At 40.2% G+C, this 213678-nt stretch overlaps 1 protein-coding gene across 11 annotated transcripts; it reads left to right on the forward strand.

Moving 5' to 3' along the window:
* Positions 1-43100: 43100 nt before the first annotated feature.
* Positions 43101-207606, forward strand: DOCK10 (dedicator of cytokinesis 10). 11 transcript variants are annotated; one of them, XM_074877692.1, is made up of 57 exons: positions 43101-43240; positions 104353-104472; positions 112438-112527; positions 121149-121231; positions 125956-126028; positions 126338-126469; positions 126731-126865; positions 132277-132460; positions 134112-134197; positions 136313-136396; positions 137313-137468; positions 138987-139208; positions 139956-140078; positions 140476-140558; positions 148541-148663; positions 149944-150023; positions 153471-153658; positions 154283-154348; positions 155220-155312; positions 157201-157324; positions 157476-157597; positions 158253-158339; positions 158865-158957; positions 161005-161123; positions 164017-164086; positions 167296-167409; positions 168382-168453; positions 169058-169204; positions 171126-171209; positions 173949-174045; positions 175467-175511; positions 175975-176150; positions 176279-176395; positions 177233-177344; positions 178075-178196; positions 178281-178395; positions 178560-178626; positions 179368-179415; positions 180086-180187; positions 181951-182075; positions 182751-182863; positions 183592-183729; positions 185198-185380; positions 185932-186042; positions 187366-187581; positions 188280-188337; positions 188666-188764; positions 190507-190613; positions 191091-191213; positions 192146-192259; positions 198719-198865; positions 199368-199578; positions 201849-202039; positions 202716-202816; positions 203149-203287; positions 205213-205288; positions 206876-207606. In XM_074877692.1, the coding sequence occupies exons 1-57, from the start codon at positions 43124-43126 to the stop codon at positions 206941-206943; spliced, it is 6591 nt and encodes a 2196-aa protein (XP_074733793.1). In that variant the 5' UTR covers positions 43101-43123; the 3' UTR covers positions 206944-207606. The 11 variants fall into 11 exon arrangements, with proteins under 11 accessions (XP_074733793.1, XP_074733797.1, XP_074733788.1 ...); XM_074877687.1 differs by lacking the exon at positions 43101-43240 and adding an exon at positions 71299-71481; XM_074877688.1 differs by lacking the exon at positions 43101-43240 and adding an exon at positions 71299-71481 and having other exon boundaries at positions 178090-178196.
* The last annotated feature ends 6072 nt before the right edge of the window (positions 207607-213678 follow it).

Consider the following 213678-nt stretch of genomic DNA (forward strand, 5'->3'; position numbering starts at 1 on the left):
GAATAGTTCAGTAGTTGTTACAAAACAACCATTTATATTCTTACTTTAAGAGATATCACAGTTTTGGTTTTAAATTTTGTTTTCATGGATTTATCATTTGGCTGTAAAATGTTCCAGACTGAAGCTTGGCATAAGGACTCAGCTAGGGGTTGCATTTATTCAATTAACCTGGCTTTTTTTTTTTAAATTTCAGAACTGTCATATAATTTAAATAAAAAAAAAATTAAAGAAGCTTTTTTTTGTCACTAATATGGATCAATGCCACTGGGTATTTAAAATGTCAGATGCATTTGCATTACTAACAGGTTTACTTCATGGTGCATTATTATATTTTCAGGACACATTACATGCATTTCTGTCACAAAACATGGGACCAAAATATTCTGAGCCCACTTTGTGGTGTAAAGGTAACTGCTTGGTGTTTGTGATGTTGTGAAGCTAACAGTAATGGGAAAATTATTTTAGCTGCTCAAGAGTCTTCAGATGGCAGGCACATGAAGGAAGCTTGCACACTAACTTCATAGCTTTAATACTGTGTCTGGGATCAGTGTTTGTGTTGCTGACATTGCCTTTCAGTAGATACTTGCTGCCACAAACCAGTGTCAGCCACTCAGTGTAGCCACTCGACTGCTGAGAAGTGGCTTAAAACCTGTCAGTGTGCAAAAGCAGATTAAAATTGTTCTTCATTTACCTTTTTTCTTCTTTCTTTCCATCTTCTCCAGGTTTCATTTCATGCTTTGTAACAGGAACAGAAACTTGGAAACAATATCTGGAGTGCAGAAAATTGTTTGCAAGTCCAAAGCACTGGATCATAGACTTGCAAGTTTAAAACCAAAAAAAAAAACCCACTCACCAAAAAGAAAACCTTATTCCTAATGAAATAATTCTTTCTTAGCACATACTTTATTCTAAGCATAATGTCAACAATGTATGCTTGTCATGGAAGGCCGCAGTGAGGACCTCCAGCTCAGGGACTGACAGGATCTGTCGCAACAGTGTCTGCACGGGCTTTTGTGGCCTATGTGATGAGCAGCTCTTCAGCTGCCTACCAACTGAACACAGCACAGGGACAGCAGCCTGTCTCCTTCTCTTTTTTGTCCTTGGGTTAGTGCACTATTAGAGCAAAGGAGATGTTGTTTTTGTCTGTATCTGTAGAGCTAATTACAAATCTAAACTATATATGTTAATGCTTCACATATTTAAGTAGTTGTTTATGAATATGGATTAGCCCAGCCAGTGAATATTAACAATAACAAGTATCTTGTGTTCTTCAGCATCATTTATCAACAGATATTCTAAAATTCACTGTGGTTTTAACCTTATGATTTATACAAACTCTGTGATATGCACAGAAGTCACTCTGTAACAAATTGCAGACAAAAAAAGCAGCAAATTAAGTGTGGCAGTTAATGTATTCAAGCATATAGTAACAAGGTCATCTGAAAGTAATAGACTTTAGGGAGAAGACTTGCCCACATTAGAATTTAGCATCTTTGGACTACCATATTTTTGTAGCATGTTAACAGCAATAATAACACTCTGGAGGTTTAATGGCTACAAACCATCCAATAGTGTTAGCTACCAATCCTATGGAAGCACAGCTTTCCAGCTACAGTAACGTACACATGGTACTCGGGTATGAGCTTAGTCTTGGCCCTCTGCTAGATTTTGGTCAGCTTCATATGACTGGTTGTTTTTTGAGGGCACGCCCTGTCTCCTGACCTGCGTGACCAAATTTAACCTACTCAATGCAATTGATCTACAGGAGGTCTGCAACAGAGCATAGTGCATCCCTCAAAAAAGAGTCACTCATTGCTTTTCCAGTATAACTTTCACTTGTACTTCTCTTAGAGGCCTGCCACTTCTCACAACTCATAAGGCCCACTTATGAGTTCTGAGAAGATCACAGCTGGAGGTAGTATGGCTGCAGGCGTTATGCGTTTTCATGAACTCTGAGTACTGCTTCAGGATGAGAGACAGTGATTACAAATCTTGACATATTGAGGAAAAAATGAGGAAGTCACATGGACTGCAGTTTAAAAATACAAAATAATACGAAACAATAATAGCAGTGAGTGTAAAATATTTTTTGGCCACCAACACTTTGAGCCTTTGAAACTGTTTTCTTAAATATAGTAATCGTGTTTCTGTGAGAAGCGTCACAATTATTCTGTATTTTTGCCAAGCTGATTGATCTGAGAACTATCAAAAATGTCTTCTCAGATTGATTTGTACGTTCCAGAACAGGAGACACATAAAGGTCAGGAGATAGACTGTGTTAGCTGTAATAATGATGAACTCTAACCTTAATATTTTTCATTAATACCTCTCAAGTACAAATGCATGTTTAAATGGAAATAAAGGGTATGTCAGGATAAAGAGACAAGTAAAGAGGTATAAAGCACAACAACAACAGAGCAATTAAATGGAGCTAAAGAATGCATTACATTGTTCCAGGGTAGTGCTTGATTTGTATGGTTATCGGGTTGGGTAAGAGTGACCATGTTGGCTGTGCTCATGTTGATCTCAAAAAAACAAACAGAAGAAAACATGGGGCAAAGATATGTAAAGGGGCTGGATACAAGTCAGGTTGCATTTGCATTATCATTCATCATATTTGCATAGATCTAATAAGCCATTCCAAGAGATTCTGGACAAAAGTAAATAAATCCATTTGATGCTGGACTGCATAGACATGCTGGCTCTGATCTCAGGACTTAGCTCTGGATTTTCTAAAGTACATTCTATTTCTTTAGTGTAGGCATTCCTTAAAATGATTTCTTGGCTCACTCTTCCATCAGCTGTGAGCAGCAAGGAGTTGGGGGGAAGGAGACTTAGCCATGTTGTGTCACATGGAGGATGTAGTGGTTACTGTGGTATTATATGAAACATGGAAGTTTGGGAGGGTGAGGGTTACAACTAGGGAAGACAAAGTAGATAATTTTGCTTTTCATTCAGAAGAAAAAAGATTTCTTAAGGCATGTTGATATTTTAAGGTTCAGATGGGAAGTGTGGTTACTGAACATTATGTATAATGTAATCTGTAGTGTCAGGACTAGGAGACTCTATAAAGTGGTATATTACAAGTTTCTGTGTAAGAACAAATGAGGTCATAAATTAGAGGCAACTGGCAGAATTCAACTAATTAGAATTTGTGATGGTACAAGAGATGCTTTGTGCCACTAAGAGGCATCAGACTACCTTGTGTTAAATACAGACTGTGTATTTAATTGTGGTCCAGCATTTTGACCCAGTAGTTTCTCCTTGGTGCAGGGTTACAAGTCTGCTGTTACAGATTTCTCTATATTCCTGTAACTTCAGCTGATGTTCTTTAACTATCTCATGTTCTGTTCAGTATGTTGATGGCTCAGTAATACCATCACAGGGAGAGGTGGGCTTGCAAACATTTGCTCTCCAGTTCTGAGCACAACCTGTGATAAAAACAGACAGACAGTCCATGCTTCTGTTTCTGGTAAATGTTTGTGTGGAGCTGCATAAAGTGGGAGGTTCATTTCCTAAGAGAGATTCAAAGCCTCTTACCCTCTCTGTTTCTTGTTAGGAAATAGTGAAGGTAAAACTCATTCCTCCAGAGCAATGCTTTAAAAGATCCTGCTATATAGGAAATGGAAGTTTATGCCAAATTCTGAATGTTTCCAAATGCCTGGGTACTCCTTCCTCAGTCTGTTCCCTGATGCCAGCTCCATGATTCAGTGATGTTTCCAAGCAATTCTTGCTCGTTTTTTACATTCCTTCCATTCAGGTCATTTATGTTTGGGCTCCCTGGTTTTACAGGGAGATGTAGCCTTCTTTTCTGCACTGTGGGGATGGTTGACTGGTAGGCAAGGAAGATAGCAATGGGACTAGTGATTTTTTTGTTTTAGAAGTCCTTTTAATACTGTCACTACTGTCTCTACTTTGCTGTTGCTCTGATTATGACATAAAAAAAACAGTGCTGAAAACTTAAATACTGGAAAACACTTGGAATGTTTTAAAGGAAAATCAAGGCCTTTTTCCTGACATGAGAAATTTAGAAACTGTCTTCCAGTTATGGACATTAGCGAGCTGATGATAATTTTGTAAGTAGAGACAAGTCAATATATCTGGAAAAGTAATCAGCTACAATAGTGTATGTGTCCTTTCCAGAAAAACAGATGTATGCAGCCAAGGACTATAAGGTACCTTTGTGGAAAATAATTTTCTAAAGGCTTGGGTTTCTTCTCCCTTGTTACATCCCTATAGCTCTCTATTGAAATTTTAGATAGAGCATTTGCTCTTGCAAGTGATTTTTTCCTTGTATGTGTCCAAAGGCAGAAGAAAATCGTATCAGCAGTAGTCAAAATATTTGAATTATAGATGGAAGGTTACTTGTTACCTGTGACTCCATAATGCCACTAGGATCTTGTGCTCTGTATCTTGAGTAAAAGCCAAGTTAAATATTCACTGTCATGTTTGCAGGTCCAAGTAATTTCTAGTGCTTCTTTCAATTGAGTTCGTTCCTGATCCATTTGTGTGAGGTATATTGGTGTGAATACTGGCTGGTCTTCTGGGAGCACTCTGCCTATACAGTCAGAACATGCATCCACTACTAGTTCCCCGGTTGGTTAGTAACTGAATTGAGTCAGAACTGGCAGAAACACCAGCTTTGGTTTATTTTTGTCAAATTTTGTTGTGTCTCCTCCAGATCCACTTTTAAAAGTGTTAATTAATGATTTCAATAATTGAGCCAACCTGGGTAAAAGACTTTCCCCCAGACTAATTGTCCTGTGAATGAATCTTGGAATTTTTTGGTAAGCCAAGTGTTTTATCTGAGACTGCTCTCATTAGCATAATCAAAGTATTGTCTGTCTGCTGAAAGTCACAAAAACCTCAGACAGTGCAGTCTGAAGCCTTAGACTATTTCTGAAAACTTTCCAGTGTCAAGCTTACTGGATTTATGCACTGAACTGGTAGGGGCACAAATTTTGATCCAGAAGTCACGCTTCAGATCTGCCTCTAATCCAGCAAAGTTGGAGAATAAGCAGAGGAAATTCAGGACTGTCTTTAAAAGCCTGTGTGTATTATTTTGGAAAGGTTTTGGTACTAAAACTATGCTGAGTGGAAGGTGACTGAATCAATTCCTTCTAAATGACTGAAGAAAAGATAGTGGATTTTTCAGTTATTTTAAATATTAATTATTTTTTGATCATTGGAAGGAAAGACCTTATTTTACCATTGCTGAAAACACTGATACCTGAAAAGAAGGGGAAGGATGAGAAAAGGAAAACTGAGATATGAGTGAATTGGTGTCTGACTAGATAAAAACCCATCATAAATCTCAAAATTTACATGGTATTTATCTTGCCTCAGTTAAAGTTATTTTTCATGATTAAAGAATTTAGTATCACCATTACTGTCTTCCTAGAAATAAAGCACTGCAGTCTTTTGCTTTGGTGGTGGAAGCTAATTCTCCTGCAGTCAGTGAATATAAAGAAACGGAAATCGTGAAATGTGGTTTTCAAGTGAACTGGATGCTTTCCAGGTTTCTTTAATACAGCTGAAGTGAGGACTGTGTAGGACACCACTGAGTCTCTCAACAAGAGAATTCTAATGGAGCCTGAGATTGTGAGCTTTCCGTTCAGGCAGAACAGAGGAACTTTTCAAAGGTTGTCAAGGATGAAACTTAATTGGGTGCTGCAAGAGACCAGGAAATAATCATTCAAACTGCCTGACATCTAACTCCTAGAAATATAAAGGCATTAAAGGCCAGATGTCATGCATATAATCATAAAGCACTGAGAAAACTTCTATGAAGTCTAGACCAAGAAGAAAATCTAGATATCGTAACATTTTCTGCCTTTGTGGTTCTAGAGATCTTGGATGTGAATGACACTGCAGTAAGAGCCAGAAAAGTGAAACCAAAAAACTCAAATCCCCAGATGTCATAAGACAGCCAAAGGCCATGTTGGGCATATGGAAACCAACGAGTACCTACTATGAGCTTTCAGAAAGCTAGCATTTACACCATGGCTGTCATTATCAGGTAAACAAGCAAATAACATTGGTAATGCAAGAGGATTTAATGTCCAGAAATAACAGAACACTGCTACAACTTTTGCAAAAGCAGACAAGGTTTATCTCTTGTCATTATAAACATACGCATTTTCTTACAAAGAAAAAAGAACTGAATGAAAAAAGCAAGAATACAGACCAATTTCCCAACACCAAATGGAATTTTCTCATCTGTGAAAAATGCAACCACCAAATTCTTTTTCCTCACTTACTGCTCCAGCTGGTTTCCTCCCACACGTCATCAAATCCTTTTATAGATTTCATTAGCCCAGTGTCTCCTTCTTTAACAATGTCAGTCTCCTTTTCTGTGCTAAATAAATACAAATGAATATTAATACAGTCTTCTTTTGTTTGACTCTTCTAACTTAGAGCTACAGCAGATGCAAATTTTGTTCACTGTGCTTGTATTCCATTGGAAGGCAAAGGACAATAGTTTTGTCATAGACTTTAATAACAGTAATTTAGAAACACAGATTAGGTAAGGTAGGTTTCTTGGTGTACATGTGGAACAACTGTACGTCTGCAAACAGAAGATGATCCTAAACAAAATCTCTTTCCAAAATATGTACAAAATTGTGATTATTTTATACACCAGAAGTTAAATCTGCAAGGAATCCTGTTGATAGATAACTGGATGGCATCCTAGTTCTTTTCCCATACAGGAAACAAAAAGAAAATCCTTAGATAACACCATGTAATGCTATCCCTTAAGGCTTTGTTTTGTCATAGCAATATGCAAAATATTCAATGCATCGCAGACATAATTTTGCCTTAGTTAAGGCAGAAACAAATCCATCAAACAAGAGTCAGTCACTCCCAGCAAGAAAAGCAATTTGGATTCTGTGTTGTTTAGTAATTTTTGATTCATTTTATTTACAAATGAAAGGACCTCCTTGTTCATCTGTGTAGCATTTTGGTATCCTATGGTTTCAAATGTGAAGACAGCTTATATTATGTGTCCTTTTGTAAAAACAAAAGTGGAGTAAAGTTGCTGTGCTCTGAGATACTACTTTATCCAGCCTTCCCAGTGGATCTCAAGAACCTGAGTTAGTTGGTCACTTAAAGTGCTGAGGAGAAGAGAAGGACACAGAAGAAAAGGAGCATGTTGTAACTGAGTCATGGAGAACAGGATTTGTTAAACTTTGTGGTTCATTCTTTTCAATATTTTGATCAAAGGAGGAAAACATTGCTGGACTGAATTGGATTGCATTCCACTTCTCACCCCAGCCCCATCCTAGAGGACATGCTGGAGTGTTTTCCTTCCATCTGGTTTGTGCCATGTCAGTTTGCAGTCCTCTGCTTCTGCCCTGTCCTTTTCAATTCTGCTAGAGAATCATCTTCTCTGTCTAGCATAACTAGATATTTCATCCTCATACTTCAAACTTAATATGGCTGTTTGCAATCTGATTTATTGTTAAAGCACCAATTCATTCTTTAGTGTTGGTCCACCCCAAAGAAATGTATCTGTAGAAAATTAACTTGATTGTGGGAAAGTTCTGCCCACAGATGTAGAAAGATTATGTTAGGATCAGTTCTCAATTATTAACAATGATTTAAATTTGGAATGGTTATACTGAAGACTTTTCCATTTAGGGTGGTTTTAAATACCAGGTGGCATTTGTCATAAATTTATGCCACAAGTTGGTAGTACACTTTATTTGGTTTAAATGAATTTCACTTTGGTTAGGCTTAAATTAATTAGGGACAGAATTAAGCTGTAGATACACATTAACCTAGTAAACAGCTCCAGCATTTCAAGATATTATTTCTACTTATATAGTGCTGAATATTCAATCCAGCAGATCAGAATATGTGAGCACTTACTAATCCACTTCTGCATGAAGTGCAGAGCTCCAGATCTGCACAGATCTACTACAGGGTGGGGTTTTTTGTCTCATTACATACTTACTGAAGTTAGACTGAATGACAATTTATTCTGTCTTCACTAAGAATATGAAGATAGCTGAAAGAAGAATTTGATTCAATTCTTTTATTTGCTCTTGAATCCAGCCTGAAGTTCACACTGCTGGCTCAAAGTAAGAGATTTTTTTTAAAAAAAAAACCACATTTATAGGCTCCAAAGAGTGCGTATTGAGTGGTGTATTTGGCAGGTTTGAGATCAGTCTTGTTCAGGAAAGCTGTATTATTTTACACTATTAGATTATTTTAAAAGCATCCTGCCAAGAGTGTATGTAGTAAGAAGATCATTCAGATTAAAAACATTTGCAGATGTAATTTGAAACTTCTATACAAAAGTAATTTCTTTTGTTACCATTTCTGTAGTTGGCATTTTCCTTCTCTTCTCCATATATGTGCATGTTTGCAGAAAACTGAAAATCTACAACCAGACCATGTGTTCCCAATTGGGCTGGTGTCAGAGCAGAAACCTTGCTTCAGATCAGCACCCTGTTGTGGTGTGCTAGGGTCAGATCAGCAGCCTGGGGGATGTCTGATGGTGCCCCAGCAAGCTCATTTACCCTTGGTCCTGGACCTGAACTGTTGAGGTTGTTGCTGCCTAATTTCTCTTGCCTGGCTGTCTCCAGATACAGCATGTGGGTGCCATGATGTCTGTGACTGCTAACTTTTAGATGTCGTGTCCTGTAACTTCTAGTGAATTCAGAGCTGATTTTAAGAATATCTATGTGTAAAGGATAGTAGCAGACCATCTGCTATAGCTGCTTCACCAAGAAAACCATGATCAAACAAGCTATAAATATTTTTCTTTTAAAAGCTGAAAATAATTCTTTCCACCAAGTAAGAAACTGATACAATTCTTCATCCTTTCTAACAAGATACATTAGCAATGGGATCACAGTGAAAATGAGGAACCAGGCCTTACTACAGGACATGCTTTGTTAAAAAAACCTACCTTGAATGCAGGATACAGCAAACTGCACTTTAATATATAAGCCCTTCCTCTCCATTTAGAGGGAGGTAGGCCTAGCTTAGATATGGACCACATATAAATTTTATTTTGCATTGATTTAGGATAACTAATGATTCCAGCACTCTGTCTCTAGTATTCTTCAATGCTTTTTGTTTCTGCCTGTTCATTTGAAAGTGGCAAGTTTCACCATGAGAGGGTTAACCAAGATTTATCACTGTATTCCAGGGATGGATGGACTTTTCTCTCACATCATTTAAGATATAGTAAATCATTCATTTTGTGCAGAGAGTTGATACTTGTTTCCTTTAGATTTGGTTAAAGGCCCAAATACAGGCAGAAATCTTAAGAACCCTAATGTAAATACTAATTAAGAATCTTGCTTATTCAGGTATCAGGGTTTTGCCAGAGCTCTGGAATCCTGGTGTTAGAATTCTCCTTCTGAATATTTGAGAATGTTTACACCTAATTTACGGAAGTATACAACACTTCTAAACTTGTGAGTCTCAGATTAGCGACAGTAGATATTAGTGAGATACATAAATTACTGATACTGGGAGATTTCCACCTGCTCAAATTATCTGAGTGTTCAAATACAGAATGAATAATCAACTTAGTCACCAGGTTTTGAAAACTTAACTTGTGTTGTACATAATTTGTCATAATACTATTTTTTAATCTTTGTACTCATAGAGGTTGTTAATTTACCACCAAATTAAAAAAAAAAAAATGAATTTAGCATAAAATAGTAATCTTTCTCCCTGAAATATCTCTGAGTGCACTGCTGTGTTGCATTCTAACTCTAAAATGAATTTGTTAAAAAGGGAAGAGAGCACTGGGTAGACACATTTCATTACATGTCCAATTATATTCATAGCTGAAGCTGTAGATTCCTCCCTGACCTTTAATAGAGAAGTTGCTCTCCCAACAATTATAATTACTTGTTAAACTAACCCAATAGTGCAGTACTAGCCTATAAAGAGCTGTTTAAACTTGAGATTCAGGTAGCTCTTTCTAATTCTAGGCACCTCTTTTGTTAAGGCTAATTGAATCATAGAGGTTATTCCACTGTCCTTTAAGAGATAGCATTCTTGCTTTACCATTCACACAAGATCCTGCTAAACAGTAAAGCAGCAACAGCTCTAGCTCAGCTGTTTTACTAATTTGTAACAAATGCCACTAAATCTAAGGGCTGAAATTATGTGATAAATAACAGAAAACCCTTAAAATATGAGGCTTAGAATTGTTTAGGAATGCTCCCTATTCTCTCTGTGAAAGTTTTTCAGACTATACTGTCATCCAGTTGCCTGGATGTGGATTACCCCAATGGGAGTGGGTTCAGATAATAAGGACAAAGGAAGAAGTTCAATGACAACATTGTTACAATGGATAAAAAAAGAGAGGAAAATGTAATGCCAGGGAGGAATGCAAACTAATATTAAGCTTGGAAATTTCAGAACAAAGTACTTCCTACATTTTAGTTAAACAACAGTAAAGAAGGCTGTGCAGAACTGTCCTAAGAGATGAGCTTTCAGTTTGCTGATTAAACTGGGGAAAAAATATGAATTAAATTAAAAAAACAAAACAAAACAAAATAAAACAAAAACCCCTGAAGAACACCTAGTTGAATGAATTTGTTTTGGAAAGTTTATTTCCATTTTATGTATCAAGTTGTTTCCTTTTGAAATAAAAACTCTGCCCATTTAATTTCCTAAATTTACTTAGTCCTCATTCCCCACATTTTTTTTCAAAATAACTCAACAAATTTAAATTTCCAATCACTTTGTCTGACCTGAATCTATTTCATCAAATTCATCATTTTCTTAAAGAACTTCCTCAACTCAAAATGCAAGATGAAGCATTAATTTTTCTGTTGTGAGCTGAATGAAAACCTACAGCCATACTTGTACTGATCTGATAGGTAAGAGTAAGTTCAAAAAGGGCTAGTTCAAAAAAGACTTAAGAGGCTACACCAAGTTAAGTGAGGGGTAAACTTGGGTAAGCTATTCAACAGTTCAAAGTTATTCAGCTGGAAATCTCTATAAAGCCCTTGCTTCTGTGTATGAACACCTTGCTTACCTGTAAAATAAGGGGAAAACAGAAATACGTTCAGAAGCTGGTGTTCCCTCAGGGAATGGTGAAATGAGCATCCTGCTTGAGGGAGGATGTGGTTTGCAGGTGGCAAAGAGGAACTGGAGATCTGCCAGTGTGAATACCAGTATGGCATTCAAGTTAACTCCATCAACCTCCCAGCCAACTCAAAGTAACACATGCTGCATGCTAATAAACATCATATGGCTTTTCAGTCTGTGGTGGGAAGGGCCAAAGCTGCAATTTTTCAGATAAAGTACTGCTCTGATATCAGAAGGATGGTTTAATTAATGAGATTCATTGTAAAGGCAGAGTATGGACAGAGGAAAAAATTTCAGAATCACACCAATGTCAGAAGTTAGTGGGGTGAGGGGGGAAGGTGGGTAATAAGCTCTTGTCAAGATGAGATTCAGGCTAATGGAAAGCTCAAAAGAAGGACCCTGGAATGTCTAGATACATCTTCTGCAATGTCTTCAGACAGTTGGCAACAGCATAGTAGTGAAACGCAGGAAGTTAAAATACCTTGTCAGTAAGACACTGTCCATATGAAGGTTTCATGGTTTGGGTTATTTTACATCATTTCTTATTTCAACAAAGAGCAGCCACCAGGCCTCGTGACATTCCTAAAATAAGATTATAAATTATGTAATTTTACTGTGCAATCATGTCTGTCAGCTTCACTTGATGATGTCAATAGAGGAGCCATAGAATGAGATGCGTGTCTGGAGGGGTTTAGTTCTGTTTGTCAGTAAGCCTTCTCCTTTTTTGGATTTTAATGGTCTGATTAGAATGTGTTGTGTAGTATAAATATTAGCTAGATACTTGGAAAGGTCTTAAATGTTTGCTAGGAGTGTTAACAGTTGGACCCAGTTACAGAATAAAAGGTACAAAACAAGTATTCAAGGTGTAATCATCACAAGTCTCAGAATCAAAGAATCACCTAGGTTGGAAAGGACCTTGAAGATCATCTAGTCCAACCGTTAAGTTACCAGTCTCTCTAATTATCAGGTTTTTAGACTCCATAACTGCAATTACGTATAATCCAGGTGAATCAGGCAGTGTATAGGAGATTAAAGTAGAATCTTATTGTTGGAGGGAATATGTCAATGTGGATTGTAAATGACAGATATAAAAAACAAGGGGACAACAGTAGGAACCTATCAGTCCTTCTGCAGGACCTCATCTGGTAGCTATTAATCAGAGAAGGAAACCTTGGGCTGTATTCTTAGGCAGCCTAAATTGAATTGTCTACACTAGTGTGAGCAAAAGGGATTTATACCAGCTGAGATCTTGTCCCACAAATTTGAAAATTAACATTTACTTTTATAGTATGTCAGAAAGCCTTCATTTTTTATTTTTTTTTGTCTGAAAGAAAGTGCTACTGGTTGTGTCTGCAGACAATTAAGCTTGTCTGAGGTCATCAGCTGCTCTTACTACTTTTTAAAAGAAAAGACCTTACCATTGACTGTACCTTTAGAGGTACACATTTAGCATGCAGTGTGATTATATAGCATCCAGCCATGGTCTGTAGCTGTGGAGATAATTGTGGAAAACTTCAGCAGAATTCAAGAAAAAGGAGCATATATGTTTTAGTTTTGTGAATCTTCCAGGTTGGAAACTGTAACATGTACTGCACGGGAAAAGCACTCAATTCAGGCCATAGGACATGAGAGAGTAATAGAAACTATGGGGTTATGTGATCATAAAGCAAGCTATGCTCAATACACAGCCAGATCACAGCTGCATCACTTCAGATTAGAATATCTTTGGGCAAATTGCTCAGGAATTACCCCCTACACATGATTGAATAAAACATACTTTCATCAAATAGCAATTATTGTACCCAACTTTCTAGGCCTTTGTCTTCAATAATTATCCTGGAGGAAGGAGATTGTGCAGAAGCTAAAGCTTTACACTGTTCCAATTTGGAAGGGTTTAGTATTAAATTCTTACAAACCTCATTTTCCACAGACTCTTCTAATGGCAATAAAAGGAATCTAGCGGTCCCTGCAGAATTGGACTGTTTCAGCACACATGCCCTATGTTTTTCTAGTAACTTTAATACACTGAGGCATGCCAGTCCAGGTAGAAAACTCAGCTTTCTGAAATAAGCCTATTTATGTCAATGTGTCAAAGAAATTAAATTATTTTAGGTTGCAATTATTTTTGGTGAAGACCTATTAACAGTGAGAAACTTCAAATTGTCAGAGTCATGTAGTGTGTTTATTTGAATCTGAGGTTCTACTGTCATGGAAATTTTTTATTTAAAAAACAAAAATATGAATGCTGTAAACTATTTTAATTCCACTGTTTGGTTGAGGATATAAACACAGCTGTATGGAAATTCAGTGTGGTGGTTCCCACAGCAACTGTAGTTCCACCATAGAACACACAACAGTATTATTATATTTTCTTCTAAAACTGAAAATCTACCATTGTCTGTAAAAAATGTGAGCGATTTTACACGCATAGGGAGAGCAATATATTTTTGAAGGAACACCACTATTGAATTTTGAGCTTCAATAGTCTTTCATTTCTCATCTATAATTTCCCATTAAGATAGGGTTTTGTACCACTGTATTTCTATAGAATGTGACAATTCCTTTTACAAGCACTTATTTTTGTAGTATTTCAGATGTGAAGATCAAAGTGATTAATGGATTCCATTTCACTGCAGAAGTACTGAAGAGAATGCTTCCTTAGATGAATTCTGTAATCAGGTTTAATTAAAACAATTTTTTGTACTTCACAAAATGAGATTCAGATATTTATTTGAATGTAACTATAGTCATTTAATTAAATCATTAGCAATCACAGAGATGACATTATTAGTTCAAGCTCACTTAGCATGTGTTTTAGCTTGACGCAAAGCCATGGGCTAAATTCAAGATAGGCACCTATTTTTTTTCCATTACATTAGCATAAAATCTTGTGAATGTAGCATATTATTATTGTAGTCTGAATTATAGCAAGCTCTAGCGAATTTTACCCAAGACAGGAATCCAGTGTGCTGGGCCTAAGAGCTCCTTGAAATAGAGAGCTCCTGACAGGTGCAGTTTGTGGTTTAAATAGACAATACAAATAAAGAATATTAAGGAGAATATTAAGCAGATGCTGCTCCCAGACCTGCTGCTGGTCACAACAGACCTTCGGATGATCAGGTATGATAAGTAGCCATGGTATGCCCCACCAACTCCACAGCAGTTGTGAACTTGTCCTCTTAATTATAAATTAACAGTTTTATAGCCATTCATTTTTTCTCTGCCTATATTTTGTTTAACTCAAATGTTTGTCATTGCTACTAATCTGAGAAGCTTGAGAGTGAGCATCTGTTAGTGTAAAATTTTGCTTTGTCATCTTCCTTTTATTCTATGTCCTTATGCCACTGAAATACTCACTTGATTCTACTGACATTTCCCTTGTTTTTGGTGCAATGGGACATAAAAATCTGGAGGTGAATTGGATGCAAGTGGTGCTTCTAATGAAGAGTAGAAACCTTATTTCCATTAGATGAGCATAAGAGAAAAGGAGAGAAATATCCCTTAGTGAGAGATGCTCTAGAGATACAGCTTAAAATTGTCTCCAGCAGGGCTTTCCAGGACTGTATCATACCAGGAGTGTTGCCTCACGGTGTCTCAGTGCAGAGCCCCAACCCCAACAAAGGCCATGTGTTCCTGCTGTGCAGTCAAAATCTACGTGTTTAAAAATGAACCAATGCTTATTAGGGTATAGAAGAGTTCCAAGAGGAGATGCAATTTTTGTGTTGCCGCAGTCCAACCCTAATTAGTGTTATAAAATGTGCTTTGAGGTGGGTGAGCAGGCAAAGACATTTGAGAGACGGGGATGGGAGCCAGAAGCCAAATTGCAAAGTATTAGTGTGTTAGTGTGGGAATGATAATAAGAGGGTTCTCCTAAAAGCTGGAAGGACCATAGGGAGAAGTGGTATACTTGGCTGTGGAGGTCTTGGGCATGAGTGTAATATGCTGGCAGTTTATTCTAGTTCTCTCATTTGCAATTTATGAATAGATGAAAAGAGCAACTAAAACCAAAATAAAAGTGCAATTGCCTTTTTCAGTCTTCATTAGCATTCTCCTCTTGAACAGATGGGGCTTCACTGGATATTATGTTTTGTTCTGTTCTGGGCAATATTATGTTATTTTAATTATTTAATAGACAAATTTATAGACAGAGTATCTGAATTGTCATGAACAAAAACCTTAGAGCTAGGAGAAAAACATCTTTCTCATGTCAACTTAAAATTCACCTGAAATTTACCTTGTTTCTGATTTTTCTTATCATCCTGAAACCAAGGCCATGTTTAGAAAAATATTCACTGTGGTTTACAGACTACATCTGCTCTGACACCATCATCCCTCTTAAGTTTCATTACCAGTTTAAAATTCAGCTCATGTTTTCTAAAGTGTCATAGAACATGTCTGCAAACTCTGCACCAGGTTTACCGTCTTCAGGTGCATGTGCTGCTGCTCTTTATATTTTGCTGATCTGTAGACAAGAGGAAAACTCAAAGATTGAGATAGATCAGCAGTAAATTTTAACTCATTTTTTTCCCCTCTTTTTTGTTTGGCCTGATTGCAGTTATTTGCATCCACATGGCATGATGTTGCTGGATAAAAAGTTATTTGTGTTGTCATAACAGGTGTAAGTTTTAAATAAATACTCATTCTCAAAAAAAGAGAAAAATTCTGGAAAGCCAAAACTACATTTGTCAAGTTTGGCAAATATTTTCTTTAAAAAAGAAAAGGAGGTGGCAATTCTACAATGTTAGACTTCATGTTTCATTCTGGAGCTGAGAAAACATTTGATTTTAACATTTGAGATGTCATTTGAATATGTGATTTAAGTAGTATCAGGTTAATGAGGCTCTAAATTTATAAGGAAAATATCTAATTTTGAGTCAAATTAACTGTTTTAACTGTCTTCCTTTTATTGAGAGCATCTAAAATGTTTAACATGGAATCAGATTTCATTCTGAGTTTTTTTTTCTTTCAGCTGTCAAACCAAAAAATCTTCCTCTCTCAGAGAGCAGGTAGATGTGATAACTGCAGACGCTTTGCTGTTGGGAAGGCAGAGTGAGAAAGAGGCAGAAGGAAAAATACATTTCCCTTCCTCATTTTTCATGTTACAATTCGACCTTTGTGCTTGCTGCAGCCCCATTTTGCGGAGCAAATGTTCATCATCATGAGATCTGCTCTGTCAGTTACACCAAACATTGGCTTTCTTGAAAATATCCTGACAAGGATCCATAATTCAAAATACATAATAAAAAGAAAACAAACTAGCATGATGCAAGAGGTTTCCAAAGATACTTGACTGAAACTTGCCAAAATAAATGAAGATGATGTGCAAAAGGCAGTATTTGGGACAAGGTGATCATTAGTCACAGTTTTTCTAATAGACATTTTCTGGAAGACATGAATCTTAGAATTTGGTTAGTCTCTAGAGGGGGAAGAATAGGAAGGTAGTTTGGAAAGAATTAAAATTAATTCTGTCTTGGGGCACAGGGTCACTGATATGTGGAAATATGTGCAGTGTAGCTCTTGGTGTGCTCAGCGAGCTACTCTTTCTACTGCTGATGCCATTTTCCAGTTTTTGTTCCTTCTGCTGCTTCTGCATTAACTTTCCCCTAGTTTTCCTTCAGCATCCTTTACCCATATGACTCATTTTGTCTTCTTACACAGTTGGTCACCTTTCTGAAACGAACCCAGCATAGTCCCTTGCTCCACTGCTCTCAAAGGTAAAGTATTTGCTTTTTTTTAAAATTTCTGAGAATGGGAGAGGGAGAGAAGGAAAAAATATAAGACGTCAAACGGGTAGTTAAGAACAAAAGTTGGAAAGTAGCAGGCAGATCTTTAAGTCAGGAAAAGACTTGGCTGAAACAAAATACATGATCTTGCCAGTGTTTACTAAAAATGAGCCCGAGAACAGATACACGGAGCCAAACCAAAGTTCCACCTAGCCCAGACTGCAGCTCAGGAGCTTCCTGAGGCAAAAGTGGTTTCTCTGTCTTTAGTTAACCCTCAGTGGATTTTTCTGCTCTGAACTTGTCCTAGCTTTCTTTAGAACCACACAGACAATTAGCGTCCATAGCATCCATTCCCTTTTGAACCAAATCAGAATCCTAATGCTTTTCTTTTGCTCCTCTCCCATGCTCTGCTCTTGATCTTTGCACCAAGGGCCTGTCTCCCAGCCAGTCGAGAACCTGCAGCTCTTGCTAAATTCAGTGGGAACCTGAGGAGCAGACAGAAAGCTCAACAACTCAAATTATAATGAAGGAGTAACTTGAGAAGTTAATAATTTCCTCTCTGCCATTGTGCATAGTTCTAGGATATTTCCAGAAAACTGAAAACAAAGCAGCCCTTTCAAAAGCTTTTTGTAAAGAAACTTCGGGAATACTCATATCCTCTCTCTGCAGTGACTGAAATGAGAAGTGTCTCAAGTACTTGACATGGGAACTACCCCTGGATGATTGTCATATTTAACTCAGTGTAATCTGAATAATATCAACAAACTGTCAGAAGAGGTTACCATAAACAAAGCAGACAAGTTCTTCCAGCATCTTAGTCTGGAGACCTTAGTGTCCAACACACACTTCTTATTTCATGCAGTCTATTGTGAGGATGAAAAAGTGAAGCTAAAAATAACCCACTGGGCATAGAAATCTCTCACAACTGCATTTTTGAGGACCAGATTAGGTAAGTTCTGTTTTACCTAGGAGCACCTATAAAGATGGTCCCAAGAAGAGGAACCTATGATCGTAACATGTACTTGGGGTTGGTTTATTTCCTGCAGAGTTTTGAAGTTCTTTTAATTTTGCTGCTGATTCACCCATTTTCTTTATTCTGTTCTACTTCACCTCTTTACCATTAGCACTCTGGATTGCAGGACCAACACCTGTGATAAAAGTAGTGCATATGGCGCTCTAAATAAGAAAGTAATGCTTATGGATGTGATACATTTCACTGCTGCATTTTTCAGTATGGTTTTTTCCTTTCCCTTTCCTGCTCCTGCAAGTTTCATATTTTCAGATCCCTTTCTTTATCAATCAGCTTGCCTACACATATCCCTACAGCACACAGTATAACAGCTCTCTAGCTTACCTCCCTACTGTTTTGAATGAGGTATTCAAATGGAGTTAAACTCAGAGTGAATTTGGCGCAATATGTTTAAAGTGTGATGTATTTTATCAATTATTTGAGCAAGATTTGTATGTCAGCTTCCAGGATATAGCTAATATGCATGTAACCTAGAACAAGATCTGTGGCTTTCAGCTGCTGCATGTCTAATTGTCTAGACTTAAAATTTTGGATTGCAGATATTGCCTTATCTGGAACGTACAACAATCAGTAAGAGCAAATATGACACCTTCTCTCTTATACAGTACCAAAATGTTTAGTAATTTTCCTGCTGTTTTCTGGAGAAATACGTTTCTCCATAAAACTATTATTTTTGACAGATGTCTTTTACTGTGCATAGAACAGTATCTGACCTGTTAAATGTTACGTATTTTTTATTTTGCATCTCTCTGAAAGTAGTCATTGTAGTGAGGACGTCATTGAGAGAAACTCTGTACCAGAATATGAGTAAAAGCTATCTATGCCTAAAAGACTGTAGTGTCTTTTTTAGGTTTGTTTTGCTTAGAGGCATTTGTGATTTATTTCAGTGTTCCACAGTCCAAAGAGTGTAATGTAATATTTAAATCCTTGTTCTACTTCTCTTCGAGCTTGGTTTAAAGTATGTATTTATATGGCTGCCTTAGGCTCACAAGTGGAAAAAAAACCAACAGGGAATCCAAGATATCCTTTGGCCATCCAAGGACTAGTCTGTGGAATCTCTGAACTGTCTGATTCTTGAGGGAGAACACCTTACCCCGGGGGAGCTCAGCACACAGTGGTTTAGATCACACTGATCCTGCATGGGTCAGGAAGCGGATTAGGTGCCAGACAAAGGCACCTGTCTACTGTTTTTGAACCTGGAGACAGTGTCTTACAGTGCATTCTAGTTCAGTGTTCTGTGATTGCACACAAAGGTGGATATAGATGCAGGGAGTGAAGCTTAACTCGTTGCCAGAATTTTTCTTCTTTCTGTACATGCAAAGCAATTCCACTCACAGAGAATATAGGCAAAGAGAGGAGAGCCCTTGGTTTGGCTGGGGAAACTTGAATTCCAGCTGTAATAACTTGCCCAATATGTAAGGCAAATCATTTCTATATCCCAGGCTGTACTTTCCCAGTTTTGAAAGTAACTACAGTGATATTACTGTGTGCTGTAAAGCACTTGGCACATTTCAAGAGTAGGTATCCTAAACTAGGTGTTGCTATTACTGGGAGCAAGCTGCCAGCGTAAATGGAATGAACGGCTATCATTCCAAATGATTACTGGAACTAAGAGTAAAATGTGGTTCATTGGTTTTCACTCCCTTTTTTCTATCTGGTATTTTAATGGCAAATGTGTGATTTATGTTTCTGGAGCCTCCCTTCTGACCTGCACTGTTCTGTATCCAACTCTTCTGTTTCATTCTCCACTCTGCTAGTGTGCAGTCTTTCTTCTTGAGCTACAGCTGTGTGTCTCTCCTGAGAGGCATGTGCCCCGCATAGGTCCCCAAACTTTAGTGGCCATCTTCCTTGTAAGATTAGTTTAATGTAGTTATTAAACACCAATGAGCTCAAGTTTCTCAAGGGTCTGTGTGGGTACCGATGAGTTTTTGAAGAATTACCATTGCCTCTATTGGCCACAAATATGTTCTCAGTATGAAGCTACGGGAGAGTTGTTTTAGTTCTGGATGGAAGGTCTTTTCTCCTGGAAATCTGGTATTGGCTGCCAATAAATAAGACAGAAATTAGGAATTCCCAGACTGTTCCTACCAAATTACAGATCTGGCCTCTTCAGCTATATTCTTGGCATTCTTCCTTACCGTAAAAAGTGTGTGAACATCTTGTCATACTCACTAAACCAGGACTTTGAGAAACATACTGGAATATTCAACAAGGGAAAGCATGTAACTTGAAAATATGCACATCTTGAATAAATCATTTATTTTTTAAATTTATTTTTTGGATAAAGCTCTCTTTCTTCTCTTGTAGTCATTATATGAATATTGTTATTTTTTTCCCCTTTGTAATGAAAGGAAGTGGGTTTTTAGCTTTACATTGTATTCAATTTACCTGTAGATTGGGGACAATTTTAGTCTTAGTTTGAAATGCGGTACAGGGAACATTCACAATGATATCATAAGTATAGCTTTATTAAAGATCTATATAAAATAAAAGGGAGGCTAGCTGACCCTTCTCCGTCTATTTTAAATCCAGAAAAACAACACAGATGCTGCTATGGCAATGAGAACTGAGGATTCTACCAAGGCTGAGTTTATACTGCCCCTCTTGTTTCTTTACCTTGCTTGTGGCTGTTGGATTTCAAGAATGTAAAGATTTCAGCTGAGGGCCTCACGGCCAGTCTAGCCCTTTGGTTAAAAAAAAAAACCAAACCCAAACAAAAACCAAAAAGAAATTGTCATAATTTTGCATGGGAGTGAAACTGACTCCTTTAACATGTTTTTCTGGAAAGATTTTTCCTGCCTTGGTTTCCTTTTCACCACTCTCTCCTTCTTCATAGCCCTCTTTGGCTCAGTGAATATTTAATTATCTACCAAAAATGAAACAGTTCCAGCAGGAGAGACAGACTCTGTAAAGTCTACTGTTAATATTATAGCTTCCTTTTAGAAAAATACATTGAACTTACAATTCTGGTATCTAAATGTGCTTGACCATGACTCACAAAGGTCTGATATTTCCCTCTTGAATGCCTGTTACCCATTTTCTGTCCCCTGCTAGCTTTCACCAGCTAAAATGCTTTTGCAGAGGAGAGTAGTTTTAGTCCTTTTTCTATATGGAAATGGACCATTTAACCTGCCCTTGAACTTAATGACATTATGGTGCTTAATGCCATGTCACAGATACAAGTAAGAGTCTGCACGGTAAGGGAAATTGTGTGAATTCATGTTCAGGACACTGACCCAAACAGAAGGGGATCTGAACATTCCTTTCCCACGTTCCTCTCCACCAGGCTATTATTTAAGGGCAAAATCCTCATTTTGGAGAGCTTGCATTTTCCAGAGGAAAGAAGTTCCATCAGAAACAGAAATTCCATATCAGTTCTCTTAGCAGTTAACATAGAAGGCCTACTAAAATTATTTTCTGGATTTAAAAGAGAGTGGTTAGATATTTCCCTCAGGATATGTTTGCTTGGTAAGTTACCTACGTGGGTGGAAGCTTTTCCTTACTGGTGCTTTCCAGCCAACCACTGATCCAAGCCTCTTTGGACATGAGTATTCACCTTTTTGCTATAGAAACTGATGAAACTTTCAGAGAAGTATGTTATTTTTTGGATTTTGTATTCTCTACTCTGTTTGTCCAGGCTCTTTTCCAACTCTTTTGGAATAATTCCAAGTGGAGGACAATTAATACAACTCCTACCATCTAAATGTAGCTGCCTTATTTAAGGGGTTTGATCCTTATGTTCCCCATGTTGCTTCAGCATTTAATAGGCACAAAGTGTCTTGGTAGGCTCCTGGCTAGCATTGTCCTCTGCAAAATGCATTACTAACTAGCAAACAGAAGTGTATTATCTTAGGACTTTTACTCAAGAATCCAGCCTGAGCAACTGAGCTTAGTCTGTGCAAATATCATACAATTACGTCCCTCCTGTTGTTCTACAAGACAGTCCACATTCAGCCCCAGAACGTACAGGAAAAAGTGCACCAGCCCCCTGACCATTTTGGTGGCCCTCCACAGAACTCATTTCACTCTACCAGTGTATTTAATCTGCTGTGACGGCACCATAAACAACCAGGCAGCTGCAGATAACAAGTCTAGCTAACTGTGGTATGTCTACCCTCTGTGCTACAATATACATGTGCCCTAACACTGTCATATAGTCATTAGTAACAGATGTCTATATCTGGCAGCTGCTTCCTCGAGTGGTTGGAAGAAGGGCAGCCATGAGCTCTGCCTTCAGTCCTTTAGTGTGCTCTGGTCCCATGCTCTATCAGGAATAGGCAGTATTGGTAGTGAACATGTATAATTCACCTTCTCCTTAGAGGAGCTTTTATCTTTCTGTGTTTGTCTTACTTTCAGGTAGGTGTCAGTGCTGTAACACAGCTGTGTAAACTCTTGAACAGCACAGTGCAGGGCTGCTCTGGATACCATTTGTATATTGGGATGGGGATGTGCCAAGTTTCCTATAAAATGTTGTTGGCCAGAGGCTCCATATTTTGATAGTAGAGAAGCATGAGCCATGAAGTCTTGATCTTTTCCCTTGTGACTGGAATTTCTTCTGCCCACTGGCTTTATTGCTAGCACAGCAGCACAGAAATGGTGACTTTAGAGGAGAATATGATGCAGGCAGAGAAGAAATTGTGAAAAGGAAGATGCTTTTATCAGTACCAGCATGGTTATGTTGATTTTTTTCAAGTAGCCTGGTGGTTGGCTTCAACTACAAAGACCAGTAAAACTTTTATCACCTGAAATACCTTTGTATGAAGAAGTATCTGTCTTTGACCAGTTGCACAGGATCACTTCTTGCAATGGCATTGCTTTCAGTTTGCAAGATATCTGTGCTGCCCATTGAAGCATGATACTTTGGAAAGGGAGTAACATGATACCTTTAGAGAAAGGGTAACATTCTCCTCGGCACTGATTATTCCTGTTGTGGAATACAAATGAAGGTTTACAGCTGGTCATTCAGTAAAGCTTATTAGAGTGAGCTTCATTAGCTCTTTTGTATGATTTTGCTAAAGGCTAAGCAGTATTCTTTATGTCTTTGTTACTTTTTGCGCATGCTTGTATGCAATCTAAATATAGGAACCTATAGAGATGCATTTGGTTACAGAAGACACAGCTGTGGAGTTATTATTTACAATCAAATTAGAGAAAAAGAACAATTGAAGGGAACAGAGACCACACTATAACTGCTGGGAGCTTTTATTGAAATACTGTTTTTTTCTTATAGCCAAATGTATCATCAAGAGAGAAACAGTTCTGTATGGTGGCTTTGTTATTGGAGTACTAGATTATGTTGTTTATTCATTGCCAAAATTTACTTTTTATCTATGTTGTTCATCATTTTATACAACGACTGTCTCAAATTAATCTATTGCTTTTATTTTTCTTATTTTCTTTTTCTCATAAATTGCTGGATTCCACTGTGTTACTCTAAGGAGAAAAGAATCCAAACTCAGCATCCCCCTTCCTTAATCAAAACCAAACTGCAGAGCTGGTACCACAGAAATGAAAGGAAACATCACTTTCCCAAATCAGTGATGTCATTCCATCATGTCACTGGCTGGCGAAGAGGCTCAAAGACTAACATTGGCATCCTAAGAAAAAGCAAGCTCTGGGTTATGGTTATTTTAAGCCCACCTTCTTATTGTTCATGTCTGTTCAGCAAAATTCTCCTAGATACCTCTATATCGCCATGTTGACTTCATGCACATTTTGTCACAACCGTATCCTGTGGTGCTTCTGTTATTTAACACCCTCATTTCAGGTTGTATTTAACACTCTGCTGCAACCTACTGATGCTCTGAGGAACTACATATTAGGCAATCCTTCATACTAACCTTCGCTCCTCAACCCCACCCAAGCATAAGGTTTAAAATAATTTAAACACTCCATTTTCAGCTCCTGTGGCATCATTGTTTGGAGAGGAATGCTCTTCTGTTTTGGCATTTCTATATTTGAAGATTCCTATAATGCAAACTTAAAATGAGTTACAGGTTCTGAAAATGGCTGTCAAGTTTGATGAGCACAGCAGGGTGAACAGATTGTAAAGTCACTAACATGACGAATTGTTTCCTTCACTGTTACATTCTTTCCAGAGCTTCAGTAAGTTGTCTGAATTTATGCAGAATGATTAATAAAATCAGCTTTGGTAATGATTAGTAAGCACTCACTGTTCAGGAGCAACTTGCTCTATTAAGCTACTGCGAATGATAATATGCATAGAAGGTAGCAGACTTTTCTCTAATAAGATGCCTTAATACCATGGTGCTGGGATTTTTACTTGTTTTAGCATGGCAATTGCTATGTGTGCCTGTTAGCAGTTTGTCTTCAAAAAGCTGTGCAAAGATAAACTGGAATTCTCAAAGACACATAACTTCTAAGTCTTGTTAGAAATGGGGAACCCAATGCTGAGCTGGCCTGAGAGACAAGAAGATAACTGTTATAGCTGTACAGCTGAGATGATGGGTGCTTAAGAATATGACTGGTAAATGTTAGGATAAGACTAACAAGCAGGATGTCTAGCAAAGATCTACCACAGACACCTGTACAAAGATGATAGGTAGATGGGGAAATACCCAAATTCAGCTTTCAAAATTATACTATATAAGCTGATACGTCCAGGTGATGATGGGAGCTTGAGTGTATGATTATAAGGAAAATGTGTAGAAGGATGACTGAGTAAGTGGAAAGGGGAACTATGGACTTCGCACGCTGGATCTGGCCCCCTAGATAATTGTACTCTATGGTGTGCTTTTGAATGACTAGACTGGCAGTCCTGTGCATCTTTCTTTACATACTGTCTGCACATGGCACCTGACTGGAGTCCATCCCTGAATGAAGGCTCTCCCTAGGAGGGAGAGAAGCAGTTGATGAGAGGGCAGACTCTGGAAGGTTGTTGTTAATTGGTCATGGGCTGTGGGTTATGGCCACACTTGGAAAGTCCTTGGGACCATGCTCACACGGCCCGGTGGGAGAGGCAGGGCCTGGCGGGAAGTAGTGACTCTTGGTCAGTGTTTCTGCAAGTCTTGTTAGATGCCAGTCTGCAAGTCACCAAGTTGGTCTTGATCCTCATTGCTAGTGGAGGGTAATCACATGTTCCCAGGATCAGCCTAGAACTTCAGTTACTGTTTAAAATGAGATCAGTGTTAGTCAATGGATCTGGGGAGGCTCACAGTCTCACAGAAGATGTCCTACTGTACTTCTTCGGGATTTTTAGCATTTAAACAGTTCCCAAAATGACAGACTACAAAATTGATTCCAGAGGGTGCCATACTTTCTAGCTGAGTGTACTTGAGGAGGAACTGAAGAAAAAAACTGGTGTAAAAAAACTGGAAATGTAAGCATTGCTCTCGCATTGGTGTTCTGACTTCACCAGCCTACTGAACCACCTCCAAGTTCAAGCCTCAGACCTCAAGAGGGAGCTCATAAGTGCTCTGCTGGCTTGCTTATTATGTCCTTTACATCTGAACTAAAAAAAGTCCTCATTTTAGGGGACACAGATCACTAATCTGGACTATAGGTCTTTGTCCTGTGTCTAATTTTTACATGTTAAATCCACCACAGTGCTATTAAGTAATGCCTGCCTTTGTGTGAAAACCTTTGGAATATCAGAGCCATGTCTGGAGCTGATTTATCTTCCTACACACTCAGCATTAGTCAGAGAATGAGAACATGCTTTTGTATTTCTTAGACATCAGAAAAGAAACAGGGAAGAAGCATTTTGAAGTTTAGCCTGAAAGAATTCAGCAGTCTGCTTCCATACCAGAGAGGGCACTTTCCTCCACTGCTCCTTACCTGCACTACTTTTCCCTGATCATCGGGTCTGTCAGAGATGAGCATGTTCAGCATTTCATACAGGCCCAGCTCATCATCTCAAGACCTAGTGCTCACACCCTGTGACTTACCAGTCACCTCACACCAATCAGACCTCACTGCCAGTGTGGCAGTGAGAGCCCCATGTGACAGGTTTACTATTAATTGGCTCAGCCCAGAGACTGACCCCAGTCAAGATACATCATATAACCTTATTCCTTTTCTGAAGACTGCCTTCAAGTAACTGAAGCCAGCAGCCTGTACCTGTCTGAGAGGTTATATTAAGAAGTTGTCTGTCTGGCATTGTGTTAAGTGTGGAAGGCAGTAAGTTGCAAGGTAACATAAAGGAAGTGGTTCATGGACCATGTGCTCCAAGCAAGACCTCATGTGACTGTAGTTGCAGAATCGCTGTGGGTCTGGAAGGCAGCCAGGGGGTGGCAGGACATGTTTGAAATGTACTGTTCTTCTCACAGTACTTCCATGCCCTGCCACCTGCTTCTGTGTCTGAGCCTGAGATGTTCTGTTAGTTTTGGAACCAGTAACCAAACCAGAGTAAACCAGTTATTTCCCTGTTAGGACCTCTAAGTGTCTGTTCTGCACACAATGGTCTAGAGGATGAAAAGCTCCCAAAGGGGAATGATCTGGGAGAAGTTCATTAGGCTTGGGTAAGGACAGGTAGGAGACAGAGGTCTGAAATACTGTATTAGTTCTGGGGAGTGGGGACGTCTCCATGATATTCTCTAAAGGGAAGATGAGGCTTTTATTTAACATTGGCAGTGGAAGATAGATTATCTGAATACTTGGAGGAAATTGTGTGAGGAGATGAGTTAAGGGCTATTAATCAACAAGGACTGCTATATTGAAACAAATGCAATCCAATATACTTCAGACTGTCCTGGGCATCAGAACACTTACACAGATTGGGATCACAAGAAAATAATTTATGCTGGAGAAGTTTCAACCCAGGAGGAAATTATAAGCATATGTTTTGGGGCAGCTGTAACCTAGAGCATTGTGGAATATGATTCTTACTAATTAATATTGCAAAAGCAAGGATACCAGCATCTGCAGTGCTACCTTTAGTATATTAGCAAATTACTCTTAGTAACAGGAGTACTCCTAGATAACGGAGGACTTTGAGCCTTATGCTGGCAAATTAATTATTGGATCAGAGAGAGTGTCCTGCTGATTAGACAAAATGGCTGAATAGAAATAGGATAGACAATGTATTATATAGACAGAAAAATGTATTAGAAGAATGTAAAACATATGGAAAGCATTTTTAAGACTGGGAAGGGGGAAAATCACTGGATCAAATTTGTGGAATCTGAAGTAAGAAATATACTCTGTAAAGCATGGAAGTTTTGAAGCTAAAGAGATACCTTAAAATTTATGTTTTATGCTTTTTTTCTTCCTTTCTTCACTTCCTTATAAAATAGCTGTTCTTATGCAAACCCGCAGATCACAACCAGACACAGAGTAGTGCCAGCCCACAGTTGCAGCGGTGCCGAGTATCATTCCCTTCCTACTTCTGAAGGCAGTGGGACTTTTCTTTCCCACACTGTGGCAGCCCTGCACCCAGCCCACCTTTCCCAGTCAATGTGATCTGCGCATTTTGTAGCAAAACTACATATTGCTTCAACTTCTGAGTCAAAGAGCTGAGATAGGGATAGAATTTAAGTTTGGAAATAGGTAGAAATTAAAGTCTGTGAAGGAAAAGAATACCTGCAAATGGTGCATAGGAAGCAAAAGTGTCCTATAAATGCAAAATGTATGGGTAGACTGTTTGGTAATGGCTTACACCTTCCTTAACAATATGCAGCAAATGTGCCACAGAAGACGATGTATGCCTTTTTCTAGGTCACTGACTCTAGATAAACATTCTAACGTTTGCCATTCTGAAAAAAGCGGATGTGATACTACAGACCGTTGTTTCTTTTCCATCTTTTCTCTTGAAAACTGTGTGCCAAGTAGTTTAAAATCTCTGTTTGGGGGCTACTAAGAGTTAACGGGAGGTGGCACCACTTTGCCTGTTAAAATCCAAGCCGGTGGGCTCTTTCCTGGAGGGGCACTAACCATCATGTGTTTGAACACAGAGGGGAATTTAAAGCTAATTCCCAAAAAGGGATTTGCCACCCAGCATGCAACCAGGTGGAGCTCAGGTGATTTAGGTGCAAACTTGTGATCCTGGAAACCCTGCCAAACTGCTGCCTAAACATCTGAGCAACACAGACAGCCCTGCTCAATTTGATAATGCCCTGAGTGTCTGATAGTATGTTTCTTAGAGCACACATAGTGCATATTGATAGGAGCAGGCTCAGTTGTTTGTTTCATGACACATTTCTTAATCAAAACTGTCCTTTTTAAACGACTTTGCCTTTTGGTGTTTTGCATTTGAACTGATTGTGTAGAAAATAGTAGATTGGAATAGTTTTTCCCCTTCTTGAGAGATTACAAACCCATGTTTCCTGTTCCTTTGGCTATAACATAAGCATCAGGAACTCTTCTGTCTCTCGGTCAAGCCCTACCACTGTACAAAAATAATTCAGATCTCCATGGAAATACAGAAAGAGAACACACAAGAAAAAGGGTGAACATATCCTTGTATTTTGCCATTCTGCAAGAATGCTGAAGTATTCTATGTCAAGTAGTACAGCTATGCTTTGAACTGGATTTTTGATCTGATCCAAAGTCATTCACTAGAATTTGCAATAAAAATCCATGCCAAGGCTGGAACCCCAAACCAAATTTCCTGCCTTCAAGTCTTCCCTTCATATCTGAAAGTACTGTATTCTGATATTGACCATTTTGGAAAGTAATTTTCTGCTTATTTCTTCATATAAATTCATGTTAAGAGGAGATGCCCCACTGAAGAACAAGATGCACTTGTTTTTCACTTTGTTAATATTATTTTCTGATTTAGATGCTGATGTTTCTGTTGCATGTGTATGCATGTGGCATTTGTGCTTATGTGTATGTAGCTTCAGAACTTTAGAGAAAGTTTGAAAACATCAGATGAAAAGCTGAGAAGGCAATTTGTTGTATCCATAGGGTGGACAACCAATTTAAATACTATAATAAACAATATGGAGGGTTAAATATAGACTAAAAGTGGTTAATTAAAATTGTAAGTAAGCAAAGACTGGGAGGAAGTGGGTTACCGTGATTAATATGTGGTATCTAGTATAAAACTAGACATGAAACATGTCACGTTCTCACTAGCAAAATGATATCAACAGAGCTAATTTACCCAATGATACGCAGAGTTTTATGTGAAATAAAGAGTCAGAGAACATTCCAAATTATAACCAGTCTGACTTTTTCCCTCTGATATTAAATGACAGTGTGAAATTTTAAAGTGCATGATATTTCTATTTGAAAAGCTTTCACTGGAAAGAGTTCTTAAACTTTTATTTCTTTCCAGCATATTGTATATTACTTTCCTCTCCAATGTTTGTGTTGCCTGCAGGACAACTCTTCAATGTTACTGTCCTATATATACGTGAAGACAATGTGTGTGGGTGTGGGGTATGTTTTTTAGATTCTGACTTAAAATCCTTGATCTTCCAAAGCTCATGTACAGGAATAGCTAACTGTTACAGTCCTGGAACATACTAGCTAAATGTTACAGTCCTGTAACACGTGTAGAAACACTGATCTCTACCGTGCCTCTACAAACTGGCTGTAGTTCTCTGGCAGGGTAACTGTGCAAGGTATATAAATCATATGGTGAAAAATCTTTGGGAAACAGACCACATTGTCTTGGTGGTGCAGTACAGGATCTCACCCCTGCATTTAAGCATGGAAGAGTTCTGAATTTGATATCTTTCCATCATAATTCTGAATTCTCAACTGTTAATAGAAGTTGGCTCACTCTGGGCCTTTCTTTTGTTGTCCTATTGCCCCCATCTCTCAACAGAACCCTCTTTTTATTATAGAAATTCTCAACCAGCATATTAAATCCCACTGTTTTCCAGACACAAAAATATAGTGTCTCTGGGAACTTGACACCTGTTAACTTGAAGTATTGTTGCAATCAATGCTTTAGCTCTTGAGTAGCTGAGCTGTACTAGACTCCTTTCAGCCCTTCTGTTCTATTCCTACTCTTGGGCAAATCCAGTGCTAGCTACAAACTGTCTGGAAAAAAAGAGTATGCAATGGTCTCGATAGGAGACATGCTCAATTTTCACTGTAAAATAGACTTTGACCTTAACAAGAACATAACAAACTTGCATTGTTTGTTCCTTGATGCTATTCCTTAAACCAGTTCTACAGGAATTGTTTTGTCTGTTGCTGTATCTCCTTCATTAGCTACTTTTGATACGTGCATCGCTGCTTAGATGTTTCTGCTCATTTTACTACTTTGAACCTGTGCCTAACTCTCTTTCCCCCTCCAGGCCTCTGCTTCAACTTTACCCTGCATTGTGTTGAGAAGAATATGGATCTGACTGGCTTTTATTGTTACTTGAAATTCCTCACTCTGTTGCAAAATGCTGATTTATTGAAGTGTCTACCAAAAGCTGCTGTGTGCCCCCACCAAACGAGACAGAGAAGGCACAACATAAAAATCTCACTGACCAGCTGTGGGATTTAGCACCATTTAAAGTTGAAGTACCTGGCTGCTACTTCCCTGCAAAATGAAAATTCAGAAGACTTTGACTCTTCTAGTCTCCTGCGGCTCTCTAAACTTACACCAGTGCCCTCAGTCATCATTTTGGCTGCTTGAGATGGCCCAGTGTATCTCATTCTAGGCAATATTAAGTACCAATGCACAAAAGTGATGCTTAAACCCTTTCAGGATTCACAGTCTTCATCCTTCTGACTTACGCACCTCTAGAGCACAGTCTGATACTTTCCAAGTCTGCCTGACAGATTGGAGCAGGGTTGTTGTGGAGGACATCCCTCAACAGTGAAAGGAAATAACATGCATGCCTTATCCAGCAGCTCAGTGGTTAGGGCACCCATCTGAAATGCTGGAATTGTCAGATCAGCTTACTGTTTAGGTGAGTTCATCTGAATCCCTTTCTCCTAGAATAACGCCCTTAATCTCTGGCTATGGGGTTGAGGTACCCAGCCTACAGACTGGAGTGTCTGCAGCACAACAAAGCATCGCAGACAGTCTGTGGCACCTTTCCACTTTTCCTGAGAATTCTTCAGTTCCTTAGTGACTGTGTGTCTGTCAGTTAAAAGCAGAGGAGCACTGGAGCTGTGCTTGGGGATGGGCAGTAAGGTTGGTCACAGGACATGGGAAAGGTGGGAGCATACGACCTCAAGTTTCTGTATTTCGCTGCTGCAATGGAAAGGTGGAAAACTATTGCCTTTTTGATGTGTGCAGCAATCAAATAAGGATTGAGACAGAGAGGGTATGAAAAACTAGAGGTACTGGCAATTGTCCAGAAGAGGCAAGGCATATAAATCTGTGGGGTTTTTTGCATATTGTTTCTTCTCTCTGCGCTGCATAGCCCAGATTGCCTAAGAAATAGATTTGTCAAAACATTTGCATTCAGACAGTGAAATTTTCTTCTTTGACAGACCAACTGGCCTTCCAAAGCAGGGTTGTGCTATATCTGATAGAAGTCATACTCATAACACGTTCCCCCATGACATTCTCAGAAACAGACTAAGGCAGCATGGTCTAGATGAATTCGTCATTAGCTGAGTACACAACTGATTGAAAACTGTCAAAAGGTTAAGTATCAGTTGGTTTGCTAAAACAGGAGGAAATTTCAAGAGAGAGCTGTCCTCAGCCTAACTGTAATATTTTCACTAGTGACAGAAGTGTAGAACAAAGATTATCTATTAACATTTGTAGATGGTGCTGTGAAGAGAAGGGTTGCAAGTGCTTTGATGCAGAAGATAACAATATTCAGAAATCTAAGAAATGATTTGAAATTCACCATTTCACATTCAGGCCAGGTCCAAAGCATTGCATTTTGGACAAATCAGATACACAAATATGAAATGGGACAGTAACTAACCAAGCAGCAGAAAGATGCAGAAGTGTCTGGCACCTAGATAGGAACACCAAGATGGTGATGTTACTGTAAAGGCAAATCTCTTACTGATGAAAAAAACTAGAGAGTTTAGTCCAGGAAGAAAAGAAGGCAGAGGGTATGTGGAGGGAAGGGACATAATACCAAGCCTTGGAGCTATCCTTGACCCTGCCTCCAAAAAGGAAGGTAAAGTAGATGAACTCTTGTGACCCCTATGACCATACACATCTTTTCTACATAAAGACTTCCCTAACCTGAGGCAAGTTGAGGAAAAGAGAGAGAATGTAAAATGGAATAAATAATGACAAGTGAATTGGGTTTTTAGTATTAATGGATTATTAATATTCTTTCTGGTTTAATCATCTAATTGTAACTTAGCACTATAGGTGGGAAACCATTTACAGGGGCAGAGCTTATCTCCTACCTCTGACTAATCAGCTGGCAAAAACTCAAGTGTCACCACCCCAAGCGAAATCTGGGTAGGGATAGAGCTTTAAAGAGGGACTTTACAGTGTGAGCCTACAGAGAAGGGAGAGACTGGTAATATCCACACTTTTGTTTATGGCATGTGTTATGGCTGATTTGCATGCATCATTCCACTTCTGTGTAAGTGTAGTGTGATGAGAAAATGGGCCTAGAAGTTTTAAGCTGTTGGGGTCCACGTAAAAACATTTAAGGACAAAGTCAGGGACTCCCTGCATGTTAAACTGGAAATTCAGAGAACTGTAATTATTGATGTGCCATTACTGACAAATAATTACATTCTAGTCATAAAAGTAATCTTGATGTTAGCCCCTGATGTTTTTGCTGTTATTTCTCAAAGGAGCTATTAAGTGTCACAGATCCATGTCATCTTATGTCTGAGTAAGGAGAAAATGTCTTCTTCCAAAGAAAAGTTGAAGAAATGGCCTTAAGGAAGACCAAGCAGCTCAAAAAACAAAGCAGCAGTCTAATTGCGATGTGCCCAGAGGCAAAGCCAAAGCCACCTGGGCAGCTTACCATGTAGGCAGATGCTGATTCTAGAGGTATTTCTTTAGAGTTTGATATCTGGCTACTCAGCCCACTGATCTAGGTGAAGTACATACACAGTATACACCTCTGTGCATGTGCAGTATCAAATCCCAGGTAGTATGCTAATACAGCCTGTAATGTTTGTTTTTTCTGATATTTTTAGTGCTCTTTGTTACATGTTTAAAGTTGCATCTTTATTCAGCTTCCCAAATGTAGTTGTCTTTTAAGAACAATTGTTTATGGAAATGGTACCTTCCCAGCACCTAGGTCTGCTTTTTACACTTCTGTGAACTCCACCTGCTGTTTACAGTCCCAAAGCATCTTCAGTTTCCTACTCCCATCAGCTGTCCAGATGTGGGTAGGAGGGAAGCATCTCATTTCTAATCCCTTGTCTCTGATCCACCCATGAGTCATTCCCAGTTGATTGTTGCCTTATAAACTGCTGAGAGACAGTGGGGCTGTAGTGTAACCTCATTTGGACCTGAATGCTACAGTGATTTGGCCTGCTGGGAATATCTGTCACAGTTGATAACAAATGTTGCAGTAAGTAAATGTGAAAAAACAGGTAGCTTATTATCATGGGTGCTGAAGGCAAAAGCTGGACCAAAAACATCCTACATGACTGTTTTCACTGTAGGAGGTAAAAGTGAAGGCCATCTTTTAAACTTCCTTTGTTTTCTGCACTTGGGGAAATGAGGGGCTCTGTGTTTCGCTGCACAGCTAGTAAAGTCAAAGATAGCATATAGATAAAAGGAGGTGGTAATTATTGTCAAAATCTTTTCTTAAATGGTATAGCCACATCTTCCCCCCGCCACATTAATTTAACTTGAATGAGAATACATGTACATTTCAGGAGAGAGTTTGTCCCTCATATAAAAATGTATTTCAGTGGTAAGTTGGAATCTTTTTGCTTATGCAGGCGAGAATGCCAAAGCCCAATGAGATTAGTAGATTTAGTGCCATTAACTTTAATGAGATTTGATCAGTCTCAATGTGATGTATCGTTACTATCAACTAAAATCAAGAATCTGATAACAGCTTCAGAGTACAGTTGCAAGACAGTTTTTTAACACTCTTCTCTTGTTACATTTAGTATATAGAGTTACCCTAAGCAGTGTACTATTTATTCCATCTTGTTGAATGTATTTATTTATGAGTACAGAAAAAGGAGAGAGATGTTGGCACCTGCCACTGTTACAGTCAGCAGACAGGGTTATTCTACATTTACTGATGTTGGCAAAAGTTCACATTCAGATTTTCAGTTGGTCTCCTTGGGTAGCTGTCTCCATAAGAAGTTATGCAGCTATCAGGCCCATCTGTGCTTTCATTTTATAACAGATCACTTCCTGATATTATTAGTAATTTTGTACTCTGTTACTGTATTAATACTTGTATTTATAGATGTTATCATATACCCCGAAAGATTCAAGAAATCCAACAGAAAGAAGGCATTTGATTCTCCAGTGTGTAATATGTTCACACTGCCTACTGTTTTCATTTACATCACATGAGCTACAATCTGAACTTGACCTCAAATTGACCATGTTGCTGGATAGTTGAAAAGGATTTTTGTTTGAAATACCATCAGTCATTTTAATTTATTATGTATCTAAATTTAAATTAAAAGTAAGCCAACTGCCATTCTAGTGTTGCTGTTTGTAAATAGCAAGTGATTGCTCAAAGGCATACAAACCTTAAATATTTATATGATGCAAGCAAATCGGTCACAGAGGCAGCTTCTAAACTCACAGAAAGTAGATTAAACTCCAGATTTTCACTTATATAAATTGGTTATAATCAGCTGCTAGGCAAAGAGTTTATACTTCAGTGAGGACCTTGTCCCCTCTTCCTCCTGCCAGTGCATCCTTGAGAGTTGTTTGGATTTTTTTTAAATTTTTGACCTGTTTGTGACTGGATATGAGGGAGACAGGGAAGATAATTTGATTATTTCCCTTTTTATTCCGCAAGCTTCCCTGTAAGGGAAGAACAAAGCAGCAGCCTTTGGCAAAATAAACCTCTAGGAAGTAAATTTCAGAATGCTTGTTTACATTTTTTTTGTGACACGTTTATGGTGTAGCACTTTGTTCAATTCATCTGACTCAGAAGTGGGGGCAGGCCCAAGAATCTTCTAGCTTGGAAAATGCAGGTCTCTGGATGTTTTACAGAGTAACAGATTAGATCAATTTGCTCTTCAAAACTATTCTGTGTGCTTTCCACAAATAAGTCATCCCTGGCAACGGTGGTTTTGCAGTGTCCAGATGAGATTCCAGAGAGGCTGTGGGAGGCACCTTAAAACTTTCTGTATTTTGGTGGCAAAGTGAGTGGGGAGACTTAGTCGTACAACTGGTGTTTGTGCATATAGCAAAACTAAAAGTGATTTCATACACTTTGTTTAAGAGGCAGGAGGAGAAATAGAGAACAAAACTTATCCCAAAACCACATGATGGGGCCATGTTTCCACTTTGAGGAGCGGGCTTTGAGAGCCAGCATGTGTGTGTTTGTGGTGGGGACTAGGATGTGCACTGGAGGTGGAGATTCCCACTGTGGCACAGTCCGACAGTCGGGAGGCCTTGGGCTGGTGCAGTAGGTCCTCGTCACTTTTCTAGCCTGGCAGTAGAATGACAGCCTCAGAGGGAGCAGAGGAAAGGCCTCTGCTTTTCCTGCAACATTTGAGGACAATTTCTCCACCCGTGAAGGCAGAATTTACCAATGGGAGATGGTGGGAGGAAGGCAAAGATAAGAGGAGAGGCCACCCGCTGCAGTTCCTGGCTGTAGTTAGGAATGCACAAGCTGGTGGGCTGCATTCCCTGGTCAACCTCTTCAACAAGTGGAGTGATCTGACTGGAAACTCCAGCAGGCAGATTTGCATCTACTCTTCCCTTTTTTTGCTCAAATGCAGCAAAAAAGAAAAAAAAAATATTTCTTCCCCAAAAGAAGGTGCTGAATTATGTCCCATTGATTCATCCTTTTCACTCATGTTCTGCCTCCAGGGTAGCCATTGCCCACCGCTGCTCCTGGCCCTGGCAGCAGTACATCACTATAGGCATCTTTCTGCACCCCAACAAACCGCCAGATGAAGTAGGCAATGGTAGGCTCGAGCTTTACTTCCTACTGCTTTGAACTGGACCTGTACTCTACTGAAATTCAGGCAGTAGAAAAAGCAAACAGACTATGTGTTTAGAAAAGAAAAAGAAGTCTCCTGGAATGCAATCGTCAATGCCAAGTACACTTTGTATTGAGTACCATGGAAAAACAGTATTTAAAAATGGAAAGGTCGGGATCTTGACCTGGTTGACTTCCACAAATGGTAAAATATGCTTACTGTGGAAGAATATGTGCCATGGAGGTACAGGACATGAAAGTGAAAATTAATAGCATGAAGACAATTATTCTTGCCTTTCGTATCATCTATAAGTACAGTGAAAAATGTGCAGGTGAATCTCTTACTAGAAGTTTCAAGGTGCTTTGAATATTCCTAAATGAAGACTGTGATCACATTAAATGACCTTAAGCTTCTGTTATTTTATATTTAACTTTTCTGGAGAGATAGCTATAATGATGGACACTTGTCAAGTGCTATGTGGAACAGATAGACTTTCTACTTTAAAAGGTAAATCCTGCTTGATCTGTAGTTTTATTTGTGTGAGTATATGTAATTTTACCGATGCAAAATATGACGTGGACATGCGCATCATGACAGCCGATCTCAGTCTATTTACAGGTGGCTTGGTGTCTCCATTAAATCATGAACGAAGTTATATCAGTCATGCCAAATGGAGTCTCTCAGCAATGTATATTTAATTGTAATTGAAAATGGAGAAACATTTTGAAATTGAGAACACATCAGTCATCCAGTGTTTAAGATAAACTTGAAATTAATTTGACGTGATTTTCCTTGCAGTTTCCAAGATAGAATTTTATGATAATTTCTAAAATGAATGACATGGCAGAGATAGGACATGAAGAATGAGTCTTAGAAGGGCTGCACTGCTCAGTGCTGCCATGCCTGAGAATTTGTAACAGCTTTGCAGAGTGAAATATATAAACACCAAACTTGTTACCTTCTGCATACTTAAGAAAGGCATTCTGTATTTAAAGACGCCTATAGTCCTGTGGGTGCCAGAGCACTTACAGGATAAGATGAGTGTATTGTGAATCACTGAGTAATGCTTCTGCTCCATAAAGATGCATAATGTGTGAATCTTCTCCTAAGAAGCTAATACAGCTTGCAAATTCAAGGTTTACTTTTGCACAGCTGAAGTGAAAAGCACTTTTTTTTTATGTTCTAGCTAGGTATTTATAATGCTGTTCTTAATGTAGTGTCTGAATGTCTCATAAACAATATTGATCTTGCACTCATGCCATATCAAAAGGGAAAGTATTGAAACCTTTTTACTGGGAAGAATGATTAATGGGAATTATACAGCTGGCCAGAAAATGGAATACAGTATTTAGATGAAAATTTTTAGTGAAACTCCAGATCTGAATGAGACTGATAGACAGTTAAATATAATTAACATTAAATTCATATTGATTCCTTTTGTTCTTGAAAATATTTACTTACAGCCATATTTGGCCTTGTTGCTCATTTGGACCTTGTGAACTAAACATTTGAACACCTTTAAACTACATCCACAGTGAAGTAGCAAAGTGCTATTTTTCTCATCTTTTGGAGGAAAGTCAAAGTAAGATAAAGTCTGCAGAATAGGAATCAACCCAGGTGTCCAGACTAGTGCCTTAACCATTAGGTAGTGCCCCCTTTACATTTAAAATTATACAAGTTTAAAACTATGCAAATGCTGCCGCATAAAAACTGTCTGTAAATATTAAATCTTCAATAGATGCAGCTCTAACATTATAGTTTCTGTAGGGGGAAGTTGGAGGTCATACAGCTGAATGTGCCCTCTGTCATTAAATAACTGCGAGGCAACCTCGCATTTTACATCTCTTACACCAAGTATAATTGTGAATAAAAATAATATTCCCTTAAATTCCTTGTTTGTCCCCTACAGTAATAAGTTTTATCTTTTAAAATAGCAGTTCCACCTGTCCATGAGGCACTTGTAGATAGACAGGTCACTTGTGTTGCATCTGTTGCTTCAAGTAACAGGTGACTTTGCTTGCAAGAATGTATGATCCTTGATAGAATAATTCCTTTTATTTCCCAGGGGGATGCCTGCTCTTGATCCAACAGAGGGAGAAGGATTTCTCTCCTGACTTCAGTGCACAATTTATGCCTCATTCTATTCACAAGGCAAAGCCAAGTTACCCAAGAGCAACTGGTTTGGATTAATAAATATTTCTTGTAGTATAAAATTTGGGGGATGGGGTGGGGGAGGAGTGTATCTCTAGAGTTCAAAAGTATAGCTGAGGTCAGATCCACGTGACATACTCATTCTTCTGGCCACTTATGTGATTACATGCCATGGTCAGAGATACCAATAAATATGTATATGTCTTTGTTCTCATTGAAATTGTGTACTTAAATACTATGATGTCCTTTCAGTATAGCAGATTTTTTCCTGCAGTGTTCTTTTCTTCTAAACTTCTTACATTTAGCACTCTAAAAGGACAGGAATTTTGACCCAGCAATGTAACTAAATATGAGGTCAGATCTGGTATTCTGTAATTAAGGAAAATACTCTGACCTCAGTGAGCCTGTACAAGTAGAAAGCCTGTCTTCTACAAGCAGTGTGATTTATAGTAATAAGTCTTTACAAAAAAGATACATGTTTGCCTGGTGTTTGAGGTTTACACGTAATTACCTACTTGATCCTGATTCATTAAAGACATACATATGTTAATGGATTAATATGAATAGTTCCACTCAGATCAGTCAGTTGTAGCTCTTCAAGGCTCAGCCCATAGCCTTGAAAATCTAGCAAAAATAGTTAAATTTATATAGAAACCATAGATAGCGTAGGCCATAGTGGGAATCTTGAAACATTTAGAGCCACCCTGTGACCCTTTTACCTGCCTTGCTAAAGTAGCCCTACGGATGCCAATGATGTTTCTACTCAAGCAGCTACACTCCACCTGGTCCCTTAGAGAAAGGTTAGCTGAAGGGCTGGAAACTTATTTCTCTTAATATCCTTTAAGCTAAAAGCCTGTTTTTAGAGAGTATAACCTTTGCAGTAAAGTGAACCTATAAATGTAGATATTGGAGGCATTTGCAAGAGTATTGCTTTTGTAGTTTTTGAGTGTTGGAGGAAATATTTTGTGTTTGCATGTTTTCATTTCCTTCTATTATTACTTTGTGTTGTGACATGATCGGCTCTGCATTAAAGCTTCAAATAGGTATATCACCTTGAATTTGGTAAGTTCACCCACTGTCCAATGAAAATGCCATGGGAAGTCAAGTCTTAGAGAAGTAACTGAGACACAGTGCAGGTAGCAGCTACTCCTCAACCCACAAGGATGCATTCTGCCTCGGTACACTGGATTGTGTTCAAGAACAATCAAAATCATCCTGTAAAGGGTAGGTGCATGCCTGCAGGCTGTTTGTATGCTGTGTTCTGTAGGTAGCATAATGATTAACAATTGTGCAATGCTGTCATTTGTAATAAATCAGGTAGAGTGGGAACTAGTTGGGAAGTGAATAGTGAGGTCTTACAAGTTTCTGAATTACTGGACCAATCTAAAAGGCACTTGCATTTAAAATCATGTTAAAAGACTTAACTATCTTGTGCTGTCAATAGTCATGGAGATTGCTAGATTCCGCGTTTTGAAAATGACTGCATCAGCAGTTAGTGACAACTTAAAATTGTACTAGAAACTGTGGAAGGCCACGTGGACAGGAGAATTCATTTCATGGCACACAGATAGAAATTCAACGCCAAAGAGAAAATGAAGCTACATTATACAGTATGTTTACTTTTGTTGCAGCTCAGATAATAAACACAGCACTTCGTTTTAGTTTGCAGTTAGTGTGTGCTGATAATTGTACAGAATTGAGGTTGTGAACAGTGACAGAAGAGGCAGGGGGCTGGGGGAAGGTGTTATGGCAATGAAAAAAATGCATTGAAATTTGTGTGCGTCACCTTAGAGGTATAAGAAAACCAATGACTTTTTTTTTTTTTTTCACTAGGCAAATTAGTGACCATTTCATGGACAAAGAAAACTTATATAAAATATTTAAACACTCACACTCCTGAGTAACCATTTGGCATGATCTGGAATCCCCAGATAATGAAGCTAGATCTTCACATCAGAAAACTAAGACAATATACTGGGTAAGCTTGCAAGTACAGGTATATAAAGTGACAGATTCTTGTAATCTGCTTCAAAAGCCAGTACTAGAAATGTTAGGTTACCAAACCTGTTAAAGAAGCAAACCTAAACTGAGTTTTGTTGTATGTTTTGTTTTACTATATGCCTGTGGGAAATGACTGGGGGTGGGGGGCGATTCTTTGTTGCATTTGTGAGAAAGTGGAACTATTGTCTATTTGATCTCACACACAGCTGTGAATGAAAACAGTTTTCATGCTCTTGCTAAAAAGAGACAAAACTCATATGGCCTTGCTGCTTGATGCAACTGCAAATGGAAGATTTTGCTTCTGATTAGCAGTGGCATTGAAACAAAATTGGTCCAAACATTCCTAAACTTTGAGAAAAAGTGTTCCAGATCCAATGCTGGTTTTAAGTTGGAAACCCAGCCCAAACACTTACTGCCAACCGTTATATGCAGTGCTAAAACTGCTCTCCATCAGTGATGCTACAATCACCCAACTCTTAAGGTCAGCCTTAAGTAGTTGTAGGAATAGACTTCAAACTAATGTTATAAGAATGACAAGTTTCTATAACTCCACATCTCTAGCCTAAGTCTTACTGAATATCCAAAGTTGCAACTCTGCTGTTACTGCTATTTTACTAATGCTAATTGCATGTTTATCAAGCCAATGTTTTTTCAAGGGTGGAGAATTAACAGGATATACTCTCTCTATATATATATATCTTTAGCAGTCATGCCAGAACTACACTATGGGATAGTCAAAATCAAATGTCAAAAGCCAAAATGGAAAGACTCTTACAAAGTACAGTGGCCTTGTGTAACAACTGACTGAAATCTGAAAACTAAAAAACTTCTGAAATACAAAGGAACCCTGAGACAAACCAAAATAATTACTTTTGCGTAATAATTGTTTGGTAAACAAGCTTTTGCATGTAAAATCCTGAACACTTGTTCTTTGCACTGTGCATGACAATTTTAGAGGCAGCAGAGTCGGCTCATCTTTGACAAAGCTCCTTGCCCAGACTATCGCTGAATGTTTACTTAAGAGAATGATAATAAAAAATGTGTTATATTTAATCCAACTGCCTTTTTTGCTTGTTATTTCAGTAGTTGTGGGTATGTCTTGCTTTCCTGCAGGCTTGAAAATGTTTGTGGTGCAGAAACAGCTCGCTCTTCTATTTCTTGATGCCTACTAATAAATTTAAGCAGCCAGCTGCTCACTGACAAGTATCTGAATATTCACTCAGCCCCAGCTTGCCCATGTATAGCTGTGAAGAAAGAAGTAATGTGAAACACAGGCTGTCATTGCCTGACCACAGAGCTGACCACATCTGAGCAGGAGCAACAGTACTGTGTCCCAAGCCAGGGATGGCTGCAGGTTCCTGACCTGGATTATGGTGATTATTTTCTTAAAATCATTTTCCAGAATGTACATGCACATACTGAATGGAAGAAACCATTAGTTTTCATTATTTTTTCTCACAGATGCAATGTGTGTTTTCTTTGCTGTCTGCAACAAATTGCAGTCGAATTTATCATAAATTACATCTTTTTGCTGAGGCAGAATGCTTCCTTAGAGTCACTGAGACTGCTTTTTTTTCTCTTTGTTTCTTTGCAACATCAGGCTGCAGTTTCCTATAATGAGCCTTGTCTAGATTGTTTGCAGAGTGGATGGAGTCTCCTTTTTCCATCTCTCAGTGGCTTTTTATGTCAAATGTCTCAAGAGCAAGAAAACTTTCCCAATCCAGTAGCACTTTCTTACTGAGCTTTAGCTTCAAGCAAGTATCATCTCCAAGTTATTACAAGGTAACACCTGTTGAACAGTAGAGATATCTAGACTACTATCTTTAATTGTTTTAAACCAGTTCTGGGGCACTTAACACACTTCAGATAATTCACTTTACTGGGAAATGTTTCCCTTGCAGAGGAATACTTTAACTCTGGGCTATGATGTCCTGTTATCATTGCTGCCTTTGGTATCTTCAGTAAGTTTGGAGGAGAGAACTGGGAGCTATGCAGAGGCCACAGTGAGTTCAGAGCACACCAGTACCTACTGTGCCTTACAGCCAACTACCTCCGAACAGACCGGCTCCTCGGTGAGGATGTTCTTGCAACATTTAATTCCGTAATGCAACAGTCTAACTCAATGTTAACTGAGGTCGGGTTTTGTGCCCCAGTGCTTTTGCCGCTTCAGATGTTGCCCTCACCCTTGTGCAGCGTCATTGCCCTGTCAGGGATTACACCTGAAGTTCCTCGGGTTTATTTCAGTGTTGTCGTTCAGGGATTGCCATGCACTCAAATGGGCGATCACTCGTGGTTGCCTCCCTTCCCACGCCTACCAGGGTGACTGAATTATGAAAATTCTGCGTCACAGTGTAAACTGTAGGAATTTTTGTGCAAAGAATTCAGACACGGCTGTCACAGCAATCCTATATTCTCCACACTACAGCTTGGTGTCAAGGCACAAAGCCGCCTTCCTACTAACAGAAGATACGATCGTTCTGCTGGGCGGGAGAGCTGCGACTGTTGTGTAACTTCTGCGGGCTTAAATGGCCAAACTTAATTGTGCATCGGCGGAGTTTTCCGTGGTGCAGAGCCGCGGATGCCACGCCAGCTGGCAGCAGGACTGGAAGGCACCCAGCCTCCCTCGGGGCAGGGCCGCAGCAGCCCTTGCTGCTTGGCAAGTGCTTCCCACCCGCCCCGAGGACGGCGGGGCTGCCCAGAGCGCTGATGTCTCGTGAAATCTGGCGGACCGGCTGCAGGCTCGGCCGGTGAGCCGACGGCCCCAGCCTGGCGAGCGGTGGCACCAAGAGCGGCTCTTCCTTTGTCGAACCCAACCAGCCCAGCAGCCTTCCCGGGCGAGCATCCGCCGGCGACCGCATGCCCGCAAAGAGGGGTGCCTGCGCCGGCCCGGCTCGGGCGCCCTCCTGCCCTCCGGGCGCCTGCCCCCCTCCGCGGCCTCCCTCGCCCCCTCGGCGCGCAGCCGCCTCGGAGGTGCCGGGCCGGGAGCGGGGCCGTTCCCGCGGCGCCGTCCCGGGGCCGGCGCCCGCCCGCGGTGCACATGGCCAGCGAAGGCGGCGGGGGCGCGACGCTCCCCCGGGGAGGGGCTGCGAGCTCGGCGGCGGCGGCGGGCGGCCCCCGCCCCGCACTCCCCCCCCGCGCGGGGGGAGCGGGAGGGAAACCCCCGGTTCCGCTTCCTGACGGCGCCTCGGCCCGGGCGGGGAGCGGCGGCCGGAGCGCGGGGCTGCCGGCGCCCATGGCCGGCGAGCGGACGCGGCGCTTCACGCGGAGCCTGCTGCGGCCGGGGCAGGCGGCCGAGCTGCGGCACAGCGCGGCTACGGCCGCCGCCGGCGGGCGGCTGCAGCAGCAGCGGGTGAGTGCGGGGCAGCGCCGGGCCCGGCCGAGCCGCGGGCGCCGGCCCAGGTGCGAAGCGCGCTCGGGAGCCGCGGAGCGGAGCGGCGGCAGCCCCGCGGGGAGCGGAGCGCAGCGGAGGGGAGGAGAGGGGAGGGCGCCGGGGCCCTCCGCCCGCCCCGCACCGCCCCGAGCTGAGCCGAGTCGAGCCGAGCTGAGCCGAGCTGAGCTGCCCGCGGGCGAGCGCCGGGCGGCTGGCCGCTCGCCGCCGGTCCCGCCGCGCCTCCCCGTCCCAGTGCTACAGACGGCTGCTGGTGTCCCTCGCTCTCCTCGCCCGCCTCTCGCCGGTTTTCCTTTCCTTTGAATGAGCTCTGCGCGGGCAGATGCAGGGAACCACGCGGACCGCGCTGTGGGTGCCCCAGTACGCCTGAGGCGGGTGCTCTGGGGGACGGGACCCCAGCACTCCCGCTCTCCAGTAGCTGTCAGGCACGTGATTTTTAGGTACTTCACAGGCCGTATGGTCGTAGGGAACCGTAACTACCGAGATGCCTGTGCGCTCTTGGTGATTTCCACTGGAAACCCCACGGGAGGGGGCCGGGAGTGCCGCAGAAACACAGCCCCTGGTCCTCCTGTAGCGTTCGCTTCTGAGGGGCACTGCGAGGCTCCAGCCCCAGGGCTCTCCATCAGTGCAGTGGCGCAGAAGGGCTGTAAACTGTTACCACTGTTACCACGCTACTTTAACAGTATTTTCTCCTCCCTTTACATGGTTGTATATAAGACCTTAGCTGACAGGCACGGGCGGCAAATTGTTAGAGTTCACAGAGAAATGTCCGCTAGCCTTTTCAAATCACTAGCCATTTATGAGTCACTTATTATCCATTTTTATATCAGGGTCCTTTTGCACTTAAAGCTACGTGTTATGAGAGATAAATGACTCCTGCTTAGATGATTAAGCATATCATTTCTGTGAATCATGTAAATCAGATGAATATTTTCCTTTTTTAGTTTTGCAGGCAACACGGTTCATTAAGTAGACTAAAAAGCTGAAAGTTGTAAGGAAAATGTCATCACTCATCAAAGTTTACCCCACACCAGTGCCTAAATGCCATGCACTCTGTGCGTAAAACGGGAAATAATTCTGCAACTATGTTCCCATAAAGTTAGTGGGCCGTTTCTGTCTTCTGAGGGGCCTTGCCCACTGGAAATGGAGAGCAGCGCTAAACTGGCTGCTCTGCTTGGAGGGAGCTGCCAGGTCATGCTTCCTGGCTATCTGTACACCAAATGCGAATTGTTTCTTTTACCTCACTAGATTTGCAGTGCTTTTGCAGTCAGCTTTGAAGGTCTTCATAAAGCATTTCCAGGCTTCTGACATGTGAAAGCTTGGTAGAAACTTACTTGTCCCTCCTGACTTCCCACAAAGGTTGTACGCACTATCAGCCCTTGTCAAATCCTCAAGTGTCTCTACAACTGTACCGCCGGCAGATTTACATGGTCCTGCATTCTGGGCACATAGAGATCAGAATTTAGCCCATTGTCAAACAGGATATACTATGCTAATGAAGTCTTGGTGGAAACATTCTAGGAATCATCATGGTTGGTTTGGGCTCTGCCCAGACACTGTGTGGAGTAATTGCCCCCTAAGAGAGTGTATTTAAGTCCGTATACCAGCTAAGCTATTGTATTGCCTAACTGCATCTTAAAGTATTATAGATTGAGTTCTATTTGAAGTCTATTTTACTCTGCTGCAACAATTCAAAAACAAAAAACAAAACAAAACAAACAAAAAAAACCAAACCAAACCAAAACACAAACCAGAGAATGAGATTAATGAAGCAATTCTGAATTTAATGGTCCGGTTCCCTTGAGAAGAGTAGGTTTTTAAGGTGTTGCTAATAGATCTTATACTGCTAACTTAAGAACATAGCGCATAATTACTGCTTGTGCTTTTGAGTTACATTTTATTTAATCTATCTTTAAAACATCAAGACTTCAGTTGTGGAACGGCAAAAATCATCTGCCACTTCTGTGAGTCTGACTTCCTGTTGACTGATGAAATGTACTTGTGCTGGATTTCATCAGGGCTTTTGATTCAGTTATCTGAGGCAAATGCAGTCAGATCTGCAGAGATGGTCTTTCAAAGATACTGAAGTTAAGATTTGAAGACGCCAGGCCAAATTATGGTTTCAGTTATAGTGCTCGGTGGGAGCGCTTAGGGACTTCCAGATGTTAGGTTTTATTCACCAGCAGGCACAATGGTTCTGAAGTCTGGATTGCTTGCTGTGTTGAATATGTATGACTCTGGGAAACTTAATGAAGTTACCATCTTTTTACCATACTTTTTGGGGTTGCCAGTAATATTGTCTGTGAAAAGCAAGTTTTTATAAAATACCTTATGCTGAGGACTCACACCAGGGTACAAAGCTGTTTTCTTCAACGTTAAATTTTTTCTAGCTACATCAACTAAGAATGAGCAGAATTAACCATTGCATCTCGGCTAACAGGCAGAAGATCCCTTGGCAGCCGTAACCAGGGTTGCTGGTTGTCTGTAGCCAGGTTTGGACCTGCCACATGGAGCTGTGATGTTCTGTGCTTGGCAGCGATCGTTGCCTCTGGCTCCGTAATGCAGAGCGCCAGGGCCAGCAGGTCTGTTGAGGTGTGTTTTCCAGGGAAGCTCCTCTGGCCTGCGTGTCTTGCACATGGGTGACCCTGGGGTGGCATAGCCGTTGCAGTAAGGCTGTTGTGTTGCTGTTGTAGAAAAGTCCTGCAGGACCTGAAATTTCTGGCTGAACTTGTACTGACTTTTTTGTACCAGAAGCATACTGTTCTTCTCTTGCAGAAGAGAAGAATCTGGTGTATTCGGTGAGGTGCATTGATTCTAATCGCACCTTGCTCTGGATGTATCAGCACCTTATATTCTAGTTATACTAAATCTGCCTTGTGTTGGAGTGTCCTGTAAGTTAGTACAGCTGCTGTCAAAAGTCTGCAACTAACTGACTGCTACAAAGTAGGGAAACCATAAAGGTGTAAAGTGTAAAGAATTAAGGCTTCTGGTACTGCTTTTGTGTGCGTCCTGTATTGAATTGCAGCTGGGTCTTTGTCAGCACATTTGTAACAGCACCTGCAGTAGGGGTCCTTCCTGTCTTAGCAATTTGGTAAGAGCCTAGGGATCAAATGCCTGTTTGACATTAACTGTCTTACGGAAAAGTGGAGCGTTGTGTCTTTTAATTCTTTACTGTCTTCAAATACATTGCTTTTTCTTTTGTGTACTTTACCTTTCCTTTTGCTTCTATTTATTCATTTAAGGGGAAAAACAGTTGCTAGTATTCAGCACAAAAATCTGTTTGTAGAAAGAAAAAAGTGACAGTGTAATCAGGGGAAAGGGGATGGCAGAAGTAAGGATGTTTATTCTTTGGTGTTGTATTGTATAAGAGAGGAACTTCTGTAGTGCCCTGAAAGCTAGAAAAGTGGAAACAGAGTTTGAGGGTGGAATATATGCATATATCTTGTTTGTAGGGGGTAGAAACCGCAGTGTTTCAGCATAAGAAACACATTCTACATTTATTACCCAACTCTTCAGCAGGTGGAGGGAGTGGTACTATCAGGTGTTCATGGTGTGTGGCGGTACTTCAGGTTGTTTCCATAAGTGCCTAATTAAGCTTTCATGTAGAAAAGGCAATTCACCAAACTAGTCAGTGAAATAGATCAGCATCATCTAGAAGGTAAATAATTTATTGTATTTTGAAACTTTGTTGTGAAATTCTTTGTCTCTTCTAATAGAAAAGGCTTGTCTGAAAGTTGCTTTATGAACACTTGTTGCTAATGCTAGCAAAAAAGGAAAGCTGAATAGTTGTGCACAAGAAGGGGACATTAATATGTCTGTTGTTTTGTTTGTGTCTGTAGCTGCAGCAGTATTTTGCTGGAAGTGCTGGAAGTTTTTAAAATAGGGATGGGTCAGTCAGTGTGCCTAGAAATCAGCTTGCTAGCTGCTTAGCTAATATTAAACTTCACATTATGCTGTTATTTCCAGATCTCAATTAATTTGGCTAAGTACTGCTGGCTGCAGTACTCATCCTTTACATAAGGTATTGTGACGCTGTTTTTAAAAGAGCTGTGGGGGGTCTTGCTCCTCATCTCTCTTCTATACTTAAACAAGTTAATAGCAGTCTGGAATTGGACTTGTTGCTCCACATGTCTTTTTTTTGGCAGAGGTTTCTTTCCATCATGCTTCAGCCAAGCACAGAGAGTTGTGGTGTCCAATGACCTTGTACTGGCTGTCTCTCTCGAGTGGAAGGCTGGATTACATGGCTTTCTCTTTCCCACAAAATGTGTTTCTCTCCTTGTTATTTTACCTGGGGCGGCTGTAAGTCCTCACTGAAAGAATAGTTTCCATTTGTTTCCAATGTGTATTTTATGTGGTATGTTCTTTACAAATAATAAAGCCTCTATTTATTTTGTAGTTGTATATTTCTGATTTGGGGTAGGTAATGAACTGTTGGTGGGGGTTTTTTGTGACTCTGAGCATATGTTGTAGTCTCTCAAGAAGAGTAATGTATATTGTTTACAGCTTCACAGAGAGTACCTGCTGCATTGGTACCCTGGATAATAACAACAGAGCTTTGTCTGTGCTGATACTGTAGGATCATGTTGTATGGCCTCTTCTCCCTACGTGGTCATGCTTGAATTGGACTTATGTGTTGAGAATGAGGATAATGAATGCAATGATACTGAAAACTTCATCTGTGGAGAAGGTACAGTGTTAATTGAGCTACTCCAAAGAGAGAAAATATACTGTGAAAGGCTCCTTTCTTCTGAAGATAGTCTGATGTCTACTGTTTGTCCAGGGTGAACCAAAGCAAGTCATTTATACAGACAGTGAATATACCATGGTGCTGTATACAAAATAGACTCTGTGTGGTTGTACATATGTGTATGAGCACAGCCTTCATAGGCTAGCTACTAGATTTTTGTCTATTTCCCTGCAGACTTCTTAATGTATTGTCTCTTATTTTTGTGTTTTCTTTGGTTAAGGCCAAGGTGATAGCCTGCTGAAGTAATCTTAAAAGCACGTGCATATAGTGAAAGCCTCATCCCATTTTGGTGGTTGAGGAGAGAGAGAGTTTATTCATGGCACAGGCATAAGGGAATATTCATCTGCAGTCTAGAGCTGGTAGTTCTGCATTTGCAAGCCTTTGCATTTGAGGTAGGTTATGGTTTGCTCAGGGCAGACAACTTGTCAGGCATATTTAGGATGTTACCAACCTTCTGTGAATGCAGTGCAATATCAAAGTATTAAATAACTTGTTCATATTTGTATTTTATCTGTGAACATTGTTCATGAATCTGTATTCCAAAATTTATCTTTAATTAATACCCTGTACAACGTTCCTTACCTGTTGAAAGGCAAGACTCATGTTATTTGCAAGTAGTCTCCTTTCTCAGCAATTTTTTTTGTTTTGGAGTGTCTGATGAGTAAATCTGTAGCTGTTCTTCAGTTGGAGTATGCCAAGGACACTTGCAGTGGTGTGGCCCTGACAAGGATCTGATCATTTTCAGCTGGCTGCTGAAGCCCAGATGTAAGGGCAAACCAAGCAAAGGGCAGAGGCAAGAATGCACTGCTTGCACATTCTCCAGCTGCTAGGCTCCCTCCTCTGCAGGCAGACAAAAGGGCCAAATTCTCCTGAGCAATTCTAGGAACTTCATCTGAGACTGGCACTGGGGCTTAAATTGATGCAGAAATGAGGAAAAGGAGATAAGGGAAGAAAGCCTCAGAGAGGGTGGAGACAGAGAAGGGAAGAAAATGGTTTAGAAAGAAGTTAAAAGCATTGGAGAAAATGGGGGAAAAGAGAAAAGACTTTGTGGGGAAAGAGAGGCTGAAGAAGTCGATAAAACGAAGGAAAGAAATGAAGAGAGCTGCAAGAAAGATTCATCAGGTTGGTGAATAACTCGTGCACATAAGTTCTTAATATGCAACCCCAGGCAGTCATTTAGTAGGTAGGGAGACCTAGGCACTTGGATTTAAATGCAGAGCTTTTACTGTTGTCTTAAATCTCTCACTTGACTAACGCTTTATTTTAAATTCATGGGAAGTGAGTCAGCTTGAGTAACTCGAAATGCTCTCAGTTTATAGAAGCCACATTAACTTTTTTCCCTTGCTTACAAGGTTAAATAAGGGGCTGTGGAAGGAGAGGATGAACAGCAGTAGAGAAGACGAGTAGAATCTGGAAAACTAAGCCTTGTGTTGGCTTTGAAGGAGGACAGTTGTGCAGAGAGAAGGTTTAGTGTTGTGGTTTGTAACAGGCAGCTCTGCAGTGCTTTTGTCACTTCCAGAAGTCAAAACATGTTTGTAACTTTTCTAGCACAAGGTCAAAAGTCTATGAAATAGTGACACAGATGTGATTATTACACAAATAACAAAGACTTACTTACAGTGCATGTAATGTTTCCAGTTTAGGATTGCCTGCATTTCGCAGAACTCAAGAATAATTTTCTGAAGCTAGATTATGTTCGTTTGTTTTATACCAACTGTGTATTCTTATATTAGCAAATGCCAACTTTATCCCTGTTTTTGTTGATAGGAAAAACAAAACACCAAGAGCTAACTGCTCAAGATCATGTGACAAATCTATAGTAAGAGCCTTATAATGATTGTCTCCTAGTTCATCCCCATCATGGGCTGTCCTCCTCCATATGGCTGAATCACTTGCCTGGCTCTTACGACTGTTTAATAGTCTGCACTGTTATCATTGCTGATGTGGGCAAATTTTTCTCACTTCTGTAAAATGTAAGAAAAGTGAGAGCTGCCTGCCCTTTGTGTGCTTGCTTAATGTAAATGACTTCTGCTTCTGTTGTCCCTTTCTGGGCAGAACACAAATAGCAGTGTAACAAGAGAGCACCAATCTGCATTATAGTATGTATCAGTGAAGCCTTCTGGAGCCGTTCTCTGACCAGAGAAACTCAGGAGGTTTTTTCTTCTCTTTACTTCCCACCCCTCTCCTTCGTTTTCTAGACTGGGCTCACAATGCAGTAATCTATTATTCTTTCTCCTCCATATCAATGATACATAATTACAACCTATACGCATTGCTTAAATATGTTTTTAGTAGATTACTTGTCATCTCTGGTACCATTTTTTCCCCCCATGATACACACAGGCAAGAGCTTGGTGTTGCTTTTCTGTTCTTAAATTTTACACAGTGCTTTACAAATACAGGGGGAGAGTTCCTTTGGAGCACTGGGGATGGTGCTGCCCAGCCTCTCTTCCCCAACTTGTACTCTGGGAGTTAATATCCAGCCTCTTTGCTTGCGTACTGTAATGCTACTTTTCAGCTGGAACCCAAATACTACATGTTTTGGAACACAATGTAATGTTTTGAGATGACCTACTGTAGATGTGCATTAAGCTTGTATAAAAATACATCAGATGAGGAAATCTGGATACATTTGTGATACGCATGAGTTCATACTGTGCAGACAGCAGTGTGAACTATAGCTACCATTATTAGGATACCAGGTAAATACAGGAAAATCGAGATGGATGCCTCCCTCCAGCAGGAGTCTTCTGCTGCCTCTCTGAAACAAGGCTTTATTTCTGCAGACTCAAAAAAACCCCAACAACTCAGAAACTGAAAAAATACACTGTATTACATTTTAAATTACTAATTAATTCATAATTAATTAACAATTAGCTTACTACTAGATTTTCTTCCCACTATTGCTGTTGTCCAGTTGGTATTACATGCATTGTCCAGAAATTTAGTAAACTGTCAACATTGTAGGGATTTTCTTAATTCCAAGTGTAGTTCTCCACTTCTGAGTTCATGTTGTGTGGAGGAAGTACAAGGTGATTCTATCATCAAGTCTGAAATGGGCTTTTCAGCTTTGAGAGTAATGTTGGCTAAATTTAAAGCAAACATGATTCTAGGTTACTTTGTCATGTTGTCCTAAATTAAATGATGTAGATATAATGAAATTTAATGAATATCATGGAGTTGGATATAATAGAGAGGGAAAAAAAAAGCTTCCTTTTTTTTTCAGTATTACTGTTTGTCAGCAAGAATAGTACAGAAATGTTCCCTCTGAAACTGGAATAGTAGATACATTTCACATAGCAAAAAGGAAAACAATCTTTGTTTATTACCTTTGGTTTTGGTTAACTATAGTGGATTTTATCTTTTAAACTGTCATCATTTAAATGTATTGTTTGCCCATGTATGTTTTCTGCTAGATGTACCTGCTCTTGCAACTGTGAGTAGACTGACGTGTGTCAGCTGATTGCAAGGAGTGTACTTCTAATTTATAGGCAAGAATGAAGTTCTGGTCTCTCAAGTATCTCATAACACGTGCCTCTGCTTCTCCTAGGACAAAGTTAAAGGCTCACTATGTGGGGAGCACGATAGCTCTGCAGAGACAAAACCTAGAAACACCTTTTATCCAAAAGGTGTCTGGAACACTTTAACTGTGGGTTCAATTTGTCTGTGTTTTGATGCAAGTTCCTCAGTGATCTTTGTTCTAGATCAGGGGTTTTTTTCTTGTTTTAGGGGACAGAGGTTGGCATGGTTTGAAGAAAGCATACTTCTAAAGTGTGAGAAGCTTCTCTTGTGATTTGAGTTTTTGCCAGGCTCTGGGGAAATTCTGAGGGGTTTGTAAACCTTTCTGGGTTTTGGATCCTGCTCTCCCCACTCAAATTCCTCTGATGTCCAAAAAATTATTCATTAAAATTCAAACCAGAGTTTTGTATTTTGCATGAGTCAGAGGAATCCTTTAAGAGCTGTGGGTAGTTACTGGCATTTTTCCTGTGACACCTTTACTAATTTCTTTGTATTTCTTCTTGATATTAGAATTAATTTCTCTTGCCTTTCTCTCTCCTGATCCATGTTCTACCTTTGTGCTGTGGCTAGAATTAATGCAATATAGGACCAGTGCAAAGCTTATCACTTGAAAGCTCTGAAGTACAGCATAGTTGGGATTAACGTGGGCCACTGTCCCTGTGTGCCTGTGATGCTAGGCAGAAGACCTGCTTTTCTTGCACCTCCTCTTTCTTACCCTGGTCCCCCTCCCTCCTGCCCATCAGCTGTTTCCCTGATGTTACCTTTTTACTCTAGATGCTCTCTCTGTTCTCTCTTATGTCTAATTCGTGTTACATTTTTAGACAAATCCTTTCCACTATGTGGATGGTTGGAAACTCTAAAAAAAATGTTTCATGTCTCTATTTTAAATGCGACCTCCCTTACTTCCTCTCAGCTTTGATACAGGCATGATACATGTCTGTTCTAGGGGCATTAAAGTTAGTGACTGTGGGGGATAACGGACTTGTTTCACCATTGGGATCTATGACAGCATTGTGTGGTATTAAATGTGTTCATAGTGTTTATACTGCTTTGATACTTGTGCTGGGGACTGGGATGGGGGAAGAAGTTTGGGACTCTTACTCCCTTGCGGGGTGTCTGAGCAGGAGCAAGTGTCTTCATCAAAGGCCACTTATGCCCACATATTGCCTAAAATGTATATGCAGTTTGTGGGAGGGAAAGATGCCAGTCCTCCATATCCCCCTTCTCTCCCTTTGGAAGCAAATACAGCAATCCTTTCCATGCTATGAGTAGGCGCAGGAGAAAGTATTCAGAGCTTGTTGAGTCTTTTAGAGTGAAAGTGATAGGCTGAAGTCATCCTGGGGGCTATTGGTTGGATTGTGCTGGTTTAGATAATAAATCATCTTTGGAGTATGTCCTGTGAAAGAGCTTTCTCCATTGCTGCGCAAGTACCATGGCACATGCCAAGCTTGATGTCCTTTGTTAGGAATGCCTCTCTTGCATTTCACAGGCCATAATTTAACTTAGGGTATTTGTAGCAATATTGGTCTCTCTTTAAAGATAGAAGTGTACAGCCTTTTCCTGGCTTTTTTTTTTTTTTAATTAGAAGAGCCTCAGAAGTGGTTCAGGGGCCATCCTTGGGATGGAACTGTTTCATGGTTTTGAACTTTTAAGCTATGCTGAACAAAATACAGGAAAGTGTATGGTACAGAACAACTGTGCATTGACAGGGAGAGACCTTGGGAAAACAAGTCCTGGGTTACACCTCTGATTCTGCATGCAGAGAGAAAGGGAGTGATGAGTAAGTATTAAAAACAGTAATGAGCAGACTTTGATATTTATTCCAGAATATCATGTGGTCTGTATCTTTTGTATTCACGTATTTGCAATGCATACTAAAATATGTGCCGAGCTATCATGTCTCCATTGTCAGCATATAGGCACACTTTTTTGCCTTCCATTCATGTGTAGCAGGTGGACTTCCAGCAGCGGATAAAGAGCAATTACAGTAACAATGGAGAAGTGAAATATCATACACAGCCCTCATCTGAAAGCAAGTCACTAAAAAACATCTGCCTGTTCCAAAGCTCACATCTCACTTTAAGCATCAGTTGCCTTTTACATGAGTAACAGTTGTTTTTCTCTCTGAGCTGTGATTGATTGTATGGTGCTTCTGTTCTGCTGACACCATTTCATTAAACAGCTAAAATTGCAAACACTGGTGGAAACTAAGTCATAGAACATTAAGTAGAATTGAATGATACTGGTGTCTTCAGTGCTGCATGAATTTATCCTCATAGCTTCCCCAGAATCATTGAGAACTCTTTTGGAGGTTAGTTAGGAGAACTTACCAAACAGAAATTCAGGAGATAGATGAGCAGAACTTTAGCTTATCTTCTTTCCTGGTCAAATAATAACCTGTGGTATAACAGCAACATCAGGAAATCCCTCATATACACACACACAAAAAAGTTGCAGTCTAGGTAGATGATAACTTTTTTTCAGGTGTCTTTCCGAAACCTCCTGCCCCTTCTTTTTACATTTCAAATACATACCTAAGCGTTCATGTGTTTCTGTAGACTTTGGAAAAGAATTGGAAGTCATGAAACACAAAAATCAAAGCGGTTTAAGTCTGCTCATTTTGGAAATGAAAGCGGAGGGAATGATTTTTTTTTTAATGTAGGAATGATAGCTCCAGTTTGCTGCAGATGTTGGCAATAAAATACTTTCTGCCTTCTATATATTTTCTCTCCAGAAAGAGCAAGGGGATAACTGTTTGCAGACCGGTTTCAGATGGAAGTTACAAGTTACTTGCATCGCATGTAGTAGGATGAGCAGTAGTACAGCAGGACACAATAACTGATGTGCCTTGGTATGAGGTTTAGCTCTTTTTTTTTTTAAAGTTGTTCTTGCAAGGAGAACCCTTCAAATTGACTAAGCGTGGCCTGTATGTTGCACTTAAGCATTATCTTACTCTCATTTCTGCATTCTTATATCTACCCACTCTCTGCTTTGCTGCCCTCACCCCTTCCAGTCTTCAGTCCTTCTTGCTCTTGGTGTCTTTCTCCCACTTGTCTCTGAGCTGCCGTTAATACCCTTCTAAGCAGGGAACAGTATGTCAGTTGTCTGTCAGGCACCCTATCTTTGCTTGCCATCCACAGCATCTTAAACCCCACTTCTTCCAGGAATTCTCTTTGCCAGTTCTTCAAACTGATAATCTCTCTGCTCCTTCTCTTCACTGAAGAGCTGTCCTGTGTTGTTCTGTCTAGCCATGCCTCTCACTCCCATACTATCAAAGTCTTTGGGTTTGGTAATATGCCTCTCTCCTAGGTTTACTGTAAAGCTTTACATTTAAAAAATTATTTTGTATAGATAATTGCTATTTGAATGACTGTTCATTGGACAAAATATAATTCAAATAGTAGGTAGTGACTTCTCTTGAAAGTAGAACCTCTCAGCTGTGTCTGTTTCCTTAAAGAATTTCTGTATCAGTGGTTCCCTGTTCACTATGGTGTAGAAGACAATGCAACGTCTTGATGTGTGAATGTATCAATAGATTTACACATATTTAGAAATAGACTTAAGTAAATAGGTGACTGCCAGGGCTAACATTTATTTCTTTGGAATAATGTGGCATTCATGTTTTCTGGGGATTTAAGCAGAGATATTTGGCATTTAAATTCCATGCTGGTAGATACCGAGATGTGCTAGAACAAGCTATAATGGCCACTATACTTGGTCTTTGTGCCCTGACACTTCTGGGTTTCTGTTTCCTACCACTGCTTCCTAGTGTGGTTTTTTTTTTAAAAGAACCTGACTCCTAATCCTAAGGGATCTGGCAGGGATTCAGATTTGCAAATATGAGTTTCTTTATTTGGAGGATGCGTTTGTATGTTAAAGAATGGGAGTCAGCAAGTAACTTATAATTGGAGTTTGAAAAGCTGAGGTATAAAACCTGTATGTTGCAGCAATAAGGGGTTGCTTTTATATCTGGTGGCTCACCCGTGGCTCCAACCAATGTAACTGGTCTAACATCACCCCAGCAACACCTCTTGAATCCATCTTGCGTAGTTTGCATTGCATCTGGCAAGCCTTGGTTGTGTTACCGGTGTGGAGGTGAAGGCGGATATGCTTTAAGAGTGGTGATAAGAGGAAGGTCGCTGTCAAGGAACAGCAGCAAAGTGGACCTTGCCATTTTGCCTTGAAAAAACAGCTGCAGTTTTACAAAAGGACATGTATCAACTGGCTGTTGGCAGTTAAAAGGTTGAAACTTTTAAAAACAAGAAGTCCCTATATGTGTGGGTATTAATAGTTTAAAGTACAAGAATTACAGGAATTAAAACTAAAGAAATGAAAAGAAATCGAATCTTCCCTCTCACGTGTTTCCTTCCCCTTTTATTTCTTCTTTTTTCTCCCCCTCCTTCCTCCCTCTTTATCTGTTTGGAGGCTTAAATCAGTGGAACTAGGTATGTTTTCATGTAATGCTACAGTACTTAGGTAGATGGTACTAAATGGGAATGCTTGGGACATGATCATCTTTTTCCTTGCCTTTCAATTATGGCTGTTAAGGGTGAGCCTTTGGATCACTGATGTCTGGAGCTGCCTGGAAATCTGCCTGTTTGTGTTTCTTGTGCTGTGCTGACGCTGGGTGTGTGTGTTATGCTTTGAGTGTGTGTGTGTGTGTCTTTTTATGTTCAGTTAAATGCTACATTTTGATTTCACACCTTCATGTACTGACACAACTGTGCCTCAAGGGAAACCACATTGAGATGGGTGCCTTCAGTACCAAAAGCCTAGCACATTAGCACACCATTCTCCTCTAATTCTTGTTTAAGAATATTTTTTCCTTTCTTGCAGAAAAATACATGGAAGTAATAGGCAGCTTGTGATTTTATTCTATTAATTGCTGTTAACATATATAGGGCAAAAAATACGGCAGAATGACAGTGGTCTGATTCTTTTTGCCTGTGTCAGAGCTCTAGATGTTCCCTGTAACCAGTATGCCAAACAGATCCTGCTATCCTTAGCTAAGAATGACATTTTAAAAATATTTTTCTCTGTCTTAAGGGTACAAAAATAAATGAAAAGTGAACCATGACTAAGGAATAATACTTTCTTGTTGCTATTACCATGGGCTCAGCTTAGGAGATATTTTTTTTTTTTTTAGTTTTTCTGTGTCTGTCTGTAAGATAACAGTAGTAAAAACTAGTGAAGTGTAAGTCCTAACGGTACGACTGCTTTTAGACAGTTTGGCAGGAAACACTATTTCCTGTTCTGTTTGATGTTCTGTTGACTTTCTCATAAATATTAACCCATCTGGGGCTTCAACATTTGTTGCTACAGTGAGATAGACAATGTCAGTAAGAGCCAAATTTAAATATCTTTGTCACTTTAAATAGATTGAGCAGATTCTGGTTAAAAAATACAGAATTTCCCATTAATTCTTTCGGTCGCAGTGTAACGCCTTCAGATTTCTATCTGCATGGTTGAGTTGGAAAGCGAGATTAGATTTACCTTTAAAGTATGGGCTCATACTGCTGTGGTTTGCTCTTCTGGATCGGGTTACAGCTTCTAGAAGTTGTGTGTCATGGACAGATGCTGGGTTCCTCAGCATTCCTAAGTCAAATAATAATTGTAGTGCCATTTGATGTGCTTCCCAGATCACCAGATAAATCTACATGTGGAGTAGGATGATGAATCCATCTTCTCCATTACTTTCTTGAGATGAATAATACCCTTGTCTCCTGAAACCCCAAGGAAGTGCTATCCACAGTCCAAGAGTAGCAGCAATACTGAGATAGAGGTGAACCTCCCTTAACCTTTCACCATGCCTGTTTCTCTTGGCTGACAGTCATGTGAACACTGGTTCAGCAGAATGTCTTGTCTTAGGGTAGTATCTCCTACCACAGTGCAGCAGGCTTTTATGGCTGACAGTCAAGATGTGTTTTTTTCAAATCAGATGCTGATACATGAGACTTGAAAACCAGAAGGTGCTGCTTCACAGAGTGGTGAGATCTGCTGATAAGCTTGTGCTGGGTGGAGGACACCTTCTCTCGGTGTCTCACTTGAAATGCTGTGGCTTCCATTTCCTGGTGCTTATGTATGCTACCAACAATCTGCCCCAGCACTCTCCTCAGTAAATTGCCAATATGATCTTTTTTGTCAACAGTAGTCATGTTGAATTTAGCATTCCTACATCAAGTAAGACACTGATACTGTCAGTGAGTAATCGTAACCAAGTCCACCCTTATGCCTAACAGTGTGTGTTTAGTTATGTGTGTATGTCTTTATTTAGATGTAACTGTTCCTAATTTGCTCAGCTGCTTGACAAAAGCATAAAGGACAGCAGGATGAGAGCTCTTCTGTTGGCTGCAGCTCTGTTACCATGAAATCATTGTAACATTACACATAAAAGTGATAAATGATCGTTAACTTCTGACTTGAATCTAATTAGAACGCTAATTATATGTTGGGGTAAATTTCAGCAGAAATGAACAGTTGCTATCTCTGTATCTTAATTTCTATCAAAATTTTAAGAGAAAGTTGAGAATATTCTTCCTTAGTGTGAAAAAGGGGTATGTTTAAAGAGAATCTGTATGTATCATCATGTATTCGCTTGGATATTGCATGCTCTAACGGAAGCTTTGGCAGTGTAGACAACCAGAGTGTTTACTTCATTAAAAAACAACAATAAAGCAATCTTTAGGGTTAAAGTTCCAGTGTGTAGTCAGTAACATTTCCATTAGTTGCTTATGCATTTGCACTTTTTCAGCTGGAGTTAAAGACCATGACTGCTGAATGCCCAGCTGGCAGCAGAAGAACAAGGGGGTGGTCCAGGAAGTTGGTCATCTATTTAAAAATCTAATTTCATGTTCATCGCAGTTAGAGAACTGATTGCTTCGCCGAGATAAATCAATATATTTGTAAGTGTAAATAATTACAATTTCTTGAAAACCACTATCTGGCTGGTTGTTCTTTGTTTCCTACTGGGGTTGAGAAGTCCTGGAAGACTAAATAGAGAAGAGGTCAGTGTTTGGATACCACCTAAAATTAGTAGGATCCCTTGCAAGTGCATTTGAGATGTGTCATCATAAAATAGACAATGAGATCACTTCTGTTGTATACTAGATCAATTTTCTAAATTGCTACACTAAATCACTAGAAATTTACTTTTTAGTAATGGTCTCAAATGGTTCTACAAGAACAGGATTTTTTTTATAAATATCAGTTAATAAAAGTCAACAGCAGATACGATTAACACTTTAATAATAAAAACAAATTACTTGCAACTAGACATTTCAGTCAGTGAGAATGAAAACTCTTTGTACATATGTGTATTTAGCTCATAGTTTCTATTCATATTTTAATCTCCTTTGGAGTTCAGTATTAATCTTTCAAAACACACATGTTACTAATCAAAATATTATTCTTCTAAAGATTTTTGCCTGAAATACCAACCAGAAGACATATGTTTTTAGAGACTGTGTTACAGCTTAACTAATACAGACCAAACAACTTATAGTTGGGCTGGTTTTGCTAATTTTGTATTTAGTTGAATAAAGAGTCTTGTGGATGTGAATGTTAATTGATACCAGCAATGCAGGTTCATTAGTTTTGGGTTTTGTATGATTTTATTCTCTTCTGGAGTTCAAGTAAAAGAAAGGGAGTGAAACCCTGACAAGAGACATGAAATGAAAAACACATGTTGCACAGAAAAGCTGTCCAGGGGACAGAGCACCACAATGTGGCTCATTAGATGGTAAAATAGCTGTTACTCAGTTTGATACAGTAAGCACATTATTGTTCTGTGAAAAAAGCAAAGCAAGATCATTTCTAAAAGGATACTTTTGTTTTGTTTTGCCTTTTGGGGTGCTTTCTCCTTTCCATGGTGATAAAGGCAAAACTGTGGTTTTCAGGCACTTCCTTAGGTAGAGCGTAAGAGGTAGCAGAGAAGCTGCTCCAGGCATATCCTTTCTGACAGGGCTGCAACATCCCACTGAGGACTGTTGGTCTGAGGGACCTTGTGGTTTTTTTTGCATGTTATATGGGTGGTCTCACTGCTCCATTATGCAGCTTGGGCTTTCTGGCTAGTGTAAAAGGAGGGAGGATATGAGCCTCCGTGAGGTTCTAGATCTAAGAAAGGAAAGGGTCTGGGGCTAATTAACCCCACCATTGTAATCAAGAGGATAACTTTTGTTGTATGATAGTAGCTGACACTACATAGCCACAGATCCCATTTCTGTGAAATGACTTGTGGAGGCTCATGTTTATGCCAGTAGGATTCTGTGCAGGTGGATTTCTGTATAGAAATTCATCATTTGCCCTGTGTGCTTTAGCCCCAGAAATGTCATGGTTAGGACACACATGACATGATCAAACAAACGGCAAAAGGCTGCTTGGTTTGCTCCCCCTGGACCTATCAATATGGGGGTTGTTTTTAAGCAATATTTTTTTTTTACAAAGAACCCAAGACCCTTCCTTAAAATTTATAGCCTGAAAAACTTTCAGAGTCCCGATTCTTATCTTCTTTATTTTGGGAAAAACTGTCATTGGATTCTTGGCACTGATAAGAAAAAAAGGATCTGAAGCCATATTATTATACTGCTAGTGGAAGTAATCCATATTCTTCTTGTGGGATCTTTCCTGTCAGATAAAAGGATACATCTGCAGCCACTCTGTTTCAGGGAGTGGGGTGATGGGACATCAGCACCTGAGACAACACAGTTTTTGCTGGCCCCTGTTTGTACAAATTTTATTTTGCATTTCCTTTCTTACTTTATCCACATTTTGTGCTTCATTTTCTCTTTTGCAGCTGTAGAAGCTTATGCTCAGAAATTGAATGAGATTGTTCCTTGCTCCTGGCTGAACTCTTTGCATATGGAGCCTTCCTCAAAGTGAAATTCCCTTGAAATAATAAGCAGGGATTATACAGCTGACTTAGAGTCAAAAGAAGCCTGATTGGGAGCCTCTTTTGCTCATTTCTGTTAGGCTGGAAACAGAGCCTTGTGCAAAGTGAAATTGTATGCCCTAAATGGCCCGTTTATAGCCCCTTGTTCTTGTCTTTGTGTTAGCCTTTGGTTTAAGTTGCTCTTCAGCTTTGGTTGTGTTTAGGGCTCTCCCAGACAGGGCACAAACTCGGGCTCTGGTTTGCTAGGCTGAATAAGTTTGGAAGGAAATTCTGGAGGCTGTCATGTCCAGTTCCCTGCTCAAAGCAAGTCCAACTAAATAAGGTTGCTCAGGCCCTTGTCCAGTCAAGTGTTGAGATTCTCCAAGGATGGAGATCCCACAGTCTCTATGATGCCGTTCCAGTGTTTGACCACTCTCATGGTGAAAAACTTATTTTATTGTATTTAATTGGAATTTCCCTTGTCGCAAGTTCTGTTCATTGTGCCTTATCTCCTGCTAGCATATCTCCAAGAAGAGTCTGTCTTTTTTTATATCCTGCTGCTAGATAGGGTATAGACTGGTGAGATTTTCCATTGGCCTTCATTTCTTAAGGGTTGACAAACATTTTTCTCAGCATTTCCATATATGTTGTGTCCTCCAGCCTCAGTTTATCTTGGTGACCTTGCACAGGACTCGATCCAGTGTGTCAGTGGACTTGTACTGGGTATCTGGAACTGTACACATCAACCCAGATACTCTCTTCAATACATTCATTCCCTGATCATGTTAGCAGGTCTTTTCTGCTGACTGCGTTCTTCAAGGTGGCCAGACCTGTTCATGTATTCTCAGTGATGTCTCACCAGGGTATTTGTGTAATTGCTATTAAATATAGTAGTATAAGTACTTCCTTCATTAGAGATACCTTGCATTATATCCAGGACTACATTAAACTCTGCTCATGCTGGTGTCATATTGTTAGTTGATTATAATTTTGGCTGCTTCCAGCTCTTCCATCTTTATTTTTGGCTGCTGAACTCCCAGCTTGCAGTAGAAATTCTTATCTTCAAGGCATTTGATGTTTTGAGTTAAAAATTTATTAAATTAACCTGGTATGCTTTAGGCAGCTAAACTCCTGGCTCCCTGGGACATTCCACCATTCTTGTGAGGGAGTTTGGAAGAAGGGTTTCTTGGCTTGAAAATCCAAAAGCCTCCTGTGAACAGCACATGCAGAGCCAGGTGGGAATTGCTGCTGATCTCTATCACATGCATAGTCTGACTCAGATGCAGAAGGTGTTGGATACTACTTTTGTCCTGTCAATCTGGCTTCTGAGAGAGCAAGGAGAGAGAGAGAGGAAGAATACCAAAACTGGGAGGCAGGAGATGAGCCAGTTTAACCTCTCTGGCCTGACTTCATATGCAGGAAAAAGTGGGGTTTTTTTTCATTTTTTAATGCGTACAAATAAAAAATGTGCTTGGCATCCAGGTGCTTATTCTAAATGCTGACATACTACAGAATAGGTGGCTGTGCCAGTAAGCTGTGACCTAGGTGGAGATGCTGTCAAAGTTAACTGTCTCCGCATAAGATGCGGTGATGTGCTGGGCAAAAAAGTTATTGCAATCCCTGGTAGAGACTGACACTGCAGGTCTGCAGAGCTGGTGAAATTCTCTGTGTGTGTGGACTTCAGGATCCCAGTGAAGGAAAGAGAGTAGAGCAGAGTCTTGTGTCCTTTCTTATCTCACGTGTGGCCGTTCCTGGACATGTGCCATGCAGGCAGTCACTGAGTGCCACAGTCCAGTTCTCCAAATGTTTTTACCCTGTGTTCATTTGCAAGCAATGCAGTCCTGCTTCTCTGGTAAGGCTGTGTTTGTATGTGTCTTGTATAAGCAGTTAGAATTTGTATATGAAGCCTGATCCATTTATTTAGTATCTGATTCCACTCTTTCTTGATGGTAAACAGTTAATGTTTTTCTTTGTTAAACAATATGAGAAACATTAAAAGAAAGAATTCCTTTCTCATTTAAATTCCTACCTCAAATTTTAAGGCATGTGTGTTTTTTCCTACTGAAGTGAGTTGTTTGAAAAGAAGCATATGAGTAGATAGGAGGAGACCAAGAGATACCTTTCCTTGGGAGCTCTCTTGTGAGCTGAAAAAGAGATAACATCTTTTCAAAGAGTTAGAGGCTGAAAGTGTTCTGGTTATGGAGCAGTTCTATTTTTTGTTATGTTTTTAGGTGGTTTGTAAGTAGAAAGATGTCATTGTCTTGGACTGGAGGCAAATTGGAATAAGAAACGCATTTTCTAACAAGATATCACTGTCCTAAAATTCTGTTTTATTCCAGATCTGGGTGGCATCTTTCTGAAAGTAAATCTGGTCTCTCTGTATTTGTTCTTGCTTTGTATTTCTAGCCTGTATTTGAACAGAAGTACTCATTTTGAATTGCAGCAAGCTGTGGCTGTTACAGAAATAGAGACTAGGTTGCACATCCTGAAGATCACATGTCAGCAATACAGGTTTTTATGGCTCTTGTCCAAAGTTTGTTGATGTCAGTGAGAGTTTTTGCAGTGTTTTGACAGGCTTTTGATCATATTTTAAAGGAGAAGGGGTAGTTTGTTAAACCACTGTGCTGTTCAACCCATATTCAGGCTGTTGAACATAGAGAACATTGCTGTACAAATGGCACCTCATCCAAACCCACAGTATTCTTAAAACCTCATTAGCGGCCAATGACTTCTCTTAGAGCCATGCAGTGTGTCATTGGGAGCGCGGGCTAAGGGATGTTCCCCCCTGGTCTTCAGAGTTGCTCATTTATCTTCCCAGTATTTCCGTAAGCAGCAGAGCTGGTGCCAGGGCAGCAAATGGAGAATGCATTTGCTCTTGTGTGGGAGCGGTGGCCTTCTGTGTAGCTGTGTGTATTTCATTCTTTAAAACTGACTTGTGAGACATTGAGACAAAAGTCTTTGGAGTTTTTGCATGGCATGGAAATCTTGGACCCTGACAAGGTAACAGACCAGTTGTACTCTGTTACAGCTGTAAGTCACAGAAAATATATGTTAGAGTGAAAATAGACTAGTGTGGTTTGGTGTTTTTTTTTTTATTTTACTCTATGACAGTTTTTGTTTTCAGACACTCTCCCATTGGGTTTGTGAAACGGTAGTCTTCTGGAAGCAGGGCCAGCTGCTTGAGGGGTTGTGTGCAAGTTGAACGTGAATCTTTCTGAAAGAGGGTAATAATTTGCTGCCAGTTCTTTTTGGGAACAAATAGGGTAGTGCCTGTTTTTTCTGCTGTGCCTTATTTGTAAAATCTTTGCTTCAAAAGTTGAACCCAGCCTTAGTTGTAACTTCTGGTGAAAATTCTTCCCAGAGTTTATCTTAATACATGTTTTTATTTAATGCTGTGCCAGAGAAAGGATGAATTTTGGTAGCTCCAGCTAATTCTCCTCCAGTTTTATGGGATAATAAAATTTCTTTTTAGAAAACCAACCAAACAAACATTTGCTTTGTAAGTTAAGTAGTTATTTTTCCTGGTATGAAGTTAAATATTTATTTTTCCTGTTACATGTTTAAGGAAACAACAACAATGTTCTTAGCTGCTCTTTAGAATATTTAGTGCTTGATGCAGAAGCCACTGAAGTGCATTGAAATAAAGAGGTTTTCATCACTGCTTATAGACTACAATTCTCCCATTTAATCTAAGGCCCAAGAATAATCCCATTGATCTCACAGAGGCTGTAATTGTACAAAGCTACCTGTCAAAGTGAGAAATTACTTGAAAATCAGCAGAGTGCTTCACCCGAGTTGGAAATAAGAAAGTGGTGACTCTTTGCATGCAAGTTAAAGTTAAATTTATTTCACATTTTGTAAAAAGATAATATTCTGAGAAACCCTTTTAGGGGTTGAAGCTCCAGAGATGTGGGTTCTAGCCCAGCTTCTGTCATTAGTCTGTTGGACATCCTTACTTCAGTCCTTTTTATCATTTTGTCTCCATTTCCTTATTTTTTAAATGGTTGCAATATGTTGATGTCATAAGTAAACTGCTGTGGGATCCAAGGGGGGAAACCTCTGTATTTTGGCCATGTACAGCGTGGTAGTAATTAAGAGTACTCCACACAACTTCTGTATAATACTTTTCACCAGACATCAACCTGAAAGGGAAAAGCAATACTGAGAAGAGAAAGGCAGCATTAGCATGTGCAGTCATGGCGAGCTGGTTTCTGTGGTTATCAGACTTCTCCCCCCCATGTCCATACATAGTAGTTTCAGCAGGTAAAGTTAAGAAACGTCAGAGTTGTAAGAATGTCTTGCTGTATGAGCTCCCATGAGCTTCCCGGTTGTCCAGCAGCCCTGTGTCCGCTGTTGCGCAGCCCGTGCTGGGCTCCCCATTCGGGGTACGCATCCGCCTTTGAGCAGCCTGTGGTGCGGGTACCACGCTGCCACGGTTTGCACAAGGGTGCTCTTGGAGCAGACACAAGTGCTCATAGGCTGCTCTGTCTTTCTGGGCCACATGTAGCACTGTGCTGCATAGGCAGCCTTCAGGTGGTCACATCTTTGTTTTTAAAGGTAAGTCTGTGCATAACTGGTCATTCAGTTTAAACCATGTGATATTACAAAAGGTTAGATAGAAACAGCAATACTAATCCTGCAGCCCTTCCTTTGGGCTGTCTCCCTAGCTATGGTGGACGACACCTGACTCGTTTTTAAAAGTTTTGGATAGCACAGTTACTTTTTTTTTGCAATGCAAAGAGATTTTATAAACACAGTCATTTAATCTACGTTACTTGGCATACCCAGCGAGGAGAGCCGTGTCTGGTGGTGAATTTCTTTCATGTACTACTCCCTAGAGGGTGCCATACACTTACTTTCTGCAGTCCTGTTTGCTCTGTAGCCAGGTGACGTTGCAAGGGCTTTGTGGCAGTGCTGGGAAGGTATCTCCTGAACATTGCAATAGAGTAAGCGTTGCTTGCTGCTGCAAGGTACAATGAAGAGAAATGAGGTGCTTGAAAGATTTAAGCCCCTCTCGTATAGTTAAAATCATATGCTACTAATTGCAGAGTTTGCACTGGGTATAACAGTATAGTTAAGAATGGTCAAGGTAATATGGTCAAGGGTAACTTCATGAGAAGGAAATACCATTTCAAGATGAAAAGTCTGTGTGTCATTCAGGAGCTATACTGACCAGTTACTGCCGTAAATACCTGCTTTCCCAAATCACTAAGGAGCAGCTGGTGGAAACTAAAGAAACACAAAGCCTGTATACTTTTGACTCTTTTAGTCACCTTTGGCAAGACTGTTGGACCTACTCTGCTGTTTGAGACCTCAGTGTTTCTGATCTTTAACTGTTTTAAAGCAATGTTTTGAAGTACAGTGCATGAATGTTTTTAAATACTAAGAGGGTATGTTACAAGTGGAAGGCATGGATGCTATCTATGGCTTTTAGCAACTGTGAGTGCATAAGCTTTCTTTGAAATAAGTGCATGATCACCACATATATTTTAAAGCCTTCTTATTTCTCAAAACGTATGATGGCAGTGGTTGAGCCTAGCACTGCACAGCCTCTTGTAAGCCACTGGGCTGGATGTGAAAGCTTTGGGACATAACTGTGTTGGAAGAGAAGACAGGGCAGCTCCTGAAGGTGGATTCTGATAGTGCCCCAGACCTCCACTAGCAACCTGGCAGCAGAGAACAGGAAGTGGTATTGGAAATGCTGCCTCTGTGGCAGTGAGAGATGCCACTGTAACATGGTATCCACCATTATTATGTTACAAGGACACAGTAATTAGGAAAAGTGCACTGAAAGATCTGAGCTTATACTATTCCTCAGGTATAAAACATGCAAGGAAAGGAGGCACAATACTGAGGGGTTTCTGTTATCAAGCAGACTGCCATGAAGACTACCTCTTGGAGTACTTCACCTGTCTGATCCAGGCCTCGATGATGGTTCTTCAGGGGCTGGTTAGGGTTCCACTGTTTCGAAGTAGCAGAGCATGAAGAGAGACTTTCAAACTTGGCTACTTTCTTTTTTTTTTTCCTTCTGCTTTTCTTGCAAATGCCTCTAAGCCTTTATGAAAACAAATACTGTAGACAAGGACCTTTGATGTCTCTGAGGAAAATTCCCTTTGCTAAGATGTCTGTCAGCTCTTGTTTTAGAAGGGTGATGTGGGTGATAAATTATAAGGTGCTGAGACACAGTAGCTCATCAGAATGTGAGTGATCTTCATCTGCATCAAGGTAGAAACTGTAATTTTTTTTGTTGTATCTTGCTTCAAATGCTTGCCTGCTACTTGTATAGGGCTAGACCTTAACAGAAGTTTTACTGTAATTGCGGGTCTTTGTGTGGAGCTGCAAGTGACAGCCACTGGCCATGTTGCTTATGTGTTGTTGGGAGCTGCTCATCATCTGTACCAGCATGATGTATGTGGAAGAGTAACTCAGTAGGATAGCCTTTAAAAACTGAAAGACTTGCTCTACTCTTCCCGAGAGAACAATTCATTCTTTAAAATAGTCAGGCTTGCAGGAGGGTCTGATTCCAGAAGTGCTAAGAGTGCTGTGCATGTCTGTGTGTACCAGAACATCACCTGGACTAGAACCATCCCAAGCTATCTCTGACTGACCTATGTGAGGTAAATAGCTCATGTGGCAATTTTTTGTGCTTTCTCTGATGGGGGATTTTCAGTGAATGGAGATTGTTTTGCCAGCTCATTAACCAGCCACTTTGAGTTTAGGTAGATGATCCTGTGAGTCTGCTTCAGAGTGCTAACAAGTTGCTTTCTGTGACAGTAGCTTTGTATAAACCCACTTTATACAAGCAAGTATCTTGCTCAGCTGGATACTGAGGCATCCTTTGGTAAGTTGTAATGGTGGCATCAGCCTTATCTGTAACAATTCTGTTGTTATTATTTGTACTGTTTTGCTGTCTTTAGTTCCTGTTAATGGCTTGGGGCTTTTGTGGGCCAGACTGAACAGACTGTTGTAAGCAGTTCTAGGGGTGTTCCTATTTTTGTGGATGGCTCCTGCAGACACCTGTCACTTGCTGCTTTAGGATCATCACACTTCAAGAGCTTCTGCGTAATGTCTCGGTCCATGTCATGCAAACACACATTGGAGAGGAGGGCTTGTTTCCTGGAGAATAAAAAAAACCCCAAACAAACAGAATGGTGCATGCCATCTTGACAGCTGAGCAGGTGTGGGCAAAGGGTTCTTCTAACCTGCAGCTGTCCTCCTTGCCTGAGGAGAATGCAGCCTCCTCTGGGGTTGGAAGGAAGGGTCAGCATTTCATTTGGAAAGTCATTGTCTCACTAAAGGATCTCCTCCAAGAGCTGCTTTTCTATCTTCCTGTTTAAAGCCCTCAGCTGAAGACCAGCATACCAATAGGCTATATCCTGTTTATTCAGATGACATGAATTCAAATGACACAAAGAGAAAGAAAAATTAATGGAATAAAGAAAGCAAGCTGTGGGAAGGAAACCAACTTTTAATGTGGTGTGCTAAAGAAGTATGAAATAGGAGTGTTAGAAAATGTTTGGTAGCATCATTAGAAAGTCTTGCAGCCTGCAGAAACAGAAATGCAGGAATATTGTGGAAGAGAAATAACCAAGTGCTTGGAAGATGAACAGTTCACTCTCTGCGGCAGACCTCCTGCCAGAGACAGTTTACCTCTTCAGGCCCTGGTTGAGCATTTGCAGAGCTGGCATCTCTTTCATGTGAAAGCTGAGGCTGGATGATGGATAGCTGTTAGCTCAAGGATCCAGATGCCTTTGAACTCTGCTTTCTTATCGCAGATTTTATAAGACATGGCAAGCGTGACCCACTTCTGTTCTTGCACAGCTTTGCTGCACAGACCCAGCCCTTGGAGTTGCCAAGGACTGGGTCACTGAAGTCATCTGGGTTAAAACAACTGTCTTGCCTCTCCAAATTTTCTATTTTTTTTTCATTGAGGGTACCTTTTATGGTCTGCTTCCCGGCCTGTTCTTGTAAGCCATCATGCTGGTGTTACATGGCTACTTAGCATAGCTGAAATGAGTGGTGGGTAAATGGATTGAGAGTGGGCAGCGGATTGTTCATATTCCTTAGCCCAGTGTTGTTGCCCAAGTCTTTGTGATGGGGCATTAAGGAGTTGCTTGCACAAAGGAGTATTTTGCTTCTCAGGGGGTTTCACTGGATTCAGCTTCTGGATTAAAGTGCCAGTTAACACAAAACAGTGCTTGATGCTTCACTGTAAGAGTAACTAACACTGTTGGTAATTGGTGTATAAGCATAATGTATGCTAATGAGATCCCTACATTTGAAAAACAAAGCTGTTGATACTGTGTGTGTGTTCAGGCATTTTTAATGGACTGAGAGGTTTCCTTTCCAATGATAGTTCATGCTTCTGTGAGGTTTCCTTAAAACAGAAGGGGTTTTTTAGCTCTCCAGTGGTTTCTTTTCCCCTGTGCATTAGCTGTTTTTTCAGTTCTTGAATTTTGATCAAGACCTGGAGAGACTACTTTTAGCTGGCTTTGGCTTGTTAGTCTTTGGACTTGTGGACTTGTTTTTGTCATTTTTCTCTCCTAAGAGATGAAATGCCAAGATTATGTCATTCCTACTTGTATCTAATAATAGCTTAATCCACAAATAATTGTAATGATGTCACTTGAGCCACTGGCAGAGAATAGTTTGATCCAGAGACCACTGAAATGAATGGGATTCTTCACTGAGAGTGAAGTGCAGCTTTCGGTCAAGCCCTAGGGTGCTATTCCATGTATGCATGCACACACGCACGTGTGCGACAGTGTTGGGCTGTGCTATGGAAACCAAATTTCATAAAAATCCCTACCAGCTCTCCCAGCTGAACACTGGTGAGTAAAAGAAGATGCCAGCCAGATAGAGGATGCGTTAGCAGCCCCCAAGGTAGCAGAGCAGTTGCCATAACAGCCAACAGCAGACATTACACAGGCCTGTAGTGCTGCTGCTGGAATTAGAGTGGGAATGTAGGTCTCACAGCTGCCAAGTGCATCTTTTGTGCGGCCAAGGCGTCAGTCGCAGTTCTGGACTAGGCAGGGAACTGATGAAAATGTAAACAATAGCAGCAACAGCCGTCAGGGTTGCTGATTTGGTGCAAAGATTACTCAGCTGTGCCACTGTGCTCTTGTAATCGCATTAGAAAAGTCAAACTAATAAGCATGATATGAGGCCCCCTCTGCAGGGTATGCTGGCGGATAGGCAGGCATATCACATAAGCGTGTGAAGTCTGTGCCCAGTGACATCCAAGGGAGAAGAGCCGGGTAGGTGCATTGGCAGAGCTGTGGGTGAGCTTGTGCAGTGCCTGCAGTGCTGCTGCTTTCCATCTGCACTCAGAGCAGCTTATTCTAAAGAAACAAAAGTCAAGAAATAATGGCAATGAGTTTGTTGCTTTTAAAGGACAAATTTAAAGGATTTAGCTTTTCTGGCAAACGCTTTAATTAAAATGATGATGTCTTTTTCCAGATCGCTAAGCAATTAAACCCTAATCAAGCCCAGAAGAAAGTATTTCCGCGGAATGTTTTCAGTGCAATTCCTGATTGAGATTGTGAGGAGGAGTATTATTTACAAAGATCTCATTAACAGACATTATAACGTTGCTTATGCCCCCATGGGAATTGATGACAGAACTCATGGCCTTCGTTAGAAATCAAAGCCTTGTGATGCAAGGTAGATACGGTTTTGGGTGCACATATAATAAAGTTATACATATTAGCTTAAAAGCAGCTTCTCTGGAAACCATATTGGAAATTCTTAGTTTTCCTAATGTGTAAGAGAAATCCATTTTCTGAAGGTATTTTTAGTGGTAACTTCCTCTCAAGTGCTATTACCTTACACTTTCTACCATTAGCACTTGCTGTGTTTCCAGGTCAGTCACGTGATTGCTAAGCATCCCTGCCTGCTTTCTCAATGACTGGTCATGCAGCAGCCAGAAAGGCGAGTTGTTACTGCTGACTGCCGGCAGCTGCTTCTCCCTGCCTGCATCCCAATGGATAAAACACTAAAACACCTTCCTCTTGCCCTTCTTGGAAGGTCATCGATGTTTGGTTCAGACCCTGTCAGCCCAGACCCTTCCCAACACAAGCCTCCTATGTAGATGTAAAAATGTATTACTCTTCAGAAGGCACGCATGTGTGGGAACACACAACAACTACACTATTGAAAGGCGATTCAGAGCTGCACACTGCTGTTTCTCATTGAGCCACGGCTATTTTAGCATGAGCTGGATGAAGCAGTCCAGATTTCTGCATTTTTTTTTTTTACCACTTGTTACATTTACAACTCAAATGAGCTTGCTGTGCTTCAGCAAATTGCAAGAAGTGAAAAGATTACAGCCCAAATCCCTCAGTGAGCTTAAATGTCTTTTTTTTTTTTTTTTTTTGTGGCAAAACAGCCTGAGGCAAAGTATTTTAAAAACAGCAGTGCTGATAATGAGAGCTAATAACTTTCCAGATGTTTGTTGTTTTGCTACATATTATTGTTTTAAAAAGGTATTTAAACTAATCCTGCCAGTTGTTGTGGATGCCTCTGTGTGTGTTTGTGTTTAATGAACAGCTGGCTCTTTTGAACTAGGAATTTTAATACTTTCAGTTCCATGAAACTGGAAGCAGAGGAGGCGGCTGATTGTACAAGAGGGGGAGCACATTTTCTCATGTGAATTCAGAAGCAGAGAGGGAGGGAGAGAGAAAAAAGCATCGTAATATTGCGTGTGTTTCAGTTTCAGCGGATCAAATCTTTCCTCTATCTGCATCCAAGCTATTTGGTTGTGATCAGATGATCAGAGCTCAAGGAAGCGATTGGAGAGCGAGCTGGCTGCAGCTGCACTGTAGGCTGTTTTCAGGCACAAGGAGCCACTGTTTTTCAAACATAGCATAAACATAGAAGTTATTTTGTAGGCTTCAGGATGCAGATATGGGTTGTGCTGCCAGCATTGTTCTGCTCCAAGCCTTTCGTTCTGTGGTACAGAGGAACTGTCCACATATCTGCAGGCGACGACGACGAGAGGAGTTGTCACATGAAATTCTGCCGCTGGATAGCGATGATGAAATAAGCAGACCCAGGACTCTCATCATAATGGTACAGTATACTTTAATCAGCAGAGAGAGGCAACAGAATTATTATTACAGATGTTAAGTGATTATTTTTTTCCTTTAACTTTGTATTTGTAGAGAAAGAGCATTGACAGGCTATTTGTCCCTGTAGGTTAGTTTGCTGGTAGATTTGCTGTCTCTGTCACATAGAACTGAAATGTTACTTTATAGGTGAAGCAGTGAGCTACACATAAGCTCTATATAAAGTAAATGTTCTGTTATTTAATTGTGGGTGGGTTTTGTTGCGATTTGCAAGAGAGGCAGCACTGGAGCCAGTAGTGTGGTTATGTTTTATTTCAGACTTGGAATTCCAAACAGCAGACAGCTTAGGAAATGTTTACTAAGCCTGTTCATCATAAAAACAAAAACAAACCCAAAAGCCAAACAAAACAAAACAAAGACCCTTTACTTTCACCCAGGATGCAGTCTGAACTTATATTGAGTTATATGCAAATAAACTCCCATATATCTTTGCTGCAAACTGTTTGCAGCAGTAAAATCTTTGCTGGATCACTGCTTTCCGGTTTAGTGAGTTGCCTCCGTTTTTTAATCAAGGGGGGCTTGAAAGGCTCTCGGTCTTTGAGGGTCACTTTCTTTCTGAATTGAATTGGATTATTTTCATTTTGTCATGGGAATATAATAAGCACTATGGCTTTATTAGGAGTAAGTGACAGCATTGTTTCTCATTATAAATCACTGTTTCAGAATGAGAAATACCCTTACTGCTTAGTTACTGCCCTTCCTTGCCAAATACATGTATGGTGAGTAATTCCAGAACCCTGGAGTAGTTTGGGTCTGAGGTGGCAATGATTTAGTCCTGTGTGGCTCTCACTTGATAAAAATATTACCAAGACACTGCAAATAGTATTTTTGCCAGTTTGTCAGGGCACTCGTATATCATTTGAGTGGTAGAGGTTGGGTTTTTTTATATAAAGTATGTTATGGTAAGGTCCAAAGTGCATCCCCTGATACCCCACTGTATCACAAGGGCAGTAACTTAGTTGTAAGTGGGTAATGGCAACATTAGAGAATTTAACAGCTGTCATGAGATCCTAGCAGTGGTTTGAATAGAGCATTGCTGCCCATAGAGAGGTGTGTGGTGCAGTCATGGCAACTATAGTAGCTAGGACCCAAACCAAGTGGTACTTTATGTATCAGCTGAGGGTATTATCCAGTGCATGGGGGAAGCTAATGGTCGTAAGGAGGAAGGGGATGAATTTCATCATCCTGAAGCTGATGTTTAAGCTTCTTTTGCTTTAAAACCCATTGTCTGTGAAACAAACTTTTTTTTTCCCCCCCTTTTTTCTGCTTAATGGTTAAATAAATTACCTTAACAGCATTTAAACAAATAAGTGTCTCCTTCCTGGTAGTAATTTCAAGCATAATGAAGTGAGAAGGGTCTAGAAGAAATTGCAGCGTGTCCGAGCATGGATCATCTATGCAACGTGCTTCAGTCCCTGGAAGAAAAGGGTAGTCTTGGGTGTCGTGGCAGCAAACAATGTACCAACCTCCACATACCCAGATGCAGTTATCAGCAGGTTGAGTTGCAGTTCTTTGTGAGGTAAATCCTGGGAGAGTGGGGCACTGAGAGCTACAGCAAAGGTCCCTGGGCTTTCAGAGAAGTGAGGCTTTACCGCAGCATGGAGGGAACTGTGGAAGCTGTCCACCACCCTGCTGAGCTGAGGATACTCAAAGGAGAGGCACAGATGTGGGCTTTTGGGGTTCCCCTCCTGGTCTCTATCACATTCACCCATCATAGTGATGGGGCCTTTGTTTTCTACAGTAACTGTTAATACACTGGTGTTTTTCCTGTCAAAAGGCTGCCCTTCCACAGGAGATTTGTGGGATCATTTTCTCCCCCTGGTCCCTTTGAGAAGAGGAGGATGAGTGGTTCAGCCCTATCATGAGGCTGGTGTAGGTGCAGGCAGATGCTTCTGAGGAAAGCTGCTGGGCAGGGGATGACTCAGGAAAATGGTCTTCCCTTGCACATCTCTCTCTTCTGGGTGTGTATTATTACTGTGACTTTTCGTTTAGAAGCAGTTAATTATGTAACTATCTAAAATAATGTGCCATTGAGCTTTGCAGTTAGGCTTAGTAATGATGTGGAGACCTGGCGAGTTGAGAAGAAAGCGCTGCTTCAGAGACTTCTGCAGGAGACATGGATGGTCCTGTTTCCACCAGAATTCATGTTATTTGAAAAGAGCAGCATGGTAAAGAGGGCTGGAGGCTACTGAACCTTCGTAAAACATGTGGTATGGTCCTAACAGATTGTTTTTTGCCTTTGGTCTGTTGTGAATCATTGAAGTTTATGTCTGGATAATACAGTGGAGACAACTATGTAGACAAGCAAAAGAGTGTTTAGTTCACAATGTCATTATGCACATTGTGCGGATGCCAGGAGCGAAACTGATTCCAGCAAGATTACTGAGTTTTCATGTCTGAGGGCAGTGAGTGATAGGGGTGCCCAGAGAAGAGAGGCCAGGAAATCTCAAAATGCAGAATACCCAAAATACACTGATGTGCCTGGGTGTGATTGCTAGAGGCTATGGGCTCCTGTCAGCTGATGATCTGGCGTTTTATCTTTTCATGCCTTCAGATGAAATGGTCCTCCTCTTTGTAGCCTGTGTGCCACTGGCTATATGCTCCCTACTGAGAGTGTTAGTATTGGGTACTGATTTCAAGAGATAAACTATGCCTTCTTTTCGAATGGCTTTTTTAAGTCTCTTGCAAGTTTGCCTGTCCCATTTGAAGCAAAAATAAAATCTCAATGTTGCCTTGATAAGGAAAGCAGTTCTGAGGCAGAGAGAAGAGCAGTCTACCCTAAAATACTTCAAGTAAGTATACAGCTCTATAGATGTGCCCCATTTTCCTTTGTTAATCCCTGAAGAGAAACATCCTTGTATGATATTCTTCTAGGAATTGTGTCTTTGCCAGTGGCGCCCCAAGCAGGAGATGCTGTGGGTGCACTCCACAAGAAAAAAAAGGGAGAAGGCCCAGGTACAGCTGCCAGCTATTGCTTAATGCCACCTACTAATCACTGTATGAAACCTTTAGGCATCACAGCAGGTATTTCTAGCATTCTAGTCCTTGCAGAAAGTGAAGACTGATGTCTTTATTCACATAAATCTTCTTCCTCTTCAGTTTCTTAGTTGAGAAATCTGGTTTTATCTTTGAGCAAGACAGATTAATAATAAGTTTAAGATCTTGGCTGGATCCATAGAGCAGGGAGAGATGTCAGAAAGACAAAACTGGAAATTCTTTGTCAGTGACTATTGTGTGGCATTTTCTCTTGGGCACAATGCTGGGAGTTGCCAGAGATATACAAAATAAGTATCCAAACAACTTCTAACTAGATGTACAAGTTGAATCAAGGTGTTCAGTGACTCTGCATTTAATAGACCATCTTACTGGGTTTTGTACCTTTAAGAATATGTCTGTAAGAGCTGGTTTTCAAAATAAGTCCATGACATGGTAAGGTTTGAGATATACTAAAAACCTACATAGAGTGAATGCAAGTACTGTACGTGCTGTTTCTTCAAGAAAATGGAGAAGAGGAAGAAGCCAGAAGGAAGAAAATTTAGTACATGGGGTTATGTGGAACTGTTTGGTGTCTGAAGAGGGGGCATTTAGGATGATGCTTTGCATTTGGAACTTGTGACTTGAAAAAACACTTATCTAATAGGTCATCCTTTGTTGTTTCATGTGATTTATTATGAACTGTGGCAGCTGAGATTTGTGTGGAAGATAAGAGCAAAGCATGATATTTGAAGATACCATCCTCCTGTCCATAGCCCCTCCCCCCCTTGGTAGCCAGCTACACAAAAATGCCATAACTTGAACTGACATGTTAACTTGAACACAGCAACAGCAAGGTGACAACACCACTCTCTTTATTCAGTTTTTAATCTCCGAAAAGAGACAGCTTGCAGATATTTTATCTACTCTTTCCAGTTACAGAAGTAAGAGAACCTCCCTGGTTGTATGGGTGCAGGATGGCTGCTCTTCTCTGGCGTACAGGTGGGGCTGGGGCGCTGCTTCTTAGTTTGTAAACAGAATTTTAGTCTTCTAAAAGCAGTAGAAACAACAAAAGCATGTCTTTGAGAATTTTTCCTCATCTAATACTAAGTTTACCTCCAGAATAGTGTTTCTTAAGTTTTGTTGCATGATCTGTGTTTTGCTTCTAGTTTAAATAATTCAGAGCGCTCATTTCCTCATTTGTATGCATTTACCTACTGAAAATTTGCACCGTGTGCATACTAAGTGCCATCAATAGATGGCAACTCTTAAGGATTTCAAGATCTCTGACTTATGACTTACTGGTTTTGAAGCTAAGAATGTGTGTGTGTATGCCCAAATGGGGAGGACTTGCAGAGGGTTTTTAGAGGTCAGCATGAGGCTCAGCTCTGGAAAGAGAAGGGTGTTCTCTTCCTCCAATGTCCTGGACAAGGGGTTGTCTTTGGAAAGCCAGGCTATCCAGGGCTCTGAAGTTCAGAAGAAATATTCAAAATATTCATATCTTTTAGCCTAAGTTAGAAGCTTCAATGTGTAAAACACTTTTAAGCAACAATAAACATATGTAGCTTTATGTGACCTTGATCAACTTCCACTTTGGCACTTGACCTCAGTAGGAACAGAAACAGGCCTATGTTTGAATAAATGAGTAACATAGAGTGTAACAAGGAAAAATAGTAAGTGATGCACAAAATGCATTTCTACTTCAGAGCCATTTTTATAACTGTTTTTGTTTAAGTTTGTGAATTCTTTCTTGTGCCTAATGCTCAATGGCCTGCTGGTAACTGCAGAGTGATTGCCGGCCTCTTCCCTTTGGTGGCTGTGCTCCAGGGGGGACAGCAGGGCTCGGCACCGTCATCAGCAGAGCAGCGCAGGAGGGATGGTGTCTGTCTCTCCAGAGCAGTGTTTGTTCTTCTGTGCTGAAAGACATTTGTTTGAGGTTTGGCTTTTACCAGTTTAGGCAGCAGCTATAGCTTTGGGTATAGTTTCTTAAGTACAGAGGAGAACAAGCCCAAGATGTGGATCTGTTTTCATACTTCAGAGTATTGCAGTAACATTTAAAGTATGCATATGGTTGAAAAAGAGATGGTGTTAAAACCAGCCTTTTTCCACTGAGCAAATCTTCTCCATCTGACTTTAGTATTCTGAGCAACAACATTTTATATTGCTTTCACTTCTTATTAGTCTTGTAGCAATGTGTGTAGTATGACAGTATGTGGAATGAAACTATTACAAATCTGTTAACCAAATTCCTATGACAGCTTATGAAGAGTGTGGACTCAAAACAATAAAGTGATGAAAACATCCTCCTACATAAGAGGAATTTATTATACTTTTTTTAAAAAGAGAAACAAGCTATTTATTAATGAGCAATCATACCTGAAAGAGTAGGGTATAAATTAAAGGGGCACAGAAAAGTCTCTGTAAGTAGCAGTCCTTGGGAGTGCTTTGGGAAGGCTTTGTGGTTTTATGCATTTGACAAAAATTACAATTTAAGATGCATGTTCAAAATTCTTCTTGGGAGAAAAGAAAATTGACCTATAGAAAGGCAAAGTAACTTGATTAAAGCCAAGAAGGCAAAGAGAGAAACAAACACCAGAAAGAACCCAAAACAACCCACTTCAGGTTTTTCAGGCTTTGGCCATCTGCAGCCACACTGCTCTGCGTAATAAGCACGTTTATAAACAAATCTATGCATGCACATGCTTGATGTGTCGCAGTTTTGTCTGCGATGCTCTGTCTGCAGTTCTGCTTAGCTCTAGCTTTGATGGGCTGTAGCAAATGCCAGATTTTCATGTTTCCCCTGATAGTTTTGCTCTTTTTTTTTTTTTTTTTTTGTCCAAGCATTACAATCCTACAGAGGAAGGTAGGAGAGTTAAGAAAAAAAAAATCTCAGTGATCTGACTGGTCTGGGATTTTGTAATTGGGTGAGCTATGGTTGTAGGAACCTTAAGCTATTTACATGCTGTGGTGTCCTCATACACCAAATCAGCCATGAATGCAGATCTTCCATTTATGTTTGTCTGCTTTCCTGTGTTTATCACAGGATACTTGATTAAATTATAAGGAAAATACTTGAATAAATTATAAGGAAAAGATAAACTCTGGGTAATAATAAAGAGATTAACATAGATTTAAATGCCAAGTGCTAGGCACAGGATGAACCGTCTAAAATAACCACAATAATATCTTTGAAGTTCTGGGGACTTCAAGAAAATGCTTTGAAATGTATTTCTTGTTTGGAAATGTAGAATTTAGTAGAGGTATTTTGTTTCAGGCTGTCAGTGTTGGACAGAAATATGAAACTTTTTTATATATATATGTGTGTGTGTATGTATTTGTGATCAACAGCCTCTAGGTCTGTTTTCAGAGACATTCTCTGTTTTTCATCTGTATCCTGGGCTGTGCAAGTAGTTCCAGATTCATAACTCAGTTCCAATAATCTGGTCTTTTGCCTCCCACAATGAAGTTTTGGTAATGGGATGCATAACTGCTCCTGGCCCTGTACTTCCCAGGCTGTATGGTTGGGTTAGGCTGACAGTACCTACAGCAATGACTGGAAGCAGTGCCAGTGCCTGCTGCCATAGCTTGGCTGAGAAGCGGTGCTGTCCCATGCTGCTCAAGTTCCGTTGCAGAAGCACGTCTCCATTAGCGGCGTCGCCATCCATAGCTTACAGGAGGTGGGTTGGGGCAGCACAGGCAGTACGTATGAGCTAGAAGGATGCAGAAATCCACCTGTGAAGAAGCTTTGTGCACAGCCCCAGCACAGCTCAGGTGTTTGCACTGCGTTACCAGCGAGTGTGGGCCTGCAGGCATCCGCAGCCAGTGCCCCAGCCTGCGCCACGCAGGACAGCCAGAGAGCTTCCACCTGGGAGGGTGAGCAGCAGCCTGCTGGCAGCAGCGCTTGTCATCTTAACGTGTTTCGCTGTCCTTGGCCCAGGCTCTGGAAGACTGGTTCTCTTCTACTGAGCATGGTGAGCTGCAGCTGGTTCAAGAAGTGTGCAAAGGAATAGTAAATTAAACTCATGCTTTCAGAAAACGGCATCAGTGCCAGTCCTCAACCCTTGCCTCTCACTGGCATTAACTCACTGCTGGCTGCACGCTGATAGCCAGGCTGAGCTTTATTTTTTGTGCTGTTGTAGGCACAGAATCCTCCTAGTAGAGCGGATCTGGATTTAAATGCATATAGCTGAGTCCAGAGTCCATTTCAGGCCTTTGGCTACAAACATAGGGATATTGATTTAGCTTGGAAACAACAATGCCCTGTAAGAGGTATACTGAGTGGGGAGGGGAGCCATAAAGAAACTGGGGCCCTCGGAGAACACCAGCCAGATGAAAGTACTGCCAAAGTAAAAGCTGCTAGGAGAGGCAAAGGGGGGAGGGAGATCTGTTGAAGAAAAGTCAGAGAGTAAGAGAGGAAGAGTTCAGTGATGAGAAAGAGAGAAGCCAAGGGGAAAATGCCATTTCTTCTCATCTGAAACTAATTACACACACTGCTGTTAAACTTTTAATTAAGATTTGATTTTTGAGGGCAAGCCACCACTGCTCTATGTTGACACATCAGGATATTCAGATGCTTCTTATTCCTCCCTCCTTGTTCTTTTCAAAAGCTTTGGTATAAGTATACTCTTCCTACTGATATTAATCCCTTTTCCCCTGCCCTTCTTCCACCCCTTCTTTCCCAAAGTGGAAAACCATCTTCTGCTTTGACTTCAGGATAAATGCAATCCATTCCCTTTCTGGGTGGATTGGAAATCTGAATGGAGTGTGACAAAACTGTTCATGGTATTTCTCACTTTCATGAAGTTTCTTCTTTACAACAATAATCTTAATACACTTGGTCTAAACCCAGTTTAAATAAATCAGAATTCCAGTTCAGCATATTTCAGACAAAAGCCTTACGCAATTTCATTGCTCATGAGAGACAAAGAGATATATCTCTGAGCTGTTATCACCATGCTTCATACTCTTCCATCTATTAGAATAATTTGGTTTTCGTGCATGTGGAAAACTTTTGTTGCTCCATATCCTCTCCAGCAACCTCTGGTCAGCAGACTTGGGGTAACATGGCACGGTGCAAGAGGAGTCATTTCACTTAATAGCAGCTGCTGAACCGTTCCACCATCCACTGAAGCAGAAAGATAAATTGAGGAGTAGATACTGTGAATATATCTACAGTGGAAGCTGGAGTGTGCTTACTGTGTGCTGCAAAACGTAGCATGGCTAGCATTGGTGATCTTAGCTTTTTCTGTGCATCCCTGGGGGGTTGCCACCTGATTTCTAAAAACTTCTAGATTACATTTCCTGAATCATGCAAGCTTTTGATGAAAGGCCTCGTGACTTCAAGACTATTAGATGACTACAACAAAGGTGTGGGTGAATACAGACTAGTTCCAGGCTGTGATACCTCCTGTAGTTTAAGAGGAACTGGACAAACACAGGCAAATGGTTATGTTCCCTTAACCAAAGAAAGGTTAGTAAAGGCAAAACATAGGATTTAATTTCAAAGGCTAAGCAGCATTTCAGCATATTTGAGCCTGTCAGCTAGTACTAACTGGCAGCTCTACTTTTCTGAGTGAAACAAGAAGTGAATTTTCTGCCAGAGAGAACACTCAAGTAACTGAACTCTTGTTCACTGCAATACTGTTTCAGGAATACAGAAACAGGCACAGTGTCTTCAGAGTGTTTGAAGCTAAGGAAGATGGAAGAAGATAGAGTGTCTAGGAGACACATGAACAGTTCCTGGTCTTTTAGCTTTTGAATCCCTTCCTAGAATAAAGCAGCCTTCCAGCCTGAATTAGTGATTGGAGTGATGAATGCCATGGTGGAGAAAGGTTTAGGATTCAGCACCAAAAAGCATGTTGCATGAATACTTCAGGATGTTTTGGGTGGCAAGGGTCTGACATCATCTTGGGGCGCTGTTCCAAGTCTAGTCCAGCTGAAGCTGGCTCAGACTATGAACCATGATCTCCTATGCTGAGGTGTGGTAGCTGTACATATGTGCACACATTTCCAGTCAGAAATAAACTGATTCCTCCATTGTTTTGGGGTTCAATTATTTCAGTTCTGCTGTGACTCTTATTTTAAACTCAGGGAGCTCTGTAAATAAATACATATTATAAAAAAATGTACTTTTTTCATTCTGTTAATTTGGTGCCTCTTCAGAACAAAATGTTATGTTCTGTCTAAACACAAAGAATGTGTGTGCAATATCTTCTACAATTACAGTCTGTTAATAATTATTGCAAATTTGTGGTTAGCTTAAAACATAATAGTTTCTGTGTGTGTGGTTTTTGATGAAAAATAGCCATTGTAATGTTTGTCAGACTTCTTTCTGCCTCAGGATCACTCTGAATACAGTGGATGGAACCAATTGAATTGAACGCTTTATGCCTTTGGTGTTTGTTTTTCCTCACTTCTCATCTGTCAACTGCTGTGCTTATTTTCATTAGTATTGATACTTGCTTGAAGATGAGACGGACAGAATCAGTTCTTAACTATACGTGTGCAAATCCAGCTCAATAAGGTTTTGACTTAATGCAGCAGAACGGATCAGAAGCGTAATTATGTGCTGCTTGCATGTTTCTCTCCAGGAAAAAAAAAAAAAAAGAAATCATGAAGTTAGAGTGGAAAATATGTGTGGCCTTGCTGGATCAATCAGTCGTTAGCTATGAAACTAGGATGTTGGGAGTTGAACATCACATCACCAATCACTCATAACTTTCTTTTGGTGTTTCAGTAAGGGTTTGGTGTTACCTTGATGTTTTCCACAGGTTGTGACTTACAGGCTAAAATAAGCTCTTTCAGAGGGTAAGCCTTAACAGTAAAGAGATTAATTATTGAAATGTAGATTCCTGGAACCAGATGCTCCACAGTCCTTTTTGAGATGTTTCTTTCAGTAGTAGATTATGTACAAACATGGATTGCAGCTATCTCTATAGGAGATCTGATCTTGATGGGATTACAGAGGAGGACATGTTCTTGGGAGAAACAGAGCTTGGAATTGGGCCTACTTAATTCTCACTTTTGGATACTTGTGGCTTTGAAGGTAAAGAATAAAAAGTGTTCACACAGCTGATCTACACTTCTTTCTTTGCAGTGCTTTAGCTCTTTCCCCGTCTTTAACCCATTCTCCCACATGCTTGAGGAACCTTTTCACATCTCCCTAGAGCTCCCTAGAAAAGGCAACCAGGCACAGAGCATCCAGCTGCCTGTTTGGTCTCTGCACCTGCCAGCTGGCGCTTGTGCCTGTATTTGCTTATTCAGGCTGTGACTCTGTTTTGGCTTTTGCAGTGCTTGAGTTCCTCCAGCTATTGACCACTGTTAGCTCTTTGGTTTTAAGCAAGGACACAGCCCTTTAGGAGGTACAGTGATCTAAGCAGTTATCTAAAACCTTGTTTGTTGCCAGGAATGTCCGGTTTCTTTGGCCTTACAACCCTGCAGTTGAGTCTCCTTTTATCTTTTAACTGGCCTGTTATGAAAGAAGCCAAGTCCCTCGTTGGCTGTCTGCTCCCAGGTGTTAGACATGTGCTCCATAACACATCCTTCAGATGAATGTGAGCAGGACATGTGTGGAGGGACAGGGAAAGTAATCCTAACCTTGGATCTGGTACATCCAATAGGAAACATTTATTGTTTCTTTGCAGACTTTTAATGAATACATTTTCCAGTATTTAAGATAGACAATATATTTTGTTGTACATGATGCATCTGATTCTTTGTGATGACCATTTGCCCCTTGTGGCACCTGATTTTGTTCCTGGTGACAATGTAGCAAAGACATCAGTTGGGGAAGGACTTGTGATTTGAAAATGTTTGTGCATCCATCACCTGCTTTTGTTCAGAAACCCTCTGACCAAGCAGCTCTGACAGATCGCATGCTCATTCCTTAAACACTTGTGTAAATACAAAATATTTTAGCAGAATGTATGGAAGTATGGAGAATACTCATGAACACAGTTTGAACTGAAGAACTATTTGGGAATAATAGAAATGTTCACTAACATGTGCTTAATTCTGGTTTTTATACAAAAGATAAAAGTGAATCCAGCCTGGAATTGTACCAATATGTTTTTGCCTTACTTGTCCAAATCTAACTGAAACTGTAAATTCTGGTTAATAAAATGTCATTCTAAAATGTTTTCACCATATAAAAAAGTCAGTTTGTGAAGAACACACCAAAAAGGACCTGCCCAGATGAAATGTTTGAGAGATGAGTTGATATTAAAGTTTGTACTAGCTCCCACTGAGAAGTTTCTTTACACAGTATTTTTAAGCTGCCAAAAGCTTTTGGACATACTAAGTGCTTGCCAATTTTCCTTTTTTAAACAAAATCACAGGCAATTTTAAGTTACGTGAGCCTGCAAAAAGAATCTGAATTGGTGGCTAAACATTGCTTTTTGTAAAATGCATGCGAAAGACAACTGTATTTCTTGGAAATATTTTCACAAAAGGATTCCTTGAGTCAGACCGTGTCTGCAGCGTTTCAGGCAGAACAAGGAGATGAGTGAGGAGGAACTGCAGTAAACTCTGCTTTATTTGCTATCCACATCCTTTCCTGGCACTTGTTTATGTGTAGCTGTAGTGTGTATTTGTAGGAAATCAGAAGTTAACCTCTTAGCTTCTGATTTCCTGGCCATTTCTTTTGCATCCAGCTCAAGTGGTGGTTAATAGAAATGAGTCAGGATCTTCCAGCTATTTCTACAGTAAGAGGGAATTTTCTGGACTTTCCAGAATTTCCAAATGAAAAAAAAACCAAAAACAACCCAAATGAACTTCCAAATTAAAAAAAAAAAATCTCTTGGTACAGAGTCAAGTTGTCAATGACCAGTTTAGGCTTTGATGATAAGGCAACAGTGAAGGTACATGGGCTTATCTTTGCATATTGGATACAAAGAGCAAGAAATTGGAGTGGGGAGAAATACAAGGACAGGAATACTGTCTTACACTCATCCCATCAGAGAAAATCACCCAGAGAAGGCAAAGGAAAAGGAATTACTATGATTCAGCTTTCTGCCTTGCAGAGGCTGGGACCTGGAAGCTTAGAGCAGCTTTACTGTGTTAAGAATGACATAGTTTTGGTCCTACATTCCAGCTCACTAAGAAATCATAAATAAATTTTGCTTTTTGATCTGTCCTTGGATAGCAGAGTTCCACAGCAGCTTATTTGGAGGTCTTTAATACCTTGTACAATTAAAAATAGACTTACTGGAATTAGCAAATCGCAGAGAAATGTGAGGAGGATCAGCAGTTAGACCATGACTACATGTGTAGGTAAAACTGGACCTGGACTGGCCTGAAAAATAACTATGAGGGGATATGATGGAGGTCATAAAAATCAACAGTGTTCAGAGACGTGTAGACTTTGCTTGCCGTTTCTTCTCTCCACAAGAGAAGTAGGGATCATCAAATAAAACTAATGGGGGACAAGTTTGGAGGAAAAAATATTTCATGGAATGAATATTAGGACTATTTCCTTGCCACAAAACATTTAGCATCTATAGTGTCCTTGTAGGTTTGAAGAATGACTGGAAAAATTAATGACAGGAGTCTTTGAGAACTAGTAACTATGCAGATGCCATCTCAGGCTGGGAACCTGCATGAGTGGAAATTGGAAGAGTATTCAGGAAAAATACTGTTGTACTGACTGGTTTCTCTACTTTTACCTAAGCAGCTGTAGATTCTCACAGATGCAGAAATCTGGGTTAAATGAACTTTCATCCTACCCAGTATGACCATGCTTACATAAACTGGAATTTAGCATGGCATTCAGGTGAACATTCAGTACTGAGTTTGCTACTGAAATAGTACTGTACTTGGCATTGTCTTGCCTCTTACACATACAAGTATGTCAGCTTGATTGACTCTGCTCCCATGAATTGTTTTGCATTTGTTGCAGGTTACAGTCCCTGTGCATGGGCCTGTATTGCGAGTTGGCTGGTGTGCGGCAACTTGTCTGTGTGCACTAGGACCTGCAGCAATCCACTGGATTTTCCTTGCTGTGAGGTTGGGATAACTGAAGGAGTAGAACTTGATGGATTATATTTCCTTTTTGCCAAGGTTGGGGTTATATTTAGCTTTAATAACTTTACACAGGCTTTCACAAACTGTAGCGCTCACTCTGGGATCCTAACCACTGACACTGACATTTTTCTAGGGTTTTTTTACCTTCTTAATTTGGTAATACTGAAGATTACACATTTGTTATAAATCTCAATTAGGATTAGCAGTTTTTAATTAAGAAATTAAAAACAAAGCCTGGAAGGGTGAAACAATTCTCTGAGTGTACAGAAAGTTATGTCAGAGTGAAAAATACCGTATCAGGTGTTGGCACTATCTATCACACTACGCTGGTTTGATTTCTGTGTTCCAAGAGATTGGTAAGTAAAGGGAAATGTCAAAAGGATGCAAGTTATTGTCTTTTCCACATACCAAACTTAACTAATGTAAATCTGACTTGTAGAGTTTTATGTTTCACTATTTTTTTGCTAAAATAAGAAAATAGTCTTGCTTACCTGTTTTTGAAATGTGTGCTTTTTCTCTCTTCCAAAATACCATTATTTAGCTTTCTATTTTAAGATCCAGATGATGAATTATTATATGGAGTTGCTTTCTTAATTGCTTAAGATACCCACAGGTGCTAGAAGAGAGTACACAGGAATTTGTAACATTGATATCACATACTTTTAACATATATTCAAACACAATAATGGTCGTACAGTCAGCTTGCACATATATGGAGAGGAGTGTATTTTAGTACTTAAAAAAAAACAGTGAAGAGGATCCCAGGGTATTGTATATCAATATTACGGCATTGTAGATGTTGATTGTGACCTTGAGCAAATGAGTGAGTTGCCTGACCTCCTTTTGCTTCAGATATTCCAGCTGGGAAATTGGGTGAAAATGTGGATTCTCTTTATAAACCAGATGTTGTCTGATCTGAGCTTTTCCTGGTAAAGAAAAATCATTTCTGCAACGTAGTATGGTCATGAATAGCAAGTATTAGAATTACAATCGGAAAAGCATGCAACAGAAGCCAAAATCACAGCAGCATCGACATGTCTGGAGATAGTAAATTTAGATGATTAAATTATTTAATCGCCTTTTATGGCCATCACTATGTGTTTTGTTATCAAGGGCTGATTCCATTCCAAGTAGATGAAAACAAAAGGGTAATGTTTGTTTGAAATCTCCCAATGGATCAAACTAAAGAAGAAATTAAAGTAATTGCATATTTTGCTTTTGTACACATCAGCAGGACAACATTGCTAATGGAAGGTTTATTCTTCCAGCCTGATTGCTGATGTAAGAAGCAGCATTTTCTTTGCTAAAGAGAATAAGTATAGCCCTATTTCTATCCAACCTGTGCAAAGACACTCGGAACAAAAGCCCATGATGACTGTGCTCGGTTGTGCTATATGTAAGTCTGCAGCTCCGCTGTGCAACAGGGACCCTCGCACTTGCAAAGAGACCAGCTGGTAGCACCACGGCATGGTGCTGGTACTCCCTCTCTTCTTGCTCCCCAGAGCTACTGTCTCCAGAGGGCTGATAGGGCAGATGAGGAACAGCTGCAAGTATGAGACCAGTGATACTGGGTTTCTCTAAGTGATCTGTGTGGCCATAGCTGGAGGCCTTTGGGGTTGCATCAACAGATTCTCCCATGCCCTTTCTCTGTCTAGTGGCAAGGGAATGTATTATATTCATGCCAGGTGTGGGTAGGTTTTTAGCTTGGAAGGCTGCTCGAATGATGCTGCTGTTACATCTGTGTTCTTGCAGGGTTAGCTGGTGGAAACATTACTGTGGCAAGGTGTGTGCACGTGGTGCTCCATTCCCAGGCTGTGGGAGAGGCAGGGACCACTGCTGGCTCAGCTGAGCCTGCTTCCCAAATGGGAGAACAGCAAGACATTTTCTAGGAGCTGTAAAATCGGCAGATGGGTAGTAAGAAGCTTTTGGAGAATGGACATTATCAGCAAACTCTTGTGAGTGCTTACAAGGCTGTTTTGAGGCGATGAAATACCTGTGCTGTAAGGGCCCTTGTTGGGTTGTGTATGAGATCAGGCTGGGAGCTGCCAAACTGCTCTCCCCAAGGCCTTCTCCTCACACCCCCCAAGGGGACACTCTCAGTCACAGATGAACCTTATCAGCTCTGGCAAGGCACAGGTAAGTGCAGCCCGTGGAAGGCTCCTGACACCACCAGCTCAACTAGAGGGTGTGTTTTAGCCTTTCAGGCAGGTCAGGGAAATACAGCAGTCTCTCACAGATTTGTTCTGCGTGAGTGCACTAATATCTGGGGCATGAAGTGAAGGTAAAGGCACAGAGGAGCTGTGATCAGCACACTGTCAGGCTGGGAAGAAAAGAAATGGATTGACATAGATGGAGTCTCTGACTTCAGGGACTGTTGACTGGAGCAATTTGTTAGCAGAGCTCTGACAAATATAAGGGGCTTCTTTTCATGGATATTTATGCAGGGACATTGTTGCCCTGCCTTGGAGAACTCACCTTGTGTGCTGATGATGTTCTTGCCATGATGGATTCCCAGCCCTTCGCCTGGTCAGAGCTGGCTGTGTGAATTTGTAGGCAAAATGCAAGCATCAGCTATTCTAATGACTTCACACAGGGTTTGTATGCAAACGTTGATGTTTGAGCTTAAGTTGTTAGACCATAAGAGTGGAGTCACATTTGTCAAAAAACAATGTCGTTTGCTTCTAGTTGATTCAATACCAGAGTGACTTTGCAAAAGGTTGCTTCATATGTAGTTTTTCCTAACTAAATTGTTTAACCTTCTGTTTAAATTGTTTTGGTTTTATATTTTCACCCTATTTAAAAAAAACAAAACCCCAAACATTTTAAAAGCATAGGCCAATACTGAACACTTAATTCCAAAACACCATCTCTTCTTGATATCTCCCTCTACTCCCCCCTCCTCCCCAAGTCTTTGATCACAAAGGGATTGGGAGGGAGGTAACTAGGGCTTCCTGCATTACCTGGTAGCTGCTCTGTTTCTGGGCCCCATCTAGTGATCTGCTTTACCTGTCCAGCATGAAGCTTTCAGGAAGTGCAGTTTTCACATGCATTCACAAACCACTACAGAACACGCTATTCCTGATGCTTGGAAGAGGCAGGTAAGACAAATATGTGGTGTACCGTAACTGATATCTCAGTTTTACTCTCACAGTCCTATTAGTAGATTTTTGGCAATCATGGCTGAAAATACACGTAGTGTGTTGCCACTCACTATGATCAATTTCGTAGCAAGCACTCTGATCACAGAAAGGGTGTCAAATTAAATCTGATACAGCTTGCTTCGTCCAGATGCATAATTGACTTTTAGCAGCGTTGCCCTGCCGCACCGTTCAGGGTGTGACAGACAGTGGTGGTGGCCTTGCTGGGGGACTGAAATCGAAGACCACATGAGGAATATATGAAAAGCAGCATCAGTATGTATTAATATAGCTTATTTACTGGCCCTGCCTGCATGTTGTGGGATGTTAACTGTGCTGAGTACACCAACAAGGTCTCCAAATTTTATGACTTGTGCATCCTACATCCATAATATGGGATAGAGAAGGCTGGAAGCCTATGTGGAGTAATTTTTAAAAATTTAAAAAAAAAAAAAGAGCCCTTTTTTGACCCACTCAGGTTACCATATTTTTTTCTTCTTCTCACCGGTACCTGAGCTGATAGCTGCCTGCTGGCCATGGGCTAAAGTCATGGTTGCGAAGTACAGAATTGTTTCTGCTTCTACTCCAAGGGCTGGGTGTTTGGCATGGCTGTCATCCTTTGGGTTTTTTTCAACAACTTTATTGCTGTGGTTCTACCAGGAACTCTGACATGCTGGAAATGCCACAAACTGTTCAAGGGAGGTAGGTAAGTATCTTATCTGCGCTCTGCCAAGTGGTGAAGCGTTAAGTTTGTCAGCCAAATTTCTCAGTACTGCTCTACGCTGGAGAGACTGCCTGAATGGTAATGTCACTGTCATCATGGTGGCCTTAAATGAAGCAAGTTTTGTTATGAGAGGTTTGTGTTTCATTTCAGAATAGGCATAATACACAGTTGATTCCAGCAGAAGGAGTTTTCTTACTTGTTAATTAAACCACCTTTCTCAAATCTGTTAAACAAAAGGCCTGAGTCAGGATTAGGTGTGTAATGACTATGGATGTCCAATTATTTATATATACACGGGCATAAGTCAAGTCCGTGTTTTTGACTTGTACTCTGTTTGTAAATGTCAGCACGGCTCCCAGACACAAGTCCTGAGCTGAAGGGGAGCATTCATTCGCTGAAACTTGCTACGAATTCAATCTTTGCATATGATTTCCGTGCCCCTCCCCTGGCACCCCTCCCCCATTTAAAAAAAAAAAAAGGAAGCCAGTGTGGCTAACTGAAGCTTCATTTCTTGATCCTTCTTGATTAGAGGTGGTAGATTATATTATTTTAGAAGGACAGTATGGTGAATTCAGTATTTGCTACACAGCAGCTCAAATATTTAGCCTATTTTAGAGTGTCTTTTATATTGAAGATACACATTTAGGGACTGAATTTTTCTATCTTTATACCACTGTTAGCAAAGCGCTAGTGAAATACATTTTCCAATGACTGCATGGCATACTATAGCAGTGGATTAGTTTTGTCCAGCAGTATATTTTTACATATTGCTGTATATTGCAGATTCAAACTGAAGTCAATGAAGCTTGACAGTGAATAGATTTAAGAGGGAAATAAAGTTGGACAGAAGCTCGAGAAGAAATGTAGGAAAAGAGAATAAAAAAGTTATTAAATAACTTGTGACCCCTATCAGAAAACTGAATGCTAGTGGCTCTGAAGCAAAGGGAATGCATAGCTATTCCTTAACAGGAGTGGAGATATCAAATGTTATTATTTTTCCTATCTAGATATTAGTAAGTTTGTTCAAAATGCTGGGAACAGATGAAAATGTTCAACAAAGACAGCAGAGCAGAGGGCAATTAAACACTGAATTGACTACCTTACATATTTTATCATTTTTTTGAAGTGTTTGAACATCCTTATTTTGACTATATGAATCTGATACAGCAGTGCACAAACATAAACCAAGGCTTGTGGATTTCCTGAGACCAAATATCTCTTTTCTTGGGATAACTTGAGGTATGGATAATACTTCTCACCTTATACATAATAGTTCTGAATTTAAAAGGTAGCACAGGAGCTTTATTCATATTAACATAACCAATTCTATGATCATCTTAAAGTACCTGATATCTTTAATCAAAGAGATAGAGAAGTCTTTGAGGAAAAATTAGGGAATCTTTTACAGTCACACTAATGCTAATGAAACTTGCTTTGTACTTCAGCTACAGGACAAAGCACTATTAGACATTTGACTGGTGAGGTTGTTCCCTATACAAGTGTAAAGGGATTTGCATTCAAAACAGGTCTAAGAAAGTGTAATCTTTATTTGCAGTTGTTTACTATTAGTTCTGTTTATATCTCTGTGTGGATGATGTAGCTTATTTGTTATTTTATTGCTTTAACCTTTTAATGCCTTGGTGTTGAGAAAATACAGTACTCAGTGCATTTAGCATCAAGTCTGAAAAACTGACTGTCAAAGATACAGAATAAATGAGGTTTAATAGTATTAGGAATGAAATTTCTTTGGACAGAAGGTAGTAGAGTAAATTTGATAAGCTCCAGCTGGAAACTTGAACCTAAATTAATCTTTTGTCTTATTTGGGAGTAACACAAGTTCATCAAAGTTTCAGGAAGTGGTGGTGACCCTTATCTCGGTGGAAAGGACGCCCTGGAAGGGCTCCTCGGTGCTGCTGAAGGCAGGAAGCTGGGCTAGAGCCTTCCCCAGGAAAGGAAAGATGGAGCTCAGCTCATTCTGTGTGAGTTACAGAAAGGAGTCGATAGGCGAAGGAGCCTCTGAGAGAAATTGATATCTGCTGAAAGTTAAGCCAGCAGAGCTGATGGATCCAGCGTTAAATTTAACTTCTGGCAAGGACCAAGAGTCTTGGCAGCTGTGTTCACTATGTTATGTGAGAGGCACTTGGGACTCAGTATAGATAGCGTGGTGGTTTGAGAGAAAACAAGGGTAATTCCAACTTGGTTAATGTTGCGGTGCTATATTGGTAGCCACTTGAAATGTCTGCATACCTTGGCAAAGGGTTTCTGTTGTCTTTTCTGTTTTCTAGTGCCAGACACAGATCCTTTTCACCGCTAAGTAGGAGTACAGTGAAATCTGTCTTAAGCAGTTGCACAGCAGGCTGGTAACACTCAGTTTAAAGGAGGTGATCTCCTTGAAGGCAAAGCCAAATGATGAGGATAATGATGAGATGGTTTTCTAATTCCTGAAGTTGCACCATGTGGAAGAGAGAGCAAACTAATCAGACCCATGCATTGTTTTGTAGTGCTCAGGTCAGACATGCTGGACTCTGTCTGCTCTCCTGGCATGGAAATCTAGCATGTGGAACAGTCGTGGAAATTCTGCAGAGGCTTGTTACTTTGGATCAAATGTTACTAATGCTGAAAAATGCGTGAAAGATTTCATAGAACTTAGAATTATTTGCTGGAAAGAAAAAGAAAAAAAATGGCACTCAGGTTAAAGTTGCAGATCTCAGACAGAGTACTGAGTTGAAACAAGTTGTGAAAAAGATGCTTATCATCCAATTTGCGAAAAATCCAGAATGAAAAAGCAGAAAAACTATCAATTTGTCTTAGTTATGCACACTGATATTAAGTAAAAATAAAAAAAACTAATGCATGGCACATAACGACTGTGTGCATAGGGGAATGCAAGGGGAATGCAGCTTTGCTGCTACAGCAGGATGCATCCTCAGCTGGAACAAAGGAGAAGAAAAGGGTCTGTGTGCATGCACATGTGTGGGCACTGAGGGGGTTTGTTCAGTTTTAAAAGACCTTTGTGCCCTGCCAGCCTTCAGACAGCTGAGCACTGGGCAAGACTCCTACCTTAATTAAGAACAATTTGATTGCCCATGTTACTGCTCCCGTTGCCTCTGTGCTTCTGAGGCACTGAGTGAGGGGCTTCTAACCTGTTGGGGTGCTGCTGTGATTGCCCCCATGTGGGGTAGCAGGGTGGGGGAGCTGCTCTGATTGCCCCTGCATGGAGCATCTGGAAACAGGCTCTGGCAGCTTTACTCTCACCTGAGGTGGGAGCAGGGTTGAAGCAAGCAGTGAATTTTCTTAGTTGGCAGGTGACAAGCACTTCTAAAACCAGGTTTTTACAAGCCAAAAATGTATTTTTAATATTAGCATGTAAATTTCTCTATTTTTCCCTTTTTATAACTGTCTGCAGATTTAGGAATTTGCAGGGTGCTTCCTCTTACTGATGTTTCATGTCACTTTGAAAGGGGAACTGTTACCTTGGTTCAAAAGCAGAGACGATTCTGGGCTCCGGCAGCATGAACCTGTTGCTGTGTGCTCTGTGACTGACATCTGCTACTTAGGGGCTCAGCAGAAGGTGGTTGTTCTGTGAATGCCTGGTTTTTTAGCTTGCAGACATACGTGCACATGAAGTAAGAGTGCAGCTGTTTTGGCTTTCGAATCGTGGAGGGTGGTAAGGAGAAAGGATGTAACGGGTTTTGAGACAAAGATAGTTGCAAGCAGTTTTTTCTACAGCTTCCTATTTTGATTTGCATTAGAGGCGGGGTCTGGGTGTATTTATGGTTTAATGAGACATTCTTGCCTTAATAGCAGAATATTATTCACAGGAAGAAATGAGTTATTGCTGGTTTTCTTCTTCTTTCTGTTCAGTTACTGTGGATACAGCATGTAAGTTTTAGACATACTTCCCCCTTGAACTGTATACACGGCTTCCAGTTGTTATGCTGAAGCTGCTGAAGGAAAGAGGCTAAAGGAGCACAGTTTTTAAAGAGAGATTTGTTTGCTGCTTGAATGCCTACGGATACAATGAGCTTTCGCGGGAGATTCAGAAGGGAGCCCAGTGAACTGCGGAGGAAGAGAAGGACCATTAGGCGAGTGAATCAAGGAGAAATTCACAGATTAAGCTGTGTGAGTATGCACGCCTTCTTCCATCTCTTCTACCAAATTGCTAAGAAATTAGAGTTGACACTCTTCAGGCTACACCTAGGAGAGAGTAGGATTTATTCCTTGGTGTGTATGTAGGATTGACCGAGTCTCATCAATCTGTGTGATGACATACTGAACATTGAAGAATGATTACCGAAGTCTGAGACTGAAGCACAGGGAGTTCTGGACAGAACACAAGTGCACTAGGGAGACTGTTGTATAGCATCCCATTGTCGATCAGACGTGTACTGATAGCAGCACTGTGTGATAGCCTCTCTGGTGCCTGGTAACACGTGCTTGGTAGTTCCATGAAAATCCATAATGCTGCTTCGGGAGTAGAAAGTTACTCTGTGCTATTTCAGATCTCACGATCTGCTATGGGTGATTTCTGCCTCTTGAGGCCGGGAGGAAGAGAAAGCCCCTGTCTTTCTGCAGTGCAGGGAGCAAATGGAGAAAGCTCCAGAGCCCTTGGTGGAAACCTGGAGTGAGGTTCTGCCCCACGAGGTAGATGGCAGCTTTGCCAGTGATGGCTTTGGGCCAGGACTATGCATCCTGAAACTCTGGTGTGTGACAGGGGGCAATTCACGTTAACTGTGTTGTGCCTAAGTTTTTCTGACGTTGCAGACAACTTTAGGTAAAATGCTTACAGCCTTCTGTTGAGAAGCCTTAGGCAAGCACTGGTTCAGTGTATTCTGATAATGTGAGAGATTACTTTAGATGTCAAACGTTTAATGGCTTCCCCAAGAATGATTTGGAGACAATGATCCTTTTCTTCATGGCAAGAGGTGCTTGGTTTTATTCTGTAGTTTTACTTATCCAGTTACAAGCTGTGTTTGCATGTGTATGCTGGAGGCTCTTTTGAGACTATTCTGCATATCCAGTGTAATAAAGAACCAGTGGTAATACACTGAATAAGATTATTCTCATTAACTTTTTTAAATAGGAAGGAAAACAACTTTGCAGTTGTAACACTTGGTCACAAATTGATTAAAATAGTCTGTTGTTAATCTAGTAGTGTGTTTGGGTTTTGCTTGTGACTAGCTGCCATTTTGAATAGATATTTTATATGGAAATGGATCTTTTTGACAAGGTTACTTTACAGTGTGGTTTCCACTGCCCTGAGCTGTTGGCATACAGTCAAGGATACCAAGTTTAAGCTTCATGATCTTGGGTCCCAAGAATGAATGCTGGTGGGGCTGCTGAAAGCTTCTCACCCTGGCAGTTCACCAGACTTTGGTAGGAGGTAGGCACTGCTGCTTGACTTCCCTCCTAACCAGGATTTAAGAGGGTATTTTGTCATTGTTGTACAAATCCAGACTATATGTGAGTAGTGCTCATCAGAAATGGTTGAAGCCTTACGGGAAAGTATGGCTGGAAATAAAACAAAACCTTAACAGTAACAATAAATCAGTAGCCTGCCTGCAGATAAAGAGGAATGTGTTTGTTCATTTTTGCCTGTATCCACAGATAACAGAAGGTGAGAGTATGCTCAATTTAGTGGTGCCAAAGAACCTTTAAATTGTGACTTCCAAGCATCAATAAAATGTATCATACTCTGACCTAAAACTTAGAGCACTTGTAACCGTGTGCCTGTTGCCTTTAATTGGAAATAGGTAAAGCGCCTTTTTCATCAGAGGCTTGTGGTTCACACTGCATTTCCCGTGAAGTGGCTGGCTGCTGTAATGTCACACATAACTTGGGTTTTCAGCAGAATCTGTTCTGGTTTTCGTTCTTTTCAGACATCATATAGCCTAAGATGGGGTCACTGTGTCATGTTATTCTGCAAGTGTATTTCTTAATAGTTTGTTTAGCCCTTAGGAAATGCAGACACACTTGAGTTTACTTTTTTGGCTCGTGACCTGTGTCTTTCTACCCAATGTTTCATAATCGGCGCATGTTAAATCTTTGGCCTATGGGCACTTTTTGCTATCAACCAGAAGCCAATCTCTCCTCCATGCATCAGTCCTCTGCACCTCTCATGCTGCAGATTTCAGTGCAGTATTAGCTCCCACTGCAGCTTTAAAGTCTTTTGTATATGGGGACCTTATTCAAAGAGTGCATTTCTTAATATACCACGTTTATACCTGTATTTTCTTTAGATAGACTTGTATTATTTGCTGGAAACTCCTTTTTTTTTTTGTAAGACTAATTATGATCTGATTAGTTTTAATTGATTGTAGGTTGTTGATTGAGCTCAGTGCGGTTGACCAGATGTTGCTCTCATTTACATCCTGTGGGTGTAAATGACTTGATAGCTAGATAACTGATTGGGAGGGTAGTTGATGTCAAGGAAACAATTATAATTTCGACGTCATTGTGACAGCTGAATTTATAATGGTCACGTATAGATAGTACTAATTTTTACAGATAAAGTGTGGAAATACTTACAATTATTTACTCAGATATGTAGCATGAAAAATATCTAAAACTCGTTAAGAGATTAGTAACCATAATGTAGGTAGAAAAAGAGAGATATTCACTGAGTAAAATGAAGCAGAACAGCATGTATGAGATTTGCCCTAAGGGACAGTGACTTATTACTAAGTACTCTCTAGAAGTCAAACGGTATTTTTTAAAAGTTTACTTAGAGCTAATGCAAACAGTTGGTTTTGCTTCAGAGGCTTCTGAATTGGTCTTGACCCTTTCAAAAAAACCTGTTTGCTCAGTCTACAGTCTAGGACTTCATACATCTAAATTTTAATATTTAAGTGAAAGTGGGCAGTGTAGTTTCCTGATGTGCTGTGTTGCAACTTCATCAGACTTAAAACAGTGATCAAAGTCTTTAGCATCAGAGTGTGATCTAATGAACAGACATTAGACGTTTCCCTTTGGTCCTTAAGAAGTGTTTCCTATGTACTCTAAAACCAAAGTCTACTAAAAAGAAACTTTATTTTCAAAGTAAATAAAAATGTTTTTAAAGACAATTATGGGCTGTGCACAGTGTTATGTAAAATACACCCCTGTTTTAGCAGCAGGTTTGTGCTGGGTGAGCCTGGTGGAGGAGCGACTGAGCTAGGAACACCTGGCATGTCCTTCCCCTGAACCTGTACACAGGTGACTGTGGGTAGATCACTCCATCTCCCTTATTCATCCAGTTTACACGGAAGGGGACTGGTTTGGCCTGATCTTGTTGCTATAACCAGTTCTATTATTGCCGTATAAATGCTGTAGGTGTCAGAGCTGAGTTTCTACCTTTGCTATGAGGGTCATCTGAGTGCCACTTAAAGGCAAAAATTGGGAGTATCTTTTGTTTAATGTAGATTTTCCTTAGACTTCAATAACTCTATATATGTGAAGTTGTGTGTGTGTGTGTGTGTATACACAGAGTCAGAAGTGCTGTTTACATAAACTTTGTACTGGAGGCTTAAAAGCTTTGGTCAAATCCACTGCGCGCAGGTTGCAGGATGGTTTTGGTAACATTCCTGTTTGTGACCGTGCATCTGCCCGCCTGAGACCATGCTAGAAAAAGTGAACATAAAGCAAAGAGTGTTTACAGGACAGTTGAACTAGACTCACTCCAGCATCCTCTTTGTGGTGCTCAGGGCAGGACAATTCACTTCTTCCCTGGGGTGAAATAATCGCTAGTGAGGCCGGTGGCTGGATGGAGTGCTCCAGCTCTGCATCAGCAGGTCCTTTCCATTCACCCACAGCTCCCACCCCTCCTTCCCAGTCCCCTTCCAGTGCATCCTACCTGCCTGTTCAGATGCAGTTCAAGATAAGTGATTTACATCTTTGGCTTTTGCTTACTTGCTTCAAGAATAGATTCAGCATGGTACCTTTAAAGAAAACCTTTTGTTGCTATAACTGAACTGTTTTTTTCTGGCTAAGGTCAGGTAAGGGGAGTGAAGTGGCTGAGTGTTGCCATGTTAAAGCTCTGTGTAAATTAAAAAAAAGAAAAAACCCTTAGGATACTACAAGACTTTCTTGTTTTTCCCCTGAAGTGACCTATGGGTAAATCTTTAGTCTAGGCTTCAGAAGTACTCACTATTTAGAAGCTGTCATTTTTGACATTTTGAAATGCCAATACATGAAATTTAATTTTAAAACTTAGCAGTTTCTTTAGAGGTCTTGTTGTCGGTGGCATGATAATGCTGATTTTAGTAATTTCCTGATTAAACTAAATTTATCTCTTTCCTAAAAAGGATTTCCAGCTACTGCATAAAGAGGACAAGTAAGTTGTTTTCTTGTTACCGTGAATATTTTGCAGACCATATTGGTAGTTTTATCTAATGTGTAAAATGGCAAGTGCTAGTCATTGAAGATGCACATGTGTACATGCCCATGCATATACCTTCCAGACTCAGAAAGCACTGCAGTGAGGCTACAATGCCAGATGTATAATCACGATTGGGAAACAGAATTCAGGAAATGCTTATGACTAAGTCAAGTGTAGCATGAAACAACCCCTCTCTCCCACCAGCATGGATGGATGCTTTGCTGAAGCATCAGCCCTGTGTGGCTTGCACATTTTAACCATGAGTGTGATAGTTTTATGAGGCCTAGTGCTTTAAAAATTCATAACGAAAGCAACAATAAATTCTAACTTGAGAAATAAAAGGTAATAGAAAGAATAGGTCACTCCCAGTTGCCTGAGAACAGGCCGTTGTGGTTTGAGTATTTTTAACCTTGGTCGCTCATTGGTCAGCTTGCTGGAGAAGTTACGTGTCTGTGTGCCACTGAAGTCTCTGATGGCTGCAGCTGGCTTACCAGTTAAAATGAAAATGATCTGAGTTAGCTCATCCAGATGAGAGGTGTTTCCATTTTTCAAATATTTAATACACTGAATTCTCTTACAGTAACCATAAAAGCTGGAAAATACGCAAAGTGCACCTTTATAGATTTAGATCCAGAAAACAATGGTAACTTCCAATGTAGGAATTAGGATTCATCGCATCCCAGCTGTATTTGTACAGAGTAAGTCTCACTTAGTCAAGCAAATACCTTATTGGTGACAATCAGAATTTTCATTAAACAAAGAAGCTTTAATGAAAGAAGATGATTTTTCACTTTATTCCTAGCAGGATCTTCCATAGGTTTCCCTGCTTTTTCACTGCTTAAGCTGATAGGTACTATAGTGTTTTGGAAACCTATTTCTGAATCACTAAGAATTTGGAGGTTTGAATCTTTTTGTAATTCTTTGCAATTTTCTCTGTACCAGAATCTTGTGGGAACTGGCAATCCCCTTAATGAAATTTATTGGCATGTCGGCTTCACCGCTGACACTAAAGAGTGTAGCAGTTGTGCTGTGCAGCCCTGAAAGACTGGCTGGATTCTTTCCAAGTGCAGTTCTCCAAGGTTTAGTGAAAGACGTGACAAATTAAACATTTTGGACCTGACAAATGAATGTGTTTTCACGTGGGTGGAATGGAGGGAGTGTCACAGAAAATTTTCTTTGTACCACTAATTTTAATAAATTTGTTGACTGTGGATCACATTCTGAGCCCAATGTAGTCTTTGTAACGTGGCCAGAGAGTTTGTTGACTGTAAATAGATTCATACCAGGCCAAGCAATCGTAAAAATGACGAGATATAAAATAAAAGGAGAGACCCTCTGCCTGCTGGTTCTGGCTGTGCTTCCCTGTCCTTTCCTTGAATATCTTTTGCAGACCCTGTATTTCTTCCCCTGTGCTTGAAATGAAAAACTTATTTTCCTTAAAGAAAATCCATAAGACGATGTGGAGTGTGTTGTGAGCAGAGAGAGGGCAGACCTGGGGTGAGAGCCTCTGGAGTTGGTGAGATCTGTTAGTCCTAGCTCAGCTACTTGCAGGTGTGGGGGACACCATAATCCTTGTGTGGCTGTTCTGTCTCTGCTCACTGGGTGTAAGTGCTGCCATGGGACTCACTGCCAGGAGCACGTTGGGTCATCTGGCTGCTCACCTGTGATCTCAGCTGGTGGGGGAAGAAGCTGCATCCAGTGAAGATACCCTTTCCCATGGAAACCACCCCAGGCATCAAACTGCTGTACTGCCTAATGGTGAATAAAGACATATGTTGGTCCTACAAAAAAGTAAAAATTTTGGTGACTCTGTAAAAAGTGAATGGTTTTCTAGTCTCAGCTTCATCTCCTTGAATATTCAGGCAGCTGTGGCTAGCATTCCTCAGAGCTGCTGGGCAGTCTATATCACCAGCATATCTGAAGCCAGGGTTAAATTCAGCCTTTATGCTACACCTCCTCCAAAAGTCCTGGAGTCCCGACTGTTCTTTAGCTTCAGTTTGGACGGGCTTGGCAAAGAAATTTAATTTAAAATTGGCCCACCCTGGTGGAATAAAATTAGCTACATCTATTAACTATATATAAAAAAAATCTAGTCATGTATTATGCCAGAGACAGTATTTAACTGGGGAAAGGAAAGGAAGAACAAGAAGTGTGAGAAGCGCTTCACATTAATGTCATCCCAGCAAGTAATTTAATTTGCTGTTGTGAGTTTTAATTGGATTGGGCTTGGTTAATAATATCATTGAGAAGTCTATAAAAAATGAAGGAATGCGATGCTGTTATTTCAGTAAGTAGCCCTTTCACTTGTAAGTCTGCCCATTTCCATACTTCAAATGTATGAATGAATTGTAATTCTAGACAAGCTATAGCCTGGATGAAATATAAAATCAGAGTCCTGATTGGTCTTGACCAACCTGGCCATTACACTTTTTATGAACATGGAGTGGATCTTTCTGTCATGAAGATATTTTACTCCATGTAACTGAAGTCTGTCAGCTTAAATTCTTTCTGTGTATCTGTTTCTTTAATTTTGTTCTTCCTGGTATGGGAAAGAGAAGAAATTCATTTAAACATCTGCATTAAATTCAATAATTTTAGATACTCAGTATTTGGTGTCTGGGAATAATACATCATTAAAGCATAGAAAATCAGCATTTGGTCTAGTTTATTTTTAGAATGGGGAAGTGCTTGGGATGACTATCCAGAGACTATTGGTCTCAGTTACATCATTTCCTCCTTTAGTGAGTGTTCACAGAAATACGGCTTCAGGAGGATGTTATATAAGTCATTTTGTCCTATAATTATGAAGAGAAGATGGGTACTAGTATCAGTGCACAATGTCTGTGCAGCTGGAGGCAAGCCAGGTACCATATCTGTTTCTGTAAAATCATTTATGTGGATATTTTTGGTCATTATTACTGGGAAAAATAATGTTTTTGTACATAGACCAGAAGATGATGGCGATCAAGCTGTACGTCACTGGTGGAATCTGGGCTGTTTCACCCATGTAAAATTAAGTAGTGATTATTCGTCTGTGGTGTTGGCTCTGGTGCTCATTAAAGATCTCTTCACTATTCAAAAAGAGTTTGGAAAAGTTGGCTCAACAACATACAGAAGTATGCTCCACAACACTGTCAGGGTGTGAAGTAAATGGTGCTGCTGTGATTGTTGTAACAGGTGAGGAGTCAGAGAGCGCCTTTTTACTACATGTATTCACAACCATTTCAGTACAACTAAATGTAATTCATTACTCACTTGAGATAGAGCCTATAAAAAGCATTATAAAAATCCAAGCCAGCATAATTCGATCTTGGCACAGATTGCTGGGTTGGTCTGTTTCCAAAAAGAGCAGACAAGTTAAATTGAGAAGAAGCAGCACTATGGTTATTAAATTAGCTTTAAATCAACCCTACTCATTTACAAATCTCTGCTATCACTCACAGGGAGAAATTCACTAATCCCCACATTGCTGCTTCTGTCTGCCTGTGATGAGAAAGCTGAGCAGTCATTCCACGCCTTCTAGAGATAAACTGCTAACTAAACCAGCTGCCACTTCCTATCTCAAATGCAATACTAAGCATTGCAGTGCTCAGTTTTGCCAAATCCAAAGTACAGGCTCTACAAAGGATGGAGTCAGTGTCCACACTGCATAGTCTTAAGGTTTGTAAGAACATGCAGAATTGATAGAGAGGCATCATGTTTATTATAGTGTCATGCTTGATGTTGGCAGGGGATGGACTAGATTATCTCTGCAGTCGGTGTATTGACAAGGATGGTCTATTACTTGCATCTCTGATTTATGGAAGTTGGCATAATACAGTATTGCCTTTTATACAGGATTTTGCTGTAATGCCATAGAAGGAAGAATGGCATTTGTCATTGCATCAATAGACAAACATCACCATAAATATGGAATTGCTTCACTGAAAAGTTTTGCAGTAATTTTGATAATGTCACATCTACTTACATGTAGTTACATTTTGGATGTGTAAACTTTCTCATAAGACTTCTCTGTTAACATCTGGTAAAATGTTTCCATCAGATCACGCACTTTGCAGCACTGACAGCAAGAGAATTAGTGCTGTGGGAACAGTGATTTTCATACACTTGCTGTGTTTCTCTGCTTCAGGGTTTTCTCAAGTTGCATTCTTGTCTCACATAAGTGACCTTGCAGCTGTCAAGGAGAAGTTTTCCCCTGGAGTGTTTTAGGCAGCTATCAGGAGTGGCTTTCTGAGTGCTTCCAGTTTCTGAAGAGGAAAGAGAGGCGAGTGTGACATAGCTTACCCTGCTTCCACCTGCATCTGGACATCTGTGTGATGTTAATTTTGAAGGAGGTGTAGCTGTGCTACACCTCACAGGGATTTCCAGGGGGAAGGAGGAGTACCTCTTCATTCTGCCAGCCCCAGCAAAAAGGGTAGTTTCCATCGGCATAGAGAACCTGGAAATGCCGCACATTTTTATGGGATTCCCCCGTATTTCAAGAGAAGTCCCAAGATTTGTGGGATTCCCCAGCTCTTAGTCTGTAACTTCAATAGCAAGGTGGCTACTTATGTCATTTGCTCATTTTATGTTTTTTTAAGAGATGTTGAAAGCTAACATTCATGATATTTCTAGGGAACATCTGACCTAGATTAATATTGTGTTGGCGCATCTCTGGTTGTGAAGAGTGGACATTTATGGTTTCAATGCCATGTCTGACTTATTAAAAGTTGAGATTGTTGCAAAACCATTAACCTAACAGTATCTGCTCTAGGAAGGGAGGGTTCTCAGTGTAGTCAATGTCACAAACTTTCTGCAGAAAATGTACATGTTTTAGTGAAACCACTACACAGGAAAAATGCCTGCATGATACACTTGTACCTCATAAATGTCAGTGCATGTATTTTTTCACTTTGAGTTTTCTTGTAAATGGTTGCTATAAGACTTCCTACTGAAGGTAATGGTTACACTACCACAAGTTTGCTTTCTGCTAAACTTGGACTGAGCAGACCTTTTGTTTGTTCAGACCTGGCCATCATTCCCAAAATGAGTGGTACAGCAGAGATGGTACGTTCAGTGTTCACTGGTGTTTTCTCTTCATGTTTTAACTCCTTGAAACTTATATCTATATAGAAATATTTAATAAATAGATACAATGGTCAATTTAATGAAGAAGAGGCTAAAACTTATGCCTAAAGGATACTGCAGTGACTCAATATAACTTGAAGCGGCGCATGGTGAGATGGTTGGATGAGCCCATTATGTTTCTGTGGGGAAGTGCTGTCAGTAAATGGCAGACTGAAACTCACTAAAGAATACGGCTACTACTCAACCTGAGCATTTCTTGAGCAGGACTGTGTGAACTGGTACTGGCCAGAGCCAAATGACAGTCTAAGGTAACATGGCTGGGTTAATATGAAGTCTCATGTGTCCTAGTAGGACGCCTTGTCTTCCCTGAACATCACACACAGGTATACAGTCCTGTCACAGAATCTAAATTAAACTTTAAAGCTGTTTCTTCCTATTTGGGCCTTGTGTGTTTTACAGATGCCTTCCTCTAGATAAGTTTATTTTTTCTGTTAAACAATCCCAAGTTTTATTTCTAATTCTATCTCTCTTTCATAACTCTAAGGCAAGAGAGACAGCTGTCCTTGTAAATTTCTAGATTCATCTAGGAAGGAATCTAGAACAGTATCTGTGTGTCAGAATCCCTTTTTATTTTACTCAGACAGACAGATCTTTTAGTGGTTTCCTGGGAGTTGGTAGTTAAAAATACGCTGTATTTAGGTAGGTCAAGTATTGCTTCTCTTTCCTCCCTCTCCCTCGCATCCCACAGCAACATTCATGAACCAATTTCCTTGGGAAAGAGCTTTCAAAAAAGTTCTATTTCTTAACATTATGTGTTGATCTTGTCTATCTTTTACAAGTCTTTACTGTCTCAGCATCAGTGGATAGTGCTTTTGGCCTGTGAATGCTCAATACTAATGATTTTTAGAAGTTTATTAACTCTTAAGCTGGCAATCGGGACTAAGAGACTTAATAGACTGAGAAGAGAGTTAATAAGACTGAACTGTTGAAGGAACAGCTCCAACTTTTTAAATTACATCTGCATCCTTGGAGGTTTTCAAGACTCATCTGGACAAATTCCCAAGCAGCCTGACCCAACTTGCCCTGCTTTGAGCAGGGGGTTGGAGGAGATGACCTGTAGAGGTCCTGAGTTATTCCGTGATTCTATCATAAGCTGTTTAGCAATTGAATAACTTTCTAGGAACATGTGTATCCTAGTATTTTAATCCATCTCATGTGGCTGTGTTACTGATACTTAATTAAATTAAACTTTTCAGAGATGCATTTGATACCAAAGGGAGTCTTGAACTTAATATAGAAGGGAAACAGTGTTCACAAGGGCTGGGGAGAAATCTTGAGATGACTGTAATTACTGAAAAAACAGGAACTCTCCAGAATAAAGTCAAAAGAAGGAGACACTTGTATATTTGGACCATTATATGTATAATGGACCATATGTGAGTGGTGTGTGTATATATATATAAAAAAAATATAATGGAGAATCATGAGATTGTCCGTTGGAGAAGTTTGCTTCATGGAGATGTGAAAGCTTTCTTTTCCAATACACCATGGTTTTGGTTTCAGGAAGAAGGAAGGAGGGAAACTTTATATTATTCTCAATAGCACAGAGCAAGAACAGTGGGTAAAACACAACTTAATGTCCACCATTGCATCAGACTGAAAAAGTGTTTTGCAGAAGTGTTTCTGCATTTGCTTTCCACTAGTGCCCTCTTTCTTTCTCATCACCTGCTTTTCTACCCCTTCTAGCAGTTCTCTTGCCCTTTCTCATTTACTCTTTCTGATGCTTAAGTCTTTGAATTAAGCAAATGTTGACACTTTAATATACAATTCTTCATTTGTTTAATGTATTCTAACACATCAGATGGGCTTCTCTTTTTCTATTTTTGGGTTGTATTTCAAGACAGTGTGACTTTACTTTTGTTTTGCCGTTCCTAAGATGGTTTCTTACTTTACCACTGTTTTGGGCAATAATAGTACTATTATGATGATGGTAATCCTATTTCTGACAAGAGAAATCATGGGGATGGGTGCCAGGTTGTTTTACCTGGTAATAATCCAAGGTTATTCTCCCGAAATAAACTATGTGGTGGCACTCACAAGCTAACAGCAGTTCAAGAGGTGGGACTGTGTAAGACAGTGAAGAAATTAGTAAGTTATTTATTCTAAAACATATTAGCTCAAAGTCATATCTATGTTCAGTTCAAATTGTGTCTATCTGTCTGTTTGCCTACACATATTTACATAGAAAGAGACTGTTCCTGAGAATGACAGGTAAATTAATGTGGTGGTTTTGATCTCTAATGAGCTGACAGATTGCTCTCAGAGTGACTGTTACAACTGTCTCAATTTCCTCACCTCCACTGTTCTTGCATGAGATCAGCTGCAACAAGTTGGGAAGAAGGGGGGGAGCGGGTTGGAAGAAGTTATTCATACTTTGGTATAAAAAAGGAAAAATGCAGCAGATCTCAGTTTATGAAGGTGGAGGAAGGTAAATTTGGGTGTAGAGAGATTACCTGATTTTTTTCTCTTTTTCCACAGCAGGAAAAACCCAAACTCTTGGAGCCTTTGGATTATGAAGCTGTTATCACAGAGATTGAAAAAAATATTGGGGATAACCAGTTTAAAGATCTGATATTATTCCCTGATGATGACTTTTCAGTAAGTACAAGGCAGATATGTGTTATTCTTTCTCTTAGGTTTGTCTGTTCATTTATTTATTTTATCTTCATTGCTAGAGGGAGAGCCAGAAGTTGCTCAAAGGTTCTCCAAGATTTTCTTAATTCATGTGTGTAAAGCCTTACTTCTCTCCCACCAAATTAATTCTTTTTTTCTCTGACATTTGTCTATGAGTGAATTTACTGTTCAGGATTAGATAAAGCTCGAAGCCCTGATTGTTCCTAAATATATTTCAGGAACTCAGAAAACATGTTATTCCATAACATATACTTGTCTGTTTGCTCAGCACAGTGGTAGTTTAGCTAGTGCTGGAATCTCTCCCTACTATTATAATCTAATTTAATCTCAGTTCCACAATTTATATCCAGTCTTTCTGATCCTATTCTGTTTAATGTATTCGGCCACTAGAATCAGACAGCCCATGATTCCCAGCCTTCTGCTCAAAGTCAGACTTTTTAGGTGGTGGCTGTGACATATTTCCTAGTTTGTGCTGTTGCTGACATTAGATTGCAGGACAAAGATAAATCCAAATGGACTTGATTTTTGTTTGGTTTGGGGGTTGTCTTAAATTCTTCTCCAGTGGGGTTTGAGATCTGGCATACTGAGTGATGGGGGTGCAGAGTCCCCAGTGCTGAGTCAGGCTCCCATGGTGGGATGCTGACAGGCAGTAGATACTGGAGCCCACAGCCATGGTCTGCCTGACCTCATTCCATGTTCCCCATTGCTTGTCCTGGCAAGCTGCAAAGAAATTGAGAACCTGCAAGTCCAGGGCAGCCCTCACCAAGGCAGCAATGGGGCAGCTCGGGAGGGCAGGGGCTGCCTGCTGGGCAGTGGGGAGGCATGCTGCCAGGCAAATAAGCAGGCAGATTGCCTGCATCTTATACCAACTTCTTCAAAATCAACCCATCTCTGTAAAGGATTTAGATTTTGATGAAGAGGCATTCTCTAATGGAAATACATTTCAATTTGTGACCAGTTTTAACTGCTGTGCAAGGGCCCTTCCCATCAGCTCATGGCACTGCTACTGTCCTGTGGGACTGGCTTAATCTAATCGACTGCTTTGTTTTACTAAATGGCTCTGTTTCCTTGGTGGCATTAACTGAGTTAACCATGCTCATGGGATTGAAAGAAAATGAAACAGAATAGATTTTTTCATCATCGTTAATTCCTTTATCCATTTTGCACATTTGTGAATTTATGAAATTGAAATTTAGCGTTATGAAGCTGACTAGACATACTGTGTGCTGTCAGAAGGCCCTTGAGCCCCTTGATTTAGAGTAACTGAGCTCAAGTCAGTGGAGCAAATCCTCTCAGTGAAAGAAGAATCATGTCCTAGTGCTCAAGACCTCTGCCTGTCAAACCATGTTTTCATATCCTTATTTTCACTTAATTTTGAGCAGTTGCTGCCTGGCTTTTAGTAGCTATTTCTATTTTGTTTCCTCTGTGTTATGCTTTGCAACTATTCTGCATAATCCATTTAAATAAAAAAAGAAGAAAAAAAGATTAAGACAGATGAGAGAGGTACCGTGGCCTGTACTCAGAGAAGAGCAGAGGCAGTGGTAGGTGGGGTCCGTATCCTTGCAATAAACCTGTCTCTTTTCCTTGCTATGTTCTGTTGAAGTCAGCTGCAGTAGCAAGAGCCTATGCCACCAAACAGGACTGCAGAGCTTTCATAGCAGGCAGGTTTTTCAGCTGCAGAGTGTCTATTTATAGCCCTGCTCATTCCTGCTGAAATATCACCTGTGCACAAAAGTCTGGGTCAGCCATTTGTGTAGAAAGAGATCCAGGACTGACTGAATTTAGGAGGTGCTTAGGCTGTCTCTGAGTGTTATTTAATGTGATAATGCCCCAGGAAATGATGGATGTTACTGTTTAACTCCTAATGATTACAATTGCTTCAGACTTTGTGGCTCAGTGTTGATGCAGCCCCAGTTTGGGCCTGTGTGTTAGCACATCCTATGGGCAGAAGTCTCTTCAGAGTGAAACCCCACTAAAAGCATTAGCTGACATAGTGAGCATAAGAGAAAATTCTGCTTTTAATAATGATTTCCCATTTCTAGATCTGTAGAATTCACCACATGCATCAGATATGGGTCAATTATCATCTTAGCTGCTCTACTGTCTGGTCTTCTGTTTCTTCTCAGAATTGCTTTCTCTCTTTGAAATGCAATTCAAAGAGAATGCAGTTATTCTCACAAGGCTTTTGTTGGTCATTTCCAACATCTTCTGAGAAGTCTGTGGAACAGCAAAGAATTCTTGGTATCAGTCTGAACCTGATAGTATTTATTCCTCCATTTCCCTGCATTTCAACAGAAGAATACAAGAGGTATGCGTTACAAAGATGCGTTCTCTGGTTTTACTCCAGTTGGGGAAAAGATGCTTTAGTTATTGTAACTGTGCTTAATAATCCTTTAAAACAACAACAAAAAAATGGTTCACATCAGTTCCACTTCTTGTTTTCCTAGCAATGCATTGCTCGCTAACTCTCCTCCTTCCTGCTTAAAGTCCAGTTTCCCTTGAGAAAAAGCATGTTAGCTCAGCTTCATTTTTCACTTGCTCCTGGATCCCATGAACAAATTGCCCTTCTGTTGCTGTGCTGTGAAATAATGGCCAGTGGAAAATTCTGCAGCAATACAGCAACTGTGTGGAGGAAGGATCTGCAGAGCTTCACAGGAGCTCCTTGTCACATGAGTACGAGCTTGCACTGTACTTCTTGACGGCAGTAAGTGGGAGTTGATAGGCTTCCTGTTGTGTTCATAAAAATGCATGCTTGGTGGTGATGCTGGTAGGTTTGCATCCTCACCGTTGGGTTCCATTCACCTTCTGTTCCCCAGACCTGGCCACACTCTTCCTTGAAAACTGGAACCACTGCGGTCTGGCATTCCTATTTCTCACTTTTCTCCTACGTGTTTACCAGAAAGGAGGCCATGAAAGAAGCGTGGCAACTTCCTTCAGATTGCTCTCCCTCTCACCTTTAACCTTTCATATCTTAGTCTTGCATGAATTTGTTGTCATACATTTGTACTTCTGCTCCTAAGTGTCTTTATGTAGTCAAGCAAAATCGTTGCTGTATCCTTTCAGAAGTATTTTTTTATCCTTTCTTCATGTCACCATCATTAGGAAATTCACTGAACCCCTAGCAGTCTCTTTTCAAATCTCTCCAGGATCAGAAGTCTTGCATAGAATCATTGGTGCTCTCCCTTAGTGGCAACAGGCTCAGCACTCCTTTGCTAATGCCTTTGCTTGTGTAGAGGTTTAGTAACTAAATATATGTTAACAATATGTTGATAAATATGAGTTAATTGTCATAAAAAGGTAGCTGAAAGTATTTAATAGGTACTTCAATTTGATATGGTATAAAAGTACGTTAAACTCTCTGGGTCGTGAAAATTTGTTCCCCTTTCTCTCCCCACGTACTATTTTTTAAATCTGTTTGATGAGTGGAAGTCAGAATTGTATAAATGTAGCTGAATGTCTGATTTGAACCTGCAATAGAAATAATAATTCATTGCCTAAATTTAGGACAGGTATAAGATGGCAAAGCTTAACTGTGTAATGCAAAACCTATTGAAGTGCAGCCTGATGTGCTCTGCGCTCTTCTGGGCTTTTGAAAGCCCACCCAAGTGCCCTCCAAGTATCAGGGAGGCCTTAGAAGAGGGGCTGAGTCATGCAGTGCCAATACTCTCCATCACTGCAGGTGTAACTGTCTCCAGGCTTCTCTTTTTGCTCTGAACAGGGAAGAGCCAAAATCTCTCTATCTTTCAGATTGTGAAACCTCTGCTAGCTAGATATTGTGCAGGGACAAAAGTTGTTCGTTTGGATACAGAAGTTCACAACAGAACCAGATGAATATTTAAGGGGAGAGGGCAAGAGTAGGCAATGATATTACCTCTTCACATGAAACAGAGCGCATGTGTCACAAGGGCAGCTCTAAGCACAGATCTTAAGAGCCTCCTTGGAAGTAAACCTGTAAACCTGACTGTTATTTCTAAGATAAGAAGAGTTACAGTGGTGAGATCATGCGTTATTTTCAATAGCACAGGATTTATCTCCCACTTTCCCATGTGATAGGCATCTGCTCATCCTTAGAGGACCAGAAATTGAGTCCATTATTCTCATGACTAATGGGATACGGGTATCCTTGACGTGCAAATTCATGGCTGGGAGGAGCAGGAAAGCAGGAGGTATCTAGACTTCAAGGGATGTACTCCAACTACTTAAATAGAGAGAGCTAATGCAGTCAGCAAAGCAAATGCTGTGTGAGCAAAGCCTAGCCTCTCACACTGAATGTGATTCAGTGTGTGATGGGGCAAAATCTGTCCTTTAAATGTGCTCTGTTGTTGCTTTCCTTTTGCTTTGCCCCCGTGCACATACCTCCTCAGTGAGGTCTGTGCTGGGACAGCAGACAGCAGCCTGTCAGGAGCCCTGTATAGCGACAGCATTTACACGGTGGTATTTGTACAGCAAAAATGCATCTTACTGTGCTTTTTAATTTGATGGACTAACTCATTACAGTTTTTGGTAATGTTAAATAAATCTGTTTACTTGGATGAAAAGTGGGGCTGAGCAGCTTTTCTTTAGAGAGATTGAATCTAAGCATTAACATACAGGAACATTTCTGCCCATGTGTGGTTAGCTCTCTTAGAAGGGCTGCCGTTTCAGGAAGTAAATATAATTATTTTTGATGCATCTGTCTGAAGATTTAACCACTGGTAACATGCTTTCAGACTAAAAGCTATTAAAATAGATTTAGAGTGAAAATGTTTGAAATGGTTAATGGAGTTTGAACTCCATTTTCAAATACTAAACTCACCATGTCAGTGGGAAGTAGACACTGTCTGAAAACATGATTCCTAATCAGTTGTTTATAAGGAGCAGTATTAACTTGTGGCTTTCACTGTAGAAAGTGGATGTAGCGAGAGAGGGTGCTAAATTAAATTGCACCTTATAACTTAGCAAACACCTGGGGCCAACAGTTTCTGCAAATGAGACAGTCTGGATAAATGCCAGAAATTGTTGGATATAGGGTATTTATATAAAATAGATTAAAAAATAATTCAGAAGAATTATGAAATTTAATGTTTTAGGCTGATACCTGCATTATTTGATTATCACAGTTTGCATGCACAAATGAGAAGATAGTTGGTCTCGGATTTGAACAGACAATTGCTATGATTGCCTAAACATTAGAAAATTAGGCTGCATTCAAAGCACATTTATAGATGCTGAATTCTGTAAATAAAATCCTTTATTTTTTTGATGACCCTTTCAGAAGTGCTTAGTCTGTTGTTGAATTTTAGTTGTTTTCTGAAATAAAAAGGTTTTGGTGAATACATGCTATGCCTGATCAGCCTTTAAGAGCACTTAACTTTGGAAGTAATCAGCTATGAACAGGAAGTGTTTTTGTGGCAAGGCTTTTGCAGCGAAGTGGTTGACATAACTAATTCTCAGAAGGGAAGTGCTTTGTAGATTTTTAAAACAAGTTTAAATATAACAATACACAAGATTTTCCATGTCCCAATTCTATGTCAATAAACCTGTGATATTCTTTGTCAAAGTCTGAAAACGCGACAAGCCCAATGTTATCCAATTTCTCTGTTTTGCACGGCTGTGTTTCGTTCTTTTAAGTGCAGTCTTGAGAAGGAAAGCAGGTGAAACAGTGGGCTTGAGTTATGTCTTGTTCAGCTACAGGCTTTTTTACAAGTTGTGTAAGGAAGGGGAAGCACAATGACCCTATTAAGGCAAATGCTAGCTGTCTTGGTCAGTGTGTTGATATCATTTGACAAGAAGCATTCTGTTAGGTAAAAAATTTTACTTACTCTGTCTTAATTAAACAAAAATACTGAAGACTATCTTCTGTGTAATACATGGGGCAGATAAGTTTTGTTATGGGCAAGCAGAAGAGGTTGTTGGGCTCTCTGCAGCTCCGTCACCATCCCAACAAGGTCAGTGAGAGGTACAGAGTGCATCACACGTCTCTTCTCCTGTGGCCTCCCACTCTGCCATAGTCTGGAAACAGCAGCTGATCTTCAGCAGTGGTGATAACGTGGAAGGACGGCATGCATGCTTTGTGGCTGCTGCTGCTGGCAGCAGGGCCCCAGCCCTGGGAAGAATGATGGACCTCAGGGCAGCCATGGGTTTTCAGCTGTGCTCAGAGATTGCGTCTCGGGACCACTCAAAAAAGGGGACTTGGAATGTCACGTATGTATGAAGTAAAAGTAATGAAGTGCCTTCCAGAGACTGTGGGTACTGCTGGGGGGTCCCTAAGCAACCAGGATTCAGACATCTTCACTATTGGTAAACGTGACCTGAAAATTCATACTTCTCTATCTGCTGTCTCTTTTACTCGTAGACTAAATGACGTGTGTAAATCTCCACTGCATGCAGGCTTTGGTAATACAGCTCTGTGGAGCCCAGGAACCCACATTTAGGAAACTGTGCTTAGTTTGTCGGAACAACAGGGTTTTTTCCACTTTGTGGTGTCAGCAAGGCGCCATTGTCATTTGTGGAAGCCAAAGTGTTTTAGTTACATTGTATCTTGAGCTATCCAGATGAAACAGAAAAAGTTTAGGGAATACCATGACCTTGGCATCTGCCTGAGTGATAGGTGCCTTTTCTTTCATAATTACTCATATGGAAAGTGATGGGGGAATCAGTGTGGTCTGTGTAAGCTATAAGGAAAAATCATGTTGATAATATCCAGGCAATTGTTGCATAGAGTCTGGGTGCTAGAGAAAAAACATCACTTTTTAGTCTGAGCTGAGGGTTGGGAGGAGATCCTCCAGGGATGCCGTAGATAGTGCAGGCTGCTTCATGGTATTAGTAAGTAGTGGTTCTTCATACTAAACCAGTCATATGCCATAAGCCTACCTCTGGAAATGATGTGCCTTTCGTATGGAGAAAATGAGCTTGGAAGATAAGATTCATCTTGGTTTCAGTCCTTTGTTGCCTTGAGTGGTGGAGTTACTCCATTGTAACTGAGAGCATAATCTGGTCTGATGGGGTTTGGTTTTGTTTGTTTTCCCCTCTTATGGCAGAGAAAATGAGTGGGCCAGATCTATGGATTAATTCAAAATACCCCAAAACTTCCTCTCATGTGACTTTTACAAAGTGGCTGCCTTGCCTGACCTCAGCATGAAGGCACTGGGTCACACAGAGGAGCACTGCTGGTGGCCTTGGCCTCTCGCTGGCCTGGTGGGAACTAAGGGAAGCTTGGGTCCTTGTGGAGACCTTCTGGAGATCCACTTCTCTGTGAGGTTTCCTGCTGTGGGGCCTGACAAGCAAGCTCAGTCAGGAGCTGCTTTCAGAAAAATTGCTTAATTTGTGTAGTATCTGTTGAGTCTTGAAAGGAGGTTGTAGGAAGTGTCAGGAGTCTCATGTCAATCCTGCTTTACTGTCTGCACCCATGGATGGAAAAGCTCCACTGAGAAGCTGTTGCCTGGTTCCACTTGCTTTCCGACCATCGAGCTGTCTTGTGGCAGTCCTTTTGCAACTTATTGGGAGGACTCTCTGCTCCTCTCTTCTTCCAAAAGAGTCAAAGCTTTTAGTTCTGTTTTCACATTCCTTGCTGAAAAGGCATAAAGTGCAAAAGGGAAGTGGAGGAAGCGAGTAATGCTGTTGGCTTTGGTGTATATTTCTGGGAGAGGATGTAAGGAAGACTTGACTTTTTAATCAGAAACCTCAGAAACTGAAGCAAGTTTGCCTGGAACAACTTTGTTCAGAGAAATCTGTTTGAACACTGCTCTTGCTTGTAATTAATGCTTTAGCTGATAATATTGAATAGCATGTGTGGGCAGGAGCTGGGTTGTAGTTGTCGGTATGCATTTGTATTGGCTGTATGACAAATTGAAAAATGCAAGCCATAATAATACGATTCTTAACCTCTTCATGAGACAAAACTGCTGTTCTGTCACTCTGACTAATTTGCTTTTTTTTGTTTATTGTCAGACAGACACAATTTCACTGGAAATCAGGACGCTGTATCCTTCTGTGCCTGAAGATGCAGAACAAAAAGCAGAAAATTTATTTGTTAAAGAGGTAAATATCTAGTGTGTGTATCCTTTAATTTTAAATAAAACCAAAGGTTTGGGGGAGGCTTGCTATGATAATAATAAACATCTTTTTTCTTTTAGTATTGTTTAATTGATTTGAATTGGGTTTGAATTGTGGAGACCAGAAGGAGGGGGAGGGTTAACAGCATATCTGCGGGTGCCTATTCTGAGAGGTTTGTATGTAGGAAAATTGCAAAAGCACTGAATCAGACTCTCATTCTGCTGTTTTTCAGCTGCATTCCCTGTCACTACTAGTCCACTGATACTGATGTTGGTATTTTTACATGAGTGCTAATCACTGGTGATCTGAATGTGCTTTGCACTTTGAAAATATTGGTATCTTTCCAAAAAAGATAACTGACACTGTTTTAGACTGTTAGAGTTATAAGGTGTGTATCTTATTAGAGGTGTATATTATAGCTATCTGAGAAGTAGTTGCACTGTGAAGGATGTGTAGGGGTTTATATTTATTGTCAGTAGTTAGAGTCTGTTCTACCTTCATAGCAGAAAGTCAAGCAAAGTTCTTCTATGGCAGTTAGAGCCCCACCAGCAGTGATTAATTGCTCTACCTTTAAAAAACACTATAGTTGTATTGTTTCCATACCTGATCTCAAATTGTAGAAGAAGATTGCTCTTCCTATTACCTCAGAGATATTTTAGGTTGTCACTGGTTTCATTACTTTGAAGGACATTGAACAGTGCAACCAGCACCTCCAAAGGAATTTACTTTAGATGGGTCCCTGAACTTTCCCCATCTTTCACTCTAGATGTAAAGTATAGCTCATCATTTGCATTAACAAAACAGATTTATGAAACCAAATTTTCAGCCATCTTCTATAAGGGGTTTAATTCCAAGCACTTATAGTTAGCCCATATTGTGTGTGTTCTCTGCCGTTTTTTTCACAAGTATAGGCTATTTGATATGCACTACAAGTGCAAGCTAATTTGTCGAGGAAAAGTCAGTTGCAGACAAACACAGAGATTAGAAAAAATAAAATCCCAAGATTAGGGAGAAATATAGCTGTTGAGTTGTATGCAACATGACATTTTACAGGCTGGCCCTATTTCTCTCCAGCAGGTCTAGAAAGAGCAATAACAACTTACTGCCAGCTCAAATTGCCTGAACCTTGCCATCTTTCTTAAGCTGACAGTAGGGTTAAGAGATAACATAGCTTGTGGCATTATCTACCTTCCCAGAAGCCTTGCTGCCTTTTAAGCACTTTGGGGTCTGCTTTTTATTTTAAGGTTCCACAAGTTGCAAGGCCAGCACTGTGCTCGTGGCTTTACAGAGAAAGTGGTGGGTCTAAAAATGGAACATAGAACACAGTGTCTGGGAATCATTACAACTGAGTACTCCAAGGGGATGCTAATGACAACCTGGTAAAATACATATTGAGCACATCTATTAGCTTTCTCTGCAATACCAGTGAGCTAAGGGGACGGGAAGAGGGGAGCAAAGCAGTGGGGAAAAAAAAAGTACTACTGAACTGAGCCTGTGCATGGAATAGTAGCAGGGTAAGACCCTCTTTTAAAGTAGAAATGCATATGTTCCACTTTGCCACAAAGCCAAAAGCTAAATATAAAATAAATTAAGCTCCGGAAAGAGGTTGGTTTCTAGGCCAAAATTAAGTAAAACTGAGCATGGGCTGCTGTGAAGATCTGTGATTGTAGTCCACTGCAGCAATTGCACAAATCTGTACTGACCCATCAGCAGTCTGTTGTGTTCCAAGTTAGTGTTCAGCACTTCTGGATAGATGGACAGGAGTGGAGTTTGTGACCTTCACTTCTTTTTTTGAGCTGTGAAAAAGCCAACACTTTACTCAGTGAAGGAGTCTTCTCTTTCTTCAAATATATTATGATATCATGAACAGTGAAGGCATCCGTCATGTGCATACTTGACTATCTGTTGGTCAGCTGGACTTGTTACAACCCAAGATCAAATGTCTAATTCCTGATCGGACTGTTGGGGAAGCTATACAAAGTCAATGTACAGTTTCATCTTGCTGAATCCATTTTTGTGTTCTCTATAAGTGGTCACAGCTCTCTGTGACCATTAGTGTATGTTACACTATCTTAGTAGTTTATCAAGTTCTGAACAAAGGCATGGAGCAACTCAGTTAACTACAAATGAAGGGTCTGCTGTTGAAGGTAAAACATTTTCTTCACATGGCAGAGTGAGGACATGGTACTGAAACTATTTCAAGAGCTCAGATCCATGGTCTTCTGTCTCATCCTTCTGGACATTTGGTGATTCAGATGGTCTTGTCTATAAGGTACTGTTAGGTCATTTAAAAGGGTTGTCAGAGGTCTGTGGTAATGCCTGAAACCCCTGTTTGTCTCTTCCTGGGCATTTGTTTCCTACTGGTGACAGTAGGAAGGCTTTACTTCTACCTCTAGCTCTTTCATTGCTAGAGTCCTTCAAGGATCAGGTTTTTTTCCCCAGCCTTTACCAAAATCCATACATATGGCAGCTTGGGGATTTGATCAGATTCCATTTGCTCAAGTGATTGTAAACAGTACTTACAGGCACGCCAGGATGACTTGATTGCCTGTGCAATATCAATATCGGTTTATGGATGCAAAAGAGCTCACAAGTGAGATGAAGAAAAGTGAGGCTGATGTTGCTGAAGCTTTCAGTATGGATAGTATTTGATATTGTCCACCCTGTAGTGGAAGGTTTGTGCCTCTATTTGTCTAATTCAGTTCTCTTAATAATGCTTTCAGTAACCAAAAACTTTCACTGTTGGTGATATTCAGATGTTATGGTAATGGGTGAGGCAGAAGAATTTACTTTAAATAAGATGTCTAACCTTCTCCCTTCTGCTGAAACTGTAAAATGAAAATTTAAAAAAAAAAAATTAAGGTGACTTGAATAAATAAATAGTCCTTTGATAACTAAATATTTTCTGTAGGATGCAAAGAGAATAAATATTTTACATTTTATGATTGATTAATATCTGAGTCATTTTATTAATTTACGGCTAATTATTAGGTATATTCTAAAGCTAATACTTTGTGAATTGATCATTCCTATACCTGTAGTTGTCTTGGGATATTTTCCTTGTGGATTTTTCCACCTTAGCTTTTCTTAGGCAGGAGGAGCCTGAGTAACTAAATTAGGTTCCAAGAAAAGAGAAGTTTCCAGAAACCTTTAAAGCCAGAGTAGAATTCTCTCCAGTGTTTCTTTTTTCTAAGTATTCCTGACTTCCTTGAATTCTGTACTGCACCATGCTGTTTCCTCCCAAATAGTGAATTTTCTCATTCCTCACAGTCTGCTGTATGTATTCATACCAGTCAGCATTGTCCTCATGGTCCGTAATTTTGGCAAATAGAAACATTCATTCCACAAGAAACAAAAGAAAATTCTTCCTTTTAGTCAGTGAAATATTCCTAATATCACCTTTCCCAACTCTGTATTCCTGAATATGCAGATCAAATGGCAATCCTTGGGATTTTTCCCATGTTTCGCTCAGAAATATAAGGGGATAGTACAATTTGCAATTCAAAGTTATATTTATTTTGAGGAATTTAAGATATCTAATTGCAACATATTTAATCCCATATTGGTTTGCATCAAGTCAGTATTTTCAGAAAGTGTGCATGCATGTACACACACATGCATACTATTTGTGTATCTATATGAATGAGATTTTAGGTATATATGAAAAAAATCTAGAAAGTAAATAAATATTAGCTGTCATCTGTCCTTTCTTAAATGAGTTTAAGTCAGATGATCCCCCTAAAAATGATTGGTACTACTTGAATATGTTTTTGGGAGGCATGTTTGCAGAGGGGCGGACCCTGTGGGTGAGGAAGGGTGTGCTGGGAGCTGTGCAGGGGCTGGAGCAGGATGGAGCAGAATGCTGCAGAAGCTTCCCTAGGTTATACAGTGTAATTGTGGAAAAGAAATCCAGAGGGCCCTTTGAGAGGGTCTCATCCCTCCCTCCTAGGCAGACCAGGTACATCCTGACCCATCCTTTTTGCTACAGGAGTCTGATCCAGTGGTGGTGGCTGCTGTGGGAAGGGCTCCTTTGGTGACTTGCTGGGCCTTGGATCAGCTTGCAAACACCATCACTGGTGGTCTCATCCATATTCTAGCAAAGGTGATGGAGTTCACATTGCATTCTTAAAATCCTATTGCTACCATGGTTCTGCTGTGTACTTACTGGTCACTGAGGTAGATTGCCTACTAACATGCAGAGGGGCTGATTTGGGGCTTGTTACTATTATTAAAGGGTCAGCTAGCATAGATTCAAGTCAGGCTTGTCTCCTTCAGAAATCTGCTGGCACTATCGAGCTGTGTTTGAGCACACTTGTAGCCTTAAAAGTCATTGTAGAGCCAGTTGCTTCTTTCAAATCGCGGACATCTGTCATCTTAGCAACCTGCTGGAAAAAGCCTGGGAGCAGAGGCCGGTTATTAATGGCATGTGTGACCTGATTGTGTCCTGCGTGCAACATCTGGAATCTGCCAGCGCCTCGAGTAAGGGAGTCTGAGGTGAACCCAGAACAGAGTATGCTAACAGCACGCTGCACATGCAGCATTACTTAAACCTGTCTGGTGACTCTATTTGATGTCAAATTGTGGTGTTTTACAGAAATTACTCTTAAGGCTGAGGACAATGAAGAAACAAGCTTGCTGGGGATTGCTGTTGAGACCGAGCTTTCCTGCACCCCGGTGTTGGCTACTTTTCATTTGCTGGTGTAATTGTAGTCCTCACGCTTCATCCTTAGAGCAGTAGCGTGAAAAGCACTACATCAAAATGAAATAACAGTGTAAGAATATTGAAATTTCATTTGATGGATGATGTAGTTAATTTTGTCTGCTATAGTACAGTATTCATGTGGATGCCTCTTAACTTTCATGTGTAGATTTTCTAGATACAAAAGTTGGAGTTGTCTCCTATAGTAAGTTTGTAGAGCCCTCACCATTCATCTGGGGGATTTCTTTGAGATTTTGCAGGTTGTGTGTACAGGACCTGTAAGTAATTATTAAACATGAGTTTTATTAATCGTAATGTTAAGAGACACAGCTTTCTGTATAACTACTGGAAGTGGTTGTATGTCCATACAATTGATTTCTGAGGCTTTTCTATTTACAGGCTAATATGCATTGCTCTTACATATTTCAAAGTCAAATTAAAATGGGAATGCCTGTTGATAAATGTCACAAAGTTTTATTATTGCTCATTACAGTGTAGATTTCCCCAGCTTCAAAATCTAAGTGCTTTCAGCACTTTAAGGAACTCTGTTGTCAGGACAATGCCATACATTGTTAAAGGACAGTGGGTCTTTTGATAGCACAAGAGGTAAACGCTTTTTTAAAATACTTTTTTAAAATTTAATACTTTAAAATAATAGTGTGTTTTAATGTTTTGGTTTGTTACCCTGCTCTGTCACTGGACTTTACTATATGTGTAAACTGTCTTAATTTGGAAAGAGGTTTGAGAGCCCCCGAATGAAGGTCCCGGTTGCTAGCAGCTAGTCATGGTGGTGCCGTGCTTGTTGCAGGTGTAAGGGAACAGGGGTAGGCCTGGGGTGGAGGGCTGAATTTCAAGCCAGGGTGATCACACTGCCTTCCACCTTCCCAAATCCTTGCACGCTGCCTTTGGTTGTTGTAGCAGAGGTCACAGGAGGGAGAAGCAGTTGGGCAGGCTTTATGAGCAGTGCCATGCATGTCCCCAGTCACGGGGCAGAGCACAGAGACATCTCTGCAGCTTCCCCTTTAAGCACTGTAGCCATGTCCAGCTCTGGAAGGTCTTTGCTTTCTGTGTCCAAGCTCTTGCATGGGCTTGCCTTTCCTTGTTCAACATCTCCTGCTTTCCACCTTAGAAACAGCTGCTTTGTAAGGGTGAGTGAGGTGGCAGGATTGCTCTGTGTGTGAAGTTTTTCTGCAAGAAGCCCTGTTGTTCCACGAATGACTTTTATCATATGTGCGCCTGTATTTCTGAAGACCACATACCTAGCACTATCTTAGAGAAAATATAAGCAGGGGAGTTGCTTTCAAATGTTTCAAGGTGTTTTGCTTCATTTGTGTTTCACTTCCCGTTCTCTTTTTTTTTTTTATTTTCTTTCTCCAAAGGGTTCATTTGCATTGTAGGGTAAATCTTTTTTAAGTACCTCTTTCACTGTGGCAGCCATTATGCTGTCATCGCCAGAACCAGAGCTAAGAAGTTACAGGTGGAAAAAGCTTTCAGGATTGTCTGTCTCTAAGGAAAAATTAGGCCAGCTGGGCTACAAGAAAAAAGAAAATAAATGACCTGAATTTGATACGGCCCTTGGGAATGGGCTGTGCAGCCTGCCTGATCAACAGTGCAGTAGGAAAGTTCATGCAAACATGTGCCAACCCTCCCACGTCCCAGAGCTTCCATTTCTCCATCTGTATTTTTCCTCCCACACAGTCCACTTGAGCTCAGCAACCCCTGCACTGGTGCCCCTTCGCTCTTTGCCAGGAACAGTAGGATCCATCTCAGGCCTCTTGATGAAATCTCTCCCTCTAGAAAGGTTTTTCTTGTTCCTCAAATCAGGTTCGCAGATATTTTTCTTCATTGCTGAAATTCAATTTCCAATAATAATTTCCAATTAAAAAAAAAAATCATTAAAAGTCAGCAGTCAACTGAAGTATTTGATTTTTAGTTGGGATATTCTGAAAAGAAAATGCTGTAACTCTTTTTTTAATTTAAACTAGATCTAGTTTACAATGGATAGCCACAACAAGCTAGTTCAAGAACAGCATTAGCTGTTGCACTGAATTGGCTTGCCTTTTCTGAATTTACTGAATGATACATGAATGTGCTGCTTGTCCCCTTTGATTTTTATTTTGATTAGTTTTTTCTTTGAGGAGGACAATAAATCTTTATAGATATAAGCTAAAATACTATGGCGTGCTCTATATGTTATTCACAACTGTTCTTTTGAACACATCAGCCTATAATGTTTGCTATAAAAGCCTGTGTTGAGAATTCTCTGTGGGCTTTAATTGCATCTGTTAAGTAGAATACTTAGTAGTGAAAGTACCACAGGGAAAAAGCAGTCCTTTCTGTAGAAGGTTCAGTTGGTTTACATTTGCCATTTAGAAAGCAAGTGAAGGTCTGTGCTCATCCTCAAAACATTCAGGGAATGAGCTTTTCATTGGCTCATGTAGAACAGAGTATATGTTGCTCTTATAAAGTATTCTTATAGCCCAGGTGACTATCAAATAGTTTTAACTAAGACTTAGATTACACGAATGCAAGAGTAACCAAATTGTTTTATGAAGATTCACAAAACAGAAAGGTTGGATTTTGTTTGTTTGTTTTCTCTCTATTCAAAGGCAAAGTGCAAACAGTATTGTAAGTGGTGTAGGAACATGGTTGTCAGGGGTAGGCTTTGGACCTGACCCTTCAAGGTGTGTAGTCAGTTATAATGCTATAGTATTACATTCATTCTCAGAGAATATGTGATTATTTTATATTGTCTAATGGTCACACTTTATACTGCATCCTATACAATAATGAAGGTGTATGTCAGACCAGAAGGTAGATGCTAGATCCACATGGAATGTGTTTACTGCAGACCGTCTTTGCTTGTGCTGAACTGCTTAGTTTGATGTCAGGGTAGGAGAGAAGTGTCTATAAATGTGCCTCCACTTCCTTGCTGCCTTTTCTGTACTCTAAAATAAAGCTGTCACAGAAGACTGTGATCACACCCAAGATGACTTCATAAATTAATTTGTGGCTACATACTCTGCATGTTTTACACAAGATTTAAAAAGATTTCTTAAGACAGTGCTGAGTAATTTAGAAAGCACCACCTGTAAGTTTTCAGCCCATCTCAGTTTTTGCTCCAGCAGCCCAATAATCCCCTCTCTGTTCTTCTGAGGCAGAGACTGCTGTGCAAGCAGTCACTCCCGTAGGAGCTTGAGAAGAGGCTAGCAGGGAAGAGAGGGAATGCTCCTGGTTGGCGGAGTACTAATTTAGCCTGTACCTTTGTTGCCTTTTCTTCCACTTTCTCTGCATAGCTTTTGGTATTTACATATCTGTGATCTATCCTTTATTCCATTCTCTTTGTCTCCTGGAGTCTCATCCTTCCCGTGCCTTTCTGTGAGACTGTCTTTCCTGTTCTCACTTCAGATTCCTTTCAGTGCTGCTGCTTCTGTCTCTACTGTAGATCTCCAACATTTTCCTTCCACTGTTTTCCTTCCTGGGTTGCCTCCTTTTGGTCCCTATGGTCTTGGGCAGCAGCCTCTACTGTGAGGTTTTAGGCTTGATCCCTCTCTTTCTTCCTGTCCATCTCACATGAGCTGGTGCAAATGTTCAGGTGGAGTGTGGGGACACTCCTAGTTTAGCCTACTTTGTAGATGAGAATCAGTAAAGCATATTAAATTGCTATCAGCCCCCTTCTCCATCTTGTATGATTCAGTGCATTTGATTTAGAAGGGAAATTATACTTCAAAATGTGGAAACGTATGACTGATGTTCCTTTAAGAACTGTGCACCCAGCTATAAAATAGAAGAATATGTTTTCTAGCACAAAAGGCTCCCTCACATCTTTCTTGGTTCTCTAGCCTTCTTGGGTCTAAATAATTGTTTTAGTAATTCTATTGTTGCTGTTTGTGTTTTTTCTCTTTAGGCTTGCAAATACTACAGTTCCCAGTGGCACGTTGTGAACTACAAATATGAACAGTATTCAGAAGACTTTCGACACTTACCACAGTAAGATCTAGCATAAGTTCTTCTTTTTTCATTTTTTTTCTATTAGGTTTATATCGTTTTGCTGAGCTTTGTCCATATTTGCACTTTCCTTTGTCTTACATGCTTTGCTTGTTTTACTGTATTTATAGTGCCTTGCATTTTTAAAAAGGGGAAGAAAAGGTCCTTTAACAAAAGTTCAAGACTTTGCAGAATTCACTAGTATCAACAAACTCAATTAGTGCTGATTCAAATCCTTAGAAGTTTATTTGTGTATTCAAAGCACAGTTGATACAGGAAAGTTGTCTTTCAGTTTTCTTCAATAATGCATAAATGTCATTCACCTTTAACTGGGATTAATTCTTTTTTTAGTTACCCTGTGTAACAGAGGAGTAGGATTTCACTTAGTGCTTTATAGCTGCACCATACAGAACTGGGTGCAATGTACTGGTGCAGCAGTGTTGATACAAGGCTGCAGAAATGTGCAGGTGTCTGAGTAAGTGGGCATCTCTTCTGTGCTTGGAGGCAATACATTAAAATATGTGTAAGGCAGTACATTAAAATAAGTGTAAGGATGCTGGGAGGAGAGAAACAAGTTCCTTGACTTGAGTGGAAAGAAATTAAGAACTTGGTGCTCACTCCTTCATGAGTGAGTTTCTACCCATACTCCTGTTTCTGACAGGTTTGTATCCTGTGCCCTGAGGACTGTTTTAGGGAGTAGTTAATAAAATCACTGAATGCCCAAACTGTGTTACCACCTGCTTTCCTGGTATTCAAGGCATTGAAATCATGGTACTGGATGAAGTAGATTGTTATGTGCACCTAACACAGGAATGGGTGCTCCAGGCTTGGATAGGATGGAAACTAGTAGTAACTAAACGTAGTGTTGCAAAAACCAGTAGACTGATTCTTATGGTCCCTTTAGATGCTGTGTTCAAAGGGTTTTGTGCTGCAAGCCTTCCCTCAGATCTGCATTCTTGCTTGTATGTTGGTATTTTTATGAACAATGAATATGGTAGTACAAAAAACCATTAGGAGTAGTTTTGCTAATTGGAGATTATAAACATACCTTTTCTTAAGTACCCAGTGTACTCATTGTTTTAGAAAATTGATGCATTTAGTGCTCAAGAAAAATGTTTGCAGCACAGCAGTTTTCCTTTTAACCTTAAGCATCTTCAGTCTTATGAAATATGCATTTGACAGACGTGGTTGCATTACTCTGCACAAAAGTAATACATCTTCTTCTGTGAAGGTTATTTTAATATGGTGCTTAGTATGATTTGCTTTCATGAGTTCATGCTCCAGGAATGTTATGGTGTCTCACATATTACTTTTTCCCCCCCTTGCATAGAGGATTATATCAAAACAAGAGATCTTGTTTTGTCTTGTATCAGAACATAGCACTCAGGAGTGGTTTGGATGCAGCACTGGTTGATGTTTCAGAAGCAAAGTTATAGCAGGAGTGTTTTTTTGCTGAAAGTTGCTATGGCTTTTGAGCTTAACGTACCTTAAAGAGAGCTGGTTTGGAGTCCACCTCGTTTCACACCATTTCCAGCCTCTTCAACATCAACGGACCTTGATTTGCACATGCATGTTACAAAGTTCTGTGTTTTATACTAAATCTTCTCATTAAAAATAAAGTAGCTTGATACATCCTGTTCATGATATTGTATCTCACAGTTGATAGCTCTGAGTGCTCCGTCTCCACGGTTTTTTGTTTTCATTTGTGCAAAACTGCTGTAGCACTATCAGAAATCTGAGCATATTGTTGTATCCGTTCCTTTATAAGAAAACATTGTATTGTGGAAGATTGGATGTTAAGTGTTTAGCTTTGCATCATGAGAAAGGACACCAGATCTAACTGTGGCTAAAGTACTTCTGTTCACTGAGGGTGTGCTGAACCTTTCTGTGGGTTTTCCCATTTAGAAACACAAATTGGGACTCAACAGCCTTCAGCAGTGCTGAAGGACTTCCTACTTTTTTGTATCTGAGGTCATGCTGTGCTGTTTCACACAGTCATACAACATGTCAAGTAATGGCTGCATGGTGTAGCAGATTTTATCAGATATCAAAATTATTCTTTCTGAATACTGACCCTTTCTGATTGGGATGCAGCTGCAATGTGATGCTGACCATGTGAGGCAGGCAGTGAGGACTCAATGTGTCCATGGTGCAATTCTACTGAAGTAGTGCCATAGCACAATAGAAGAGCTCAATGACATGTGCACAACAACATGACCAAAATGTTTAGCAATTGCTTTAGTTTTTCTCTGAGTGTGTTCCTCCTTTGAGGTTTTTCTCAGGTCTTTTTACCCCTTAAATTCCTCTCTGTGAGCTCTCACTACCTCTTTTTACACCATTTTTTATGCTTTGTGCTGCTATGTTCTTGCTTCTTGAGCAAGTGGAAGGGTGGAGGAAGAACAGGGGTCGCTTAGCGTGTGCTGTGGTGACAGCGTCTGGAAACAGAAATAGTCGTTAGCAAAGTTTTTGCTGTCATTTATAGAAAACCTGGAACATTTGGTAGATATTTTAGGTCTGATCCCTTGGAATTCATCTTCATATGGGTCTGAAGAGGCAGTAGGCAGAGAAAAAGAGGGTATACCAAACAGGATCCTTACCACACTTTATCTGCCTGCCCTGGAAAGATGAGGAGCATGCCCAAAAGGGATTCCCATCCAAGGAAAGGGAAAACTTTTATGGAGAATGACACAGAGCTCCGAGTGGATGAGTGTTTCATGGGTGGTCAGTGAGATCTCACACCTGAAGCAGTAGTGGTGTGTCCTTTTCTATCTCTTTTATAGCTCTGCTGTGAGGACAGAAAGATCTTCTTTCTAAGAAACTTACCATGTACCCAGGCTTGTGGAAGGGCTGTGGTTTGATGGGACAGGCTCCCTCTGACTGTGGAGCAGCAGAGCGGGGCGGAGTTGCTGTGTCAAAGGGTGAGGGGTCAGCACCACGCTAATCCAGCAGATTTCTGACTCCTTCCTCTCCCCAGTAACGTCAGCATGTTAGGGTTGGGGTTTTGTTTTGGGTGTTTTTTTAGTAGCTGACTAACTAACTTGTCCTGCTACTGGTACAGATCCTCAAACAAAGTGGTGTTATCTGTCTGTGTGTGGCCACACAGCATTGGTCGCTCTGCCTACACATCACCCCAAGAGCACTGCGGTGCACTTTTAGCCCTGAATAATGAATAAGCCAATAGGGTTTATGTCTAAAAATGTGAAGGCTTGAATGATGTGTTTGTGAAAGGTGGGTTTTGGCTTGAGATTTTTGTTTTGGGTCTTTCTTGGATGGGAGGGAGTGTTTGTGTAAGAATTTTTAACAGCTGCCCTTGGTTGCGTTGGAAAACCTGCGATGGATTTCTATTACAAATATTCTGAATATTAATGCTTTTACAGATATTAAATATGTCAATAGATTGCAAATGTTCCTTTTAATCAAAATATTGATCAGTTGTTTACCTTACATAAACACCCAAACTGGAACAAACTAAAACAGAGAATAAAGCCCTCCTGTGTCCTGTGTGCACTTGGTTCTCCTGGCTCTGACATGCCGACTCTGGTTGCGGTGAGTTAGTCACGTCAGGAGGACACTGACTTTGAAATCAGGAAGTGAAGAGGACATAGGTATTGCTCATTAGTCTTCCTAATTTGTAACTTGTGTATGAATGAATAGAAAATGAAAACGGTCAAAGTTACCGCTTTTTTTTTTTTTTTTTTTACATTAGTGACATTTAACATTATGTGCTAGTGTGGGCTAAAGTTCACGAAGTTGAGAGAAGAAACTAGCTTAGGAGTGTGTGGTTTCTCCACTTCTGTTTGGATTTGCTTCCTTGCACAGTAGAGAGTAGTGTTGCTGTCTTCCCGTTCTCAGGGTAGATTAAAGTAAATTCTGGAAAAGTTGGTCTTCCTGATAAAAGATGGCTTCTAGCATGACAACATTTGTAGGTTTTCATATGATAACTGAAGATTTCCAGGATGAGATTTGTAATCTTCAGGAATTTGAAAACGATGTTGATATTTCTCAGGCCACAGAAAAGTCTATTTTTTTTCTCCATCTAAAAATATATTTGAATTTTTATCATGTGTATTTGTCTGTTATTTAAGGTTTAATTCTGCAACATGTGAGGTACTCTGGGCCTAAGTACAATTATTTATGTGCTTAAAATTAAGCAAAGTGCTTGAGTGCTTTGCTTTTTCATATTGTTTTGGTTTTAAGTCCACAATACAAAGATCTTAAATGGCACCACATCTGTGGTGCGAAAGACATCTGTGTATTTTTAAAAATTACTTTTAAGACTGTGCTCATCATTTTAAATAGTAAAAAATATCTTGAAGTATTGAAGAAATGTAGAAGCTTTAAGCTGAATGTTGTAATGTTCTTCTTGGTTAGAAAAAGCTATTAAAGAGTTCATTCTTGTTCATTTGACAGCCTTAAATGGGCGCTCTCTTTGGAAACTGGGTTTTGGTGCCTGTTTTGGTGAAAGAGCAGTGAAGAGAACAAGAAGCGGTATTTCATCATTTGTATAGAAGTGTTGCAACTTCACAATGTTGAAAAAAAATATATGGGGCTTAAGAAAAAAGCTGTATTTTGAAACTATAGTGATTTTAAAGGAGGTAATAGGATCGCAGAGACAGGTGTACTGAAGACATCACGGAGGCTCAGGATGGTTGCCTCCCTGAAATAGCAGGTATACGATTATTTAAAAAAAAAAAAAAAAATTAAAGACATTTTTCCTCCCCTCCTAGAAATGAATATAGACCAGAGAAACTGCCATCACATTCCTTTGAAATCGATCATGAAGATGTGGATAAGGATGAAGTATGTATTCTGGTTTTTGATGAGTTTTATTTTTCCCTGGGGAAGAGTTATTTATTGCTTTACTATCAAAAAAAGAATGATAAGGGAGGCTTGTTATCTCCTATGAAATATTTCATATTTTAAATAACCCTGAAGTTAGTGTAATAGCTTTGTCTCCTATGTCATCATATGCACAGCAGGCATATTAATAACATCTTATTTTAAAATGAATGAAAGGATGATTATTTGTTGTCAAGCACATCACAGTTTTCTTTAATCTTAGAATTCAAAAAGCAAGTCCATGCAATATTAATCATGTCTTTCATACAGGATACAACATCCCACTCATCTTCAAAAGGTGGTGGTGGAGGAGGAGGAGGATTAGCAGCAGGAGTTTACAAGTCTGGATGGCTTTATAAAGGGAATTTCAACAGCACTGTAAACAATAGCATTACTGTTCGGGTAAGGGGAGAGCATTATTCTTTCTTTATTCCATTTGGATTTATATACCGCACAGAGGCACACTTGTTTGCCATTGTCATTTAGCTGTTGGTATCTCAGGTTTGATTACGTTGCTTTAAATGATAGTAATGTTGCAGTTGTCTGCAAAATAGTGTGAGTGAAGGAGTTTTCTATTATTTGAACCCTGTGAACAAAGTATCAGTGAAAATAATTTGCAGTGCAACAATTGTCATTATTTTTTCTTTTCTTTCCTCACTTCAGTCATTCAAAAAGCGCTACTTTCAGCTGACACAGTTGTCGGATAACTCATATATTATGAATTTTTATAAAGATGAAAAAATATCAAAGGAGCCGAAGGGATGTATTTTCTTGGATTCTTGTACAGGAGTCGTACAGGTAAGTTTCAATTTATTTCACTGTATTGTTTGGGTGTCAGATAAATTTAAGAAGGCAAGTGGAAGAACACATACATTAATGGAATAGTGGTCTCATTAGCAGTTTCGTTAAATGAAATCACCATTAGTTTTGCTCTTTAAATTGGTGCAAGTGCTCAGACTGACAGATTACAGAAACCACAGTTGAATTACAGTAGCAGATCATGCATGTGCTCTTTGCTCATGACACACATGAGAAAAAATATCATAAAATGTTTCTTTTCACTGGAATTATTTTCTTAGCTGCCAGATTTTATCTCATGCTTACTAAGAGCGTACTTGCTTGTTGTGGGTCAAAGAGACTCAGGTTACAAAGCATTGGCTGTTGGGCAAGGGGTAAATTAATCCTGTATCCTGATCCTCCTTGAAGATCATCACTTTTGGAGGTGATAGAGTCTTAGTGGCAGCAGGTAGGACAGAGCTTTATTGTTTATTGTGGCTTGGAAACGTAAATAGCCAGAAATGTCTGACACCATCTTTTTTTTTTTTTTTATTCTCCCTAAGATTGTGTTCTTAGCGCTCCCCCCCCCCCCCCCGCCTTGCTCTACCTTTTCTCTAATTCCATTCATGTATTTATTTTTTCTTTTTTTAATTTTTTCCCATTCTAAACAAGATGTTATCTTGAATAATGTGGTTGATCTCCCCCCATGTGTCACTAAATAAGGAAATTCCTTTTTTTTTAAGCTATATTTTATTCTCTACTACTTAACCAGTAAAGATTGGTAACAGTGCTACTGCAGACTGATTTGAGGGTTGCTTTGAAAGAAATCTTTCAGGTAATGCAAGGGAATATCCTCCGATAAATACAAGCTTTTGTTTGTTGGGAAGTGTCTCCTTCACCCCTAAACAGGGGCTTTGGAGAAAGAAAAATAATCAGTGAGTAATTCACTCTGGGAATAAATATTTGCTGACAGCCCCCTGCAGAACCTCCTTCCTGCACCCGGGAAGGTACCCAGCTCTATAGACAGTGACTGTTTCCTCTGTATGGTTCAAAAGGGTGGGTTTTTTTTCCGAACAGGTGTAGAACAGGATGGAGATAAATATGTAGGAGGACAATGATGTTTGTCTGTGTCAGTCTGTTGGCTTGAAAGACCAGGTAGCTTGGAAGTGTGGCAGAAGCCATAGAGATTCCTATACAGAAATGCTGTTTAGAAAGTACTGCTTGCTCCTGCTTGCTGGTGTATGCTTTTTTTAAGATGGGTCTCAGCCAGAGCTCTAGTTAAACCCTGAATATCCCTGTAGTGTGATTTTTAGGTATAGATTTAATGCTATCCCAGAGGGTGCCTGTTCTGCTGTGTTCTTTCTGATGACACTCCATGATAGCAGAAATGTCTTGACTGCAAGATTTCTGGCCTTTTTGACTAACCTCTGATAAAAAGCTCAAGAAACCTTTGAAATCCTCCTCCTGAACTTTGACAGCTGCCTTCTAAATCTTCATTGTTCCTGCAAATTGTCCCAAACTGTTTGAACTGTATGTTCACCTCTCACCTACCCCCAGATGCTAGTTTTTGTGATTGTTCTTTGATTGACATTTAGAATGGGATTTATGTGCTATCTTCACTGGCAAAAAGCGAGAGTCATAGCCCAGGGGGTAATAGGGCAAGTATCATCAGCTGTCAAAGTCTGTGAAGAACTTAAAATCAAAGGACTGAAAAACAAAACCTGGCTTAGAGTTGCCATAAACAGGGAGACCATAGAATGTGGAGAAAGAGTTGAGTAAAACTAATGATTTGTAGGAAAACTGTGATGTGAAGGTTCTGATTTTATGAGTTTTAATACCACTATAAATCATTTAACTCTCAGTGAATGACTTTGAGCTCCTGTTTGGTAGGGGTTGAATATCTACATTGTAGTAAACATCCTGGAGAAATCACCTCCAGATAAAATACAAAATACTTCCAAAACAATTCTGTTATTTTGGAAGAATGACCCTGCAGGTATTAGACTTAGCCTGATGTTTCATTTATAGCTCATCCATAGTTTCTTTTTGAATCTTGTATTATTTCCTTCTGGAAGAAATTTAAAACTTGAAATTAAGTGTTGAAGATTACGAGTCAACCTCAAGGTCCACATACCATATGGAAGGACTTATAGAGAAGCAAACTGAGAAACAGTACTCTTTTTTTTTTTTTTCCTCATGTTAACTGATCAAGAAGAAAATAGTTGGCTTTAGATTTGAAACAAAGACTTTGCTGTAGATCTCATCTGCTTGCCAGAAGTCTGAAGAGCAGATGGAAAAGTGGATATTGAAGTTTCCCTGCCCTAATGTTCTTAAGATTCAGTATGCAAGATGTATTGCCCTATTAGATAATGTCTAATAGTGTTACAGTATCTGATGTAAAGATCTTGGCCATGTCTGTAAGGGGAAGTACATAATATAGACAAGAAATGCATTCATTTTAATACTCTTTGTCCTTTCTGAAGATAAAATGTAGCATTTTTCTGTATAGATTGTGCATAAATTGGTATACATAATCCACTTACACAAATAATCTATTTTTAAAAGTTTTGAACGGACACTACCTAAGATTCTTGGCATAGTTCCATTCAATTTCTAGCTCTTGGTCAAGCCCTCATGTTGTATCAGTAAAAACAGGTTTCAGTGAAATTTTAGTCCTTGTTTTACGTTCATTTAAATGTATGCAGTGATTGGAGGATTAGACTGATTTCAGGATCAAGAAAATTGTTGGACACCCAAGAACCAATTGCTACAAAACCCAACCCTCTTCTTACACTGTGTTGGGAGAACTAAAATTTATATCACTGAAAGAATATTCACCTCAACAAAGTACTTGAGAGGAAAACAATTCCCTACCAAGAGAATTTCCAGTAGCAGAACTAAAAAGTAATACGCACGCACACACATACAAGCACACAATCCCAAGTCAGTTTGAAAAGCCAAGATTTGACTGACTCTGTTGACCCGAGTAGCTCCAGAAGTTGTTCAGTTTTAACTGATTCCTGTGCTGGGTCATGGCATGTAATATAAGGACTGGAGCAAGTGATTAACAACAGATTGGGTAGGAATCTTCTAAATCATCTCTGCTGCTGGAAAAAAAAGTTCATGGAACTTTATTCTCAGTGTCTTGGGTTCTCGCTCTCCTCCTCTGCTAATCAGTATCAGATTTTGCCTCTGTTCCTCTTAAATAAAAATATTACTATCATCTCACCATCTGGCTTAGAAGCTATTCTTAGTAACTTGTTGATATAGGACTGTACTGAGAAGTAGTTATCGTATGTAGAGCTACAGGATACCATTGTCATGTTACTTGAGACTGTTAATGAAGAAAAATAAAATTGAGTGAAATGGCCAGTTATGGGTGGATGAATTGTTTTTAATTTGTCTGCATCACTCCAAGGTTAGATGTGTCAACAAAGTGATGGCAATTTTCTGGAATACTGAAAACAAACCACTGGCACTGATGTCTATAGTCAGTGGTTGTAAAAGTTTGAAGTAATAGGGGGTAGGACCCGTCGGTGTTCTTTCAGATTTAAGTAAGGAGAGAAAATTGGTGCAACTGTTTCCATAAGACTAAGAGATAAAAGCTTCACTAATTTGTTAAATTTGAGGGGTGAAGCACATTATATTAGATCACATCCCTCTGTTTAATTTTATTGAGCTGTTTCAGTAACTAAGCACCTGTTAATTCTTATGACAGAAATTGATGGATTAACCATCTACTGCAGGTGAAATCTGGTTATACAGAACAGATCTCAGAACTCAATGTGTTGCCAGTAGACTGGGCATTGGTTCTTATTCTATACTTGAAAAGGATAGCATTGCAATGACTGAACAGTACTATACCTCACCTTTTGCGTCCTGCAAAGAATTGTTGAAATCACCTTAGTCGTTTTTAAAATCTTTCTAACCCAAAGATGGCAGTGGGAAGTACCCATTGTAATCTTTTCATGTGGAGGGATTTGTCCTGTTGCAGTCTTCTGGAGAGATTTACTGGTTAATCTCCTTTCCAAGTTTAGACTCATATCAGCCGGAAGGTCTTTCAGAAAAACTGAAAAAGTATAAAATTATGTAGAAATATTCTCATCCTGACCATAATGTTTCTAATTTTATTAGATGCTAAGAAATTGTTACCTTTCTGTTTTTGTTAGCAGCATCTGTAAACACCTTGAAACAGAAGATTTTATAAACTGTTCACAATTAGCTTAGACCTATTCAGGTCCAGCCTCAGCAGTCAGGGATGGAATAGTCTGACCACAAGCTGACTTTGCTTGCTTGCTAGTTTGAATTTGGTGAATTCAGTCCTGTTCTCATTGAGCAAATATTCATATGACTTAGCACTACTTAGGATCTTGTTGAGTGTCTGGTGTGGTGGTAAGGTGTAAGAGACTTGGGCCTTAGAGGTGTTCTCTAGAGATAACTACAACTCATGTAGCAGCTGGACATGAGCCGGCAGTGTGCCCAGGTGGCCAGGAAAGCCAACGGCATCCTGGCTTGTATTAGAAATAGTGTGACCAGCAGAAGTAGGGAGGTGATAGTCCCCCTGTACTCTGCACTGGTGAGGCCACACCTTGAGTATTGTGTCCAGTTTTGGGCACCTCAATACAAGAGAGATATCGAGGTGCTGGAGCGACTGCAGAGGAGGGCAACAAAGCTGGTGAAGGACCTGGAGAACAGATCCTATGAGGAGAGATTGAGGGAGCTGGGACTGTTTGGTTTGAGGAGAAGGCTGAGGGGAGACCTCATCACTCTCTACAGCTCCCTGAAAGGACATTGTAGAGAGGTTGGTGCTGGTCTCTTCTCACAGGTAATTAGTGACAGAACAAGAGGGAATGGCTTTAAACTGCAACAGGGGAGGTTCAGACTGGACATCAGGAAAAAATTTTTCACAGAAAAGAGTGGTCAGAGAGTGGAATAGGCTGCCCAGGGAGGTGGTGGAGTCACCATCCCTGGATGTGTTTAAGGGTCGTTTAGATGAGATGCTGGGGGATATGGTGTAGGAGAGAACATTGTAGAGTAGGGCTGATGGTTGGACTCGATGATCCCAAGGGTCTTTTCCAACCTGAATGATTCTGTGATTCTAATAGTGTACTTCACCAACAGAGGTCTTTCATTATTCCACTTGGGAGAGGTATTCCTTGCTGTAGTTTGAAGTGTTAGTGTCCATAGTCTTAGATTTCTATGGCTAAGTAGAAGATGTGTATTTGGCCATAGAAGATCTTAGGTGCACAAAGACCCAACAATAAATTAACATTAATATCACACTACTTGGATTTTCTTTAAAGCCACTGAATTTTGCTTTAATGTTATTTTTAAGGAGTGGCCATATACATGTCCATCTTATGGATGTCTTTTTATGTACCTTTTTGTAATTAGTTCTAGTGTTTATTTTTCTTTTCCTTTTGTTCCAACAGAATAACAGGCTTAGGAAACATGCCTTTGAGTTGAAAATGAATGACCTCACATACTTTGTGCTGGCAGCTGAAAATGAGCAGGATATGGATGACTGGATTTTCACTCTCAACAAAATCCTCCAAATAAATCCAGAGGGAACCATTCAGGAGAGGAAAAGTGCAGATCTCACTGATCTGAAACTTGGTAAGAGTGAATAGTCTCTTGCATTGGGTTTTTTTAAATCAAATGAAAAAAATTGAACCTTCGGATATCACTACTGAATCATTTTAACTGTCTGAGTCTGTAATGGATTCTGCACCTATTGATTTCTGACGAAGCAGCACCAGTCTTTTGGCAATCCCCGAACAATGTCAGCTAACTCCTCACAGATCATTTTCAAGAGGCTGTGGGGGAGGTAAAGCTGCTCCCCACAAAGTCAGCAGGAGCAACATGGCTCTGCTTTGCATATGCAGCACTTTTTCAAATATAGTCCTCTCTGTCAATGAGCTTGCTCGTACTTTGTGTTTTACTGTCTTGGAAGTCTGAAGGTTTTAAAGAGTTTTGTGCTGGAGAGAGGTTAGATCAGTTCTTTTTCCAGCATTTTGTTTTCTTTAAAAATCAGGAGCTAATAATAATAATAAAAAAAAAATCCCAGCTGTGATATATTGCTCTTTTCCTGGAAGCATATTAACTTTTCATTTCTTGCTTTTGTGAATTTGCGTATTAATATGATTTCACTGTGGAAGAAAGAATTGGATGCTCTCTTATACTGCACTCTTCATGAGGCAGTAATTCATTCTTCCACATAATAAATCCATGCTCAGTTTGGATGAACCCCAGCTGAAATTCTAAGACTGAGAATACTGGAAACCTTGATAGAGATTTGAACTGCTTGTGCTCTGAGCTGAATCAAAGCTTTGAATCCACGTGCATCTGGATCTTGGGGAAGTTCAGAGCTAATTGAAGGCTTTATCCTGTTGTTTATAATAAATTCTGATTTTGGAGGGACAGGATACTCTTCATATAGCCCAAGATGTTTTTATAATTTGGAGGAAGAAGAGACTTGCGCTTCAGAATCAGATAAGTACTTTTGAAAATCCAACCCATAAGGGATGTTAGTTAAACAGGAAGAAATATGTACCTAAAAGGTCAAAGACATAAGGCTAACAGAAAACAGAAGTCTCTACTGGTAAAAACCCTGATAACAAGCAACAGGAATGTGCTATGGAGTTAACTTGTCAAAAGGCATGATGCTTTTTTGGCAGAAGAGCCCTAAATGGTTGTAATGACTTATTTCACTTTGTGCTGAATTACCTAGTGAAAGCAGAACAATCTCTGGTGAGCTAAGTAAAGCAAAGGGCTTGCTGTATAGTGCTGTTCTCTGGATCTATAGATTTGCCGCTCATGGAATCCAGACTGCATCCCTCCCCTTCCCAAAGAGCAGGTAAGGTCCTGCCTGCCTCACTGAAGACTCCCTTTACTGGGAGTCCAAAATCTTTCAGTTGACATAAACCCTCGGTGTTGCCTCAGAACAGACTGAGAAAGCAAAGGAAGGTGTGTGTCTTTTGGGGCATGAATATTTGTCATGGATGAATGTCAGATGTTTCACTGAGTCAGACCTCTTGTTTGAAAGCTTAAATACAGACTAAGTTACATGAAGCACTGGTGAGAGATGAGGTTGAGGAGGACAGAGCTTTACATTAGTATCTCTTCCATTTGTTAGCCTGATGATACTAAAGGGAATAAAAAGAAATACCATGGGGATAGGTTTTTTGTTGGGTTTTTTTTTTTTAAACCCAATGGTAATAGTAAGTATAGTAAAAACATTTGTGTGGTTTTTTTTCTTCTTTTCAAGACCCTGCAGAAGTTTCAGTGAGTTATGATTGCTCTCAAGAAGAGACTGATTCTTCAGAGAACACCTTGCACCCAGACTTTGCAAAAGTAATGCATGTTATATTTATCCTTATAAACTTAGTGGAAAGTGAAAAATGCCTGCCAATAGAGGATTATTAATATTGTGAAAGGTTTGAAAATATAGCACAGTCCATTGTGATTGTTAAAGCCATGACAAATGACAGGAATAACTTTCTTTCTGAACAGCTGATGGCTTTGTTTAAATGAGAAAAGCTCCACTGAATGTAAAGAAAGTAAGTGTTCCTAGAGTGATTTGATTGTGAAGTCAGTAAGGGTCTGGTCCCTGCAGTTATCTGTGAAATATTTACGCTTCTTAACTTATTTTAGAAGAGTTTGGCCCTTGGAGAGCCAAGATTTCCTGTGTGACTTGAAAGGAAACAAGCTGTGAACTGCTCATCACCTTCTGTAATTTCATTGAAAGATTCATGTAGTATCAGGGGAGGCATTTTGTCCTCTGGATCTCATAAACTGCTTCATGTGGATGAGATAATTGTAGACAGTGCTAAGAAGCTTTTTGATGAAAAGCTAGATTGGAAGTATTTCACTGCTTTTCCTTAAATGAATGTATGATCTGTTTGTAATCTTTTGTCAGCGAGCTACTATAGATACCATCTATACAGCCAAATGCTATTTGAGGATGTTACTCCCACAGATTTGAACTGAAAGCTGTATATGCAAATGAGGACAGAATTTGGTCTACATTTTACTGTAGGTTGTATTGATATATATGAAGTGGTCACCTAGAATTTAAAAAACAAAACAAAAAAAAAAAAACAAACAACAAATCCAAAATAAAAACAAAACAACCAACTAGATTAAATGTAGCTGAGTTTATGTGTTAAGGACAATGGTAGTATCTGATTGCCTCATCTGTGGATAGATACTTTCTAAGTATTGGCTAATGCAGATATCTCAAAGGTATCTTAAAGACCACAGGTGGCCTGCAAGACTGAAATAAATGGTCTGTATGTTGTGTGATGCTTGTATTGACCTTTATATGGTTAATTGCTGTTCCCCCTGCCCTTGCTTTATAGCCTGGCTGCAACAGTGATCTGTGGCCTGTCCCTAGTCCATGATGGGTATATCTCCCAATCCCATTTCTAACCTAAACAAGTACACCAGGGACACATCAGGACCTGCTTCTGCAAGTCAGCTCATGGGTGGGGCATGTTAGGAAGTGAACACAGAGCTTTTGGTCTTGCTGTGCGGATTCTGCTTGTTACTTAATGTGTGTCAAAGATGTCATGCTATTGTGAAAAACACAAAACATTGAACAGAACCTGAACAAGAGCATAGCCTGTACCCTTTCAGCTAAGGTTTGTACTCAGTATTGGAGTTGTGGACTCCATTAATAATTCAGAGATTGAAAAATAAAAAAAGTAAAGAAAAGCAGAATGCAAAGAAAGTCTGAAGGAATTGTGCCTGTTTAAACTGAGAAAAAAGGTTTCAAAGGTATCCTGAGGGATCTATAAGGGGAAGGGAATGCGTAGGGTGTACTTCACGTGTTGGATGAATGGGCTTCAATAGTGGGGGTAGGAAACAGGGTAGGAAAGCACCAGGTGGCTTCAGGAAGTTGTTGAGTTGATTTTTATCAGGGAGCTTGTTATTAATGTAGGCATGTGTCTGTCAGAAATAAAATGGGTGGGACTGATCCTGCCTTTGGCAGAAGGATGGATGGGGAGAGGACTCCCAGCCTTACCTTTAGGTGACACACTGCAATCTGTGTCTGCCTACCTGTAAGGCTGAGCTGCGCTTTCCTGTTCCCCTTTCTGCCCTTCCCCTGACACAAGTGGTTTTCTGTGGGACTGGTAGTGTTCTTTTTATCTTGACTGGGGGATCCCTAGTGATTTTAGTGTAGTGATCCACCATTCTGACCTCTTACGCAGTGGATTCTTTAGTAACATAAATGAACTTGAATTACTTAATTGATCTATGAGGGGTTCCTTAGAAGTATATCATGGCCTGAAAATCTCTGCTTCACAAGCGTATCACCTTCAAAGAGTGCTTGAAGGTTCTTTTGGATAACTACTACAGAAATGAGAAGTGTTCTTACAAATGAAACATTGATCATTCATTTAGAAGTCTAACAACTATGGATTTCTGTCCTTATGTAGAAAGCTAATTTATTATCTGTCACCACAGTACATCACAGAAACAGAAGAAACAGTGAAAGCCTCTCGAAACATGGAGCGACTAAACCTTTTCTCTTTGGATCCTGATATAGCAGTAAGTAAATTTTTTTTTTCCCCAAGTTCTTAGAAGTTGAGGATGGAAGTAACCTCTGGAGATTATCTAGTCCAGTCTAGCTAAGCTTTGAATCATTGAAGCTGAAAATATTACAGGAACAGAACCTTCTCTTGGACTGGGAATGTTACAAGAACAGTGTTTGTATTGTTATTCATTACACTGAATTTGACTACAAAAACATGCATGGATATAAAAAGCAGTGGGAAGGTACAGTTGGAGGTACAAAAGGCTACCTATGTGAAAAAATGTTCAGCTGGAAATGTAGGAAACTTCTTTTTATCTTCAGCTTCTTTATCATTTAGTGTCAGAGTTCACGATTCAAATAACATTATTTCTTGCACTGAATATACATTTGCTGGTGATTTAACTGGAAACTAGTTAAAAAGATGATTTAAGTAAAATCAGGATCTGTATATATTCAAACTTGAGTCTGTTGTCAATCAACTGTAGCACTGTTAGTAAAAATATTAAGTGAATTGAAATAGCCATGTGGTGTATAAGTGAGGGGAGGGGAAAGGTCCAAAATCTAATCCTAAAGTGTGGTGTTATAGTCTGAAAATATGTGGCTGTTTAATCTATATGAGGAAATTAAAAGCTAAAGTTTCAGAAGCAGTAAGTAAAGAAGAAATAAATCTGGTTTAAAATTATTGGAAACCTAACTTAGATCCCTAATTCTGCCTCTGACCTTGTAAATGCCCTCAGGCAATCTTTTTGATTTTCTTCCTAATCTATAAATTAGGAATAACACTCATTTACTGTGGTAAAATGAAGATATCCACAGTGACTTTTTGAGCTTTTGGGGTCCTTCACTGATTCTCAAGACCTTTAAAAAGCTTTCTTAGTTTTGGAATGCCATGCTTTTCTCATGTATAACAAATCACCCAACTTATTTCAGTTATTGAATCCTCAGAAAAAGGAGTTTCCAGGGTCAAACTCAGTGATCAAGCCATTTGAAGAAAAGCCTGCAAGGAGGATCCTGATAACTTGCAAATCCCTCAGTTTGAATCTCCAGGCCTGTGTTACTGAAAATGAAAATGATCCTTCAACCAATGTAAGCTTTACTTAATTCCCTGTGATTTTTTTTTTTTAAATTCTTTTTTCTCTCTTTCTGTGTGCTTGCTACTTTGAAAAGAGAATGTAAAAGAAAAGCTGTATCCTGCACACATACTGCATTCACTCATCCTCCACTGCCCATCCCTTTGGACAGAATAATGAAACTGATGAACTTTTCTATAAACATTTTGATGCTGATTTAGATTGCAGACTTTTAGCTACAGTTCACTGGGGAAATAAAAATGTTAAAATCCTTGAGAATTCTTAACAATTGCTATAAGAACAGGTTTAAACTGCCAAGACCTATGTAGGGAAGCAATTGAGTATCAGTTGCTGGTGAACTGTTTTTTTGTTTTTCAGAGAGAGACCAGGGACCAAGCAGATTAAATTACAGAAGAGAAAGCAAAATAGAAAGGACTGGATGCTTCATCTAGTGGAAAAGCCCAGCTAAAACCAGGACAAACCAGAAAATTTTGCTTATTCTTACTTTAAGAAAAAAAGGCAGGGAAAAGCAAGATGTAGCTGTCAGTCCATAGTTTTTAGATAGCTCTCCTCTGAAGCAGGAAAGTTTTGAGAAATTAGTGTCCTGGCAACTCAGCTTTCATACATTACATATGAGGCATTGATTTTATTTTTTTTTTTCCCTTCTTCATTTGAAGATGACCTCTACATGAGTGCATATTCAGCATGATGTAATCAATACTTTTTTTTTGGCAGACTGCAATAAATGTTTAAATGAAGTTGTGATGACTGTACCAAGGGCATGTGCTAACTCACTACAGAGGCTGAAAAAGCATAGAATATTGTACCTGCCATAGTTTGTTCCTTATCTCCAAAGTTTAAGATTCTAATTTCTGGACAGCTCAGAAGGTGTTATTCTGAGATTGATTTATTTGATCAAAACTGTGGAGGCTCTTTGGAGGTTACTTACAGTCATAGGACTTAATTCCCTGGTACTATGCAATGGAATAAATGGGTACTGTCAGAGCGGTTTGAATGCTCTTGGTTTCCTAGCAAAATGGAACATGTGTTTCCCACAGAATAATACACCCATGCATTTGTGTTTGTACCAGTAAACATTTTTCATCTGCTTACATTTGTCATCTTTGTGCTGCATTTTTGACAATCCCCGGAAAGCCCACCCTCACTCTTCTTTCTTGTGTAATGATCTACATTTTTTAAATCCTGTAATAAGTTTCTCTGGGCTCTATTCATTTACTGTAATAATTATTTGTGACAAATACATTTGTGTTTTATTCTGCAAGTTTCTAAGTTAGCTGTCAATTACTGTTCTGGTGCATTGTTAACAAACTACCTCTAAAAGCCCCTGAAATCACATGGTTGGAAACTAACTTTGGCGAGGCTGTGTGTGAGCATGTGTTTTTAATGAATCTCATAATTTGTAAATAATATTTGTTTGCTTTCTTTTTTTCTAGCTGCAGGAACCTATTAAAATATAGAGTTTACCCCATTGCTCTCAGTTACCACTAAATTATGTTTCTGGTGTTTTCTCCAGGTAGAGCCTTTCTTTGTGAGCGTGGCACTGTATGATGTCAGGGATGGCAGGAAGATCTCTGCTGATTTTCATGTGGATTTGAACCACACACTCGTTAGACAGATGATTTCAAGTTCCTTGCTTTCATTAGAAAATGGCACTGTTGAAAATACAGACTCAAATGAAATGGAAGAACCACAGGTGAAAGGGTTCCCAGAAGAATGGCTGAAATACCCGAAACAGGTATTCCATGTGTGACTTGCATGACTTAGCGACTCGTGTGACTTATTTTAGTTCAGTAGTAGTATTCATTTTCATCAGAGAATTTATCTGTACTACCAGTGGTTCTTGTTTTCAAGAATACTCTTTTTTTGTATATCAGTGGTGCTTGTGTACAGATGCTTGATTTTTGAGCTCCCTGTATAGACTTCAAAACCATTTACAATCGAAACTTTGAAAAAAGTTAGTGTCTGTTATTTAGAGAAACCACCCATGTTTCCTGTGCTCTTTGGTTTCACTTGTTGACCTCTCCCAAACCAGCCAAACAAAATCACAACTTAAAGTGACACCTAGATGCTGTATTAATCTCAAAGGACTTTCACGTTCTTGCTGTAGCTGTAAGCCTTACTCCAAAACCCCATACATTACCTTTTCTTTTCCCTGTCATTCCCCTGAGGTGTGACTAATTTAGGCCAGCACTTAAGTACTGTTCAAGAGGAACAGTTAGGTTAGGTGATGCTAATGTGGTCATACTACTTCTCGACATGAGTCAGTCTGTTTGCAAGGTGCTGCATGTGCACAAGCTTACTTCAGCGCTAGCACAAAGATTTTGTTTTCCATCTGGATGTATTGAATATGTAGAGATGATAATCCTCAATAATCCTTTCTGAGTTTGGTTTGTTGCTGTTACCCGCAACAGAGAGCATGGGCACTATTTTATTTCTCCAGTATTGCAATATACTTTTTAACAGTTGTCTCTTTTATCCTTAGGCTCTTTTCTCCATAAGTAATCCTCATTCTGAGATCGTATTAGTGGCAAAAATAGAAAAGGTGCTTACGGGAAACATTGCCAGCAGTGCTGAACCTTACATTAAGAATCCTGATTCTTTTAAGGTAATGTAACAGAAACATCCATTTCTTGTCAGCTTCAGCCTATTGGAAGCTGAAGACATTGCAAATTGTGCTCGCAAATCTCAGTGAGTTGGGGTAGGCACCTGTTTCTGTCTGAGAGCAGGCTGTGCATCTGCATTGGGTATATTACAGAAAACTGGAATAATAACTGTAACATGGTTCTGACCGAAGTGATGGTGGAGGGGTTTAATTCATCATCATATTCATCTGTGATGTCTTTGCTGCCCACCCAGAACCTTCTGTTATGGGCAGTATCAGGCTAAATTGTTTTAGGGACACTATAGCCTCTTCAGCAGAGGAGTACTTGAATGTAGTCTGTGCTGCATTTCAGATATTATAATGATATTGATGAAATAATTAATATTTTCTTTTTTTGCAGTGTGCTCAGAAATTGTTAAAATCCAATAAACAGTTCTGCAGCAAGCTGGGAAAATACCGTATGCCATTTGCTTGGTCAGTGAGGTATGTATTAATTATCTTTATAATTTTGTAAGCATCTTATACCTTATTCTGCTCTTGGACTTGTATCCTTTTATTCTCTTCCACTTTTTCTGCCTGAAGCTAAGCAAAGCTTTCTGCATGGTCAAGGATCGCAGAAGATCCTGCAGCTTTATTATTTCATTGCCCTATTTTTCACACAGCTGAACATTTGTTACTTTCTGATTAAATGTTACTGTGGTGGAATCTTTTCTTCAGGTATGTAGTGAAGTTGACAGAGAGTAGCAAAGGTGGTTGACAGAATATCAATTTATCGTGAGCTCCCACCAGTGATTTGGTGCTAAAAATTACCAAAGATATTTTGGACACAGTTCTCACAAAAATTTCCTACAAAGATAATTACGGCCTGAAATAGGGTTGCAATAGCCACCTAAAATACAAGTGCACAGGTTTGAAGCTCTGTTCTTGTTATGGTGCCTGTCAGGTTTTAGGAAAAATCTAACCAAGGATTTGGAGATTATGGTGCCCCTGAAACAGTGCCTTGGGGGTGATACTGAGGGATTATGCTTCAGGTACTCTTGGCTTTTTAGTGGTTAGTAGGTGACAGAGAGCTGTTATTTTCTTGTTTGGCAGGTCAGTTGGGTTTTATTACAGGTCAGTGCAGTGGCAGTAATGGATTTTTGTTTTTCTTCTCTCTCCTCGTGGGTAATTTCTTGCTGGTATCACCTTCGAGACTGATGTATCCCTGTGCCTCTTGATACCCTCACAAAACCAGATATGGCTTTCTTTTCTTTGTTCTCCCTTCAAGTTTCCATGTAATTCCTTGCCCTGTTCTCTCTGTTTTTTCCTTCTCAGTCTTCTGTAATTTCCTCAGCTTAGTGCTGCCCTGGGATGAGAGAGCTCCCTGACCAAGACCCTCCTGTGTGTCCCTGTGACAGCTCTCCCCTCTTTCTGCCATGCATAGAGTAGGAAATATAAAATTTTTTACTCCCTAGCTGTCAACTGCCAAGTGAAAACATTCCTTCTCCTTTGTGGCTTCTGTTCTGACCATGGCAGGCCAGGTGGAGAGCTGCCTGAAGCTGTAGAGTGGAAGGAGGAGTGCGTGCTAGGTGAAAAAGTCATGTTGTGGCACTGGCCATGACCACGAGGGATGGCTGTGTGCCTCTGCTGTGGCAGTATGGAGCACCAAAAGTGTAGTTTACCCTGCCACATGTAGCGTGAAGCTTATGATTTTGAATATGGTGCTTAGATGGCTGTCCTGGGTTTGAGTGGTGGGGGGTTTGGTAGCAGGGGAGGGGGGGACTACAGCGCTGACTCCTTGTGAGAAGCTTCTCAAAGCTCCCCCAGCTCCACGTCGGACCCATCTTTGCCCCAAGGCCGAGCCAATTAGCAATAGTGGCTGTGCCTCTGTGATATTGTATTTAAGAAGGGGAACCTGGAAGGAGTTGGGGAAGTTGCGAGGAGAATATCTGTGTGAACACCGAGGTCAGTGGAAGAAAGGAGGAAGGGGTGAAGGTGTGCTGGAGCAGAGACCCCCCCCTGTATCCCATGGTGAGATGGCAGGGCCACCCCCCTGCCACCCATGGGGGTCACTGGTGGAGCAGATACCCATTTGTGGCCTGTGGGGGTCTCCACACCAGGACAGGTGACTGCGCCTGAAGAAGGTCGGGACCCTGTGGGAAGAAGCCCCTGCTGTTGTAGTTCGGCACTGGGAGAGCTGTAACATGTGGGTGTGACCCACACGCCGGTGGGAGTGACTCATGTCGGAGTTGGTTTGTGGAGGACTGTCTCCTGTGAGAGGGGGACCGTGCTGGGACAGGGGAGGAATGCCAGGAGTTCCCCCACCCCCAAGGTGGAAGAAGCAGCAGGACTGACTGCACCCCCCATTCCCCGAGCCCTGTGCCACTGGGGAGTGGAAGCAGAGATATCAGGAGCAAAGCTGAGCCTGGGAAGAAGGGAGGGATGGGGGAAGGTGCTTTCAGGATGTGGTAACGCTTCTCATGGTCCTACTCTGTCTGTTACGTGTTACTGTTAGTGTCTGTATTAAATTTGTGTTCTTTTTTACTTCCCCTAACGAGTCTGTCTTTTGCCTGTGACCATAACGGATGATCATCCCTCTCTGTCCTTATCTCAATTCCTGAGCCTTTTGCTTTACTCTCTCCTTCCCAGCGTGGAGGGGGAAGTGAGCAACTGTGTGGTGCTCAGGTGCCCTCTGAGCTCAAACCACAACAATGGCAAAGGAAAAAAACACACAGTAAGGTACGGCCATTTGAAAAGTTCATTTATTTTTTTATTGACATACATTTTTGTCAATGTCCAGTAAGAACAGGAGAAGTATGTGCATGCTCAAGAGAAAAGCAGATAATGTGTTCTGATCTGTCATTGCAAGCTCAAGGGGATAATCGTTAATATTTACTACTTCTGTGTAGCCAAAGGGCCATTCATCAAAATTGTATTGATGGGTGTCTCTTGGGTTGACAGAGCTACTTTTAGTGTGTAATGGGCTGTACAGTGGCAAGAGGTGCTGGCTTGGCATTAGACTGACTTGAAGCTTTTTGTTAACTCCATCCTGCCTTCCTGTGGTCTGTGGCAGTACCACCAGTGATATGTCCTGCAGCTCACTCATGGCTGTAGCTATCTTTAGGTGGCGTAATGTTTGTAACTAGTTCAGGGTTTGGCTAGTCACTCATGCATGTGGAGAAGGCTAAAACATTCCTCCACATCTTCAGGAAATCTTATCTCGAAATGTTTCTTGCCAAAAAAAAAAAAAAAATATAGAAAGGTTTTCTTATTTTGAAGGAAGTGCATTTCCTTTTCATAGGATTCTCCAAGTGCAACCCCTAGTTGCCTCTCGGTGAGAGGGAGTAGACAGAAGCAGAGTTCACACTGTGCCATACTGTACTGGGACGCAGATGCTGGGCCATGTACGTGCCGCGGCTGTACTGCTCAAGCGCGTTACATAGTACTGTGCCTTGGCTCAGAATTGTAGCTGCAGGTCTGTGCTTGCTCTGCCTGAGGGAAGTCTGACAGACATGAATGAACTTTTACTTCTATTGCTGTAAGGTGGATAGCACCTTAGATGCCCGTCAAACTAGGGTGAACTAAGAAAATGGTGCTTTTCAGAAGATTCGCTTCTCCTTTCAGTTCTGTGTTATTTCAGATATTTTATTAAAATACCAATTGGCAACTCCTTGGTCATCTCAGACATAGTATTATAACTGCATAAATTTATTTTGTAATAACAGGCAACATCAATGTGGAGTAAGGAATAAAAAACTGGTTAGATCAAGCTTGCCTCGTAAATAGTGCTGCATGAGATTTAAACCTGCATGTGAGTTTTCTGAGTTCTAGTAACATGGTATATGATACCAGAAGCTTCCAGTGACCACAGCCATGTGAGCAGAAGCGTTTTCTATAGATGGATTGTTCTACTTAGCTGCTACTCATCTAAGTGGAGCACAGCAGTTGCTGCTGCTGCACACAACAGTATGTATTGGGTAAATGAACAGAGATTTTCTTTTTGGAATTCCATGCAGAATGGTTAATTGGCACAGGCTGGAATGTGGCAAAGGACATAAGGTAGGATGAGAGCAGTACAGCTCTGTTTGGGAGGAGCTTGCTTGTGTGATGCTCAGTACAGTGGGTATGGGAATATCTGTGAGTCTGAGCCTTCCTCAGTCTGTTTCCTTGAGAGTTTTTTGTCAATGGAAACCCTTGGCTCTTGTCCCATACTTTTTCAGTTTTGGAGATGGCAATGACTTGTTTCATTGAGTATTCTCTCCGAAATTACAGGCTCTTTTTTCAATGCGCAGTCCAGTCTTAGAAAATAAGATCGAAAAGACCTCCCCATTATGCTGTATTTTTGCTTTCCCTAGGACAGGATCAGATAAGTCCTAGATATGTTCATTAGCCAATACTTCTGGCTGTGATTTCCTAAATATAAATGGGAATACTTGTAGTGTTAGCAAATGCACAGTGAGTTCAACATTTTGCAGTCTTGTTCTGTGTGCATTACACAGGTGGCCTGCACATGGGCAGAGGACATAGCTGGGGTTTGTGGACATCCCTCAGTTCCAGCAGGCAGTATTTTTGGATGGTGTCCTAATTCAGTGCTTCATTGCCCATACCATTTAAAAACCTTTCCTCTCATCTGTAGAATTAATTACAGAAAATATACTTGGGTGTTTTTATCAGCTCTTAAACCCTTTCATTATAAATCACATTATGAGATAACATAGTTTAAAAATCATTGACCAAATATACCACATGTATGATCTTGCTGGTATCAGTGATGTTGCACAATATTTAGTTCATTGGGTCAAACTCTGCACTCATTTACATCTGTTTATGTATTAACATTACTCAGGACTCTTTTTGGTAAAAACGAAGTATAATTTGGCCCTATAAAATCTATTTCTATTTTCACAGCTTGAAAATAGAAGTTTCCACAGGAGGCTATCACACTGCAGGGGAAAAAATGGTTTGGCTGTGATAAATAGCAAAACCTTGGGTTTGGAAATGTGTTTTCCAGTTATTTCATTCTGGCATTAACCACACTCTTGGTTTTGTATGGAAATTTTCCCCCCTTAAAGCAGTTACAGATGGCCATGGTGCAATTTTTTTTATATATACATTCAGGGAGCCAAAATCTTGACAGTTGAGTATTGTGCATGTGACTGAAACTCTTAATTAGCTCATGTAGCATCCAGTTTGTTAGCGTCATTCAAAAACATGACTCAGGGTTCCTCCCTGATTTCTTGCTGGTGTTGGTAGGATCTGGTGTCTGTATGCTCTCGCAGGTATAATTACAGTATGTGTTAGAATTACAGTGTGTCAAATCAATCTTCCGTTCTCGTATTCCTGCCAGAACTGCCAAAGTTTGCAAATATGTGCCTAAGCCACATATTGTAGATGTGGGGAACCTTCATTCACAGAGATTAGTTTTTACACTCTACAATTCCTTCAAATCTTCTTTGCCCTTGTAAACTTCCCGTTTTAGAGCCTAATGTTTGAATCCTTCAACAGCTTGTGCAGCTGCCGATTTGGTTCTCAGCTAGTGTAGGTTGATGTAGCTGAAGATTTGCAGTAGCTGCAGATCTTGCGCTGAATCTCTAACCCTGGAGGTGGGCAATTTTTTCCACAAATAGTAAGCCACTACCTAAAACGTAGCTTTTTCAATGTTAAATTATGAATATTGTGTAGGCTTTCCATGCTTAAAGAATTTTTATGATTGTGGACTATCAGCTAACAATGTCAGAAAAGTAGAACCATAGAAACACTTTAAATACTGAGATGACGTTTCAGTGTCTTTAGCAAAATCTGTTAATTTGTTTTCCCCTAAATAAACACCTTTAGAATCTTTTCAGGGTTTTATTCTATGAAATTTTTCTTATTAAAATCTCTCTGGTAAATAAGTAACCAGCAGTAAGGAATTGTTAATATATTAGACAACTATCGGACTCCTGGATTGTAGGAGTGTTTATTACATTTCCTTTTCTTTGATGTGACAGTTGTCATTCTTAAATGCCTTCGGTGTGTTCACTGTGGCAAGGAGCACTCTTGCAGTTACTGAACTACAGACATAATACACATAATACTTGCTGCTCTGGCAGTTCTTCAGCTTTAATGAGCCAGGGGAATGGAGACACCAGTACAGTCTGACCAGCAGAAGGCCATCTAACTCTTCCCTGAGTGCATAAAACACAGCTGGTTTTAAGCGTTACCTTATTTTTAATGGACATCTAAATTGCTCTTTTCATGACAAGAGCTTTACATAAATGGATTATTGTGTGTAAGTTGGAGGGGTAAAAGTGCTTACCTGTTTTGTATTGTGGATGCCTGGTTTCATGCCTTGAATTTTGTCCTGGGTATATTATTTAGGCTGGGATATGCTGCTGAACTGAGGAGCAGTTCTAGAGGTAGGGTGTATGATACCTTGGGAGCACTGGGGAGGAGTGGTTGTAGGCAGGAGGACTCAGTAAAGTCCTTCTGACTCCAAACCAGAGTGGCTGGAGGGGGAGAGGTGATGATGCCATGTCCCTGTGCCTCCTGGGAGGCAGCGCTCAGTACTCACTGACGCAGAGTGAGCTGCTTCCAGCACAGACCTGGTTCTTTTTCCTTTTACACTATAAACATCCCCAGCCCTGCTTTGGGAAGTGCCCCTCCACCCTGCTGTGCTGAGCAGTGGTTTGCTCAGAGTCAGAGCCTGCACTGGAATTAGTTAAGAAGCTCCAGCAGAGCCTGGGTTTGCTCAGCATCACATTGCAGAGCCCAGTGGCACAGCGGAAATCACTCACAGAATGTTTCAGTCCTCTCTGTTAGTTTGGAGAAGGAAGCAGTGCTGAGTCCAAGAAATAGCAGAGTGTCACCAATACTGTAATAAGTATTAAATCTTATAATTTTGTCTTTCTTTTTTTTTCCTGACAGCAGTTTAATAGGATTTGTAAACTAAGTGGTGGCTGCCAGAAATTAGGTCTGGTTTCTTCCTAATAACTTCAGATTTTTGACATGGCATGTTGGTGTGGACCTTATTCCCTCTAACGGCTGGAGGCAAAAATCTGATAGAAGAGAGTTGATTATTCTCTACAGTTACAAAGAAATGAAATAGTGGTGCCTTTCTCAGTTAATTAAGTTAAGACATGGTGCATTTATACTTATCCTTGGGATCCTCTTCCAAAGGTTTGCTTCATTATTTTGCATCTGGCAACAATTTGTGCTGGCATCAATTCTTCTTCTCGCTGGCAGCGGAACAGAGAAGTAAATTAAGGAAGCAAGATTGGCCAAATGATTCACAGAACAGCACTTAGTGTCAAGAACATTTTACTTTTGTTAAGCAATGTTTTTGCATACTACAGTTGAATCCAAGGTTCATTAATTTGGATGGCTGTTACATTATCCAGTCCAGCCAGCGTGTGTGACCCTTGGGGATATACAAAGGGCACTGGAATGTCTTAATTAAATCCTGCAAGTGTCAATGGGCAGGAATGGAAATATCTGGGAATGTTTTCCTGTGCACACAACAGCTGATACTTATTGTTCCCAGTTATAGACAGATACCCTTTTTTTCCATTTCATGTAGCACTTTGTGGCTGGTTCACCAAAAATTTAGTCGATGCTCCACAAACTTGTTTTGTGAAGGAAAGCTAAGCCCCAGTGAGTTGGTCTCTTGCTCCTAGAAGAACAGAATTAATGCACAGGAAGATTCAGTAGAGGTCTCTAACCTGGTTCTACAAAAGCATACATTTCTTTACGTGATGAGATGTAGCGGTTGGGATTTGACATCTTGCTATGATTTCTGTTATTTAAAATTATCATGATTTTCATTGGATAACAAGTTCTTGGATGAAACTACCTATTGATGTAATGAGTTTTTTCAAAGAGCTTCCTTAGAATAAGGAGTCAGTCTCTTTGTTGAAGTGAGGAGTCATGTCCTTGATGTGTGAGGAAGATGGTAAAGTCCCATCAGGCTCAGGGGTAGTGGGTCTCAGCCAGGGAAGGTCTCTCTGGGGCTGCCCCAAGAGCTTGCCGAGAGGCTGGAGAAGGCATCCTTGCAGCCACGGCAATGGAGGGGTGGGTGGGAGTGGAGAGCTGGCTCCGGTGAGGTGCTGTACGCTTCCAGCTTTCTCTAGTGAGACTTAGCTACAGAAGAGGAGGAAAAAATGGTGGATGCTGAACTAGATGGTGATCTGTTCTAGCATTAAATCCCAGCAGCTCCAAACTGTGAGCTGCACCTGAGGTCAGTGGGGGCTATCTGCATCGTGTAAGATTAAACAAGGTCTTAAGTCTTTGCAGGACTGGGACTGCACATGCAAGTAAACTGAAACTGCCTGTGCTCCTGTAAATGTACAGCTCAGAAGAGCTTTCTTGTGTGAAGCTTTGCAGGGAGCCCTTGAATTTGTGTCAGAATTCAGATCATAACCTTGTTAAAAGATTACATGACAATTTCAAATGTTCAAATATATGTATGGGTGAGTGTTTATAAACATGTAATTTTTCTTTCTTTATAGACCGGTGTTTAAAGATAATCAGGGAAATGTTGACAGAGACTCACGATTCTCACCTTTATTCAGGCAAGAAAGTAGTAAGATTTCCATGGAAGATCTGATTAAACTAATAGCAGAATACAGAAGGTAAGGAACAGTTTTTAATTTGATTTGAGAAGAAATAAAAGCTTTATAAAGATGTGCAGAACAATTTTTACAGCTTTTTTTCTTCATTTAACACAGTGTGCCGAAGTGGCCATATTAAATTAGTGTTTTTCACATTAGACTATTACCTGCCAAAGAGTGCTTTAGGTTGGACTTTCCAGGAAGACTGAAACATCATTTAGCACATTAATAAATGTTATTGTAACCTAAAGACAGTGATTCCTTAAATTGGCTTCCATCAGGGGAGATGCAGGTGAAGTAACCAACAAGAGAACATTATCTCAGGGGAAAAAAAGAAGAAAAAAAAAAAGAGAAAAAAATGCAAAAGCATTCTAATGGTTTCCCCACTCCTTACTTTTGTTTGAGTCTCCGTGACAAACTGCAGAGTGAACATTGGAAGGAAGAAACTTCTCCAAATGTTTGACAGTGTGTAAATAGTGAATAGCAGTTTGGCTGGATAGTCTCCTACGCAGGTGTAAATGAGCAGAGTCTTTGTTTATACTGGATAAGTGACATAAGAATTGAACCATGGATTTCTTCCTGTCCCTTCTACACTAAATATGTCTAGAAATGAATTCATCTAACTAACTTCTCCTGTTGATTTATATAAAATCAAATCATAGAAGGATTGACTGTCAACTACAGGGATTGGATTGGGCCCTTAATCTCTTGTGCCATTTTACTGGTCAGCAAACTTTACTGAAATTCTCACTACTCTTATTCGAGTTACCACTGCCAGGTTTGTCTGTCTAAAGAATCTCCTAGATAAAAGGAATTTAGCATCACAGTTTTAGCACTTCTCAAATTGCTTGGGCACGAGGAATATGTCTTGGTCCCTTTTTAGCACGGTACTTGTAGAAGCCATGATACTGTGAACTCCTCTTGTCTCAGTGGCCATTGAATTCCTTTTAGAGAACATTTGATTCAGATTTTAGAATGAAATATGGGTAAGTTAATTCTCATAAAGTTTGGTTCATCAGTTTCTTCCTCTTCTACAAAATATGCGATAATATTGCTTGCAAAGAGAAGGCAGGAATGAGGCCAAGAAAGAAAAAAACCAAATAAAAACCAAACCAAACCACATTTCTTTCCTGATGTTGCATTTGATTTGAATTTAATAGCCAATAGGTATATGTTAAATGTGTTTAATATATATTTATATCTTAAATCAAAGTCTGTTTTTTATTTTAGAGTAATTCCTCTGTTGGGTCTCATCTCCCTTGTTCTAATCTCCTAAAATGTTTTCATTTCTGTCATTGCAGAGCAGAGAAGATTAGTAAAATACAGACTATACCTGGCTGTTTGGAGATTGCAGTTGATTGTGTTCCTTTGGAACATCCAAGTATGGTTCCACTTTATAATTAATTATTATAATTAAATAGGACATTGTCATAGGCTTTCCAGCCATAATTGCTGCCTTGAGACAGTTCTGGCACAACTGTCTGTTGTTGTATAGAAAAATGTATGCAGGGGAGTGTTCTTGATGTGTTTTCATTTAATTACACCATTCTTTGTTTCATCCTGTACCTGGTGAGATACACCCCAACTATACAGAATAGAAAATTCTGAATCCACATGTGATGAAAGTCCAAGGACCACTTTTTGGTCTATAAGGGATTAGGCCAAAGAGCTGAGTGGGTTTCTGTAGCTTGAGGTTAATAGGTTCGCACTGTTGATGGGCTGTAATGCTCATACCCTTCGTGAATTAGCATGGATGGAACACGCAGCAGGTTTCAAGAATGCAGACTAGATGGAGGACTTCACTCAGAGGCCACTCTGGCATCAGTGCGGCAACTGTTAAGAAAGATGCTTCTAACTGGATCCTTTTATCTCTTAAATTTTCTGTTTCAAGGGACGCATTTCTTTGATCCGCTGTTGCAAAAAGCTCGGGACAATTGAGTTCCTCTGAAGTCTATCAGCACACATCCTTATATCATCTTCATATGGTATTAGATAAAAAAATAGTTTCACTAACATTTCAAAAGCAATATTGTTTTTGAAATTAAAAGAAACTTATAGCTTGGTGTAGGCAAAATGGTCCAAAGCAGCTTGGGCCTTCTACTGTTACCTAACTTGGTGTGCCCTGTGGCCAAGTGTAAGTCTGGCTTTAAAGGGTATGTGCTAGTAAGGTGCCCACTTCCTGTGGAAAGTCAATGAAAATGTCCTCACTCTTTAGAGTAATGGCTTTCTTTGCTATGGGAAAAATTTGTCTTACTCTGAGTAAAGCTGTAAAATAATTTATAAACTGTACCAGAAAACTTCCATGCTGTAGGATTCATTAAAATCTCCATGAAAACTTTTCTTGACTTAAGCCAGCTCTGAAGGAAGCCTTGTAATAGCAGCAACCAGTTCTGTTCTAACACCTCCTTCCCACCCAAAATAAGTCATGCTGGGCTAGTGCTAAAATGCTTTATTGTCAAGAAAAGCCACTGAAAAGGAAGTTGGCCAAAGATCTTGTCAAGAATTGTGAGTACAGTTGTGTCTCTAGGGACCAGCTCTACCCTGCTTCACATTAACATCAGTTTGCATTAGACAACAGAAGTAGATCTTTGTTTTTATAAGACTTTATTTCTATAGCTACAACAAGAGCTGGAGCCAGTGCTGTATCGGGGGATGTTGTCTGACTGCGTTTAACCTGAAACAAAAAATCTGCCTTTTCTGCTGCATGGGGAGAAGCCAAACTCCCATAACTCTAGCGAAGGGAAAGAGAGAAAAAGCTTCCTGAAGCTGCCACCTGTGCTGCATGGTTCCTGCTTGTTGCCCTTTGCGCTGGAAGGTCAGGGCCCCAAAGCTGGCAATAGGGCAGCAGGTACTGTTGCTGCTACATCCCCTGCTTCTTCCCCTGAAAATACCCGTTAAAACACCAAACTGTGAGGATCCATTCTTGTGGAGTGCAGTCATGGAGACTAGCTTGTAGCCAAGAGCCCTGTGACTGGCAGCAAATTGGGCTGTTGCCTCTGTGTGCATGTCTGTGCGATGGAAGTGAGGCACAGAGGGACCAGACCTTCACAACTGGCTGCAGGAGCCTTCATCTTCTAGCTGACTTCTTGCTGTTGTTACTGCTTCTGCTCGCACCCTACAGGCTATTGCTGCTCTCCTATCTGAGCTATTGGTATTTAAAAACTTCATTTATTACTTACTCCCCTTTTTGTGTTCAGTTCAACACTATTTCTCTTTCCCTGTGGATTTTCTACAGGCTACTGGAAGTGCAGTGTGTGGAGGGAAAGACTTCTGCAGAGAGGCCTAAGCACTACATTCTAATCCTTGGGTTACTCCCCGGATTTCTTGAATGAAAAACAAGGTTAATTATGTTCAAAAATGGACATAATCAGAATGCTTATAAATCAAGTTTGAGGGGCAGCTGGCCAAATTGTAAGACATAACGGACCCTCATACTTTAAGATGGGTTGCCTGAGATTTGCTCAAACAGAAAGCTGCCTGTCTTAGCTTTGTAGGCCAAGAGTAGTGAGCAGAGTCTCTCAAGTACTAAGAATGTTAGAAGCAGAAGAGCAAACCTTCTGAAGTTTATATGTGACCCAGAGTATCTTCGCTGACCAACAGAGGAATTTGCGTGATCATCTACAGGGAATTACTGCTGGCACTGGGGAGAATAAACCTTCTCAAGGCTGCTCCACAGCAGGCAGTGGTAGCTTCTGGCTGACAAATGCAAGTGATTAAATTTAGCTGTTCCCTTTTAATGCTGCTAATTTTGATTAGGAAAGACAGAAGTTTTCATATATGAAAATATATGAATATCCATATATGGATCTTTCCAGCTGAATTCAGGAGCTGTGTCTGTTGGCGGGGTGTGCAAGTCAATCAGAAACATTCATGTTTTTGTGGGCCACAAGATGGGAAGAAAGTTTCCAGTGTCTATTTGAAAGAAATCAAAGAGAAACCACCCTGCTCTAGCTGACGTAGAGCTTCTTGGCCCATTGCCTGCTTAGGCTGCAGAGAACCTGTGCTATCATGAAACTGGAAATTTCCTCTTTTGCTAGTTTAGAAGCAAGTAAAGTTGGGCATAGTGTATGCAAGGGATCACCAGCTTCTTTTGGCTTCCTCACCACAAATTGGTAGACTTTTCCTGTGGGTTATTCTAGGGTTTGAGAAATGAATTTGTAGGCAGGACGTTCAAATTGTTTTTCCCAGAAATAGCTCAGGACATCCCTAAGTTGGTGACCCTTCTCAACTGCTTTTGTGCCCTTGAGTTCTCCATGCTGAAGTTAAATGTGTCACTGATTTAATGGCACAGGCAGACAAGGTATATTCTACCCATTTTTAATCTCTCCCTGTCTGGGTGACAGTGCTTATTTTCATCTTCTGTTTCTTGATCTGATTTCAGATATCCCAATTACATCATATATTTAATCTAGTTCTACACTACTTGTTTCTTCATTTCGTTTATTATGTTATTAGATAATAGAAAAAGTTAAATGAGATACTGAGCTGTAAAATTAATTAGAAACAGCATCACTTAAGTATATTCTGTTGAAACTGTCCATATACCAATGATGGTGTTATGCCATCAAATACTGTATCAACAGGTTTTCAGTGCTGTACTGTTTAACTCAAGTGAGATAAACCATTTAAGAATGGTATATTGTAATTGTTCTGAAGTAACACAGATGCAATTTAAGGCAGGATTTGACCTGTTGTATCTCAGCATTACTTATTCTTTGCAAGTTAAGGCAGGATTTTACTTGTTCCATCTCGATCTTACTTATTCTTAATAGTAAGACTGTAAAACGAAACATAATATGTGATGGTTTTCTTTTCTGTTCTTTTGAAGACTGTGTAACTTCATCTTTTATTCCAATCAAGCCATTTAATGACATAAAAGAGCATCAACCTACAGTGGAAGTTGAGGAATTTATACAGGAATCAACAAAATATTCTCGACCTTACAGAGTATACAAGAACCAAATATACATATATCCAAAACACCTCAAGTATGATAGCCAAAAATACTTCAACAAGGTATAGTATGTGACCAATTCAGGCCAACATTGTGTAGTAGTGTACTGCAAGCACTCTCATTGAAATGAAGGAGTACTGATTGTAAAGGAGGGGAAAATAGTGATGCAAGTCACTGACTTGGCTTTCGATCTTTTTCAGTTTTTGCCATCATAAAACATTGGTACAATTTTAATGAAATGAATCTATAGATTAAGTTGTGTCAGTGATTCAAAGAGAGATAATGTGGTAATAGCTTTTTCACAGTTTTCAGAAGGGCTTTATTTTAATGAAATTATGTGTGCAGATAAAATTAATCTGGATAATATTTGTAGTTCTTAAATGAAACTTGTGTTTTCATGATGATTGAAAATTACCTGTGTCTTGTCCTTAATTAAGTGCTGGTCACTTTATAATCTGCTTCTACGCAGTCAGTTTGAGGCCTGGCTTGCATTTTGCCAGTTCTTCTCGGAAATATTATTTCTAGTGATATCACTGTGACTTAAAGGCATTTTAAATGTTGATACATCATCTGCATGTTTCTCCTAGATTTTGAAAAGAACTTATTTCAGCCCTTTTATAGTTTGCCTGTGTTTTTATGGGTACCCCATTTCTGATCTAAGCTTTAAGATGTTCCTGTCTTTTCAGGCACGGAATATAACAGTGTGCATTGAATTTAAAAGCTCTGATGAAGAAGGAGCAAAGCCACTGAAGGTGAGCACAACAACAATATATTCAGAGAACGATGTTTCTGAGGACATTACTTATAAAACCCAGGAACCAGGACTATACTAACCCAGAACAATTAAAGAGTGAATGTCGTCGTGCATCATTCTACATTAGCACTGTGGTTCTGTTTGATCCCAGCTAGTCATGATTGCAGCTCAGTGTGCCATTTTTACAGTGCCAGCTTTCTGACTGGTGGAGAGGAAAGAGGACAGTATTGGAGAACTTAACCATTCCTTACAGTGCAACTTGCTTATTCTAAAGTTTACCGTGTACCCTACGTTTCTCACTGAGCTCAGGAAATTTGATTGGAAAGAGTGAGGCACAAAATTAGAAGAACCTTAGACTTAGTTCTTAACTTTGCTATTGACGAAAGGCTATTGCATAGTATTGTTGTACTGTAGCTTCCCCACCAATAAATAAAGTTGCCATCACTCAATAATCAAGAGCCTCCAGACTGGACTCTGCCAGCAAGGAGATTGTTAACTGGTGTAGCTTTTGTAACATTGAAAAGACAGTAAAGGCATTGTGTTGTGTATTGAACTTCATAAAAGTGAAATAGCCTTTGTAAAGCTTTTTACAGAGAACTCTGAAATTGCTAACAGCAAGGAAGAAGTCTAAGGAGACTGCATTGCTTAGTAGAGTGTAGGGTAGCTTTCACAGAATCAATGGACTTTTACTGGAACTGTATATGAAAAATTGCAGGTTTGAGCACTTAAAATATTTCTTTTAATATTTGATCAAAGTAATTATCAGTCTTCCATGATATTTTTTTCAATGTTCACACATGTTAGATGTACCAAGACTAGTATCATCAGCAGAATTTCACAATGTAATTAAAGCATGTTACTTTTATTAGTGTATTTATGGGAAGCCAGGTGGACCATTATTTACAACGGCAGCCTACACCGCTGTGCTACATCATTCCCAGAATCCTGATTTCTATGATGAGGTCAGTCTGCTTTTTCTTTCATTAAATGTCTGCCAATCCCACATATTTGCCAATGAGACAGAAAAACATGTAAAGAATACTTCTGTTACAATTGCTTGTGTATCTGGATGGACCTGTGTTATGTAGATTTACAGACAGTCTCACATTTTGGGTTTTTTCTTAAATCAACTCACTGAATCCTTCTTCTATAAGATGTTCTGAGTACAGTTAAGAAGCTGTAGAATTAATTAAGAACAGTCTAGCTTTCTAAAATGCATGTCTGGATCACGTTAAGGGTCCAGCTGCGTCTCTGGATTTAATGGAAACAGTAAACATTATGTTGAAGGGTGGAGCCAAATGTCAGAATAAATCCCTCTCTGAGATACAAGATCTGCACTGGAGCATTTGTATTAATCCAGTGGTCTGAACAGAATGTACAGTGACGCGTAGTGGCTGCAGCAACTCATTTAGCTGCTGCTTTTGAGGTTGCAGCTATAGAATAAACTTCATACGTTGGCCTTTGCCAAATGTTAGTCGCACATGCATCTTTACATTTCACCAACACCAAGTATGGATTCCCCAGGCTTTCTGCGGGTGAACTTAATTTCACCCTTTCAGTGACTAGTGTGTTTGATGGCCTGTGAATGTCATGTGTCTGTTCAGGATTTTCCACTACTGCTTTATGTGTAGTCATAAGCCTAGCAAATAGGGTTAGTATATAGCCAGTGTTTTCTAAACTCGTTGGCTTGATCTTGAAAAAACTTCCTTTTTCAGTTTAAATTTATTTTGATTAAAATGGCGGGGGCAAGACCAGCAGATGATGTACAACTACATGTGAAGTATCAGTTTTAAGAGTCATGTTTAGGAAGAGAGGTGGAACTTAAAGCATTACATCTTCAGAGATCTTGAACCTCCTGCTACTCCTTTGCAACCAGTGTTTTGGGTTTTAACACATCTGAAAATATCCTTCATGTGATGGTAGTGAGCCATCTGGTTTGGGCAGATTACTTTGTTCAAGTTGAAAGAGCTGAATTCAGATCTTAGTAGATGATTTGGCTGGAAGAGGTGTGCACCTGTCCTAAGTGTTTCTAGACAGCAAGTGCAGTCTTTAAAAGAATGTAGTATGTTATCAAGAAAGTTGTCTTAATCTCCATGTCTGAATTTCCATTTCATATCTATGTTTATGATATTAGATTCTTACCCATAAGCTGATTTAACACTGGAAGCATTTATCAACAATTTTAAACCTTACTTTAAGCATAGGATCAGCTTGGATAAACTTTATCATAGCTCACAAGGGCAAGGGGTCTTTCTTATTAGTTCCTATGGTAACATGTTTTGATTACTTTGTATTTTTATTCCAATAGGTTAATAATACCTCAAACCCCCTCTGTAGGGATTCATGGATGACATGATATGGGATTTAAGACTGAGCAGAAATTGTAAATAAAAGTTTATTTTCATGTCAGCCTTTATTACTTGGTCTTTGCCATGAAGTGATGATGAAGCAGTAGCAAAGATGTCATTTTAGTTTTTGGTTTGGTCATCCTGAAAATATGAGAATGGTGATGACTATTTATGGCTGCTAGAGTGCAGGTGATCACTTCTAAGCAGGGTCCATCACTCTTTAGTTCTGTCTTCTTTCATCTTACGCTCTTTCATCATAAATGCAAATATTCATCCACAAGACAGAGAGGAAAAAAGCTGTTTTAAGTAAAAGTGATGGATGACCATCCTAAACTATATCCTTAAGAGAACACCTATTACCCATGCAGACAAACATTAGCCAGTAAAGGAAGGCTGTGCTTAGACCTCTGTGTAGAGAGAGACGTCACTCATTTAGACCATCTCTGATGCCTGGTTTAATCGATCATTAAACTAAAGCGAGGTGTAACATTTTACATTTCAGGTGAAAATTGAACTTCCCACTCAACTCCATAAGAAACACCACATTCTGTTTTCATTTTATCATGTCACCTGTGACATAAATGCAAAAGCTAATGCCAAAAAGAAAGAGGCTCTGGAAACACCAGGTACCTGTAGTAGAATTATTTTCAATTATAAATATAAATGATGTACGTTCAAATAAGGATTGCAGAATTTCTGGCTGGATATTATTGTCTTCCTTTGAACTTAAGAAGCTTGTTTTTCTGAAGAGTCATACTGATTTGTTCTTGCACACAGTGGGATATGCGTGGCTTCCTTTGTTGAAAGATGCCCAGTTAGCTTCCCAAGAACACAACGTGCCAGTGGCAAGCAGTCTGCCTCCCAATTACTTGAGCCTTCAAGAACCAACTAGTGGAAAGGTATTAATTCATACTTTCATATTATTCAAATAGTGCAGAGCATTGATTTACAGACGGTTTACGTGAGATGAGATTTGTGCTTACCTGGAAGTGTAAACAATAAATAGGGTATCTGTTGTAGAATATTCACGTGCATGTCACTGAGTATGTAAACTAATATGTGCGCCACTGGGCTGAGAGTTATATGTTGCTGAGTCACAGGTGTATATATGGAAAAAGTGTGGTTTATAACTGTGTGTTCTACAATATTATACCTACCTTCTCCAAAACGTGAATGAGAGTGGTCAAAAAGAACTCTTTTCACTGAGGCCATGACATCCATTCTCCAGCTGACGGATCCATGATCATGATTCATTCTCCAGTTTTGTGGTGTGATATCATATTTTCTCACTGATCCTGTCGAATTTGGATTATTTCTGCTTCCTTGTGTTTGTTTTACTATTGTCACGAGGACAGGGTGGGGCAGGGATATGGTCACTTGAATTATAACGTTCTTGGGGTTGTGTTGAAAAGTGGGTTTGTATTGCAATTGTTCTGAAGTTGTAAAAGCATAGTAGCCAGCACAGTTCATGCATGTGCAAAGCTATGCAGTTAAAATTTGATGCAGACTTGAGTAAGTAGGAAATAAGTGGGAAATTTTGTTTTGTTTTAATAGCAGATCGGCTGTGATGTAAAATGGGTAGATAGTGGGAAACCACTTTTCAAAGTCTCTACTTTTGTTGTATCGACAGTGAATACTCAGGTAAGCCAAATTCCTCTTAGCTCTGTTACCTGCTTGCAAACAAAAAATGTCAAGGAGTGTCTGAAAGATGTTTTAAAATCTTGTATGAATTTGTTTCTCTAACGTTTAAAGGTTATTTGAATGTAGAAGGGCAAGATGACAATGGTGGAATACACACTTCAAGGAAAAATACAAATTATTTAAGATTATACCAACAGAAAAATCGTGGAATATCAGTTTAAACAGCAAGAAAATAAACTGTGAGCACCAGGAAGGAAAAAAAAAAAAAAACCTGGCCATTGAAATCCCTTAGACTGTAAGCAAAAAATTAATTGCTCACAACACTGAAAAAAGAGTTGTTAAAGCACCTAGAAATAAGTTGTATATAGCAAGCTGTGCTGGCCAATGGGTAGGGCTAAATAAGTTGATCTGTCTTTCTATGTCTTATGCTTAAGGCAGTAGGGACCAAGTCTGTTCTTTGGTATCACAGGTGATTGCTGAATTTATGGAGCTGAGTTCTAATCCTTTCTATAATATACATTTTAGGATCCACACCTGAATAAATTTTTCCATCAGTGCCAAGAAAGGGAAAAGGATCTATCCCAGCCTCCTACCTCAAACTTTATCAATTCTTGTAAGGTAAAGTAACCTGCAGCACGAAGTGTGCTATAAAATTGTATTTAGGGCTTTCTCTCAACTGTTCCATCACTGCACAATTCTAAACGTGGCATAGACTTACCAGGAGGCAGCAGGTCCGTGACAACTCCAGTTAGGCTTACTTGATGTGACAGATGTGTTACTGGTCACAGAACTGTCTCTCATCCCTTCTCATTTAGAACATGGCTGCATCTGCCCCACCAACTTTGGTAATCCAGCCTACGCCAAGCTCAAATCCTGTGAAAGTATGGTGTAATGTTGCTCTAGGAACATCCAGGAAAAGGAGCTCTAGCCAGTAGATCTGCAGTATTCCTGCTAGTCCTCACTTGCCTTAGATACATTGCATGCTTACCTCCTACTTGGCCCTTCGTACTTCACTCTAAAAACCTGGATGCTATCCAGAGGGCTGCTTAGGGTTTTTTGCACGTATAAATCAAGGGTGCTTGTTGCCTGTCAAGTTCTGAAATCAGAAAGAATGTACCCTTTCTGCAGAGATGGAACAAATAAGCAAGAACTGCATAATTGTGACTGTATTCAGTCGAGGTCAAAAGCTGTGAGAGGGGAGGAGTGTATCAAGCAAATTAAAAGAGCAGCAGGTAAATGTAGGACCATGATTCTTTACCTGTTAGTGAATGGGGAAATTCAGAGTTCTTGCTTTTCAGTTTGCTTACTGAACTTTAATAAGCAAGAAGACTGGAGGGTAGCTGAGACACTGTTCTACAGTCCTAGCTCTAAAACATCATACATACGATTTTTACTTACTATTTTTCCTTTTAGCGGTCTGTAAAATCTATTAGATATTTTGGGGTCTAGATGTTACTGTCATTGTAAGTGCTGTCCTCCTTTCCTTTGTTGTTAATGTTCTGAGTGTGCTGTTTGAGTGTACCTTAATAGGATTTTGTAAAGTTGCTTGGGAAGAGATTTTTGCTTTAATAAGCAATAAGTTCCAATAAATCACAGCAGTTTTCTGTGCAAGTCCCTAAAGGTGGCTACTACTTTTGTTGATAGATGCAGGTAGACCTGAAAGGGGTTGCTTTTTTTTTTAAATACTGTCTTGATTTAAATAAATGATTAAGGGATGTTTTCAAAAATCAAAGCATCACTGTTATTTAGAGGTTATACATCTACTGAATGAAGTCTTTAACTATTAATTTTTGGGAAGACATTGAGCATACTGGACAAAATTTAGGAATCCATAAAAGCTTCACAACTTTCTAGACAGTCAGTCAGTTACTTAAACTGCCAGAATTGCACTGTTCTTTATTTGCTGTTTGTAGTTTACCTTCTAAAATATCTTGAGTAATTTTACTAGAAAATAGAGACAATGTTATATGTGACAAAGGAGCAACTATGCAATATAACCAGGGAATAAGTAATTTTCCCCAGAGTATTTTGCTTTTATTTATAAATCACTAATACTTTTGAAGAAATTCTGAAATGATTTGGAAATGACTGAAATAAAAAACTAGGAGGAATTCAAAGGAGGGGTTTTTTAATTAAAAGCTCGATATTCTCCTTGATCAGAGAAGATAATATAATGTCTGTGCAGTCAGGTTAGAGTGTTAATGCTACTTTTAACAATGTGCTTTTAACATTACTATTTTAGCCACAACAAGTTCAGTTTATCACATTTCTGCATAAAAAGAATGACTTTTCCTAAAAGGAACTGCATGTCTTGCAAATAATAATTAAGTTCTTTTACTGTTCTTGCATTCATACCCATAGTGAAATATGATAATTGTGTTTGGTTTCTCTCTCTTTTTTTTTTTTTTTTTTTTTTTTTACCTTAAGTCAGGGTAGAGGAAAATATTTGAATTCTGAAATGTGGACAATACCTACAGTTGTGTTGCTAGTCATATTTAAAAAAAAACTCCATGGGGAACCAGTCCTCTACTTAGTTCTCTTATTTTCCTACTGCTATTACACCAGCAGCTGCACTACATTTTGCCTGCTGAAGCAGAAAAGCAGGTAATCAGCTTTCATTTCTTGTATTGGAAATCTCTCATTTTCTTTCTTATATCCATTACAGAATTTGCTGAGGATCGAGAAGATCCATGTAATTATGAATTTTCTTCCTGTAGTCCTGAATCAACTCTTCTGGGTTTTGGTGCAAAACAGCGATGATGAAGTTACAACAGCTGTGACCAGGTATCTTAATATTTTCTGTATGAGGAAAAGAATTCACTCTAGAATGCAAGTGTAGATGTTAGTCCAATGTAGCTGCTCTTACAAAGGCTGACTGACATTTAGACTAGTACTATGACATTTAGACTTTAGACTTTAGTGACTACTTCCCCCTTAACGCAGGGCTCTGCAAATAATGCATGGAAGAGTGTGTTATCATGTGGCTGACTTTGATACCAACCAGGAAGGCACTGACCATGGTGGACTGTCTCTGTACCCTGAGGCAATCGTGGGTGAAGGTCTCATTCTTAAGGAGCTAAGTGCTTCCTAACAAAGCTGGATGGCTGGATGTCAGTTTTGGTTTACATTTGGGTCTGAAGATGCGGAGTTCAGCATAGGAAGAGCCTAGCGTTTTGCTGCATCCAATGCAGAGTCAAACAACCAGGTCACAGTGTTCTGGGGCATTTTTTAATTAGAATATATCAGCAATAACTGAAGAGCAATGGAAGCATTTTCCAGTGAGCAGGCAAACAGCTGGAATGATTTGCTGAGTCTCTCACCCCTCACATAATGAAATTGTCTTTATTGATGCTGTTAATCAGGGCAGCAGGGAAAAAAAATACTGGAGAGATTAATATTGGTCTCTGCAGGAGGGCAGAGAGTTGCATTGCATTTTCTTTTGGCCATGGTCATTGTTTTTGTTGTACTTCTGCCAGTAGCTATACATGAGGACTACGATACAACTAGTAGGAAAAAATGAGAACCGTCCTCAGCAACCGTGTTAGACTAATCTGCTGTCAGTATATTTTCTTTCTTTCCACAGATTGTTCTTCAGAATTAGTTCCTGAAGAAAGATTAATTAGGAAAACTGAAAGGATCGAGGAAGCAGAATTCCTAATCTTAACCTCGGAAAGCTAGAGTTTTAATATCCTTTTATTAAAGGATCATGGCATCTTGCAGGGCAAAGTCCAGTTTTACCACACCTAGGCACTAGGATTAGAAGAACCTTTCCTTGTAAACATCTGTGATGTCATCACTGCACACTGTTTTCAAAGGGAGAGAGGCAGTCAGACCTTTGTTCAGGACCCCTTTATGGCCAACAAATCAACTGATGTTAAGGCTAGATAGAGAGAATGAAGAATTGTCTCCCAGGCTAGAATTTCAGTGCCAGTTAACTGAGTGGAAAAGAAATGCTATAGAAGAAGCAGCTGTTTAAAAAATAGTTTTAAAGATTATATGGAAAAATGGAAGGGTGTTAATTTTTATACGCTTCAGACTTTGTCTATACACCCAACTGGCCAAAAAAAAGAAAAGAAGGATTCTCAATGTTTTTCCTGTGTGTGTGGTAGCTTTTGTGCTGGTAGAGTTGATGTCAACGGAATATGCACGTCTGCTGTGTGTGCCATTCATTGATGTGTCCTGTATATATACACATTGTATTTTGTTCTGAATAGCTTGAAGCAGCTTGTGTTGAACATATTAAAAGCAACAACAACAGAATGAGAGCATAGATTGGCTTATGTGCTGGGGAGAAAACACTATTCCTTTTATTCTCTTATGGTTATTTACTTGTCTGGGGGCCCAGTCATGTCATCATTTTTCTCTCATCTTTGTCAGAACTCATTTCAATTTCAAATCAGAATAAAGGCTGAAGGATCAGAATGGGCACAACTAATTTTGTCATAGCTTTTGTGTTTTGCTACAAGTTTTACTTCTACTAACAGCAAGCAATGAGATATATGAAAAATACTGACTTAAAAGAATTACAAAGCTTTTGAATCTAATAATAAGAATTGGCAGTAAACACTCAAATCACCAGGCTAGTCAAAATGACTACTTGTAGGTGGACCACAGTCACAGGCATGTTAATAATTCATTTTAGTCATACTGTTATTATGCATACCCCTGAATTTGAGATACGGTTCAGTAATTTTTGACATTTGAGAATCATGAACTGTTTCCTCCTCTTTCTTTTAACATAAAAATAAGGTTATAAAATTGTAGAGTCTTTTCTGTATTAAGTATCCTGAAAAAATGAGATCCCAATAACCGAGGAGATCTCATGGTTAGGTTGAAGAAGACTTCTTGCTCAGACTTGTGTTTTCTGAAATAGGATGATCTCAAACAAAGATGGCCCAGATACAAATTAAAGAGAAAATTTTGCTGAAGCACTTGGTCTCAGGCAGTGCTATCTCTACTGTTAGTAGAAGCTCAGGTTGTGAGAGGTTGCCAGCATGACCCAGCCAATTTTCTTCCATGTTGCTGATCACCAAGCTGAGCATCTATAGTTGCACCAAGTGTCCAGTCTCTCCCCCATGCGCAGTAACAAGAGAGTGCTGTGCTTGGCCTTTTGTTCCTGAGTGCTTGGGCACTCAGGCTGGGGATGAGTCCAAGGTTATGGGCAAACAGTGCAGGAGAGGTGCTTGAGCCTAGGCTTGTGATCGTCTTTGATTAACGGTGCCATCATAAGCAAAGTATCAGAGCTTTACAGAATTACCAAGACCTGAGCGAACCTGACAAATAACATTCCCAGAGAAAGAGGCTTTTGCCTCTCTGTTTCGTTAACATACTCTAATTTTTCTTATTCCTAATCATCCAAGGTCTGTATAAGCTTTAGTTAGTTAATAGTTTTCTTTTGCTGTAATGTCAGTACAGTTATAATAATGAAAAACAGGTGCATTTTGTTAGACAAGTGCATATATAACAGAACAATCCATGCAAGTGGAGGGCCCAAGGAGTTACTGTTTTTTCCCACTGGGACAGTTTCTGCACACACTATTCATCATTTGGATCACATCCCTCACGGACTGTTTCAAATGAAGTTACAATAACAGAACAATGTGATGCATTAGGTAGACTTTCTCTGCCTTATGACAAAAACAGCTCAATTTTTATTTTCTTTTTTTTTGTCTTGCAGGGTTCTTACTAACATTGTTGCTAAGTGCCATGAAGAACAACTAGACAACTGCATCAATTCTTATGTGACGGTATGATTGCTGTTATGTTGTTAACTATTTTAAGGGAAGGGGGGCTGGGTTTGTGGGGTTTTTGCCTGTTTACTCTTAGTTGAACTTGTTTGTCTGCATTTGCATCATAGCTTCTGCTACTAGTGACTCTGGTTAGGAAAGTAATGTAAGATTTGGAAGAGGCTGAGTCAACTCTCCTCCTCTGCTATAAGCTTCTTGTCACCTTGAACAAATTACGCTGCCTCTCTGCTTTGAGGGCATACTGTAGAGCAGGGACACTCCATGGAGTGTTCTTCTTCACTAAACTCGACTGCATCCTGGCTCACAACCTTCTTCTGTTGAGGAGGACGAAGGGCTGCTCGTGTTTCCTCTGCATGGTGCAGCTTCCTTTCCATAGGATGCCAAGTTGAGCAAGCACAGGAGGAGAAAGCTGCAGTGCACTCTTAAAGGCTACCAGGATGTGGGAGAGACAATTCCCCATAGTCAGTTGAGAACTAGAGCTTACATTTTAGAAGCAAGACCCTAGTACAAATGGAATTCCACTGAGCTTCTAGAAGCATAGGCTTAGCATCAGGTTTTGTGAAATGGTGTTAAACTCAGAATTTCCCACCTTGCACAGTTTAAGAGGAGGGAAGGGGGAGACAAGTATGTGAAAGAAAAAGAAACTTCAGCTGGATAAATACCGGAGACATTTAATGTAGTTTGCTTGCAGTTTGCAGCACTCCTCTTGACTGTGTTGAGATGTATCACTTTAAAATATCTGGCCATCTGTATTATTCATGTACAGGTAGCTTTCATGGAAGAGGTACTTCTGGGTGCTCTTCATGGTTGCAAGATAGCTGCATGTTTCTTAGGAAGCTATAGCTTTTTAACTAGGCTTCTGATTATTTTCTTAAGCCATGATTTTAGTTTCAAGATCCTGTGGCTTTGCATGTGCTATTGTACATAAATTCTGTTCTCATCTGTGAAGTTTAGATTCTTGTAACTGTTCTGTGTTTACTCAGCTTTTTTCATCCATTATTGTTTTGAAGAAGAATATATAGAATATATATGGTTATGTTCTGCGTATGGAGTTTTGTTCCAGGCAAGCTGTAGCATTACTTAAAAAGCCAAAGGAGTGGCCTCTTTAAAGATGATCTCCTTGTTATCTGTATCAATTGAATATCCATTAAATGAGTGTGAATAATGCTACTGTCCAGCAAGTATCTCATCAATGGTATATTTGGGTAACAGCTTTATAAACTGAGAATTTTATAAAGAAACATGTTTTTAAGTAGAAGAATACATTAACTGCAGTTACTGGCATGGACAGAAAAATTAATAGACAAATGAACCTCATTTAAGGGTGTTACACTTCCCCCCCCCCCCCCTTCACTTGCCTTTATTTTTTTCTCTCCCTTTTAATTGCAGAGGAGAGGGCTGGAAAATTTTGTTCTAGCCTTACTAGATGAATCAGTAATGAGTAAATTGTAATATCTTTGAGTTTTATGTTTATTAACTTATTTGTGTATTTCAAATAGTAGCATAGAGGAGAATTGCAGGTTGTTAGAAGAACTGAAGTAGATATTGCCATCACTTTGTCTCTTGGCCTGCTCTGGTTGCAGTGAGAGATCCCCCACAGTCATGGAAAGAAGCCATGAGTGACAAATATCTGTATGGGCTTCTGGCTGTAATGATATTCTGATTCACTGGGCAGCAAGTAGTTTTCCTAACGTACATTTCATTTGTAGATTATGAGTAATATATGTGACATAGGTCTTGGGGTTTTTTTTGTGGTTTTCTAAAACTAACTTTAGGAATAAAGTGAATACAAACACATTCCTGATGAACTCTGAAACTTTAGCATATTCATGGTAGAACAATGAAAATATAATAGGAGTTAGACTACTAAATGGGAAAACTGTTTTAATTTCAGTGTTGACAACTGTTGATTGATATTTCCATGTGTATGGAAAGTAAATGCAGTATGTATTTACTTTCATACTTCATGAAAGTATTTGTTTACAGGTGATGCTTCTCAGCATCTTAGTAGTCAAATTTTAGTCTCGGATACTCTGATTTAAGCACAGAGGAATTCTGCTGAGGTCCAGCAGAACTGTTCAGGTTCCAAAATAAATAACCTATGTAACATTTAAATGTAGTTAATTAAATGGGTATTAACACCTCTTCTACTCAATAACTTTTCAAAATTGCAATAGACACCTATTGCAGCTAAATATCTTTGAAATAACAGGTGATTAGGCCATGCCAAAAGTCCATTTAGCCTGTTTTCCCATTTCCAGCAGCAGCCAAAAAGCCAATAACTGTTAATTTCTTTTATCCATCTGTAAGGAAATTAATACCTACTTTAGAAATGCTGTTTTGGGAATAGGTAAATTGAGAATTGTGAGTCACTCAGATGCAACAATAATGGGAAATTACGCCGACTTGAATAACTGGACCCAGAAGTGTCAAACTGCGTAGGGAGAAGCTTATGGCATCTGCTTTGGAAATAAGGCTGACTATTAATAAGATATTTTCAAGTAATATTCTTACCTTTTCAATTCAGTCAGGTAGGTAAAAGAAATTTCATCCCAACTGATGCACTAGCAGAGCTCTTGCTTTAGGGAAGGAGTAATGGATCCCAGTACCAAATCTTAGTTTAAAATGTGGAATAAAACTCACACTAGATTTATGAATTTTGAGTGACTTGGTAGATAAATTCCTTTCTTGAGGGATTGATTTCTAAAAGGGGTATAGTTTTCCCCTTCTGTCAGTTCCAGTGGGTGCTCTACACCTTTCAGGATGAAGAGTTGTTGCCAGCTCTGACTAGCTGTTGCCATGGGAAGAAAGGAGCAAGTGAAAGGTGGCCTTGACTAGGTGGGTGAAAAACCCTCCGTACTTCCTCTGCCTGCCTATTCTTTTTTTCCCCTGGTGAATGGCTTGAAAGACAGTTTAGAGGTGTCGGGATCCTATGCCTTGCTGAAAAAATAAATCGTAGCACTGATTTTAAGCAGAAATTCCTCTTGGTTCACATTAAGCTGAAATCAACAGGAAGTTGTGTTTAAAAATGTGCCATTACTGCTAAAGGAATTAAACTTTATGCAAATATGTTGTTCAGTCAGGATATTTTGGTGGCAAAGATTGTCAGCTGTTAGTAGTGTATAAATAATTTATCTTCTCCTACTGAGGTTTTTATATTTGTTTTAATGAACATTTTGCTATTTTTTTATTTTTTCTTTCTTCTTCAGTATGTGTTCAGGACCAAATCATTTGAAGAAAGGACTGTTCATGAGGAGCTGGCCAAGAATATGACTGGTCTTCTGAAATTAAATGACCAAGTAACAGTGAAACAGGTTTTAAAGGTGAATGATAGCTTGATTTAGGATACTTTGTTTTCATTTTTATCTTGGAAGATGCAGGGAGAATATTCATCTGTAAGTAGGACATTTCTATCTGATTTTAGCTGCTGCCTTTGATTGACAGTGACCAAAATGAGAATGATTGAGGTTTCCTGAGGTTTCTCATATCAAACCAGGTCTAAGAAATTCATACATGTGCAGGCTCCGTCGCTGAGCCTGTCAGTTATGGTGTAAGAGCTAGCCAGACCAGTTTGGGAGTTCCCAGTGGCAAAAATATGTTCGACTGTTTAGAATGAACCAGTTCTGATTTCCTATGCTGAGCCACTAAAATAGCAAAAATAGGCTGAAAAACGCAGAAAAACTGGCCTGCAAGAAACCTTGGCCATGCAAAAGTACTTGTGGTTGGATTTGTTGTGGGGTTATTTTTTTTTTTTTGCAATTTGTAAGCTTTTTGAGTGTATTTGTTTCACATATCTCCTGCAATATGTGAGGATACAGATATTAATATGTATCTTACCTGTTCACTATAACAAATGGTATTTGAAGAACCACTCTGTTTTTCTTTTAAACAAGTACCGTTATTCTGGGCCAGATCACCAATCCGGAACTAACAAAGCAGTTTATTCTGATTTTCGGTTCTCTGAGGTTCTCTGCGTCATGCATTTCTGCCAGTTACCTTCAAACAATGAAGATAGTGCTCAGCAGGAATGGAAGGATTGTAGGAGTGGTGTTTGCAGGCTCCTTATTACACAGAGCCACAGTGACAAAGTGCCTGAGATGGCTTCAGCTCTCTTAAGGACATTATCTAATGTTACTCACATACATGGCACTTAGGCTCTTTAATTTATTTGTCACGTAGAGTTTATCATTGTGCATTCCTGAGAAATGTAATCCATCTATAAGGAATGGTAATGCATCCTAAAGTATTTATCAGATAATCATTTTTTCTTATCTCTTTTTCTTTCTTTTGAACAGCATTCCTGGTTCTTCTTTGCAGTTATCTTGAAATCAATGGCGCAGCACCTGGTTGATACAAACAAAACAAAGGTTAGTGTATATGTGATCTCAATTAAGTAGCCAATCAGTCTCTTAGGGAAAATATAAAATGTGGAATCCTGGGAAATACACATACTTGGAATTTTCTTTTGACTGCTCAAAAAAAAGAACTGCTGTTATGCTTTGTATAATATTGGTTTTACCTGCAAAAACACTATATTACCTACTAGGCTCAAACCTATTCTGGTGGGCCAAAAATACAGTTGCATCAGCTTTGTAACGGGTGAGTTAGAAGGGAATGTAAATTCTCTAATTTCTGCTGGTTACCTAACAGGTGATTATGCCAGACAGCAAATAAATGACCTAGAAACTCTAGTTTGCTTTGAGCAAACCTTACATAGCTGGAGATCAGCGCTTTGACCTCTTTTCTGCCTGATTATCAAAGATGGTCTTGGTATACTTGTGCTGGAATCTGAGGATAAGATCTTCCACTTTCCTATGGACCAGATTCTTCCTTTTGGAGTTTATACTCAGAATAGATACATGGAACTCTAGGAATATTTTTTTTCTTCAAGTTTATTCTTGGCCTGAATGTATTTTCAGGTTTAATATGCAACATTGTACATTCTCAAGTGATGATCTATTTCCTGCTTAGGTTTCCCGAACTCAGAGGTTTCCAGAATCATTTCAAACTGAGCTGGATACACTTGTGATGGTCTTAGCAGACCATGTTGTTTGGAAGTACAAAGATGCTCTCGAAGAAACCAGGAATGCAAACTACAGTGCTGCCAAATTTCTCAAGGTGAGATGTTCTGTCATTACAGCATATGCACTTATATCCCCATACTTAATGCAAACTTGAGACTATTCTAGTCCAGTCAAGGGGAATAAAAACAACTCTGAGTGAATGATGTCTCAATTTCCAAGTTTAGCGTTGACCTATAGTTCAGTTTTTCTATGCCCTTGAGTCTTTGAGAATGCAAAAGCTTTATCTAAGTCTGCTTTAAAACAATTCTTATTCATTTATATCTGTTCTCTGAAAGAGCCCAAGTTTTCAGATTTTGCAAATTCTTACATTACATTCAAATGGGTAAAAATTTGGTAAGGAATAAAACTGTAGTTACACTTGAGCTGGTATTTTTTCTTTAAATACTATAGCTCTGAATGACTGTGGGTGGGTTAATATTTCCTAATCACAACCAGAGTGGGCAGCTTTTGAAAACCAGAATAAGCAAATTGCAAGTATTATGTGAAATATGGTAAGCTACCTTTTTAACTCTGTAATGCCCTTTCATTTACCAGATATAAGAAAATACACACGTGCTTTGGAAAAGTCACTAAAAGGGATTGAATTTTATGATTTTTGTCCTAATATTTCTCAATCATTTTTATTTTCCCAGCATTGAATTAGCTCTGGACCATGGGAAAATTGCCATTCAATAAGTTGTGCAGATTTAAACTGGACACATGCACACATTTTCCATTAATGGAGTGATGTATATTAATGATGTACAGAACATTGTGTATAGTACACACTGAAACCCAGACTCAAATATTTGATGACAAATTGAAGCACAGCCTTAGGGAGGAGCAGTATTCCAGCAATATAATGTTCCTGTGAGGTTATAAGGAAAACAACCACAAACTGCAGGTGGATTTTCCTCCTTTCATACATAGGTGAAATAAACTATAAACTTGCTGTCCACTGAGTTTGTCCTCTGCTGCTGATGCCATATGGAAGCCCTAGTTGCTGATCTTAAGCTGTATCTATCGTAGTGTTACATCAGTTGGAAGATGATGCTGGTTTGAGGCAGGAGCATAGATGGAGGTGCTTAGTCAGTAATTGCGTGGTGTTGCTCCTGTGGAGGTGTTGCAGATTTGAATGCTATTTTTGTGTGTTACTCAGCTAAACTGGGAATACAGTAATGTTGTGTTACATGACATGGCATGTGGATGTGTTTTAATTTCTTTTCTAATCTGGTCTGCCAGAAAGAATTACATAGGTTAGAGATGATACGGCTTTCTCCAGGCTGGGATTGCAGCAGCCTTGTTTGAATGCTGTGTGGCAGAGGGCTCAGGGCTTCGCTAGTTTTGCAGAGTTCAGGAACACCAGAGAAGGGGGGAAATTCAACATCACATTCCTGATCTGGTAGGCTAACTCTTCAAGGAAAAAAATGTCAGTAACTGTAGCACCAAGGCCCTTAAAAGCCTTTACACCTTCTGGCTGTTTAGCCCATCAGTCTGCAAGAGCAGTGTTCTCATCATAATGTAGTGGCATATTTGCTCCCAGAGGAATAATGTAGCTCATAGGCAGCAAGTATAGTGGCTGGATTTATTCCTCAGGAGTCATTGCTCTGTCACTGAAGGAGATATTCAGGTCAACCTCAGTCACATACCACCTCTAGTGATTGAGTGTTACAGTACATGAATGACTTTCACTGGATAAGCTTTCTCCTATTGCACTGTACACTGTGATAATTATTTTAGACTGTAGACACAGAGAAAATGAAAGGTTTGATCAATTTGTTATTACTGAAAATAAATTTTAAAATCGAGACAGATTCACCAGTTCCCTGGTTTTCCTTGCGCTGCTATAAGACTGACTTCAGCTGCACAAATGATTCAAGTTTATAGGTGATGCAAGGCAAACAGCCAGGTAAGTGAGGCCATGTACTGCTTTTTTGGCTATAAAATAATTTATTTTTTTTTTTCCTCTTTCTTAGCGCTGTTTTACATTTATGGATCGTGGATTTGTGTTCAGGATGGTCAACTGTTATATAAGTATGTTTGGAACAGGAGATAGTAAGGTATAGTTTTGATTTTTGTTTTTTGTTTTTGCGAAAGTGACTTGCTAGCAGAATATTTTTGTATTGAAACTATTTCTGATCTGTTCCGTGGCTTCACCATGCTCAGAACTCAAGTCAGTGAAAACATTTACTGTAAACATGTGTTTAAAACCTTTTGGTTTTGAGCCATCTATCCCCTTTTCTGGGAGTAAATCGCTGTGTCCAAACAACTACTCACTGAGCTCTGCAAGAGCAGACTCTGTAAAGACTGCTCAGACCAAAGCATGCAAAAGGCTGAATTTACTTTGTGCTTCTTTGGAGAGTACACTTGTGGTTTGGTCTATAATTATCAGCAGCAATTGGCAGTAATTTTCTTTGAGGAGATTAAAGAGCATATGAACAAGTTAACATTGTGTAAACTCAAGTGAGAATGTAACATCTCAGTTACTTTGAATGAATGCTATGCTCTCACCTCATTGATGATGCAAGAAAGCCAATCTGCCCCAAATTAGTTTGTGCTCATTATGAGGAAAATTCTCTGCAGCCTGAATTTCTTCTTTAATACCTATAATAGTCAGTGATACAGTTCGAGCAATACATTTCAAACTGCAAGAGGTCCCCAATTATTCAGCTTGACTCCTTTACTCTTCCATCAGAATGAGTCACAGGCTTTTTCTCTTCCATGACTGGGTTTCTGAGCTATCATACCAGAGCATGTAAGATGATAGATAACAGAATGTATTCAAGACATACGCTTTGAATGACTCATCTTTTCCAAAAAAGCTTACAAAACTTTTGTCCATTAACTTTTTATAATTCTTTAGTGGTGATCTGGGCATTTGTAGGTAATGAGTGAGATTACTCCAGGTCTGTTTTGCTTTTTACTAAATCCAACTTCATGCTGCACTCGGACCTTTCACCTAATCTCTTGAACAGATGTAGAATGAAGTCTCTCAGTATTAATGTCATAGCCTGAAGTCTATAATTCTGTAAATAATTCTATGTAATCTGAAAATTGTTTCCACATTTCAAACTTCTCTAAATACATTCAACCACAGAAACAGATGTTTAATTAAAAAAGCCAATTAATGGCCAGTGGAAAAGCCTGAGATTAGTCAGTGTGCAGAGCAGAACTTGGCACCTCCTTGGCAGTAAGTGCGTGCACACTGCCAGCCACCCAGCATCCCTCCAGAGCCATCTGCCAGGATGCCTGGAAGCAGAATCGCTGCGGAGCTGAAACAGATGTACCACTGGAACAGGCTTTGCAGCACTTGAAAACAATAGCCACAAAATAAAATCAGAGATTTCTGACCCCAAGGAGAGAGAGGCCTTGCATTGTTTTCATTTTCAGTCAGACACTTAAGCAAGAGCCAGTCATTTAAATGTGCTGCAGGATTTCTTTCTGTGTGTCTTTTGCTTCTTTAACTGGATTGTTTATGTATCAGAAAGATGATACTGCAATCTGACCTCTCTCTTCAGAAAATTTAATAGTGTATATTACTGCTTGAATAAATAGTTTGTGAGTATATCAGTCTATAACATTGCAATTTGAATTTATGTGCAATTGTGAATGAAGCACCATAATTTCTGTTCCACAGAAATGTCACAGTATTCCATATTTTGACATTTAAACGTTGTTTTGAGAAATACTTATTCAGAAGTTGAAATACCTCATTAGAATTCAGTTCATTGTTGCATTCACTCAAAATGTCACAGTTCCCTTTGAGAAACACATTCCAGGTGCTTCATTTCTTTATTTACCATTAGACCCTGAGTTGTCCAGCTGTATTCCCGATAAGGTACTACAGTGCAATAAAACATTTCAGGGAAAAATTCCCCACCATCCAGTCCTCAGTAGGCTCTGAAAAGTGTATATTCCAGGTATTCTATCCTGACGGTGGCAGCAGAAATGCTACAGTTTAATTAAACACAGGGCAAATAAAAGACCTTTACAAGTACTTTCTAGCATTAGGATGTTTGACCTAGATCAATGCAGTGTTGTATTGGTAGTCCTGGATGACTGCTTTCTGCCACTGAGAACAGTGAGCTGAGAAGATGGAAATAAAAATTTATTACTGGATGTCATGTATTATCTTTATATCTCAGTGGCACATCGTTATAGTGGGAATGATAAATTTCTGAGGTAGTTGCAAGGCTCCACAGAAGATCATGGATGGCTTCTTGAGAGGGAGATACTAAGGAAATAATACCAAATTATATAACACCCTTGGAGCTGGAACTCACTGGCATCAATAGAGGAAGTTTTCACCACTATAAATAAGTTTTGGATCTGGCCTGTGTGGCTGAAACTTTGTATTTGGTTGACCAAAAAAAAAGGAAGAAAAAAAATAAATTAAAAAAAAAAAAGGCATAATACTTATGACAATCCCAAATTTAGTGAACTGGAGATGGTACTTTGCTATGATTATATGCTATAGTATCTACCATCAAAAGACCCAGTGTAGCTTTGAATATACCTTAAATATTTAGCTTGGATCAGGCTTCTATTTATCAGCACATCTTCAATGAAAAATCATTGCTGAGGAATCTAAAAAGCTTGTTTGACTGTGACAAGTTTGTTTGATAACAGAGACGAAAACCAAATGTTTATTATTCGTGTAGCTTGGCATAACAAGCTGTAAGGTTTCATTGTTGGCTGTGAGTTTGAATTTTGAGGTAGAGATCAATAGTGGTGCAGCTCTGTCTTACCATTTTCCCTGTTTTAATGTGAACTGAGCAATTGCCTGTTGTGATTTTCAGACTTTACATCAGTTCAAATTTGACTTCCTTCAAGAAGTCTGTCACCATGAGCACTTTGTCCCTCTGTGCCTGCCCATACGGTCTTCAAACATTCCTGGTAAGGCACCACCCCGAAAGGGTTTCTGTACAACTGCGAATTATCGGGAGGCTCAAAGAGCAGATAACAACTAACTCTCTGAAGTATCATGTCTGCACATCAGGCACAGAAGCCCCAAATGGCTTTTCAGGTGTGGTGTTTAAGCAGCGTGATAAAAATAACATCATTTCAGTATGCCTGTAAATAAACACAACCCCTGACAACCCAGTTAGGAGGTGGGGGCCGACTCTTCTGCTGGAAGTTTTGAGGTGAATGAACTGGGCTATTTGCGAGGACTAATTACTAAAACTGCAGTAGCCTTGGGAGGTGGTGAGCTAGGGAAGGGGTTGAACAGGTACAGCAGGAAGGGGAAGAAGCTGAGGCAGTGATAAGGGCATTGTGAAACTCTGTTATTTGGGAACAGGCTTTCCTGCTGCTGTTGGGCTTGTCCATGTGACAGCCCCTCCTTTGCGGGGAAGGTCTGAACAGGACATGCAGCAGGAGTTTGGAAACGCCCATCTCTCAGATAATAGGCCATTGGTACTTTTGCCTCCAGAGTAACTCTAGGACTGGCAGGCAGGTCCCATGCAATAGCAGTTTTTTCCCAAGCGCATTTACTTTCTTGGCCTCTGGCAAGCCTATGCATTACATGGTCACCACATACTGCAGTGTTTTACCTGGAGCAGTGAGGCAAGAGAGGCCCATTTCAGAATCTCAGAATGACAGACTCATCTAGGTTGGAAAGGACCTTGAAGATCATCTAGTCCAACCGTTAATCTAGCACTGACAGTTCTCAACTACACCATATCCCTAAGTAATAAGTAATCCCTATCTCTTAGTAATACCTCCTGAGCTGCTTCTCAAGGCAGGGCATACTGTGTGTAATCCATGTTTTGCAGAAAGGCATGAGCAAGTTTTGCCTGTGCTCTGCCACAGGAGTGAATTCACCCTGCCCATGCCCCAGAGCCAGCGGCCACCATGCATTCCATCTCATGCATTGAAATCTGTTGTTTTGAACCTAACTTTGTGGCCAATACCCAGTACTGGGTGCTTTTCCTTTTCGTTTCAAAGGCACTGGGATTTCAGATCTGGGCACAGTTCCCAGTTCTGCCAGTTTTCCCCGTGCTCTGGGGAGTTCTCTTGGGATGCGGTCCTTTAAGTTGCTGAGAGTGGAAGTTGCTTCCAGTGAAAGGCAGAATCAGCTCTCTGTGCAGCATCTCTCAAACTAGGGGCCTTTGTCTCCTTTTTGCTTTAGCTTTCTGCACCAAAAAGTGAGTTCAGTTCTGACACTCATAGCTTCCTTTAACAGTAGAAGCCGTTTAATTCAAATTTAAGTCAAATTAAAAAAAAAAGATACAAAGCAAATATATTTTTTACACTTAATAACTAAAAAATGTGCATGATTTTTGCCTATTTTTCTTTTATATTTATGAAAAATGAAGACCCTGTGACGCCCTCAGAGTCAACACAGGAATATCGAACATCAGGTACGAACAAAATGACTGCATAAGTAAGCAGAATTGTGCATCAAGAGCTTTTAAGATCTACTTTGACTGCTGCCACTGAACTGTGGCAAATTTAGGCAAAAAATATTTATCACTTTCAAAAGTGGAATTAGTCTGGATCTCTGTTTTAGAACTCTTCTAGCTAGAATATGGGAACAATTTGGACTCTGCCTCGAAGAAGTGAATAGTCTTATTACGTGCAAAACATTTGCAGTTCTCATATGGGAATGTGTATGTAAATTGTGTTTTATTATTAAATTGTAAAAACTGTATGATTTCGAGAAATAATAATTCATTCTAGAAAGTGAGGGAGCAGAATGGGGCAGTTGGATTAAGAAATCAAGGGATTAAATCAATAAAAGTTATTGAAAATTTGAAAAAGGGGGGGGGTAGAGTATGCAACCTATATATTAATTCAAAGCATTCTTGTCCGTTCTGTTCCAAGATATTCCAGAGTACACATTGACCAATGAATTTTGCCGTAAACATTTTCTAATTGGAGTCCTCCTGCGGGAGGTTGGTTTTGCCTTGCAAGAAGACCAGGATATTAGGCACTTAGCTTTGGCTGTGCTTAAAAACTTAATGGCAAAGCATTCGTTTGATGATCGATATGCAGAGCCGGTAAAGAAACTTTTTATTCTTTTTTATTTGCTTGTTCATACAGTAGCTAAACATATATGAAGCTTCCTTAGCCACTAGTATACGTTAATTAGTTTCTTCAGGATTATGTTGTATCTTTTATTTTTTAGGCAAAACAGGCACAAATAGCAAACCTGTACATGCCACTCTATGGAATGCTTTTGGACAATATGCCAAGGATTTACATGAAGGATATGTTCCTTTTCAATATCAATACTTCCAATCAGGTAATTCATGTGATTTTTCAGAACACTGAAACAATCAAACTGAGGTCTGACCCTGTCAATCCGGTGGGAAGAGGTCCTAGTTTATGCTGGTCACAAACTAGCTAATGAAATGCGGTTCTGAAAATGCTGACTTGTTTGCACCCACAATGTTTTAATTTAGAAGGTCTCGATTCACAGAGCACCTGTGGGGCCCTGGGAGTCTGTACCGGCAGCGTACAGACTGTGGGTCTGGAACAGATGCAGGACACTGGCTGTCCTGGGGCTGGAAACTCAGTTAGAGGTTTGCAGCCCCAGCCAGTCCATCTGGTACGTCTGCCCTGGTGCCGCAGGTGGGCGGCTGGGGACCCTGTCCTCAGGCAGGTCCCTTGGCAGGTGGCTGGTGATAAGGAAAAACTCCCATTCCCACAGATTCTTTGCCAGGTTACATCATGACCCCCCCCAAGCAGTTTCACTCGTACGACAGAGGGACCATGAGCTATACCAGGAGGCAGAGGGAGTGCATACAAGTATCTGAAGAAGGGGTACAGAAACATCATAAAACAGCTTCACCACCGCAGAAAATGTCTGTATAAACTGCGCACGTGGAGGAGCATGTTTGTTTATCTCTTGTTATAATCATATCCCTGCTTTAAAAACTAGCAGCAGATTTCTGCAGGGGTGTTGTGTCTTTCAGTCCTTCCAGTAAACGAGGCTGTTTCATCTGCTTATTGCTAACAGCCTACTGAAAGTAGATTTTCAAGTTCTGTATCTAAGAGAAGCCTGTCGGGTGTGCTGTCATTATGAAAGTTATGAGTGATATTATTTACTGGAGTTTGTTCTGTTTCTTTCAAAATACAGGGATCTAGGGATGACTTGAGCACAGCCGGAGGATTTCAGAGCCAGACAGCAATGAAACATGCAAACTCTGTGGACACATCTTTTTCCAAAGATGTTCTGAACTCTATAGCAGGTATATATGACAGATTGAACGTTCACATAGGTAGATTTCTGTGTATCTCTATCCATCGTGCTTGCTGCTTAGTATTCATGGAGAGGATATCATTAACCCATCTTACACAATATTCAGGGAAACATGGTATACAATGTTTCTCTTCCCTTTGGGTGTTTTTGAATTGATTTTTATTTCTCTTGTGAAGCTGCTCTTCTTCCACTGCTTCACTTACTCGCCTGCTTTGGAACAATGCCAGTATCCAGGCTCTCACAAATCCCTGTGCCTGAGTTCATTCTTGTAGTCTCTGCCTGACTTAAGAATAGTTCCAGGGTTTCTCCTGAAAACTCCTTAAGTCTCTCAGAGGAAAGTATTCTTAGTTATTCTTAGTTTTTCCAGGCTTAATGGAAGGCTAGAAACACAACTTACTTTGTTCACTTTCTCCAAACCCCATTTCAAAATTCAGGGATATGCATGGTCATCTTTCCATTGATTTTTGTGGTTTTAGGTCAGGCCTTATGGAATGCAACAAGCCATTTTAATGCCATGAATAACAGCAAACTGAATCATTTTATTTCAACTTGTTGCATGTTTTCAGTACTAAACATACCCATCAATAGCTTTGCTATTGGAAATTCAAAGCACTGGTATCAATCCAGCATGTGACATTTTATGTTTTCCATTTTTCTTGTTAGTTTTTGTATCCATAAATGTTTTAGTTTAGCATGTTTGCTATGACTTTCATTTACAGCCTTTTCATCAATAGCTATCTCTGCAGCAAACCATGCTGACTCCAGAGCTTCCTTAGCAAGTCTTGAATCTAACCCAAGTACCAATGAAAAAAACAGTGAGAGAACTGACACGTGTGAAAAGGTACATGTGCAAATGTTGAAAACGGTTATTAGAGGTGGAAACCTATCACTATACTTACAAGGCCCTTTGCTGCCAATTCAACAGATCATGAGACCTTTGTCTTTGATTGGATCAACCCTTCGTTTTGACAAGTTGGATCAAGCTGAAACTAGAAGCCTTCTTATGTGTTTCCTTCACATTATGAAAACCATTTCAGAAGGTATGAAAATGTGCACTCACTACTTAATGTACGTTGTAAAATATTGTGAATGCTGAATCCAAACAAACATTAAATTAGAATAATTATCAGTGTAATTTACAAGCTTTGGGCCAAGTTTAATTCCCTGTAACAGCTACATAATATGTTTTAATATCTCCCTTTAGACGCACTGATTTCCTACTGGTTGCGAGCACCATTCTCAGAAATAACAGACTTTTTCAGCATTTTAGAGTAAGTTCATTTTGTGGGTGGTTGATTTAATGTCAAATGATGATGTTCTAAAGTGACTGCTGCAAATAATTTCTCTTTGGGTTTGTCTACCTAGTGAAATAGGCTGAGGGACCTCTTGTATCTTAGATTATTTTGCCATAATCTTCTGAAGTTGTAATGAGATGTTACTAATAAAATCCATATCCTCCAATATGTTGGTCATTTCCATGAATAGGGGGTATAATGCTTTGGGTGTTCCTCCTAAAAGAGATTTTCATTTGGAGTTGAGATTCTGTTCTTCCCTTGAGAAAAGTATTTAGCTCCCCAAAACTTCCAAACAATAAGAAAAGCCATATAATGTAGGATCTTCACATCTTTTCATGTTTCCAAGGTGATTTGCTTAATCCGTTCTATGCATGTCTGCAGAATGCAGCAGGTAGCTGTTTTCAGAATTTCCTCACTGTCTCATAAGTGAAATGCAAGTTATTTAACTTCAGCTGGTGAAGAAGCAAAGCTTTTGCAGCCAAGTCTTTGCCTTTGCCTCCTCACCAAGCAGGAATCTTTAACCACGGAGAAAGGGAGCAAGGGTGTGAAAAGTGGTGCCACATCTTGTGCATCCCTAGGCTGGGAACTGCTGCGTTCTATTCTGTTTGCTTACTAGGAGGTACATATGCCACAGGTCTCTTCTGAGGCATTAAGATTCAGCATTTTTTCATAATTAGGAAGCCATTAATAGACATAAAATGCTGTTTTGTCTTTCAGGGTTTGTCTGCAAAATTTCAGATATCTAGGAAAACGCAATATTGTGAGGTAATTCTCTAGTTATAGACTGTATGTTATAGTATTTAAATATTACTGCATTACATTAGGCTTAAATGAGGTTGACAGTATATCTATCAGTTTTCTCCCGAAAGCATGAGTCAGACATACTGAAGCCAATGTATGCTTCATTTTTTCTTTTATTAAAACAATGTTATTGTGATGTTCTGGACATCTGAGTACATACCTGGTGTAAAAGATGAACTGCATGTGATGATATGATAACCACTATTGCATTTATAACCCAAAATACTGGGCCATTCTCAACTATATTTCTGTGCATATGCCAAACAAAGGAACTTGAACACTCTCTTTTCTATCCATATAATGCAAAGAATAGTTTTAACGGGCATAGATGAATGTTCCACAGCAATGAAACAAAAAAATTTTCTGTTTCTACCCGCTCTCTGAAAAAGCATGAGATCGTGTTCCAGCTGTGAAACGTGAAATGCACACTGTGTCTCAGTTGATGTTTCATTTTTAATTTAATGTTACCACTGTGAACTTGTCTATATGTCACACTGTGGAAAAATGAAGGGTCACCAGATGAACCAGTTCATGCTCCATGGCAGGTTTTGTCAGGCCTGTATTTATTCTTCAGAGGCATGGCAAAATCAATGTCATGTTCCATAACACATTAACAGTTATTTTCTCTTAACAGGAAAATTGCTGCTGCTTTTAAGTTTGTTCAGGCCACCCAGAATAATGGAACCCTTAAAGGTTCGAACTCCTCTGGCCAGGCATCGGGTCTGCTCTCACAATGGTAATGACATGTATTATTTACTCATATAAAACCATAATCTTTGTTGTCATCCTCCAGCCCTCATACACTGTCACAGTGTTGACTGACAAGAGGTTGATATATGTCAGAGTCCCCAAAGCCGTCAACAGTGAAAGAATTGAGTCCCTTTAACTTCAACCTGACTTATAAACTGTTGTATAAAATGTTACGTTCAGAAGAATTCTTAGGTACTGTAAATATTGTTAAGTATTGCAGAAACAGTAGCTGTTCGTTTCAGCTCAGATCCCTATCTGAAAGATAATCCACAGTTTTCCTCAACCTGAAGGAATTCATAGGTCTGCAACCTTATGCTTTCATGGAATCTTACTGCTTTAGGGGTAAATATCTATGGATGCGCTTACAGTGTTGGGGGATTCATTTCTCCCCGTTAATGTGGGGTTGTGGAGGGGGAAGTATTTAGCAACACAAATTTAAGAGTAGGTTTGCTTGACCCCCATCTTTTTACTTACATGCTGCTAAGTATAGCATAGTCCTATACTGTTATGTCTGTGTTTCCAGCTAGAGAATCTTTCTTTCCTAGTCTTTTTCTCTTCCATCTTCCTAGTCTAAGCATTCTAAGATTTAATCATCACACTTCACACTTTAGCCCCTCACCTACCAGCATTTGTTGTCCAGATGGCTATTGGTTTGGCCTGCTGTAATACGCAGCATTTTTTGATGAGTTGGGAGTTGAAGTATTGCTGGTGATCAGCTCTAACTTGCACTTACATTTATGTATTTCAGTTTGCTGACATGTTCATAACCAGAGTTTACACCCTCCCAACCCCACCCACCCCACCCCCCAAAAAACCCCACACCACAAAAAAATACCCTTGAGATCAAAGTTTGACATGTTCCAAATCTGTTAGTTTGCCAGGATGTCCACCCAAGTCCTTCCACTATGACCATTAATGGCAGACTATCGCATTGATTGGCAAAAGTCTGGCCATCAATTCCATACCTGTGTTGGGAACCTGTTCTTTTTTTTATATCTGAAATGCTAATTTTATAAATTTTTTTTGTAAAAATAACCAACATAAAAGAGGATTTATCTAGGTACAGGAAGTAATTCTGCCTTAGAATATTTTTAAATTAAGCAAATTTTGGAAGCTACATTTTTAAAAGAAATTAAATAAAAGTGTATTATAATAAGTGACCTGAATTTGGAGAGATGTTAAATCTTGCTGAATTCTATAGTGGTTACAAAATCAAAATAATTTCAAATATTATGATAAGCATTGGTATTTTAGTTCTGAGCTTCTTATTATAAATTAATGATGTGTTTGTCAGCATCAGAGGGTTAAAAGAACACACAGATATGCAAGCACATACTTTTACTGTCACTGTCAGTTTATCATCATTTTTTCCCCTCACAGAAGCTGTATTAGTTCTTTCATGAGCAGGATATATTTTTCTTGTATTCTGAGTTAACAGAACTCATCTCAGTTTCTCTTCACCCAAAGGCAGTTTTCTAAACAGCCAGCTATTTAAGCTGATGCTTTTTTCTGTGCTCAGTGAGTGTTTTGTCTCCTGTGATCTCAAGAAATCACGGCACATCTGTTTGTTTTGTCCACCTCACTGACTTTCTTCTTTATCTTTTGTTTCTCTGAAAAATTTTGCATCAGTTTGTTTAACTTAGCCTTTGAGAAGTACTGCAGACAATTCTAACCAACATGAAAAAATTCTGTATAGGCATGATACTTTATTCCTTGTTTCTGTTTTTTAATGGTACCTTTCAATTTCAGGATGCATTCTACTTCTAGTCATGATGGCCACAAGCATCACAGATCTCAAACATTACCAATAATCCGCGGCAAAAATGCACTTTCTAACCCCAAACTATTGCAGATGATAGACAGCAGCACTACAAGTAAGTACAAAAAATTACTTACGTCCCTCAAATTCTATGGGGTTTGGATCAGCCTCTATACAATTAAATCTGTTTTCATGTGTGCCGATGAAAGACAGTCTGAAGAGAAGAGCCTAAATATAAATAGAGCTGCTGGCTTTGCCTTTTTCAGGAAACTAAGAAATCTAAGCTTAAATTTGGTTAAAGTTCATTTAGAAATAAAATTAATTACAATAACCTGACATATTTAAATAGCCTTAATGACAAGTTATTCCCCCCTTCCCAGCATCTCTTGCATCTATGGTTATGTATCTTGCTATACAAGCAGATGTATATTGGCTGAAATATTACATTTATTAAATCTAGCAATAAAATTGACCTTTTCATGACAGAATGTTCTTTAAATAATGAGATCTAAGTCATCTATCCCACTTTCCAATTAGATTTCTCTCCTCCTTTGAGGACGAACGCAAACAAAGAAAGAATATACTCACATCGCTGGTGCAGCTGGTAAAAGTTGACTTAAATTCCATCCCCTTTCATCTCCTGTGAGCAGTTTTCTCAAAATACCCCTTTGATTAAATGTACACTTAGGACCCCATCTCTACTGTGCTGAGACTTAATGACCAGATTGCAGAATTACATCATCTTTAACTACACTCAGAAGATTGTTCTCTTGCTTTTTATATGTTGCAGGCAGCTCCAGTGAAACAGACATTGTACAGTATGTAGACACAGAGGCAAACATTGCTACAGAAGTTTCTCTCACAATCCTTGACCTGTTGTGTCTTTACACTCTGAATCACCAGGTATGTTTTGCTGTTTCATTTTCTGCTTGAACTGGTGCTATGTGGGATGTGTAGTGGAAGGAAGGCCTGGGGGAGCAGGCCTGCAGAAAAATTGAAATGGCTGAGGCAGCAGGATAGGGAAATAAGTTATGCCAGTCCTCAATGAAGGTATTATTTGAAGGAATTGATTCATAGTACCCAAACTGAATAGAAGCATGTGGGAGAAGAGCATCCTACATATCCAGGGCTATGTACAGCCCTACTCTGTATGAAAGTGTCATGCATCTACTAATACATCACCTTATCTGAATCATGCTTATCCCAGTAGATCTCAGAGATTTTAGACAAAAGATTTCAGAACTGCTTATTATCTATAGCTCTTCAAGTCAGCAGGTGGATCCTCTGCCTCTTTAAAAATTGCTCTACAAATATTGGCCCAGATGACTTGCTGAAGGGCTCACGGCTACAATACAGCAGGCAGCTCCTTTTAGATTTAGTGTCTCCTTTCTGCCACCCTAGCCCTTAGATCTAGTGTATACCATCCGCAAGTAGTACAGGCATAGGAAAGTGCTGTCCTTGAAAAACTGCAAGTAAAAAGTCTGCAGCAAGCTGGGAACGCCTCATTGCAGAGATTTTGCATTGAGAAAAGCATCTCCCTAGGAACACTCCGATGTAAAGTCCAGCAGATCCTTCTTCTGTTTATTCACTTTAATAACCAGAATATCCTGTCTTGTCTGTGAACTTTTCAGAGGCAGCTCCAGCAATCTGATTGCCAGAATGCATTGATGAAGAAAGTCTTTGACACACACATGCTCTTTTTGCAAATCAACCAGTCAGCAGCAGCTCTCAAGCATGTCTTTTCTGCCCTACGGCTGTTTGTAGGCAAGGTAACTATGGTTTTATTCTGTTAGTCTGACCTATATGTTACAGCAAGTGCAGCTTGAGGACAGTTGGGTACTTTGAAAGAATTCTGAACTTCACTGTACTAATGCTCATTCCTGACAAAGATCTTCCGATTTATTGTTGATTAAAAGTGACAAGTTCACAATATATGAAACAATAGTTCAATTTTGGAAAATGAAAATTTACTGAGAAAGCAAAGCTTTTAAAGAAAATAGATAAGTAATGTCCAGGTCTGTGGTATCTGGCTACATCATTGGCTTTCATGCTTTTACCACCCATGGAAGAAAGCTTGAAACCTCTTCACCAAAAGTTTATCCAAACTAATACAGTTTTACAAATACCTCCTTTTCAACATTGAAGAGTTTTTGGACAAAAACATGCTTATGTGTCAAACTGCTTATTTGCTTGCATTGCACATATGTAAATGATCACGGGCAATTAGACACTTTGTGCCAACTGCAAAGGCTGCACAATTTCCAAGTGACAGACTTAGATGAGATCCTCTTAAAACTAACACAGATAACAATTGCTATGGGGAAGTGAGAATAAGCAAGGCTGGCCTGATCTCCCAGATGTTTCTATGAAACATAACAGTGTAGATCAGTTTAAACCATGTGGCCTCCTTCTGGTTGTTATCTCAGGGGAAAGGAGGAGGAAATCATGTTTCTCCCAGTAACGTAGCTTGAGGACATGGGGGAAATATAAAATAAATCATCCACAGACAGCTTTAAATTACATACCAGACAGTCAGGAATGGAAGAACTCTGTATAATGGGGAGGACAAATAAATATCCAGGATTGCCCTTTTTGTTCATCCTGTAGCTCTTGGGATTGAATTCTCTCTTCGTAGTTCTGTGGGAACAGGGATCAGTCATGCAGCAGAACCTCTTGGGCGGTACTTGAGATCTGTAGCCAGTACGTACGTCTTCCACCTCTCCTTGGTCTGTCTTGTTATATTCGCCCTGCTGATAAATAGTAGGTATGGTTTGGAGAGCCATCCTTCGCTCTTTCTTGTCTCCTGCTGTTCAAACCCTTGACCACTGGAAGTTCACTGCTCAAAGTATTTTCTTTCTCCTGAATATCTTTTACAGTAGTGCAGAACCCCACACATGCTTTTCCTGGTGAGCTATTCTGCATTCCTTGCAGATAGGCTGCTCTGCTTTTTATGCTTGCTGTGTGCCAGCTGCTGTCTGGACTTCCTGGAAGCCAGTTGGATTGCTGCATTGCATACAGCGTTTGTATGAAAACCTGTGTACAGTTTTTACTTAATATTAATTTACACATGGGATTATGTTTAGCCAGTGGCTAATTTTTTCACTAAATCCTGGTGTGAATAAATATAAGAGAGTGAGTTGTTTTTACTGAAAGCTTAACAGAAAAATGTACTGACTCAGAATAACTGTACCATGGCCTGAGAGTAGTGCTAAACATATTCACACTTTTTTCCAATAGTTCCCATCAGCATTCTTCCAAGGACAAGCAGATCTCTGCGGTTCACTCTGCTATGAAATCCTGAAGTGTTGTAACCATAGGTCACGTTCAACTCAGACAGAGGCATCTGCTCTTCTTTATTTTTTCATGAGAAAGAACTTTGAATTTAACAAGCAGAAATCAATAGTCAGATCCCATCTACAGGTAAGTGAATAGTGAGATCATCAGTATTTAGCTGATGTGCATTGGTTTTTATCATTATTTAATGCACTGTAGCAAAACAATTCTTTTGGAGTCCTCAGACAGGCAATTCTCTGTGGCAGCTTGATTTTCCTGCCAAGTCTGAAGACATTGGGCTGGATTCTCTGCTGTTCTTGGACTGCTCGGCTCTGTTCCAGGGAGGGACAGCAGCTGCGAATGTAGCCACGTAGCCAATAAATAGCCAGATAAATGGCTATTCTTGATTCACGTGCATCGCTTACAGCAGTGAGAACATATCTGATGAAGGAACCAAACAGAATCTGATAGTATAGTAGCAGAAATGTAGTCCAGTAGCAATAGTTCTTACACTGCAAAATGTGAGGAAAGATTACTCATAGTCCTTATATTTGTATATGTTATCATCATAAGACAGGTATAAAAGTGCATCTCTGCTAGCCTGGTACATCAAGTCATACTAAAACAGGGATTAAAAACCATTCAGAAACTTTGATTTTCTTTGTAATTGTACCCTGTGTTTGCTCCCCCCCATACAGCTCATCAAAGCAGTGAGCCAGCTGATAGCTGATGCAGGGATTGGCGGATCTCGTTTTCAACATTCACTTGCAATTATAAATAATTTTGCTAATGGAGACAAGCAGATGAAAGTAAGAAACATTTTTTGTCAATCACTACCTCTTGCAAAAGGTCAACAATTTCAGAGGAGCAAGTGTTCCAGTGAATAAAATTGCTGGCTTTTATTAGACAGTGATTTATGCATTCATACTGTGCCTTTTTCAGGCAGCCTGAAATTCATGAAAATGTTTGTGACTCAAAAGCTTAATAATTGAAAATAATTTTTAAAACAAGAGAGATTTTTATTTGAAAACTGTATTATTTGTTATTCACTGCTTATTTTGTTCCAGATGCCAGAGATATCATGCATTGTGACTAATGAAACATAATTTCAGTTGACAAACAATTTTTAGTCTACAAACTGTCCCTTTAGTCTGTTCAGTAAATGTGTAGCAAAAACATGCACAGCAGTTGGGTTTCGTAACAGCTTGCTAACCCCCTGAAAAAGGCACTTAGCTCTTAGATTAGTTACCATTGTTATTAGATTCATTGTCTGTACTAAAGGTGTTGGAAAAGGATTCCATTTTTAATTTTTACAATTCCTGTCCAAACATTTGTCAACATGCATTTTGAATTTTATACTTTGGAGGTGGTTTTCCTTCTCTGAAGGTGACTTTAGGGTATCTCCACTGAGGTTAATAATAAAGTTAGTGTAAGCAAATTGGTAGATAATTAGCATAAGTAATTTGGTGTTTTATTTAATAAGATGCAGTTACAAATCTATTTATTTTCAAAGTCCAACTTTGATTTCCCAGCACGCTGTTTCTGTAACATGCTTATCTCTGTGTGATGTAGAGGAGAGAGCATTTAATAAGTCTGAAAACAGAAATGTATTTCATTGCCCATCTGAAAAAGAGAAACTGCAGACCTGAGTTAACTATGTTGAGAACAGCTGATATGAGTAGTAGAACTGTGTTTTGATCTTGCACAGTGTGAGAAGGCCAGGAGCCAGACTGTTGTGCTTTATTTGCTGTGGTGAAACGTGCTGTAAGTGTAGTTAAGCAGAACTATCTATAGCACATGGTGCTGTTCATCAGCTGAAAGTGTAAGAGAATCCAGTTCTGGACCCAGGGAGCAGATGTTTCAGTTTGCTGACTTCGTTGGATTTGTTGCCTATAGACAGTTGTACAGCTGACTGGCTGGGATATTTAGTAGGTGCTACGACATTTCAGTAAAAAAAGGTCAAGAATTTGTGTACAATGTGTATGTACTATGGAACTGTGACTCTGCTTTGGAAGCCCACTGAATTATAGAAGGGGAAGAAAGTCTTCCCTAAGCAGGACTTTAGCTCTTTTGGGGTGCTGCATGTGCCTCTTTGGATGGTTTTAGTGATGTATTGCTTATCTTTCCCAAAGAACGTTAATTTCCCAGCAGAGGTGAAGGATCTGACCAAACGCATCAGAACCGTTTTGATGGCCACAGCTCAGATGAAGGAGCATGAGAAAGACCCTGAGATGCTTGTGGATCTGCAGTACAGCCTAGCAAATTCATATGCCAGCACACCTGAATTACGTAGGACGTGGCTTGAAAGCATGGCCAAGATTCATGCAAGAAATGGAGATTTATCAGAGGTAATGTAAATGAATAAGAAATCCATTTGTCTTTAGGCTGGGATGTTCTGATGAAAACGACTCTGAAAGACAGACAACAATAGTGATTTAAGAGAATCATACAATATCTCTCATATACTTGAAATTAGAGGAAGATAGGTTTGAAAAACACCTAGAGATGTGATGTGCTTATCATCCCTGTTCGCCTGATCGTAACTACCTGATACGTGCTTGAGCAAGACTTTAAAATGTCTGACAGGAAAGCTGTGGTCAGTATCACAGTAGCAGCTCTGCTGCTTAACCCTAACAGGCACAGCAGCTGGAGTGTAGAACAGGTTATGAGCAGTGTGTAACCTACATAAAGGATTTTCTTCTCCCACACTACAGCATAGGAGAGAAGCTTTGTTTATAATGCGTTGTCCTTTTCATCAAAAACTTAATGGGTGTTGCAAAACTCCAGTGCATAACCCAGTAATATCTTATTTACTAAGTAATCTTAATGGTTTCTTGAGCAAATCCACGCTTTTGCCTAAGACACCTAGTGAAATTAACGCTCAAGAAGGATTTCATCATTTAATCCTTTATTTTCTGAAATGGTTATATTAGTTTTGTCTTCCCTTTTCTGCAGCATGACTTGACAGTGCTGAAAGTATGTGTTCCTTATCACATGTATGCTGTAAATCATATATGTATACATGTATCTTGGTCTCTTGTTGCAGGCTGCCATGTGCTACATTCATATCGCCGCTCTTATTGCAGAGTATCTGAAAAGAAAGGGTAAGACCAACATATTCAAAACCAACTATGTATCTATAAACATTATTGTTGAAAATAATTTTTGGCTGTCCTGCTTTCCTTCCTTGTATATAAAGTATTCTTAAAGCTGCTTGAATTCTTCCCAAATGCTTTATTTTTAAAATATATAGTAAATACTAGTCTTAGCGCTGGAACAGTGAAAGTGTGTTTTGTGTAAAGAGGGTTAATTAAATGTTTAGTAAGCTAGTCCTAAAAGAGAATGCTTCACTTGTTAGTCTGTCGTTATTAAATATGCATGTATTAACACATACCAGTAGCAGTATACTAATACCATCTTACACTATCATAGGTTACTGGAAAATGGAAAAGATTTGTACCTCACGTATGCTCCTGGAAGATGGTCAAGTCTCTGATAGTAATGTGTTACTAACAACTCACAATGGAGGAAGTGAGTGCTCTAACCGTGCCTGTTCATGGGTCAAATAACATAATTAGGGAATCAAATTACTGTTCTTCAATTGATCTGGAAAAATAGTTAGCAAAGCAAAAATATTTATAGTGCATGTTGACGGCTGTAATAGCAAGCAAGTAATGTTGGAAACATTATATATTACTTTCCTGGTGCTCTTTGGCTGGTTTGATGAATTGCTCAGAATGTGTCTGGTTAAGGGCTTTTTCAGCAAAAGAGCAGTCTGCTCTTCATCGGCAACAGAAATCCCTCTCAGGTCAATTGGTGTTTAGCACGCAAATCCATGTACAATTCCTTGACTATCCAAAGCTGGGAGGGCAGGGGGGTGGAATTAATATCTGGTTATCTGTATGTAACTTAGTATAGATAAAGATTTTTTTTTTAACCTGTGACGCTTATTAGAGAAATAAAGTGCAGGCTTATATTTTCAAATGCTTCTATGCCAGTGGTTATTTAGTTTATGACATGTGTATTTCAAAGTAATTCTCAGCATGATCTATTTAGCAATTTTCACAAAGAGAAATTTCTGGGGGCAAGGGCAAATATTTGAGAAAGAGAAGGCTGTTAGTTTTGGAAAGACCATAGTTCTTCGATACACTTAGAAGTGTCTGTGGGTGAGATGAAAAAATACATCCTTTTAGAAGGAAACTTTGTGTCAAGAGCAATATTCTGGAGTGGTTCACTAGTGGTAAAATACTTCGCATGAATAACAGTCACAGTAGGTGAAGAACTTGGGGGTCATTTTAAACCTATGTTTAAATGATTTTCTAAACTTGGCAGAGGGGATGGACCCCCTTTCACTCAATATGTGAAGGTTAGCTTTTTAATTGTTCCTTAGTACCATTTTCCTACTTTTAAATTGAACACAAACTGCATCACTTCATTGCCTCCACTGGCAGGTTTACCTTCTCCGTTCAAGAGCGATAGTAAAATATTTGTGGGTCAGACTCTGCCTGATCTGTAATGTGCAATGCCTGTGTAAGTTGTTCCTTCTGCAACCATTGCTCTAAGGCCCCAGCTTAGCAAATACTAGGTGTTAGCTCAGTTTTAATCCTTGTGAGCCTTCCCATCGGCAGCTCCTGCCACCAGCCTGAGCTTTCTACAAGAGAGTTCCTCGGTTAGGGCTGCAGTTGCCCTGCTGACCCTGGGCAGGATAAGGAGAGCTGCTGCCAGGGTCCCTCGAGCTTGGCACAGGCACAGTGAGCTCTGGAGCAGCCACCTCCCCATCGGCTGCGGCGAGCCCAGGGTGACTGTGCCCCTCTCGCTTAGGAAGCATGACGGGTGGGACAGCGCAGGTCCCAGCGTGTAGTGTTAAGTGCCTGTAGGTCAGTCCGGGAGTCACAGCGCTGGTTTCACAAGTATAAATTGTCTCACCTCAGCCTGCGATGGTAATTCCTGTATAGATGAGTGTTGCACGTGTAGTTTTGCAAGGACTGCCAGCACTGTACAGCTAAGGAACCAAAATGCCAAAGAGAGGAATAAGATTGCATTAGGAAAATGTTATAGTTGCCCTTTGCCTGGACAAGTAGATTTATATCATAGAGAAAATGTGTTAGTGTCTCATAAATTCAGTCAGTTCCATTTGTGCTTCTCATCACTTGGGCTGTGAAAAGAGTAACTAATCCAGTCAAAATCAGCTCTGTTTTAATGGCATCCAATAAGTTTTTTAATTATCTGGTTATTCAGTCATTAATTGACATTGTTATGACTTGCACTTCAAGGCTTATTTTCCATGGGATGGCCTGCTTTTCTGAGCATTACCCCCAACATTAAAGAAGAAGGTGCTATGAAGGAAGACTCTGGGATGCAAGATACTCCCTATAATGAGGTCAGCAGCATTCACGTTTATATATTTGTTCTATATTAACAGATAGTGTTGTTTCTAATGGATGCCTGTGCACGCTACAACAAATTATAGCGAGAGTATACTTCACACAGTATTAAAAGGTGCACAGCTTTTGAATGAAAGGTCATAGCTCTTGTACTAAATAGCAGGGATACGTGTTTAGCTAACCAGTGCAAGAGCTGGAAGTCAGGGCAGGGGGGAGCCCACAAAGCACACCCATTCTTCTGAATGAGATGTGAAGTGTTCAGGTATTTTCATGTTACTGTTATCTCAGGGTTTTTTTCTAAAGAAGAGTTCAGTCATCAATACCTGATTAAACATTGTATCATTGAAATAAACCTTAATATAGAAGATATAGAATAAAAATTAAATAGGGCGTAGTTGCTTTTGCTGCATTGCTATTAATTAAATGCCACTAGCTGTTGAGTCACTGAACTATTTGTATTTGTGCAATTACAGAATATTCTTGTGGAGCAGCTGGAGTTGTGTGTTGAATACCTGTGGAAGTCTGAGAGATATGAGCTTATTGCTGAGGTTAACAAGCCAATCATCGCTGTTTTTGAGAAGCAGAGGGACTTTAAAGTAAGTTGGTTTATTTTTTTTTTATTTATCCTAAGACGACAGTAAAGATCAAAGTTTTTAGGGGAAAAAAAAGTGCTTTCTTCAAAAGGGATGTTTTTTTCTTCCTGTCTGTAGTTTCTCCTTTTAATGCTTTGTGCTGTGAGTAAACAAAAAAACCTCTGGTATCTTACCTTCTTCTTTTCAGCATCAATGCAACAGTAAATGAACAAAAAATTTTCAAACAAACTCTTGTGTTAGCCAGTGGATGTGAATTTTTACATGTGCTTTTTAAACCAAGAGCACATTTGCATTGTATTTAAGTTGAGTAACTGCCAATAAATTGTGTGATCTCTTCACAATTCCAGGGTTTTTTCTTTTCTGATTTACTTGGCAATTTCAATACATAATGGATAACCAGATGATAACCTTGTTTACTGATTTTTCTGATTTTAAATTTAAAAAAGGCAAAGAGGTAGGTAGCAATAAACTGTATGATGAGGAAGCAGGTCCTCAGATTTTAACTTAGTTGAAATTTTGGTTCACTATCCCGAGAAAGTGACCCGCTTTTTAGCAGTCATTGTGGATAGCATATCTTTGTTATGGGGTTGGGAGCTGACTGGAGTTGTTGGCAACCTGTTCTCACCTGCACATAGGACACTTGGGTTCTCTGACCTCTTAGTAGGTCCCTACCACTGTCTGGTGGTGGGATGCTTGTCCTCCTGTGTGACCCTGTACACAAAAGCACCCACTGCCACAAAACTGCTCAGAAACCTTGAAATGAATCTTTAGTGACTGCTGACAAGGTTAAACTATTTCCCTACCATGTACAGCCATCTTTGCAAAGGTTTGGGAATCCAGTTAAGGCAACCCATGCTTGTGCAGAGCTGTAGTGTCATTTCCCAAAGTACTCACGTGCTCTCACTTCCCTTCCCTCTCCCTGTTTCTTAATGTAGAGGCTGTCTGATTTGTACTACGACATCCACCGCTCATACCTGAAGGTTGCAGAAGTAGTAAACTCTGAGAAACGTCTCTTTGGGCGATATTACCGTGTTGCATTTTATGGGCAGGTAAGTCAACTTGTGTTCTTTTGTCTCAGATTCACAGATTCCAGACATGTTCTTCTAATCCCGATGTATTTCGAGGAAGCTAAAACAGGAAAATGCTGTCAGTGAATCATGGGGTAGAAACTGCCTCGTGGATCAGATTCCAAGCAGGATTTACTCAGAAGAGAGAGCATTCAGTTGCATCTGTATAAACTGCTGCTATGGATTCAGTGGTGTAATCAAGAACAGACTTGTACATCAGCTTTAGTTCTTGACTTCTTCAAGAAAAACTGAGACTGAGCAGGGCAGGTTTTTTCAGAGTAAAACTTAAATAAAACCAGATAAGACATTTCTGATATATGGCACTCTCCTCTAATAGAGCTTAAAGCAGAGCAGTATGCAATAGATGTTTTGTTGTGTTTCTCGCTGACTCTGACTTCTGCTTTCAAGCCACCTCTGATTCTGTGCAATGTACTGTAGAGTAGTTTTATTCCCTCTGCTGTGCTTCAGCATCCTCAAAGCATTATTTTGTGCTTTCTTCCACTACAAACCAGTGTAGCAATTCAGCATGTTCCTTTAAGACCTGGTTTTGGAAAGCATACAATTTTCTTTACTCTAAAATAAGGTGTATAAACAACAGATTGATGTGAATCATTCTGTTTGCTAATTAGATTTTAATGCAGAAATTTGCTCTTTTCTCCTTTTGATCTTATTCAAGGCTGTGGTAAGTCTAGTTCTTTTGCATGTTTTGTTTAATTCTCCTCACACATCCTCCATCCTTCCCTGTACTGTTACTTAACATTAACTTTCCTGTGCTCTTGATTCTTTGGTTTGTGGCAGATGAAATAACGTTGTTTCATTGTTGCATCCTGCAAACTAACTTTTGTTTGTTCAGTTACCTGAATTACCAAACTGTATCTGTTGCCATGTTGTGTGTGCACCATGGGGCCCAATGCTGCGTCATCTCATCTCAGTGGAAATTTTTCTCTCAGCTTCACTGGGAGTGGGATTGGACCCCTTCTTCCTGTGTTGAAAAACTCAGTGTAGCATTAATGCTGTTTGAATGCATGTTTTCCTGGCCTGTGCAGCAGCTCCGAAGAGGAAGGCTGTTGTGTCACTCTGTGATCTTTGCCAGTGACAACTGGAGCGCTCTAGGCAGGGTGCAGCCACGTTCCTGGTAGTCCCTTGTAGGAGCAAGCAAATTGGGAGTCAAAGGGAAATTGTGAGTCCTGGCTCTTCATACAGATTAGCAAAGCTGAATTTACCAAATGCAAGGAGAAAGTGAGCTGCACTTGAGGAAGGGTAGAGTTTTCCTTATGCCTAACCTTCCTCAAAATGGGGGCAGGGGAGGGGGAAACAGGACTCTGCTACTTGCAACTTCTTGCCAGGGCTCTCCCAGAGACACCTACTTGTAAGTGGGTAATTTAGCTGTGGCTGTTCTGCTGAACTGGATTAAAACCCCTGTTACAGTGCAATGACTTTTCAGCTGCCAGTGCCACAAGGGAAACTTCATTTAAACAGCTTTAGTGCTCTAAAGCATATAACTTTTTCATAGCTGCGTATTGCTCGGTCTGTTCCCTGATGCTCCCAGACACTGAGCTCTAAATGCAAAGAGGCACAGCTTCCTCCTTTCCTTTTGCGGGAGAGATGTTACATGGCAGAAAGTGGGACTGCTCTGTATTGCTCCTTCCAGAGGCATAGTGACACAAGTATACGGCACAGTGCAAATAATTAAAGGTAGATTATTCCCGTCACTGTTACTTGTGCCTCATTTACCAAGGGAAATAGGAGTGGGTGTGCAGAATGGATTAAGGAGGGCTTATCAGTACACAAAGCACCATGGCAGGTGTGGGAATGACAGATGAAGAGTGACCTGGAAGGAGAGACAGAGAGAAAAGTCTGTTCCCATATGGTGGTTGTACCTGCACATTTTTCCACTTTGGAAGGTTTCCTTTCTGTATTTCTGTCAGTCCCTTTTTCTCATGTGCCACTTGCTTCTATTTTGGCTGAGCAAGTGAAAAGGTATGGGGTCTTTTGGTCCTTCTGTTGCCAAGAGTATTGCAGGCCTCCATGCTGAAAGCAGTCTCGGTGCCCAATTCATTTAAAAATATTAAAAGCAATTCCCTTTCTTTATGCAATTCCCTTTTTTTGTGCTTCTGGCAGACTTTGCACACTTCCTTTGAAAAGCTAATGGTTGCAGGTTTACTAGTATTACACAGTTAAACCAATGTAAAGCAATATGAATCACTGCTTAGGCCACTACAAAGGAAATGCCACACAAGGAAACTCAGTATGAGGTATGGGATGCTCGGTATGCAGGTATGGGATTCCTTTTCAGTCTTGCACATACACTGTTCTATAAAATACCTGTGGGTAGATACATATGTAAGCACACAAATATAAAAAAATTTATTATTACACATATGCATTTATTCATTAAACATTTTAATCAATTTTATCAATAATAAATACATACATATATATGTTTTGTAAAAATGGAACACTGCTGTTCCTTAACTGAAACAAAAACTGCAGAGAAAGCAGATTAAAGGACAAAAGAGAGTACTGCAAATACTGTTCGCAGGGAGAATTTGGGGGTTTCTTAGTGGAAAAAGAAAATCTGCAGCTACGCCTGAAAACAGTTCTTCATGCAAAGGCGGAGACAGTATTTGGTTACTGCATTGCTGCAGGGACTCTCTGGAAGGATGGTTTGAATGAACGTAGTCCTTAGGAGGACGTAGTTGGTTGTTTTTGCCCAAGAGCTTTATTTGTCAGCTCAGAGAGATGGAGAGAGATGGATCTCATGGCAGCTGTTGTTTTAGGCTGCAAATTCTGTTAAGGACCTTTGGTGACAGAATCTCATTGCACCACCAAGTGGCCACACTAGCCAGTGCTTATGATTTTGGGGGTGGTTTTTTTATGTTTTTTTGTTTTGTTTTTTATGTTTTGTTTCTTGAATTAAAAAGCAGTTAAATAATGTTGACTTAGCTGAAAACTCCTATTGTGCTGATAAGCAAAGACATTCAAGACCTGTTTTCAGAGCAGTGTTAAGTTAGGGCTGAGGTTTTGTTCTCCTGTCTGTGCAAGAAGCAGTAGAAGTTGGAGGGAAGATTTTCATAGTAGTAAGCTGACTGTGGGTTTATGTCTGAAGAGCAGAAGACGTGTCACCTTTTCCAAATGTAATAAAACATCTGTAGCTTCCTTACCAAAGCGTACAACATGCTCGCTTACCATAGGAGGAGGTGTTCACTCGATACAGACAGGGAAGGATCCATTAGATGTTAATTTTTGGCAGGTAAAGTAGAAGGCTTTACCTCGACATACTGACTCCAGGGATAGTGTGTATTCTTCCAGTGTATTCTTCCAGTAAAGGGCAGAGAAGAATCTGATTTACTGTGAGCTCCAAGGGCTGTGTCTGAGGGCATACAGGGAGGAGGAAAGGCTTTTTCAGCACTCCCACAGTGACAGTCCTGGGTCACAACTTGACTCTCAGCACATCAGAGCTCAGTGGAAACAATAAACTGCTGTCCAGGAGGTCATCTCCCTTCCATTACGTTCAGCTGCTCCACGTAATAATTTTCATCTGTAAGGCTATGTTGTCCTTGCAGGGCAAAACCAGACAGTATGAAAATAACCTAGGGATATGCATTGATAACGTAACCTTGGCAGCTTAATATTTGAAAATCCTGAAATTGGAGGATATTTGGCTCCTGAAAAGTATTTAATCTTACTTTCAATAGTCTTTGCCAGACATACAGCATATGGCAGAAATGGTTATTTATAGCTCACAATTAACTTCTGCTTGTGACTTGTCAGCTGAAATACTGTAGGGAATATGTACTTAAATGATGTCTCTTGCATTAGAGACAAGACTAAATCTGTTCGTTGTTTGTTTTCAGGTATTTTTTTACGCAAAACCATTAACACAGATATCATCTTAGTGTGCCATGCAGCATCAGCAGAGAGATTTGGCACTTTTGGTATAAACACTGTGTTTCAGCATGCAAGCATACACAGAATCAGTGTTTAAGAGCATAAACTATATTCTAGCTTGCTGTGGGATTACTTTGGAAAACATTAGTTTTTTTGTTGAAAACACTGAATAGTAACAGAAAATAGATGGTTTTTGACAGAAGCAATGCTGAGTAGTAGCATATTTAAGTATGGTTGCATGAAACTAATGAAGTTTTCCGACATAAAGCAGTTTTGCTCCTCAGTGGAAACAGGATCAGAAATCAGGTTATGATCCTGCAGATCTTTTCTCAGTGAAATCAATGAAAGTCAGTTGTCTGCCCAGCTCAGTAAATGTTTATAGCGTGTCAGCTTTTGAGCTCTAGATTTGTTCTCTAATTACTTGTGAAGTTCTTCATATGTCTATGGAGTTTTATTGATAATATTGTTAAAAATTGTGCAATGTTAAAAGGTCACTGGGAGACTGATTAAGATACTATCAGACAAGCTGCTGTTGCTGCTGTTAATCTTTGCTTTCTAGTAATCATGGAATCCTAGAATGGTTTGGGTTGGAAGGGACCTTAAAGATCATGTAGTTCCAACCCCCTGCCGTGGACAGGGACAGCTTCCACTAGACCAGGTTGCTCAAAGCCCCGTCCAACCTGGCCTTGAACACTGCCAGGGAGAGGGCAGCCACAGGGCAACCTCTGCAGTGTCTCACCACCCTCACAATAAAGAATTTCTTCTTTATGTCTAATCTGAATCGACCCTCTTTCAGTTTAAAACTGTTACCCCTCATCCTATCCCTACACCCCCTGATAAAGAGTCCCTCCCCATCTTTCCTGTAGCCCCCTTTAAGTACTGGAAGGCTGCTGTAAGGTCTCTGCAGAGCTTTCTCTTCTCCAGGCTGAACAACCCCAACTCTCTCAGCCTGTCCTCACAGTGCCCACAAACTCTTGGCACTTGCCAAATTAAAAGACAATTTTATTGCCCCTTGTCCTCACTGAAGGAGAAGCCAGAAATGCATGTATTTGTTAATCCCTATTAAAATAAAGTTTAGGGGGGGGTTCCTAAACAAACATTGACATTTACAGCTAATTTATTTTAATTCTTTGTATATTTTTGTGAAGATTTGCCCAGTCAATAATTTTAGTGGCCAAAGTTGAAATACACTGCAACATGATAAGGCTGGATTTTGCATTAGTACAATCCAAAGAGATTTTGAAGGTATCTCTTGACTTCATTCTTTTATGCTTCTCTATTTTTCAACAGATGGCAGTTTGCCTAGGCATATTGTAGAATTAGCTGTCCAAGCCACATCATGTTAAATTTAAAGGGTCTTGGGTCTGACATCATTAATGCTGTCTGCCTTTCCCCTTTATCCCTGCAGCTTCATATATTTTCCTCTGGCTCAGTTTGTGTGAAGGTGAGAGGAGGAGGCTTTGGGTGCAGCTGCAGTGGTTAACACTTCCAGACTTCATCAGCAGCATATGAAGTCCTAGCATGGCATTGGGATAAATCCAGTCCTTGTTAATGGGGCACCTGCTGCTTTCTGCTCAGCTGGGAGCTGAGCTTCTCCTGGAGTGTTGATGTAATGTTCATCATGTAGCAGTTGAGTGTCTCACCTGCATGTGATGCAATGCTGTGTTAACTTTCTGAGGTCGGCATTTTTTCTGAAGCCTGACAGGCTTCACCTCTTCAGCGGAGCCTTTTATTAAAGCTCTGCCAAGTCCACCCAGTGTAATAAGTAAATGACCTTAACAAGATTGAGCTTTTTTGCAAAGGAGCACAGTCTGTGTGTCTTTTTTTTTTTTTTTTCCTTTTCAAATGTAAATAACTTACTAATTGTCTCTGAAAATGCTGCAATTCCATATGGCCTTCCAAGATGCCACCAGAGTTCCTCTTCAGCTGCCCTGAACAGCTGCAGACCAGTTCCCAGGTGCTCCCCATGCCATGGCCCTGTGCATTGCTGTGGGCAGGAGTGCCCTGCACGTTGCAGTGGGCAGCAGTGCCCTGTGCAGTGCCTGGCCTTTGCCTGCACATGTGCCTCCCAGATAGGATGTGCTGGAGGTGGCATGCTGTACGCTCCTAGCTGGACTAGGCATCCAGCAAACAGCTGTTAGGCTCATGTTCTGTTAGCATAGTGCTTCCAAAATAGTTAATTTAACCAAATGATTAAAATTTAAAGAATTTTTAATGTCCAATTTTTAATTCATTATGGTTTTTTCATCATGCATACATCAGCGTTCTCAAGAAAGCACTTTAACTCTTTAAACAGCTGGCTCTCTTGCATGAATAATGTGTATGTTATTTCCTGGGTAACTTTGGAGATACCAGACCAGTACAAATGCAGACCTCTAAGTCTGTGTCTGCTAGGAGTGGAGAGAGGTAAGCTTTTAACTTGGGTGCTGGAAATGGCATACTGGATGCTCTGGTGGGTGCAGGCAACCTTGATTCCTGATGTAAAGCACCTGGTTTAGGCTTTGCCCTGTCTGTTGTGTTCACTGTATCCTTCCATTTCTTTCCAAACAGGGTTTTTTTGAAGAGGAGGAAGGTAAAGAGTATATCTATAAAGAACCCAAATTAACCGGCTTGTCTGAGATCTCTCAAAGGCTGATGAAACTTTATGCAGACAAGTTTGGAATAGATAACGTGAAGATCATTCAGGATTCCAACAAGGTATAAAAGACCTGCAGTTGATGCATGAGGGGGAGAACTGTACACGATTCATGTTTTGAGAGCTGTGTTTTGAATGAATGTGAACTGAGTGTATGTGTAAACTACTATGACCTAGTTTTACAACCAAAAAAAGACCCTTACCTTATAGTGTGGCAGGTGCTGTATGGTTGTAGCAGGGCATCACAGTCAGTGGGAGGAGAGCATATTCCAGCATATGCCTGCAGAGAGCATGCAGATGTTTACTGCAATGTGGAAGCAGGTTATTTTCTCTCTCATTTAGCCTTCATCTGCTTTAGCCAATGGCTATATTCAGAAGTCCCACTGTTCTTAGAGGCCTCTTGGTTAAATATCTTTCTATTAATCTGGGGTCTGAATATTAGATTTGGAAGTCTCAGTTTTAATTGGTATTGCTATGATAGATAAAAGCAGCAGAAATATAATGGATGCCTTGGAAGCTCATCACACTTAACAGAATTCTATTACATTTGCCACTGTTACACAGGTCAACCCTAAAGACCTGGATCCAAAGTATGCATATATCCAGGTGACGTATGTCACGCCTTTCTTTGAAGAGAAGGAAGCTGAAGATCGAAAGACCGACTTCGAAATGCATCATAACATCAACCGTTTTGTGTTTGAAACACCTTTCACACTCTCAGGAAAAAAGCACGGAGGTGTAGAAGAGCAGTGCAAGAGGCGCACAATCCTGACTAGTACGTGTGCTCAGGATGCTTCCCCCTCCCATCCCACCTTTGCCAGTTAAGCCCAGCAGTGCATTTCATGTGCCAGGTTTTCTGCAGTCAGTGGCACAGCATATTGTGCAGAATAAGTAATCTTTTCAGTGTGTCCATTGGCAAAGTATGTGCTTTCTTACAGTCCTGCTGACCGTCCTAAGGAAAGTTATTTTCATTTGTGGAGTCATCAGCTGTCTTATTTTTCCTTATTATTGACATCTTAACTGTTCTTGCAGTGATGTAATTTGGGAGTGGTTCTGCTGGAGGCAGCTTAGCACTCAGAACCATTGTTCTTTTAATAACAAACAAGTCAAAGAAAAAGCAAAGCAGGGTGCCTATTCTGCTAAGAAGAGTAAAACTTAACAGATACAAATTTTTGTTCAAAATGGGAGTAAAATACCTCTCACTTCAAAAAATTCTATATAATGTAAGATTTCATCTCACTGGGCACAATCAGTGTTTTAAGACAGGAATGTCAGGAGCACTAGATACATCTGTTCTTACTGAGTCATATTAAACAGAAAATGTTTAGTTCCTTATCATGATTGAAATCTCTAAAGAGGCATCCTTTGTGAAACTACTACTGAAACTTGACCGTCTGAATTTTGCCTGGGAGTATGAGAAGCTGTCTGAGTTGGAGGTGTAGTTCTCATAGGCAGCTGTGAGCGGAGGCTGATGTTCCCAGCAAAGGCTCCTGAGTGACAGAAAATCCAGTTCCTCACCAGCTTCAGTGCATCTGCTTCCCCCAAAGGGCAAAGTGAAGAAAGCTGCTTACAGTACAGGCGTAGTCACCTAAAAGTTTTGTTCTGGCAAGTCAGGAAAGAGGCACTGATGTCTGAGGGCATCTTGTTACATGACACAGCTTTGCTTGTAAGAAGAAAGGAGTAGCTTGTATGTGGTTTTTATAAGTGCTTGAGCAGCAGTAGGTGTTTTGAGATCTGTATTAAAGCAGGTAGTTTCACTGACTTTAAAGTGCAGCTGTTATGGTATGTCTGGCAAAAACAGAGAGGGTTGTTCTTCCAGCAGAATATTTTCCCTGGGTTATTACATGCTGTCATCAGCTCCCACCACTCTCAGCCTGGCTTTGTCTTCAGCGTTAGGTGGGAATTTGATGACCTTCTCTTCTCCCCTGCTTTTCTCTCTGGCACCTGCCTCACCTCAGTGCTTTTCTCTAAAGAAAACATCTGTCTTCCCCACACCCCCCCTCCCCTCTTTGATCAAGTCATATATATTTTCATTTGCTTCCTACGGAAAAAGAAAGGCTTTTATTTTGAGAAGAAAGCAAGGCTTACCGGTATGACTGGAGGAGCAGTGGAAGTTTATAGTGCTTGTGCAGAGGTTCTGGGTGGCTGGCACAATACCTGCTCAGCATACCCAGAGCCTGCTGCCTGCATCATGCAGAGGACAAGCGCAGTCTGGTGGTGGTCTGCAGATCGCTGGCTCTCTCCTGTGCCTGGTTGTGACTCGTGCTTCCAGCTCTGGAAGTTCTGGGTTTCCTGTTCTCCCAGGAGACAGCCACCGTGTAAGCTGGAGCTCATTTAGGTCTGAGCTGACTGGCAGCAGATGCTCACCTCAGGAGGGCATACACGGAGTTTAGGAGGCCTTCCAAAGTGTGTAGGGCAATCTGGAAAAGATTGTTAACTTAGATCAGACTTAATGTGCCATAACTGTACCTTTGCCAGACTTCTTGAGATTCCTGAAAAGACCTTGACTGGAAGGAAGGGGTTTTAAGGATGAATAATTCCTCTGTCAGCTCCCATAGCAGTATTTAGGTTGAATACTAAAAGTAACTCCTTACTTCTTTAAGGGTGATGTTTTAATAGTAGTTCATCTGTGGGTGAGCGATAACCAATTCAGCTAAACTAGAGGCTCCTGCCTCTAACTTGAAACATGTTTTGAGCTGTTTGAAGTTCAGTACGGGCTTATCAGTGCTTTAACTCGGAAGAAGAAATTTGTGGATTCTGAAATCTGAGCAGTGAGAACTTTTTGCCTGTCACCTGGATGTGACAGAGCTCCGTAGCAAACAGTGGTGAATTCAAAAGGAAATGCTCTTCCAGCGCCAGGTACATCAAAATTCAATTTGGACCTGCTGTGTTACTTTCACTCATTTGGTGATTAAAACTTAATTTGTATGGATTGATAAAGACATTGACAAAGTCAAAAGTTAATACTTTGACTTAATTGTTTTGCTTTCTTAAATACTCTCTTGTTGGGTGAGTTTCTCTGACATATTTCTTGCTTTCGAGTAGCTAGTCACTTGTTTCCCTACGTGAAGAAGCGTATTCAAGTCATAAGCCAAACCAGCACAGAGCTGAACCCTATTGAAGTAGCAATTGATGAGATGTCCAAAAAAGTCTCAGAGCTCAATCAGCTTTGTACAATGGAAGAAGTGGACATGATCCGATTGCAGCTCAAACTCCAAGGAAGTGTCAGTGTCAAGGTAATGACAATTTGCCTTTTTTTTTTTTTTTTTTTTTTAACGCATGTACCTAAGTTTTTATTCTGACTTTCACCATTTCAAACATGTTTTATCTATTTTACATTTCTGGTCACATCTTGTATTCCAGTGCTGTTGGAGCCTGCCTTAAAAATGTAAGGGAGTGGAAGGTTTTCCACTGATGTGTATGACTGCTGTATTTATGTGCAAATATAACTATTTTGGTCAAATCTTCTCTAAAAAAATGTTAAAACCTTTCTAGCACGACCATCACGTGTCTCTTGAATACAGCCCCTGACACAGCCAAGCATGCAGATACTTTAAAGAGAGTTTTGTTAGGATTCGTTTTGTCATTTCCTATTTAGAAAAGTTGGGACTGTTGAGAGGTGCATGTATTTCTGGTGCCCTCATTAAAATGTCTTCAGACTTACAGCTTTCGAGATAGTTAACTAGCTGAGGACTTTCAAAGGCCAGCAGATATCTGCAGTTCGTGTGAGGCTGACCAGCTCCCTTTTCTTCAGTAAAAAAACTCTTCAGGTTTCATCCAGGTGACAAGAGTGATGTGATGTTCTTCACACAGGCTTGCTTGCCTAAGGCCAGTCCCCAAGCCTTGGAACACAAGAGAAAATGACAATAAACTGCTTGTTCTCTACACCTAAACTGCATATTTTTCCTCCAGGTAAATGCTGGACCAATGGCCTATGCTCGAGCTTTTCTTGAAGAGACAAATGCTAAGAGATATCCTGATAATCAAGTTAAGCTTCTGAAGGAAATCTTCAGGTAAACGTTAAGTTTAGACTTTCCACCCTGTGCACAGTATGAGTAACATGAGTAGGTGTGACATGAAATTAGGCTGAATTGAACCAGGCTAATTTACATCTGGATTTACCTTATCTTACAAGTCATTCCCAAGAAAACATTTACAGAAGTTTTGGGCTATCCTAGTAGCCTACATTCCTCTTGATCTGAGGATAAGTTCTGAAATTCACTTCTAACAGGTGTAATTTGCAAGGGGGAGAAGAGGCACAGTAATGTGTGTGTATATATACAGAGACAGGGTTTTTTATTACTACAAAATTTGTATGTTGTTCTTTGTGGTTTTGTGCTTGTAGGCAATTTGCAGAAGCATGTGGACATGCTCTTGATGTCAACGAACGCCTTATTAAGGAGGACCAATTTGAATATCAGGGAGAGATGAAGTCTCATTATAAGGATATGCTCAGCGAGCTCTCTGCAGTTATGAATGAACAGGTTAGATCATCTATTTTGGTGCTGGTTGGGGTGAATGAGGGTGGCTAATTGTGTCTTCATGACAAACGAAGCTGTAGAGCAAAATACTAGAAGTAAAACCTGGCAGTGCAAGTCACTGAGAAAACATCGTTTACTCCTTCCCCCCTGCCCCTCTTTCTTTAAATCCAGCTGTATTATATATGATGAATCTGACTGATCAACAAAGATTTGTCTTCTACTTGTCTTGCTACATACTGAAAAGTTGAATGTTCATGAGGCTAAATGCAGACTGAGGCCTAGAGGCGTAGACAGATAATCAGTTAAACTAGTGTTTTATGCTTTGCTTGCTTTACCCTACAGCTGTGATGTATTTAATTAAAACAGTAAATTGCTTTTAAGACCTAGCTTATAACTGGAGGAGGTATCTTTATAGTTTCTATTTGTATTCAGCTTTCAGAGCAAGAGTTATTTATTTTTTATTTTTTTATACTTAAGTACACTGTCAAAATACATGCCATGTATTTCAGTTATTAGCAGCTTCAGAAGGAGGAGCGTGCATGGCTACATTATATGAAATGCATCCCAAAATACTGAACTGGATATCAGTGCACACTTGCAGCTATTCTATTGCTGTGTCTATGCAGATATTTTTTATTATGTTTTCTGTTTTAATTTAAACATTGAGTGATTCTGCATACTAAAGTGCAAATTCAATCATGCTTAATTATTTCCCTGCATGCTTGTGTGTCAGCCACCTGAAATTGTATCTGAGAAATACTTATTCTCCAGCAGTTGCCCTGCATTTCCAGGTGCCTACAGCACACAGAAGCAGTGTTTGTGTACAGAGTTACTTTGTTAAACCATTGGTATCAGTGATGGCATCTCACAGAGTGTTTAACTGGGACCCCATTAGACCATATTGTATTATTCATCTTCACATGTGAGGAGAATAAGGATTTACCAGAATTTCTGACCCATTGTTATACTTACTGTGGAATTGAGCTAGTTTTTCACAGGGTGTAAAGCTGTGAAATTGCTTTGAAGGCTCAGTATATGCCAAGTGGGGGTCAAGCTCAGTGGTGGTTGCTGTGCTGTCAGTTGTGCTCCCTTCCTGTTTAGGTGTATAAAGGTTTGTGAACCTCAAGCATTCCAGTAATTTTATCATAACTAATATTTATCACTGTTTGTTATATTAAGTATGTAAGTATTAAGGGTATCATTTGTTACTGAATGTTCATGCCTCTCCCGTGGAAGTTATTTTGGCCATGCAGTCAATGTGCGTAGGCAGTACCATTTGTCTTGTGTGAACTACTGTTCCCCACAAGAATGGAAAATGTATGGTCAACTTAAATGAAGCACGAGGAGCCCATGAGTTTCAGCAGTCATAAAATATTTGGTGAGTTCTATTAAATACTGACACCTGTATTTATATCAGTGGGCTCTGAGTTTTCTTCATGTAAATGAAAAGACGAAATAATACAAAATTACTTGTACGTAACAATGCTAATATGTAAAGTTAAGAGTTCATCCAGCAAAGGTCAAAATCATCATCTGTTTAACCAAAATCATCTGAAAGTTCACACTGAAAACCAGTCTCCCACTTGCAGCCCTGTGGGGCAGCCTTACAAGTGTCAGCCTAGTTTTCCAGGCAGTGTGGCTTTTTAGGAAAACTCTACTCTTCTTGCAGTGAATGCATGAACTCCCTGCTTCTGAGCAGAGTGTTGCCTCAGAGAAATCACATGCTGTAAACTGTGGCTGAAATATTTATCTCGCAGTTGGAAAGCTTGAGGCTCTCATGTAGCTGTGCTGTGTGCTTTACACCAGTAAGATTTGCCATCGTTCCCATTGTTATATTCAAGAGGGTTTTGTTTGCTCACCCACTGACAATGACTCTTTCATCACCATATGTTTTTCTTTTGTTTTGTTTTGTTTTTCTTTTCTGACAGCTCTGTCATGGTCCTTGCTTATACAGCTTCTCTTCTTCCCTGTCTAACATTTCCCTCAATACTATAGCCAAAAGTGGTATGTTCATTTTTCTTACATCTATTTTTTTCTTTTAATGTCATGTACTTTCCTCACTTGCTGGTTTCTCTACTTGGTATGTTCATTTAGTTTCATGTCCAATGACTCCCTTGCTCAGGGAGTTTAAAAAAAAAAAAAAAAAAAAAAGACAAAGTATGTGTGTGATGTATTGCCCATGAGCAGCATTGAGATACGTGTTCTTTAGGATCCTAGCCATGAACTTGGGCAGGTCGGTGGGGCAGCAGTAGCAAAAGTGGCCAGGTGGAAGGGCCAGGGACAAATGGCCTAGAAAAGTACCGATTAGGCCAAACCCCCTGGCCCCATGAGTGTGGTCCCGTTCTCACAGCCCTGCCCACCACGCTGCTCGTGGCCGCCGTAGGCTGGGGCCACGCTGGGGTGCAGTGGGGAGTGTGCCAGCCCGATGTGTGCAGTTCAGAAGGACTGGTACGGCCCGGTGCAGCAGCACCCGCCCCAAGCTCTTCTTCTGACACCCCTGGGGAGGGCGTTGGATTTGAGTCATGGCGGCGGGGTGAAGTCAGCAGTCTGGGCAGCCAGTGTGTGCCGCAGCCTGCCTGTGCTCTGCCGTGCTGCCCTGCTCTCCTCACAGCTTCCCTGGCTTTGCTGGGCACTGCCAGGGAGTGCTGCGTCCTGGCGCTCTTCCTCCAGCCCGTGGCGTGGGAGCAGCTCCTTCCCAGGGCTGCCCGAGTTGCCAGCTCTGACGCTAAAGCTGTACATGGAGTCGGAGTGGTCATGTCTGAGTAACAAACATGGTGTGGTTGCAACCCTGACCAGGTATAACTGGGGCTTGATGGCATAAGATTACGCCTGGAGGGGAGGATTTCTCTTCCACTGCTGACGAGTGGGTGGTCAGCGGGGATGGCCTGTGTCTCTGCTATGGATGCTCCAACATAGTGCCCTATGGAAGAAGGCAGGTTTTAGGTCTGTATTTATAGAAGTAAGTAGGAAAAAAAGCTATTACCAAGGCTAAAAAGAACTTCTTCAGAAAAAATCTTCCTTCTTGCTAAAGCCTATATGTAGGACAGGGCAGAGCAAGCTCTTGCCACTGCTCCTCCCCAAAAGCGCAGCTCTGCCTACAGCCTCAAGCAGGCATTTGGTCCAGACCCTGCTAATGGACATGTTTTGTCAGCTGCCGTGTGTGTGAAGCTCAGTGGGGATGCTGCGTGCCCCAAATGGCTACGTGGGCAGAGCTGGGGCTAATCTGTACCACAGTCAGTAGGTGCCAGTGCAGGTGTCTGCTGGGTTTGTAAAACATAGGTGACTTCTCAGTTGTGTTTGTGTGAGAGTTGTTAGAGAAACGTAGTTCAGGGAACCCCATGAAGCACTACTTGGCAGAAGTTGGTGACCCCAGCCTCATTTATCCTCCCGGCTCAGAGGGTGTCTGCCCTCTCACTGCAGCCTCTGGTCACTTCTGGGTCTCCAGGCAAAGGTCCTTTTCTTCTGTCAGATCCTTAGCATCATTGTGTAATAAATAAAAAACGGGAAATCCTTGGTTAGATAATGAACACTTCAGACACCAAACTACTCGGATCTCACTGTTGCTTTTTGTTTTTTCTTTTTTATGGAAAGATTGCATACAAGGAGGACTCAGCAAAACAGCAAGGAATGGAGCGCACTTATTCACGAGTCATCAATAGAGCCAGCTCGTCTGTGCCAGCAGCAACCACCCTGGCAAACCCTGATGCTTGACTGCGGCGTGGGGAACACATGGCCTTGGGAAGACCTGGCGTGGCTGGGGGGGGGGGGGGTTGGTCTTCGGGGGTTTTTTTCCTTTTAGATTAATAGTACTGAAAATTAATTTGATCACGGACAATGCCAGGAAAAGGATTTGTGGGCTATGATTTTAATTTATTGGAAGTCTTCATGGTGTTATTTTTTAAAACTGCAAGCTTGATATTTTTTTAATTTTTTTGTCGGCCCCAATATTTGCACATTCCCTATTTTTTTTTGTTGTCGATTTTTGATTTTGAGCAGCCTTTATTAAGACAGGCTGATTATGAAATTCCCATTGAACAGATAGGTACACAGCAAACCCTAAGTTTGCTATAAATTATAATATATCTAATACTAAGTCCTAGTATACATATATTTTAAAGGTCAGAGTGGATGTTTTATAACATTTAAGTATATTGCAATTGTAAATAGAAGATGTGTAAAATATGTCATTTTTACAAAATTTAAAAAATATCTTTTTAGTTAATTATGACAGTACTAAGAATATGGATAACATTTCAGTTACCATTATATTAAAATATTTGTGTATGTGTATAAAAGCCTCCATAAAATTTTCTCTTTGAAGGTCTGTGCCTTGGTTCGTTCCCATGTCAGCAATTTCCAGAGTGGTGGAGATCAGGATGCCTCCTGTATCCCAGCTGTCTGTTGCGTTGTGGTTGCTGATAGAAACACTTACAACCATCTGCAGAATGTGGCTTCAGATTCTCTTCGTGGCCCCAGATTGAGGCCACCCTGGGAAACAGGCTCAGTGTAGTCCTCCTGCTTGAGGCCAAGGAAGCTCTGCTCTTCCTTTGAAGTTCGTAGTCCCAGATTTTTCTCGGGGCCTGTTGGGAAACCATGTGCCTCTAGTGAGATGTTTGTTTTGGTTTCTGCATCATGTTGGGATGAGGTGGAGCGACTCTGCCAGCTCTTGTGAGTTCCCTTTAGCCTTGCACTCCCACACTCCTTCACGTTCATTCCTTTGCCCACAGAAAATCCCTGCTTTCATGGGTCCCTGCTCGATGTGCATGTATGTTAGGTAAGATCCCTCTCTTCTATGCATGCAGTCCCCACAATTCTGTTAAGCTGTGGCTCATTTTCTCTGGAGAAACCCTGGTGATTCCCAAGGCCTCCACAGGTTCTCAAGTGTTCGTTCAGGTCAGAGGCCAGCGCTATGTCTTGCTCCATGGGGATACCAGGAGGGTTTTTGCAGTGTGCTGCCCCTTTCTGCCCTACTGTCTCCTATCTCTTCCCAAGACACCCCCCATTCACAACTGGTGAATCGCAACTCAAGCTGTAGCCTGGCCCTGCTGGCAAGAGCTACAGGTGGCCTCTAAATTCACCCCAACTATACATGCAAAGGAAAAGTGCCATCATCCAGTCTCTGCCTCCCTGCCAGTGCTGCATGTGCTGCCAGCGCTTGCTGCTGTGTCTCACTATCGGCAGGTCTGGGATTTTTTCAGAAGAAATCACTAACGGTTGAAACCCACACGATGCCCTTTCCTGGTGGGGGAAGGAGGGGAGCGGTTGGGCTGGGCCCCGCTCCAGCGTTAGTGCAGCAGCAGTGTAAGCCTGCACCTGTGACTTGGTCACAGCCCGAGCTCTCACCTGTGCGCTGCACATCAGCGTCGACCGCGCGGCTGGATGGAGAGCCAGGCGCCTTCCTCATCCTCACCTTGAAAAGCCCAGCTCTGCTCTTCAAAACCAGTAGTCTGCTGAAACGAATGATTTCTGGCCCAAATTTTAAGCTGCTTTATACTGTGTATGTAGTAGTAGACGAAGTTACTTGCTCATTCATATATATGGGAGGAACCAGTCATCAGTGGAGGCAGCAGGAATCTGCAGTACAGAGGAGGTAAGTCTGAGCATCAAGCCCTCTTGTCCCTTGGTTTGTTGGTCTCACTGGACTCATTTTGTGTTTACTGTGATTGGTGTTTATGGGTGGGCACTTCAAGGTGATCTGGAGGCAGACTGTTTCTAATTAATGTTCACAAGAATTGAGCAACTAAATCTGTTGGTCATCTTTGGGAATAACTAGATTGCAAAAGCATGGTTTGCACTGAGGGAATGTTGCGAGCTGACACCAAGCTGGTCTGAAGCCAAGCTGTGGTCTGTAAACCAGAGGTAAGGAGATCTCTGGATTGTTCTCTCGATAGCTTGCACACAAAATGTGTTTCGTGTGTAAGTCTAAGGGTTGTGGGGTTTGGCTTGTTTTAAGCTACCAGCTCTGCAGCCTTCTCTGGGGGTTTGAAAATCCAACCCATATTCTGCCTGTTACCTTATTGCCGGTGTTAGAGATGCTCAGGCTTGAGTGTAGCTGGGTCCTTGCTGTAGATGGCTCTTCCTCTCCTGCCGTGTTCAGGCACTTTCAACTTAGTCGAGTGAAGGCAATTAGCAAACATTAGCTTTTGAACCAGGGCCACAACAGTGAGAGAAGACAAAGCATTAAACCATGGATTGTCCCAGTGTTTGAGGGAAGCAAATTAGAGAGATGCAGAAGGCATGTGAGGCTGTAGGATTATTAAAAAGATGGGGTTTGGCCCTTCACTGCCATAAAATTCAGTGAGCAAAACTGCAGAAGTTAGATGGGTCCACACCGAATCCTACATCCACCCCCATCCGTGGGCTATGAAACCCTCACAGAACTAAGCAGCGTTATAAATACTCGTGCCTGATGGGCATTGCAGGCCACAGAGCAGGTGCTGTAAGAAAGGGCTCTTCTCATACAACCGCTGCTTTTCAAACTCAGGATTACATGGTATCTACACCAGTATTTTTCTGCCAGAAGCTTCACTCTGAGACTCCTTTTGTCTAAGGCAACCACAAGAACATGGTCGTCGGCTGTTCTCAGAGCTGAAGTTTTCTCCACTAAATTATTCCACAGTGTATTCTTACGGCTGGGTTTATTTTTCAGTCACTTTTGAAACTGACTTGTTTTATTTCAAATATTGGGACAATTATAAAATAACCACACAGCAAACTTCCATCACTTGTTTTCTTTTACGCACAAATAATCAGCTCAAGGCAGGTAAAACATACAGAGAAGAGCAGTTCAGGGAGGGAGACAAGTACAAGAGCAGATGCACTTTCCCACTGCTTGACATGCATAGGTTTTATTTTTAATGCAGGATGGGCAGGGTCTCAGTGGCCCGAGCACAGATATCCCAGGGGACCAGGCAAAGGTGGCAGTGAGAAATGCTGCAGTCAAAATATTGTTAATTAATTGTGCTGCTTGAAGAAAGGAAATAAAGACAGGGAAAGCGGCTGCTGGTACTTCTTCAAGTCTTTCCCTAAGTTCTTGATAAATGTGGAATTACACAGGTGTTTACAGATGGAACTGACAAGGACTGATTTTTAGGCTATAAGCAAGATTATTAATAACAGGCAAAAAAATAATGCGTATGTGCAAGTGTTTGATTTAGGACTGTTGTTAGTATCTTTGCTGATGCTCAGTATGTTCAGTGCTTGCACATTCAGATTACTTGCGTAAGAGGAAAATCTACATTTTTCTCTGTTATACCTTCATAGCAAATAATTCTGCGTAAGAAGACACTTAAGCACAGGCTGAGGAACACTGTGAGGCAGCCGGAGCCAGAGGAGAGACAGGTGGCGGGGGGGTTGGTTTGGGGCAGCGTACAGCCCTGCGAGGGAGCAGGATACGAGAGGCAGAAAGGCGGTGGGTGAAGCTGAACTCAAGGAGGCTCTCATCCCCCTGCTGCTGTAGGCGAAGCTGGTGAGAGATTCCCTTTCATCTGAGGAAGGAGATCTTCCTGCACTAGCCTCAAATCAAGCTACTTTAAAAACTTTTTAGAGTGCAAAAGAAATTATTCATGGTTTTTACTTAGTGGAAGCTATCCCAACACCCCAAAAGGAGTTAAGTGTTATACATATTTTATGTTTAATCACATCTTTAGTGACACCCAACCACAACCAAAGGCTTAAATTTCAATTAGAGGGAGATGTATTAAATGTTTAATAGGAATCATTCCTTACAGGGTAATTATATCTTAACATTCACTAGAGAAATGTTACGTTGGCAACGTAACATTGAGCTGAACAGGGATGATTTTTTTTTTTTTTTTGGATAATATCCAAATGAGAAACAGGAGGATGATCTGTACTGTTCGTGCTCCAGACTCGCCGCCCCTGTGCTGCCCAGCCACAGGCCTGGATCTGGTAAAAAGTGAAATTACATTAGTGTGTAGCTTTGAGCATGGATTTTTGGATCTCAGTGTGAAAAAAGTTGTCCCACATGTGCTGAGAAGCATCAGACTACAGGTACCTTTCACTTCAGTTTGGAACATTTTTAAAACTGGTAACTGACTACTCAGTATTTCAGCTGTAAGTAATATGGGAGGATGAGTCTTCAAGACAGATGATCTATCAAGGATATCTTAAAAGTATCTACTATGGATTTGAACGTATTTACCGATTTTTAACAAGTTTGGTATGCATCCAAAAGATTTTTCTCATAATGTTTAGATTACTGCAAAAATAATCAGTGTTATGCATTCACAACAAGCAAATTAAAGCCATGAAGTGAATTTTGAACCCAGGCAGTTAAAATCAAAGGATGTTAAAATCAACTATTGAATGAGAACAGAAAAATGGGATTTTGAGAAAAGCATCCAAAGCTGTAGAAAAAGAAAGGTGGGGGGGAACGGACGGACAAAAACAAACCAAAAAACCTAGGATGTGTTTGTCATTTAAGACAACTGCACTGAGATAAATAAAATTAATCCACAAGACAAAGAATAGCCAAGCCCGTAGAGAACTACGATCATGACCAGGAAGGACCTTCGGCTTCACCATCGCTGTATCCCCTCTGCTTTGGCACAAGCTGCTCGAGCAAGAACCGCTTGGCACAGACCCGTTGAGGTTTCCTGCTCCACTTGTCCTTGCTTTGCTTTCTGGAGACTGCAGCGCAGAGCCAGCAGTTTCTCCTCCAGCTCCCCTCCTTCCAGTAAGGGACTGCCAAAGGACCCGACGCGGCCACAGCCGGGACATACCAGAAGGCAGATGAGCTGCTGGCTCTCCTGGGGTGGTTTCCGCACAGGCAAGGTGTGCAGTGGGCAGTTAACTGGGGGACTGTTGTTACTGGGTGTCAGTCACACTCAGGGCATCACTGTGGAAGCACAGAGGACTGCTGGGCTGCAGAGCACTGCCTGCAGTTGTAGGGATTAGCAGTCTGGGTGAGTTGTCTGTTTCTACGCATTATTTCCTCAAACCCATTTTGAGGTGGGAGCTGGCAATGCTGCTGACAATAATAATGAAACAAAGCGCTCGTCATTGCAGCAGAAACTAATGAGCAAACAGAAGGCATGAAAGCACCAGAAGCTATTGAAGCTCAGGGCTCTCAGGGCTGCCTGCAGAGCTGAGAGAGCAGTAGCTGGAGCCACTGAAAAAAAATCTCCCAGCTGAACCTACAATAAAATCCCGGAGCTTTGCTGATGAAACATCACTGCTGTGAGATTGAAAAGGACAGCAAGAGCCAGCAAGCTATACCCACACCGAAGAGCCAACTGAGGCAAAACAGAGTAATTGGAAATCTGATGTTCTTGGCTGTTATTTTGGTTTTGTTAGTTTGGGTTATTTTTCCTTTTGTGGCGGCCCCAAGTCCATGCATCCTGACAAGAAAGGGCATGGCTCCAGCTCTGGTGAGCACATGCTGTGCAACTGCAGAGAGAAAACCTGCTTGCGAGTCTTTCAGACTCTAAGATTGCTGTGGGTCAGCTCCTCTGCAGAGCACCCGCCTGGCTTCTGCTCCCAGGTGAGTTCTCTGGTGGGAACAGCAAGCAGGTCTGCCTGCGCAGGACAGAACATGGGTCAGGAGAGGGATCAAAGCTTAAATGCAAAGATGCCCAAAGTTAAGGACAGTGGGTCAGCGCTCCCCAGAGGTCAGATGCGCTGGAGCAGTCCAGTTTCCAAGCTCAGCACCTGCCCAGGCCAGGACAGTCAGATCGCAAGGCCATGAGGTCATTAGCTCCTGCCTCCTTACGAACCCCCTGTAGTGGCAGTTCACACCGCTCTGCTCCCACTGCCTCCTTCGGGGCTGGGTCAAATGTCTCCCCTACTTCAAATGTATAATCCTTCTCCCTGGAAAGCACAACTGAAATTATTTGCTAATTCAAACAGAACAGAATAAATAATTTCAGTTGGGAAAAGTGGGGCAAACTTTGAGAAAGACCAAATCAATGCTTTCAAAATGACTGAAATCAGGGACGTGCTGGAGTTTGCTCTGAATGAAGCTGGTCCTTCTGGCCATGGGCCTGGGCACGCCAGCACCCGCCTGATAGCGATGCTCACCCCAGCGAGGAGTGCTGCCAGCCCAACCCTCCTGTTCCCTGTGCATGCAGCAGTGTGTACACCAGAAGGAAAACAGACACTTGAAACCATTATTGGAGCTGGGGCTGTGACGGGGGTGTGATCCAGGCAGCCGCCGGGGCAGGGTGGGCTTGCAGCGGGCGGCAGAGCACACAGACCCCAGCTCAGGTGCCCATGGCTCTCCCCCACACAGCGACCTTCCACCCTTTCTTTGTTTTCAGGCTGCAGAGAGCGGCTCTGGGCAGCCATCAGCTTGCAGGGCAGCTCAGGGAGGAAATGAGAACATTATTATTCTTTTCAAGAGAGGTCCAGCACGGTTCCTTGGTGAAATATTA

Source organism: Strix uralensis, chromosome 9, assembly GCF_047716275.1.
Source record: "Strix uralensis isolate ZFMK-TIS-50842 chromosome 9, bStrUra1, whole genome shotgun sequence".
Classification (NCBI taxonomy): Eukaryota; Metazoa; Chordata; class Aves; order Strigiformes; family Strigidae; genus Strix; species Strix uralensis.

Bases quoted from the DNA above. Each gene is read 5' to 3' on its own strand.
- DOCK10 (XM_074877687.1), top strand. From the start codon at position 71,317: ATGGGTTGTGCTGCCAGCATTGTTCTGCTCCAAGCCTTTCGTTCTGTG. The intron at 164,087-167,295 runs GTATGATTGCTG...TTTCTTCTTCAG, and splicing joins GCATCAATTCTTATGTGACG to TATGTGTTCAGGACCAAATC. The intron at 182,076-182,750 runs GTAAGTACAAAA...TATATGTTGCAG, and splicing joins GATAGACAGCAGCACTACAA to GCAGCTCCAGTGAAACAGAC.